Source organism: Typopeltis vanoorti, chromosome 2, assembly GCF_054136105.1.
Source record: "Typopeltis vanoorti isolate ZY-2024b chromosome 2, IOZ_Tvanoo_1.0, whole genome shotgun sequence".
Classification (NCBI taxonomy): domain Eukaryota; kingdom Metazoa; phylum Arthropoda; class Arachnida; order Uropygi; family Thelyphonidae; genus Typopeltis; species Typopeltis vanoorti.
The window spans coordinates 2,852,810-3,137,310 of record NC_143550.1 but is presented as its reverse complement, the minus strand read 5'-3'; the positions used below and the strand labels follow the sequence as shown (position 1 = coordinate 3,137,310).

At 37.4% G+C, this 284,501-nt stretch overlaps 2 protein-coding genes across 2 annotated transcripts; both read right to left on the bottom strand.

Moving 5' to 3' along the window:
- Nucleotides 1-108,038: 108,038 nt before the first annotated feature.
- Nucleotides 108,039-206,228, bottom strand: LOC150108787 (uncharacterized). The gene is made up of 5 exons (XM_090414237.1): nt 205,910-206,228; nt 196,948-198,145; nt 192,557-192,621; nt 124,284-124,904; nt 108,039-111,368 (listed from the first exon to the last, which is right to left on the bottom strand). Exons 1-5 carry the CDS (start codon nt 206,226-206,228, stop codon nt 110,170-110,172), a joined length of 3,402 nt encoding a protein of 1,133 aa, XP_090270363.1. The 3' UTR covers nt 108,039-110,169.
- Nucleotides 206,229-211,991: 5,763 nt separating this feature from the next.
- LOC150108786 (trehalose transporter 1-like protein) lies at nt 211,992-213,083 on the bottom strand. Its single transcript, XM_090414227.1, has one exon. The coding sequence runs from the start codon at nt 213,081-213,083 to the stop codon at nt 211,992-211,994; it is 1,092 nt and encodes a 363-aa protein (XP_090270353.1).
- Nucleotides 213,084-284,501: the final 71,418 nt, after the last annotated feature.

The window sequence follows — 284,501 nt, the reverse complement described above, 5'->3', positions numbered from 1 at the left end:
GAATCAAGTAACAACCAGAGCAAGGGTGTTCAGAAATTCGCAGAAAGGAGCGTGAAGTGCTTAATGAATTTTAACTAGGCAAGGGAAGGTCTCTCCGCACGACGCTATCTGCAGACATTTTTCAGATGATGAACCACACAGCATTCAAGAGATAATTTTCCACCGATGCGCAACACTACATTATCGACTCAAACTAAACACAGACCATGTATTTTACATCCGTATCCAAAATGGATCTAAAAGATGCTCTCGCAATTACCAAAGTCCACTTCATGTTCTGAACTTTTGAACGCGATACACGATAATCTGCATTATCCCACAACAACAACAACCAAAAACCTCGACACCTATTTACAACCAGGGTAAAAGAAAGGATTGCCAGAGCTGTAAACCTATAGGTGAATTACCAATATCTGCTCTAAAATTCTTAAAGATTGCAAAACTAATTACAGAAATATTGCATCCTCTCACAAAATCATTAGTTTCTAGAAAACAAACAAACAACAACAAAAAAGCTTACGCTACTCGACGACATTACTTTTACCATCAGTAAAAATAAATTCGCTGACACTTGACCATGAAATGGTGCTAAACAAATTGCACTCCACAGGAACAAAACGAATACTGCGCACCTAGTTTAGGAGCTATCTGTCACGCAGACAGACCCTTAGTAGCTTTGGTGACAAAAATAGGCACGAAACATGGTCAAAGTATGCAGATGCAACATGGAGACCCTCAGAGTACAATTTTATCACATATTCTGTCATAAAGAGCATTTACAAAGTGGCCACACAAGTCAAAAATAAATTAGTCGTGCCTTACGCACTTTAGACTTGTGAATATTCCATGTGATATAAGATGGAAAAAAAAAAACGAAGGTCTGATTAAATGCAAAGAAAATCGCATCTCGCTTGAGGAATATTAAGATGGTTCGAATGGCTAATATAAAGCAAACAGCTCTTGTAATGCATGCCGTGCGAATAGGCTGTCCTATGCATCGCTTGTGCTTCACGAAAACGTTGGAAGTACGGTCGTCATTCGGTGATCGCGCAAAGATCTCATCACAGTAAATTCTCGAAAGAGCAATGCAGGACAGGACGAGCCCTGTATTCATCCTTCGAAGACTTTCCAGGAACTGGAAATTTTAAACCCCTACGCGGGAATATTGATAACTCGGCCAACCAATCCGCATTATCCATGTCCGTCCATGCCTTAGTTGACGAATTTGTTTCAATGGCGACTAAATTGAATGGCGTTTGTTGCGAAGGATCAAACCCATTAAAAAAGTTGGAATTTTTTCTTCACCTCGATGGCGATGACGACCATTACAGCATTTTAAACCGTCCAAATTCAGATGAGGAAGGTGTGGTTCACAATATTCGAAACGCCATTCTTAGGCAAGGATTTTAAATCATTTTCGAACCGTAGACGATCGCAAATGGAACACACACACACACAAATAAATCTCTTGGTGAAACTCTTCATGAGCTTCAGCATGACATCTTATGGGGATTATTGAATGCAAGTTGATAGCTGAATTCGTGGACCTTTATCTTTAATTAATCCGTCGACCTCTGTCGAGGTAGTTAACCCCCCCCCTCCCCCTCTCCTGGTGCTTCCCACCACGACGCAAGATGAGATGGCAATAGCACTGTCTGTGCGTTCGTTCTCCTTGTGGCATTAATTCTGCTCTCTCGCTCAAAACTCGCGCAAATAAAGTTCGTGCCTTCCTGTAAGCAGGCACGTAGAAATCTGTGCCGTAAAAAATTAGTTGCTATTCGTATGTTTCAGCCGTTCCGGCTGAAGGAGCACTTCGACTGTTTCGCAATCGACGCGTTACTTGGAAAAAAATTTTCGATGGCACATTTGATCGCCCTCGGAACAAATAAAAGAAGCACTCTTGAAAGTTCAGATATTGAACCCGTCGTTCACTCTCTCTCTCTCTCTCTCTCTCTTATCAAACCAAACATTCGGCCAATTGGTAACACGTTAGCAATTATCGGTGTTATTTACGATCTAGTGGAGGCTGCGGAGGCCACGAGCGAGACTGCTTGTCTGTCATGGCCTGACATCTGGTCAGTGTGTATGGCAAGATTGGCCAACTCGGTATTAGCTGAGAAGTCCTCCTAAATGGATGTCGCATCCGAGATGTTTCCCTTCGGGTCTTTTCATCCGAAGAACATTGAAAGAAAGAAAGAAAGAGGCAGCAAAGTTTGCCCATTATGAGCTTCTTGATAGCGTTCTACAATGGTTCGCTGCTGTCCCTCAGGAAATCCGCCCTTTCTTCTCGTGGCATCGCAATTGTTTCCGTAATACAGCGGATATCTAGTAGTATGCAACCGCTCCAGGTGTGCAAAGAAAGTTCAAGTTCCCGGCACGAATAGTTCACACCGTGGCATGCTCAACTGCAGTTGCTCGATGCATTGCCAATCGCCTAACAAGAACAACCTGAGCTCAACAGCTAACTAAACGGAGGAATCCGTCTTAAGTTCTTCGATTCTTCGAAACAACCGACTGGACAGATCTGCTCAAAAAAAGAAATGAAATTCTGCACGTGATGCAAACATCGCGAGAACGTTTTAGTGCAGTCGCAGTTTTGGGTTTGTTCGCATTTTACGAAGAATGAAAGCGAAGAGTCTTTCGCACACACCAAGGTACAAGTTTCCAGATGGAACGTAGTTCAAGGAAGTTACTCGTTTTTCTGTTGTTAAAATGAGGAGGGAAAAATACCTCTGATAAAAAAAGGAGTTCGCAGTTAGATTTGAAGGGCTCAGCCAGCTGAAGCCACGCTTTGGTTTCATTTTAAAACCGTTTTGTGGCAATAAAACGTTTTTAAAATGGCAGATAATTAAAATGGTTTTAATTATGGCAGAGTTCGGACTTCAGCGACCATCTTCCCGCTAAAACTATTAAAATTGTAGGATTTGTGGGGCGACCTCATTTGCATGAATCGAAGTCTTCGTCTGCCACACTTAGAAACAAGAATGATACAAAACCACCCCTACATTCAAGAAACATCACTGTGCAACCGACATTGATATTCAGAACCTTCTTCGAAATCTCTCACACCAGGACGCTGACGTTGAAATTTCTGACCCCGCAATGAACTGCGTTGACGCCCTGAGAACCGATTACAAAGCACTTAAATTTCATCACAAGACATACGAAGCATGCATTAGCGGTAACTGAAATATTAATATTATTTTCATTTTTCTAAGGCAGGGGCCGCATGCGGCCCAAACGTGCATTTTTGGTGGCCCATAAAAAGTTGACCATACTTACATGGCATGTGGCCCGTATGCTGAATTATTTTAATAGTACATTTTGTAAGATGAATAATACTGTATATTAAAAATAATTTTATACTTCGTGATATCACCTGTGCAACTTGGAAATACAAACAAAAGGAAACTTTTGTTGGTATTATTGAAGATTTACAAACGGAAGTTTCAACAATATTTGTTAATTTTCATAAAAATAGCATCGAAAAGCGATTATGTTTGAACCCTTTTATAAAATGCCGACATTGATGACGTACCAAACTACCTACAGATGGAAGATTTGGAATTACAGCACAATGAAACATTAAAGAACGCATTTCCGTTAGAAAATATCCAAACATTTTATCGATGCTTACCAAAAAAATTTGAAGGATTAATCAGTTTCGCAGAGAAAATGATGGTTGCATTTGGAAACGCACACATTTGTGAAAGAGCATTTTCTGCCATGAGTTTTAGAAAAAATAAATTTTCTTCTCGACCTGACCAATGAACTTTGCATGCCTCGATTCGAATTTGCACCTCAGGTTGTAAAGTGGATCCAGATAATTTGACTAAGGGAAAACAATCACAAAAGTCACATCAAGCAGGGAGACACACATATTGTAATGCATAAACTGTATTACTTTGGTTTTATGTGATAATTTTTCATTGAGTTTCATTTTCATGCTTATCATATCTCGTACTTTAAATATTTCGGAGTTTTTTTAATTGATTTAATAAAAATTGATAACTTAAGTATTTTTCACTCACTATTTTCTCTTAATTAAACGCTTGCTGCCCGATTATTTAAAATAAAAGTTGAATGTGGCCCGCGAGTCTGAAAAGTTTGCAGATCCCTGATCTAAGGGTATTGCATACTGTATTTCAAATATTATGCGGACGCTCGTTCTTCTTCTTCTTTTTTTTTTTAGAAAGATGCATCATCATCATCATCCGTGATCCTAACAGGCACTTAAGCGCCGACGACCTTTCCAACTATTCTTGGACCTCGCAACCGAAATCGCAACTCGAGGATAAGGTGGTTGGCCTTATGCCTCCCAGCGTGTCCTATGTCTGTAGATGCGTGTGTTCATGAGCCGGTTTGCCTGTTCTAGGGAACAAAAACCCGAGTTTCCGGGAGAAACCTTCCATATGAGTCCGGAGAACTCATCTTCAGGCGAAAGAGACCAGATAGAGGTTCCTCACGTCACTAATGGGAATCGAACCCAGGTCTTTCCGACCAAAAGGCTTCGTCTGTTTCGACTAAGCTATGGAGACCCAGAAAGATGCACATCCAATGTAAAATCGTGTGGCATCGTAACAAAGCAGAAGAAAAGAGCTAAATAATCGTAGGGATGTAAAATACTAAAAATGAGCCGTGGTTTCAAGTAAAGTGCGAGCGAAGGATTGCCATAGGCTGACGGATTAGTTCGTGCTGATGACGGACCAACGATTATGCGTTTCTTCCATCACGCCCTTCTGAATTCTGTCAGCCAGGAGTCGGGATATCCGCACTGAATCGATCTCACTTTTCACGGAAGAGTGCCGTGATTACTAAAATACAAAACCTCATCCCAGCCCACGTTCGGATTCGACTCGCGTGGTGTTGAGCTCGTCATCATTGGACATTAAGCGGGTGGAGAGCGCGAGTGCTAGGAAAATGGATTGGCAAATCGCAAAAAAAAAAAAAGAATATTCAAAGTTCAGATCGGATTTGAACTCCCTTTTAGCTCAGTTGATCTTATGTCAGACTCCAGTGGAATGCCATTTAGCAGAAACATATTTTAGTGTGTTGGGTGGGAAAGTGGAGCTGAGTATATGGTGCAGCGAAGTTTCTGAAACCTTACAGTTTGAGAAGGTTTCTGTCATGATAGTTTCTGCAGGTCTTGAAGTTTTTCTTCGGTTAGTGACGAAACTGTGACGTAATCAATGCTCTTTTGATGATCTTCGACCGCCCATTTCAAAACACGTTTTTCCGATGCCAGAAAGAATAAAATTGTCCCTGAAATCGCCAATAACTTTCCATGCGAGCTGCAGTGAAGTTCCGATTCAGATCTGAAATGGTCAAAGAGAGCGTTTTCCCTTATGTCATTTGTCAAACTGTTTTGGACATTTCGCTTCTTGTTACGTCAGAGCTGGACAATCAGTTTCGGTATCTGCTTGGATGGGTGGACAGCGTGCCCACTTTCCAACCCAACAGGATGTGGGTTCGAATCCTTCCGTGGGCATGGATGCTTATGGTGCTCTTTAGGTGGGAGATGAGTTCCAGTAGATTCAAGACCCCATCCTTATCATTATCAATGCTTTCCGTGCCTACTGGCACATAAGTCGGCACTCCATCTTTATGCGAGACCTGAATTGTCTTGGGAAACTTCCACTGATCTCTAGAGCAGAATAAGATTATGTAAAAAATAAAAGCTTAAAATATAAAATATTCGAAAAATCATTTTGGCAACTTAATTGTTGTTAGTAAGGGGATTTTATAGAATTCCTTTAGCAACATATGATATCTTCCGATCATATTCCTTCCCTCTTCCGTCTATCTGCTAAATTTTGTAATCCACAAATCTTCAGTCACCTCATAGGAAGTATTCCACAGCCCTCATTCCTTCGTGTCCCTTCTGAATCCTCTCCATCACTTGCACATTGAAAAGCAAGCAACCCAAGTGGCTAAATTAAAATTCGGCACTGGTCCAGATGCGGACATAGCAGAGCCTCATAAAGAGGGCTGATAACGTCTCTACCGATTAGTGCTTTATCGGCATCCAAGTGATTGTGGTGAGTACAGTGCAAGCATGCACCGCACACCGATTCACAATGGATATAAGTTACGAGCATGCGAAGACATTTATAGTGCGAAGGTGTTTGCTGCCACCAGCCATTAAGTAATCACTGAAAACCTCACTTTGTTCCACGTATATTAGGTTAAACATATGATAATTCAAAATTTTGTACTTGAATATGAAGTTTAGAATTTTAGAATGAAGAATAAAAGAAAAAAAAAACATGTGGTGCTCTTAAGCAGAAAACGTTCGTTTTAAAAGATTTTTTAAATTTAAATATTTTCTTATTTACAAAAATGTGCGACTAAATTTTTAATAAAAATCCTGTTTTTTTTTCGTCTTCAAGGTGACGTCTCCATCTTGACAACAATTGGTCATCTTATTCTTTCATCTGCCAGCCTTTTTTGCCCTGTTAAGAGTAGTTTGAGATCAGTGTTTTCTGCGCACCTGCATTTCTTTGACCACTTCCGTTCATAAAGTGGGTCATAAGACTAGCAATACCTTGATCAGAATTCCAGACAAGCGGGGTTGCGGCAAGGTGTTGGTAAGCTACCGAGGACAAGAATTCAGAACTGGTGGACAGCAGTAGAATTCTCTTTAATGGGCAGCATGGGTTAGCTAAAGGAAGATCGTGTTTTAGCAACGTGTTTTACTTATTATAGCAAGGTGACGAATGCATTGAACAAGGGGGATGCATATACAGTAGCATATTTCGATTTTGCAAAGACTTTTGATAGTCTACCACATGAGAAACTAGTGGTTAAAGGGGATCAGATGGGATTGGATAGTAGATTAGTGCGTTGGATTGGAGATTGGCTGTCTGATAGATATGAACAGGTTGTGTATGGGGACGGGGCGATATCCCAGAAGAGGGAAGTCACTAGTGGCGTGTTGTTTAATTTGCATGTAAATGACATTGGTGACGATGATTATAAGTTGGGGAGAGTTATGAGAAGTAGAGCAGTGTAGCCTTTCAAGAGGACCTAAATAGACTGTCTGAACAGACGAGTGCGGGAGTCTCAGTTTAATGTTGCAAACAAAGTGTAAGGTTTTAAATTTGAGAAGCAAAGATGGGATGCAGAGTACTGGATTGGCGGGGATATTTTAGAGGAGGTGAAGATCCGAGGGTGATGATAGATAGGGACTTGACATTTTCGCATAGGGAGTGAACATTTTGCTAAAATCGTGAGGACAACACAGCGGATTATGGGAATGATGCGGAGAACACTGATGTGTAGAAGTAAGGACGTTTTGATTCCATTGTACAAGATTTTAATCAGGCCGCAAATGGATTACTATGCACAGATTTGATCACCAGGTTTTCCAAAGGATGATGAGATGTTGGAGAGGATGGAGAATATGAGGACAAATTGAGAGAATGCAAATTACAGAGCCTAGTGGATAGAAAGCAGAGGAGAGACATGATCGAGACGTCCGTAAAGGTAATATTAATGTGGATGATATTTTTCATAAAATGCCTGGAGACAGGGAAGAACGAGAGTCAATATTTGGAAGCTGTATAATGAGGGTGTGAGCAAGGGGGTGAGAAGTACATTTTTTGCATGGAGAGTGGTGAGTTGCAGAGACAATGAATGCATTTAAGTCGAAGTGTGATGAGCTGTGCATGTGAGAGTGGGGACCTCCGGCTATGAGTCTTTTGACTCCATGTAGGTCTGTTGATGATGATGATAATAATAACCTCTTTAATTTTTTTGTTTGTTTTTGTTTTCTGGCTGCAGATTGCACTTGCTAAATCGAAAGCTTATGTCGCATAAATCTCAGCTTAAAATCCACTGGAATTTTTTAAAAATGCTATTTTTTTAAAATTAACTTTTACTCTAAATCGTATAAAATAACTTTTCCGCACAAATCTAATCGTCACCCTCTCCAAGAGTTTGACTGCATTTGTTGGTCCAAGGTAGTATGCAAAGTATTTTTTATTATTATTCCCAGTAACTGATTTATTTAATTTATTTTTTAATGAGTTTATATTTTAACATTAAATGTCTTTATTGCGAAGTTCTCTTCTTTTTTCTTTTTTTTCTGTACTTGCCCTCATTGTTTCTCTTGTCCCCACTCTGCGTTTCCGTTTTCCCTAATATAATTACAACCTGTTCTTATCAGGAAAACGTTTCGATTGTATGCCAAGGTCTTGCGCGTGTGGCATAATATTTCATCTCGCCGTACAAACAAACAAGCAACAAACAAACGCCTTGTCTCGCGTGCGTTTAAGAAACCCTTCTCCGACCAGATTACACTCTTGAGCAGACGTTGCCGTGTCGTTCCCCTCTTAATTTCTTAACCTGCATGTCTCGATTATTACGGCTTCTCTCTGTTGCGTGTGAGGAGAGTTAACACTCGCTCTTTCAATCAGCAAATAAAACGAGAAAATGAACTTCTTCGTCTCCTCGACCGAAAGAAATTCGATGAAGCATGCGCAGTGGATTCTCGTGGCGCTTATTTCCGGGTTGGAGCACTTTGCCTAAATCTCAGCTCGCTGTCAAATTTAAACTTTATTACTCTAATCTGCAGACCGTAAGACAAACACGCCAGCGCCTGCCAAGACGTTTGGGTTCGTATCTCTGCGATCAGTGAACTTGAAATGTCTCGCTGATCCTAACTCTAATTAAGGAGGATTTTCAGCGCAGCATAGCGAGATGGTTGTCAATCACGCGGGCAGCCACGTGGAAAACAATCGACGTTACCGTGATTGACAATTCCGGACCCATCGCCTCGCATTCGAACTGCGCTTTCCTACTTTTTGCGAAAATCCGGAGAGATGACGTTTGCTCGCTTTGCTGTTGGTCGTAGGGCATCGACAGCGACCCCAACGGGCGTAATCGAATCCAAGCAGCCTCATGTCATTGGTTTAATGAGATTGACGCCGAAATTTGTTTCGCGTCCGTTTCGCAACATCGCGCAAGCGCATTTAGAATCGCCAACTCCGTTCATTTGCATGCGCGAGGCGTCGCTCGGGATTATTGCAGTTGTTACGATGCAGTTCTTTCTCCACGCAGAATTTGTGCAACGCGTTCAGAGATCATAAAAACACGTTTTCGCGTGCGATTTCCTGAAGGTCGTGAGGACTGCTGCTTTCTTGGGAAGAAACGCTGAGTCCTTCGCAAGGAAGTTTCGTATCGCGATCTCACAAGTTTCCTTAACCGTAAGAAGATCTTTCGGTTGAAACGATGAACCCTGTGAGGAGCACTTTTGGTGGTCTTCTGCAGTCTCGTGAACATTCGCTGATGGGACCCCTTAATGCTGTAACGAGATTCGCTCTCCCCATCTTCAACAAGCTTTAAAGCTCACGCCTCTTCCTCCCCCTTCCCCTTTGTACGACTTCGCCGAGCCCTTCCCTATTGCAGTTTCGCTAGACCGCGGATTGTTGTTCGTCGCAAATGGCAAGAAATAATCGTCGAGTCCCAAAGTCAGCATGAGATCACGTGTTTGTTCTATCGTTGCGCCATTTTGTTTTTTTCTTTTCACGTGGATGAATCGCAGCAACAAAACACTGTCAGCACTAACGTGGTTGGGCTGAGGATCCCCCAGAAAGACCAAACATGGAACTTTTTCAAGGCACTTCGGGCCTCCAGTAAGGAGAACGGCGGCGGTTTTACTCACTCCTTCGTAAGTCATCGAACGGATGTCACCGCGACAACGGGGAGAATTTCCGTTCTTTCTTAAAGCGACGTAGTGCGTGCCAAGGAAGTTTTATTGCTTAATGTGTGCGCTTTAAAATTGCTAATTCTTAAATGAATCTGATAAGAAATCGTCACTTTAATTCGCGTTGTTTGTTTCTGTTTGTCACTCTCTTCCGCAGACAGAGCGAGACTAGCTTTCGGAAATCCTTAAGTAGGTCGTAACCTACATAAGACGTCCATGTTAATACAATGTATTCTTTTATTATTATTATTTTTTTTTTTTTTGTGGCTCCACCCACGAAAGGCTTATATAAACCTCAGTGCATTCGCACTGTGATTTTTCTGTTCAAGCGTTCGTATCAAACACCGTAAAAAACGAAATATCCTCATTTGAAGGATTAATTTTCCAAATTACAGAAACTAATAGAAGGTGAGCCCATTCCTCTCCTCGGAGGTAGAACATTAGTAAACTCGAACCTATTTTGATGTAAGGTGAGCTCGAGATTAAACTGTTTTATTGCGTACAATTTAAGTGGAATTATTTCGTGTAGTCGATTGTGCGACTACATTTTAAGCTATTAATTCGTTGGTGCTTTTCAAATTCAAATTTACAAAACACTGTCGAATTAGGGGATGCGATTTAAAACAGAAACCTGGGGGAGGGGACGCGGGCTGAACTTTTACCAACCCACTCGTCAGAAACGAGGGAAGAGAGAAGAAGGAAACGCGCATTTTAGCAACCACGGGAGATTCTTTTAAGATGAATGGGCAGAGAAGGAACGAACGGGTTCAGATCTTCTGGTGCACGTGCTTGCGTTGGAAAAATTTAAAAATCTTTTGGATGTCGTAAGAATTCAGCAAAATGAATAAACATCGAGAAAATCCGAATGCGAAAGCGCACATAAATTTTTGCAGTCGCTCGGTTCACAATTCAAATAATTGACTTCGGAATGTACCGCCTGACCTACTAATTTCGATGTCTACTTTTCGCGACTAACAGAACTTGCTTCTTACATCCAATTTCACGTTTAAGTTTCTTTCGATTTTTTTTTTTTTTAAATTTCAATAAACTTTTAAGAAATAAGTTTTATTAAAGTTTATTAAAATGTTTCCGTATTTCCCTCTCAGAACGAGTTGAGAGCCTCCTAACGATTTTTTGTAAACCGACAAATTGGCGCCCACAGATGCGTGATTAGCACGCCCGCCGGGTCGCCTCTTTGCTTGATGCCAAAAGATAGGCCGTCCCTGCGCCGATTTTGGTGGACGCAGCGTGGGAGAATCTGATTTTTGGCCTTTGAAAGCCGAACCTGTTCTTCGTCCTCTGGCGCATGTGTGGCGGAAGAACATGCAAGCGTTTGTACAAGATCTGTAAGACGTGGATATCGTATTCAGCACCCCCCCCCCTCCCTCCTCTGCGAAATTTAAGCGGTGAATGCGAATTCCCTTGTCAGGTTAGGCGACAGTACGAAGGCCACTCGTCGTCCATTCCGATTTCATTCGCGTAGAAGAACGCCACGAATAAACAGAGATCCAAATGTTCTCCGTAGCGGAGCAGCAATCATCACTGGCCAAGCCCCGGGATCGACTTACGTGCGTATGCCGGTGAAATGGGAATTCAAGGATGGACGTGTGGGTTCGCGCTCGTATGCGTTATGCGCCACTGAAGAATGCACTAATAAAATATTAATTTTGCTTAAATTTTAAATTTCGTTTATCTAACATTCCCTTCAAGTAGCGGAGAGTTTCAAAGACGCCACTCGCTCCTTGGAAGAGATCCGCGCTTCAGTCCATTGATCAACGAAAGCAAACTTCTAAAGTTTCCAAGCCAGCCGATTTTTCTCCCCGAACCAAACGAGTTCTTCTAAGTTTCGAAGAACGCACAGCTTACCGACATTACATTCCAACTCCTTCACACTTCGTTCGTACGAACTTCGTTGTATCCGCAGCGTTGCTGAAAAACTGTTTTCCTGCGCGTTATTCGACACCTAAATATCGTTAGAGTACACTGAAAAGCTTCCGAGCTCCGCGTCGCTTAAAAACGGCATCACTCACGAATTCCCTCCAGTTTCCACTCAGAATAAAGTCGTTCAAATCTTAACCAGAAACCAATACGATGATACTGCAATAAATCTACCAAACTAAACATACAACTCCAGTGGACGTATAAATATATACGTCCAGTGGACGTATATATTTATACGTCCATTGGAGTATATAAATGATTATATACTCCAGTAGACGTATATATATATATAATATTTTTATAAATGTATAAATATTTATACATTTATAAAAAAATAAAAAATAAAAAAAAACGGCAATGAATACGTAAATATCAAACAAAATGTTTTCTTTAGTAGGCCTGTCAGGGTATAAAATTCCCACATCACAAACGTTGTACTTCCTTAGCGCCAAAACATTCAGTTTCACGGTTACTTTAACAGTAAGAAATGAATCTAATCCAAACCGAACAAGTTCAAAAATCTGATCAAACAAAAACGAGTATAAAATAATACTATAAATGTTATTGGTTTTAGGTTGTTCCTAGAAGATTAATGATATATAAGGATCCAGTTTCAGGTATAAAATGCGAAACATAAACAGTGCTGTTTGACTGTTCTTTGTTTTGTTTTCTTCCCAAACCACAGAGTTGTACACGTGACACCCCCCCCCTCTGTTTATAGCTGCATATTTCACTTTTTCTCCTTATCTGTACATATGCGTATGTACTGTATATCTATACAGATGGAAATATAGACGTACGATATGCATATACCTCTATACGTACATACGTATCGTAACTTGCACGAGCTGTTATTCTAATTTGTGTACTATAATATGAAAGTTCGAATAGTGAAAGGTGAATACCCCTTTCGCGCGTTCCAGTCTCATTCTTTCATGTACTGTTTTCAGGTTTGACTGGCCTTCATTTCCTTCTCGTGAGCAATTTATAGATCGTCCCCGTTCCTCCTATATGACCTAACATCCTTGCCTTTTCATATTCGGTCTCATCCCAATAATTTCCCCACATTCCTGATTTTCAAGTGCAAGCAATCCCCCCCAAACTCATTCCACGGATCCGATCTCGCAACATCCCCAATTCTTCTGCGCGCCTTGAATCGTTTGCCATCACAGACCTTCTTAATATTCTGCTATCGTGTCTTTCCAACGATGTTCATTCTCTCGGTTTTCACTATTACTTCTTCCATCAATCCTTTCACATCCTCCGTCTTATTACATCCATCGCTAGTTTATGCCTGTCAGAACCACCCTCTCTTTTACATTTCTTTTCTGGTTTTCAGTTGCATTCGTTCTATTTTTGATTTTCCCTCCCTGAAAACTCGAAGTGGTAACACGCTCATCGATCACTTGCTTTAAAAGGGAATCATCCCACGCAGGTGTCTTCCACTTTACTTACTTGATCATTTCTCAATACTTTATCTTTCCTAATCAGATGCGATGTTTTTGCTTTAATTTATTTATGAGTACGAACCAGTACTCCGTATTTTATTCTTATTTGTTTATCCTAATAATTTCTCCACATTTCTGACACCAAACGTTCTCAAGTGCAGGACATTCCCCCAAACTTACTTTCCTTTAACAGACATACAGTAGTAGTTTTTTTCTTTTATGTTTTTTTTTATGATTCTCATCCGCACGAGATTGCAAACCTGGAGTATTGTAACGGTTGGATCCAGAAATTAAATATGATGTTTTGTTATTTTTTTCCAGGTTTTATAAAAGCACGGTTTGACGCTGATCCTAGTTATTTTTAGAGCAACGATGGTGGCTTCGACAGAGCCCTCTGGATGGAAAGACCTGGGTTCAAACCTGCCTGTGAGACGAGGAACCTTTATCACGACTTTTCACTCAGTAATTTAACACTGGAAAGCATTCCCATACCCCAGTGGGATTCGAATTGCAGACCGGTGTATGGAATTCCATTTGGTCAACCAGCGACAAATTTTGTGTTTCATATTCACTCCTAAAACGAAATTCCACGCGCATCTTGTTTGCACTTGACTCAAACCCAATAAAACCGGTGTAGAACTGATTACAGGATTCACGCAGAAGAGTTCCTCGTTCAATTCCCCCTCCTCTCCATCACGGCTATTAAAAAAAAAAAACTACTCACAGCCTGCTGATTTAAAATGTGTCATCAAAAAATCGTTAAAGTTTATTGCAGTCGACCTCCTGGGATGGTCCGCTAACACGATGTTGATAACGCTTAACTGATTAAGAAAATTCATATTTAAGAATTTAGGGATACAAAACACACGAGATGTGATGATTATTTTACTAATTATTAATAAAATAACACTTGACGTTTCGACCCCTGTATTGAGCTCATCATCAGAAGGATACATGTGTACAGGGAACCAAGCTACATGCTCTTGCACTCTATGCAGGTAAATAAAATTTACGCTGTTACTTAATTAAGAAATGTTTAGAATTTATAATTAAGAATACGTGATTAAGAAAATGCTGCTTCCCATCATTTGTTTATACTGAATTTCTAGTAAGTATAAATAAACTATGGAAAACGAGTGCAAAAATTGTATTTTGCACTCGTTTTTATAATACAATGGGCGTGTAAAAATGAACATTTTTCTTGTTTTTCTCTTTCAAAAGGCGCTAATACCATTCTGTTTTTAAAGGAAATGGTGAAACAAGCGATGCGAGACAATTCAAATGTTAATTCTCCATGTTTTGCACGTGCAAAATCTTTTCCCGATACCTGCGTGAATAATTTGAATCCTATAGCTGAATTGGGAACACTCTAAGTACAGCAAATTCTGAAAAAGGTAAACTGAAAACTATTTTGCAGCTCGTGAGGGAGGCAAAAAGCGATACACAACTCAAACACTTTCGTGCGAACTGCGTGATCCGATTCCTGTTTCGCAGGTTAACTCATACTGCGAGTCTTGTTCCTGGATGGATTACGGGGCATTTATATGCGCTTTTACCCGCTAACTCAGGGATGGAAAAGGTTGAAGTAAAAATATTTCAAAAATGGGGGTGAGAATACCCTATCGTATACTGAAGAAAGTTGCCATTTGAATATTATTGGTCGCTCGTCGCATCTTTATTTCTTCAAAGTGGAACAATTTGCTTTCCTGCTTTTAAATCAAATCTGGTTTTTTTATTAATAATTGGTGGGGGGAAAAGAAGGTATAATATATATATATATATATATGTCAACGGCTGATGTGTATAATTTTGCTCAGCTCTGCTGTAATCTTAGATAAAACTTGAAGCCGGAAAAGCCCCCTACAGGATATTACGCTTTATGAATTATTTACCGCCGCGAAACTGAGATTGTGTTCAATGGGCGTCCTTCTGTTTGCACAAAGCAGGTTAGAGGGCGCTCCGTGTGCGCTGTAAATAGGTTTAGTTTCGTGTACGGAGATAGAGTTTTGTGTAAACATTTCCCTCCTCCTCATTAAACGGCATGTGACGAGCCGAGGGGGTAGTAATTACACGATAATAAATTTATGTAGTTGCGAGCAAATTACAGGGTCTGGCGGGGAGAGCGCACTCGCTCCACGCCGCCATTCATCATATCTGTGACAGAGGCCGATAATATAGGCCAAAGGTGGGGTCTGCGCTGCCGACTGCTTGGAATCTTTAAAAAAGCGATAAAGCCCAATATCCGACTGCACCGGAAGTCACGACACTCGCTCTCATAGGCCGCGAAAAGAAGGGGGGCGGAGCTGTTACCGATCTGATTCTCTCTCCAATCACGTTTTCTGGCGATAAAGATATGGACGTCTTTTATTGATGTTTAGGGGACGTTTAAATAGATAATTAAATCGTGCACCCTGTTCTCTCCCGATCGTGGATCCGTTCCTTACGCGTTACTGCTCTGTGGGCAGCTACCCCCCCCCCCCCTCCTCCTCCGTGGATTTAACCGCTTGGTATTTTATAAGCAAACGAACACACCGAGAAAGAGAAATTAAGATCCCCTCAGAAGTGTTTCCGTTCAGTATCGGTGACCTGTTGATGAACCGCCTCTCGCTGATGAAGCGTCATAGAATGCACTTAATTTCACCCCCTAACGTAACAAAATCCATTAATTTCGAAATTAACGGGAGATTAAAATTAACTGCAGTCAGAAAAACGAGTATTAAAATCAGTGCCAAACTTTCACTTCTTTTGCTTCCGTCCCCCCCCCCCCCCTTAAAAAAACAAACAAAAAAAACATCTTAAAAAAAAATTTATTGTATTTATTGTTACACTCTCCGAAGAATGACTATTACACCTGCTATCCATGTTTTTATTTATTTTATTTTATTATTTTTTTTTTAATTAGAGGAAGGAAGGAGGGAACTTCTTGGTGGTTAAATGACAAGGGATTATTTCCTTGCTGTTTTTTTTTTTTTTTTTCAAATTAAGTTCCGATACCCTGTTTAAATAATAATAAAAAGAAAGAGTTCACCAGCTTCCGCTGTCCTCCGCGCTTCGTAGAACACGATTGCACTGCTAAATGGACAGTGATTAAGCCATTACGAAATCAAGTTTAAGATGACGAAATGCTCATAAAAATTAGTCGAGGGTCGTCAACACGACTAGCGTGCGACATAATTTTAAGAGTCGAACTTGAAAAGATTTTAAAAGACGCCATACCAGCACAGCTTACCGTCGAGGAAGGACGACGAGTCAGGTAATGATTGGCTAAGTGAGCGGGAGCGAGACAGGTGGGGTAATTTAAAAATAACAAGTTGCGTTAAGAAATATCACCTTGATACCTTGCATATGCCATTACACGGTCGTACGAGGCTATTACGGAGATAAGGAACGCAAACCCCTCGTGTACGTTCACGAATACATTGCCAAATGTGTTGTGGAAGGCGAATTATCCTCGATTATCAATTTCGCTTGTCAACTGGATCCCTTAATAGACAGCTGTTTAGTTATAATTAGATTGAGGTTGCCTGTAATCATTCCCGTAGCCGCTTCTTCAATGGAATAACAAGTACCACCAACAACTCCCTCTTCGAGATCCACACGCTGTAGCTCGGGGCGTGTTTTGTTTCTGTCTTCCTTTCTTTCTTTTACTTTTTTTTTTTGATACTCGCCTTGAAGCACACCTTTGGTCATTAACGACGAACACGGCCGGAAAAGAAAGAGGAAGTGGTCGTCAGCGAATATTTGGGGGTTTTGGCACCGTCTAGCTGCATCATCTGTTTAATTAATTGCCGTGTTTTTTATTCCACGTGACAGCACCTTCCTGTGATCATTCAACACTTCAATCTTTCGTTTAAGCCCCGGACCTCGTCGAGGAGGGAAATTCTTGTTCAAGGAATGGCTGCAGAAGAAGCGCTCCTCGATGCGATCACTTCGTTCCACTTTCTCGTTTATTTTCGCTTAATCCCGATTTCAATGCTGTTCAAGATGCGATGCGCATCTTGAACAGCTTTCCGAGGCTTCTTACTCGATCTTTTAGTGCCGAGTTTCTGTTTGTGCGATTTTTCGGCAATGCCGTTATTCTTTCCGTTGCACTTTCCTTGAACGAGTTCCAAGTGTTTCATTTCGGCACAGAATGTCTGAAGGGATGTCTGCGAATGGCAGAAGAACACGACTGCTCCATTTTGGATGTTCGTTTATGGGGACTCTTCGGGTTACTCAGAAAGTCTGTCTAATCTTTATATTTTTTTAATCGCTCCCACACGCTTCAGATCGCAGAACGTACGACAAATTGATGCGTGGCGTAACATTCTTTCAAGGAATGTTTCTTCCAATCCATTGAAAAAAATATCTTGCAAACTGGTTAATCTTCACTGATTATTATTATTATTATTGTTACATCCAATTCTCCATTTACACGGTAGATTGGTTCCAGAAAACAAAGTGCAAATGAAAACCTTGTAAAAAAGGAATACTTCTTCTTGTTCTTCGAGTGTCATCCCCTAGAAGGAGGTTGGCAACCATGTCAAGGAACTTTTTTTCTTTCTTTTGCTGCTCTGGAACATTTATGGTACTTCAAGCCAGTCCAGTCCTTAATGTCTTCAAACCACATTCTCCTGGGTCTACCTCTCCCACTTTTTCCATCCAGTTTCCCTTCTAATATTAATTTCTGAGTGCCTTCTTGTCTAGTTAGATGTCCAAAATATTTAAGTTTTTGTTCTTTAATTATTTTCATTAATATTCTTTTCATTTTTGCTTCTTTAAAACATCTTCGTTTTTCATTTTCTCTGTCCATGGTATTTTAAACATTCTTCTGATGGTTCACATTTCGAAAGCTTCTAATTTTTTCTCTGCTTCTTTATTTACTGTCCAAGTTTCGCTATTGTAGAGAAGGCTTGACCAGATATAGCATTTTATTAATCTTTTTCTTGTGTCTATATTAATTTCTCTGGATGTTAGAACAGTTTTCATACCAGTAAAGGCTTTTCTTGCTATCTCTATTCTTTTTATTTCTTTAAGTGAATTTCCTCTGTCTGTAAACATTTGTCCCAAATATATAAAAGACTGAACCGGTTCAATTTTCTTTTTGTTAACAGTTATGTTCAGTTTCTTATTTATTGGTTCTTTTGATATAATCATGCACTTTGTTTTATTTAGGTTAATAATTAATCCCATGTCTAAGATTCTGTTGTAAATTTCTGTGATTAAGTTTTGAAGATCATCTTCAGATTCAGCTATAAGAACTGAGTCATCCGCATACCTGAAGTTGTTGAAGTTCCTACCTCCGACTTTTACACCCTTCAGTTCTGAAATATTTTTAAAAACTTGCTCACTATATATATTGTACAGTAAGGGTGATAAGACACATCCTTGCCTTACTCCTTTATTGATTTCAAAGTTGCCAGACTATGTATTTTTATATCTTATCGGGGCCATTTGATTCGAGTAAATATTTGTAATTATATGTTGATCTTTTCCCTTTAACCATTATTCTGTAGGATATGTATTAATTTCTTGTGATCTATTGAATCAAATGCTTTGGTGTAAATAAAACAAAGATATATGCTTTTCTGGTTGTCAAGGCTTCTTTCACATAATGTTTTCAAATTGAAGACTCCTTCTTTTGTACCTTTGTCTTTTTGAAAACCTGATTGAGTGTCTTCTATTTCTACTGACAAAGTGCCTTTTATTCTTTCTAGGATTATTCTCAGTAGTAATTTTGTAACATGGCTTGTTAAACTTATTAGTCTATATTCTGTACCTTCAAAAGTTTTTGGAATTTTGGGAACAGTGACAAAGATGGATTTCCTTAGATCATCAGGGATGTATCCTGTATCATAGATGTTATTAATAATAACCTTTAGGTTATTCAGTGTGTTTTCATTTACTTTCTTTAACAATTCAATAGGGATGTGATCAGGGCCTGGTGTTTTACCTGTTTTCATCTGACTTAGAGCGTATTCTATTTCTTCATATGTAATTGGTTCACCATCCATATTTTGTATATCTGGTGCGTCTGTGCGATTACAGTCAAACAGTTCTTTTCCACATTCTTTCCATCTTTTTATGATATCTTGTGTCTCTAGTAGCATTTTTCCATTTTGATCTTTTATATAAGGATTATGGTTGAAATTTTTCTTTTTATTTGCCAGGGCTTGGATTGATTTATGCATTTCTTTACTATTGTGTTTCTTGTCCAGTTCCTCTATTTCTTTACATTTTTCATTTAGCCACTTGTCTTTAGCCTTCCTGAATTAATTTTTTATAATTTTACTGAGTATTCTATATTGTTGTGCACTTTTCTCATTCATAAGTTCTAGTATTGATTCAGTCATCCAGGGTTTTTTCTTATTGTATTTAATTTTTGGGATAACCTCGTCAGCTGTCTTATATATTGCACTTCTAAAATTTGACCACCTGCTTTCAATTTCCTCTGTGTTACAAAGTATATTGTCTTCTGTTTTATATCCTACATGATCTAATTTCTTCCTAATTTCTGAGTTAAACACCATTATGTTGTCAGGTATATTCAGAGCTGTGAAGTCAAGTCTTTCAGTATGATTGTTTTTAGAAATGTTTTTTAGTTTAATTTTTAAAGTGGACACAACAGGGTTATGGTCTGAACCTATATCAGCACCTGAGTATGTTTTTATGTTGGTTATATTATTTTTGTATCTATTATTTATCATTATGAAATCCATTTGGTTTCTTATAGAGTTATCTGGGCTTGTCCAAGTATACAGCCCTGCGCTTTGGATGTTGAAAGAAAGTATTCATTATGCGCAAGTGGTTTTGAATGCAGAATTGTATCAACCTCTCACCTCTTTCATTTCTGTCACCTAGTCCAAACTTTCCAACAACTGGATTTTCTTCCCCTTATGAATAACCTTTGCATTCAAGTCACCCATCACCATGAGTATCTCATTGGATTTTACATATTCTATAGATTTTTGTAAGTTATTATAAAAATCTTCTATTTCTTCATCATTGTGAGTCATCGTAGGGGCATAAATCTGGATAATTATGATGTTAAAAGGCTTTGAGGCTAATTTAATAAGTATTATTTTTTCGTTTATGGGCCACAGCCCCATTACATTTAAAGATGTCTTTCTTAATCATGAAACCCACTCCATATTCATGCTTCTCTCCACCAGAATATACAAATGTAAATCCCTCTTTCTCTAGTTTTCCCACGTTAGGCCATCTTGTTTCACTAATTCCCATCACATCAACTTTAAGTCTTTTCATTTCCTGTATAAGGTTGTCAAAATGCCCTAGTTCACATATAATGTTCTCACGTTCCAAGTTCCAATTTTCAGGACTCTGGTTCTTGTTTCAAACGAGGAATATCAGATGCCAACCTTCCTTTCGAATTTAAGTTGACATCATCATGGAGTGCACTTGCAGCGCTCGTTTTAATCACAGTTTCAGCGTCTTCTTCCCTGTAACTATTTACAGCTTGGGACGTTGCAGAGGTTCCAACTTCCAAAGCATAGCTTGTAAAATATTTCCATTTCTCCATGGTCGACTATAGGATAGAGGATAGTAACGTAGATAGTAAAGAGGATAGTAAAAAGAATACACTGCATATGAAAAATATAAGAATGGTTCCAGATGTGAAAACCCGATACGAACAATAAGTTGTTTTTAAACAAAACATATGAAAATCATTGAATAAAACTCTTTTTAATTTTAATGGAATATTTTTTATTTTATTTTAAAAAATAATTATTTAAAGTATCTTTCTTAAAGAAAACAGCGTGTCACTGATAAAACAGAAATTCGAAAAGGTCCAAATACACCCACACATGCGGTTATTAGTTAAATTTTATTCACCGTCACTTTCTGACAGCAGCCACATTCGTTTGTGTGAGAGTGGAATTAAATCGCCTCCTTTTGCCATCCTGTTCCTACCGCAATTGCGAAACGTTTCCTTCAGTAAAAGGAACTAAATTAGCACTAATTTCCAGTAATTCTGAAGGTTGATTTTTTTTTACCATGAACTCTGTAATTAATCGTTGAGATCCTGTTTTGATCTCAACGATTGTTGAGATCAAAACAGGTATAATCTTTTGTATAATTCTTCACATCGCACCATACATGACTTCAGTATTTGGATCATGTGTAAGAAAATGACTTTGCAATTTACTAGACATTTGAAACCCTTCTTTAATTAATTCTGCAGTGAGTGGAATCTCTTCATCATCATCATCATCACGTTTATCTTTTCGAGATTCTCAAGGACAGCTTCTATTATTTCGCAATCACTAACAGCCTTGTCAACCATCAATTCTTCAATATCTGCAGACGAAAAATTATCAAATCCTTCTCCGCCAACTGCATGTGCTAATCTGATGATATTGGGATATTCAGTTGTGTGCAAAGGTACGGGGTTTTTCCTTTTCACACATCCTGGCCAAGTAGCTTTCAGCATGCATTTAAAGTTGATGGTTTCAATTCTGATAACACCAACTTAGGAAGCTTGATGCAATCCAAAATAGAAAATTTCTTCCTCACATCAATAACTGTCAGTAAATTATCCTTATCTAGTTTATCAAAAATGTATTGGAATGCTCTTATGTAGTAAGTTTTGAAGGTAGCGAAGACACTACGATCTAGTAATTGTATTAAGGATGTTGTATCAGGTGGTAGAAAACAAAATTCCACATTCTGGTGTTCAAAAAGAGGATGGCCAGGAGCATTGTCTATAATCAATAAAACTTGAAAGTCCAGATTTTTTTCCGTCAAAAGGCGTTTAACTTCTGGGACGAAACATTGATGGCACCATTCATTGAAAATCTCTTTTGTAACCCAACCTTTTTTATTTGCCTTCCAGCGCACTGGTAACATGCTAAAATCCACTCCTTTCATTGCCCGCGGTCTTAGGGATCGATTAACGAGGAACGGTTTTACCATACGATCTCCTGAAACATTGCTGCAAAATAATAGAGTCACGCGATCCTTTAAAGCCACCAACACCTTTTTGTGATTTCGCTAAGTTCTACTTGGCATTTGTTTCCAAAAAAGGCCGGTCTCATCTGCGTTCCAAACTTGATCAGGAGTGTAGCCACCGTTTTCAATAATTTTGGACAGTTTTGAAAGAAATTCCCTAGCCTGCCGGCTCGTCTGCAGATGCGGATTCTCCTTTTACTTTTACATTACGAATCGCGTATCTTTTGAGAAATTTTGTAAGCCAACCTGCGCCTGCAGAAAATTCACAGCTGTTGTTGTTGGCGCCTTTTTCTTGAATCTGTTCGTAAAACCGTAATGCTTTCTGTTTAACGACAATTCCGTCTAAAGGCATTCCCTTTCGCGAGCAGTCTTCTGTCCACATAACCAAGGCTTTTTCTATCTTCTCTTTTATGTCTCTCATATACGATGAGGACTTGACACCTAATTTTTCTCCATAAAGAACAGATTTTCTAATGGCCTCTTCATTTTTCCTAATCGTTATCACGGTAGCTTCTTCGTTCACTCCAAATATTTCCCTAAAGCTTTTCTTCTTCTGTCTAACTGCATTATTTGACATCGTGATTAATGGGGTAATGTTACGAAACTATCTGAAAATAATCAGTAATTAATTTTACTGATTTGATATTACGCCTACAAAACTTCAAAATTTAATACACACCTGCATAACTCTATTGCACGAACAAAACTTTCTTGAACAAAACACAAGACGTGTAAACATTGCGAATTGTAAACAAGAAATGGTTATTGAACTCCTTCCAAGCAACCTTATATAGGCGGCCTCCCGTAACGGACCAACTTAACTTCGAGGAATCAGCATAGCACCCTTTTTTTAAAACAGAACTGAATACAAACAGAAATTTTAAAAATAAGCGCCATTTGAGCCGCGTAAACTCAAAATATTCCGGTGTAAAAACAGAATTGCTTTTGTTTTCTAAACCGTTATTTCGAATCCACACCTTTCGAATCCATACCAAGCCATGTAAAAAGAGAATTAGCTGTATTATTATTATTATTATTATTATTATTATTATTATTATTATTATTATTATTATTATTATTATTATTATTATTATTATTATTATTGGGAACAAAGAGAAAATCACGCCCTTATAAACATGCAATGTCAGAACACAAAATACTGACAGCAAAACATTTATGTCACTATGCAGCTTTGCTGAAACATTATTTCGATGCCAACTACACGACAGTCAGAAATACATACCGTATAACAAGACCTCAGACAGCTAATTATATCACATATAAATACAATAATCACTACGGAAAGGCCACGCGAAACTTCTACAACCCAGACATGATAAACAAATTACCTTTTGAATACAGAAACCTTACAAACTACAATAGCCTGAAAAGAGCTCTAAGGACATACTACGAACGAGAAACACGCACCCAAAATACCATACAAACTTAATGAAACACAATATATTCGTTCAGGCTTCCAGTTCAGCGATGCATCAACGCATTCCAAGTTATTGTGCGTGCGTGCGTGTGTGTATGTGTGAGTGCGCGCGCGCGCGCGAATTTCTCAATCACAGATTTCGCAGCTTCCCAACACAGCAAAAAAAAAAAAAAAACGATTCATAATAACCAACTGGTGTCATCCTCAGATAAGCTCACATATAAGCTTCGAGGATGAAAGCAAAGAAATTAGTGCTCATTCAAGATGTATCATATGTAACCAAATGCATGTAATGTACGTATCACATGAAAACCAATGTATGTAACGTATGTATTATATGTAAACCAATGTATGTAATGTAAGTAAGTAATGTATCATATGTAATCAAATGTAAGTAATGTATCATATGTAATCAAATGTAAGTAATGTATCATATGTAATCAAATGTAAGTAATGTATCATATGTAATCAAATGTAAGTAATGTATCATATGTAATCAAATGTAAGTAATGTATCATATGTAATCAAATGTATATAATAACTGTAACAAATGTATGCAATGTAATAAAAAAAATTCTTTTAAATGTAAATCATGAGTTTACACTGTATGTTTGTGAGAATTAGGAAATATAATATTTAGATTGCATATGTAAATACTGTTGTATAATCACACCTTTTCAAACTTGAAAAAAAAAAATAGTAAACTACAACATGTAATATTATACTACTTATGTAACTCTGAACAATATAATTATAAATTATTATTATGATTGTTATTTAAAAAAAAAACTGTTATCATCATTACTATTTAAATCTCATTATATGTAGCACAAAGTGCTGAACCTTGTAAAATAATATACTGAATAGATAATCATTGTACATATGTAAATATTTGAAAGAACAATAAAAAAAAAATAATAAAAAATTACAAGAACCCTTACAAACCTTACTTCATCGAATGAGCAGTTCGCCAAAAAATGAATCATGAGACATGTGAAGTGAAGCGTATTTATCCAAAAGAAGGGCAGTTTTTATTGGATCAACTTGTGATGCAGTTAAAGCTTAGCACGGTATTCGCTTCATATATGTTATGTAGACGTGTAGCATTTTTTTAGGGATATTCTTTTCAGTCAGTATATGCATTTCATGTACTTTATGTGTGTTTTACACAATCTGGAAAACATTACGCAAAATATTTTAAATATTATTCCTCCCATCCCCTCCCACGAATGGTTGGTGGGTAGCAATGCTATTTTACTAGGAAATAATTAGAGAACAAGATGCTTTCCCGTTGTCTTTCTTATCAGCTAAGTGGTTTATGTCGTAGATAGTGTGTTCATGGGATGAAATTTCTTGGAATCAAACCCTGCCATCTCCATATGAGACCGGAACTCGCCTTCGTTTGAAGAGGACTAATAAAAATTATTCGCGTCATGCACGGGATTCGAGCTCAGGTATTTCCAACTAAAGGATTATACCTACGGTGACTCCATTATTAGTAATAATAGTATTATTATGTGACCTCAGCCCACACATCAGTTATATGGGATGAATTTAACTCCGATTTGAGCTTTTAAAAAAAAATTGTCGAACTGTTCCAGTTTTCAGTTCAACTAATTCGGGGCTACAAAGGGGCAACGTGTTCAAATCATATATTGAAGTACTTCTCTGACTTCGTGTAATACGCGCAAATGCCGGAATTTGTAAAATGCACAAGGAGTCCGTGTGGTTAATAATTCCACTCTAGCTGGATGAAATTTAATGAAATTTTATAGTTAAAGTCTCTGTTAAAATTTGTCAATTTTGATTGCAATCTGATCATCGTTGTGAACAATTAGGTGGAACGAACTTTTTTGTCTCGAAAATAATCGCTATCCACATAACGCTTACAGAATAATGTTGAAAAACAACAAGATCAATTACTTTTCATCTTAGTTATAAAACAACAAGATCCTTATAACATCTCAGTGATCAGCTACATAATGTTGTCTACATCTTGGGTCGCGTTAAGTATTCTTCTGACCGAACACTTTAAAACAACAGTTTGCAAGAAAATTCAGTTTCGGTGAATTGTTTTTTCGATCAATTGCATTTGCTACGAATTATCGTGCGATAAACTGCTCTTTCGATGAATTGCTGTTCGGTAATCTGTCTTTCGATGATACTACCGCCTTATTAGCGGAAATGTCTTACTTGTTCTATAAGTTCTGCCCTCAGGATGCAGTTGATGTTTTCGATGGTTTTGCCTATTTTCATTGTCTTTTTCATTTTATTTTGATTTCATATCAAATTTATCCCAGCAGTTATTCAGTTTAGTCAGAGAATCTTGCACTGGATTTACTCAGAAGTATAACATCATCCGCATAAAATAAAGAGCTGAGATTAACGTTTCCAATTTTGACATCCAGGTTAATGTCACTTTCTTTCATAATGTGATCCACAGAGATGATAAATGTTAACAGTGAAGAAAATGTACACCCTGCTCACACACCTGATTAAAAATCAAACCATCTTCCCGCACCTCCTTCAATTCTAACTGCTCATTACAGTTCAAATATATTATAGCAAACACGAGTATTGTACTTTTCCGTTTTGAACTATTGGCACTTTTGTCACATGCCTGTACCAAAATTACGAAACTTAAATCCACATTGTTATTATTATGTGACGCCTCCAAGGACTCATCGTGGGGAGCGATCTCACCGTCGCTTAATTTTTCCACTACAAAAACTACCACCAACCGCTTATCACCACTAACAACAATAGTCCTGCATCTTTATCCATAGATCATTGTTATTAATCGTGATTTCTCAACTGTTTTTCTCAAAGTGAAAATCTGAACGTGCAAACCTCTCTTTGGCATGAATCGTATACTTTTTTTTCTCTACAAGATTCCCTTGCGCATTTTTTAATTTTTCCTTACTTTTTCTCAAGTATACTTGCACAAATATTACAAGGAACACCCAGTAAGGAAATACCTCTGTAATTCTCACATTCAGTTTTATTTCCCTTTTTATATATGAGTACTATGAGAGCTCTACTCCAATCATCTGGAATTCAACGCCCTGACCAGACTTACTGAACTGTGCAGTGCAGCCACTGCAAAATTTTTATACCTCCATACTTGAGCATTTCTGGTCGAATACCATCTGCTCCTGCTGCCTTTCCACATTTTAAGCCTTTGATGGTTTTTTCTACTTCAAGTATGGATATGTACTGCATGCCTGGTCAGTGTTTTTACCACTGTGCTGTCACTGCTTATTTAGCAATTTTTCAAGTAATTACCCCATACGTCAAGGATATCTTTTTCTCCAGCTTTCATATTACCTTTATCACCTCTAATTCCTTTTACTCTTGCCTTTATTCCTGAGATTTTTTGATGGCCTTCAGAATATTTTATCACCTTCCTGATATTTATTTTCTATGTTTTTACCATTTGTTTAGCTAATTTTACACAGTGCTTCGCTTTCTTACACTTTTCTCTGTATTTTCTAAGAGCACAAGCTGACTTATTTGTCAGGAACTTTTGATATACTTTCTTCTTTTCCTTCACTGCCTCTTTAACTTCCTGTGTCCACCATGGAGTTCTGATGTTTCTATCCTTGCAGACAACCTCATCGCATGCCTCTCTGGCTGAGTCAATCAATGTTTTCTTCAGGATTTGCACTGAATCCCCAAGGTTTGGTTCCTGTTCTCAACTCTGTCATTTTTTTCTTTTTTCTTTTGGATAGTGTTTGTATATTTTAGTCTACAGTTCACAACTGAGAGCTGCTCAACTTTTATTCGCTTTAAAACTTTCTTACATGTTCTTCTTTTCAATATGAAATTCAATTTTATCCTGCTCAAGACTAAACAGTGATCGCTTCCAATTTCAAATCCTTTGTACACTCTGATGTCCTGCATTAGGGAGGAAACATCTCTATCAACAATTACATAATCAATGAGACTTTTCTCATATCTTGCAAGTTCTTTATGCATGTCATGTGATCATTTCAGACTCTGCTGTTTAGATCTCCAACAAGGATCAACTTTATCTTTTTATTTGTGTAGTTTTCTCTCTAATCTCTCAAAAAATTCGTCAACTTTTTCTTAGTAGAGTCTTCCGTGGGCATCATGCGCGCGTCATACTGCCCAGTTTCCCATTGTGATATTTGCTCCTCACTAGTTCATATTGCCACCATTCAAGAAGATCGGCCTCGTATTTAGTGTTGAATACGGTGCTACTCTCTCACTCTCTCTCTCTTTCTCTCTCTCTCTCTCTCTCTCTCTGTTTTCCTTAATTGTTATTCCTTGAATAGAACACTTTATACTTGTTGCTTAAAACGTTCTCATCTGTTTTTGTCTTTTTTGTTTCTATTTTGTTACTGCCTCAATATCATATCTTGTATCTGTTGCGCAGAAAGATCTCACCTATTTTTGTCTTCTTTCACAATGACAATGTTTATTATTCTCATCACATAATATTTATAAATATACAACTGAAGTGTACTATGAATAAATTCTGTTGGTGTTTATATTTATTTTGGCTGATTGTTTGTTATAAGCAAATAAAATATTTTCCTTATATATACAAATAGGACAAAAGTATTATTCATAGTCAATGGAGATGTTTAAAATAAGTTAGTGAGTTTTTACAATGTATTATTATTATTATTATTTTATGTGAAACCAAGGGCAATTGCCATACTGGTCACTAGAAAATTAAATTTGCGCGGTACAGTCATTGCAAAATCCAGTCACTGTATCTATGAGGGCTCATATAACACGGTATATACTTGTCGTAATATATGAGAATCATAATTGGACATGTTATAATGATCTCTTGTAGTATACGTTTAAAAAAAAAGGTCAACATTATTTGGTCCCATGAGGTAGTCTCTCAATCTTTGTCCGAAAGCATATTCTGAGGTTATCGATTTGATTTCATTTGGGAGTTTATTGTAACTGTTCGTTGCTAGGTATTCAAAGGATTTATGAAAAATTTCTTTGCTTGTCTTTGGTACTATCAGCAAGTTCCGGCCACAGCGTAAACCATAATCTACATCAGGGCTGTCCAAAACACGGCCCGCGGTGCGATTTTATGCTGCCCGCCTGTGATTTTGATGTTCACGAGCGAAAAAATAAAATAACAATTTGAATCGAATGCGTATTAGATATTTTAATTCTATCACTAATCGAGAATCTCGATGTCGGCTGTTTTATTTGGTGTTTTTACCTCACTATATACCCACGTGTTTTTCAAATATTAGATGTGTCAAAGAAGCCCCCCAGCGGCAGACCAGGCGACGGGTCGGTTGGGAGTAGTACTAACAAGAAGTCGCATCTAAGTAACACGCGGACCCTGCATAGGAAGCGGGAATAACGCGAAGAAGAAGAAGAGAAAGAGATGTGTCAAAGAAGCGTTCGTTCGCTGTTTTGTTCTCCGGGAGGTCATGGGGAACTTCAGCGCGCGCGATTAGTGTTGTTCGTTTGTTCAGCTATCCAGTTTGTGTCGCTGCTGCTCAGTAAATTACTAGGTAGGCATTGGATGCGGGTCCGCGCGGTTAGCCTAGTGGCTTTCTGCTTTGCAACCATATGCCTGGGGAAGGAGTGTCCTAGGTTCGATTCCCGTCCACGACGTGAGGAGCTTAAGGATCTTCCTCAGCCATAGCCAAGTTAGCCGGTCTTGGGCGTGGGCAGCAGGGTTTTTTCCGCCAGTTTATCTGAGGTTTTTCATCCCGCAAGCAGGCAAACCGGCCCCGTGAACACACAGGTTACAGTCATAAATACTTACGGCAAGGAAGGCAACGGGAAACCACCATGCTCATAATCATCTCTCCCTAGAATGGTAGCATTTAGCTACTCTCCCGCGGCCGTACGGCAGATGGGAACCAGAAGATTGGATGCGGCCCTCGGATTACCTAAGCCCTGGTCTATATTATATATTGAAAAAACAATCATAGAGATACAGTTTCTGTAATGGCAAAATATTAAGAATACCAAACAAATCGTTGTTGAATGTGTGAAGTCAGTAATGGTTATAGCTCCAATTATTCTGTTTTATATTCGTATCAATAGAAGCAGATTGTTGTAGTAATCTCCACCCCAACAGGTGATACCATATTGAAGTGAGGAATTTACCCAAGAATAGTCTTAAGAATGCTGCATTTAAATTTTTAACATAATATGCTAATTAACATAATATGTTAATTAAGAACCTAAACTTATTTGTTAAAAAAGTGGTGTGGGAGTTCCATTTCAGATTGCTATCGATACGGAAGCCCAAATACTTAACTGATTTTGTTTATTTGACTAAGCTACAGCTGTAAATTTCCGATATCACTGCATTTCGTTTCATGCCATTTTAGGGTTACATCGCGGTCTAGCTTCCCTGTAAACGTGAAGCATCTCGTTTTATCGGTATTAATTTTAAGACCGTTATTGCTAAACCACTTATTTAGGTTCAACATATCACGATTAATCCGATTTTCTAGATCCTCAAGGGTCGTTTCTGTGTATACTAATGCCGTATCGTCAGCGAACGATATCATTTTGTCAAAAAGGTTTTATTTACTCCGATCATTAACATTTATTTAAAATAGGATGGATCCTAGCACCGATCCTTTAGGGACTCCGTATTCTAATATTTTTGTTACGCTATTGAATGTGTCGTAGCTGGTCTGTTGTTTTCTATTATTCAGATAGGATTTGAACCAGGCTTTAGTCACTCCTCTAATGCCGTATTTGGACATTTCCAGTAGTAGTAGGTCACGATGAACACAGTCGAACGCCTTAGATATATCCAGAAAAAACGGCTGCTGTGTGCATTCCTTTATTTATTTATTCCACTACCAACTGTTTTATGGAACTCCAATAGCGCTTTTTGTATTCGGATCTAAACCCGTATTGATTAGATGTGTAAAAGGATACGGTATTAGCTATTTAATCGTTTTTTCATTAGAATTTCAATAACCTTTGAGGTTGTGGATAGTATAGGGAAGATTGGTCTGTAATTTCTGGTTTCGTTTCGATAACCTCCTTTAAATAGCGGTTCAACTGAAGCAATCTCTTTTAAGGGTTCCATAAATTTCAAAAGATTTATTAATAATATAGGTAAAGAACTTTAGCTTATGTGTAATAATAATATTTAGTTTTTTGACATTTATATGGTCACATCTCATTTTTTCTCCTTTTTTTAATCAACCTCATCTTCATTTACTGAGTATAGATATATGGAATTTTAAATCCACGGAAGGTGATCCTCTGTAGGATCAAAATCACAACTACCGTAGTTTGTAAAGTGGTTGTTTATTTCGTTAGGTATATCGGTGACGTCATTTCCCTCTGAGAATTCACGTGTCTTAAGTTTTGTATTATCAATTATCATGTTAAACCCCCCCCCCCCCAATTCTTTACATTTCGCAGATAATCTTCTTTAGCCTGCTTTATTTTTTCCTTTAAGTGTTTAGCGAAATTTTTGTAGTCGTGTTCAAACATTAAATTGTAGCGATTTGTCCTGTGCTTAAGGTAGAGCTTCTCTTTTGTCCTTATTATATTTTTAGTTCATCTGTTATCCAGCGTGTGTGAATATCCTTTTTCACAGTAACTCTTTTGTGATATTGCGATTTGTTGTCTACATATTTGATCGTTTTGAGGCAGTTGATAATTTTTTTATGTAATTCTCAAATTTATTATAATCGATGCCAATTTCGAATATTTTATGACTATTTGCACAGCTCATGTCAACACTGTTAGGTAATGATAGATTCAACAGTATCGAATGATGATCTGTTACTTTGCTAAAATAGATTGCAGAGGATACCTCATAGGCCATTTTGTTTCTTATAAATATGTGATCAATACAACTTACTGAGTTAGCCTCTCTCGTATTGCAATTGTTTCGGCAACACCTATTATGTAGATCTGGCACTTATTCAATTCTCCTGCTAGTTCAATTTCTTTTCCGTTGTGCTTCTTATGTTGATATTGCCAGTCTACATGAAAAATTACACCATTACTAACTTCCGATCAATAATTCCCTCCTAATCAATCTGTTACCTGTCAAGAGCCCAACATTATCAGATCTTATATTTCTGTCTTCTAAAGCACTTTTTACTGTATCAATCCATTTAAGTAGTATTTAAGATGAGTTCTTTCCTAATATCCTTATTTTAAATGTGATATTGCCATTGATGCCATCTGTTCACTCTCCTAATCTTTCTCAGATCTCTCACATCAGAGGTCTGCAGTCTTTGACTAATTTCTCTCTTATTCCATATGAATTTATTCAATTGACTTCCCACCTTCCCAGCTTTGTTGATTCTGTTGTCTATTTCCTTATTTAATTTACCATCTTCACTAAAAATCGTGCCTAAGTAGCTGAAATGTTTTACTTGTTCCACAGGTTCTCCATTCACAACGCAGTTGACATTTAAACGATTGTGCCTATTTTCATTGTTTTTGTCTCTTTATTGCTGACCTTCATACCATATCTATTACAACATTTATTCAATTTAGTCAGAGAATCTTGCAGACTTGTAGCGGATTTATTTAGAAGTATAACATCATCCGCATAAAGCAAAGAGCTGACATTAACATCTCCAATTTTCACATCATGTTTAATACCACTTTCCTTCATAATGTGATCTATATAGATAATGAATAACAGAGTGGATAATGTACATCCTTGTCTGACACCAGATTTAACAGTAAACCACCTTCCTGTACTTCCTTCAATTCTAACTGCTGACTACATGCTAGAGCCTCCGTAGCTCAGTCAGTATAGACGACGCCCTTAGGTCGGAAAGACCTGGGTTCACTTCCTGTCCATGACGTGAGGAACCTTTATCTGGTCTCTTTCGACTAAAGGTGAGTTAGCCGGTCTCATACGGTGGTAGGGGGTTTATTCACTCGGAAACTTGGGTTTTTCGTCCCCCAGGACAGGCAAACCGGTCCCGTGAACATACATGGATTACACTCATGAATACGTCCCAGCCATATGCCTGTCCCGAGCTCGGATAAAATGGGGGGGGGGGGGTGGAGAAAGCAATATTGAACTACCCTGTAAAAAGTTCACCAGGAATACTTTGTGGGAAATACCCTACAAAGTCACCTACGGTCGGAAAACGACTGAAAGGGAAAAACCAGTACTGCTTATTCCTTACAACTCAAATAAAGACTAAGATTGCTTGATATAATGTCCCATTGACACCATGTAACTGTATGGTTCTGAAGAGCTTTCCTCGTGGAACCTTGTCATGTTAATGTTTCAGATCAACAAAACTTAAATACAAATCCTTGTTATATTCCCAAGATTTCTCAACTATTTGTCTTAAAGTGAAAATCTGATCCTGATTTACTAGACTCAAGCCTGTATTTGGCCTGAATCCAGCTTGTTCTTCACCATGCTTCTTTTCCACAATTCGTCTCAATCGTTTCTCAAGTATACTTGCATAAATCTTACCAGGAACACTCAGCAGAGAAATACCTCTATAATTCTCGCACAGTCTTATTTCCCTTTTATAGATGGGTACTATGAGGGTTCTGCTCCAATCATATGGAATTCGATCCTCTGTCCAGGCTTTCTGAATTATGCAATGCAACCACTATAAAGCCTCCATATTTGAGTTTCTGGTCGAATTTCATCTGCTCCAGCTGCCTTTCCATATTTCAGGTCTTTGATGACTTTTTCTACTTCAAATATGGATATGGATTCCTGCTGAGAGTTTTCTACCATCATGCTGACAGTGCTTGTTTCTTTTAGCAGTTTTTCAAAGTAATTACTCCAGATATTTAGAATATCTTTATGTTCGGTTTTCATGTCACCTTTACCATCTCTGATTCCTTTTACAGTACTTGCTTCCTCATTTCTAAGCTCTTTCAACAGACTCCAGAATATTGTGCCATCTTCCTGATATTTATTTTCTATGTTCTTACCAAAGTCTTCCACTAGCTTTTATTTAGTCAGTTTTACACAGTGTTTAGCTTTCTTACATTTGTCTCTGTATTTATTCTCTAAGAGCACAAGCTGACTTATTCACTAGGTGCTTTCGATATGCCTTGTTCTTTTCCTTCACTGCCTCTTTAACTTCCTGAGTCCACCATGGAATTCTGATTTTCTGTCCTTAGCTCTGGCTGAATTAATCAAACTTTTCTTTATGGTTCGGCACTGATTCCCCAAGGTTTGGCCATAGTTTTCAAATTCTTTCAGTTTTTCTTGTATAATGTTTGTGTATTTCAGTCTACAGTTCACCTCTAAGAACTGCTTAATCTTGATTCGTTTCAAAACTTTCTTACACACTATTCTTTTCAATAAGAAATTCAGTTTTATTCTCCTTACACTAAATAGTGATCATTTCCAGTTTGAAATCCTCTGTATATTCTTCTGTCCTGAACCAGTGGGTTATTAACTGCGTTATATCAACTATAATGCAGTTAATGACACTTTTCTTATTTCTTCCATCTTTCCTCCATGTGAATTTGTGCACATTTTTATGTTGGCATATGATGTTAGTAATAACTAGTCCATGTCCTCAACAAACATCCAACAGATGCTTACCATTATTATTAGCTTTCAGCTTTACTCCAAATTTTCCAAAGTATTTCTGTATGTCTGCTAATCATTTCCTACTCTGCTGCTTAGATCTCCAACAAGGACCAACTTTTCCTTTGTCATTGAACCATTGAACTTCCTTCTCTAATGCCTCAAAATATTCCTCCATTTCTTCTTTGGTAGAACTTTCTGTGGGACCATAAGAACAAATTAGTTTCATTCTCCAGGTCTCCATTCTGATATTTGCCATACATCACTCTACTGCCTGACATTCAGGAATATTATCACTTAATGTCGAATACTATGGCTATTCCCTCTTTTCCCTGATTGTTATTGCTTGAATATCATATTTTGTATTTGTCGCTTAGAAAGATCTCACCCGTTTTTGTCTTCTTTGTTTCAGTCACGTCTATTATGTCGATCTGGTACTTATCCAGTTCTTCTACTAGTTCCGTTCCTTTTCCATTGATGCTTCTTACCTTAACAGGAGAAAGAGGAGTGATATGATAGAGATCTATAAACTTTTGAATGGGTGTTATAACATTTCAAATTATGAAATTTTTCGTTGTATGGAAGTTGTTCTCAGTTAAGAAAGGGGTAAGAGCTAGGTTTTTCTCCCAGAGAGCAGTGAGTGAGTGGAATAATTTGCCTTTAGGTGTAGGGAGTGCATCTAGTGTAAAAGAATTTAAGGGAAAGTATGATAGCTGGGTTGGGTAATTTACAGCTTCCCTCGATGAGTCCTTCACTCCCGGGGGGGTCTCAGATAATAATAATAATAATAATAATAATAATATAATAATAATAATCTTGAACTCTGTTTCCCGCACTGAGTTGGGACATTTTCTGGGATTTGGTCCGGCAGAGTAACGTTTTGCTGTTCGTCCTGGTTCCCTGACGAAAACAACGGGAAGTCTTGTTTAACCGAGAAACGTCCGGTCCCAATATTTTAACTGTAGATATTGAACAACTGATCTGTCGTGTATATCACTGGTCACATCAAAAGTCAGATTCATCCCCCATTGCCTCTTTATGAATTTAATAGTAAAGAATGGGATTCAATAACAATTACAATTCTGTAGCAATTATGAAACCACCCAAACCAGGAAGACTCCCAACGTCTGAGTGTGGTAGTTGGTGTCAGGAAGAAGATAAAACTTTCCTCTGCACACTTAATCCCGTGAAGAGATAGAAAGTGCCCGACAGCCATGAGCTGTAGAGTCCACATTCGGTATTAAATTTTGCACTGATCAGATTGTTTCTCCCAATACTCCAACAAGCAAAGATGATCTCGAACAATTTGGAACTCTCATCCAGTGATAAGCGAAACTTTTCCTCTTTCAGGGATTTAATATTGACGAAGGGCCGTCAGTCTTTGAAGGTATAATTTCAGCTTTGGCCATCCCGTCCGAAAAGGGTATGCGCGCATTCATCAAAAGCAAGCAGCCAAGTCAAAAGACGTTCTGTTGATTCGAATTTCGTACCTTCACAGATATTCCAGATGTATATTGTGTATTGAAAACATCTGGATATTGATTAAACTGTGCGATTTGGAAAAAATAAAAATCAAAATCTATTTTGGATATTTCGACTAACGTCTGAATGAATGAAGTACTTCGGTTACACCACTTGGTTGCAGCCAGAATTTTTCCGTTGATTAAAACAAAAGCGAGAGTTCACTTATGGGAAACACGAGTGTGTTATTATATTATTACAAGATACCACCAGAGGGTCACGGACTAATCGCGGCATGACACATAATCATGCGATTTCATTGCTGCTCATTCAGTGTCCGGATAATTAAATCAGGTATGATGATTACGCATTCAGCATCCATCAGGCTGATTTCGCGATTCATTTCATCGTCGCTAGTGCCGATTCAGTAGGACCGTAGCGACACCCCACCGTGTATTCGATTTTGTTCGACCCCACCTCACCAAATTGTTTCGAACCCACTTACGTGAATAATTGCTACTGATTTTGCAATCACAACTTTCTTCCTAAATGGACTCAAATTATCGATATCATTAGCAAGACAACCCCTTTTCTCCTCTCTTTCCTGAAAGAACTCTGTCCATTACACTGCATACCAGCTAGTGTAGGTTCTTCCGAGAGCCAGGTCTCGCTAATTCCGATGATTCTGAAGACACGATGTATTCCTTGAGGCAACAAACATAACATGCTTGTTCCTCATACTCCCGACACAGATATAATATAACAAGTTATCTCCATGCGTTTTGTTTGATCACCTCTGTAGTGTGCATGGCCCTGTTGGACCACTCTCGGATCCCTGTTCATATTATCTTGCTTTACTTCTACGGACGTTCTTTCGCATAATAATTCCGAACCGGACGAGCACAAAATCACCTTTTCATAATCACCTGCATGATTAAGCATATTCGTAGTTAATACAGTTGCATAACTTATTACTTACGTACGATAGCGGTGAATTAAGAAGGGCAATCATAGCAAATTCGATGCGTAGGAGTGGTCAGTTATGAGTGTTCGGTTTTGTAGAGCGAATTTAAAGAAATAATGGATTTCTATAAGATGGGTTTATATCAGAGAAACCATAATATGATGGAATGAAGGGCGAGAACCTATGCAAAATTTTAGAACCTATTTTGGATCTAAATGAGATAGCCAAAGATTATGGTATGATAATATCAACAGAAAAATCAAAAACTATGGCCTTTAAAGGTCAAGACCAGCAAGAACTAAGTAATAGATAACAAGATCTTAGAACAGGTGAATTCATTTAACTACCTAGGTTGTATGATTACACATGAAAACGAAAAAAGATATAAACCTAAAAATTGCAAAATATTTAAAAATAACAGGTGTAATTAACTCTATATTTAATCCAAACCTAGTTCAAAAACAAACCAGACTAAAAGTATACAGTACATTAGCCTTACCGGTCTTAATGTATGGAAGCGAAATCTGGACAATAAAACAAAGAGATAAACAAAGATTAACAACAGCAGAAATGAAGTTTATGAGAAAAACTGCAAAGAATACCCTATTTGATCACAAAAGAAATGAAGAAATTATGAAAGAATTAAACCAAGAACCAGTAATAGAAAAAATTAAAAAATATAAACATAAATGGATGGAACACGCTGAAAGAATGAAAACGGAAAGATTACCAAATACAAGCCTTAAATTACAAGCCATTAGGAAAAAGAAAACCAAGACGTCCTCTTAAACGATTCAACGATGACTTCTAAGGCCGGAACAGGCCATGCTAGGCCTAAATCATTGATACGCATGATGATAATGATGATAACTTAGTCGCTCTTTTGCATAGGTTCTCGCCATTCATTCCATCATATTATGGTTTCTCTGATATAAACCCATCTTATAGAAATCCATTATTCCTTTAAATTCGCTCTACAAAACCGAACACTCATAACTGACCACTCCTACGCATCGAATTTGCTATGATTGCCCTTCTTAATTCACTGCTATCGTACGTAATATACTAACTATTTTCACTCTCGCTTCTTTCAATCCTTTTGTATCCGTTCTCGTTGACCTACAATTTTAACAAACAGCAGAAGAAATTCCCCCGTTGGGTGACCAGAAATTATAATAGTCTCACCGTGAGTTCATACGCATCGTAAAAGGCGATCAAATGAACACCCAGCGTCTGGGGGTATAGTCAGACCACCCTGCCTACACGGGTCATAAATATGAAGACCTGGTCCTGCAGGTTGGGGGTTGGGCATGGTACTGACAACTCCATATCACTTAAAAAAACCTTGTTAAGAAATCCAAAGAAGTAAAAGACAGACTGATTAAAGGACCTGCTCAACGAATTAAGGATATGATTATTGGAACTTGGAATATTTTATCATTGTGTATAGACAAAAAGCCTTGATGATGCTCCTGGATGAATTAAACCCAATAATATAGACATAATCTGTTTACAGGAAATAAGATGGAAAGGGGAAGGTATTATTGAAAAAGGGACTGCACAATATTTTATAGTTGCCAAGAAAAGGAACATATGTTAGGCTTTATTGTTAACTTCTTCTTCTTCTACAGCTTCTCCCACTTAAGTGGGGTCACTGTTTGTTATGAGTCTCCTCCACACCTTCCTGTCTTGGGCTGTCACCACATCCAAGTTCTTCATCTTCAGGTCCTCTTCTACCAGCTCCCTCCATCTCTTCTCTGGCCGCCCACGCTTCCGCCTTCCTTGCACATCCATCTGCATGACCCTTCTTCCCACATATTCGTCCTCCCTCCTCATCACATGACCAAACCATCTCAACCATGCCTCCTGTATTTTCGCTCCTATGTTCGTAACTTTCACTGTTCCCCTGACATAGTCATTTCTCAGATGATCCTTTCTGGTCACACCGCACATCCACCTAAGCATTCTCATCTCTGCTACTTCCATCCTGCTGATGTTATTTTTCCTCAGGGCCACAGTTTCTATAGCATATGTCATAGCTGGCCTCACTACTGTCCTATAAATTTTGCCTTTCAGATTAATCGGCACCCTCTTATCGCATAACACTCCAGCCATCTCCCTCCAGTTCCTCCAACCCGCTTGTATCCTGCATCCCACTTCCTTCTCAGCTCCTCCATCTTCTTCCACTGTTGAACCTAAGTATCTAAAGTCTCTCACCTTCCTGATGACATTTCCTTCCAGCTCCAGATCTGTCTCCTGGCCACCGCCCATTGCGCAACACATATACTCTGTCTTACTTCTGCTCAGTCTCATACCTCTCTCTTCCAGTACATTTCTCCATCTTTCCAGTTTAGTTTCCGCTTCTTCTCTTGAATCTACACACAGCAAGATGTCATCTGCATACAACATTGTCCAAAGTGCATCTTCTCTCACTTCCTCTGTTACCACCTCCATCACAATATTAAACAGAAACGGACTTAACGCTGACCCTTGATGCAAGCCAACTGTTAATTGAAAACTTTCTGTCTGTCCCAAACAGGTCCGAACACTTGTCTTCACATTTCTGTACATTTCCCGCATCAACCTGACATATTTCTCCGGCACCTTCTTCTCCCTCAGACACCTCCAGACTTCTTGCCTTGGCACTCTATCGTATGCTTTCTCCAGATCAATAAATACTAGATGTAGCTCCCTTTGTTTCTCTCGATATTTTTCCATCATCTGTCGTAACCCAAAGATAGCATCTGTTGTTGATCTACCAGGCATGAAGCTAAATTGTTCCTTTGCAATCTCCACCTCCTTCCTCAATCTACCATCAAGAACCCTTTCTAGGATCTTCATTGTGTGGGACATCAACTTTATTCCTCTGTAATTTTTACAGTCTTGTGCATCCCCTTTACCCTTGTAGATGGGGGACAAGAGTACTCTCCCTCCATTCCTCGGGTATATTTTCCTGTTGGCAAACTTTCATGAACAGGTCCCACAGCAGGTCAATTCCCTCTTCCCCCAGTGCGTTCCATGCCTCCACTGGAATTCTGTATTTTATTGAATTTATTATTATTTATTGTTAACAAGAGGGTAAAACACTTTGTTTTAAACTTTAAAGCAATAAGTGAAAGACTTTGTTGGTTAAGAATAAGAGGAAAATGTTTAACTATAGTATCATTAATATACACGCACCCACTGAGGAAAAAGATGAAAATGAAAAAGATAGTTTTTATGATGCTCTGGCCAAGTTATATGATAAATGCCCAAGACCTAATATAAAAATCATCATTGGAGATGCAAATGCACAAAGTGAAACGAAAATGAATACTGTCATATTATAGGTATGAATGGACTACGTGATATAACTAATGATAACGGAGAACGACTTATAAACTTTGCTGCCTCTAGAAAGATAGTAATAAGATCCACTTTGTTCAGACATAAAGATATACATCTAGCTACCTGGAGCTCACTAGATAAATTTTATTTTAACCAGATAGACTATGTCCTAATTGACAAGAGACATGTCTTCGGCCTGATGGACGTAAGAACATATAGAGGTGCTAACATCGACTGCGATTATCTTGAATACGAGCCAAGATTTCTAATGCTAGAATAGTTCAAGGCGCTAAAGTACAAAACATTCACTGTGACAAACTCAAGGAGTCTAAAATTGCATCTGAATATGCAAATAAGCTACATGAATATTTGAAGAAGTCTGACTTAAATGAACAGTCAACCATTGAAGACAGATGATCTTGCCTAGTAACGGGGACTAAGGAGTCAGCACAACAGATATTAAGTATAAAAGAAAATAAAAAGAAAGTAGATAATTGGTATGATGAGGAATGTAAAGCAGTTACAGAAGAAAAGAATGAATGTTATATCAGGATGCATCAGAAGAATTTTATAAGAGCTGGTCTTGACGAGTATCGTGAAGCAAGAAAAAAAAGGGAAAGGCATATAGACGGTACCTAGAAGAAAAAAGAGGGATTACGTAAACCATAAGATGGAAGAGCTGTAGCATTTAAGAACTAGGAATGAACTCAAGATGTTTTATCGAGATAAATAAAACTAGAAAAGAATTTAAGCCTAGACTGGCAATATGCAGGATTGAAAATGGTGATATAATAAACAATAAAGAAAATATATTTGCTCAGCTGGCAGGGACATTTTAAAAACATTTTATCTAATGAAACAATCTTAGATCATACTAGCAATGAATATTACTGATATAACCACAATAGTAACGGTATAGAGGAACAACCGCCCACCTTGGAGGAAGTACAAGAAGCAGTGTCTAAATTAAATAATGGCAAAGCTCCCGGATCTGATAATCTGCAGGCAGAACTATTGAAACAAGGAGGAAGAGAATGCCTCAAAAAAATTCGTGAATTAATGGCTCGTATATGGTTGAATGAAATTCTTCCGAAAGACTGGTCTACAGTGTCATATGTCCAATATTAAAAAAGGAGACTTCTTAGAATGTGCTAATTATAGAGGGGTTAGCCTTTTAAATACAATATACAAAGTCTTCTCTAATATCTTATATAATAGACTGTCCAAATATACTGAAAAATAAATGGGAAGCTATCAATGTGGATTTCGGCCAAACAGGTTAACAACAATATTCACGCTACGACAAAAATTGCAAAAACTACGTGAATACCACATAACTGCTCATCGTTTATTGAGAGACTTTAAAGCTGCATATGATGACACTGTTGATAGGCAACAGTTATTTTGGGCAATGATGTAACTGAACATCCCAACTAAACTATTTGGATTAGTTCATATGACAATGAAATCCACTAATTCAATCTGATTTTTCAGAAGAATTTGAAACAACAAATGGTCTAAGGCAAGGAGATGCATTAGCTTTCTTGTTGTTTAGCATAGCGTTAGAGAGGGCTTTAAGGGACTCCGGAATACAAAGAACAAATGCAATTTATTATAAATTAGTCCAAGTCTTGGTATACGCTGATGACATTGATATTATTGCTAGAACACAGAAGACTTTGGTACAGGCATTCATCTCTCTGGAAAACTCAGCAAAAAGAATGGGCCTAAAGATTAATGAAAAAAAAAACAAAAAAAAACTAAATACATGGTTTCAAGTCCCAACAATAATAACATGAATTTATTAGGTTATATAACAAAATTTGAAATTATAAATTTGAATGTGTCGAAAACTTTATATATTTAGGTTCCATGATACAAGCCTTGAGATTAGAAAAAGAATATTTGTAGCAAACAGATGCTACCATGGACTTTTAAGACATAGCATCAAGGCTATTATCTCTCCAAAGTGAAATTAGGATTTACAAAACCTTAATTCGATGTATTAGTGTACGCATCGGATAAATGGAGCATGAATAAACAGGATATACGACTATTAAGTATTTTCGAAAGAAAAATAGCACGAGTTGAAGTGAATGATGAATGGAGAATAATGAACTGCATGATTTGTTTAAGACCAGTAAATAAAGTCTTTCTCAGATGGGAGGATAATGTGACAGAAGACGCCAAAACTATTGGGGAATGTAATTGGATGACTAAGCCACAAAATAGAGAAGGGTGGCAGAAGCTTCTGAGGAAGGCTAGGCAGGGCCGGCGCGAGAGAAAATGGCTCCCCTAGGCAAAGAAAATTTAGGCTCCAATATACATTGTCTCTATGCAGTAATAGTGCGTCATTCTTTCGATACCCAAATTCGAGAGTGCGCCTATGTACATCTTAAAAATAAATGTTACAGATTTTAAAAATTTTTAATCTATACATTTTTATGGCTAACTATTTTAAAAAACACTCACCAGAATGAAATAATTTAGTTACCGATTTAAAACATTTTACGAAGTTATTTTTAATGGCCTACTACACTACTTCCATGTACACTATGTATGCCAGGGTTTCCCAAACTGTGTTCCTCGAGAAGTTCCTGGCATTTGTCATTTTAGTTTTCTAAGCATTTTTTATGAATAATATTTTATAGTGGAAATATTCTGAGAAGAATAATATTCGAGAATATATCGAAAAGCTCAGACCCAGAACGCCTAATATTTGTGTATCGTTAATTTTTACACATCGAAACCTTTCAACATTTGGGAAAGGGAATACCGCTGTTTATGATCGGTCATAAAAATTGCCTGCCAGCGGATCATAACAATGGGTGGCATATCTTCTGTTCTCAAAACTGAAGGAAATGACATCTGTGTAACAAATGTCACTAACCAAGTGGCATATTTTTAAACATGGAAATATTCATGAATTATCGTTAATTTTCACACATCGAAATCTTTCAACAATCGGGAAAGAGAATACCGCTGTTTATGGCCGATCATAAAAATTGCCTGCAAGCCGATTACAACAAATGGCGGCGTATAATATTTTTCGTACAAAATTTAGCTCAATTCTTTGTTAAGAAGTAGAATAATAAAATTTATATTCTGAATATGTTTTATCGTCTTCCAGCGTCATGATTTTCCTTTAACTAGGCCCTGAGACATACCTTCGTTTCTTTTATAAAAAAAATTAAGGTTCAAAAAAGAAATTTGAGAAACGAATATACTTTTTCCCATAGGTTATTGTATTCGATTAGTGCGTTTTCGATTAATGCGCCTGTTTTAAAGAACGCATTAGGCGCACTAATCGAGGGATTGCTGTATATATATTTTGTCATACTCACACAAGCACACGTACTCCTACACGTGGATATTTATAAAAATAATATCATTAAGAACATTGATATATAAAAGTTTATATATAAATTTATTAATCAAAACCAATACATTTGTATACATATATGATTACTGCTAATGTCTGTATAGCAAGAAAATTAATGTTGAATACAAAAATTATGAAAATTTAATCTTTCGGGCTTTTGCTTTGGCAAAGATTTGAATTAATTCATCTTTATTGATTGTAGATGCAATTTCGTGCTCCATAGATATTGTTGCTAGACCAGTGAGTCGTTCCTGAGCCATCTTAGAGTGAGTGAGTGTAAGTTTTAATTTCGAGAAACTCCATTCTGAACTTGCTACCGATACTGGCCATGTCGAAAAAATTCTCAGAGCAATAAACCCATTTGGAACACTATTTTCTAAATTCTTTTTGGATATGTATGACAGGACATCTAATGAGGAAGTATTTTTTGGAATTCGCCTTGCTATTATTTGTAATTCACTACTTAAATCTGTCCCGTCAATATCTCTAGAATTATCATGTGTTAAATAATTTTCCAATATCAAACATTTTTTAAGCAGTTCTGCTGAAGTAATTTTTTGAAATTCATATATATTTAAAAGAAACCAAACTTTTCGTTAATTGTAGACATGTGCTTGAATTTTTCATCAACAGATGCAATTGTGGTATCAATAATTGAAAAATAAAAATCTACCTTAAATTTTTGTTTAAAATCTGTTATGAATTCATCCTCTGCTTCATACATAAATTGTTTCTTTTTTTTTGTAAGTCTAACTCTTTCTTGTTCAAAATTGGTCGTTACACCTAAGACCTCAGCGATTTTTTCCGCATCTGTTACATCTTTTCAAATTCATCCTCATTTCGGATTTTCATTAAGAAATTCTTTGTATCATTAATACAATTTATGGCACCATTTATATCAAGGCTTGTATTCTGAAGTTGTTTACTTGTAAAGTTTATTTCAAAAAATATATTATACCACATTACTAAGGATGCGATAAATTTGAACTTCCTTAAAGTTTTAAGAAGACTACTTACATCTAATTTTCATGGTATTTCCACTTAATCTACATAAACTATCGTCTTGAGATATTTCTTGCAGTTCGCAAACTTCGGACAAATTATATCTTAGGGGCTTTAATGAGTCAATTCGACTCTCCCATCGTGTATCACAGACTGGTTTGAGTGTAAAATTACTTGTGTCTTTTGAGGTATTCCCATCGGTGAGTCGGACCGGAAAAAAATACACATAGACGATGTACCGCGTCAAAAAATGTTGTGGCATCTAAAGTATTAGCAGTGCAATTCACTACTAAATTTAATGAATGTGAACTACAGGGTACATACATTGCTCTCGGGTTAATATTTGAAATTCGTCGCTGCATACCTTTTACATCACCTTTCACATTACTGGCGTTATCGTATCCTTGACCTCGTAAATCTTGTATTGGTAATGAAAATTTGTCTCGAGTTCCTAGTATTTCATTTGATAAAAATTCTCCAGTGGTATTTATTATTTTTATAAATCCAAAAAATGTTCTTTTATAGAAACCGTGCAATTACTAGTGTCTACGAATCGAAGTACTACGTGTACAATCAATAATTATGGAATAATATTTTACGGCAACAACAGATTCTAAAATTTTCTTTTTTATCGCATTGGCGAAGATATTTATTATTTCATTTTGAATATCTTTCCAAGATAATGGAAATGCACATATGTATCTTTTATATTTTTTTATTCTTCGAAGATGTTCATTCATTATTGGATCAAACTTGGCTAGAAATTCGACAAATTTCAAAACATTTCCGTTTCCATGCGAAAACAATGTCTCATTTGTTTCCCTAAATGATAAATTTTGAATAGCTACCGTCTGAACTAAAGCAAAGAGTCGTTCTAATACTTGCACCCAATGTTTCTCCTCTTTTCTAATAACTAGCAAGTTCTCTTCATCAATGGTTTTCTTTTCTTTTATTCGAATTTCTAATTCTTTCCATTTATGGTAATTTTCAACATGTCTTTGACTTTTTTCATGCGCAGCTAAAATAGAAGAAGCATTTTTCCAGTCCCTCAATCCAGAATCAGCAAGGTTAATCAGCCATTGATCAAATAATAAACAGCAGAAGCAAAATGCAGAATCCGTGGATTTTGGGTACAATAACCACAGACGCTGCCCGTTAAATAGTCTTCGAGTATAATGAGTCATTGAAAATCTTCTATTATTGTTATCTTTCGGAAAATCAAAATTATGAATCTGTTCGGGTCCATGTTCAACTAATAGTTGACGTAATTGATTGATATTGGAAAATTTTACAAGACACCAAGTTGCTGGATCATTATAATTTAAATTTGTAAAATCAAATCCTTTTATGATTGGATCTGTAGAACAACCAGCTTCAGAATCAACAATACTCATATGATCTGTAGATTTCTTCTTCGATGTTGTAATCCAATTTTTGGTATCTGTAGAATTCTCTCCAATTCATTAATCGAAACTATAGACGAATTATCCAACGAATAATCTTGAAGATTTTTTTCTTGTATGAGATTACGATCTTCTCAGCAAAGATATTTTAAAAATGCATCTTCTTGTTTATTTAATCTTTCTTCCTTTTCCGCTTTACGTTTGCGATATTAAAAACCCGATTTCTTTTTATCCATTTTCAAAATCCAGTAACTGAAATATTTATAAATAAAAATAAACTTAATTATAAAGTTTATTTTTATTTATAAATTCAAAAATAAATTTTTATACATTTACTTAATGAAGTATTTATCAATTATATATACCTTATAACTATATAACTTATCTATCATACATTTATAATCTAATAATTCAACAATATCGTTTTCTATGAACATAATTGACAAATTTCTCAAATGCATCTCACTTAACGAATTGTGTAAATATTTTAAACGCGTTTGAGTACAGAAAATGAGCGTTCACCGCTAGCATTACAAACAGGCAGTGACCAGGGCCGCATTTATAATTTTGGAGACCCAAGGCGCAACATCATCATGAGGCCTCAAAAATAAGCACTTTTTTTTTAAGTTTATTGAAAAGAAAAGTCAACATTTCCATAATAACTAATTTTAATAACACAATACAACATTGGTATACATATATTTGCATTTAAAAAAATGTATAAAAATAAATCAGTTCAAATTTAAATTAAAAAATTCAATAACTAAAAGTTTTTTTTTCTGGCTTTGGTTTTAGCAAATATATCTACGATGTCATCATAATTGATCCAGTCCATTACATCTGATTCAATGCATAATAACGAGAGGTCACTTGTTTTATTTTGGTGCAAGTTGCTTCTTAAATAATTTTTTATTCGTTTCAACGCTGAAAATGAGCGTTCAGCACTTGCATTTGAAATAGGCATCGTCAAAAATATTTTTAAAATTGTTTCTACGTTCGGAAAAGTAGACCTTAACCCATCGTTTACAAATTGGACATATTTTTAATTGAAGAATTTTCTTCCTTAATCATTATTAAAAACTGCTTAACTTCATCAATAAATTTTTCTGGATGAACATCAGTCCCATAAGTTTGTAAAATTTTATCAATACTAGTCTTGTACTTGTCTTGATCTCTATCTTTCTTCTTCTTCAAAAAAAAAAAAAAAAAAAGCCAAACATATCTAATCTGCCGAAATAGCTTTTTGTTCTTTCATTAATTTCCAAAATTAGCTTATCGCAAATCACATTAAAAGTGTTCACAGCGAAATTTTCTTTCCCATGTAACATAATCTCATTGTTAGATTGTGAAACTTCGTCACTCATTTTTTTTTTTCGTTTTCTAACTCTTTCCTTTTCACCTTTAAATTTTTTATCTCATCTGATAATAAATTCGCTTCTTCATTTACAGCAGCAATACTATTTCTTATATCTAAAATAAAACCAACCAAAGACTGTAAGAAATTATTAGCTAAATACAAATTCATATCGGGATCTTGTAGAGATTTACTAGTAGCATCTATTTGTTGTAAAATTTTGTCCCACACAACTGTTAAAATTGCTGTTTCTGGTTTCTCAAAATGTTCAGTCAATGATGAGCTCTCTAATTTAGAAATAGGTTTTTATGAGGAGAAATGGATAGTACAAGTAATGCGTCTTTAATTTCTTTATATCTACGTTTATATCCAAATATATCCAAAATCTTTCTGCGAAAGATTTCAATTGTAGTGTTGATTGTTGATTTTGAGAACGTTGATTTTGTTTGACAAGCTTCGTTGACAAGCATCATAATTGCTACAAAAATTCTGAATACCGAAAAAATATTAAGATATGGTAATAATTTAGTATAGCGATAAAAGTTTTTAAACAAAAAGAAAAAAAAAATATATATATATTATATGCTTTTTAGGATTATATGGGAACATAGAAAGCAAGTAAACACTATAAGAAACATCGTATCACTATAAAACGACTATTACAAAATCAGTTAGCTTTGAACTGTAGCTACATTCTGTGTTGAAGTTCTATTGTTAAGTAGCTGCGTGCGTCTGATTTCACGCGTGTGCCAATATCGGATAGCAGAGCTGAAAGAGTCCGGTAGATTATAGCTGAGGTTATTATTCATGTGATGAGGGTCCATAACAATTTCCTTAGACTCGACTATGCGTCGCTCCACCTCGTCACGGCATATATGAAGGTTTGAGGTTGTTGTCCAGTTTATCTCATGTTGACGGCCTTCATCATTTGTGTTTACTGAAAACAGTACATGGCTTGACAGGGCACTTGCTCTAGTTCTTTCGTAGGCAATGTCTCTCTGATGTTCTTCTAGACGTAGGAGGATGGACTTTTCAGTTTGGCCATAGTATTGCTTCCCGCAGTCACACGTGATTTTGTACACTCCTGGGAATTGTAGATGGTTGTGAGCTTGTTTGTATTTGCTTAAAATCGATCTTAGTTTAGGAAGTGTAGAGAAACAGGTTTTTATGTTAAACTTTCTTAAAATTCTTCGTAGTTTCTTGAATAGCGAGCTGATATATGGTAAGGAGATATAACCTTTTGGATTGTCTTGTGTTTCTGAGTTGTTTTGATGTCGGTGGTATAGATGCTTATTAATAGTTTTCGACGAGTAGCCATTACTTGTGAAGGTTCTTTGTAGATGTTGTAGTTCATTTTTTAGATCTTCATCATTTGACAGTACAGATCTGGCATGATGCACTAGAGTTGAGATGATACCCACTTTCTGTGCAGGATAGTGATGTGAGTGCGCATGCAGGTGTCTATCTGTGTGCGTAGATTTTCTAAAGATTGATATTTTAATAGAATCAGATGTCTTATAGTAAGTCTTACGTCCAGAAAGGGAAGAGATCCATTTTCTTCAACCTCTATTGTTAATTTAATATCTTGGTAGAAGTTGTTTAAATGATTTAAAAAAGACTGAAGGTTATCGGTGCCATGGTCCCAGGTAAGAAATATGTCATCTACAAATCTTAGCCAAATTTTTGGTTTAAGAGTAGCTGAGGAGATTGCTTTTGTTTGAAATCTTCAAAAAAGATGTTAGCTAATATAGGAGATAGGGGGCTTCCCATTGCCAATCCTTTATTTTGTTTGTAAAATTTCTCCCCGAAGCTCACTCTCCCCGAAACTAAGAAGAATTTTAAGAAAGTTCAACATAAAAACCTGTTTCTCTACACTTCCTAAACTAAGATCGATTTTAAGCAAATACAAACAAGCTCACAACCATTTACAATTCCCAGGAGTGTACAAAATCACGTGTGACTGCGGGAAGCAATACTATGGCCAAACTAAAAAATCTATCCTCCTATGTCTAGAAGAACATCAGAGAGACATTGCCTACAAAAGAACTAGAGCAAGTGCCCTGTCAAGCCATGTACTGTTTTCAGTAAACACAAATGATGAAGGCCGTCAACATGAGATAAACTGGACAACAACCTCAAACCTTCATATATGCCGTGACGAGGTGGAGCGACGCATAGTCGAGTCTAAGGAAATTGTTATGGACCCTCATCACATAAATAATAACCTCAGCTATAATCTACCGGACTCTTTCAGCTCTGCTATCCAATATTGGCACACGCGTGAAATCAGACGCACTCAGCTACTTAACAATAGAACTTCAACACGGACTGTAGCTACAGTTCAAAGCTAACTGATTTTGTAATAGTCGTTTTATAGTGATACGATGTTTCTTATAGTGTTTACTTGCTTTCTATGTTCCCACGCCTGAAGAAGTCGGACAATCCGATGAAACATGTTGCGTTTTGAATAAATTTAATTGTTATTCTAGTCTCGGTTATAGTCCCAATCCCAAGTATGCAAACAATTAAGTTAGCGCCTGAAACAAAGTTCAATTCTAAAGATGTTACAACACCCAGGGCAACTTATTGTAAAGGTGGGTAAAGCTCTGATCACTATTCTTAGTATTTTCCAATAATGTAAAGCACATCTCACTAGAAGATGTATACTGCAATGCATTATGGGTGGTGTCACTACCTAGACCGGTTTCAACCTTTTTTGAGGTCTCCTCAGTGATTAGCTAGTTCTTAAATACCAATGTTTTAGTAATACGGAGCCTTATCACCTTTACCTATAGAAGTTTGCAACAAGGTGTTTTTATTTTTAATAAAAATCTCTGGAGGAGATATAGATGTAATAAATTTTTTAACTTGGGGATATTGTGTATTGTATATACTTAGTATTTCCCCATATTTCCCATAATGCTTTACATTATGGGAAAATACTAAGAATAGTGATCAGATCTTTACCCACCTTTACAATGAGTTTCCCTGGTGTTGCACCACCTTTAAACTTGAACTTTGTTTCAGGCGCAAACTTAATTGTTTGCATACTTGAGATTAGGAGTTAAAATAACCAAGTTTATAAAATTACTTGGTTATCCTAATATACAATATCCCCAAGTTAAAAAAAAATTATTATATATATAACTCCAGATTTGATTCTTTTAAGTTGCAGTAATAAGCATAATAATTCCAGCTTTAGTTAAAACGTAGAGGCAATCAATAGTAACGATAACTTGCTATGCTCGCAAACATCCACTTTTTTACTCGACATTTTACCTTAAAATAACTAGAATCTTGATGCGCAAAAAAATGAACTGAAAAATCATTTAATTTATAAATAATAATAAACTTGAAAATCAAATGCTCTGTTTATGTGATATAGAAACTGCTCTTTCCCAATTAATTAATACAGATAGCAGCAGCACACAAAAAAACCTCTGTTGTCTCAGGAACGTGTTTCAAAATGATCGCAAGTTCAATACTCAGCGATCTGTTCTTTCTTAACAGGATTCTGGGAAATCCAGGGTGAAATATTCTTAAGAATGTTATGGATTAAACTGACCATATATTTAATCCGTGGATTAAACTGCTGAGTCACTCAATGGTTACTCAATACAAGTCAAACATTTACTAAGAGTAAATTTCCAGAGAAGGAGATTGGAATTTATCAATATTGATAAGAACAGTAGACCAGGTAGTTCAGAAGCGAAAACCATCTGTGATAAAATGAAACTAGTTTATTTAATTAAAAACACAAAAATACAAGCAATTTATTAAATATATATTTATAGAGTTCATAATTAAAAGGACTCTAATAATAATAATAATAATAATAATAATAATAATAATAATAATAATAATAGATTTCTACAGATGTGTATCATCTTGTTTTAGTATTATCAAAATTATCAAATTATTCTGAAGTATTATGAATTTTGCTAGTTTATTGTTATGCCGCTAATATTTCTTCAAATGCGGTACAACAAAACTGGCTAAGTTATGTTGAATATATCTGTTCGCAAATAAAATCCCTTTGACCTAATGAAAAGGAAGAATGCTGATGAAACTTCATCAGCATTCTATCTGTTAAAACGCAATTACCCCCCCCCCCCACACACACACACACAGCCCTCCGTTAACGGATTATTGTCTTTATGTGCAATGTATTACTTCGAATTTCTTTACTGTCTTACGATATTTGACCTTTTTTTTTTTTTGCTGCACAATTTATTTATTGTGTCTCTTCCCAAATTGGAAATATTATGTCAAATAGTTATATTTTTTAAATAACATTTATTGAAATAAATATGACAGTTTTCTTTCTTTCCTTGCAAAATAAGATTATATGGGTCGCACATTTCAATTTTAGGAAGGATTTTTTTTTTATGAACAACAAATGATGTTAAACTGCATTACTCGGGGTTTCCGATTGTGAGTCTTTTTAATATCAAAAATTTATATCCAGTGGTATTTTATCAGATATTCTTCACGTTTGTCTTTTGCTTAAAACTGCAAGAGGACAATTACTTTGGAAAAATAACGAATTCAAACAAAAAGAAAGGGCACATATGTTATTTTGTGTGTGTGTGTGTGTGTGTGTGTGTGTGTGTGTGTGTGTGTGTGTGTGTGTGTGTGTGTGTGTGTGTGTGTGTGTGTGTGTGTGTGTGTGTGTGTGGTGATAATTTTGGGAGGGGTTAGCCATTAAAGACGAATTAATTCTGTTATGAAAATTTTGAAAATAAAATTTCATTTTGACGCATGCACCTACACATGTTTCGAAAGATAAACTGTAGGGAAAATATCGCTACTTCAAAACTGCCGCATAATATCGCCAAAAATATGTACATAACAGCTGACTTCATAACTGCAGTTTATTTCGATTTGTAGGGAGTGATTGGCGGGGGGGGGGGGGATCCAAGAGAGTTGAAATGCAAAAACCTACAGATTACGTTATAAAAATTATGCGTCACATGATATGATTCAAGATTTACGTATGATTCTCTATAAAGCAAAATTAAAAAGTGCGAACCTTCGCGTATCTGTGAACTAACCTTCGAACTAAGATTACGAATAAAAAAGAAAACTTAATTAGGAACAGATGGAGGCTGTATTCGTTTTTAGACTCGGAGTTTCGTGAATTTATAAAATAATTGTTTGACAAAAATAATTATCTTCAATCAAGTTCTGGGAGAATTTTAAAATGTATTGGCGATTCAAATAATTAGCAAAAAAATTTATAGCGACATCGATCTTCCAAAGTGAAACAATATGAAGTGAAGAAAGTATGAAAGGATTTTTTTTTGCGCTGGCATTAAAAACTATAATTATACGATAAAAACAAGCAGCAAAAAATGAATATAACTCACAGATATTTAGCCTGATATAACTTAGATTCTGGTTACCGAGCAAACGGCAAGCGTTTCTTGCTGTAGGCAACTGAACATAGCTACTATGTACGCCATCTAGTTAAGTGTTCTTTTCAGCGTGAAAGATTATCACCCATTCTAACGGACATGACGGTCAACCTACACTTCTTATCCCTGTTCTTTCAGCAGGTGGACAGAATATTATCCAGGTTTGCTGGACGTGTATATAAGTCCAGTAAAGAAATGGTATGCTCGCATACATGAATTTTATGGAATACAGGAGTTCCTGTTAGTTTTATATAGTTTTATATGTAGCAAAATCTGGCGCCCCGAATTCTTGACGCCCATAGGCGATTGCCTAGGTTCGCCTAATGATAAAATCGGCCCTGAGGCTACGACTCTCAAAGGGTTGTTAAGTCAATAATGATGGTGATGTAGAAGAAATTATCGTTAACGATGCTCTGATTGAGCTGATGATCACATTCTTTGTTCACATCCTGGTTCACATTCATTTGTCGAAATTGAAATCTTACTAAGAGTTCAAATGCTTCATTTTTTTTTTTTTTTTCAGAAATCGTCTTTTCGAATGGGTATTTTCAAGAATTTTGTCACTATTTTCTATTAAAGTTTAATTGGCAATTTTCGAACTTCATTCCACTCTTACCAGATATCACTTGAGAGTTAAATTGGCCACTGTTTCCTATCAATAATAATTACTATCAATTAGCTTGCTTTCTATCGATTGCTTCAAAGCTCTCTAGAAAGTCTTCAGTTGATCGGAGAATAATTTCTATAATCTGTCTCGTGAAGTGAAACTCCTGGAAATTATAGATTGTCAGCAGCTTCATAACGGTTCTTCGTAAAAGAACTGTCCTTTCATGAAAACGTTATACGAAACTTCTTCCCCCCCCCCCCCCCCCGATCCGTAGAGATTTATATCGCAATGATTAATTAATGTGCCTCAATAGTTATTCGGAACCTCGATGTCATCCATCGGATGCTGAAAATTCTTCCAATTTAATAACTCTCGAATGAAGACGAAGCGAGTTCTGATAGACTTGCAGTTCTCCGGCATTTTTGGTGACGAGCTATGTATGACATACTTGGTCAATAAACGCTTCGATCTGCAATGGATTTCTCAGGCGCCACCCAGTGATAGTTCTAATCGGTGATTATCACAGCAGCGCAACACAATTCATGAAGTATTGTCGCATGTCATTCGTCTCTTGCTGTTGGACGCGGATGCCATCAGACTCCGCAGTTAAGTCTTTGACAAAAATCAAAGCTTTGACCCACTCTCTGTAGTTTCACTCTTCGCTCATTTTCTCACTTGTTTTCAACTTCTTAACTCTGAAAGGCGAAGAAAAACTAGCAATTCTTTACATATTTTACTTGACGTTCCAAGACAATCCCCGCGTTACTTTTTTAGTTGAACGGAACATCTGGAAAATAGGATGCAACCCAGTAAAAGAAGTGATTTTTTCAACACCTTCGCTACGGACAGAGACAATTCATCTCCCGCTGTATTTGACCTTGAAGCAGGACACGAAAATTTGTCTCGTGCTCCCTGTTTGCGTATATATTACTAGATTAACGCTGGAATGAAAATGACTCGGTATGGCGAGAAACTTCTACTCACACAGACGAATGCATTTTCTTGATTTTAAAGAAAACGCTGCACTGATGCAAGACTTTTAGTGTAGCGCCAAATGCCTGGTATGGTCGAGTGGTTAGCGTACCCGCTCTCCTACTGACAGGCTCCGGGTTCGAATCCTGCCGTGGGTGGGATGTATGTGATTATCTTTAGGTGAGAGCTGAATTCCATCGCCCTGCTTATTGACGATGTGAAGCCATAGCCCGCCCACACTACTAAGGTATCGTAGGTTTACAACCTCTCGAGGTTTGGGAGCCACATGAAACCAATATACAGAAATAGTCAACGTGCTGTGTAGCTATGTAATGTTTGTGTAAAATGACCCTGAATAAGTAAAAACCGAATCCATACCGCATAATAGCAAGCCAAGACGTTTTGTTGCAACGCACAATGAAGTAGATTGTGCTAATAACTACTAATTTCTTTAAAATCACGAAAATGCATTCGTCCATTTGTGCTCTACAAGGTGCAAAAACCAACCAGTTTACGTGATATAAATCTTCATAAGCAAACAATTCCTCGCGACGTAATGTAGCATTGCGTTTGAGATTAAGACGGTCAAAAATTACTAATTTTAGAAATAAAAGTCTCCCGAAGAAACCGAACCCGACCTGCCATTTAACAATTTGATGAATGTGCCTTCCCGATGTGGAAAGAACATGATTTGAGCTCCCGCCTGACGACAACTCGCGCGAGACAGGCTAGCGTGAACGCGTTAACGCATAAAGACGAAAGGAATTTAAAATTCGAAAAATAAAATCTTAACAACAGACAAGTGAAATATGCGATTTCATCACATTCGCATACTTGGCTTCGACATTAAAAATACGCCGAAGTACGAATTAAATCTCGTCTCGAGTACACGGCTTTCGGAAGGAAGAAAATAAGCGACGCAATCGCAGCTTATTGGCAGAATTTTTTTTTAAAAAATCAATAAATAATAAAAGAGAGGATCCCCACGTGTAAAAAAAATTAAAATGGTTCTGTTCTGTCAATCTAACGTAGACTAAAAGAAATAACACAATTTAACTTATTTTCTGTTGCGTTTTCCTTCAAAAATTGAATGCATTTGAAGAAAGGGACTCATCGAAACTTCATCGGATGGCAAAAGGAAGACTTATCGCCCTGAAGTCAGCCATTCTCTCCCCCCCCCGCCCTTTCTTTGAGCGTCCAGGTTACATGATATTTTTGAAGAATCATTTCTCTGATCTTCCCCCCCCACACTACCACCCACTGCTTCGAGATTTTGCTTACCTCATTGAATCCCCAATTTTGCCAATTTTTTTTCCTGTTGATTTTTTTTAATTAGCGGAATAAATGACCAACTTGTCGTCAGAATGAACTCGTTTCTTCTGTCAGGCACCACTTAACTGGACAACCGATTAGCAAAACAAAAAAGTCGCCTCGTCCAGCATTTCTCAAAGTTCAAGTGGGCCGCTGCCCTTGAACAAATTACTGTTACATAACTCAGCGTCCCATTAACCCCCATATCCCTCCGCTTTACCGATATGTCATCTTTTAGGTGAACCTACATAAGCCGTCCATCCCATTAGTGCAGGATTGAGATTCCCAAACGTAATATTTTTCAGTCGGAGGGAAGTTAGGATCGGAATGGGATAAACTGTGAATTATTCCTAAAATGAGAAGTGTTTGTTTATTCACGTTCAAGCAATAAAGGAATTAAATTCGTTTAAAAGTAAGATGGAAGGATTTCTAGAAATCCGTCGATGAACAGAATGACTCCTTCTTAAGCCCACGGGGGGGGGGGGGGAATTTATTTGGCATCAACACCAAATTAGCTCCTCCTATTACTAAACACTTCCAGCGAATGTTTGTTTTGTACGACTACGACAGAGCATGAATAGGAAGAATAAGACATTTTCGTGTTTCTGAAATGTGAAAGAATTTTTACATTTTTAGGTGGAATGAAATCGCAGGAGGTCTCTGGGAAGAACTCGAACTGCGTGCATCACCTCGCTTTTACAACTGGAGTCAAAGACTAAGGGTCGGAATGTGCAGTAAGTCCCTGATCCCGAGTGTTGCTCTGTTTGCTGCTCTGAAAGATTCCAGCATAGAAATGAAATAAACAAACACAAAAGCAATTTTAGAGTTGTTGAAGAGCACGTCAAATGCAAGGCAGAGTCACAGAGTTCTGTTACAGAAAATTAATGTTAAAATAAAATAAAATAAAAAAAAACGCGAACTGCTTTGCAAATGGGTGGCGAAATTGCACTCGCTTTGAGGAGTATCACCATCCCCATTTCGCCGACGAACTTAGGAACGAAAACAAAGCAAAATCGAAATGAATACGAGGGGGGGGGGAAAGGATGCTAACAGATTGACCGCAAGCATTTCGAAATGCTGCCAAAGGAAACGCTCTGCCACCAAAGTAATTAATGTCGAGACGCCTCGGATGAACTGCGAAACGATAATTAGAACGTCGGACGCTCTTCGCTGTCAACACGAGGAAGAGCGCGCCATTTTTATTAAGAATCATCCTTTTATCTGTCGCAGCTCGAGCCCGTGTCTCTCGCAAGAGCGGGAACGAAAGACGAGAAGGTAACCCAACACCGCGTTGTAGCGAGTGCTCGGATGGATGTGGAGCACGATCTCGGGGTGTCGGGGCAAATTTGTCTCGTTCCTCGGCTCAGATTGGTCCCCACCTGACCACACCAAAAACCGGATGGGGCAGGCCGATGAATTGCGACTCCATTGAACCGACAATTCCCCTAGACTGTCACGTGGTGTGTCCTCCTGTTTCAAGGAACAAGAATGTCGACATTAATCACGTACTGCCGGCTATAAATAATTGCTTCCTGTTCCTCGCTGTTAACCCCGCTCTGCAATCTCGCGACTTACAAGAAGGGTTAAAGTCGTAAGCTACTCTGCATAGCTCGCTTTCAAACAAAAGATTCTCCCCTTTGTCACGTGAACGCCACGACTCGAGCCTGCCCGCTAAGACTTTCCATAGATCATCTCATCGCACATGATTAGACTGCTCGCAGACTGCTGCAATAACAGCACCTGAGTGTCGTGTCCTTGCCAGCTTTGCTCCAATAATCGTGGTTATTGATACCTGTGGCGCTGTTGGGACGACATTCAAAACGCGCCTGGCTAACCCCGAACCCGTCTCATAAATATCCCCGAGTCTAAATTATCATTTACAACTCGTACGCGGAATGTGCGTCGGATTGTTATCTGCCGCTCTGTCTCGAGCGATAGCTGCTATTGTACGCTGACCTTTGTTGTTATGCGTTAATTAGCTGTTCGCCTGCGCCCCCCACCCCCTACACGGAGTGGAACACAAATTGCTCAGCGAGATAATTATTTACTCTGCCAACAAAACATGTCGGAGGAAACAAGCCGTCCTGTAAGCGAACTTCTCTTAATCACCGTAATTAGCGCCCTCAACACCTGCCGTTTGCAACACCCCGTCTTATGGCACTTCCTCACGTGAACGGCGAATGATCTGCATTACGGGGCGATAAGATGCTCATAAAGAGGTTGCGATCGTCACAGCGAATATGTGAAACGGCAGTCCTCTTGTATCCCCCCCCCCACTACCCGAGAAGTGTATGCGTTGCCCAAGTTGCTGTCGGTGACAATTGAAAATCGACAAAACGCAGCAGAGAAATGCACGTGCTGCTTTCTGTTGTTGCCTATCACGAAATTTGGTGGGTGCAATTCTACTCCGGTGCTCACGCGAGATCATCGAAGTGCATCCTCCCCCGCACGACTCACGAGGTCTTTTTTTTCCGCTCTCTCACTTTTCACAGCGCCAGTCGTTGCCAGTTCGGAAAAGACTGGACCTTGGAGCAGAGTGTGAAGCGATTCTCTCCTTCTTGAGGTCCAACAGCTACTTCTGAAGTTTCTACTGCGCGCCTTTTGATCGGATCGCCTCCGATTTGAATCCACAGTCGTTAAATGCCAAGTTATCAATGGCCAACATTGCAGCTTTCTCTTTTCCGGTCGTACCGCTTTCTGAGAAGTGTAGAGGATTTTAATCACTCCCAGTGCATTTCAGCGATGCCTGCAATGCCCCACTCCTAGCAAAACATGGAGATGGCGAGTCATTTGAGCTTTCTTTCTTTCTTTTTTTTTAAATTCTCAATTGGTTATTTACTGGAACAACTTGGATGCAATGAATTTCGCCATTACAACAAGCATAAAAAAATAAATTCTCCGCACAATTTTATGGTCCAGAAAGCAACGATAGGCACACCAGGCAATGGTAACTTTTTGAAAATCGGTGGGAACTGGAAGTCGCAAATCTTCGGGCGATGATGAATGTGCATGTCGATCGAATGCCAACCGATATCACGTTCGTCATCGCTTTGCGCATAGACGAAAGCGCGTGAGAATACGGTCATTAATTGCCGCCATCGCGTGCCCCTAAACTAGTTATGTCTGAAATTGGATGAGTTTTATTGTCGATTTTCTTTGAATTACACTTTTGATCAAACCACAACTTGGCATCAGAATAAACTCCAGTTTTAGACATCGCTTAACTTGACCACCGATTAACGAAACAAAACAACAGCAACAAAAAGTCCTCTGGTCCAGCATTTCTCAATTTTTTCCTTGCCGCGGCCCACTCGAACAAATTACTGTTACATAACTCATGGGTCCATTAGCCCTATATCCTTCCCGTTTACCGATATGTCATCTTTTAGGTGAGTCTACATACGTCGTCCATTCCATTAGTGAAGAATTGAGATAATCGGAATAACATTCCCAACCTTAATACTTTTTCAGTGAAAAATTATTAAAGGCGCATGAGTGGGATAAATACAAAAAAAAAAAAAAATAATAAGAATAAAATAAAATAAAATAAATAAATGAAAATGCAAAAAAAAATGGGATTTATATAAAAAAAATGAAATACTTGAAAATTATTTGTTTATTCAGTTAAAAGTTAAAGACATAAAGTACAAAATATATGAAGTATATTAATACGAAACTTCTTGATGGGGAAGGGAAAGGTCTGAAGATAAATGGAAGCTATTTAAGCCATTTTACGCTTTGCAGATGACATAGTTATCTTTACTTCAACTGCGCATGAATTACAGACTCGTATCCATGAACTCCAAATTGCTAGCAATACAGATGGCATAAAGATAAACCTAAAGAAGACCCAAGTTATGTTCGATAGCTATGTCCAACCAGAAATAATAAAAATCAATAATGAGGAAATTAAACGAGTAAATCATTGCGTATACTTAGGACAACAGATATCAATGGAACAAAATATCACGAAATTAAAAGACACACGATGCTTGGTGGAAAGCATTTCGAAAATTACATTCAATATTCAAACACCAACTACCAATATGCCTGAAGAGAAAAGTTTTTAACCAGTGTATTCTTCCTATACTGACATATAGCTGTGAAACATGGACACTAAATGCAAAGGAAATTCAAAAATTAAGAACAACACGATTTAGTATGGAAAAGAAGTATGCATGTTATCACAAGACTGGATCACAAAAAGAATACATAGATAAGAAACCAAACCGAAGTTTCTTGCATCACAGGAAGAGTGAAACATCTGAAGTGGCAATAGGCTGGACATATTGCTCGAAGACAAGATCGACGATGGACAAAAGAAGTAGTGGATTGGATTCCACGAGAGGTAAAACGACCACAACACCATTATAAATCACAGTGGATTGATGATATCATCAGATTTGCAGGAGTGACATGGGAAAGGAGAGCTATGGACAGACAGTCTTGGAGTAATCTTGGAAAGGCCTTCATCCAGCAGTGGATTGACAATGGCTGATGATGATTAATGCGAAAATTGCAGCAACTCTCTTTCAGATGCCAGTGCGGGGTTTCAAGATATACAGCATGAGTAGCAGTCCGCTCACCATGAACAAGATCAAGATCAAGATAAGAGAAGGCTTCGTGACGTCATTGCTTGATAAGATCGGTGATGTCATGAGTATGGAATGTTTGGAATTTTGCTGGGGGACCCATCTGTCAGTGACGTCATGTTGTGTGTTTTAGTTAGCGTATGGAATGGTGGGTAATGGTCAGAGATAAGATAAAGTATGGAATCCTCATTTCCCTGGGGACAGATGTGTCAGTGACATCACGTTGTATGTTTTGGTTCGCGTATGGATTTCTGGGTAATGGTTAGTGTATGGAATTCTGACAAGATTGAGATGTAGATAAGATAAGAATTAGATAAGTGATGTCATGTTGTGTGTTTGCTTCGAGTGTGGGCTAGTGGGTAATAGTCAGAGCATGGAATTCTGAGCTGTGGCTGTAGTTGCCTGTGGCTGGAGTTGCCAAAACGTTTATGCCATTGATATGACATAAACGTTTTGTTCGCGTGTGGCATTATGGGTAATGATTAGAGATTGGAATTCTGGGATGATATTTGGTCAAGTGTTGTGGTCTTTGGCTCGATTGTGGAACTATGGGAAAATATTTGTCAATATACCAGTAGACATTTTCTAAAATAATTAGTTACTGGTTATCACTGGTGTCCTCCTCACCTCCCTCAAACACATTTTTTTTTCTTTCAGGTTTACATTTTCTAAAAAATTAACTATTGGATATCAGTAGTGTCCCCCCTCCCCACCTCAAACACATACACACAAACACATTTTTTCTTTCTTGTTTACATTTTCTAAAATGATTAATTACTGGATTTCAGTGGTATTCCCCTCATCCCCATCAAACATACACACATTTTTTTTCTTTCATGTTCACATTTTCAAAAATAATTAATTACTGGAATTTCAGTTTTACTGCTTTTTTTCTTTCACGTTTTCCTTGTCAATAGGTTGTAGTTAGACATTTTCTAAAATAATTAATTACAGGCTATCAGTGGAGTTCCCAGCACCCCCCCAAGCACACATACACATTTTTTTCTTTCATGTTCACATTTCTAATTAAATCTTACAAGTTCTAAGCAGCATAAATATTCTTATATATGGAGAAGACATCAACGACACCTTAATTGTTCATTTAAGTTTACAAATACACATTTATTTGACTGAAACATTATTTACAAGAATATTCACACTGAAAAATTAAAACACTGAAAAATTACCTAGAAATATTTCAGAAGATTTGTCTCTCTTGCTATTTTACTGAAGAAAGAAAAATTCCAAAGGGTTTTGAGTTAACTAATTTTTTTATTTTATTTTAGTGGATACACAAAACAGTACAGTATAGCACAACGCACACAAGACGATCTGCAGCCTGAAAGAACAAATTGCAGTAAACAAACTGAAAAGGCACTCGATTGTTGTTGTTCCTTATAGGTTTCTGTCCAAGGTGACGACGTTGACTTGAAGTGAAAAAGGCACGTTATTGTCGTGAGTATGTATGACTTCTGTGTGTGGAATTCTGGTTGATGGTTAGAGTATGGGATTCTGACAAGTGAGAGGAGTTTTTTTTTCTTTTCTGTTCCCAGCATTAATTTCACAGTAGTGATATGTTTTTTTTAACTCATTTATTATGTTATGTATTTTTTCCAACACAAATAAGGAAATTGACGAGGGAATTGGAAAAGGTGGAAAAACGTTTGTTTAAACTTCGACCGACAGGATAAGAAAAAGGATGAGAACAACAACATGCAGGAAAATACTGAACTTGGTAATCAACATATTAATAACAACAAGGTAAGTCAGTTAATATCTAAGAAAAAAGAAGTAATATGGTATGGTGACTCAATTTTAAAATTTGCGCTTGGCCAGGGAGTCACCACTTCTAGTTTCCCGGGAACGAAAATTAAAAATACGACAAACATAATTGAAAACCAAAAAAGAAATGTAAAATAAATGGTAGTGCTGGTAGGTACAAATAATTTAAGTGGTGAAAAACATAGTATGAGAGAAGATATGTTGGAAGAAGCGAGAAAGAAATGTGAAAGAGTAAAAATTGTAGGATTACTACCTAGATGTGATAGTACTGAGTTAAGAAGGAGAGCAATAATAGTAAATGATTTCACGCGTAGGCTATGTAGAAGATATGGATGTGAGTTTTTAGACGTGTGGCGTGTGTTTGATGGCAGAAAAGATTTGTATAAGAATGATGGCCTGCACTTGAATTCATTTGGCATCAGAAGCCTGGAGAAATTACTTCTCGGTATGAGACTTAATGCAGAGAGTCAGGGAAACTAGATCATCAAGGGAGGAATGGGAAAAATGTGTGTGAAAGTTCAGCTATGGTATACAAACGTGATAAAGATATAAATGCCTTTGAAATAGTTATGTATATGGCGAAGGAGTGGAAAAACATGCTTCGGGTTCGGACCTTTAAGTATGTCTGGGGAAGGAAAAGAGAAAATTCTAGAACAAGCCCAAATACATCATATCTAATTGTAAGAATAGGCTAGGTAGTAATTTATTATGTCTATACACAAATTCCAGGAGCATTAGAAACAAAGGGGTTGTGTTTGTTGCTTTCTTGAATACGATGTGGCCTAAGATTGTTAGCATTAGTGAAACCTGGCTATCAGAATCAGATATGGTAAGTGGGATCGAGTGTAACGGATATACTATTTTTAGGAATGACAGAAGAGGTAGGAGAGGAGGAGAGGGTGTTACTAATGATATAAGATGACTTAAGTCCAATTAGGGTAGAAATACAAGAAAACAATAATGGTATGATGGTAACAATGTCCCATGTAGCGATGAGTTTGAGTCTATTTGGTGTGAAGTGGGGGTTAACAGAATGAAATATGGCGGGATGTTGCTACAGACCTGGCAGCTCAGTTATAGGGGACGAACAAATGCATCTTCAATTTAGCCTTATGGGTACCAAGCGAATGATCATTATGGGTGACTTTAATAATTTTCCAAACAGTGATTGGGTAGAAGAGCAAGCTCATGATCAGAAAGAACAGGAATTTATTGAATTGTTGCGATAACTTTCTCAAGCAGCATGTGAAAGAAGGAACTCGAGATCAAAGAGTGTTGGATTTGCTCATAGCATCAGAAGGGGTCTCTGTCAAGAATATGGCTATTTTATCACCAATTGATGACAGTGATCGTGCTGTTCTTTCTTGGGAAGTATCTACTTGTACTGAAGCTCTGATTAAATCAGGCTACATGCTGAATTACAAAGCTGGAAATTATTACCAACTTAGAAGAATACTATCTTTGGTCCCATGGTATCAGTTACTGAATGGAAAAAATGTCAGCAATGCATGAGAATCTATGAAAAAGTACTTGAATTCAGATACCGCCATACCGAATCTGGTATGGCGGTATCTGAATGTATCCCTAGTGTTCGAAGAATAAATAGGTTGGGAGTGAAATGGATGTGCAGCCTTATTAAGCTAGAGATCCACAAGAAGATGATGATGTGGAAAGAATATCATGAGAATAAGAGAGAGAGGAGTTATGAAATATATAAAGCCCAGGCCAGAAAAGTAACGAGTATTGTGAGAAAAGCTAAAACGGAATATGAAAAGAAATTGACCAAGCTAAAAGCAATTCAGAAGGATTTTATCGTTATCTCGCAAGCAAAAGAAAGAATGAATGTGGAAGAATAACTTTATTGAATGCAGATGGTACACGAGTGTCGGAAGCTAAGGAGATTGTTCAGTTAATGAGTGCTCACTTTGCTAAGATATATCAACCAGGTGTATGTAGCATGGTGGATGGTGCTACTGCTACGTTGGATGAAGCGTTAGAGGTTCATGAAAATGAGGTTGAAGAGTTCTTGCATAACCTGGATAAGAATTTGTCAATAGGGGCAGATGGAATATCTGCCCGTTTGTTAAAGGAATTTTCAGATGAACTGGATAGGCCTTTCACACATTTGTATAACTTGAGTCTCAGCTCAGGAATGATACCACAGAAATGAAAGGAATGTATGATAGTTCCATTGCACAAGGGTGGTGCAAAAACTGATGTGTCTAACTACCGAACTATTAGTATCTCTGGTGTGGTAGTGATTCTATACAAGCATTCTATACTCTACAGGGAACAGCATGGGTTTACTAAAGGAAGGTCATGTTTTAGCAATTTGCTCATATTTTATAACAATGTTACGGCCGAGTTGGATAAAGGGAATGGATACACTATGATAACGTTGGATTTTTCTAAGGCATTTGATAGATACTACACGATAGGCTGTTGTGTAAACTGAAGAATATAGGATTGGAACATAATCTAGTGACTTGGATCAGGGGATGGTTGACAGACAGATATCAAAAAGTGGTATACAGTGGGTGTGAATCTGCCAGATTTAAGGTAACCAGTGGTGTACCTCAGGGTTCAGTCCTTGGGCCATTATTCTTCAATCTATACATTAATTACATCAAACAGGGTCTATCAGCAAATGTGCAATTGTTTGCTGATAATGCGAATATAGGCAGGGCAATCAGGGATGCTACTGATATTCGACAATTACAAAATGATTTGAATAGATTGGAAATCTGGGCAAACGAAAATGGCTATCAGTTTTATGTTAGTAGGTATAAAGTTATGCACTTTGGCGTGATTAGAGTTCCAGCGGCTTATTATATTAGCGGGGTTATGCTACAAGAAACTGAAAAGGCAAGGGATCTTGGTGTATTGGTGGATAAGAATTTAAAGTTCAAAGGTCACATAACAAAAGTTGCAAATATAACTCAGAGGATAATTTCTATGCTGAAACGAACCTTGACATGCAAGGATAATGAAGTAATTTTGCCTCTTTATAAGACTTTGATAAGACCACACTTGGATTACTGTGCTCAGATTTGGTTTACCGGGTTTCAAGGGGATAAAGAAGCTGTGGAAAGAGTACAAAGAAAAGTTACAAAGATTATATTTGAATTATGGGATTTAGATAAAGAGGACAAATTGCGAGTATGGCGATTGCAGATTCTGTTAACAGGAATGATAGAGGTCTATAAACTTTTGAATGGGTGTTATAGCATTTCAACTGATTAAATTTTTCGTTATATGGAAGGTAGAGAGAGAACACGGGGGCATCCATGGAAGTTAAATTTATTTGCAGTCAAGAAAGGGGTAAGAGCTAGGTTTTTCTCCCAGAGAGCAGTGAGTGAGTGGAATAATTTCCCCTTACGGGTAGTGAGTGCATCTGGTATGAATGAATGCAAGGGTAGGTATGATAGCTGGGTTGGATAAATTGCTGCCTCCCTCGATGAGTCCTTGACCCCCTGGAGGTTTCAGATAATAATAATAATAATAATAATAATAATAATAATAATAATAATAATAATAATAATAATAATAATAATAATAAATAATTATTTATTCTTATTTCAACTGAATATTAGGTCTGGTATTATAATTTTCAACTTAATTCCTCTGTTACAACTTCCAAAGATTATACTTTAGACACCCTATTTTTCTTTTGCTTCAGTAAGTGTTGACTGAAAGGAAATGAGACAAACAAGGATTGGAAGTAAAGTAAAGTCACCTCTATCCTCTTCTGTTAATTTTCACACTGTAGTGTGACAGATTGCACTAAGACTTGGTAATTTGCAGTCGTATTTTTTTTTTTCTCTCGCATTCATAACTAAACAGAAATTAAGACTTAAACGTAACAAGTGTCTGAAAGTAGGGTTACCATATTTCTTGAAAACAATATGCGACATCAATGTTGACCATAAAAAATAATAATAATTGTAAAGAAAAATAAAATCTTAACCTTCAAATAAATATTTATGATCACGGCAAACAAGAAATTCATCAGCTTTTCAAAGGTTTGACATTTACACCATATTGTTTTCATCATTTGGAATACCGCAACCCGAAAATTCGCATCACTCGATGCGGGCTTTAGATATGCTTCTATATATATATATATATATAATACATCATAATACAAGAAAATGTAAATGTAACAAAAATATATATATCACTCCTGTGAAATTAATGCCGGGAACGGAAAAAAAGTGGGGAAAACTCATATCCTGTGATTAATTATTTTAGAAACATGTCTAATGCTACTTATTGACATTGTTTGAGTTATCTGTAAACATTTCGTCCATATACGCGAAAACCAGAACTGATCGTCTCAATTAGCAAAAGCAGTTTCTGTATGTCAGCGAAGGAGACATAAAAAGTAGATTTTGAAAACCATATTTTGAATTTTTTTAAAGTAAAACAGAGAAAAACAACCAAGCAGATTGAAAAAAAAAAAAATATATATATATATATATAGAAGCATATCAAAAGCCCATATCAAATGATGCAAATTTTCGGGTTGCGGTATTCCAAATGATGAAAACAATGTGGTGTGAATTGAAAAGCTGCTGAATTTCTTGTTTGCCGTGATCATAAATATTTATCTGAAGGTAAACATTTCATTTTTTTGTCATGTTGTACCATGTTGTACCATCATTTTGTATATTAGTTTAAGCCAATAAGAATACAGTTTGGTCGGCTAAATCCCAAATTGCCAGCCCATCCTCGTTCGTTCAGTATCCAGGTGGATACCTAACAGCGTGCACCGAGAAGGTGAGGATTGGACATTAGGTCAGAAGCCCTGGTCGGTTCTCTGCATTCCTTTAAAGGTTATGTGGAGGTCTCCTCTCAGTTATACAGCTTTGACCCTTAATCACCAGATTAGTAAATTAATAATAGTAGTAAAGTTAGTAGTAATGATGTAAATGTTTCATGTAGTACTATCATATCCTGTACACCCCTTGAGGGTACATGGCAGGAAATTGATGATGATGGTAAACATTTTATTTTTCTTTACAATTTTTTTTTTTTACATTGATGTCATATATTGTTTTCAAGAAATATGGTAACCCTACCTTCAGACACTTGTTAAGTTTAAAGTCTTAATTTCTGTTTAGTTATGAATGCGAGAGAAAATTCTGAGTGCAAAATTCAATTTTTGTATGTCAACGAAGTATACATAAAAAGTAGATTTTCGAAAGCATATTTTCAAGTTTTATGAGAAATGTACCTGTCATTAAGAAATGTGGGAAAGCAGGCTCAAAGCTACAGAGCAGTTTTCATGAATACAATGAAGTCGACCTTAAGTGGCCAGATGTTGATGCATCCTCAGAATTTCTTAAATCCATATCTTGACTGCAGAAAAATCAGTTGTTGAAATATACAATCTCTTTGCTGAGGTTTCAGTTATAAAATACTACTGCAAGATTTAAAGTAAAATAGAGAAAAACAACCAAGCAGATTGAAAAAAAAAAAAAAAAATATATATATATATATATATATACATAGAAGCATATCAAAAGCACGCATCGAGTGATGCAAATTTTTGGGTTGCAGTATTTCAATTGATGAAAACAATAAGGTGTGAATGTTAAAACTTTGAAAAGCTGATGAATTTCTTGTTTGCCGTGATCATAAATATTTATTTGAAGGTTAAGATTTTATTTTTCTTTACAATTATTATTATTATTTATGGTCGACATTGATGTCGCATATTGTTTTCAAGAAATATGGTAACCCTACTTTCAGACACTTGTTACGTTTAAAGTCTTAATTTCTGTTTAGTTATGAATGCGAGAGAAAAAAAATATATACGACTGCAAATTACCAAGTCTTAGTGCAATCTGTCACACTACAGTGTGAAAATTAACAGAAGAGGATAGCGAGGACTTTACTTTACTTCCAATACTTGTCTCATTTTCTTTCAACACTTACTGACGCAAAAGAAAAACACGGGGGGTCTAAAGTATAATCTTTGGAAGTTGTAACAGAGGAATTAAGTTGAAAATTATAGTACCAGACCTAATATTCAGTTGAAATAAGAATAAATAATTATTTATTTTTGTTGGAAAAAATACGTAACATAATAAATGAGTTAGAAAAAAATATCACTACTGTGAAATTAAATGCCATGAATGGAAAAAAAAACATAATGCCACACGCGAACAACAACAACAAGAACAACAAAAACTCATCTCATTTGTCAGAATTCCATACTTTAACCCAGTGTTTCTCAAAGTGTGGTACGCGTACCCCCATGGGTACGCGAATGGTCTTCATGGGGTACGTGGCAATTTTCTGCTACGCATCATTAACGCATGGAATCGTTATATTTCTCAACAAATAGTGCAATTAGAGACAATTGGGATAAAAACGGCACTAACTAATGAATCACATCTCCCCTCCAACAGAAACTGCTGTATAGACTCAAACAAAACCATATGTTGCTGGTGAAACATATGGTTTTGCTTGACAGCACCCCGTTCGTGAACGTGTTAAAACTAAGAAATGTATAGTGAATGTGTTTCAGATATTATGGAATTCGGTTGAAGGGAATTAGCAATTCAACTCAACTGTTGAAATGCTAATTTGTCTTTGGTTCGCGCGATTTTTTGTTAATACCACACCAGTCATATACACTTCTTCTCAAGTCTTGTAAATTACTGGTAATTTTTGCTTGAAAATAATGGAAAAGAAGACGAAGCTATTTGGTAGATGAATTTGACAATGCACACAAAGAAACTGTTCTCGATGCCAAAAGTAGTGATGGCGAGTAGGAGCTTCTAAGTAAGTCGCACCATTTTCAGTTTTTTTTTCAGAAAACTTTAGTTTCCGAAAAACGCCGCATATATCTCGCACCGCGATTTTTTAGCTTTAATTTTGGGAAAAAAAATGCGAGTTATATTCGAGTAAATACGGAATTCCAGACAAAAAATGCTATTTTTTAACTTTCAAATTCTTACGTATGGATCATTGGTTAAAGACTGGATTTATAAAACGCAAAAAAGAGAGTAATATAGCAAATACAAGTAGCTTTAAGCAACAAGAAAACGTTGATATTGCATCTGGATCAAATGAAATTGATGGGTGTGTCGTCTGACATCTCTAGAGAACCAACTAGGAAGAGGATGAAAAATCTTCGTAAGTGTGATATGAATTACTTGAAATGTGGATTTTCATGGACGGGAAATGAAGGGGAACCTATTCCAAATTTTGCTCTATTAAACATAAATCATATTTTTTGTTTACATGAACATATAAATTCAAATAAAATAGACATTTACAGTGAAATATATTTTATTTATTTATTATTATCATTTTGATAACGGGTACTTGGTAATAATGAAAATTTAAGAAGGAGTACGCGGATATCTGAAGTTTGAGAAACACTGCTCTAACCATTGATCAGGATTCCATACTCTAACCATCACCCAGAATTCCACACACAGAAGTCACACATATACCCACGAAAATAACGTACCTTTTTCACTTCAACTCAATGATGTCACCTTGGACAGAAACCTATAAGGAACAACAATCGAGTGTCTTTTCAGTTTATTTACTGCAATTTGTTCTTTCAGGCTGCAGATCGTCTTGTGTGTGTTGTGCTATACTGTATTGGTTTGTGTATTCTGTAAAGTTAAAAAAAGAAAACAAATGAGCGATCGCAAAACCCTTTGGAATTTTTCTTTCTTCAGTAATATAGCAAGAGAGACAAATCTTCTGAAATATTTCTAGGTAATTTTTCAGTGTGAATATTCTTGTAAATAATGTTTCAGTCAAATAAATGTGTATTTGTAAACTTAAATGAACAAATAAGGTGTCGGTGATGTCTTCTCCATATATAAGAATATTTATTCTGCTTAGAACTTGTAATAAAGGTAAGATTTAATTAGAAATGTGAACATGAAAGAAAAAAATGTGTATGTGTGTTTGAGGGGGTGCTGGGAACTCCACTGATAGCCTGTCATTAATTATTTTAGAAAATGTCTAACTACAACCTATTGACAAGGAAAACGTGAAAGAAAAAAAGCAGTAAAACTGAAATTCCAGTAATTAATTATTTTTGAAAATGTGAACCTGAAAGAAAAAAAAAGTGTGTGTGGGTGGGTGGGTGTGCTTGACAGGGGTGAGGAGAATACAACTGATATCCAGTAATTAATTATTTTAGAATATATAAACATGAAAGAAAAAAAATGTGTTTGTTTTTTAGGGGGGAGGTGAGGAGGACACCAGTAATACCCAGTAACTAATTATTTTAGAAAATGTCTACTGGTATATTGACAAATATTTTCCCATAGTTCCACAATCGAGCCAAAGACCACAACACTTGACCAAATATCCTCCCAGAATTCCAATCTCTAATAATGCCACATGCAAACAAAAAGCTGATCAATGAAAAACACAGACACATCCCAGAATTCCACTTGCTGACCATCACCCACAAGTCCACACTCGAGCCAAACATATAACGTGATGTCCCTTATCTACATCTCAATCTTGTCAGAATTCCATATGCTAACCATTACCCAGAATTCCATACTCAAACCTTTATCCAGAATTCCATATGCGAACCAAATCTTATCTCTAACATCACCACAATTCCGTATGCAAATCATAATTCGATACGCGAACAATTACCCAGAATCACACAACATAACGTCACTAACAGATGGGTCCCAGCGAAATTCCAAACATAGCATACTCATGACGTCACTGATCTTATCAAACAATGACGTCACGAATCCTTATCTTATCTTATCTTGATGTTGCTCTTGTTGATAGTGACCGGACTACTACTAGCGTGTGACAAAATGTTATTATATTGAAATTAAACGAACTTTGTAAACACACGTTTTACATAACAGGATTTTAATATATCGTATTCCAATGTATTCCAAACTGTATCTGAAAATTTCTAAACCACTATAAAAAAATAAATAAATAAATAAAATAAATTTATTATTTACTAATAAAATTCTTTCACCCACACTTGAGTAAGAGTGTAGCGTAGAATTAAAGCGTCCTTGTGCTAATTTAGTTTGATAATGTTTACTACGGAGGCTGGATAGGTTCATAAATATATGGAAAATGCATTTATTGTCAGTTATTTTACAGTTTAAGCAACTCTTTTTGCCTTTTATGTTATATTTCTAGATTTATTTCCCTATTAGTACATGAATAAGTGATGATGATCGTACTTGAGATTCTGCAAGAGGTACTTCCACAAGTACTTCTTGCAGAATAACAGGGAAATATTTACGCAAATATGAATATAACAACTTATGGCGGTATTACATGACAGCGAGCCAAGTTGTTCTGTTATGTGCCAAGTGGTAAATACCAGAACCGGAAGTATATAATAAAAAAAAAAAGAAATCAAGTCCGCAAGACAGTTTGTGGAGAAAATGCAGCCGCTGTCAGGAAAATGTCTGGGCCTCCCCATTCCGAGGATAAATCACTTATTTAGTTTCAACATATCATGCTTGATCCGAATTTCTAGGTCCTCAAGGGTCATTTCAGTGCATATTAATGCCGTGTCGTCAGCGAACGATATCATTTTACCAAACCGTTTGTAATCACACGAATCGTTAACGTATATTAACGATAAGATAGGTCTTAATGCCGAATTTCAGAGAATTAAGTGTTGAATGGAGAAGGCACAATGAAGTGGACGTAAACTGATTTGAGAAATCAGTTTACGTCCACTTCATTTGAATAGAAAACGGATATTTGAATAGAAAAACAGAGGCAATTTCTGATGAAAATGTGCAACCGTGCGAGAAGCTACAAAAATCAAATTAGCGCCGAAATGTGCAGTTTGGGACGTCGGAAAATCGTTCAACTCCATGCAAAATTTTCTTAATGTTGGACTCCCTCGCAAACAGATGCTCAAACAAATTCTCTCCCAACCATTTGATGAGTATTTCTGATGCTGCTCTAACAGAACACGCGAATGTTCTTTTTATTCTAACGAAGCGCGCTCACACACACACACACACACACACACACACACACACACACACACACACACACACACACACACACACACACACACACACACACACACACACACACACACACACACACACACACACAGCGCGTACCTCGTTGTATTTTAAAGTGTTTGTTTATAGAGATGGCAATGGTTGTAATGCACGAAATTGGTGTGCTGATCCCAACCATAAAAGATTGCCGAACCTTGCGATACGACGATTGCTTGGAACGTGGTGAATTAAAAATAAACGTACAAACATTGTTTGAGTGCCCGAAGGTAAACTGCCATTATCATTATCTAAAACTGTCATCACGGAAAACTCTTGGGCCCTCTCGAATTGTTAGGACTGTGGTTGAAATCATTCACATGACAGCCAGAAAGTAAAGCGACTAAGCGGGAAAAAAAAAAAAAAAAAAAAAAAAGTGGTCCGTAAAATGTGCGCTGCGGGCATTAACTAGAAGTAGGTGACACGAGGAGAAATATCTGTTGATATTTCGCGGAATCCATCCTAGACGTGAAATCATAACGAGAATGATTAATATCCGAACAACAAAATGCGCTTCGGCGGATTTCTCCATTGCAAAAGAATGAGATGTGCGCGCGCCAGGATGATGGGTCCAGTTTACAAATGGATACGGGGATATTCCAAGCGGGAACAAACGAGAGCGGAATATGAAAGCTTAAAACAGCGACGCAATCTTAAGTGATGTCACTCGAATACGCATAAATGTTAACGCGGTAAGAGATTTCTTCACGAATCGGAAGTTCTTGGAATTAGATTCAGGAAACTTCCTTCTTCGAGTGAAAGATCGTTTCGCTTTGTTTCAGCGAGACAAAGCGAAATAATTTGTTAAAAAAAGCGTAATCGTGTTTGTGAACATCTTCGCTTAATTATAAATTAAATAACGAGTAATACTTTGCGGGAGTTTCTGTTAATACTTTATTCAGCGGATGATGCTTTTGTGGAACGCTTGAGAAACATTTGCCCTCAACGGATCGCGCTCAAGCCGAGACGTTTTCTAAGCAGTGGGGTCTAAATCGTTTTGAAGATTCTGTTCAGTCTGCATCGGTGTTTTCCAACCACCTACCTGTGCCAGATTTTTACTGAGGCTTTTTACTATCAAAAGGGGTCCTTGTTTCTTGAATTCCAAGTAGGAATTCAAGAAAACATATACAGCGAATGGAAGACTAGCAAAGGAAGTCATTCTGAAGGGAAAAGAAATGAAGGAAGGAAGGCCTAGGAAAAGCATTCCAGTATAACCTTTGGATACCGACACGAGCTTATATAGCCTAGCTCTTTATAAAGGACGAAGGCAAAAGAAAAAGGTGATATAAAGAATTCTCATCGGCTATCCCTCCCTGAAGAAGCAGGCGGTCTCAGCAACTTGAGCTTTTTTTTTTTTTTTTTTTTTTTTGTGGACGAAGAAGACAGAAAAAAAGTCAGCTAAGTGTGAACGCGTTGATGTTCCCCAAAGAAATAGAAATCTTCATAAGAAGCATTCAACAAGTAACATGTAGAGCAAGAACGTTCAGATTTGAAGCAGCTTGGCTTTAAAATGCGGGGAAGAGGAAATTTCTAAAGATTATGAATTTTCGGGAAAAACCGCAAACTTTCGTTCATTTTTCGTGTTCTTCCTTTCTTCAGTGTTCTAGAAGCGTTTCTTATATCCTGAATTATCGTAAGTTAATTTCCCATTCGACGTATGAGAGCAGTTACAAAAGCGAGAAGGGCACTTCTTTTCTGCTATCGATGTTTCCAGCAGCACAAAAATGTCCCGAAAAAGAAGAGATGCACAAGACGACTTAAAAAGCGTCATTAAAGTTCTTCGGATGATAGGGAGTTTTTTTCTTCCTCTGACGTTGTTTCTCCCTTCGTTGCTTCTTCGGCTGCGACTTTGTTAGCAGAAGTCTGCGATTTATCAACTTGAAGAGGCAATCAACTGTCGAGATAATTCACGTGCATCGAAGTAGGTGTGCCTTTACACCCCCAGTGTTTTCGGTCTAGTGGTGTATCCTTTGACCCATATTCGAGGCGTCAAAAATAAGGCTGCTTGCGCCCAGGAGGCGAGCAGGAAAGCTGCAGATGGCTTCTCCTCTTACCTTCTAGACAGCAACAACAAGGAAAGAAACAATGGCGATGTTTCTCCATTTCATTCCATGGGAATAAAATGGAAGTATTTCGAGAGAGTTCGCTTCTTGCTGTAGATCGGAAAGTGACCCACTTCGGTTTCGCATGTTTCACGTCAATCACACTCACTGACACACATATTAAGAAATGGGAAAAAATCATCAGAACAGTTTCAATCTTAGAGTAACTTCTTCCCAAATAGGCAAATTTACGTAACTAATTCAACTATTTTGACTAATCCATAAATTACACAAAATGACTATTTTCTGGATTTTTATGCCTCAATCCCTTTTTCACGTCACACGTAAGAAGACACTCCAAAGATTGCGTAAGTTTGGTTTCTTTAACATATATATATATATATATATATATATATATATATATATATATATATATATTATATATATATATATATATATATATATATATATATATATATATATATATATATATATATATACATATATATGTTAAAGTTGTTATTGTTGTTATTTAGGAACGCTCTATAGTTGGCACTATAATTCAGTTCTGGCGAGTTGAAGGATCTGATAAGGGTCTTCCAGATCACGGGCAAGATTAGTCCACTGTTGAATTTTCCTGATAAGGAAAATTCAACAGTGATTTTAAACACCAGTAATTACGAAGATAAGATTAACAGCTTATTGTCGGATACATCAACCTACCGTGTCCTAGTCACAGACCCAACACTAAAGAACCACAGTGATACCAACGATTTAATACGTCATATGGAGAACTGGTTTATAGACTTAAAACGAAGATTGAAATCCATGCATCCACTAACACCAAAACTATATGGCGCTCCTAAGGTTCACAAAAATGGAATACCACTACGCCCGATTGTGGATGGAATCAATTCGCCAACTTATCTGTTATCCAAACACCTGGCAGACCTCCTCAAACCTCACATCCATAATTCGGACACTTATATACGAAATTCGCAACATTTCGTTGAGAAACTGAACAACATTGTTTCTGAAACTTCAGATATCCGTGTACTCATTCTTTAATTTTCATTATTACCCAAGCCTTTTCAAAATATTCTTATCAAAATAATAATAATAATAAATAAATAAAAATATATTTCATTGTAAATGTCTGTTTTATTTGAATTTAGATGTACATTTAAACAAACCAAAAAAATACATTTATTTTTAATAGAACAAAATTTATAAAGATACTAATCATTTTTACTTAATATAAAAATTTATCATCAATGAGAGGAGTGAAATTGCCTATTTCTATATCTGCTATGTTGCTTTCTTTTGTGCGTTTTATAAATCCAGTTTTTAACCAATGAACCACACTTAAGAATGTGAAAGCTAAAAAAATTACCGTATTTACTCGACTATAACTCGCACTTTTTTCCCAAAATTAAAGCTAAAAAATCGTGCTGCGAGATATATATGGGGATTTTCGGAAACTAAAGTTTTCAGAAAAAAAAAAAAAATGGAAATGGGTATGACTTACCAAGAATCTTCTATTCTCCATCACTTCTGTCCTCGAAAGCGGTTTCCTTGTGTGCAATCAGTTATCTACCCAAATAGAGTCATCTTCTTTCCCATTATATCAAGCAAACATTACCAGTAATTTAAGACTTGAGACACGTAATGAACAATCCTTGACAAATTACTAATGAGAAGTGAAAGATGTGCGCGATTGTTGGCCAATAGAGAAAAAGCCACTATTAAGAAGTGCATATGATTCGTTCTGTATTAATAAAAGATCACGCCACCCAAACAAAACAAGCTGACAATTGAATTGACATACTAATTCTCTTAAACTCTATAATATCTGAAATGCATTCACTATATATTTCTTAGTTTTAACACGTTCGTGACGGGGGGGGGGAGTGTCAAGCAAAACCATATGTTGCACCTGCTGTATATAGCAGTTTCTGTTGGAGGGAAGATGTGATTCATTAGTTAGTGTTTATATTCCCAGTTGTCTCTAATTGCACTATTTGTTGAGAAATATATCACACAGTCTGCAAATGTCTGTGAACCTTATCCAATGACATGATAAAACTAATTAATTTTCGTGTTTCTGCAGTATAGTTGCTGTTGGGGTTACATACTGTTTACTGAGGGGTGATTAATAGAGACTCGCAATTTGAGTAGGAGAATTCATGCATAATATAATTTAATATATATATATATATATTTATATATAGACCATAAAAGTTTATGAAATTCCCACCGTATGATACTTTTATATGATATGATAGTTTTAGTATGAATGACTGTAATTTTTTTTATTAATAAAATATAATAAGCACATATTTAATATAAACACAATGGGAAATGGCGCCTTTTTTATTTGCTAAACTAAACGCTGTATTTTTGTAAAATATCTTGTTGCCGCAATACAGCTGAACGAGCGCCCTTATTAAGCTTATTAAGCAGCGCCGTGAGGCAGGCTGCCTCTGTGCTACATCCTGTCGACGGTACTGGGAAAAACACAGCTTAATAATGAATTCACGGTCTGTCTAAACTAACAATTTCCACTAAAAATATAATAAAAATCGAGAATATTTATAAAATTTTCCCTGAGTCGATGCTTACTCTGTGAAATAAAATCTGTGGTAATATTGATAACGTTTCACTTCAAACGATATAATTCAAGAATAAGAAAATTGATATTTTTTTATTATTTCCCATGGTGAAATGGCGCCCCTATCTTCAAGCGCCCTTGTGCGGCACACAATTTGCACAACCGCACGGCTCGTCCCTGCACCCAACCCTCGATATTTTTAACCAGTTCGCCTTCCAAGAACTCGTAACTTACTGCAGAAGTCGCCACCCTTCTCTGTAACTCAAACCATTTCTTTTGTGCACGTTTCATCATCAGTCGAACTCCCTTTCCTAAGTAGTTCTCCACTTCTCTCCTTCGCCATTCGAACGCCAAGTGGAATTATTGCACCTTCACTCTTTTTTACGGCAAAAGGATTGTTTTTTCCCTCCTGATCAGAATATTGTTCTGATCGAGTTATAGACATTATAAATTATCCAAGATGAGTGAATATCTTGGTTGTCTAAAAATGTGTTAAGCTAGTCAAGAAAACAAAAGAAACCAGCATATTACGAGTGCACCACTTTCACACACACACACACACACACACACACACACACACACACACACACACACACACACACACACACACACACACACACACACACACACACACACACACACACACACACACACACACAAAGTGACATTTCTGATATGATAGGGGGAATTGCATGCTTCTTGAGATCCTTCGTCAGAAAGACACCCGAATAGTTTTGAACAACCTGGATAGCAAACAAACGAAGTTCAGCAGATCCTGATGGTATTTCTTCCCCTCCCCCCGATTGCAATTAAAAGTTGTGCCCTAGAAATATCACCTGTCCTATATCATTTTAACTATTTTACACTCAACTAACTAGTATCTACTCCACCACTGCGGAGTAGGCCAGTTCACTTCAAACTTTGCAATAAACTATTGACCTATTGTCCCCTCGAAAATAATCGAGGTCATTAACAGTCAACTTCGCCACCGCGCGACTCAACATTACGAATCCGCCATTCCAGATGTACAGGAGACCTTCTTTCCTACTTTTGCAAAACATTTGATGGGATCCCGTACGTCTGGATGGTCCCTGTGAGTTGTGGTGGATGATATTCTCTCTTGGAGTTTCTCTGCCAACAGAGGAGTTCCTCAGGGCTCTTTTCTTTCTGGGATCCATAGTAATGACAGCACGTTCCATTCTTCTTACTCATTTACAAACTTTGCAGTGTTCGAAACATCCCAAGCTTCGATAATATCTCAAACCAGTGTCCGCAACATTGACCTCCGTACTTCAACGTGGTAGTAACAACCTAATCAATTTCCGTTCTACTTTCAATGTGCCGTTATTACTTAAATAACAGAAAAATTATTTTACCTCTTTCGATAACCATATCCAGCTCGTCAAACAGGACAAGGGCCTTCTTTTAAACTGACATTTACCTCTGATCTTTCCTAGAAGAACCATCTTCACCTTCCTCAGCATCCAAATACCTGTTCCCACATTTGGGGGTGGTGCACCAGAACTTTCTTAAAATCTTTGATGTTTTCAAAAACGAGATGCGTCTCTTCAATAGTGGTATCACAGACGATCCGTTTCTGCTTCCTGGCTTTTCAGTAGGTGCTTCCGTGGGAGCTGTTCCACTGAATGATATCCTCATCCCTCCCATTTTTGCTAAGCCTATAATAGCAGGTGCAAAGAGCTGCTCAAAATCCGTTTGAAATTCAACTACTAACTGAACGAACCTTCAACCTTCAACTCCTCTTTTCTTCCATCTGTCTGGCTCTCTTTCCTGGAACAACTTTTCTCAAGAATATTCCCAACTCTATATAGCAAACAAACGCTGTATACTACAGAGTTTAGTACATACTACAGCTTTACCAAAAATATCGATAAGTTCCTTTTTTCTCTTAGCACGGTAGGGGTTAAGAGAAAACACGGCACTAAATATGTTATTCGGATCACTTCAGTAAGCAGTCGCTACTGATACCAGCAGGATGCAGAAGCAGATTAAGTCGTTTAGTAAAGGATGAGGTTGGTGGTGGTTAAAAGGTGCTGCTTCGCGAAACCAGGACAGCGAGATTGGCATTAATTTGTAGTGGGTTTCAGGAAAGAAGATTGCAAAGGGAAGAGTGATTAAAGGAAATGAGAAAGAAAAGAGGAGGACATCCGTTTCTAATCCAGCATCTTGTCTCAGTGGGGGTTGGGTTAAGACCAGATTAGAAAGGGACGGAATTGGTAAGAAGAGCAATTTCACTCTGTGTTTCGTGTGGTTTTGAAATGAATGGACGAAGATGGATCCATTAATTCCAGTCCACAAATGGGGCTGCATCATCACAGGGAACACGGACAATATTCTCGGCCTTTTTCTCTTGCTGTGTTCCTCCTTCACTCACTCATTCATTCTTTTTTTTTATTATTATTCATGTGCTCTCTCTCTCTCTCTTTCTCGCGCTTTTATCATGCAGACAGCTTAACTCCTTTTATCTTCCATTTATCCCCTCGTATGACGCCACTGTAGATTATCCTTACCAATCTATCCTCAGGCAATCATCTAACTTGGCGTCTTGACCAACCCTTATACCCCTCCTTCTCTTTCTCCACCACAATAAAGTTTCTCCCTTCTAATCTGGTGGCCAGTTTTTTTTTTTTTTTTTTTTTTTCTCGGGTCATTTATCCTGCAAAACGGGTGGCAGAACATTCGCAACCAAGGCGATATTCCAACGACCAACGAAGAATTGATTTTGCAGAAATCTTTTCCAATATCTATCAAAACCTCTATCATGCTCCATGGTATCGCGATTTCTCTCTATCGCAGAACGAGATATTTCCTCATCTTTCCATCTTCCTTTATTAAATGCTTCGACTAATCCTCACTGCTCTGAGGTAACATCTACTGCTAAACTTCAAATAAAGTGGCTGCCTTGATTCGCCTCGAAGTTTCTGGAACAAAATAACTGCCTATCCAGATACGGACTGTGTTTTGCTGTCTAGGATTAGTGGGGAGGCGACTGAAGCCGTGAAGTGTCATCGTGATTATATTTGTGAATTATGCAATTTGTTCGCCTAGGTGTCCAGAGGGAAAAACGCTTCGCCTCCCTTTGAGAGTGACCACAATTTAGCCTCGTTCATTCTGAACAAGTTCATTGCTTTCTAGATGAGATTCGATTCTTCAACAGAATGTCTCGTTTTTTCAATCTGAATGAGCCTCGAAGGGCGGATACCAGTTTCGTACACATCTGCTTTATTGGGTGTGCAGACCACAGAGGACAAGAAACAAAACACGATTTATTATGATGATTGCGAGAAGCTGAAAACACGCTTCATATACTCAGAGGCATTTTATTACACGTCGATATTTACGTTCGTTTCGTAATGCACTGGTCAAGGGATAGCTGTTATCCCTTAAGTGGTGTCATCCACTTAACCTGTATGGTAAAGGGGAGGGTTCCTGATGTGTTCAGCCCACTTGTGAGGAAGAAATCTGCTCCTGATTCAATGCCGTCTTCTTGATCAGGCATTCTTTCAATAAAGCACCGTGCTCATTTCGAGAGAGAGAGAGAGAGAGAGAGAGAGAGAGAGAGAGAGAGAGAGAGAGAGAGAGAGAGAGAGAGAGAGATTCCTGTTTCGGTTCTTCCCGCAAAAGGCACACTCGGATTTTGTGTACGATTCCCTTCAAAGAAGCACATTTGAAGGAACAAATTCGATTTTCTTGTTTTGCTATAAACAAACTTAGAACACTTCAGTAGCTCGTGAAAGTTGTGCGAACTGTTCTGCTAGAAGACGGCGCAGGGTTTCAACAGTTTCCCAAGCAGTTCAGCGGGGGGTGGGGGTTCTTCGTGCCCATTCGAAATCTGCTAGTGCGGGAAGAGCAGGCGACAATCCGATACCTATCTGATCTCCGAAAAGATACAGAAGTAAAGAAAGGTGGCGAGACGAAGTGAGCAGATAGAAGGCACGGAAAGGATGAGTGATGAGCTCGGAGCACGGTAGGGACCTGGATCCCTAATTAAATTCGAGATGTTTGTTTTTCGAGAAAGGCTAAACGTCTGCGAGCAAAGGGAAAGGCGTCGAAGGGATGGTGATGAATTACCAAACGCCATTCGGGCTAGGCGTTCCACTTGGTTCTTGCTCTTTATCTCGCCAAAGCGAATGGGCGGATTCAAAGCGCGTGCTTGTATCCTGTATATCGTGGTCGACCTTCGTGGACCCGGCACTGCCACGTGGTTTGGCAGCTAATTGGAACTGTCGAAACGAGCCATAATAAAGGGGATAAAACGTGTTTAAGCTCGCAAAAAGCGGTGGACATCCATTTAAAACGAGTTTCGTGCAGCTCTCCCATATCTTTCCCAGGGAGTGCAACCACGTCATTCGCTCGGGCCTCGCACTGGCGGCAGCCACTTGTCTCAAGCTGTGTTTCACCTCGCAGAAGACCTGCTGGAAGAGTGAAGAAAGGCGATGGCTGCAATTCTTATGACGTCGTAAAAACTTCGATTCTTTCTGGCTAGCCAGCAGTGATAATTGGTAGCGAGCAAATCTGGATTAAAACGAATGAGGACGAGAGAGAGAAAAAAAAAATCGACTCCAGGTGGTCCCTAATGATAGAAGCTAACTAAAACCGTCGTTCCTGCGAATCTTCGATTTGGATAAGCTTCCTCCTTTCGCAAGAGAAACACGATTGAATTGGCGAGGGTGGTTAATAACTTTTAAAGGAAGAGGAACGCACTTCGATTAAACGGGAACGACACAATCAACAACGAACTACTACTCATCTCCTATTAACGTCGGCCCATTGATCTGTTACAGCCCAGCAAACCGAAAGCAATTAGTTGCGAGCTATTCGTGTAATCATAGCGCACTCAAGCTCGTGTAATGATAATCTTATCAGTGCAAGGCTGTAAATAAATCATACGCGAATTTCTACCTAGGGTGGGAATTGCACCCCGACAGAATAAACAAGAGACTGTAGAATTAGCGCCTTATTAACCTCCAGTAAGTCCCGCTGACCTCTTCGCATTTCGTTAGCATCCTGATTGATGCCTTTTCAAAACGTGTGCTTTTTTTCTTTCGTTTTCGTCCAGCACTGATTTGACTCGAAATACGAAATAAATAAATGCTTTAAGCTCTCTCTCTCTCTCTCTCTCTCTCTCTCTCTCTCTCTCTCTCTCTTTGTGTGTGTGTGTGAGAGAGAGAGAGAGAGACGCGCGCGCACGCACACACAAACGCAATTTACCATTCATGTGCACGGGATTCCAGCTCGAAATAGATATTCCCAACCTTTCTTTCCAGAAACACAGCATTTTTGGAATTGTCAGTACATTTTCTTGAAGATGCTCCTCTTTTGGCGTAATGGTAATATTAACACTACATGAAAAGTTTACATTATTACTAACTTTCTGCTATCGACAATTTTCCTCCAAATTAATGCGTCCTCTGTCAAGACATTATAAAATCTTAAATTTCTGTCTTCTAAGGCACTTTTACCGTACCAATCGATCTTGGTCTACTTTTTTTTTTCTGCCATTTCAGCACCAAACACCCATTTTACTAACCTTTCCCGTCCCACTCTGCGTAAGTCAAAAGAGTGGGCGGGTCTGAATGGATAACATCCTCATCAAATTCTCGATGATGGTGTGCAGAATGCCGCGATAGCACTACGGAATTGAGATAAAATCGTTATCTTCATCGCTTACTACAACAGTTTTCTTACAGATACTCTGTTATCTGTCAACTCTGCAATATTGTCCAGCTTTTTCGCACATTATGTGAAAAATGAAGCATTTCATTTAATTTCATGTGTCTCTAACCTCATCTCTCTCTCTCTCGACTTTTGCAACGTTTGAAATCTTTCCATCTGCTTCTACCAAATTGTTGCTAATTACAATATTTTGGTTTAGATTTTCACTGAAGTTAACTTTTCCCTTTTATGCCGAGGTGGCTTTTCCAGTGGAACTCTTAAATTTCCTTCCCATGTATACTTCGAAGTAAGTTTGCAAAATGGAATCCCGTATTTTAAAACTGAAAGTTTATTTTTATTTATTTATTTTATTTTTATTTTTTCATTTCAAAGATCATTTTAGCTAGCCCGCAAGAAAAAAAGACCTTTCGAAGTTCGATTCTTAGAAAAAGGGTCTCCGAGTCGCCGACGACGGGAACTTTTTCTAACCTTTTCTTCGACTGGTTCTCGAATTATTCGATCTTTTGCACGGCAATTAGGGTTTTTCCTGGAAATGCAGGTTTTTAATCTCGTAACTCAAGATAATCTGCAGGTAGAACACTCATACTAGTTCAAACAGTAATATCTAGAGTGAGTTAGAGATTCTAGATATTACTGCTTCATCACTTACTACAACCGCTTTCTTACAGATACTCTGTTATTTGTCAACTCCGCAATATTGTCCATCTTTTCCTCACATTATGTGAAAAATGAAGCATTTCATTTTTCATTTTCGGAAGATTTCAACCCGGAAGAGAGTCTTCTGGGTTGCCATTAAAAATCACTGACAGTCTTGGGCCAGGTATCATCGACTAAATGGCATCTCCTTTGGGGAATAGAAGGCATTAGCGGATTATTTATTTATTTACGTAATTTGAGAACGCTACATTCTGTCGATCTTCCTGGGAGCATGTAATTTACTGAACGTGTTTTCTTTTTGTCTTTCAGAGGTTATTATTATCCGTTTCCTCTCTTATTATCTGTTTTTCTCTTGGAGAAAGCGATATTAAATACACGCAGTAATTAAAAACACTCCAGATGGGTTAATTTCACTGAAATACACTTGGAGAAGTATTTTTGAAAACGAATATTTTTCCTTATCATCAACTTTTTCGTTTCGCTTTTTCTTATCTTTTTTTGATCTCTCTCATTGGTTTTATACGATTATTCGACTTATCTCTATTCCATACCTTACCTTACATCGTACCTTATCCAGATGTTTACCCTTGGGCAGGTAGCTCTGGGTTCGAATCCCGTTTAGAATTCGAAGAACTTTTATAAAATGCTTTTAAGGTGAAGGTGAGCTAGCCGATCTCGCACAGTAGAAGATTTTTTTTTTCTTTCTTTCTTTCTGGTAATTCACTATTGTAGCTATATCCTGCAAAAGGCGCAGTGAATACGCATCATCGTATGTACAGCCATAACGCACCCGCCCCTGGGAGATGCGGAAAAGGAATGGCAGCAGTCGTCTGCATTAAAGGTCTGTAAAGGCCTGACCGAAGGGACTCAGCCCCATCCTACGACGAAGAATCACAAATCACACATCAGTAACGTCGCTGGTCAGTTGCATTTTGGTGAGCCGAACGAACCAATGGTGGGCTAGTTTAAGAAGTACTGAGGAATTAATCACCATTTCAGAGAGTAAATAATCGCTTAGTGGCATTCACATTTCCTATAAGAGCTGCTATTAGTAAATAGTTCAGTGGCGCTGGTCCGAAACGGTGCATCACACAATATTTGCCACAAAATGGGGGAAACAGTCTTAAGTATCGTCTGCGTACAAATAATAAATGTTTTGACTCAATATTTTTTTCACGTTGTCTGTCCAGGAACCGATAATCTCGGTAACTGTTTGCATATCGATGGTTATGTACGGAATTCTTAGTTACTGTAAGTTTAGAGAAACTCACCCAGGAGACCCCGGACTCGATATTCCCGATATGAGAAATGAGAAGAAATTTTCCGGCCTGGGTTGGCCGTGTGGTTGGCATGTGTGCTCTCCAGCCGGCACGCTGCGAGTTCGAATACCGTCGTGGGCGTGGAAAATGAGTTTCATCGCCCGGTGTGTAACCACCGTTCTGCTTATTAGAGTCCTGAAGTGGCTTAAAAATTGTCTAAGTTTGGTTTATAAAGAAACGCGTTTCCGGACTTTAAAAATACAAAATTAAAACAGAAAAAAATTCCTTCGCCTACCTACGCTATGTACTATAGTTAAAAAAACTATAGTACATACTGTAGTTTAAAAAATCTTTCATGAGGTACGAACCACATAAAAAAGAAACAGTAATGTGTGAAACTAAAATTTTTCTTAGAAAGTATTAAAAGCTGCACTCTTGTATTGTTATTATTGTTAAAGTGGAGGAGCAACGGGGCTGCCCAAGGTGCTGCGAATGACTGAGAAAAATGGAAGGCGACCAATTCCTTAAATGTACCCCGAGTCCAACCATCCGTAGGTGGTCTCAAGCTGAGACTTTAATCGGTCAAGAGGATGTTCCGAGTAAATTTTTAGAGCCGTGGCGCCGACCTAATGAAGACCGGGCACCAGACAGAGCGATAGGAGGGGTTACCACGGTGACCGGGGATGAAAAACTCTCTCGGCCACAGATGCTATCTCATCAACTCAATTTCGCAAACATTGCATTAGTCACTTGACTTGATAGGTTGGAGAGCGCGTCGTTTCTGGAGGAAAAAAAAAGGCGGTTGGACGAGTATCAATGCCCAACTTATTGCAACAGCTAACCATCTCTAATAAAGTTTCGCATGAATGAGCCGAGTGTGTGATCGTCGGTACCTCCTCCCTCATTAATTTCGAAGACAAAGTCGAAGTCGTTCATTTGTCTTAGTCGTTTCAAAAATCTCGCGGCAGGGGGCGCCCATTCTGCAGTGCACCAACGATGGGCGTTTCTAGGCGTTGCTGTTCAGAGGATGGAGAGGACAAATTATGTCGAATGAAGCAGGAATGTTTGTTTTGGCGCTGATAAAGTTATTAAATCAGCTATTCGATAAGGCGTGCTTAGCAGCAATTTACTCGGAAGTGCTTTTGGTCGACGCTGAAACTGAAGGCAAGCGATGATGGACAGACACGTCCTTAAACGAGGATGCGAGGAGCGCTGGTGTGTAGTCAGGCAGACCGGTCAAACCTGTTAAATGAATACGCCACTAAAGTCAGGACGAAGGAGATTACAATCACGGGACGAAACTTGTAGAATTTAGTGTAATGATTTTCTTTAAAAAAATCTCTAAGCACAATGTGGGGAACGGACGTAAATGCGCTCCACTTCTTCGAAGCAGAATTTAATTGTGGAAAACGCTTGCGGAAGGTTGATAAATTTCGTGCAACTCGTCTAAATGAGCATCTTTTGTTTTAAAAGCTTGGAGATTTTCGCACTGCAGAAAAGATTTCGTTCTTCGGCGAAGTCTAAAAAGGACGTTTCTGGTTGCCGAAGCTTGTGGAAAACGAATTCAGCCGAACGTTAGTTATTTGATTTTTTTCATGAAGTCAAATGCTGGTAGAATACTAAACTGCGTACTCGTGAAGTACGAAAAAATCACTGAAAATCTTTCTCCCCCCCCCCCCCCCCAAAAAAAAAAAAAATCTCATCGAGGGCCATTATATTAACAGCTGACCTTAATGTAACGCGTGTGAGTAAAACCAGTAAAATCTTTTAGTCGAATGTGTTTCGTTCGATTGCCGATAATGCGACGTTTAATCGCCTGTGCCATTCTCCGTATGCTGCGTTGCCCAGTTTAAGAAGCATCTTAACAGTTTCTTGGAACCGTTTAAAACGACAACGCAGAATTACTCTAAAAGCAATAAAGAAAGTTAATTCAAAACCCAGAATTCGTCAGACTTTTTTGGAGTTTCATAAAATCCGACGAGAACTCTGTTGTAAGAAATGGAGTTTCGAGACGTTCCCTCGTAAGATGGCTTCGGAATTCACGGTCAAACACGTTTAGGTTATGAAAATTTGAACCGTTTTCTTTTGAAGCTTTTAAGTGGCTTCCACTCAAGAACCCTTTTTTATATATCTATAGTAGATTCGTACGCTGCGGATGATTTTATCTCTTTTTTTATTATTTTATTTATTTATTTATTTTATATTTTTGATTCTTTTTTTTTTTTTTAGATAATCTGGAAACTGCTTCTACGTAAACAGACCAAATATGGAACTTTTTTCCAAGTAATTTCGACCTCCAATAACAAAGCGAGTGGTCTCGTATTATAGTCTCGTATTGGGCAATGAAATTCATCTACCACCTGGAGACAATCACAAACAGCCATGCCTACTGTGGGATTCGAACCCATAGCTGTGTCTTGCTATGGGTTCGAATACGCTAACCACTAGGCCAACAAGGCCGGCAAAGATACTCAAGATTTGCTTTAGAAATTTTCTTCTTTCATTTTCGGCCAGTTGCTACGAAGCATCAACTGGCCCATAAGTCACAGCGCTTTCGTACTTCCTTCGGTGTATTTTGTTGGTTCCGCTAATGTTGGCTGTGCTTGCGACAATCCGCGCATAAATCTTTTATAACTTCGACAGCGATGGATCCACCAGTTTCTCACGACGGACCGCGATATTGAGAACACACCACGTGCGACGTGTTTAACGAAAATACTGATTCACAGCGAGTTCTTCTCGGCAAAGTGAATGATGGGAAACGTAAGTTAGCCATATAACAAAAAAGGAAAGCGAACAGCGGATGGTTGCAAGCGAGAAGTACCCGGATAATGCTGAATAGTTCGTTGAAACCCTCGAGTTAGTGACGCGATGGTTACGGTACAAAAATCAAACTAAAAGCTGCAAATTCTCGTTCAAAGTATAAGCAGACATGCTTTGGAAAATTTCATTACAAACATTCGATAAACTGGACGTCAATTCGTTTAGTGCTTTCGGTATATCTGTCAGGGGAAAGCATAACAATAAAATAAAAATACGAACCTGCGCTGAAGTAGTGAACGTGGTGTGTGAAATGGGCTACCGGGTTCGAAATGGGCCCGCAAATCACAGCCAGTTTAGTGAGAGGAATGTCACAACTGTTGAAAATTTGGCGAAAAATAAAAAAATAAATAAACAAACCGAGTGCTGAGAGAAAAATGCGGGATAAGCAGTTCAGGTTTAACGAGCACGAAGAAAAAGATGCAATATTCTTGCTAGGGGAGTGAGATCCCACCTAAAGTTCGGTCGTCCTGGTAGCCAACCAAACATCATCTGCCCACCGTAAAACGAACACATAGATTGTTGTAAGACTGCAGAGAAGTTTGAAATACAGTCTTTTTTTCTTTTTTTTTTCAGGAAAAACAAAGCGTGTTTTCATAGAATAAAGTTCTACTTCGATGTAGGACATCATTTGCAGATCGCATTCTTTCTTTTCTTAATAAAAACCTGGAGGAAAAATTTCTTGTGAACGTTCACCTAGCCACGGCATTCTTATAAACTGACCTAAGCGTCGAAAAATTGAATTAGCTAAGGCATTTTTTTTCCCCGTTGAATAATAAGTTAATGGTGCCTCATTCACCAACTACTTCAATGACTCTTCTACGCAGCGCTTGTTAAGGAGTTTGCTTAGTTATTTGCACACCAGATGTTTGAAAACCGAACCAGTACTGTGCAGAATCCTGGCCGATAAAGTTTGGAAACCTCGACGTTAGATAACCGGAATACGAGGTCGTTTATTTCTTTGGAAGAGAACCCTGTTCTGTCATCAGGACGCCTTTCTCACTAACGGCATTTGCTGGGACACTTTTTAGTGATTTCAAGCCAACTGAGTTTCCGTAGCATCCCCGCGTCGTACTTCAAACTTGAGCGCGATATTTTCAGGAAAACTTCCGTAAAATAGTCGAAAGTACCGTTCGTCGAAATCGCTGTATTCGACTTATTAGACTACAATTACAGGATTCGCTGGTTCAAATTCAGTTTCCTACTCCACTCCCAGCTGCCACAATTGCTTCGATGTGTTTCTGGACAGCAGCAGTAAGCGTCACCGGGGCAGGTTGCGTAGCAGGTTGAAAACTTCCCGGATAACAAAAGAAAACCCTTCAATGCCTGGAAGAAGTTTTCACTATTCGATCTGCTATGCAAATACTCCTACTGACCTACCCAAATACACCTATTCAGAAAGTATTTTGCTTCAACCATTTTAATGCTTTATTTATGTTTATGTATCCAAATTTTCGTAAATAATTCTGAACACCATTCGCCTGTAGCACATAAGTTCTTAATTTTGATACATTTTCGGTATTTAGAAAGAGAAAAAAAAAGCGATATTAATATGGCGATGTTTCTCAACCATTCATCCTTCTTACTCGTATGGTTTATCTACTGTTTGGTTTGAATTTAAACTCGGCTGATTTCTATTTCCCACTCAGATCTCTTTTAAAAGACCACTTTCTTCACGTTCTCCTGCGACAAAGCATCATCGTGTTTCACCGCACTACAGTGCGATGTTATTCATGCTGCAGCATGCGCATGCTATTTGTAGCTGAAGATCGTCTTTCCCATTTTGGATTATCGTGTTCGATTCTGCGCTTGCTCCACGCGTTTCTTCAAACGACCACCAACAGCGTAGAGCTTTCTTTTTTGAAATATCGCAAGGGAGTTTTCTTTTTCTTTCTTTCTTTCTTTTTTTTTAAAGCCACTTTTTATTCGCGTTTTGTTTTTCCCAGAAAATGGCAGTTTGTTAAGCGTCGAGTTCGGTTATTAAAAGACCGTGTGGGAAAGCGTACACCGAGGAGGAAGCAAAAATCCCCAGATGTGCATGCACGGGCAAACCTTTCGTCATGTGCGTATCCCTTCTACCTTCCATTCCGTTTCTTCCCGACCGTCTGGTAGCCACCTTTCCCCACCACCTGTATCTCTGACAGCTCCATTGATTCCCCCTAAAATATGAACTGCCGGAGTAAGGTTCAAACTGATAAACCTGTCACCGAAGCTCGAGAATAAAAACGTGTCGCCACAGAGATGATGCTATCGACTCCTGATAGACGAATATTAGCTCCAATTAATTTATTGAATCGGGCCTCTTCTTGACATTACGGTTTGCTGGGCAGAATTATGCATGTCGTAGAGGGGCTGACAGGCCGACGAATGAAAGGCCTCCTCTCTCTCTCTCTCTGGCTCGCCCGGCGAAGGTTCAGCTGAGATAGTCATCTTTGGCGTGACGAAGCCAGCGGCCGTAGGAGGTCGCCAGTGTTAGACGGCCCCTTACGCCATACATCAAGCTCGTTATGTTCTCGCTGACCGATCCTATCGGTGAAGGTTAATTGCTTCACTTTATCTCCTAAATCCGGTTAATAGGAGTTGTTCGCAGACCGGGATCTCGCTCTGGCTCACTTACTTCAACCTTCCTTGTAATTAACGTGATGTATAAATGGAATGCATACTGCCCGAGATATTCTGCCCCCTCGCTGAAAACAGGGTCATCAGATAAATTGCTGTTAAACAAACACAACTAACGTCTACGGTTTGAAATTCCGCGCTGCGATTAATTCAATAAGATCGACTCCACGCTTTTTAGTTCTTCTGTTGCGACGTGGCTTTTGTTGTGGCCACGCTAAGGAAACGCAGACCCTGCACAAAATACACGCAGTCATATGCGGTTCCCCTGAAAAGGGCGCATTACAACTTACTGAAAACCAAACTTCGTGTCATTCGCGATCTGTCCGCATCGATGAGTTTCATCAATTCCACCTCTCCTGGCAAAATCTTGATGATTGCTTTCGGGATATTCTTAAATGATCACGCTTTAGTTCGCGATTAACTTGTTCGCCTATCTAGCTATTATTCTGACATAGCGAGACAAGTATTTAATTTAGGCCATCAACCGACATTATGAAAAAAAAAAAAAAAACTTCCTATTGGTTTTGATTGTCTCGCATTGCGACTGAAGTGAACCAACTTCTGACACACAAACAAAAGCCAAATCTCACCTAGAAAGAACTTTTCGGATTTACGTCATAAGCAGAAGCTGTTGTCATGACAGTCGGCCTATTTGGCAGAGTGGTTATTGCATCTGTCCACCCAAGAGGCTGCGAGTTCGAATCCTGTCCTGGGCATGGATATTTGTGAAGATGGAGTGGGTTGCCATGGGAGAAGGAGACCCAATCCTCGGGCAAGAGAAGAGGCCTTCACCTAGCAGTGGGAATGACACATCATCATCAGTCATAAAAATCACGTTCGCAATATACTGTCTGGCCTCAGTAGATTTACTGAATTGTTTTGCACAAACAGTTGGCGTGAGTTCTCTCTCGCTGTTCCTAAAAACGAAAGTCTCATTGTTCAAAACTCAGCTGGACCGTTTAGCAGGGTGGATTATGCTTCCAGTTCACAGAACGTCAGTTCGAGTCTCAATATGGTCACACATGTTTATGAATCCCTTTAGATGGTGGATGATTTTTTTTTCTTCTTGTTATTCTGTATTATAGGACTCCCGGATTATCTAGTCCACCTATGGCACTAAATGCACTACACATTTTACACCCTTTCGTGGGTGAAATTTGAATTAGAATATCCGCTCAAGTGGATATTCTAATTAGGGTGAAACTAAACATTAAAATAGCTTGTTTCACGTTAGCTTCTAGAGAAGATTTTCTCACCCACATTTGAGAAAATCGTGATAGACAAAAATACGTAATAAGTTTGCAGAGATTCTTGGCCAGATTGAGTTTAGCGAAAGTTGGGATGTTTTAATTCGAACAACAGAGACCGAGCTAAAAAAAAAAAGTTTTAAAACACAATTTTTCTAATTATGACTCTATTTTTTTTTAATTTGTTTTTTTTTTTGCTATCAAATTATATGATGGATTAATTTCGTCGTTTGGTATGACACTACTGTCTTGGCTTATCGAAAGATTTTGCATTCGAACATTCACTTGAGTGGATGTTCGAATGCACATTTCTGCTATCAAGTTTCTGCTACTAAGTTTGCTGTGGAAGTCATTCAATAAGCAAACACAACAGACCTCGTGGTCCCCAATAGCACAATATATTTATCATCTGACGTAGATTGGGTTCTAATGTTGACTAGAGGAACTTTTTTCTAAGCCTTTGTTCAACCAGTTCGCTCGTTAATCGATCTCTAGCAAGAGCAAGTATTTTTCCTCCGGGAAACTCGGGTCGCGATTTTCTTGAGTTTACGGAGCCCGAGCTTCCGGGAAGAAAAAATCCACCATTTTCTTCTTAGGTTTATCTACGGTGGCCTAGTGCTGTGGAGGCAAGCATTACTTCCACTGAGCTACACAGTTTCAGTATGCATAACAACAACAGTCACAACAAAAGCACAGTAAAACATTACACACAATTAAAAAGAAAGCACTTCATGCATTTCCATTTAAACTCCACGCCATCCAGGTTTCGAGGTAGCACATCAGTTTAATATTCAGAAGCACCAACTTCTCTTTAGTTGCCTTCCGCAGTAAACAGAATAAAATAAATATTCACAATAATCCAAATGGTTCCACATTAATTGAAGTTAGTCAATTAAGCTTAAATTGTGAAAGATTATCTTTCCAATCTTATTTTTGAATCCACCAGTCTGAAATCAGTACTGAAATTATTGAACTCAGTTACACAGCAAGTCTGTTTCAGGGTGGTGTAGATTTTAATACATTCGAGGTTGCTGTTCACGGTTTTTGTCATATCGGAGTAAGAGATTAAGGAATATTTCGTGGTGGAAGTACTGCATGTGCAGTGCCTTGAACCCACGTGGGTGTAAACCCAAGAAACGGGGAAATCATGCAAAATACACCGTTCGTTCAACATACCTCAAAATAAGCATCGGGTCTTGTGGACTCAGGTGAATTCTGAGGAAATGTACAGGTCGACGTCGACAGCTCTCCGATAAGCATTCTCTTCAGATAAGTCCCGACGAAGAGTCACACATGCAACTCTTCGCAGCATAGACTGTAGAGTGCCAACCTCCCAGGATCATGATCCATCCAATGACCAATGTGTAGCCTGACAAAGCCGTCTAGGACCTTGAACAGAGGACAGAATAATTCGCCCCAAGTCGCTTGTTCTCATCTTTATAAGGTATGAATGAGAGAGAGTAGACTGAACTGCAGATAATATTTATGGATTACAACGTCGACAGCTCTCCGATAAGCATTCCTTATTGGCAAAGGTCACTCATAAGGGTGGGTGTGTATGTACACACACACACACACACACACACATTATATATATATATATATATATATATAAGGCGTTTGAACAATTGGATAGTGGGACATTTGCCAAGGTCGCCAATGGCAGGATATTTTATTGTATCAATTATCGAAATTGTCACACTATAAAAGGCACTTAGCTACGAATTTGCCAAAGACGCTAAAAGCCTAGCTATGCTGCTGTTTTTCTTCATCCTATAGTCCACAAAGAACCATCGACTACATATCAGGAAATATATCCTCACAGGTCTTACACCCAGTCCTTTATTGACATTTTGCTTTCGGCTCTGTAAGTGAAGCACCTGTCCAATTTTTTATGTTGTCCATCCAGTTTATTCTAGGTCTCTGCCTCTTTTTCGAGTTCCTGAAACAAGTCCTTCAAGAACTTGCATTGGTAGACCATTTCATCTACTGATATGACCAAGCCACATAAGTTGCTTCCTTCGAATATTAAGTATAATGTTATCTCAACTGGCAAAGGAAATGATTCTTTATCTTACTCCAAAATTTGTGATGTAATCAGTATGTAAAGTAGTAAAATAAAGTATGCAAAGATGTGACATCTTTAGGAGTTTTCTATAGTACCCCATTTCAAATGCCAGCAACCTCTTTTCGTCTTCTTTTAGGTGGGCCCAAGTTTCACTTCCGTACAGGACTGACTTAACTAGTGTGCCAATAAGGCGTAATCTGTCTGTAATTGCAAAGTTGCCATCTGTCGAGAGCGGTTTTAGTTTTTAGAGTGCTCTTGTTGCTTTTGCATTTTTGTTTTAATATCCTGTCTTGATCTTTCTTCTTTATTAAATATATCGCCTAGATATTTAAACTGAATAATTTCTTCTATGGATGTATCCTCGAGTAGGATTTTTTTCAGTTTCTGCAACAGCATTTCCTTCTTGGCATTTCCTTTTTTATTTTTTGGGTACTTATGGTTAAGCCTATTTTTAAGCTAATTTTTTGGTGATTTCCTGAAGTTCAGATTTATTTTCCTAGAAAATCAATATCATCAACAAACTTTAGATGGTTTATTCTTCTTCCTCCTACTGTCACTCAAATATCACAGTTACCCAGGACTTATTTACAACATATTCGAGGAAGCAAATAAATAACATTGGTGATAATTTTCACCCTGTTTCACTCCACGCTCCATTGGAGAGTGATGCAATTCCCCTAGATTTCGAACATCATTTCAGAAGAAGGTGAGGGGGACTGTTTTGTAACACGACATAAATATTTTATTAATATTGTTAATAAAACCATGCTTTATCAATATATGTATCAAGGTCATAAAGCATTTTATTCTAGTAATATAATATTTCTTTGTTTCGATGCAGTTTGATACATTTACTGACGAAAACTTTGGAGACATTATCAATGAAGAAAAAAAAAACTTCCTGAAAAACAGACTCTTGGTATTATTTTTATGGTATAAATATCCCGAGAAGTATATCGATCTCTTATTATTCAATGTAAACATATTTCTCTTTGTTAAATAATAATAATAATTAATCAACTATGCATCATATCCACGAAGTGATGTTGACCGGTTGTACCTACCGAGGAGAATAGGTGGACGGTGTCTGCTGCGAGACGGCTTGTGGGCGAAGAAATTAGTTTAAGAAGTTATATGAACAACAGATCTGAGCAAATGCTTCAAGCAATTATACAAGCGGGCCTTCTAAACGAAACAGGAAATAAATGCGATTACAAAAAGGAACAGCAAAATAACCGATATGTGCGCTCGAAAAATAAATCCTTCCTTGGCCAATTTCTTCGATATACCGAGGAAAAAATTGATGAACAAGACGTGGCAAGGGCTACAATATGGATATATTAAAAAAGAAACAGAAGGATTTATTCTAGCAGCTCAAGAACAGGCATTACAAACTAATGCAACGAAAGCAAAAATTTTGAACAGCAAATGCAGATTACGAATCAGAAAGATGAGACTGTCGAACATCTAATCAGAGCCTGCAGCAAAATCGCTCAAATTGACTATAAATACCGCCTTGATCAAGTGGCCAAAATAATTCATTGGCATGTATGCAACAATTATGGCTTTCCCACATCTGATAACAGCATAAAATAGAGACAGTATTGGAAAAAGAAACAGCAAAAATTATCTGGCACTTTAGAATACAATGTGATCGGCATTTGGAACACAATGGACCTGGCATCACAATTATAGACAGGTTTGAATTATTGATATCGCAGTACCAAGTGATAACAACAAAGAACTGGGGGGAAAAAAGACTAAATATCGATATCCGGTAATCGAAGTTGGCCGGCTGTGGCTTAAACACATAACTAGTCATCCCAATAGTTATCGGTGCACTTGGTGCAATTTCAAAGAAGCTATCCAGCTATTTACAAGAAATATACATCAACGATAATGTACAAAAAAAAAAAAAAAAAAAAAAAAAAAAAAAAGAGGTTACTTGGAACTGTTCACATTTTACGACGCTACCTGATAGGCTATTCTTAGACTCTTGGGCGGAATCTGAATTTCTCTGTATCACCAGTGAAATTGTTGTTAAATGATATCTTATTTTGAATTATGTTAATAAAATAATAATAATGAGAGAGAGCAACTTGTTGACCTTTATCTCTATCTCATCTCCCACAATTTTTTATAGAACTATGTTTCTATAAGTGTATTAATACCACTCATACAAACTGTCACAATGATCTGTTCGCTAATACAAAGTGATCTAATACGAAAGGATCTGCGAACAGATCATTTCGAATAACTAAATGGTTATTGAATTAAACTTTAAGATCTGCCTGTTAACATGTAATGCATTTGCCTGATCGAAAGATAACAGATCTTGTCGATCTTTACCAAAACGTGGACCTGGTGAAGTGCAACTCGCAGACTTGACTAGAACATCAAGATGATTTTTTTCCCGTTATCTTACATGTAGTTCCATCTAGTGACTGAAGGTTGAACTATGTAATCTTTCTCTCTCCTTCTAATGCCTGTGATGAGTATGTAGCTTTCCATATATAAATCAAATATTTTTTTTTAATCTTTTTACATACATTTTTTATACATAACTCGATATTTTACATAATATACAAATGAGAAGAGAATGAAATTATTTTACCAGGAGTGCCTGAAATTGATATCTAGGACAAAAAACGCGTTTTTTTTTACTATTTCAGTCCATTACTCAGATTTATTACGCCGTAGTAAATCTGAGTACATGGGATTGAAAGTAATTTCTCCATTCTATACATGTCTACAATACGTCCATTTATCTAAGAATCTATGTTAATCAGAAAAAATGTTTTCTGATTAACATAGATTCTTAGATTCATCATTACCATTGAAGTTCCTCCAGCACAATTGCAGCGAATGCAAACAATCAAATCGCTATGATAGTTGTGAGCTTCGCAGAGTTTTTGTTATCGCTAGTTACAGATTAAAACTTCAAAGACTCATCGCGTGACATCTCACCGTCTTCTCTACTACTTAATTCATCTACACACGACACTACTGCTATCAACGCCATCTACCATACATCACTACCAACAGCATTTTTTGCCGGTAAAATGAGTATATATTTTCATGGGCAATTGGCCTGTGCGCGGGAAGAACTCGAGTTTCCGGGAGATACCTATCATGATCTTGTGATACGTATGAGATCGGCTAACTCACCTTCAGTTGAAAATGTCCACATAAAGATTCGTCTCTTCAACGAGGAGAATCTAATGTAGGTCTCTTCCAATCGAAGTGCGCAATATTCCGCTGCTCTTTCAATTGCGCAACGGAGGACTATTTTTGTATTACTGTAAGTAGTTCTTCACTGTTTAGTACTTTCATACTTTTTTCTTATCGACTTCTACATTAATTTCTTTCCATTTCAATATGGCAGCAGATGAAATGTTTTAGATGCATAGAGTGTAAAATGCTTTCATATTCTTTCTGGTTACATCGATTTTTTTATAAAATAAATGCTTTTCATTTTCAAAACGGTTAGGGAGTATCGAATCGAATGAACTACACGTACCCGCCACTGAATTCGAAACCTTTATGCAGATGTACGTAAATTATGCAGCGCGTAGGCAAAATACTTGGTCTCGTGCGTCACCACATGTTCTAGGTAACTATTCAAGAATGCTGCTGGTCAGCAATCATCAATAGTGTCGATCACAATGGGAAAAACAAAGGATCTTTCAGAGATCGATAAAGGGCGTATTGTGGGTGCTCATCTGGCTGAGCTTTGAAAGCAGCACAGCGGTTTTTCAAAACGTGAGATATCACGGAAGCAGTGGAAAAATAACGCACGTTGATTGTCTCACTGTGGTCCAAAGATGCTCTGTCAGGAACAAGATCGCCGTCGTGAGGCTTGTATGGACATACAGAACTTCCTGTAGCAAATGACCAAAGCATTTAATGATGACTGTTCCCATCTCACCGAACCATGCTCAGGAAATTGAAAAGGATGGTATATTGGCAGTAGCCGGTATCATCATCATCACCATGTGACACCTCCAAGAACCCATCCAGGGAGGGCACTCCACTCTCAATCTCTACCATTTAATTTACTAACTACTCAGAATCGCCAATATCATCTCATCTGCACGCAGTGCAATTTTCTGACCATGCTAGTATTTTTGTCTGTAAATTCCATGTGTTCTCAATGCCGATATGAAGGATTAAAAATCCGAGTTTCGGGAGGTAAAATCCTGCTACCACTATTAGAGATCGACTGAGTAACCTTCAGTTGAAAAAGAGCATATAAAAGATTCCTTTCACCACTACGAAAATCGAACTTTTCCCACCGAAGCGCGCAGCATACCGTCGTTCTGCCAAGAATGCTTATGTGAGAGTTAGAATTGAACTTACTCCAAAGGGAGTGCACCAATTCAATTCTAGGAACTCAAGACGGCAACTGCTGTCTTGAGTTCTGTCTTGAATTACCAACAGACGGTAATTGCCGTCTGTTGGCAATTACCGCTAGGAGTTCTGTTAGGAATTGGAAACTAGACTTCATTGAATCATTCCAGAAGAGAGAGAGAGAGAAGGAATATACTTACCTGCCCTAAAATCGACTAAAGAGCACAAAAATTTATCTTTGTGCCTTTTAGTTCAGTACAATGGTGCCCAAAAGCTAAGGGCGAGCATTTTCACCTGTATATATGAAAAATTATCATGACTCCAGCGAAATATGGACAAATTTATTGCCTACATACTAATAAATTATATTACACAAAAAAATGTGCTATAAATTTCCAACAAATTAAATTACACTGCTTTTTTTGGCAATTTACACATTTATGAAGACTGTCTTGCCACAGTTATTCGAGATATCTACGTACCTGTTCTTAAATGCAGCAGACTTGCAAGTTGACCTGTCGTATGTTGCGTCTCCAGCGAAATATTACGTTGTTGTAACCAAAAATTTCTTATGCTCTGTGGTAGAGCGAGTGCAACTTCTTAGCAAACGTCCGGATCACATTGCATTGGTTTGAAACACAGCTCAGAGCTTGGACACAACGCTATGTGAGATTCCAAACTCTCTAGCAATGTCAGTAATTCTAGTCTTCTTCAAGCTTTCAAACAATTCTTCCCCACGTGAAATTATCTACATGTTGTGTGAGAGATATCCAAGTTTGCAACTCTCTTCCTTCACGAAGAGCTTCAAGCACAATTCGCTTAGCATAGCCTTTTAATCTTGTTGAATGCTACCATGTGACCAGAGCGGTACTTTCACTTTCCTAATGCTACAGCCCCTTTCTCCCTCATTGTTTGCGCCCTTAAATTGGTCTTAAATTTTTTAAGGCCCCCAACTAGAGCCGCGTGTCCCTTTGCATAAGTACGGCCATGCACGTGACCCCGTTGCGCGCGACTTTAAAATGTATCTACTTCCTCACTCTAAATCATCAGTTATATAAATTGCCAGAAGCTGATTCGTCTGAATTTGCAGTCGTAATTTTCAGAAATAGTGTTTATCCTTAGGTTTTTAGACATAATGTATTAGTGAATAACAACTGGCGATTATTACTTTTTTTTAATTAAAGAGAATAGAAAATATCAGTGGAACTCACAGATTTCGTAGCTTTAAATATGTTAACATATTTAAATACCTTTCTTAACACATTGTTTACGGAAAATAGTTAGTTTAGGTAATTAGAAATGAAATAAGATTATATAATATCGTTATGTTGATAAAATTATTAAAATTATAAAATTTTATAATTTTACTGTAACTATATATATCAGGACACACGCAGTTACAGACAAAAAAAATACTAGTGCTGGTGGGCAGAAGATGGCGGTGATGTGGATGATGGTGACGGATGGAAGTGGTGGAGACAAAGTGTTGTAGAGTGGGTGCCCTTCCTCGAGGAGTCTTTCGACTCCTTGGTGGTGTCACGAAATAAGAATAGAAATCAGCAGCGCTTGTAGTTTCGCTATTGGTAGTTGACTAGTAAGGCCGTTAAGCCTGACCGCGCCTCATAGTTCAAGTCATCGGTGGAAACAGCCCATCATTGAACAGCATGAAGAATCGACAAAATATACTATACATAACTTCCTAAGTCGTTTGATTTAAAATACCCGTAGACGTTTTTTATACTAAATGCAATGTAATAATCAAGTGGAATATAAACTTTCATCGCACTGTCAAATGAAATCTATTCAACAAGTAAACCACCAACAGAATGGAAAAAAGCAATTGTGATCCCTATCTTTAAAAAAAAAAAGGTGGTAGAGATTTTTCAAAGATAGATGATCTTTAAAAAAGGTAGTAGAATACTTATATCTCTATAATTTTTAGAGGTATAAGTATTCTAGATTCCTGTTACAAAATATTTAGCAGAATTTTCTTCTTATTATTATTGTGCTATCTTCTATCGAAGGTCAGCGACCATCTTGGCGAACAAACTGCGCTCTTGTGCTAATCTGAGCAGTTGTGCACTGCTCTTTCCTGTCCACGTCTTGATGTTGTCAAACCATGATATTCTTTTTCTTCCTCTAGTTCCTTTGCCACAAATTCTTTCTATCAAAATAGTTTGTAGAAGTTGGTATTTGCTGTTTCTCATGATGTGGCCAAGATATGATGTTTTTAGTTTCTTGATTATTTGTACAAGATGTTTAGCTTTGCCAATGGATTTTAAGACATCTTCATTGGTAATTTTTTTTCTGTCCATGATATCTTTAGCATTCTTCTGTATAGCCACATCTCAAAGGCTTCGATTTTCTTGATGGTTGTCGCCTTCAATGTCCATGTTTCAACTCCATAGAGCAGAATAGACCACACGTAGCATTTCAGCATCTGACTTCCATGTTTAGGTCTTTATTGCAGAATAGTGTTCTCATTTTCATGAAGGACTGCCGTGCAACTTCAATCCTTGTCTTTATATCTATTTCTGGATCCCACCGTTCATTAAGCCAGCAACCAAGATATTTATATCTTGACACTTGATCAATATTTTTCCCATTGAGTGTCAGTTTCATTGATGAGGCTGGATGTTTGCTGATGATCATGTATTTTGTCTTGTTGATGTTTATATTTATTCCCATTCTTTGGCTTTCTATGTATACTCTGTCAATGAGTTTTTGGAGATCCATAATATTATCTGCAATTAGCAGAATTTTAAATAAACTAATAAAATAATCTGAAAACTTTATTTTAGAAGTACAGAATGGATTTAGAAAAGGATGATCATGTATAGACCCGGCCTTTTGCCTAAAATTAATAGAGAAAAGAAGAGAATACAATTTAGAAACATATATCACATTGACTTTGAAAAAGCATTTTATTTAACATATTAAACGAAAGACAAATACCAAATAATATTCTAAAAGCTATCACATAAGTATATATGAAAATAATCAAATACAAATAAGATTAAATTATGAGCTATCATGTACGAGAGATAAACCACGGAATCTGACACGGACAGGGATGTCCCCTTTCAGCAACTCTATTTAAGTTATTTAAAATGAAATAACAATAAAATGGAATAAAAATTTCCATCAAGGTTTTAAACTTTCTCCTACTGTGAACTTAAACACCATCCTTTTTGATGACCAAATAATAAAAACAAATTCTGAAGATAATTTACAGAAAGATATTTTAAAAATGAGAGCCAAAGATTATGGAATGATAATATCAACATCAACAAAAAATCAAAAACGATGGCCTTTAAAGGACAAAATCCAATAAGAACTGAAATAGTAATAGATAACAAGATTTTAGAACAGGTGATTTCATTTAATTACCTAAGATGTATGATTACATACGAAAATGAAAAAATATATAAACCTAAAAATTGCGAAATATTTAAAAATAACAGGTGTAATTAACTCTGTATTTAAATCTAATCTAGTTCAAAAACAAGCTAGATTAAAAGTATACAATACATTAGCCCTACCAGTCCTATTGTATGGAAGTGAAATCTGGACAATAAAACAAAAAGATAAACAAAGATTAACAACAGCTGAAATGAAGTTTATGAGAAAACTGCAATATATATTCTATTCGATCACAAAATTTTGAAAGAATTTAACAAGGAATCAGTAATAGAAAAATTTTAAAATAAACATAAATGGAAGGAACAGAATGAAAACAAAGATTACCAAAGCAAGCCTTAAATTACAAACCATTAGGAAAAAGAAAACAGGAAATCCTCTTAATAGATTTAACGCTGACTTCGAATGCCGGAACAGACCACTCTAGGCTTAAATCCTTGACAAGCATGATGATGATGATGACAATGTTATCCAATCTGCCATTACGGAAATCTTCGCTTTGCTGTGTGAGACTATCAGGGATGCTACTGATATTCAGAACTTAAAGAATGATATGAATAAGCTGGAAATATGGACAAATTTGATGTTAGTGTAAAGTTATCCATTTTGGCAAGATCACATTTCTAATTTTGCATTATGACGGCAGGATTATGCTACAAAAAACTGTTTTAAGGCTAGGGATCTTGGCGTTATGGTGGATAGAAAGTTCAAAAGTAAAGCAACAAAATCCGCAAATACTTTTTGCTAGGTGATGAGGACAGACCAAGAGTACGAGAACTACAGATAGTGATACACAGAAGAGGTGGGGGGGGATTGACACAGGCCTATAAACTTCCGAAAACTGTTATAGGACATTGTATGCTGAAACTTGTTAAATGGAAGATGGGGAAAGAGCACAGGGGGTATCCATGGAAGTTGGTGAAGAATTAAGAACAGTGCAAGAACTAGATCATTCCCTCAGAGACTAGCGAGTTTAAAATAATATATGACAGCTGGTATGAGTGATGCATGATCTCCCCGAGTCCTTGACACCCTGGAAGTCTCAATAATAACTTCCTTATCCCTATTTGTACATTCCTCGGCAATCAAGTGATCTGGCTCAGCTATCATATGTTATCATCATATTTAGGATTGAAAAGTATTTCTGAACATTTTGCCTTGACAATTTGGACGTTTTTTCTCACAAGAGCACCTGTAACTCAGTACTGGCAATGCTCCTTCGTTAGCAATATCTCAGTTAAAATCCCTTTAGTACATGAACCTTTAATAGCGCTTTTTGGACAAAGGATGCTAGTTCATCTCATGTGGAGATGGAAGGATTTTCCCCTTCGGCAAAATAGACAACACATGTAAATCCCTATTACAAGCAGCAGTCAGATTTGAAGTTCTTTGGATGTGAAATGCCAATGAATCTAACATGAAAGAGAAAATGTCATTTTATAACCACACACATTGAGTTTGAAGATTATAGCATATTTTCAACACATAACACTCTCCTAAGATACTTATGACTTGTTTCTCCAAGTGATGGCTGAGCTAGTACGAAGATTTTATTCCTTGGCCTGATGTCAAACATGAGGTTCATTGTTCCTCTCGATGACATCGTGCCTTTCATATCTCTGCTAAGTTGAACTTTCTTATTAGATCGGATAACGGGTTGATAATAATTAAACCTCATCAAATTATTGCCATGTACCCTCAAGTGACTACATGAAAAATTTACATCATTACTAACTTCCTGTCTACAATTTTCCTCCAAATCAGTCTGTTACTTGTCAAGACTCCAACATTATCAGATCTTATATTTCTATCGTCTAAGGCACTTTGTACCATATCAATCCACCTATATCTTGGTCTTCCTCTGGGTCTTTTTCCTGCCAACCTGGCAGAGAAACACTTGTTTTGCTAATCTTTCCTCGCCCATTCTGTTTAAGTGACCATACCATCTGAAATCAGCTCTGCTAATGCATTCCTGGATGTTGACAATGTCAAGAATTAAACCTTAATTTTTATTATAATGTGTAGATGAACAAAACTGTGGTTATGGATAATAACCAGCTTGCATATGTAAAAATTCTTCTAAGTACAATAATGAAATGATTTTTTTATATCTGATAAAAAATATTTGATAATTTTATGAATGGTAGGGCTCTGTTAATATTCGTCAACCTTAAATTTATATATATATGCTGCATTCTGTTGTTTACCACAGCATACTTCTATTATGTTGTTTGCTTAATGACAGAACGAAATTAAAATTAAATTTGAAAAGCAAAAGCTTTTCAAATTTAATTCCACTAATTTAAATATTACAAGAGCACTTGCACAATTTTTTTTTTATGTGTGTGTATGTTATACAAATAGTTTTTCTCCATTTTTTTTAATGAAGAATATACTTCTTTAAGAAATACAATTGAAAAATGCTTCTCATCAGTTATTTCATCTGCCTTCATCAGATATTTATGCTATAATAAAATATTCCTGTTAGGATCAAGTCTCATCCTAGAATAAATGCATAAAATATTTCATTTGAGATGTGAAGATCTTATGTGAAAATAACTAGCTTTGTATTTTAAAAGCACAGAAAGCAGACATACACTAGATTTGCAACTCTGCAAGTGTCTTAATACCGAAAACTTCCTACAAGAACTGCTTAACCACAGAAACCTACATGTACGTATAATATTTCATTTGAAATTCAGAGCTTTGAAACTGATATCAAATCAATGGAAGACAAAATTTCAGAAGAATCCATATACTCATCCTTCATTTTTAAGATTCCACTACCAGAGTCCTGTCGCAAACCTTAGTTCTGCAGGAACAGCTAGGAACCTCTTTAAACGAGCGACTTGAAAAGAACTAATATTTTTAAGATCTCAAATGAAATATTTTACGCATTTTATTCAGTACAAGGTACTTGTACTGAACAGGTGCACTTTATAATGCATTTTGTCCAATTAATATACTCTCACTTTACCACTGAAGGCTTAAAATCCATGACTACTAATATTAATTAGTTGCCATGGTTACTAATATCAATAGATGTCTCTAGTAATGGAATCTTAATATCAACTTAATAGTTGATTACATCGGTTATTCAGAGATCACATCTATCTACTGGTTTCAATATTACGACTTTGCATTTCAAGTGTCATAACCCTGACATCAAGGCTATAGAATAATCTTTTTTTTTACTTTATATTTTCATAGCTCTCTGAATTTCAAATGAAATATTAAATGTACACGTAGGTTTCTGCGCTTAAGCAGTTCTTGTAAGAAGTTTTTGGTATCGAAACCATTTTGCAATATAAGGAGTTTATTAAAAATAAACAATTAAAACCCAACAAGTTTCATGAGTCATAAGACTTACAACAGCGGTAACGGTACATAAACGTTTTACGCAACAAAAGCCTATTAGTGATTAATTACACATAATTAGATGTTTCTGATAACTTCACAAATGTTAAATAATTGATAAACCAGAATACAAATGTTACATTCGTTACTGTACGCGTGTTGGAACATTGCTAGCTTTATTGATGTAACCCATTTCAGTTTCCTTACTGGTTCTCTCGAGTGTGTGAAAATAAAATCAAATTTTCACTTTACAGATCAATTAAGTCATCTAACTGTAATATGTTTGGGACTACATTTGAGAATTGAACAGACAAATTATTTCTTGTTTAATTCTTTACCCAGGTGTAAACAATGCGAGCTATTTTATGTGAAATTATTATTGTTGCCAAATAAGCCAGCTGAAAAATGAAATATTACTTTATCTGATTGAATAATGTAGATGTTTTTATTTAAAAAACACTGCAGTGCAATGAAGTGATGTATGCCAACACAAAGAAAATAATTATTAAAATTAATATTTAAAACATACTTAATGGTTAAAGCTGTATAACTGCGAGACCTCCAACATAGCCTTTAAAGGAATTCAGAGAACCGAACAGGGCTTCTGACCTAATGTCCAATCCTCACCTTCTCGTGATGCACCTTGTCAGATATCTACTTGGATACTGAACAAACGAGGATGGGCTGGCAATTCGGGATTTAGCCGACAAAATTATATTCTTATTGGCAACCACAATATAAAATGATGGTACAACATGACAGAATTTCATGACGGCTGGGGCATCGCCACAAATTAAACAGGGTCCACATTGTTTTGACAGTGAACCAGGGTGAACAATGAAAGGTCACCTACTGGAATAAATGCCAAAACACACCCCAACTCAACATCAGAGCTTAAGATCAGTACTATCAACATAAGTAGAGGAATTGCAAGTAAAGGAATTGGATAAGTACCAGATCGACATGATAGGGATGACTGAAACAAAAAAAGACAAAAACTCGTGAGATCTTTCTGAGTAATAAATACAAAATGTTATATTCAGGCAATGACAGTCAAAGAAAATGAGTAGCCATAGTATTCAACACTAAATACCAGGCTAATCTTCTTGAATGGCAGGCAATTTCAAGTAGAGTGATGTGTGCAAATATCACAATGGGAAACTGGACAAATGTGTCCAGTTCTGTGCCTATGGTCCCACAGAAGGTAGAAGTGGAAGAATTTGAAGCTTTAGAGAAAGCAACTGACATTGGGGATCTAAATAGCAGCGTAGGAAATGATTGTCAGATATACAAAAATATTTCAGGAAAATTAGGAGAAAACAGCAACGACAATAATAATGGCAAATACCTGTTGGATTTCTGCTCCGGACAAGGACTGGTTACTATTAACAATGTTCCAAATATAAAAATGTGCACAAATTCACATGGAGTGAAGAGCCAAGGAATAAGCAAAGTTTCATTGACTATGTTATTCTTGATAATGATGTTTTCTCCCTGGTGCAGGACACTAAAGTGTACAGAGGAGTTGAAATTGGAAGTGATCACCATTTGGTCTTGAGTAGGATAAAATTAAATTTCATATTGAAAAGAAGAACATGTAAGAAAGTTTAAATCAGCTAATCCCTTTTATTCCCTTATAGGGAGTGGGCGAGGCCTTTTTACCCTATCCAGCTTTTGGAGATTGAGTGGGCAGTTCAATCTCCACCGGTAGCCAATCAGAGATAGCTGGCCCATATTTATCATTAATTATAGCAGCCACCGAAGAAGAGACTGTCAAACAAGTGCTGCCACCTCTTGGTACCTAACCCTAACAAGATATGTTACTGTCTGAAATAATGTGGGTACTAGGTCGATTTTCTTGAGTTCACAGAATGAAAGACCCAAGTTTCCATGAGTAAAAACCCATTTGCCCATGCCAGAAATTGACTAACTCAGGAACCGGTCAAAGAAAGGCTTTGAAAAAGTTCCTCCAGTTGGCGACTAGACTTCAACTTAACTCTAACTTCAAGCGCAGAGGATGCAAGTGCCACTTCCACTGAGCTACAAAAAGTTTTAAAGTGAATAAAAGTTCAGCAGCTCTCAGATGTGAACTGTAGACTAAAATACACAATCATTATTCAAGAAAAAATGAAAGAGAACAGAAACCAAATCATACAAATTCAGTTGCAAGCCTCAAAGAAAATATTGATTCAGCCAGAGGCATGTGGTGGTGATGTCTGCAAGGATTGAAAAATCAGAACTCCATGGTGGACACAGGAAGTCAGAGAGCCAGTTAAGGAAAAGAAGAAAGCATATCCAAAGTTCCTGTTGAATAAATCAGTTTTTGCTCTTAGAGAATATAGAGACAAATGTAGGAAAACTAAACACTGTGTAAAAGTAGCTGAACAAAAGTCATGGGAAGACTGGCAAGAACATAGAAAATAAATGTCTGGAAGGTAGCAAAATATTCTGAAGACTATTGAATAAACACAGAAATGAAGGAAAGAGTGCTGTAAAAGGAATCATCATCATCACAAATATAACAAAAGGGAAATAAAACTGAATGTGAGAATTACAGAGGTATTTCCCTACTGAGTGTTCTTTGTAAGATTTATGCCAGTATACTTGAGAAACGGTTGAGGATTGTGGAAGAAAAGCTTGGTGAAAAACAAGCTGGATTCAGGCCAAATAGAGGCTGTCAGGATCAGATCTTCACTTCATGACAAATAATTGAGAAAGCATTGGAATATAACAAAGATCTGTACTTAAGTTTTGTAGATCTGGAAAAGGAATATGATAAGGTGCCAAGAGAGAAGCTATTCAACATGCTAGTTATATGGTGTCAATGGGACATTATATCAAGCAATACTTAGTCTTTATTTGAGTTATAAGTCAGCAGTTAGAATTGAAGGAAGTACAGGAAGATGATTTAATGTTATATTTGGTGTCAGACAAGGTTGTACATTATCCCCTCTGTTATTATCTATATGGATCACATTATGAAGGAAAGTGGTATTAAACAAGATATCAAAATTGGAGGTGTTAATGTCTGCTCTTTGGTTTATGCAGACGATGTTATACCTCTAAATAAATCTGCTACAAGTTTGCAAGAATCCCTGACTAAATTGAATAAATGTTGTAATAGGTATGGTATGAAGCTCAGCAATAAAAAGACAAAGACAATGAAAATAAGCAGAAGTATTGAAAATATCAACTGCATTGTGAATAGAACCTATAGAAAAAGAAAAACATTTCAGCTACTTAGGCATGATTTTTAGTGAAGATGGTAAATTAAATATGGAAATAGACAACAGAATCAACAAAGCTGGTATGGTAGGAACTCAACTGAGTAAATTTATATGGAATAACAGAGAAACTTGTCAAAACACTAAATTAGCTTATACAACAAAAGCTGTGTTCAAACCAATTTTAACGTATGGATCTGAGAGCTGGGTTACAAGTAAAACACTTGATCAAAGACTAGATACCACAGATATGAAAGTCCTGAGAAAGATTAGGGGGTGTGAATAGATTGCATCAATGACAATATCATATTAAAATGAGGATATTAGGAAAGAACTTGACATTGTCAGCATCCAGGAATGTGTTAGCAGAGTTAATCTCAGATTTTATGGTCACTTAAACAGAATGGGAGAGGAAAGATGAGCAAAACAAGTGTTCTCTGCCAGGAAAAAGACCAAGAGGAGGACAAAGATATAGGTGGATTGATATGATAAAAATTGCCTTAGAAGATAGAAATATAAGATCTGGTAATGTTGGAGTCTTGACAGGTAAGAGGCTGATTTGGAGGAAAATTGTAGATAAGAAGTTAGTAATGATGTACATTTTTCATGTAGTACTATCATATCCTGTACACCCCTTGAGGGTACGTCAAAAATTTGAAGATGATATTTAAAACATTCATATTATGTATGCAGCAAACTGAACATGCTGATGTAAGCAATTTAATTTTATTGCATTATTATTTTTTTTCTTTCAATGCAATGCTGGCACATATCCCAGAAAGTGATGCTAATAATGCACTAAAACTAAATTGTGCTGACTTATTTAGGCTGTGCATGCTGATATATGTGAATATATATGATATCCTTTGGATATTATTTTCTCATCAATAAAAAAAAAAAATGAGTATTCATTTTTAATATTGCAAAATATAGCAGAGACCCAAATTATATGGATTTAGATTAAAAATAAATACGCTACTCAAATAAATTATCAATACTATCAAAATTCAGTCAATACATATCTCAATCAAGAAATAACATTAAGCCTAATAAAATAAATATATTTCCATGTATAGAATGATTACAACAGCTTCTTAAAGAGATATTCAAAAATACAAATTTTATCCAATTCCGAGTACTAAAGAAATTACAAGCTATAAAACCTTTTCATTTTTCCTTATAATGTCATTTTTTATCCCCTGTCAGATCATCTTCCAGTATTGCAGTTATGCTTCTTTCTTACACCTTACCAGCAAAATTCAATTACTTAAACTGAATAATTAACTGAAAAAACAGTACTTTCACTGAACTTATTCCATTAATACATTTAATATTTACATACAGCATACATATACAAAGGGTATGAAACGTTCTCAGCCTATGAAAAAACTAATTTATAATTTCAAAATTATTTTTATTTTTCAACATAATCTCGCTTCAGATTAATACATCTATTTCAGCGAAGCTTCAGCACCATTATCCCTTCCTTGTAGTGGTTCTCAGTAAGATCTGCAAAATACCCCTCCACAACTGCAATCACCTCTTGATTTGAAGAAAAATGCTGACCAGTGAGGAAGAGTTTTAGTTTTGAGAAGAGATAGAAGACAGAGAGAGCCAAATCTGGGGAATAGGGTGGATGTTCCAACAATTCATAGTGTAGATACCTTAATTTTCCCATTGCCAAAACACCTTTGTAAGTAGGTGCATTGTGCTGATGAAAGACGATTTTTTTTCTTCTGCAAACTGGGTCTTTTCTCGCAAATTTTTTTGTCTAGTCTAGTTAAAAGATCGGAATAATGTTCCCCGCTTATTGTTTTACCCTTTTCAAGATAATTAATAAAAAAATACCATCCCAAAACACATATGCCATGACCTTTCCTGCTGATGGAACCGACTTTGTCTTCTTTGGCGCTGAACAACTGGCTTCTGTCCACTGTTTTGACTCTGGTGTGAAAAAAAAAATCTTGCCAATAGTGTTGCCATCTATGGTTGAGAACGTTTCAGACCATCCTCATATATTTACATACAGTACACACACACACACACACACACACACACATGCATACAGAATTAACAGGAGTCCTCCCAAAAATAGTGTGAAAGTGTGTGATTGGCAAACACTTTTTTCTTGTAGAGATTGTGAACAAGAGGAAAAAAGATGATAGAGGTGGCTGTTCTTGCATCATGAGCAAATGAGATTAGAGGTAGGGGGGATAGTATGTGAATAGGCCTCCTAAAATGAATCTTAGAACTTCATGGAGATGTCTCAATAATATGGCAGGAGGGCATTCTGCTATCTGATGATGGCACAAACCTGAGTATTAAAACTGATTGAATGAGATAACAGTTTTAATACAAATAAGTGAGATGCTTCTCTATAGAAGGATTATGTACTGTATTGTAGGAAGTGTGCTTCAGGAGATGGATGAGATTCAAGATCTAAGGGGGGGGGAATAACTTATCAACAGACCCAAAGTTAATTTGGCATACTCCAAGTGTTGCAAGAGACACTGCCGATATCATGACAAGAATACCGAGAAGCAAAGTTAAGGAGGTGGTTATGCCACCATATGACACTGGCGAGACCACACATGGATTGTTGTGCTCAAATTTAGTAACAGTTTCCATTTTGATGAGGAAAGTGTGTTAGGGAGTTTTACTAGATTAATATGAAGGCATTTCTTGAATGTACAGTAGAAGGAATTAACAGGAGTCTTCCTGAATGTTGTATAAGGGTGTGGTGGTCAGAGGAATGTGTTGTCAGTATGTTGTTTAATTTCATGGTTTAAGATGTATTGCTTATTGACTGAGACCTCGTTTGACTACAGACTGTTAATAATAAAAGTATCTATATGTTTATAATTTATATTACAAAAGACACATCCAAAAAACAAACAAACAAACAAACAAAAAAAAGTTTCAATTTTATCCCATAAAATTTTAACTTCAAAGCATGGTAAATTCCTGAATTAAACAAAAGATTTCTGTTGGTTGTTTCATAGCAAAGTATAAATCATTTTCATATAAATTCATCTGCAATCTATGCACAAGGAATAGCATCTATAAACTGACACCCACTTTGTTATATTAGTCAGAAGATATCACCATTTTTATGACATTTGCTATTCATTATAATTTACATAACTAATTACTTCTATACATCATCTTTTCTCATGAGTTAAGAGATCCTTCTATTCCGACTAAAGAATCAGTCAGTAATTGCCTCTCTTCATCTGAATTTACAAAAAACTTCTGAATTTCTTCTAAAGGCTTTCCCTTTGTTTCAGGCAATAGAATAATAGGAAACAGAAAGCTGAGAAAGCACATACCAGAATAAAACCAGTACACACCATAAGGATGCATTGCATCACCCATCATATCAAAAGTTTTTGTTACAACAAATACCATACTCCAGTTGAATGCAAATGCTATTCCACATACTAAACTTCGGGTTCGGATTGGAACCATTTCTGCTGACATTAACCATGGTACTGGTCCATATCCCAGAGAAAATGATGTTATAAAGCCTCCCAAGCTGAGAACAGGAATCCATCCATAGTTCTTGAGAAAAGCAGTATGAGGAAAATAAAACAATCCCATTAGTATCAAGCTAATGCACATTCCAAACCCTGACATCATCAAAAGGATCCTTCGTCCTGTTCTGTCCATCAAAAACATGCTAACAAAGGTTATAATTACCTGCACTGCAGCCACAATGACAGACGCCCACGAAGGATTAAGCGTACTTCCTGAAGACTTAAAAATGTCTTCAATATAAAACATAATACCATTATCCCCTGAAAACTGTTGGAAAAATACCAATCCCAAAGAAAGAAGAGCTGGCTTGATTACTACAGGATGAAAAAGTTCTTTAATTGTCAGTCTGCCTTTGGGTTGATTTTGGAGATCAGCTAAAATAGCATCACATTCAGATTCTGGATCTAAATGATTGCCTTGTAAAAAGGAAACTGCATTTATTGCTTCAGAATGCTGCCCTTTGGATACAAGCCACCTTGGAGATTCAGGCATGGGACACATCATTAAAAGAAACAAAGCTGTAACAATGCCACTGGCTAGAGCTAGCCAAGGCCACCGTATCTCTACACCTAAAGCCATAACAAGGAGGACTCCAATACATACAAATTCCTGAAATGAAGCTCCCAAAAATCCACGCACCTCTGGAGTTGAAATTTCTATCAAGTATGTTGGAACAGCAACTGATACCAAGCCACAGCAAAATCCTGTTATTACTCGAGCCACAAAAATTATGGTAATTGATTTAGCAAAGAAAATTAACAACCAGCCTCCAACAAAGATAGGTGAACAGAAGATCATTGTTCCTTTTCTTCCCAACTTACTGCACAGCTGAGCTGCAAAAAATGAATAAAAAGGTAATTAATGTAATAAGTAATTTCTGTCAATTAAATTCATATACAAAAATCATTATAAATGAACATCATCATCATCATCAAATTCCTGATTTGTACCCTCAAGGGGTGTACAGGATATGATAGTACTACATGAAAAATTTACATCATTAATAACTTCTTATCTACAATTTTCCTCCAAATCAGTCAGTTACTTGTCCAAACTCCAATATTATCAGATCTTATATTTCTATCATCTAAGGCACTTTGTACTGTATCAATCCACCGATTTCTTGGTCTTCCTCTGGGTCTTTTTCCTGGCAGAGAACACTTATTTTGCTAATCTTCCCTGGCCATTCTGTTTAGGTGACCATACCACCTGAGATTAGCTCTGCTAATGCATTCCTGGATGCTGACAATGTCAAGTTCTTTCCTAATATTGTTTTCAATATGATATTGCCATTGATGCCATCTTTTCACCACTCCAATATCTGTAGTCTCTAGTCTTTGGTCAAGTGTTTTACTTCTGACCCAGCTCTCAGATCCATAAATTAAAACTGGTTTGAGCACCGTCTTGTATACAGCTAATTTAGTGTTCCGATTAATTTCTCTCTTATTCCATATGAATTTATTCAGATGACTGAATAAATTCCATATGAATAAATTCATATGGAATTTATTCAGTCATCTGAATAAATTCCATATGAACTTCCTACCATACCAGCTTTGTTGATTCTGTTGTCTATTTCCAAATTTAACTTACCTTCTTCGGTAAAAGTCATGCCAAAGTAGCTGAAACGTTTTACTTGTTCCACAGGTTCTCCGTTCACAACACAGTTGACATTTTCAACGATTCTACCTATTTTCATTGTCATTATCTTTTTATTGCTGACCTTCATACCATATCTATTACAACAGTTATTCAATTTAGTCAAGGAATCTTGCAAACTTGTAACGGATTTATTTGGAAGTATAACATTCAGCATAAAGCAAAGAGCTGATATTAACATCTCCAATTTTGATATCATGTTTAATACCATTTCCTTCATAATGTGATCCATATAGATAATGAATAACAGAGGGAATAATGTACAACCTTGTCTGACACCAAATTTAACATTAAACCATCTTCCTGTACTCCTTTCAATTCTAACTGCTGACTTACAACTCAAACAAAGACTAAGTATTGCTTGATATAATGCCCCATTGATACCATATAACTGTAGTGTATTGAATAGCTTCTCGCTTGGCACTTTGTCATATGCCTTTTCCAGATTGACAAAACTTAAGTACAGATCTTTGTTATATTCCAATGCTTTCTCAATTATTTGTCATGAAGTGAAGATCTGATCCTGACAGCCTCTATTTGGCCTGAATCCAGCTTGTTTTTCACCAAGCTTTTCTTCCACAATTCTTCTCAACCGTTTCTCAAGTATACTTGCATAGATCTTGTCAAGAACACTCAGTAGGGAAATACCTGTTATTCTCATATTCAGTTTTATTTCCTTTTATATATATATGGGTACTATTAGAGCTCTACTCCAATCATCAGGAATTTGTCCCTCTGTCTAGGCTTTCTGAACAGTACAGTGCAGCCACTGTAAGACTTTTATACCACCACAGTTCAGCATTTCTGGTCGAATATCATCTACTCCTGCTGCCTTTCCACATTTTAAGTCTTTGATGGCTTTTTCTATCTTTTTCTCCTGTTTTCATATCACCTTTATCATCTCTAATTCTTTTTTACAGCACTCTTTTCTCCATTTTCAAGCTTCTTCAACAACCTCCAGAATATCTTACCACCTTCTTGATATTTATTTTCTATGTTCTTGCCAAAGTCCTCCCATGACTTTTGTTTAGCTAGTTTTACACAGTGTTTTGCTTTCTTACATTTGTTTCTATATTCTCTAAGAGCACAAGCTGACTTATTTGCCAGGAACTTTTGATATGCTTTCTTCTTTTCCTTCACTGCCTCTTTAACTTCCTGTGTCCACCATGGAGTTCTGATTTTTCTATCCTTGCAGACAACCCCACCACATGTCTCTCTGGCTGAATCAATCAGGGTTTCCTTCAAGGCTTGTCACTGAATCTCCAAGGTATGGTTCCTGTTCTATTTTGTTGTGCTGTCAGCAGTGTCTTCATTTCATGTACCTTTGCTTTTCCTAAGGCAGTGCCCCGTGAATAATTTTCTTCGTAGTTTTTATGAACAGTTCGATAGTGTCTTTCAACGTTTGCTTTTTTCGGTAAAGCCACATTCGCGTTGCAAATTATACGTATGCATTTGTCTTTCAACGTTTGCTTTTTTCGGTAAAGCCACATTCGCGTTGCAAATTATACATATGCATTTGTCTTTCATCATAATAAAGAAAAAATCTTCTTCCCTTCTTTATGATAGTGATAAGTTTTTATTTTTTTTTGCACTTGTTCTTGGCTCACTCATTGTTATCCTTAATTGTTTTTATTTTATTTTATTTTTTAACAATATTAATTGCATTCACTTGCTTAATTTAAAATAATACACACTAAATATCGATAAACGGAAAACGATTTCATGGGATTACTCGGTACTAAAATACTGGATAATCGGGACATTTTGGCTGCAAGAGTCTTGATCAAGAACAATACACAGATGGAAACGTTTGCTTGACAGTTCTGAACGTGTTACCATTGGGCACATTCAGAACCGTCAAGCGAACATTTCTAGACGAAGCGAATCACGTGACTGCTGTAAAGCGATGGCCTCATTGTTAAACGCTAAATTATAAACTTTACATCAGATTAGAAATAAATAAGTTTGACATGTTTGACAATTTTTTTTATCAATTAATAATTTTGATTATCATTTATCTATTCATTTTCAATCTATTTATTCGTTTAATTTGCTACATTCTTTAAGAAACGAATAATTTGCTACATTCAGGTGCCTTGCGGTCGAAGTCTTGGACACCCCCCCCTGCTATAGTGAGTCAACTAAATACTGTTCAATATCATTTTTTAAATTGATGAGGCAGATTTTTTAACAAGTGTGATAGTGTTTTATTACTGCAGTTGTCTTATTATGTTTGTACTTTGAGTGCTCTTTCCTACTCATCAGCTCTGAGTCAGTTTATATGTTTTGAATCTATAAGTGGCAATAATAGCTTGTAAGGATTATCTGGTTATTGAAGAACACACTGATAAGGAGATTATAATATCTCTTTATAAGATTTTGATATGTGCAAAGATCTTGTCGTTTGGGTTCTTATGCTTTTTATAAACATAAAATTGGAGATTTTTGGGTTGTAGAAATTAGATATGCAGAAAAGGAGAGAGTATGTTACTTAAGACAGTAAGCAGTGGTGTAGATAGAGCGTTTGCCGCCCAGGGCAGTCCCTCTCAATACACACCAAAAATACTACAAAATATTCAAACCAAAGTATAGGAAAATAAATTAAAACACTATGTTTATTTTTGAAGTAAAACTTTAATTCCAACATTCTAAAATGTTATTTTTCTTGCTTTTCCATTAGCAAAATCGTCGATGACATTGTCGAAGTCTATCACTCAGTTGCTATTCTGTAGACAGCATGGCAAGATTTCTTAAACACAAAGTGCCACCTGGGGAGGACCGCTTCCTCCATGCCCACCATAGCTACGCCACTGACAGTAAGGGTCATTCCTGGAAATTGAGTAAGTGTGATTAGCATAAGGACTAGTATTTTGCTTAGAGAAGAGAAATGAGTGAAATAGATTGCCAGAGTCAGTTGCAAGTGGTATGTCAGTGAACCAATTCAAAGAAGTATGACAATACTGTGCAAATTATGTTTAGCGAATTATTTCGTGGGTCCTTCTGTGATGAGTCTACAGAATCCATGGAGATGTCTGTGTAGTAATAATAATAATACAGTTGGTCAGACCACATAATGAATTATTGTGTTCAAAGTTGATCATCTCATTTTCAATGTGATGCGGAAACATCAGATGATGTCCAAATATCAATGATCAAGGCAATATTAGGACTGGAATGTTGGTTATGGGAAAAAAAAAAGGGGGGGAAGGTTAGGTTAGGTTAAGCAAATGTAAATTGCAGAGTATGGTAGATAGGACAGAAAACAGATGTCGGAAGAGTGAAGTTTAAGTTGGTGAGAGATTATTCCACATTAATACTAGGAGATTATGAAAAGAGTGCAAGATTCATGAGGAGAAGAATGAGAAGCAATCACTGGAAAATCTGTGATGGAGAGAGAGAGAATATATATATATATATATATATATATATATATATATATTTTTTTTTTTAGATTTTTATCTGAAGAGTGGTACATAAGAGGATGGTTTGAAAAGTTCATGGCGTCGACCATAGATAGCAACACTTTTGCAATTTTTTTTTTTCTCAGTTGGTACATCTGTCATAAGCATCCATGTGAAACTGCAAGTTATTCTATCAAGTAGTTTGTTTTATACAGCTGTCTGAAGCCAAAGGGTGGACTGTATTGTATCCCTTGAAATGGATAAAATTGAGTATTGTACAGTTATAAAATTCTTTGTAAAAGAAGGTTTAATGTCAAAAGAAATTCATAAAAGTTTATGTCCACTCTTCTCCTTCATTTTCGACAATTAAGTAATGGGCTGCCGAGCTGAAATGTGGCAGTACCAGCCTTGAAAATGATCCACATGAAGGACATCGAAAAGTGTAACAGCACCACAAATCATTGATCAAGTGCACGATATGATAATGACTGACCGGCAAGTCAAAGTACGTGAAATTGCTGAGACTATAGGCATTTCAAAAGAACATGTAAGCTATAATTTGCATGAACAATTGCAAATGAAAAAGCTTTGTGCAAGATGGGTACCACGCTTGCTCACAGCAGATCAAAAACACACTTGTATGAAAATCTCTGAACAGTGCTTGGAGCATTTTAACAAGAATAAAACTGATTTTGTGCATTATTATTATTATTATTATGGATGAGACTTCAATTCACTATTACACACCAGAATCCAAACAGCAGTCAAAACAGTGGACAAAAGCCAGTTCTTCAGTGTCAAAGAAGACATCGCATCGGTGTTTTGAGATGCTAAAGGCATTTTGTTTATTAATTATCTTGAAAGGGTAAAACAATAATCGTAGAATATTATTCTGATCTTTTAACCAGACTAGATAAAAAAGTTCCTGAGAAAAGACCCGGTTTGCAGAAGAAAAAAATCATCTTTCATCAGGACAACGCACCTGACCACAAAAGTATTTTGGCAATGGGAAAATTAAGGGATCTGCACTATGAATTGTTGGAATATCCATCCTATTCCCCAGATTTGACTCCCTCTGACTTATCTCTTCCAAAAACTAAAACTCTTCCTCGCTGGTCAGTATTTTACTTCAAATCAAGAGGTGTTTGCAGCTGTAGAGGGGTATTTTGCAGATCTTACTGAGAACCACTACAGGGATGGGATAATGGCACTGGAATAAATGTATTAGTCTTAAGGAAGATTATGTTGAAAAATAATTATGAAATTATAAATTCGTTTTTTCATTGTTAGGCCGAGAACTTTTCAGACCACCCTCACAAGTGGAACAGTGTCAGAATGCATAGTGAATGTTGAGACTAAATTGATGGATGTGATTTTCATTACATGAGACTTCTCATAATGAGTCTGTTGACTGTTGAGAGTTTATTTTTCACTTGGTTAGACTATAATAAGTTTAGTTTAATCCTTTATCCAAGTGTGAGCAAACAAAGTTTGCGCCTGAAAGTATCTTCAGGACAGGGGTAAGGTGGTACACACCAGGGCAACTCGTTGCAAAGGTGGAGAAAGCTACCAACACTCCTATCTCAGTATCTCCTATAATGCAAAACACATCTCCTTGCGGATATGTCTAATGTTATGCATTAAGGGAAGGGCCACTACCCAGACTAGTTTCAACCTTTATTGAGGTAGAATGGGAGTTCATGCCTTTCATCACTGGCCTCTTTAGATTTAAAAAAAGTTGTGCTGAGAGTCAGCCTGATAGTGAGAGAGGAGAGGAAAGGTAGAGTGGATAGTAGTAGATAGTTAAAAGAGGCCTCAGTCGATCTACTTGGCCTGACTTAAATGCCAGCACCAAGCAGATCTGCCTGCAGATCTGCTTGGTGCTGGCATTAAATCACCCACCAAGTCTGCCTGCAGACCACCTGTGGTCTGCAGATCACAGGATTTAAGTCACCTGTCAACTGGCATTTAAGTCACCCACCAAGTCTGCCTGCAGACCACCTGTGGTCTGCAGATCACAGGATGAGAAACACTGCATTAGGACATATCTGATACAAACAATGCACAATTGATACCAAGTGATGCAAATATTTGCATGACTTGGTAGGAGTAAAATGGATGAGAGTGAAAGCAAGTGGCATGGGAAAATAAGTTATTATGAAGGAGATATAAGGCAGTTGGCAGTGATGAGATGCATGAGAAATATAAATACAAACTATAAATGTAACAAGCATGAAAAAGAAAGACAAAGTGCAGTATGAGAGAAGACTGATCAGTGGGGACAAAAGAGAAGTCAAGAGAATTCTATTTAATAAGAGAAATAACAATTATTGAAGGACAACTGTAGCCAGTCATTATAATTAACAGAATGACAATGATAAATGTAATAGAAGTATTTAATGGATGATTTGTCAATGTACATCGTGCTGGTGAACGATGCTGTTGTGCAACATCTAGAATTCAAATACTAGAAGAACTATAAGTGAAAGAATCAGATCAGAAGTGTATGAAGTGTTGTGTGGGCTAAATATTAATAAGGCTATTTAAATAGATGAGATATTACCATGCATTTTTAGGAAATGTGCAAAAGAATTCGCCGCACCCTTCACCCACTTAATAAATCTTGAAATGGACAGTGTCTAAGAAGTGAAAAGAAGTAGTGCCACTGTATAAGAAATAGTGTGCTAGTACAGATGTTGCCTATTACAGAGGCAGGAGAAGATAGGAAGAGAGAGAAATTAAAAGCACCCCCCCCCAAAAAAAAGTACCATGTTTTGTCTGTAGAGCAGGATTTATAGAAAATCTAACATCCTGTCAGCATACCCATGGTACTAATACCCACATACCTATTGTTATAAGCTAACAGCTTTTCATGGTTGAGATTCACATTAAAATTTCCATTAAGGAAATTACAATACAATATCTAATCATGCAAGCCTTTCATGACATTGAATTCTGCTAATGTACTTGTAGAAGAAAAAGTAACCAGAATGTTACAATGGCCTGATATTAAAATAACAAAGCTGGATCATTACTGGGAATTTCATGAGTACAGCAGCAGAAAAAGGTCACCATGAGTGAAGAGAGATATGAAAAAATAATACAAGTGACAATCATGAATTCGGTATAAGCATTGTATGTAACTTGATTTTCAGCATGCTACAGAGACGTACTGCAGTAATAAAGGAAAAACGTGGTTGAACAAAATTTTCTATGACCAAAGATTAATGACGAAGAACTGTTGTGTCATTATATCTGTATGTTGGTTCTCAGAGGATGATACACAGCCAGGAATAGAAATGGAGGAATATGGAATTTTCTAGAAGGATAAGATGAAAACAGGAGGAGAGAAAAATGCTATTAATGATAGCAAGGGAATTATGTTTTCTGGAATAAGCATATGTGAAGATTTTGAAACTGTTTGGTGTGTGTGTGGGGGGGGGTGAAATTAGACTAGTATATCTGACAGGATGTTGTCAGAGGTCAGTGAATGTGGAGTGCACAACAGATTGTGAAATGTTTAGACAAATTAGTTGAGCATGTGAAAGGAAGGTGATCATAATGGGAAATTCTAATTATAAGCAGGTGGATTGGAGGGATGGATGGAAAGAAGGAGAGTGAGCCTGTACGGCTTCAGATGGAAGCAATTGAGATCTTACAGCTGGATTTAGTGATATACTTTGCACGACATGGTTGTGAATGATGTATCAACACTGCCACAAGTCGATAAGAGGAATCATAAGGTAATGAATGGTATGGGAGGTGATCTAACAGAAAAAGGGTTGAGAAAGTATATATGGAGAATTATAAGGTGGCTGATATAAGAAGCCCCAAAGTCAACTGTGACCAATACCATGGGCTGATGAGATATGGTAGATGAACAGTGAAATGAGGCAATCAGAGGAAAAAAGATATTATGGAGGAGGTACAAGACAGTTTATAGTGATCAGATGCATGAAAAATATAAAATGCAGACCAGAAAGGAAAAGCATGGTCCAAAAGACAAGAGTTGCAAAAGAACATACAGGTGGTTAGCTATTGTGTGAAAAATGAGTTTAATGAGAGAGGAATAAGAGTAGATGTTGGAAATGCATTGTGAATGCCTGGCTGCAAGTTTAAGATTCAATGTGATATTTAATTACTCCATGGAGTCTTAGACTCATCAATTGAGGCCCCATCCAACATTCACGCAGTATCTATCATACTTGCTTTGAACTCATTCATAGTCATGGCACCCACAAAACAGACTCCAACCTAATACTGATTCATCACTCTCCAATCAAAAAATCTAGCCCCCCCCCCCACTAACTATACTCTTGCTCAGTTTCCAATGATGGGTCCCCTAGTTCTCCCATTGTCAGACCTGTTATGAAAATTTTCTTCTGTAGTAATCTGATAAAAACCCTTCAGTAATTTGCATGTTTCATCAATCATCCCTTTTCCACCTGTCAACCAATTTTTTCAAGACACAAATCTTCAACCTGTCCTCAATAAGATTTGTTCCATAGACCTGATACCATCTTGGTCACTTGCTTCTAGATCCTCTCCATGTCCTCCTCATCCCCAAGAAACCCAGGTGACCAGATCTACATGCAATAGTCAAGATCAGGTCTTACCAAGGCTCCATAAGGAAGCAGGCATAATAATCTGCTTGTCTCTGCTCATCAGGGGTATTCTTCAGTAACCAAACCCAATTTTGCATAATCGGCAAACAACTGAATAGTTCCTCTCAGATCCTTTCCTATATCATTAATCAACAAATAAAATAGTAGCAACCCAAGGACAGAGTCCTTTGTTGCACTCCTCCACTAGTCGCAGACCTTCTACTGGACTACTAATAAATAATCTACTCTCTCTGATATCTCTCCATCAACCACCCTCTTATCCACTTCAACTATATATTCATCCCCATGCAATGCAATTTACTGATTAGACTTCAATCCAATATCCTGTCAAAAGCTTCTGCAAAACCAAGCAGTATCACTGTAAAACTATTACCTTTATCCAACTCAGCTGTCGTTGTATTATAAAATGTGAGCAAGTTACTGAGGCATGACATACTCTTCACAAAACCATGTTGTCCCCAATACAGTATACCATTTCTGTCTATCTATTCCTGTATTTTGCTCTTGCCAAACTTCTCCAGTACCTTGAATATGACTCCTGATATGCTGATTGGTCACTATTTGCTAGATCAGTCCTGAAGTTTCCTAAATGTTGGAAGTTTATTTTTCACTTGGTTAGACTATAATAAATTTAGTTTAATCCTTTATCCAAGTGTAAGCAAACAAAGTTTGCACCTGAAAATATCTTCAGGACTGAGTAGGTAGTGCAACACCAGGCAACTCCGAGAAGTCTCCACCTTCTCTTAATGCATAGCAGTATACATGTCCACAAGGAGATGTGCTTTGCATTATGGGAGATACTGAGACAAGGAGTGATAAGAGCTAGGTCTACCTTTGCTCAAAGTTGTACTACCTTACCTCAGTCCTGAAGATATTTTCAGGTGCAAACTTTGTTTGCTTATACTTGGATAAAGGATTAAACTAAATTTATTATAGTCTAACCAAGTGAAAAATAAACTTCCAACATCTTTCTCTAAATCCAGAGTAATTCAATAATAAGGTGGTACAGCTGTTGACAACTCCTATAGGTAAATATGACCTCTCCTATTGCTTCTGCCTTAGTATCTCCACTTTTGGGTCTGCCTCCCACTGACGAGACCTCAATAAAGGTTGAAACCGGTCTGGGTAGTGGCCTTCCCTTAATGCATAGCAGTATACATGTCTGCAAGGAGATGTGCTTTGCATTATGGGGGATACTGAGACAAGGAATGATAAGAGCTTGGTCTACCTTTGCTCAGAGTTGCCTGGTGTTGCACTACCTTACCTCAGTTCTGAAGATATTTTCAGGTGCAAACTTTGTTTGCTTACACTTGGATAAAGGATTAAACTAAATTTATTATAGTTTCCTTTATGCAATGGAACTATGGTCCTCTCTTTCCATCCCCTTGGGACTAATCGGGAGCCATAGTCAAAGGCACTACCAATTCCCTAGCACCTTCTCGTAAAACTCAAGCTGTATTCACATCAAGGTTCTGTGATATGTTTTGCACCTCCAGTTCATTTACCTCAATTTACATATAAGTCTTTGCCTCTCTTGTTACTGCAATGTCTCCACCTGGATGATATACTCTTGCAAAGTGTTCACTTAGTAAAGTATCCAGACACCCCTCTGTAATGCATAAACTGACACATAGGTGTCACTATGACCTCACTTACCAGTATAAAAAGAGGCATGGAGCGGTGTGTTGTTCAGTGATAAAAAGTACAAGTAGAATGGGTAGGTCAAGGGAGTGCAGTCACTTTGAATGTGGATTAGTTAATGGTTGCCACATCAGTAAGAAATCTGTCAGAGATATTTCAACCCTCCTCAAGTTGCCCAAGTCAACAGTTGTGACATGATTGTGAAGTGGAAATGTGAAATCACAACCAGAACAAAACCACAATCAGATAGGCTGCAGGGACCAGTGAGCATTGAAGAAGGTGGTTTGTGGAAATTGCCAGACATTGAGTGAAACAATCACCCGGGACTTCCACAGTGCTACTACCTATCCAGCCAGCAGCATGACTGTGTGCCGAGAGTTAAGAGGAATGTGGTAACATGGTCGAGCAGCTGCCCATAAACCAAACATTTCTCCTATGAATGCTAAGTATAAAATTTGCTGCCTGCAGTAGTGTAAAGAGCAATGCAACTGGAAATGTGATCTGGAGTAATAAATCACACTTTACTATGTGGCAGTGTGATGGGAGGGTCTGGGTGTGGCGAATGCCTGGAAAAAGATTCCTGCAAGCGTGTGTAGTGCCAACAGTCAAATTTCGAGGAGGTGGAGTTACAGTGTGGGGATGTTTTTCATGGAATGGACCTGGCCCTCTTGTAACACTACACTGAAATCTAAATGTGGAATGGTACAAGGACATTTTGACCTGTTGCACACTGTCTATATGGGAGAAGATCAATTTGGTGATGACTATTTGTCTGTATCAGCATGACAATGCTACCTGCCATAAAGCAAGGTCTGTGAGGGAGTGGTTTGTGGAAAATAACGTTCCAGAAATTGGACTGGCCAGCCCAGAGCCCTGACCTGAATCCCATAGAACACCTTTGGGATGAATTAGAATGCCAACCTCGCTTTAGACCCCAACGACACATCATGAACTGCTCTGGCTACAGCTCTTCAGGAAGAGCTGCCATTCCTCCAGAGACATTCCGACACCTGGTAAAAAGTCTCTCCAGCAGAGTCAGAACTGTCATAGATGCAAAGGGCAGACCTGGACCCACCCTATATCAATGTCCACTATTGGTAAGTGTGTCACAGGGAAAGCCTGATTTCGTTTCGAGTAGATGTCTGGATACTTTTGATCAGATAGTGTATTTTGCCTGATTCAGTTACCTACCTACCATCGGTATTCATTAAAATCATTCTGCCACAAACATTCTTCCTTTTAACTGCAACATATCGAAAGAACTCTTTGGAATTTTCATTGGGCTGCACTGCTAGTTTCTTTTCATACTCTGCTTTTACCTTTCTTACCACACTGGCTACTCTTGTGGCTTGTGCTTTACACTGCCGATGCCTGCTGTCACCTTTTTTTAAATGTCCCATATTGCTGGCCTGGTTGGCCAAGTGATTCGCGTATCTGCTCTTCAGCCAAAAGGCTAAGGATTCGAATCCCACTGTGGGCATGGATGTTTGTGACAGTCTGTGAAAATAATAGTGGTGATGGTCGACAGTAGATGGCATTGGTATAGAAGATGAAGGTAGCTGCGATTAGTGGAGACAGAGAGCTGTAGAGTAGGTGCCCTCCCTCAATGAGTCCTTGAACTGCCTGGAGGTGTTACATAATAATAAAAAAATTTAGTTCGAAATAAAATTCAAACTGAAACTTGCTATAGTTATAATAAATTTAGTTTAATCCTTTATCCAAGTGTGAGCAAACAAAGTTTGCGCCTGAAAGTATCTTCAGGACTGGGTTAAGGTGGTACACACCAGGGCAACTCGTTGCAAAGGTGGAGCAAGCTACCAACACTCCTATCCTAGTATCTCCTATAATGCAAAACACATCTCCTTGCGGATATGTCTATTGTTATGCATTAAGGGAAGGGCCACTACCCAGACCGGTTTCGACCTTTATTGAGGTCTCTTCAGTGGGAGCCAGGCCCAAGTCGAGATATCAGGCAGAAGCATTTGCAGGTCATCTCCACCTATAGGAATTGCCAATTGGTGTGCCACCCTTTTTTAATAAATTACTCTGGATTTAGAGAAAGATGTTGAAAGTTTATTTTCCACTTGGTTAGAGTATAATAAATTTAGTTTAATCCTTTATCCAAGTGTGAGCAAACAAAGTTTGCGCCTGAAAGTATCTTCAGGACTGGGTTAAGGTGGTACACACCACCTTAACCCAGTCCTGAAGATACTTTCAGGCGCAAACTTTGTTTGCTCACACTTGGATAAAGGATTAAACTAAATTTATTATACTCTAACCAAGTGGAAAATAAACTTTCAACATTTTGCTATAGTTAGTAGAAAGGGTTATAGCTGATAATATGCTTAAAAGGCAAAAAAGTATTTAAAATTTAATAAGTCAAAAGCTGATGAAAAATAATACAGGTTGAAAATAAACTTACTTGCTACTATTCCTCCAAACAGGGCACCTAATGCTACAAGACTCCCAATCCATGTTACATCACTTTTCTTAATTCTCACTGGACTGCCAGCCCAACTCTCCATTTCAGGAGTGGCAGGCGATGAATATCCTACAGTCATTCCCATAGCCACTGCACCCATAAGGGCTGAAAAGGATGCCAAATACATTTTTCTGTAACCTGTTTTAGTTACTGGTTTTCTTCCTTGTGTAGGAGATACAGGCCCAACTTTGTTGCACTCCTCTTTTGATCTGCATGGGTCATCTGATGTTACATCGTGCTTAGCTTCCTTCATCGTGTGAGAGGTGTTTATTCCCTGATTAGTTGACAAAACTTTATTTTCACTTTCTTGTAAAGAAGAGTGAAATTTTTCATTTTCTCTAGAGAAACTCATAGATCCACTGCTCTCTCTGTCACTTTGTAATGATGGCTTACGAATGGTGTCTTCAGAGAAAATGTATGTCTTTTCAATGGCCTTTTCAGAAGACTGGGTTCCAGGCTTAACTGCATGATTCTGATCCTCAGCTTCCACATTTGAATCGTAATTAAAATCATCAAACATGGTGATGTCTGATAATTTTGATGGAAATTTAGAGCCTGTACCTGTGAAAATATATGCAAAATATACACAATACAATCATTAAACTATAGTGTGTTTATAAATTGTCATTAAAGTTTCATACAAATCATAACAAAAAGGATTTAGTAATGGAATGTTATAAACCATAAGGAGCTGTAAAAATATGCTATAAATACGGTACTGTAAATACATACCATAACGCTTAACTGCAAAGCTGCATGAAACGTGAAAAATTTCCTAATTCTTATGTTTCTATTACAAATTTGTTGGTTAAATGTGTCATACTTATTCAAACATAATGCTGTTTAGCATCACCAAACGAAGTTGAATTTTATAACACATTTTGTAAGACAAAGTTTTCTTTTTTTTTTTCTTTCCAGATGAAAAAATATCATCATGGTATTCAAGGTAATCTCCTATCAACAATTTTCCTCCAAATCAATCTGTTACTTATGAGCACTCCAATATTGTCATACGTAATATTCTGTGCTTGTAAAGCACTTCTGACTGAATTAATCCACTTGATCTTCCTCTGTCTCTCATTCCTGCCATCGAACATCTGTTTTTATTATTATTATTATTATTATTATTATTATTATTATTATGTAACACCTCCAGGGAGTCCAAGGACTCATTGAGGGAGGGTATACCTACTCTACAGCTCTCTCTCTCTACCATCCATTCCACCCACCACAATGAACTGCAACGCCATCTACCACCACTAGTATTTTCACAGACAATCACAAACATCTATGCCTATGGCAGAATTTGAACCTGCAGCCTTTTGGGTGGAGAGCAGATGCGCTAACCACTCGGCCAACCAGGCCAGCTTTGCTAACCTTTCTTCACCCATTTTACTTAAGTGGCCATACCAGCTTAGATTAGCTCTGCTTACACATTCTTGAATGCTAACAATGTCAAGTTCCTTTCTAATATCTTCATTTTTAATATGATTCTACAATTGATGCCATTGGTTCACTCCCCTAATTTTTCTCAGAACCCTCAAATCTGTGGTCTCTAGTTATTAATCAAGTGCTTTATTTCTAACCTAATCCTCAGATTAATAACTTAAAATTGGTTTGAACACCGTCTTTTACACTGCTACTTTGGAGTTTTGGCTAATTTCTCTCTTATTTCATATAAATTTATTCAGCGGGCTAACCACCATACCAGCTTACTCATACCTGAAATATATATTTCTTGTAAAAATATCTTTTTAGAAATTTCTCAATTTGCTGGTTCCTGAAGTTGTCAACATCTTCAGGAACCAACAATTTGAGAAAAATGACAGGATATTGTGCATTTCAACTGCAAAAGTTTTGAGTTCAACTCTCTTCATGAGAGGAATCTTGACATGTTTTTTTTTTTTTTCAAATGTAGGTGAGCGAGTCAATCTCATACAGAAGTAACAGGGTTTTTCAAACCACAAACAAGCAAACTAACCAGAGAATAAACATTCAATTAATGGACAAAAATATAAGTGGGATGGTAAACAGCATAGATGGTTGGTTGTATGGTGGAGTGCTCTCCCACAATAAGGACTTGCAGGCAACATTGTAATAACAATGCCATAAAATGTATATAAATCTGTGTTCTCAAGTGTGAAGTGCAAGTTATATCGAAGTCCTTTCTTATGTTGCAAAGCAGCAATATGTAGCCCAGTTAGTTGCACTTGCTTGAATCAAGAACAATGAGAGTGTAACTTTAAACATTTTTACTCAGGGATGTCACAAAAACTTAAGGACAGCAAGCTGCCAAAAAATGAAACAGCAAATATTACATTCAAAAGCATCATGAATGGGTTTATTATACTGTGGTTATTGCAAAAAATTGCTTTTTTTTTTTTTTTAAAGAAATGGAAGGATATGAAAAATTTGTGTTATAAATTTATTAATATATCATAAATACAGGAATGTCCGCATGGTTAGCCTAGTGGCTTTGCGCTTCGCAACCATGTGCCTGGGGAAGGAGTGTCCTAGGTTTGATTCCCGTTGACAACTTGAGGAACTTCCTCAGCCATAGTCAAGTTAGCCGGTCTTGGGCGTGGACAGCAGGGTTTTTTCCGCCAGTTTATCTGGGGTTTTTCATCCCGCAAGCAGGCAAACCGGTTTTCTGAACAACACACGGATTACAGCCAGGCATATTGACCCAGCCATAGGCCTGACTTGTCAGCCTATGCCAGTTCCGGAGCTCGGATAAAATTTGGGGGGGGACTCAGATGATGCTGTACATTCCCACAAAAAAGGGGGTACTGTACCATCACACGGAAAAGAAGGAATACAGGAATACCTCGAGTATCGCGGTTATTGTCGCCACGAAAAAAACCGCAATAATCTGGATAAATAATGCGTGTAAAATGGGTGATCATTGTCAAGGATTTTTCAAATCTATTAATTAAATTTTATATATGAAGTAAAAAGGAAATGTGTTATTCGTGTTAAGTAAAAAATGAAGGTTCATTTCGAAAAACAAGATTATTCTTTAATCTTTATTTATGTATAAGGAGTACATACAGTACATACAATTATTCTTTCTTGGATAAAAATTGGTGTAGAGTTATCTGGTGGAATTTTTTCTTTCTTTTTTCTTCATATAAAACTCTGTAGCAACGGATGGAATTTTCAATTTCTTGAAGAACTTTCATTGATCGTTCGAGATTAGGATTTTTTCTTTAAAATTTTCAGCAATTCTAAACATTTCTGACAAACTGTATGGGGATAGCATGGCTTTGTGAAGGGTAGATCATGCCTCAGTAACTTGCTCAAGTTTTATAACACAGTGACGGCTGAACTAGATAAGGGTAATGGGTGATACTGCTGGACCTGGCTAACGCATTTGACAGGATACCACATGGAATTCTAATCCGAAAACTGCAACATATGGGAATGGATATAGGGTTGATGAGATGGATAGGTGGGTGGTTGATGGAGAGATATCAGAGAGTAGTTTATTCAGGAATAGAGACCAAAAGACGGCTTGTGACTAGTGGAGTGCCGCAGGGTTCTGTTCTTGGACTACTAATTTTCAATTTGTTCATTAACGATATAGAAAGGATCTGAGAGGAAGTGTTCACTTGTTTGCTGATGATGCAAAGTTGGGTAGAGCAATTGTGAATGCAGAACATGTCAAAATCTTTCAAAAAGACTTGGATAGATTGGAGTTCTGGGGTAAGGAGAATGGATGTCAATTTAATGTGACAAAATGTAAGATTATGCATTTTGGGGTGAAAAGATTAGCAGCAGTATACCACATTGTTGGGACTGTACTCCAGGAGATTGATGAGGCCAGGGAGTTGGGAGTGTTTTTGTGGATAGGGAGATGAAGTTTAGGGGTCACACTGCAAAAGTGGCTAAATCAGCTCATCAACTCACTTGGTTGTTGAAAAATACTTTGACAAGCAGAGACAAGCAAGTTATTGTACCTCTGTACTAAGCCTTGATAAGACCTCATCTCGACTACTGTGCCCAGATTTGGTAACTTAGGATTCTTCTTGATGGGGAGGAGGTGGAGAGGATCCAGAGGCAAGTGACCAAGATGATAGCAGGTCTATGGAATGAACCTTATGAGAACAGGTTGAAGATTTGTTGGTTGCAGAAATTGGTTGATAGGCGGAAAAGGGGAGATATGATTGAGACATTCAAATTGCTAAAGGGTTTCTATAGGATTAATTCAGAGGATATTTTTGAGAACAGGACTGGTGGTGGGAGAACTAGGAGACACCTATGGAAGCTGGGCAAGAGTGTGGTCAGCAAGAGTGTTAGAGCTGGGTTCTTTATTTTTAGAGTGGTAAATGAGTGGAATAAGCTGCCAGAGTCTGTTGTGGGTGCTATGACAGTGAGTGAGTTCAAGGCAAGGTATGACAGATACTGTGAGAATGTTGTATAGTTATATGGAGATGATGTTTAGGGCCTCTCTCGATGAGTCTAAGGACTTCCTGGAGTCACCCGTAATAATAATAATAATAATTTCGTCCATTTCTTTGAGGTAAATTCCTTTGGTGCCACGTCAATTTGTTCGTCATTATCATCAATTTGAGCATCGTAAGCACGTTCTCTCTCGAGGTTAATTAGCTCTTCATCATCCAGCTCCTTATCGTGTGACTGAAGCATGTCCTGAACATCACCTTTTTCAATTTCTTTTAGTCCTAGATCGAAGTCAAGCTTAGTTATGTTATTGATAACATGGGTTACTTCATTTTCAAATTCTTTAAAATCATTTGCACAATGAGATATAATCTTTTGTCACGCCACTCTCAGGTTGCTAGATGTTACTTCACTCCATGCTTCCTACATTCTCAATGCAATTTTTGATATTGAATGCCTTCCAGAATTCTGTCAAAGTCATAGCTTCATCTCCTGTAGTCTTTTCTATTGCTTGTGAAAAAGTTCTTCGTAGGTAATATGCCTTAAAGGATGCAATTACACCTTGATCCATTGGCTGGATGATGGAAGTGGTAGTAGATGGTAAATAAATAACTTTTACATTTTCACAGAAATCATTCAGTGCTATTGGATGACTATGTGCATTATCTAATATCAACAAGATTTTAAAATCATGATTTAATGACTTGCAGTACCTTTCAGCTTCAGGACAAAAAGAGTTTTTAAACCAATCCTCAAAAATAGTTTTTGTCATCCAAACTTTTCTATTGAATCTCCAATGAACAGGGAAAAAATTTTTATCTAAACTTCTAAGCAGGCGAGGATTTTGTGAACGATAAATAAAGAGAGGCTTCATCTTGTAATCACCAGAAGCATTGCCACATAGTAAAAGTGTTACATGCTCCTTCGAAACCTTGTAGCCAGGCTGTGATTTTTCATTTTTTTGCTAAAAATATTTTAGCGGGCATTTTTTTCCATAATAACCCTGCTTCGTCAGCATTAAATATCTCATCATCAGTATAATTTCCTTCTTCAATGATCTGTTGCAATTCACCAGGAAAATTAACTGCTGCTTTTTCATTGGAACTTGCAATTTCACCTTGTACATGAACACTATGAATGCTCGATCACTTTTTGAACCGATAAAACCACCCTGAACTTGCAGAGAAAATTTCTTCCACTACTGACACCGAACCATTTTTGCTTTCTAATTGTTTTCTTTTTAAAGTTTCAAACAAATTCAATGCTTTTGTTTTTATAGTCAATTGACTAAGAGGAATTCTCTTTTGGTTACAATCTTCTATCCACACTGACAATAGCGTTTCCATTTCAATCACAAGATGGTTTCTGTTTCTCGTAGTTTGGGATCCAGACGAGGTTGATGCACTTAGTCCTAGTTGCTTATAGTTTGCAGTGTGGTCTAAAATATGGCGAACAGTTGATTCATTTAGACTGTACTCTCTTGCAATTTTGGCTTTGGTTATGCCTGTTTCATACTTATTTATCATATGCAGCTTATCGTCTAAGCTGATCACTCTACGTTTCTTCTTGATAACTGTAGACTTGATATCATCCTTATTTCTTTTAGCATTCATTGTAGAGGTAAATAAGAAGAGAAATAAATATCCACATGTATTCAGGCAAAGGCGGACAGTTACTGGTGAGTAAGCACCATCGGATAAAAACGAAGCACTACCAGGAGAGTGGCGACTAGAACTGGTTGCATATGTAGTGGGCTACATCTCGCAGCACGATAGTTCAAATTTGGAGTGCAATAATTGGAATTTTGGTATCAAATTATAAACTGCGATAAATCGAGAATCGCGATAATCGAGGTATTCCTGTACATAATTCACTAAATGTATGCATATGGAAGATGCATAGTGTAACATGTGCAACCATGCCAACTCTAGGCACATGAACTGGTAAGGTCTGTCCTAATAATTATATATACTTATTGAAAGGCTTAAGTGTTGTTGATTATTCATATTATGAAGTCAGGACTAACATACCATGCTCAGGATACTGTATCACATAGGATTAAATGGAATAAGATGTCACTATAGATCTACTATGTTTGAAATCAGCATCAGAAAAATTCAGAGCTGGGAGACAGTCATTCTAAAACTAGATAATTGAACTTCTCCAAATAATGAACTTTATAGTTATCCTGTCCATAGAGGATGGCCTTCTTAGGACATTAGTTTGTATCAGTTACATCTGAATTGTTTTCAATGAATTAGTCAAGTGCCTTCTGCTTTTCACAGTTATTATTTGGGTTCTGAAGATGTTGGTAAGAAAACTAGTGAAATATCAGAAGTGTCAATAAGTTAATTCAGTTTTTTCAGTTAATACCTTAAAATGCTAATATAAATCACATATTTGAAAAAAACGCTATGCAATTAAACATTACAGTAGTCTATGATGCTAGTGTTTTGTGGCTGTGACAGCTACATCTCAAAACATGTTTATGGAAAGATATTCATCAGGCAAATGCAAGAATGACCAAGTCACACAAAATCGAGTTGCTCAAGCAAAAATATTGAATTGAGTAGTCAATTCAGGAAGTAAAGGTGTGGGACTATAGGGATGCTGTAGTTTCTATATACTAATGCCATAAGTATGAGGAACAAGAGAGAGGAGTTTTTGGCATTGGTTAGTACAACCTTGCCAAAAGTTACAGCCATTAGTGAGACTTGGCTAACAGCAGATTTGATATAGAATGTGAAGTTTAGTATTTTCAGGGAAGACAGAGAAGATAGGATTGGGGAGAGGTACTGCTGATGACTGTGGATGAATTTCAGCCAAAAAGATAGATGACGGGAGGGTGATTGTTCATTCGAGGCAGTCTGGTGTATAATCAACGCAGCAAGACAAAATATACAGTTGGTTGTTGTTATAGGCCGAGGGGCTCCACAGATGATCTGGAAGGCATGCATCGGCAAATCAGTACAATGAGTACAGGTCGAGTGATTATTATGGGGGGCTTCAACTATGGAGAAATAGACTGGAAGGAAAAAAGATAATATGGCAGGAAGGAATGGAATTTATACACTTACTGAGAGATAATTACTTGAGGCAGCATGTGATGGAAGGGACTAGAGATGTGAGAGTATTGGACCTGGTCATAATATCAGAAGAGCTATGCTTAACTAAAGTGGCTACATTTCTTCTGAATAGAGAAAGTGAAAATGTAGTCGTGACTTGGAAGATAGTGAAACATGAGGAATATTCTGTCAAGACGGAGTATATATGGAAGTACAAGGCAGGTGATTGTGACAAGCTTAGCAGGAAGCTTGAATCTGTGCCATGGAATAAAACACTGCAAGGAAAGGATGTAGTGCATGAAAGATAGTCAAGGGACATCTAGAGGAAGCAATATTAAACTGTATACCTAAGGTACCAGTCTGGGATTTTTCCCCCAGAGGCAAAGCTACATGTCACTGGATGGGTCCCCAGGTTGCAGATCGGGGAATGGCCACAAGAGATGGTGCTAGCTGTGAACAGCCAATAAGCAGTCCTGGACAAGAAGCAGCAATACTAACAGGACGTGATGGGTTAGTGGACAATTCCAGTAACTCTATAAAATACCACAGAAGTCCAATGATGGTACTGCGTCAAGGCGAGCTTAGGCTGCCCTAAGCCTAAATCTATATGCTCCTTCTTGCATCTCTCCCAAGCTCTTCAAGGAAGACTAAGGGTTTGTCAGATAAGTGTCAATGTGCTGACAGTAAAAAGAAAACACGATTGAAATCTGATGCCAAAGAAAAAGAGAAAAGACTCATGCCGACTCGAACGTCGCCCGGTCAAACAAGTTCTGCTTTCCCAATCAAGTAATCAGGGTTGAATCAAAAAATCAGTTACTGAAAACAAAGACAAAAAAACAATCAAACTCAGGCCTGTAAAGGATGGAATATCAATTGGTACATGGAATGTCTGTACACTCTGGGCAACTGGAAAATTGCAGTTGCTTCAAGAAGAAATACAGATGTGATATACTGGGTATTTCAGAAATGAGATGAACATTGTCAGGAGAATCAAATGGTGGAAGAGTTCGCTGGTCAGGAAATGAAAGTAAGCATGAAGGAAGCATAGGTTTCCTGCTAAGTAACAAGGCTTGTCAGGCAATGATAGGATACAAACCAGTTGGTGAAAGAATAATGGTTGCAAGATTCAGTACCCAACCATTTAGTATCATGACCATTGAAATATATGTGCCCACTGCAGAGAGTGCAGACGAAAACACTGAGAAATTTTACAGGGATCTACGACTAGAACTTGATGAGGTGCCGAAGCAGGATATACTCATCATTGGAGGAGACTGGAATGCAAAGATTGGCAAAAATAACACAGGATGGGAAAAGGTTATGGAAAAATTTGGATATGGAGAAAGAAATGAACGTGGAGAGATGCTTCTGGAATTTGCCATGGATAACAACCTGATGATTTGCAATACCAAATTCTAACAAAGATGAGGTTGTAAATGGACATGGTGCTCCTTCAATGGCAAACACAGGAATATGATTGACCCGATATTAATAGAACCAGAAATGGATAACCCCAGTTCAACAGTGCAGATCATTCCAAGGAGCTGATATTGATTCGGACCACAGCTTAGTGATTGCGAATATAAGACTGGCTAAGAATATAAGAACTGAAACAGAAGTACAAAAGAAAGTTCCAAAAAACTAGACATCTCAAAACTAAATGAAGACTGGCTAAGAACAGCATATCAGAACAAATTGGAAACTAAGCTTAAGACCCCAAGTGAAAAACAAAATAAAAGCAGAACAACTGACTACGTGCTAAAAAAAGCAGTACAGGAAGTAATTCCTGAAAGAGAAAAGATCAAAAAGAAATGGATAACTCGGGAAACCCTAAAATTGGTATAACAGAAAAGAGAACCGAAACTTAAAAGATAATTCAGAGGCAGCAGATGAGTTATACCGTCAAAAATGCAATGAAGTACAGAAAGCAGCAAGATCTCATAAAGCCAAATGGTTGGAGGACCAGTGCAAAGACATTGAACAGTACTATGGAGGACACAAAACTAAAGAGGTCTACAAACTTATAAGAAATGTCAATAGGAAGTGGCAAACAAGATCAGTGGCAGTCAAAGATGAAGAAGGTAAAGTATTGATGGACAAGACCGAAATCATACACAGATGGACAAGATATTGCAGTAAACTATATAAAAATCAACTAAATAATACTGCAACAGAAGTAATCAAAGAAATAAAAGCAATCTTTCCACCAGCAGAGATTTCTGAAAATGACATCTTGGAAGAGAAGGTGAATAAGGCTATAAAACATCTCAAGAACAACAAAAGTCCTGGAGATGACAACATAATAGGCGAGATGCTAAAATATGGGGGAGAATCAGTTGTAAAAGAAATGCATAAGCTATGTAATGAAATATGGAGATCAGGGTATGCCCCCGAAGATTGGAAAAAATTGGTCTTGGTTGTTCTTCATAATTCACCAATTACAGAACTATTGCATTAATGAGTCGTCTTGGCAAAGTGCTGATGAAAATACTAACAGAATGCCTGAAAGGTTATATGGAGATACATCTTCTTGATGAGCAAACCGGATTTCGAAAAAATCGAAGTACAGTGCAACAAATACTCGCACTAAGACTAATAGCAGAGAGAGCTTGAAGAAAGAACAAAAAGATATACTGCTGTTTCGTGGGCTTCCAAAAAGCATTTGATAATATTGACCAAAATATAACATGGGCTGTCTTGGAATCCTATGGTGTGAACAATAAATTGATCCGCCTGATGAAAGATATAAACAGCCAAGCACAAGCAAAAATCAGGATAGCAAGTGTGACTGGAGATTGGTTTGGCACAAGACAAGGGGACCCAATATCACCAATCATCTTCATCACACATCTGGGAAAAGCACTAGATAAGATTAAAGATTAAAGGTGGAGGCATTTCAATAAATGGCATGAAAATAAACTACCTCTGCTTTGCAGATGACATCGTCCTGATTGAAGAAGACGCAGCAAGGCTGGAACAGACGTTGCAAACACTATACACAGAAGAAAAAAAGATATGGACTAAATGTCAACTTTGAAAAAACTAAAACAATGATATTTGGACAACAGGAGTTACTGAACAGAGTTACCACAGACAGATTTCAACTGGAAAATATGGAACACTTCACATCTCTTGGATGCCACATGATGCATGACTTGGACCCCAAAAAAGAGAGAAAAATCAGAATAGCCAGAGCAACAACTATTTTAAAAGCCATGGACAAAATATGGAAGAGCCGAGCTATAAAGATGCAAACTAAACTGTGCATTGTAGAAACCTGTATCTTCAGCAGCATGCTCTATGGATGTGAGGCCTGGGAGAATCTGAAAGAAGGATATTAGCATTTGAGAGGAAGTGCTATAGAAAGATCTTGAGAATAAGCTGGATCCAGGAAACAGTCAAAATGGTTGGAAATAAGGAAGGTATTTGCAATGGTATTTTTTCTTTTTATTCGATGCATATATGTTAAGAAGTGAGCATCAGCGACACAACCTTGACAGCTGAACAAACAAACAATACTGACTGTGCATTAATTGCGCGCTCACATTCCCCATGAGCACCCAGAGCATGCAGGTTGGAACAAAACAGTGTAAGAAAGCTTCTCACACTGTTTTAATCGATTAGATATTTTAATTCTGTCACTAATCGATAATCTCAATGCTGCTAATTTTATTTGGTGTTTTTACATCACTATATTTGAAAAACAAGTTGGTATAGAGTGACGTAAAAACACCAAATAAAATTAGTAGCATCGAGATTATCGATTAGTGACAGAATTAAAATATCTAATATGCAAATTGTTATTTTATTTTTTCATTCATCAAAATCAAAACCCACAGGCAGGCTGCACAAAATCGCACTATGGGCCGCATCTGACTCACAGATAGTGTTTTGGAAAGCCCTGATCTAGAGTAGTAGTTAATCAAAGTGATGTGGAGATGCAGGGTGATTTAAATAGGCTGTCAGCATGGACAAAAGATAACGGGTATCAGTTTAATGTTGGGAAATGTAAAGTTATGCATTTTGGGATAAAGAGATTACAAGCTGTATACCACATTGATGGAACTATACTCAAGAAATAAATAAAGCTAGAGATTTAGGGATGAAGTAGACAGGGTTAAAGTTTAGAGTACATATTGCTAAGTAGCCCATAAGCTTACTTGGCTATTGAAGAACACTACTAAGTAGAGATAAGGAAGTTATTCCTCTTTATGCCTTGATACATCCACATCTGGATTATTACACTGAGGTCTGGTCTTTTTGGTATCTCAAGGATAAGGAAGTGGTAGGCAAAATCCAGAGACGTGACCAAGATGGCAAGTGGTCTGTAGAATGTTCCCTATCAGGATAGATTGAGTGTATGTGAATTGCAGAAGTTGGTTGATAGGAGAAAAAGAGTGGATATGACAGACCCATTTACATTGCTTAAAGGAGTTTATAGGATTGTTGCATGGGGAAATGTTCAGCACCTGGCTGGAGGGGTCAGAACAAGAGTTCATCGCTGGAAGTTGAATAAAGACATGGTTAGTAGGGATGCGAGGATTAGATTTTTTGCTTGGAGAGTTGTGAATGAGTGGAATGGGTTGCGAGAGCAAGTTTTGAGTGCTTTGCCTGTTAATGGGTTCAAGGAGAGGAGTGATAGATTGCATAGATAGTTTGGATTATCTGAAATGAGGCTTGGGGTGCTTAAGGGTCAAAGCTGTATAACTGAGAGGAGACCTCCACATAGCCTTTAAAGGAATGTGGAGAACCGACCAGGGCTTCTGACCTAATGTCCAATCCTCACCTTCTCGTGGTGCACCCTGTTGGGTATCTACTTTAATACTGAACGAACGAGGATGGGCTGGCAATTTGGGATTTAGCCGACCAAATTGTATTCTTATTGGTTAAACCAAAATAAAAAATGATGGTACAACATGACAAAATTTCATGCCGGCTGGGGCGTCGCCCGGTTAAACAAGGCCCCCGTTGTTTTCGCCAGGGAACCAGGGCAAACAGCGAAAAGTCAGCTACTGGAACAAATCTGAAAACAAACCCCAACTCAACATCACCAGAGTTAAAGATCGGTACTATCAACGTAAGAAGCCTGAATGGCAAAGAAATGGAGCTAGCTGAGGAATTAGATAAGTACCAGATCGACATAATAGGGGTGACTGAAACAAAAAAGACCAAAACTGGTGAGATCTTTCTGAGCAATAAATACGAAATGTTATATTCAGGCAATAACAATCAAGGAAAAGAAGGAGTAGCCATAGTATTCAACACAAAATACGAGGCTAATCTTCTTGAATGGCAGTCAGTCTCAAGTAGAGTAATGTGGGCAAATATGAGAATGGGGAACTGGACAATGAGACTTATTTGTGCCTATGGTCCCACAGAAGGTTCCACTAAGGTAGAAGTGGAGGAATTTTTTGAGGCTTTAGAAAAAGCAACTGACACAATGAAAAAGGAAAAGTTGGTCCTTGTTGGGGATCTAAATAGTAGAGTAGGAAATGATTGTGAGACATACAAAAATATTTTGGGAAAATTTGGAGAAAAGAGCAAAGCTAATAATAATGGCAAATATCTGTTGGATTTCTGCTCAGGACATGGACTGGTTATTACTAACACCATGTTCCAACATAAAAATGTGCACAAATTCACATGGAGAGAAGAGGCTAGGAATAAGAAAAGTCTCATTGACTATGTTATTGTTGATAGTGATGTTTTCTCCCTGGTGCAGGACACCAGAGTGTACAGAGGATTTGAAATTGGAAGTGATCACTATTTCGTCTTGAGCAGGATAAAATTGAATTTCATATTGAAAAGAATAACATGTAAGAAAGTTTTAAAGCGAATAAAAGTTGAGCAGCTCTCAGATGTAAACTGTAGACTAAAATACAGAAATATTGTTGAAAAGAAAATGAAAGAGTTTGAGAACAGGAATCAAACCTTGGAGATTCAGTGGCAAACTCTGAAGGAAACACTGATTGATTCTGCCAGAGAGGCATGTGGTGAGGTTGTGTGCAAAGATAAAAAAATCAGAACTCCCTGGTGGACACAGGAAGTTAAAGAGGCAGTGAAGGAAAAGAAGAAAGCATATCAAAAGTTCCTGGCAAATAAGTCAGCTTTTACTCTTACAGAATACAGAGACAAATGTAAGAAAGCTAAACAGTGTGTAAAACTAGCTAAACAAAAGTCATGGGAGGACTTTGGCAAGAATATAGAAAATAAATATCAAGAAGGTGGTAAAATATTCTGGAGGTTGTTGAAGAAGCTTAGGAATGGAGGAAAGAGTGCTGTAAAAGGAATTAGAGATGATAAAGGTGAAATGAAAACAGGAGAAAAAGATATCCTTGAAGTATGGAGTAATTACTTTGAAAAACTGCTAAATGAAACAAGCAGGGATGACAGCACAGTGATAAAAAACACTGACCAGGCATGCAGTCAGGAATATATATCCATACTTGAAGTAGAAAAAGCCATCAAAGGCTTGAAATGTGGAAAGGCAGCAGGAGTAGATGATATTCGACCAGAAATGCTGAAGTATGGTGGTATAAGAGTCTTACAGTGGCTGCACTGCATAGTTCAGAAAGCCTGGACAGAGGGACGAATTCCCGATGATTGGAGTAGAGCTCTCATAGTACCCATATTGAGAATTACAGAGGTATTTCCCTACTGAGTGTTCCTGGCAAGATCTATGCAAGTATACTTGAGAAACGGTTGAGAAGAATTGTGGAAGAAAAGCTTGGTGAAGAACAAGCTGGATTCAGGCCAAATAGAGGCTGTCAGGATCAGATCTTCACTTTACGACAAATAGTCGAGAAAGCATGGGAATATAACAAAGATCTGTATTTAAGTTTTGTCGATTTGGAAAAGGCATATGACAAGGTGCCAAGAGAGAAGCTATTCAATACGCTGCAATTATATGGTGTCAATGGGGCATTATATCAAGCAATACTTAGTCTTTATTTGAGTTGTGAGTCAGCAGTTAGAATTGAAGGAAGTACAGGAAGATGGTTTAATGTTAAATCTGGTGTGAGACAAGGATGTACATTATCCCCTCTGTTATTCATTATCTATATGGATCACATTATGAAGGAATGTGGTATTAAACCTGATATCAAAATTGGAGATGTTAATGTCAGCTCTTTGCTTTATGTGGATGATGTTATACTTCTAAATAAATCCGCTACATGTCTGCAAGATTCTCTGACTAAATTGAATAGCTGTTGTAATAGATATGGTATGAAGGTCAGCAATAAAAAGACAAAGACAATGAAAATAGGCAGAATCATTGAAAATGTCAACTGTGTTGTGAATGGAGAACCTGTGGAACAAATAAAACATTTCAGCTACTTAGGCACAATTTTTACTGAAGATGGTAAACTAAATATAGAAATAGACAACAGAATCAGCAAAGCTGGTATCGTGGGAAGTCAATTGAATAAATTCATATGGAATAAGAAAGAAATTAGTCGGAACACTAAATTAGCTGTATACAAGACTGTGTTCAAACCAATTTTAACTTATGGATCTGAGAGCCGGGTCAGAAGTAAAACACTTGACCAAAGACTAGAGACCGCAGATATGAGAGTCCTGAGAAAGATTAGAGGCGTGAACAGATGGCATCAATGGCAATATCATATTAAAAATGAGGATATTAGGAAAGAACTTGACATTGTCAGCATCCAGGAATGCGTTAGCAGAGCTAATCTCAGATGGTATGGTCACTTAAATAGAATGGGAGAGGAAAGATTAGCAAAACAAGTGTTCTCTGCCAGGTTGGCAGGAAAACGACCCAGAGGAAGACCAAGATATAGGTGGATGGATATGGTACAAAGTGCCTTAGACGATAGAAATATAAGATCTGATAATGTTGGAGTCTTGACAAGTAACAGACTGATTTGGAGGAAAATTGTAGATAGGAAGTTAGTAATGATGTAATTTTTTCATGTAGTACTGTCATATCCTGTACACCCCTTGAGGGTACATGGCAGGAATTTGATGATGATGATGATGATGAAATGAGGCTTTAGACCATAGAAATGCCTATAAAATAATAATGTTACATATGAAGTCAATATTACACAATTAGGGGTATACAAAAAATGAATGCTGCAAAATGTATATCATCTTACAATCTGTCTACAAAGTTAAGATACCTCTAGTTTGGTGTTTCCCAATCTTTAATAGCTACATATCCCTTTCAATATTTTAGCAACACTAGCATATCCCCTCTCAGGCAAAGCAGTTTGGGAGAAATTATAATATTTCATTTAATCATGAATAATTATAAAGTTATTTATTTTAAACATTTGCATTATAATATATTACAAACACACAAAACAATTTTTTAACATTATTAAATACATTTTCATTATAGAAATCTAATATACATACAGTCAGCACGTTAGCCTAGTGCCTTTGTGCTTCTCAACCATATGCCTGGGGAAGGAGTGTCCTAGATTCGATTTCCGTGGATGACATGAGGAATTTAAGGATCTTCCTCAGCCTTAGCCAAGTTAGCCAGTCTTGGGCATGGACAGCAGGGTTTTTTCCACCAGTTTATCTGGGGGTTTTCATCCCGCAAGCAGGCAAACCGACCCCATGAACACACACACGAATTACAGTCAGGAATAATGACCCAGCCATTGGCCTGATTCGTAAGCTATGCTGGTCCCAAGCCCAGATAAAATTTGAGGGGATTGAGAAGGTGCCGTATCTTCCCATAAAAGGGACTCACGGCCATTGTATCAACATATAAAACTAACATACAGTAGATTTTACAGAGTTCTGATCGTGTGTGTGGTTTGAACTACTTGAATTTAAGCTTTTAAGGCAAATAGTCTAAAGTCATGAACATGATTGTGTTGTCAACCAGTAGATTTTGCAGAGTTCTGATCGTGTGTGGTTTGAACTACTTGAATTTAAGCTTTTAAGGCTTTTAAGTATCTTCCCATAAAAGGGACTCACGGCCATTGTATCAACATATAAAACTAACATACAGTAGATTTTGCAGAGTTCTGATTGTGTGTGGTTTGAACTACTTGAATTTAAGCTTTTAAGGCAAATAGTCTGAAGTCATGAACATGATTGTGTTGTCAACCAGACACGTCTTAGCATGTATCAACCTCTAACAGAGATTGATACATGCTAAGAGACACGTTTTGTTTAAAACATCTTTTAGATGTGTTTAGTTATTGAAAAATTAATTACAGAATAGGCCTGGCACTTATCTGTGAAAATATAGTAACAAGAAATATAAAAGTAAAAAAAAAAAAAGTAATCAAAATTAAAAAAAAAATGCCTTATACTACTAGATCCCTTGCCTATTCCCATTCCTTGGGGTATGAGTACCACATTTTGGGAAATACTGCTCTAGATAATCAGCTAATTATTTGACACTAGTGTTGCAACTTTGCAACCCGAACATTGGTATGATCACCACAGTACTCTATACTAAGGGTGATAGGTATGATGATTAATTTTTTTTAATTATTAATTACAACAACCTGTTTAACCTTTACATTCTCTATTATTATCTAGAGATACAATGGATCAAGGGTTTTAGAGGACTAATAGGACAGACTGTTACTTGCTGACCAGGTTGGCTGAATGGTAGCGTACCCATGCTCCAACCAATAGGCTGCGGGTTCGAATCTTACTGCTGACATGAATGTCTGTAATTGTCTTTAGGTTGGAAATGAAATTCATCATTCAGTGTGAGACCACCATCCTACTAACTGGAGTCCTAAAGTGGGATGAAAAAGTTCTATTTGGTCTCTGGAGAAGAGCTTCCAGACCATGTAAAAAATAAATAAAAAATACAAAAAATATAAAACTGATAAAAATAAAAGGATTGCTTAAGGGTCAAAGCTGTATGACTGAGAGCAAACCTCAACATAGCCTTTAAAGGAATGCAGAAAACCGACCAGGGCTTCTGACCTAATGTCCAATCCTCACCTTCTCATGGTGCACCATGTTAAGTATCTACCAGGATACTGAACAAATGAGGATGGACTGGCAATTGAGGATTTAGTGAACCAAATTGTATTCATATTGGCTTAAACTACAAATAAAATGATAGTACAACATGACAGAATTTCATGTGTGACCCACTTAAACAATGCCCTTGTTGTTTTTGACAGGGAACCAGGGCAAACAACAAAAAGTCAGCTATTGAAACAACTCCTGAAACACACCTCAAACTGAACATCACCAGAGGTCAAGATTGGTACTATCAACATAGAAGTTTGAATGTCAAAGAGATGAAGCTGACTGAGAATAGGGGTGACCGAAACAAAAAAGACAAAAATGGTGAGAACTTTTCAAGCAATAAATACGAAACTCAGGGAACAGGAGGAGTACCGATAGAATTCAACGTGGCTAATCTCCTTGAATGGTAGGCAATATATGCCCACGTCACTGTGCTTAACATGGGGAATTGGAATCCAGAATGGGGGAACTGGACAATGAGACATATTTGTGTCTATAGTTTCACTGAAGGTTCCACTAAGGTAGAAGTGGAGGAATTTTTTTTTGAATCTTTAGAGAAAGCAACTGACACAATGAAAAAAAAAGAAGTCGGTCATTGTTGGGGGGGGGGGGTCCAAAATTGCAGAATAGAAAATGATTGTCAGACAGATATATTTTGGAAAAATTTGAAGAAAAGAGCAAAGCTAATAATAATGACACATACCTGTTGGATTTCTGCTCAGGACATGGACTAACACAGCATTCCAACATAAAAATGTGCATAAATTCACAAGGAGAAAAGAGACAAGGAAAAAGCAAAGTCTCACTGACTGTGTTATTGTTGATAGTGATGTTTCCTCACTGGTACTAGTGTACAGAGGATTAGAAATTGGAAGTGATCACCATTTAGTCTTGAGCAGGATAAAATTGAATTTCATATTGAAAAGAAGAACACGTAAGAAACTTTTAAAATGAATAAAAGTTGAGCAGCTCGTAGATGTGAATATAATAAATTTAGTTTAATCCTTTATCCAAGTGTGAGCAAACAAAGTTTGCACCTGAAAGTATCTTCAGGACTGGGGGTAAGGTGGTACAACACCAGGGCACTCCTTGCAAAGGTGGAGCAAGCTACCAACACTCCTATTTCAGTATCTCCCATAATGCAAAACACATCTCCTTGCGGATATGTCTAATGTTATGCATTAAGGGATCTCCACTTGGGCCTGGCTCCCACTGAAGAGACCTCAATAAAGGTCGAAACTAGTCTGGGTTGTGGCCCTTCCCTTAATGCATAACATTAGACATATCCGCAAGGAGATGTGTTTTGCATTATGGGAGATACTGAAATAGGAGTGTTGGTAGCTTGCTCCACCTTTGCAAGGAGTGCCCTGGTGTTGTAATACCTTACCCCAGTCCTGAAGATACTTTCAGGTGCAAACTTTGTTTGCTCACACTTGGATAAAGGATTAAACTTAGAAAAAAGGAGTAAATTTATTATACTCTAACCAAGTGAAAAATAAACTTTCAACGTAGATGTGAACTTTACACTAAAATACACAAAGATTATTCAAGAAAAAAAGAAACAGTGAGAACAGGAACCCAAACCTACAGATTCAGTTGGAAGCCCTGAAGAAAACATCGATTCAGCCAGAGGCATGTGGTGAGGTCTGCAAGGATAGAAAAATCAGAACTCCATAGTGGACACAGGAAGTTACAGAGGTAGTGAAGGAAAAGAAGAAAGCATATCCAAAGTTCCTGGCAAATAAGTCAGTTTTCGCTCTTAGAGAATACAGACACAAATGTAGGAAAGCTAAACACTGTGTAAAAGTAGCTGAACAAAAATCATGGCAAGACTGGCAAGAACATAGAAAATAAATCTCTGGAAGGTAGCAAAATATTCTGGAGACTGTTGAATAAGAACAGAAATGAAGGAAAGAGTGCTGTAAAAGGAATCTGAGATGATAAAGGTGACATGAAAACGAGAGAAAAAGATATCCTTGATGTATGGAGTAATTACTTTGAAAAATTGCTAAATGAAACAATCAGTGACAGCACAGTGGTTAGAAAACACTGATTAAGCATGCAATCAGGAATACATATCCATACTTAAGTAGAAAAAGTCATGAAAAGCCTGAAATGTGGAAAGGCAGCAAGGATAGATGATAAATGACCAGAAATGCTCAAGTATGAAGGTATACTTGAGCATTTCTGGTCTTGCATCTTTTGCAGTGGCTGCACTGCATAGTTCAAAAGGCCTGGACATAGGGATGAATTCCATATGATGGGAGTAGGGCTCTCATAATACCCAAATATAACAAAAGGGAAATAAAACTGAATGTGAGAATTACAGAGGTATTTTCCTACTGAGCATTCTTGGTAAGATTTATGCCATATACTTGAGAAATGGTTGAGAAGGATTGTGGAAGGGAAGCTTGCTGAAGAACAAGCTGGATTCAGGCCAAATAGAGGCTGTCAGGATCAGATTTTCACTTTACGAGAAATAGTTGAGATATCGTGGGAATATAACAAAGATCTGTACTTAAGTCTTGTAGATCTGGAAAAGGCATATGATAAGGTGCCAATAGAGAAGCTATTCAAAATAATGTCAATGGGGAATTATATCAAGCAATACTTAGTCTTTGAGTTGTCAGCAGATAGAATTGAAGGAAGTACAGGAAGAGGATTTAATGTTAAATCTGGTGTCAGACAAGCATGTACATTATCTCCTCTGTTATTCATTATCTATATGGATTACATTATGAAGGAAAGTGGTATTAAACCTGATATCAAAATTGGAGATGTTAATGTCAGCTCTTTGCTTTATGTGGATGATGTCATACTTCTAATTAAATCTGCTACAAGTCTGAAAGATTCTCTGACTAAATTGAATAAGATGGTTTTATCTTAAATTTAGTGTCAGATAAGGATATAAATTATCTCCTCTGCTATTCATTATCTACATGGATCACATTATGAAGTGGAATTAAATCTGATATCAAAATTGGAGATGTTTATCTCAGCTCTTTGCTTTATGTGGATGATGTTATACGACAAGGTGCCAAGAGAAAAGCTATTCAGAATGCTGCAGTTAAATGGTGTCAATGGGGCATTATATCAAGCAATAGTAAGTCTTTGAGTTGTAAGTCTGGAGTTTTTTAATTGAAGGAAGTTGGTCTGATATTAAATCTGGTGTCAGACAAGGATGTACATTATCCCCTCAGTTATTAAATATCTATGCGGATCAGATTATGAAGGAAAGTGTTAAATCTGATATCAAAATTGGGGATGTTAATCTCAGGTCTTCACCTTATGCAGATATATTTTTAAATAAATCCAGTACAAGTCTGCAAGATTCCCTTACTAAATTGAATAACTATTTAAATTAAGGGGATAATATATCCCTCATTATTTCAAAGCCAAATAAGAAACTCGAAGATCAAAATCTAAGAGTTTCATGCCGAAAAATGTTCGGCGAGTCCAAGCGTAAGTCAACACCTGGTAGTACAACACTAGGACAACTTGGAGCAAAGGTGGGGCAAGCTTCAATATTAAGTATTGTCCCCTTAATATTTTCTCATAATGTAAAACGCAGCTCCTAGGAGATGTATTACTGTTTTACATTATGAGGGAAGGTCACTACCCAGACCGGTTTCGACCTTTATTGATGTCTCATCAGTGAGTAGGTAGACCTAAATAATACCAAGGTTTTAATAAACAGAGCTTACATCCTTTGCGTCTACGAATTGCCAGAAAGGTGTACCCATATATTATTACTACAATAAAGAGCCAAAAGGCTTTTTTTTCGGCGGCATAAATTATTTAAATTAAGGGGATAATACATCCCTCATTATTTCAAAGCCGAATAAGAAACTCGAAGATCAAAATCTAAGAGTTTCATGACGAAGAACGTTTGGCGAGTCCAAACGTAAGTCAACACCTGGTAGTACAACACTAGGGCAACTCGGAGCAAAGGTTCTTCCCTCATAATGTAAAACAGTAATACATCTCCTAGGAGCTGCGTTTTACATTATGAGAAAATATTAAGGACAGTGATCGAAGCTTGTCCCACCTTTCCTCCAAGTTGCCTTAGTGTTGTACTACCAGGTGTTGACTTATGCTTGAATTCGCCGAACGTTCTTCGGCATGAAACTCTTAGATTTCAATCTTCAAGTTTCTTATTCGGCATCGAAATAATGAGGGATGCATTATCCCCTTAATTTAAATAATTTACACCGCCAAAAAAATAAAATAAATAAAAACAAGCCTTTTGGCTCTTTATTATAAATTGAATAACTGTTGTAATAAACAGATATGAAAATCAGCAATAATAAGACAAAGACAATAAAAATAGGCAAAAACATTGAAAATATCAAATGCATCGTGAATGGAGAACCTATAGAACAAGTAAAACATTTCAGCTACATAGGCACAATTTTAGTGAAGACAGTAAATTATATGGAAATAGACAACAGAATCAACAAAGCCAGTATGGTAGGAAGTTAATTAAATAAATTTATATGGAAGAAGAGAGAAATTAGTCAAAATACTACATTAGCTACTGAACAGACCTCAATAAAGTCGAAACGAGTCTGGATAATGGCCCTTCCCTTAATGCACAACATTATACATATGCGCAAGGAGATGTGTTTTGCATTATGGGAGATACTGAGATAGGAGTGATGTTAGTTTGGTCCACCTTTGCTACGAGTTGCCCGGTGTTGTACTACCTTACCCCAGTCCTGAAGATATTTTCAGGCACAAACTTTGTTTGCTCAAACTTGGATAAAGGATTAAACTAAATTTATTATAGTCTAACCAAGTGAAAAATAAACTTTCAATTACATTAGCTGTATACAAGACAGTGTTCAAACCAATTTTAGCTTATGAATCTTAGAGCTGGGTTAGAAATAAGACTTAACTAAAGACTAGAGACCACAGATATGTGTTCCTGAACATTTGGATATCTTGATTGGATATCTGGATTTATTGAGGTCTCTTCAGTGGGAGCCAGGCCCAAGTGGTGATACCAGGCAGAAGCATTAGCAAGGTCATCTCTACCTATAGGAGTTGCCAAACGGTGTGCCACCTTTTTATTAAATTACTCTGGATTTAGAGAAACATGTTGAAAGTTTATTTTTCACTTGGTTAGACTATAATAAATTTAGTTTAATCCTTTATCCAAGTGTGAACAAACAAAGTTTGTGCCTGAAAGTATCTTCAAGACTGGGGTAAGGTGGTACAACACCAAGCAACTCGTTGCAAAGGTGGAGCAAGCTAACATTACTCCTATCTCAGTATCTCCCACTGAAGAGACCTCAATAAATGTCGAAACTAGTCTGGGTAGTGGCCCTTCCCTTAATGCATAACATTATACATATCCGCAAGGAGGTGTGTTTTGCATTATGGGAGATACTGAGATAGGAGTGATGTTACTTGCTCCACCTTTGCAACGAGTTTCCCGGTGTTGTACCACCTTACCCCAGTCCTGAAGATACTTTCAGGCGCAAACTTTGTTTGCTCACACTTGGATAAAGGATTAAACTAAATTTATTATAGAGTAACCAAGTAAAAAATAAACTTTCAACATCTTTCTCTAAATCCAAAGAACATTAATCCTATTTACGGAGTTGAGCCATGTCCCAGAGTGCCACCATACTGTTAGTTACAAATTAAAACAGAATTGGATAATTAAAACTAAAATAATTAACTCTGGAATACAAAAAAAAATAACAAAAATTAAATAAATAAAATGGCTGAATAACATAGCATTACATAGTAAAACAAGAGGGAGGGGGCAGCAAGGAATGCAAATTACTGCTTGCCATTTATAAGGATGTGATACTCCCAAATCTTAGTAAATGATAGACATCCATTTCAATTTAAGTTTGAATAGCACAGATGTGCTTCAGCACTCTCTTTAAATAGCCACTCAAACCTAAACCAACACCAATGTAGACGGCAAGAGCTGGATCAAAGAATATTGTGGGTAATGTCCAGTCTGTGTGGTGGAAGTCCAGATTTTGCATTAAGACTACAAGAATACCATTCTGACATAAGAATGATATTCTTGTAGTCATTTTTCAATATAATGTCCTGTTTGTCTAAAGTAAAAGCAGGGGCAATCACACTGAATATGGTAAACATCAGGGAAGGTGAGTGGGGCTGTGTATCTTTCATGCATGGTAACCAGAACGAGTTTTTTTTTTTTATTGGGAAAAATGTTGGGACTAAACTATCTTTTCTGGATAAGATTGTTCCTCACCCCCCCACTTAATTCTAATTAATTAGTGCTTGCAAACCTGAGAGGTGCAACAAAAGATGTAGACAGCATGTATCAACAAATTATATTAATGAGTATAGGGAAAGTATTATGGGGAACTTCAACTATTGGAAAACAAATGACAAACAGGTAAGCAAACATTTCAGGAAGGATGAATTTATGCAGCTACTAAGAGATAATAATAATAATCATTATTACATAATACCTCTAGGGAGTCCAAAGACTCATCGAGGGAGGGTTCCTACTCTACAGCTCTCCGTTTCCACCATTCCACCAACTGCAACTACCTTCATCATCTACAATAATGCCATATACAGCTCACCACCATCACAGTATTTTCACAGACCATCACAAACATCCATGTCCACGGCAGAATTCGAACCCACAACCTTTTAGTGGAGAGCAGATACCAGTGGCAGAAGGTGAAAATTTTAAGTGGGGTGTTGCATATACAAAATCAAAAATTCTTTTTTTTCCTAATCAGTAACCAATTTATTAATAAATAAATTCACATATTAAAAATTTGCTTTATTAAAAATATTTCACCCTCACCACAAACAAACACCAATAATAAAAGTTTCGTATCTCACAGAAATAACGCGCACAAGCATATGATACACTACCCAAATGAGCAGTGTCGGAATTGCTCGTAACATGCAATGAGAAGCGCAAACAAATATCGGCGAGGCTAGCTATAATTGGCCTAACGTGATAATTCTGACATTGTGTTCGATCGCAGTGCATTTGTTTCATGATCTAAAGTGTTAATCGAACAATTCCAATTATTAAAATTGGAATTGTTCATCATTTTGACATCATTTGAATTACTATTCAAATGATGTCAAAACATAAGCTGTAACCTTTAACATGTTGTATTGCATTTATATAATTATTTATAAACATAAACAAAATTTAATTTTTTCAATTTTTCCTTGGAGGTGCTGCAGTGTCACAGTGCTTATGTATCAGCTGCCACTAGTGGATACGCTAATCCCTTGGCCAACCAGGCTGGCAAAAAATTATTATTACGTGACACCTCCAGGTTTCACGTAATAATAATTTATTATTATTACGTGACACCAACTACAACGAACCGCAACTACACCAATCCCATCTACTGCCCACCACCACTGGTATTTTCGCAGACAATCACAAACATCCATGTCGGGATTCGAAACTGCAGCCTTTCAGCTAGAGAACAGATACGCTAACCACTCAGCTAACGAGGCCGGCTAAAACAGTATCTAAAACAGTGATCTTTTCATCCCAAAGTGCATAACCTCACATTTGGCTGCATTTAACTGATATCCTTTGCCAAGATTGTCAATTTATTTAAATCATTCTGCATAATCACCATTATTAATTATTGCCTTCCGTTTTTCAGCATCAGTAAATGAAAGCGTAGTGGCCTTAGCAAAGAGCCCTGAAGTGTTCCAATGGATCCTACTCACCATATATCACTCTCCGCTGTCTGTTAGCCATCCCTCTATTCCTGCCACCAGCGTCACATCCATTCCCATTTGCTTCAATTTATATAATAGTTTTCTGCATAGTATTCTGTCAAATGTCTTTGTAAAGTACAGTAGTATCATGATGTAGCCATTTTCCTTATCAAACTCACTGTATTATAAAACGTAAATTAAATTTCGGACTTTCAAAAAGGTATGCTGCCCACTATAGCATATCACGTTCCCATCTACTCATTCACGAATTCTACCTTTAATCAACTTTTCTAATACTTTGGTTGATTGAAACCCTCTTTATGTAATGGGGCAATCTTATTCTCTTTCCATTCCCTCAGAACTTTTCTGGAACTAAGCTAGATTAAAGTTTGGCCAGAGGCACTGCCAATTCTCTTGCACAATCTCATAACACATGAGCTGACATACCATCCAATTCCATTGCAGCATTCACATTGATATTTTTCAATATGCTGAGCAGCTTCTGTTCATCTATCTCAATTCTCACATTAGTCTCTGAAGCATTCATAACTGCAAAATCTCCACCTGGATGATACACCATAGCAAAGTGTTTACTTAATATCTATTAAGCCTGCTGTCTCTCATATATGGGAATAATATGTTGTATGTGTCTATATATATATATGTATATATATATTCAAAAAAAAAAAAATCTCCTTCTGTCACTTTATTACCATCAGCAAATGAATAAAGTTATTTTTCCATAACAACTCACTAAATAAACTCGAGTATTTCCTTTGGCTTGCATAGCTAATTTCCTCACATAACACAAGCAATTTACATGAAAATCTTCAGAACACACAGAATTTACAGACAAAAATACTAGTGGTGGTGGTGGGCAATAGGTTGGTGTAGATGATGATGGTAGTGTTTCTTCGATGTAGTTGATGGATTTCAGCTGGCCTGGCTGGTCGAGTGGTTAGCGTATCTGCTCTCCAGCCAAAAGGCAGCGGGTTTGAATCCTGCCGTGGGCATGGATGTTTGCGAGTGTCTGTGGAAATACTAGTGGTGGTGATCAGCAGTAGATGGCATTGGTGTAGTTGCGGTTGGTTTGTGGGTCGAGTAGTGGAGACAGAGTTGTAGAGTAGGTGCCCTCCCTCGATGAGTCCTTGTTTTTTTCTTTTTTCTTTTGTTTTCTTTCTTTCCACGCTTTATGATGCTACTAATCCATTTAATTCCTACTTTGTTTATCATGCTGACCACAGGTATGAAATACAACACTGCTTACCCTAAACAACACTTGGCCATTTCCCATGTGCTACTGATATTCCCCCTTTGTATGCTCCAAGCTGTCTCTTAAGTTGGTCACAAGTGTTGGTTTTGTAGTTTCGAATATATTCCTTCTTAACTGAGAACTCCACATTTAGCAATCTCCCAGGATAAGACTTCAGGTCACTTTCCCAATCAGTGTGGCATCTTGGTTAAATGATATATCTTCCAATGTTATTACCAACTGCACTGTCAAACCCCAGGCTTTCTCCAACCACATGCTGTTTCAAGTAATTACATCTTGTGATGCACCTTCTTCCCTACAGTCTATGTTCCTATTGTTGAAGTTCCTCATAATAATAATAATAACTGCTTGGTATGCATTCATAGTGATAACTTACTCATGCCAATTATCCACATCTTGCTGTGTACCACCTGGCCTATACCAGCAACCACTAATATATTTATTTATTTTTTTTCTTTTAGGGTTACAGGGTGATCAGCACTCAGATTTGTAGATTTAGGGACTCAAAAACACACGTGTTGAACAGATTATTTTATTAATTACAAATAAAATAAAACTTGACGTTTCGACCTCTATATCGAGGTCATCATCGGAAGAATACGACTGTATGCAGAACCAAGCTACATGCTCATGCTTTCTATACCAGTAAACTAAATCTACGTAGTTAATAAATCTTTTCTAGCCTGACCTCTAGTGATAGAAAAGAAAAACAAATGAAAAAAAAAAATAAATAAATAAAATAAATAAAAAAAATAAAAATAAATAAAATATATATATTATAAATAGATAAATGCAACTACAATAAACTGTTAGAGTCCTCATGTATTAATATTCTGGATAGTTACAAAATGATTTCTTTCAGTTGCTATTGAATGTTCTAAACACTTCACCAAGTCACCAGGTTGTCTTCTTGTAGTGGGAATTTTTCTAATGCTAGTTTAGGATGTTATACAGGTTGTAGATGGGTCCTCCACATTCTTGAAATGGTGAGGCCATCACAAAAATGATGGCCTCACCTTTCATATCCACCCCTATTTTAGAAAATAGGGGTGGATATGAAAATTGGTGATATGAATATAATGTAGCTGATGAACAGTTAAACAGTTACTGAAGAGTAGCATAGAGAAGTAGAAACCAGGAGAAAGAAAGTGACTGGCAATGTGTGTTGCCAGGCTCTGCATTTGGATAACTGCTATGTAATCTGTAAATAATATAGGAAATAAAGTGAAAGAAAGTATTTAGTTGTCTGCAAATGATGTAAAGTTTGGTAGTACAATAAATAATCAAGGTAATTTAGAGAGCTGTATTCTGGGAAGCTGATGAAGCTAGGGATATGGGGTGGGGAGGGAACTAGTAGAAAACAAGTAATCTTATAAGCTACCTTGGCCGAAAGTGGCCAAGTCAGCTCATGAAATTACTTGGTTATTGAAGAGGCTGCTAACATGAAGAGTAGGAAGTTATCATTACTCTTTGATCTGCCAATATATGTGGATTATTGTGCATAGGTTCTGGTCAGTTGCATTTATAGAGGAAGAAAACAAGGAACAACTGCCTGAAATCGGAGTAAGAATGTTAATAATAATGTTAATAATAGTGTAAAGATCAGATAATCCAAAATGTACTGAAGAGCCCTAATTTCCTTGGGTTGTTATAACTAAAAAGTACAAAATTGCATGATATGCAATTTTTGAAATTGAGGTGTATTACTCTACTCTTCAGTTTTACCCTTAAACTCAACTAGACGAATACGCTTAATATAAAAAAGCAACGCTGAAAATTTGAAATTCAAAATTTCAAATTACTCACCTCAACTTAAATAAGTAAACAACACAAACTAGTACTCTGACAGTTACGCTACTATTCAACATCATCAACAACAAACACACACATGACTGATCACGTGTCTCCTTTAAAAGCGCCCTCTTTAGCTTTTAAGATAGCATGAATTGCTGCTCAAGTTGTAACGAATAAAATTGATTTTTTAGTCAGCCAATCAACTAAGTCTTGTATGTAATCTTTTCTTGTTTCACATATTTCGAGAATCCTAATTTCGCTTTTATTTAGCCTTACGAACTCTAGTCTGGTTTCTTGAGATCAAAATAACAAAAAAAAAAAAAAGTCACACATGGCGAGCAGTTTTTTATATCATACACGCCACTAGTTTACACTAGTTTACAAATAGATTCTTAAACACAGATAATTTGCAGAGCAGGGACAAGAGTGAAAAAGAGGGCTCATACCACAAGTCAAATTATTATTATTATTATTATTATTATTATTATTATTATTATTATTATTATTATTATTATTATTATTATTATTATTATTATTATTATTATTATTATTATTATTATTATTATTATTATTATTTGACACACTATCACACAAAACTTTGTTAACGAAACTAACACATATCGGAATCGAGGGTCGACTACTCCAATGCTTTAAATACATGAAAAACAGGAAGCACATCACACGTATAGGATCAGCGTACAGCAAAGAGGTACCGGTAACCTATGGAGTACCGTCCTGTTTCCCATTCTATTTAACATATACACACGACATAAGCCATCTTTCCCTAAAAAGTAAAATCTTCCAGTACGCCGGCGACACGGTCATGGTATACATTCACAACAACGCAAATATCGCTTACACAAATATGCAACACTCAGTGGCATAACTAGGAAGGATGGCACTTTGAACCTTTTTGAACTTTTGCAGTTAATTCTAAAATACAGTCTCGAGAACTCAGTTCCAAATATTGTAATACTACTGCGAATTTTCCTCACAATTGCTGTGAGTGTTGCTAGTTGTGAGAGGAGTTTTTCAAAATAAATTGATTAAGAATTACCTACATTACTATGAAATAGACTTCGCCAATGTCATCAACGATTATACTAAGCGAAAAGCAAGAAAAATAACATTTTAGAATGTTGAAATTAAAGTTTTACTTCAAAAATAAACATAATGTTTTAATTTATTTCCCAATACGTCGTTTTGACTTTTTGTAGTATTTTAGTGAGTATTGAGAGGGGTGACAAACTCAGGGACCACCCAGGATGGCAAAAGCTCTAGCTACACCTCTGGCGACACGACATCAATTAAATCACTAACTGGCTAACCGAAAACGGCATATATATATATATAAATATATATACTGTATATATATATATATATATATATATACATATACAGAGATTTAAGTAAAAAGGTTTTAATATAAACACACTACTAGTTTCGGCCTGTAACAACCTTCTTCAGGTGACATTATAAAAGAAAAAACACTAAACATTGAAGGGTAAAAGACTATGAACAACACAGACAGTCTTTATACATGGGATAAAGGATTACCCATAGCCAGTCCATGATTTTGTTTGTATATATTATCTTGAAATTTGAAGTAACCGGACTTGATGCAATATGTGAGCAAGGCTAACATTTTTTTGGATAACTTGTCCTTGAGTAATGTTAGGACTTCATCTGTAGGGACATTAGTGAACAAAGAAGTTATGTCCAAGCTAGCCATGATGTCAATTTCATCAACTGTAATATCCTTGATGTATGTAACAAATTCTGTAGTGTTCTTGATAAAGGATGGTGACTTCCCTGGAAAACATTTGAGGTATTTGGCAAGATATTTTGAAAGTTTGTATGTAGGAGAATCGATACCTTCTACAATTGGGCATAATGGGGTGTTCTCTTTATCCCCTGTACTCGCAAATATTTACTTAGAGGATTTTGAAACCAAGGCTATCTCTTTCTTTATTTTAACAACTAAAGTTTTGAAACGTTATGTGGATGATGTCTTCATTGTTTGGAGCCATGGACATGAATCCCTTATGGTTTTTCTCGAACATCTCAATAGCCGACATCAAAGTATTAAGTTTACTGCTGAGCTTGAAACGAATAATTCCTTGCCTTTTCTTGATGTCAAACTGACTCGCTCTTCTGGTAAACTAAAAATATCGATATATAGAAAGCCCACACATACCAACAGATATCTGCACAGTCAGTCTCATCATTTCCCTCCTCATAAGCTTGGAATAATTTCCACCTTGGGACATAGAGCCCGTTCTCTTCTTGATGACCCAAATGAACTGCTTACAGAAATAAACCATCTGAAAACTTCTTTCGAAGTTAATGGATATTCCAAGAAAATCATTGACAAATTCCTTCTTAAACCTCCTAGATATCACTCAGAAGAAACAAATAGAGTCAAAGGCAATATATCTATTCCTTACATAAGTACTGTTTCACACAAATTAGCAAATGTTCTAAGAAAATACAATATCAGAACCTTGTTCACTCCACTTCCAAAGATCCGTTCCACCCAAAACCTTGTCATCATCAACTCAAATACCCTGGTGTATATAAAATATTATATGACTGCGATATTCCTTATTTCGTTCAGACAGACAAATCTGTCGAAATGCGTATGGAAGAACACATGAGAGACATTACTTACAAGAGACAGCGAGCGAGTGCATTATCAAATCATATCCTTTTCTCGGCTAATCCTAATGATGATAACCAAAGTCACAAAGTCTGCTGGGAAAAATCTACTAACATCTTCCGTTGCAGTGACGAAATAGAGAGAAAAATTGTGTAATCTAGACAAATCATCTTCAATCCTGTTCATCTAAATAACAACTTAAGCTACAACCTCCCAGATAGTCATTCAGCTGTAATCATGTACTGGCGTTCACGTGATGCAGCAAACACGCACTCTCCCAACAATGCAACAAACGAAAGAACAGCTTCAAATACAACTACAACGTTTTCATGCTAATTATGTATAAAGACTGTCTGTGTTGTTCATAGTCTTTTAACCCTCAATGTTCAGTGTTTTTTCTTTTATAATGTCACCTGAAGAAGGTTGTTACAGGCCGAAACTAGTAGTGTGTTTATATTAAAACCTTTTTACTTAAATCTCGGTTCTAGTCATTTAATTCTTCATAAAACCATATATATATATATATATATATATAAACCCTGGGAAAAAAAAGCTAATGATATTCAAAAAACCCCAAACCCTACTAACTAAACATCTTACTATGCGACATCCATCCTCCTATACACAAAGCGCCATCCTAAAACCACAACCATCACACAGGTGGAAACAATACACTATCTCCGACTTCACTTCGATGCTGATCAAAGTTGGAAAAGCCATATAAGCTATCTACACAACAAACTCAGGATAATAGCAAGCAAACTATATCGATTGAAAGATATTGCCCCGACACACACACACAAAAATATTAATCTATAAAGCATTATGTGAAAACATTTTAATATACGCAATCACATCGTACGCATTCTGCACAGACTACAGACTTAACAGGTTACAATGGTTGCAAAATAAAATGATATTCTGGGAACAACCCACACTTATGGAGGAAGTATGGACAGAACACAAAATATTTAAGGTGAAACACTTATGCAACTAAACAGTCATGTTAAAATACTACTTCACTCCAGCCTATAGAGTAACCAGAACAACATACCAGATAACAAGACCACAGTCAACAAACTACATAACATAAAAAGTCAATAATCACTACGGAAAAGCAACCTGAAACTTCTACGGTATGTAGAAGTTTCGGGTTGCACCTGATATGTTTATCATATCAGGTGCTAATATGATAAACAAACTGCCGTTTGATGACAGAAACCTCGGGACCTACAAGGAGCTGAACAGGCGCTATATAAATATTATAGCGATAATGAAAGTTTTAGGAATTCCTCTCTCTCTCTCTCTCAGTCACACACACATACACAGAGATACACACATACACAAATACACAGAGACACGCACATGCACACAACACACAAAACATATAACAAACCCCCTCTCAAAAACACCATTACAAGCACGCAAACATACTGTACTCAAATCCAACCCAACTCGCAAAAGAGTTAAACCATGCACAAGCAGTAGTAGTCTTTTAAGATATTATAATTGATTTAATAAAAAGTAAATCATTGTATATTTAAATGGATCATTTTAAATATGCATGTGAAAAAAAAATGTAAAACACATTGTTAAAATCATTACCTATGCAACATTACCTATTAAATAAGATATTTTCCAAGCATTCTGTACAGAAAAAAAAAAAAAAAGATAGATAGATAATCATGTAATCTATCCTGATAACTAAACTATAACTGATTGTAAACTATTGCAAAAATTGTTATCACTAGTAATAACACAGAAATTGTTGTACTATATGACCTGCGCACTGTACAACGTATGAGATAAATTGGAATCTGAATTGAACCACAAGTGAAAAATTGTAGTATGATCTCTTAAATTGTATGTAATTATATTAAATTTTATGTATTATATGTATTACATAAATAGCATGTATAATTAAATTGTATGTGTACGTATGTAATTTATTAGACAGATAATAAAGTATTATTTGGCATTAAAAAAATTATTATTATTATTATTATCTGAGACTTCTAGGGAGTCATTGACTCATCGAGGGAGGCTATAAATCACCCAAACGAACTATCATATCTTGCCTTAAATTCATTCATACTAGATGCACTCAACACTCCTAAGAAGGGCAAATTATTCCAGTCACTCACTGCTTTCTGGGAGAAAAATCTAGCTCTTACCCCTTTCTTAACTGAGAACAATCTCAACTTCCATGGATGCCCCCAGTTCTCTTTCCAACTTCTATATAACGAAAAATTTCATCAGTTGATATCCTATAACACCCACTCAAAAGTTTATATACCTATATCATATCACTCCTCTTTCTCCTGTTAACCAGAGTGTCTCATGTTCGTTCCTTGGCCAATTGCCCAAGGACCGAACCCTAAGACACACACCACTGGTCACCTTAAATCTGGCAGATTCACACGCACTCTATACCACTTTTTGATATCTATCTGTCAACCATTCCCTGATCAAAGTCAGTTGACTATGTTCCAGTCCCATATTCTCCAGTTTACATAACAGCCTGTGTGTAGTATCCTATCAAATGCCTTAGAAAAATCCAACATTATCATAGCGTATCCATTCCCTTTATCCAACTCGGCAGTAACATTGTTATAAAATGAGAAAATTGCTAACACATGAACTTCCTTTAGTAAATGCATGCTGTTCCTTGCAGAGTATAGCATGTTTGTTTATCCATTTCTGTATGCGAGTTCTTACCAACTTTTCTAAAATCTTCACTACCACACCAGAGATACTGATCGGTCGGTATTTAGACACATCAATTTTTACATCACCCTTGTATACTGGAACTGTCATACTTTCCTTCTATTCCTGTGATATCATTTCGGAGCTTAGACTCAAGTTATACAAACATGTGAAAGGATATCACAGGAATAGAAGGAAGGTATGACAGTTCCAGTTAATTCCAAAATAAGTTATATCCCCAATATTAACAAATATAACTTCATATCCACAAAAATCGAGAAATATGTGTAAAGCTATGGATTTTATTGACTGAAATTCTGCAAAATATTAAAGATAACTGAATTTAATTGTTATTGCGCATTTTTGAGTGTTCTGGTGATGCGTCGGAAATGTTTGGATAAATAATAAAATCAAGTCATACGTAATTCATAAAATTATATATTTATGTATAAAATTTATTTTTCCATAAGACGGATTTGGAATATTTCATTTTTTATGTTATTTAATTAACAATTTTTTTTTGTGTGTATATTTCTGATATGAAGGGCTTCAAAAGTGATTTATTCTACTCCGTAAGAGTGCAAATCATTTTCAGATGCGTCCATGAACTTTCTGATATACATTGCTAGTAAAGATATCAACGGATACCCCCATACTATGGTGCGCCATGTAATGACTCACGTGTTTGTTAATAAAATGGAAGAATATAACGCTCCCAAGTCAGTGCAACTGTGTCCGGGTGAAAACGCTGAGAGAAAGGAACTGATGGAGTTTGAAAGAGGCGATGTGATACGGTGCAATATTACAGGCCTATCAGTCTGGCAAATTGGTGAAAAATTGGGCCATTCCAGGTCAACACTCGGTGATATCACAAGGAGGCGAATGCGCAGGAATCAACTGCAAGTGCTATTCGCAGTGAACAACCCAGCACACTTGTCAAACATGAGTGTAGGGTGCTACGAAGTAAAATATGTAAAATCAGCCATTAGTCAGCAGACACTTTGAATGCGCAGTTTCGGGCAACGGGTTGAACACGAATCTCCACAAACATTCTCAGAAACAAGTCTCACAACATGGGTTTTCATGGCAGGACCACAATATGCAAATCCTATATTACCTTAACCGACCAAACATAGTGTTGTCTTCAGTGGTGGATAGAACGTGTACCGTGGGACGTGGAAGCTTGGAAAGGAGTGTCCATCTACCAGAGATGGACAGGTGTGGCTGTGGCAGATGCCCAGCGAACGTCTCTTACGAGAGTAAGTGATACAAACTATGAAATTCTGAGGTGGCGGTATTATGGTGTGGTTTTATTTTTATTTTTTAATTTTTTCTGGTTTGGCCTCAGATCTCTGTTTATGGTACCACGAACATTGAACTTCGAGAGATATCTGAAAATGCTGGACAAATGCAATGCGTTCTGCTTTGTGGTCTTTCTAAAGAACTGCGCATTCCACTTTCAGCAATGGTCAGTTCTATTGGTCAGTTTTACAACACAGCAGCAAAGTTTTATTAAGCTGCTGCTGTAACTCCGTGGTTTTGTGTACCTGAAAATCACAAAAATTCACTGGCCCCCACAGAGTTCTGATCTCAACCATATTGAACACATGTTGGATGAACTGAAGCAACCGGTGAGGTGGCCAAGGGACGTTGCCCCACAACAGTCCAGTACCTAATTACATGCCTACAGGAGGAATGGTCCAAAATTCCCATTTATCGCTATCACACGCATGAAGAAAGTATGCCCCGTAGGATTGCTGCAGCATACGAAAGTCTCACATCTTATTAAGGGAGGCTCTATGGCTGTTTGTCACACTATGGAGCCCATTGACTTCTTTTCAAGCAACGTAACTCTTGCGCATAAAATAAGTATATCCTCTGGAGCCTTTTCCTTCTCAAAAAGAAATAGCCAGAACCTTTCACCTCAAACGTTTAGGAATCAATGAGTAGCTGGTCTCCATCCTTATCTATCAGAGGATCACAGTTGTTGATGATTTTTGAAGACATTTGGGTGAGTGTGCGAGATCACAATTTCTCTGCATTGGCCCATCTAATCTACATAGTAAAGTCCACAAGCACATATTTTCTTAATGCCGAAGTTCTTGAACTTGGAATAAGTAATATCGATAATCTTAGTATAACAGAAGATTTTATTTAGTGGGAGTGAAGAGAATTTATATGTGTGCATGTGTCTGTGTGTATTTACACTCTCATGTTCAGAGAAACCGCATCACCTGCTCTAAACATATACTGTATATATTTGGCAATTACGAAATATATATTTGGCAATTACGAAATTTGAATCGTTCTTTCTTTCTTTCACTACGCATTATTCCCGCTTCTTATGCAGGGTCCGAGTGTTACTTAGATGCGACTTCTTGTTAATACCACTCCCAACCGACCTGTCACCTAGCCTGCCGCTGGGAGATATATTTTTGGCTGTAATAACGTATGTTCACGAGGCTGGTTTGCCTGCTTTGCTGGATGAAAAACGCCAGATAAACTGGCGGGAAAAACCTACTGCCCTCGCCCAAGACCGGCTATCATGGCTATGGCTGAGGAATTTGAAGATCTTCCTCAGCCATAGCCAAGTTAGCCGGTCTTGGGCGCGGGCAGTAGGGTTTTTTCACTAAGGCACTCCTTCCCCAGTCATATGGTTGCGAAGCGCAAAGCCACTAGGCTAAGCTCGCGAACAATTACGAAATTCGAATGCCAATTTCAAAAGAGATAAAAACACGATAATTATCACGGACAATGAAGAAGGTAATATAATATATTAATATAAATATTAATCAAAATTTTTTATTTTGGATCAATATTTGGCTCTTTTTATAACAAGATGCGAGAAATTAGGAAATGCCAAAACGTTTTTCACTGGAAAAAAAATAACAGTGTAAAAATGTAATTCCACTACACTGTTTTATTAATATTCAAAGCTAAAAATTCGCTTTTTCTGTTCAATATTTCATTAGTCCAACATTATTACATCTTGATATCGGCGGAGAATTTAAAATCTGGTAGATGCAACTGCCAATTCATGATTCTATACCCTTATACTGGCTTCTTGGAGCACACGAATTCTTTTTGGCTTATTCCTGTGTATTTCAGTCTTTATTTGGTACCACAAATTTTCAATGGGGTTGAGATGTGAGCCACGGTAGTAGCAGACTCGAGTATTCATTGAGTCACTTATTAACTTGTAACAAACACTAACGCTTTTTAAGTACTAAACTCAATTCGTATGGTACATTTTAGGGTTATAATAGCATTACTTAGACTTTTTGTATTATGAAAAATAGGTAAAGTCATCTTGGAAGATGCAGTTCGTCGTTACGGTAAAGTGGTCTATGAGAGTAGGCAGCAATTCGAAAATTTTCTGTTTCACTTGTGAATTCACTGAACTTTTTGTGAAATTGAAAAGACCAACATCATGATACGACATCCAACTCCAGATCATCTGACTGGCTGAGACTGTTAGGGTTGAATTTTTTCCCCTGATCATCTTCTAACTGTCTGTCTGTCATCGGTTAAAGGTTTAACCGATGGCAGGTTAAACGTTTCTGGTCAGAAAAAAATACTCTTTTCCACTGATCAGGGGTTCATTTGGCATGCTGTTTGCACCAAGCCAATCTCATTTTTTTGACTAACAAGGGCTTATTCTTAGGGCGCCTGGCTATCATTCACTGTCGAATGAGTTTCTTCTGCTGTAACTCCCGGCTGTTCTTCCCAGTCCCGATTCGGTTCTCCAGACGATGCACAGTGATTTTTCAGGCAGAGCCGCTTTAGAACTCGACTTGGCATGGTGTAGAAAGTGACATTCTTCCTGTCCCCTTTTTCCTTTTAGCAGATCCGGTTTCGTTCACTTTCAACAGCAGCCATACCATAGTAAATTGACTAAAGAATACCCTTTCAGATATTTCATACCCTTTCAGATATATATATATATATATATATATATATATATACAGGGCTACCGAGTGCATCCCCTAGGTGGCGGATGGGGGGAACCCCTGACTACCACCCGTTGGATATCAGGGCAGCACTGAATATGTTGAATAAAGGGCTGTGGACCAGTGGTTTTTGGTACTGGCAATCCCATGTGAAAATATTGCCATTCACTTACTGGCACTTGGCCAGCGTTGCGAATTTATGGCCTGACCTTCCAAGATGAATCAGATAGAAATAAAATGGCCCTCATTCCCACAGAGGCCGGATTGTTACTACCTATGGCAGCATGCAGTTAAACATGAAGGCAGAGGATGCTAAGAATCCCCGGGTAACCAGATCCTGTTGCCATTGGAAACTAGACCTTGGAAAATTGAACTGTAGGACTCTGAGCGGTGAAGCATGGCTAACTGAACTAACTGAAGAGCTAAAGCAACTAAAATGGGACGTTCTTGGACTGTGTGAAGTCAAGCATAAAAACGGAGACATACTATATTATAGAAGCCAAGATAGGGAAAGAATCAGTGGAGTTGGATTCATGATCAACAAAAAATTGAAAAACAGCATAACCGAATTTGACAACATTTTGATCGAATAACAAGTATTTCTCAAATCTCAAAAAGATATACTTAAGATCAACCAAGTCTATGCATCAACAATATGTCATACCGATGAAGAAATTGAAGCCTTCTATCATAATGTATCCCAACTCTACAATGAAAACATAATTTAAGAATTGTAATGGGAGATTTTAATGCTAGAATTGGTATACAAAATTCAGATGAAAGCTCAATTGGAAATTTTGGATATGGCATGAGAGACGATGAAGGAGCAAGATTATTAGAATTTGCAGAAAAAGAAAACCTGTATACCATGAATTACTTTTTCAAGAAAAAAAACACATACGAAATGGATATGGAAAAGTCCAAATGGAAGAACTAGTGAAATTGACATTATATGCAGCAATAAGAAAAGCATCTTTCAAAACTGCTCTGTATAAACACCATCAACTTTGGAAGTGACCATGCAGTAAAATTCAAATAAACTGCCAAACAGAAAGAAGAAAATGTTTCGAAGATCAAAGCAAAGTATAGATGTACACAAACTCAACATTAAAAATGATATATTCCAACACGAAATAAACAATAGATTTAAACATGTTACTATAGATGACAATGCTGATCTATCAGAAAGTAATGACATCGCTAATCAAAACATTTTACAATGCTCATTTGAAATAGCTGGTACCACAGAACAGAAAGAAGACAAAATTTCTGAAGAAACAAAACAGCTTATGAAGAACACAGAGAGAAATGAAACAATCAATTAGCCTACAGAATAAAACTGAATACAGTGAATTGTGCAAAACGATAAGAAAACGTATCACAGAAAAAATAATAAAATTCAATTGTAAATTCATACAACAAACAATTGAAAACAACCGTAATCCCCAAAAAACCAAACAGCAATAAACAGATGGTTGCAGTCAAACTACAAGATGAAATCATCACCAGAGATAGATATGCTATAGCAGAAGAGTTGAATAATTTTACTCAATATTATATCAGAATGATGAATTAAATGAAGAAGAAGACAACTACAAAACAGAAGTACCGCAGATTCTATCAAAAGAAGATATGTGGATCATCCAAAGCTTGCAAATCAGAAAGCCGCAGGTGAGAATGGAGTTGTAGCTGAACATTTAAAATCAGGTGGAGAAATAATCTACGAACTCTTAGCAAAACTAATTAATTTATGCCTGAAGAAAATTGATGTACCAAGAATATGGAATAAGGCTACTCTAATTCTGATACATAAAACAAGGCGAGGTAGAAGACTTGACGAACTACCGACCTATTAGTCTACGATTTTTGGTCTACAAAGTGTTTGCAAAAGTCTTAACTCATAGGCTTTGTGAGATACTAGACCTAGCACAACAAAAAGAACAGGCAGTCTTTCGAAGGAACATTAGTACAATGGACCACATTCAAGTTGTACAGCAGATTGTTGAACGGTGTGATGTATATCAATTACCACTATTGTCTTGGTTTTATTGACTATGAGAAAGCCTTTGATGGCGAAAATTTTAAGTGGGGTTCTGCATATACAAAATAAATTTTAAAAAATAAATAAAACCGCGCTTGGCCGCACGAAGGAAGACTTGGTTTCGAGTCTAGTCGGCGACTAGAGGAAATTTTTCTAAGCCTTTTTTCGACCGGTTCCCGAGTTAGCCGATCTCTGGCACGGGCAAGCAGGTTTTTCCTCCCGGAAACTCGGGTTTTTCGTCCTGTAAACTCAAGAAAATCGACCGTAGAACCCACATTATTTCAGACATTAAATATATTGTATTAGGGTTAGGGACCACGAGATGGCGGCACATTTGAGCCGTCTCTCTTCACTGCGTACCGCTTAATTAGTGATAGCCTTGGGCCATCTGTCTCTGATTGGGTACCAGTGGAGATTGAACTGCCCACTCAGTCTCCAAAAGTTAGATAGGGCTAAATGGCCTCGCCTACTCCCGTACATACGGGAATAAAAAGGCGTTAGTTGATTTTTTTTTTTTTTTATAAAAATTCTTTTTTTCGTAATCAGTAACCAATTTATCAGCTAACGTCTTTTATTCCCTTATAGGGAGTAGGCGAGGCCTTTATACCCTATCTAGCTTTTGGAGACTGAAAGGGCAGTTCAATCTCCACCGATAGCCAATCAGATATAGCTGACCCATGTCTATCACTAATTACAGCAGCCACCGATGATGACGCTGGCAAACGTGTGCTGCCATCTCTTGGTACTTAGCCCTAACAAGATATGTTACTGTCTGAAATAATGTGAGTACTACTGTCGATTTTCTTGAGTTGATGGGAAGAAATACCCGAGTTTCCGGGAGGGAAAATCCGCTTGCCTCTGCCATAGATCAACTAACTCGGGAACCGGTCGAAGAAAGGCATAGAAAACGTTCCTCCAGTCGGCGACTAGACTTGAACTTAAGTCTAACTTCGAGCGACCAAGTTCAGAGGACGCAAGGGTCACTTCCACTGAGCTACACAGGCCTGTTAACCAATTTATAAATAAATAAATTTACATATTAAAAAATTGCTTTATTAAAAATATTTCACCCTCACCACGAAAAAATACCAATAATAAAATTTTCGTATCTCACAGAAATAACGCACGCATTCATATTTTTTATCTGTAAGCTACACTGCCAAAACGAGCAGTGTAGAAAAATATAATTCTTTTCATATTTTCAACAGTGACACTCGTCGTAATTCAGCCTTGTATCTACAATAACTAAATAATTATATGTTATTTTAACAAAATAAAATAAGATTTACAAAAAATAGTTCACCCTCAGCACGAACACGCACCAACAATAAAAGTTTCGTAATCTCACAGAAATAACGGGCACAAGCATACGATACACTGCCCAAACGAGCAGTGTCGGAATCACTTGTAACAACGAATATCGGCGAGTCTGGCTGCAAGTGGCCGAATGTGATAATTCCGATACTGCGTTAGATCGCGGTCAATTTGTTTCGTAATCTAAAGTGTTGATCGAACAATTCAAATTATTAACTATTCAATCAATGTCAAAACATAAGCTATAACCTTCAATATAACCTTCATGTTGTATTGCATTTATGTAACGTTGTATGCATTGTTATTATTTATGAGCACAAACAAAATTTAAATGTTTCATTTTTTCCTTGAGGGTGCTGCAGTCGCAAAGCTTATGTACGAGCCACCACTGCCTTTGATTCGCTTAAAACTTATGCAATACTTAATGCATTAGGAAACCATCAAGTGGAGGAGCGATACATCAGGACCATCAAATCAGCATACACCAATGGCACAGCAGCAATTCATTTCAATGGAACATCTCTAGTGTGGAAATACAGAGAATTATAAAACAGGGTGACACAATATCTCCAAAATTATTCACAGCGTGCCCAGAAGAAATATTCAAACCTCTCGATTGGGAAGGAAAAGATCTGAAGATAAATTGAAGATATTTAAGCCATTTACGCTTTGCAGATGATATAATTATCTTTACTTCAACTGCCCGTGAATTACAGACTCGTATCCATGAATTCCAAATTACAAGCAAAACAGATGGCCCAAAGATAAACCTAAAGAACACGCAAGTTATGTTCAATAGCTATGTCCACCAGAAATAATAAAAATCAATAATGAGGAAATTAAAGAAGTAGATCATTACATATACTTAGGACAACAGATATCAATGGAACAAATTATCATGGACGAAATTAAGAGATCAATGATGCTTGGGTGGAAAGCATTTGGAAAATTACATTCAATATTCAAAAGCCAACTACTATTATGCTTGAAGAGAAAAGTCTTTAACTAGTGTCTTCTTCCTATATTAACATATTGCTGTGAAACATGGACACTAAATGCAAAGGAAATTCAGAAATTAAGAACAACAGAAGTTATTATGGAAAGGCTTGGCATCTCAAGACTGGATCACAAAAGGAATACGTGAATAAGAAACCAAACCAAAGTCTTTGGCATCATAGGAAGAGTGAAACATCTGAAGTGGCAATGGGCTGGGCATATTGCTCGAAGATATTGCTCGACGATGGACAAAAGAAGTACTGGATTGGATTCCATGAGAGGAAAAACGACTACGACGCAGACCTAAATCACGCTGGATTGATGATATCATCAAATTTGCAGGAGTGACATGGGAAAGAAGAGCCATGTACAGATAGTTTCGGAGTAATCTTGAAAAAAGGCCTACATCTAGCAATGAATCAGCGATGGCTGAGAATGATGATGATATATATATATAATTTAAATTAGGATTTACTCGGGATGTATACATTTATAAAAATAAATTTAACTGACTAGAACCCGAGAAAGTATAACAAAAACCTTTAATACATCACGACTAGTTTCATCGGTGCTCCGACTTCTTCAGGTGAGAAATAAAAAACATAAGATATAAAAATAACAAGGTAAAAAACATGGACTTTCCAGCTTAATAAAAAGCAGAATAGTAACAGTCATATTTGAATAGGTAACCACGTGCTACCGTTGGCATGAGTTGAATGTGTGCGACAGCTAATTTTAGAGCGCCAGTACTGAATTACTGCGCTGTGGGAATCAGGCAAATTGTAGCTTAGATTGTTGTTCAAATGTGAATGGTCCAGAACTATTTCTTTTGATTCGATAATTCTTCTTTCGAACTCATCCTTGCATATATATAAATTAGTAGTGTGTTCCCAGTTAACTTGATGTGGCTGTTCTTCAAGGTTAGAGTTTGCCGAGAAGAGGACATGACTGGAAAGGGCGCTTGTTCGTGTTCTACTGTAAGAGATGTCACGTCTATGTTCCTCAAGACGAAGTGAAACAGATTTATCTGTCTGGCCAAAATAAGGTCGACCACAGTCGCACAAAACTTTATAAACACCAGGAAAATGCAGTTGGTTGTGTATTGGTTTTGGTCGGCTCAGAAAAGAACGAAGTTTTGGCAGAGTTGTATAGTCGGTCTTTATGGTGAATTTCTTCAAAATCTTAGCTAGTTTTGGGGTAAGAGAGCTGATAAATGGTAACTGTATATGAGTGATATGGTTGGAATCATCTTCTTGTCGAGGATGTTGGCGTGGTCTCAAACGTTTAGTGATGTTTCGAGACGAATATCCATTATTTAAGAAGGTGTTTTTCAGGAAGTTAAGCTCTGTTTGAAGGTCTTATTCTGTGGAAGTGAGACATCTTGCTCGATGGGCAAGGGTGGAGATCATGCCCAGTTTCTGAGGTGGGAAGTGATGAGAAGAATCATGTAAATATCTATCGGTGTTGGTGGTTTTTCGAAAAATTGAAAATTTAAGACAGTCAGGTAATCTGTTGATCTTTAGATCCAAGTAGCGGAGAATGCCGTTAATCTCTAGTTCTGATGTGAATTTAATGTTCTGATGTTGGTTATTTAAATGGTTTAGGAAGTTTTGCAGTAAAAATGAAACTAGTCATGATGTATTAAAGGTTTTTGTTATACTTTCTCGGGTTCTAGTCAGTTAAATTTATTTTTATAAATATATATATAGTGTGTGTGTGTGTGTGTGTGTGTGTGTGTGTGTGTGTGTGTGTGTGTGTGTGTGTGTGTGTGTGTGTGTGTGTGTGTGTGTGTGTGTGTGTGTGTGTGTGTGTGTGTGTGTGTGTGTGTGTGTGTGTGTGTGTGTGTGTGTGTGTGTGTGTGTGTGTGTGTGTGTGTGTGTGTGTGTTCGAAATGAGGACGAATTCTAATTCTATTGTATATTTTTCTGAGTTACAAGAGTTGCATATTTGTGTATGTATGTGTGAGTGAGAGAGAGAGCTCGTATTCACCTAGTTCTACGCACCGTGTGTAGTACATCAGGAGCATGCTTTGCCTGCTCTTGACAAGGCTATCCTTGCCGTAAAATCTGTCATATGTTCAATTGTGATAGCAGAAAAATAGTTGGAGTTTTGATATCTTCCATTTTAGCCAAATTATGGACTTTACAGCTGTATTAGAAATGGAGTTCACCTTTCTCTCTCTCTCTTCATCCTGGAACAAGACTCCAAGACTCTCATATGTGGTCTGTGTAGCAGAGAAGTATAAGAGTACATTGTCTAACCTAAAACATCTTTGGATTTCTGAAATATTATTTAAAGAATAATGTTCTTGCGTGCAGGTCAGCTGACACGACTTGGTGTCAGGAGCTTGAACCTTTCTTACACGATAGTGAGCAGTAGAAAAATCAGTTAGTAGCCAGCACGTATAAGTGGCTACTAGGTATAAAATCTTTTTTTTTTTTTTTATGGACTTGATATGTGGATGATATATTCCTCCAATGAGAGCATAGTATTGAGAATCTTCACAGGTTTCTCAACCACTTAAACAACCTCCATCAGGATATCAAATTGACCATGGAGAGTGAAGAAAATAGTTCCCTCTGTTTCCTAGATGTTAAACTCACCAAGGCGCCTGAATCAATAAAAGTCTATATATTTAGAAAGCCAACACACACGGACAGATATTTGCATGCGTCCTCACATCACCATCCAGCGCAAAAGTTGGGTATTATATCAACTCTTGCGAATCGTGCAAGATCTGTACTGTCAGATGAAGAAGAACTAAAAAAAAAGAAATACAACATTTTACATGGACCTTTAAAAGCAATGGCTACTCTTTAAAAAATATCAACAAACAATTATCCCACCGTCAACGTAGCAACGTAGAGACACATAACGACTCCAAAGGTTATATCTCCTTGCCATATATCAGCACACTATCCAAAAAACTGAGTAGAATCTTAAAGAAATTTAACATACAAACGTGCTTCTCGACTCTTCCAAAAATGAGATCAAGTTTCAGCAACTACACACAATCTCACAACCTTCTACAATTCCCAGGTGTATACAAAGTCACATGTGAGTGCGGAAATCCTTGCTATGGCCAAACGGAGAAATCTATCTCGAAGAACACCAGAGAGACATTGCTTACAAGAGAACCAGAGCTACTGTCCTATCAGGCCATGTCCTGTTTTCAATAAACACGAACAACGAAAGCCGTCAACATGTAGTAAATTGGACAACAACTTCAAACCTACACATTTGCCACGATGAGGTAGAACGCCGCATTGTCGAGTCAAAAGAAATCACCTTGGCCCCTCTTCATATGAACAATAATCTCAGCTATAATTTGCCTCACTCTTTCATCTCTACTATCAGATACTGGAGATCGTGGGGTTCCACACACGCACAAGTGTACAACAATAGAACTTTAACACGGACTATAGCTTAAGTTCATAATAACTCTAATTTATAGTCGAATATTATAGCTTTATAATTGTATAGCTTTAGAGTGTCTCAATGTTTTTTGCAGTGTCTTTTAATAGCTTTCTATGTTCTTAACGCCTGATGAAGTCAATCCCGACGAAACATGTTGCGTTTTTAAATAAATCTCAATTTGTTATAATTCTCGGATTTTTAGTCAGTTTATATTAAAATGAACATATCCAACCTCCGAGTTAATAGTAATAGTCATATATATATATATATATATATATATATTAGAGAGTTAACCCTGACCAGTTGTCATACATCTTGATAAAGTCATTCACACTAAATGCACTCACCACTTCAACAGATATACTTTCCTGTGATTAAAAAAAATCTCTCTTCTCACTTGCTGATGCAATATGCCTGACGAAAAATTTCATCTGACAATATCCTATAACACCATTTCAGAAGTTTATAGATTTCTCCTATCACCTATCTTTTTCTCCTATCACCTATCTTTTTCTTCTTTTTCACCGAGTAGGACGACTGGGGGCCTTTTCTTCGTCTACCATGGGGTCAGAAGAAGAAAAGGCCCCGCAGTCCTGCTCAGATCTTTGCAATCCCACCAAGGTGGTGGTGAGAAATCTGCAAGAGCAGGTGCAAAGAATATCGAAGAGGAAGGTAGACCACCATCTGGAAATTCGACTCTAATTATTGGTTCTTTCAACACTCGAACTCTGTCTTCTGATTCTCATATTGATTTCCTGTTTCGAGAAATGCAAAACGTAAAGTTTGATGTATTTGCTATTTGTGAAACCCGAAGAACCTCTGAATGAACAGCAAAATGGAATAATGGCAACCAAATTTTCCCGCGAGCTGCAGATAACGTTACAAGGGCTGAAGGAGTAGGCTTCATCATAAATGAAAATCTAACTAAAAATATTATTTCTTGCACAATCCATTCTGAACGACTAGGAACACTAAAATTAAAAATTGGAGAATCAGTAACAATAAAAATAATAGTAGTCTATGCACCTACTTCAACAGCTGACAAAGAACAAATTGAAAACGTCTATGAACACCTACGAAAAACATTACAGAAAAAAACAACATATACTATAATTTGTGGGGATTTCAATGCAAAGATTGGTACAGGATCTATTGAAGAAAAATACATTGGACCGTGGGGGAAAGGGGAAAGAAATGAACGAGATGAACTCCTGGTAGAATTTGTTGACGCAGAAAGGCTTTACATTGTGAATAGTTTCTTTAAAAAGAGAACTGGAGAAAGATGGGCTTGGCAAAAAGAAATGAAATTGATTACATTCTAACAAATTGCAAATGAATGATAAACAATGTTGAAGTTATTGGAAAAACCTACTGCGATATTCATTCGAGCTACCGCCCAATAAGAGCCACCCTCAAAATACATAAACAGAATGAAGAACGCATACGAGCACAGTCCAACCATAAAAAAAGTTCAAAACAGATAAATCCAGAAAAATGTAGAAAAATGTAGAAAAAACCGACTGGAAATTAAAAAAACGACATCGACGAAGATTTAACAAACTTTAATAATCATTTATTGAACTTCAAAGAAAGAGACTACTATGAACTTCCTCCTAAGACCAAGGAACGTCTATCAGCAAGAACGATAGAACTATTGAAGAAAAGAAGAGTACTGAAAGATACAGGAAAAGATCGTTTAGAATCTGTAAACAACTGAAGCAGAACATCAAAGACGACCACAATATATATGGAATGACAAAATTGGCAGAAGCAGCTAGGCTCCGTAGTAGCCTAGAAAAAGTAGAAAAGCAAAAAGTCTAAAGCAGCCATTACCATCAGCCTTCATAGACAATCAAGGAAACAGACACATAAACAGAGGTGAGAAAGAAAAAATAATAAAATAGTTTTATGAGAACCTTTACTTATCTAAACAAGTAATCATAGCGCCAGTAGGATGAAAATTTGGAAAATTTGGAAATACCATCTATCCTAACCGAAGAAGTAAAAATGGCTATCCACCATATGAAAAATGACCGATCACCAGGAATCGATGGTATAAAATCCGATGCATTAAAAATGGGTGGACAGGTACTCTGTAAAGCTCTAGCAGAAAGATATACTCGATATATACAATTATGGAAAACTACTGAATGGAAAATATCAAAGACCATAATTCTGCATAAAAAAAGGTAATAAGGAATACGTAAGTAATTACAGACCCATCTGTCTATTAGCACACATATATAAAATATTCGCCGGAGTCATCCTAAACAGAACACAAACCTCCACCAATGAAAATAGCTGCAAAGAACAGGCCAGCCGGTTTCCAAAAAGGCTTTTCGACAATAGACCACATTCAAACTATTTCTCAAGTAACAGAGAGATGCAGAGAATAGCAGATTCCATTTTGTCTTCTTTTTCTAGATTTTAAAAAAGCATTTGACACTGTTGAACATAATACAGTATTCCAAGCTTTAATAGAACAATAATCCAGCTCATAACAGATATCTACAAAGAAGGCACAACAAATATTACTCTTTTCAATCACCCGATTAAATTTAACTTAAGTAGAGGATTGCGTCAGGGCGATGTCTCATCACCTAGTCTCTTCACAACTACTCTGGACAGCATCATTCGAAAAACTAACATGAAAGGTGAAATAAACATTGATGGTGAAATGTTAAATATCCCATTATTCGCCGACAATATGGTATTAATATCTCACTCCTACGAACTATTAGAGTCAATGCTGAATGACATAAGCCGAAACTGCCAAATCATTGGATTAGAAATACATTCAGACAAAATAAGATGGATGAAAAACGAATACTGTAAAGATTACACAGTCACTCTAGAATCCCACACCATCGAAAAAGTTGAAGATTAGATCTACCTCGGACAGTCCATAAAAATAAATAACGACATATCAAATGAAATAGCAAGGAGAAAAAAAGATGCTTGGATAGCCTTCAACAAAACAAAATCAACAATCACTAACCAAAACATAGATATAGAAATTAGATCCATCCTACCAGCATTAACTTATAGCAGTGAAACAAGGAACACAGCTTTAAAATAAGAACAAAGCTTAATAACAACTCAACGTGCAATAGAAAGAAGAATGCAATATAAATAAAATAGACCACGATAGACACACAGAAATCAGAAAAAAAAAGTCTGCACTCAAAGTTGTAATAAAGGCAATCTACAACAGCAAAAGTAGATAGGTAGGACATCTCTCCAGAATGAGAGACAACAGATGGACAGTCAGAATAACAAATTGTTATCCGAAAGATACCAAAAGCAAATCTGTAAAACCAACCTTAAGGTGGGAAGACTCAATTATTGCGAAAGTTGGAAGAAAATGGAGAAGAAAGGCCCAAGACAGGAACAGCTGGACTCTTTACGACCTGCAGTCATGGAGAAATCCTTACTGAAATCACAGGTTCATAAAGGTAATGAAGGTAACACTTCTCTGCACCCTTTCAATAGCTTTTTTTTTTCCTGCGAAAAAGAAGTGACCAAATCTAACCAGGAGTAGTTTAGGTGCGGGCATATCAAAAGCTTCTGATTATATATTGAACATTCTGATTAAACATTGAATGACTAGAAACCGAGAAAAATGAAAACAAAATTTAATAGCACAACTTGTGCACCTGAAGAAGGCTGATATAAGCTGAAGCTAGTTGTGCTATTAAACTTTGTTTTCATTTTTCTCGGTTTCTAGTCCTTCAATTAAAAAAAAAAAAAAAAAAAAAAAAAAAAAAAAATATATATATATATATATATATATATATATATATATATATATATATATATATATATATATATATATATATATATATTTATATACATCTATATATATATATATATACATCAATATATATATATATATATATATATTAAATATTAAAAAGTTTTAATGACTGATACCGAGAGAAAGAGATGACATGGTTTATTTGAAAAGATACTACTAGTTTACTAGTTTAGTTGAATTGATCAACATCTTCATGTGTCACAATCAAAGAAATATATATATATATATATATATATATATATATATATATATATATATATATATATAAAATTACAGAGACTTAAAATTGCATTAACAGAACAAGTACAAAAGACAGGTAGCGTGTTTAAAAACAAAATGCGAGCTTGAATTCCAAATAAACGTAGACTACGCGCTATCGCGAGTGCGCCAATACTGAACAGAGGCAACGTGTGCGTCAGAGAGATTAAAACTTAGGCTGTTGTTGATATTGGGAAGAATCTAGAAAAATTACTAATTATATTACTAATTATATGAAGAGCCAAAAGCTTCAATTCGGCGACGTGAAATTATTTAAGTTAAGGGATATACATCCCATATTGTTTCATAGCCGAATAAGAAACTCAAAGAGTTTCATGCCAAATATAGAAACTATATAAATGAAGTTCGGCGAATCCAAGCGTAAGCAAATATACCTAGAAATCCAAGCGTAAGCAAATACCTGGCTGTATTACAGTTCTACATTATGAGAGAAGGTCACTACCCAGACCGGTTTCAACCTTTTGCATAGGTGAAGTGGGCTCTAAAAATAAGACGATCTCAAAAGATCGCCAAACTCATCGTTGTTCCACTCAGTGACAGGCTCACCCTATCACCGAGAACTTCTCAGCATTGGCTCTACCCGGTGGCAGGCTCACCCTACCACCAAGTAGAGCCATAATCTCAGCGGTGGCCCCACTCAGAGACAGGCAAAACCTAACTCCAAGCGAAGCCTCTCAAAGCGAGATCCGTCCCCGCACATGTTTCCATCCTCATTGGGGTCTCATAATCAGTGAGTAGTTAGACCTAGTTAATACCAAGTTTGTAGCGAACAGTACTTACATATTCTACTATAAGAATTGCCAAGAAGGTATCCTAATAAATTATTAATTATATGAAGAGCCAAAGGCTTCAATTCGGCGACGTGAAATTATTTAAGTTAAGGGATATACATCCCATATTGTTTCATAGCCGAATAAGAAACTCAAAGAGTTTCATGCCGAATATAGAAACTATATAAAGTTCGGCGAATCCAAGCGTAAGCAAATACCTGGATAGTGCAACATTTGCAACACTGAGGCAACTCATAGCAAGGGTGGAGCAAGCTCCGATCACTGTTCTTGGTATTTACTCATAATGTGAAACCCAGCTTTGGTTCTTTATATAATTAGTAATTTATTAGGACACCTTCTTGGGAATTCTTATAGTAGGGTATGTAAGATCTGTTCGCTACAAATTTGTTATTAACTAGTTATACCTACTCACTAATGAGACCTGAATAAAGGTTGAAATCGGTCTGGGTAGTGACCTTCTCTCATAATGTAGAACAGTAACACAGCTCCTAGGAGCTGAGTTTCACATTATGAGTAAATACAAAGAACAGTGATCGGAGCTTGCACCACCCTTGCTATGAATAGTCTCAGTGTTGCACTACCAAATGGGGTATGTGTTGCACTATCCAGGTATATTTGCTTACGCTTGGATTCGCCGAACTTTATTTATATAGTTTCTATATTCGGCATGAAACTCTTTGAGTTTCTTATTTGGCTATGAAACAATATGAGATATATATCCCTTTACTTAAATAATCTAGAGAAATTTCTCTAGATTCGACAATCTTTCTCTCGAGCTCATCATAGCACACATGGATGTTAGAAGTTTGAGTCCAGTTCACATGGACTGAAACTTCTAATGTGTTGGCGGCCTCCGCCTGAGTTAACTGAAAAGAGAACGTGACTAGAGGGAGCGCTGGCTCAAGTCCTGTTGTAGTCCTTGTGATATCTGAAGGTGTTGATCAATTCAACGAAACTACTAAACTAGTAGTATATTTTTAAATAAACCATGTCATTTCTTTCTCTTGGTATCAGTCATTAAAACTTTTTAATAATATTTCCCACCGAGTAAAAATGAATTATAATATATATATATACAAGAATACCTCGATTATCGCGATTCTCAATTTATCACGGTTTATAATTTGATACCAAAATTTCAATTATTGCGCTTCAAATTCGAATTATCGCGGCAGCGAGATGTAGCCCACTACATATGCAACCAGTTCGAGTCGCCACTCTCCAGGTATCGCTCTCTTGTAGCGCTTCGTTTTTCTCCGACGGTGCCTTCTCACCACTTACCAGTAACCCTTGCCTGAAGTACATGTGGATATTTATTTCTGTTCTTATTTACCCCTACAATGAATGCTAAAAGAAACAAGGATGATTTCAAGTCTACAGCTATCAAGAAGAAACGTAGAGTGATCAGCTTAGAAGATAAGCTGCATATGATAAATAAGTATGAAACAGGCATAACCAAAGCCAAAATTGCAAGAGAGTACGGGCTAAATGAATCAACTGTTCGCCATATTTTAGACCACGCTGCAAACTCTAGGGCTTCGATCTAGGACTAAAAGAAATTGAAAAAGGTGATGTTCAGGACCTGCTTCAGCCACATGATAGGGAGCTGGATGATGAAGACCTAATTAACCTCGCGAGAGAACGTGCTTACGATGCTCAAATCGATGATAATGACGAACAAATTGACCTGGCACCGAAGGAATTTACACTCAAAAAAATGGACGAAATGTTTAGAATTGCTGAAAATTTTAAAGAAAACATCTTGAATGGCGATCCTAATCTCGAGCAATCACTGAAAGCTCGTCAGGAAATTGAAAATTCCATCCGTTGCTAACGAGTTTTGTACGAAGAAAAAGAAAATTCCACCAGACAATTCTATACCAATTTTTATCCAAGAAAGAATAATTGTATATACTGTATGTACTTCTAATATATAAATGAAGATTAAAGAGTAATCTTGTTTTTCTTAAAGAACCTTCATTTTTTACTTAACACTAAACATGTTGAACACATTTCTTCTTTACTTGATATATAAAATTGAATTAATAGATTTGAAAAATCCTTGGCATTGATCACCCATTTTACACGCATTATATATATATATATATATATATATATATATATATATATATATATATATATATATATATATATATATATATATATATATATATATGAATATCAGTGGTTTTAATTAATTCACATCCAGGGCAGGCATACAGTAGACAACTGCCGCCATCTTGCGGTCGCTACTCGTAATACCATATGTTATTATTATTATTATTATCTGAAATAGTGTATGCTATACGGTTCATTTTCTTGAGTTTACCTGAAGAAAAACCCTGGCGTCATATCTAAAAACCGGTCAAGAACTACTTAGGAAAAAGTTACTCTAGTTGTCGACTAGAATAGAACTTACAAAGATCTTTCCTTGTGCTATGAATGAAAACGCAATTTCCACAGGGCTAAACAGACGTTTGAACTTGAAATTTTTTTCTACCATAACTCAAAGATCCCTAACCTCATTAATTTCTCGTAGCATAATCTCTCGAATATAATATGCCGGTAGAAATCTCATCATCCCAAAGTGCATAATTTTACATTTGCTATTACTGCATTGACAGCCTATAATCCCTATTCATATCACTTTGAGCACATAACGCCTATTCATATCATGCTCCAAGCAGAGGTGTAGCTAGGGAGGGGCGGGGGGGGGAGATCCTCCCCGGGCGACACTTTGAACCTTTTTGAACTTTTGCAGTTGATTCTAAAATACAGTCTCGAGAACTCATTTCCAAATATTGTAATTAATACTACTGCGAATTTTCCTCACAATTGCTGTAAGCGTTGCTAGCTGTGAGAGGAGTTTTTCAAAATAAAATTGATTAAGAATTACCTACATTATTGTGAAATAGACTTCGCCAATGTCATCGACGATTTTGCTATCAGAAAAACAAGAAAAAATAACAATTTAGAATGTTGAAATTAAAGTTTTACTTCAAAAATAAACATAGTGTTTTCATTTATTTCCGCATACGTCGTTTTGACTTTTTTGTAGCATTTTTGGTGTGTATGGAGAGGGTCGACAAACTCAGGGACCGCTCCGGGCGGAAAAAGCTCTACTACATCACTGGCTCCAAGTATATCGTTGCATCATCAGCAAACAGCTAAACATCTCTTGTCAAATCCTTCCCAATATTACTGATGCATGGACTGAACAACAATGGTCCATGAACTACACCACTGATCGCTTTAAATCTGACAGATTAACATTCACCATATACCACTTTCTGATACCTGTATGTCTACGTACTTGGTGAAGTCAATAATTTATGTAGAAATCTCCATCGTCTTCATTTTCTGCAATAGCTTTTCACGTGGTATTCTATCAAATACCTTAGAAAACTCTGCAGTATCATAGTGTATCCATTCCCTTTATTCAACTCAGCCATGACATAATTATAACATCACTTTTTAGCAAACTCTTGCTGTTCCTTGAAAGAGATAGCTTGTCTATGAACTTCTTTCTGTATGCAAGTTCTTACAAAGTTCTCCAAAATCTTCCTAAAATCCCAAGCGATACTGATAAGGTGGCAGTTAGACATCTGTTTTTGCACCATTCTTGTATAATGGAACTATCATAGATTCTTCTTATTGCTGTGGCATCTTTCCCGAGCTGACACTGAAGTTATACAAACATGCCAAGTGCCAAGCTAATCTGGCTGGATATTCTTTTAGCATACCTGCGATATCCCAACTCTTTCTATTACTGAATTCTTGTCCACGTTAGACAACAGCTCTTCATACTCTCATTCTCATGAGATTTTTTTGTTCCTTCTTTTTTTTTTTTTTTCATCCACTGTATTGGCATCACGTGTGCCATGTTGCATACGATAGATCTCAGCGAAGTGAGCACTCATTATTTGAACAATCAACAGTTTTTACACAAGGATACATCAGTATCCTTGTGTACAGTTATTCTTCAATATTCATTCTTTATTTTATTTGCAGTATATCGAAAAAATTCGTTATGCCTGCACGACCAATTTCGTTTGGTATTCTGATTTAGTTTTCCACACAATACTAATCAATATTCAACATTTCTTGCCCGAACTTTATATATTTCACACACCTCTAACTCTTATTTTCACAATTTTCCTTGCGCATAATTTTCTTTATGTGGATCTCTTGCTTAGGAACAAATATGTTGAGAGTTTCACTCTCAACATATTTGTTCTTCTAACTCTGCAACTTATTCAGGCACTGCCTCATTCAACCGCATCGACGTCAATATGGATAAAATGCATCACTCCTCTACACTTCGTATCCATCATATATTTCAACGTAATATCAACGGTAGTACAATATTGATATACACTTTGTATCCATGGTAACTTTGACGTGTACACAGGTCATTGTCGGCTGGGTAAGCACCTTTTTAAAACTTCCTGTGCCTTGCTGATATGCTTTTCATTCCATTGGACTAAAGTTAGTATTCTCATTAGTTTTTCATAATTTCCAGCTTTGTATTTCAGTACGTAGACTGTTCTAATTTGAACATTCATATAATTTGCTAACTCCTAGGGCAATATTGCATGATCACTGTCACCAACTGGTGACAAAAATTACATTCTTAACAGAGACTGTCTTTCTGACGTTATGATGAAATTTAACTCATTGACCATTTTCCTTCACATATTGTTTGAGAAAATTTTCTTAGAACAGCTCAGTCAATTCTCCTTCCATTACTTCTTTCACATGTTGTGTGACAAAGTTGTCTCGCAAGAGCTCAATAAATTGTGATATGCTCTTATGAGCTTTTTTCTTCTATCTAATCAATGCTCGGATAATTTAAGTCACCCACAATGAATACTCATTTAGTAACCATGGATAATTTGGTGATGTATTTCATCGTTACCAACAACTGAACCCCCCCCCCCCCCCAGATCTCTGGCTAAAGCTCATGATATATTTTATCCTACTAGCCTCAACTTCTCTCTGAGATTTCCTCAAGCTCTCTGCTGCATGGGACATTATTGCTTTCATGAGTTTCGATCCTAAGTGGACCCGGATCACCTGATATCATCAGTAGTAACCGCTTCCTCTCCTTTTTCTCCCGACCTTCCTAAAAATAGAATACCCTTTACAAATGTGAAGGGTATGCTTCTGGTTAGTACATTTCACTCTGTGTGATAGGTTTCACCACTGCCAACAATCTGAAGCCAGCTGGGAAAAGGGAAAAGAAAAGTTCGCAACTTTCTCTTTTCACTACCCAGATACACTGAAAAAATCCGAATCGAAAGCGTAAATTTCCACCACTTTACCAGATATATTACCATGTGCTCAATGACATTTATATCATTTCCACTTTCGCATAACACAGCTAAACTTACACGCTTTCTCACTATTCATCTTATAATGATCTGGTATCACTGACTCTTTACATTCGTTCTCAACCAATTAAGTAATTTCTCATAGCTTCTAATGCCAAATTCATTCAAGTGCAGGCCATCCCCATGAAAATCACTCCACAGACACAAAACTCACACCCTATTCTTCGGCAGGCTGCACATTATACAATCGACAAACCAATAACTTTTACTCTTTCACTGTTCTTTCTTACTTCTGTACTTGGATATTCACACTGATTTATCTATATTTATCTTTATTACTATATTTATTTTTATATTTATTATATATTTATCTTTATTTACTACATTTATCGCTACTTAAATCATTAGTTTCAACAAGATCTGCCATGTCTTCGTCGTTTCCTTTCTAATTTTGTACTACATTTATTTGTCACTTATTTAGTTATGTGCGTGTGTGTGTGTGTGGAGGTGGTCAGTGGAAGTAACGTGTGCAACTACAGTACTAGGCTACCCAAAGATAAAGCATTCTTCTCTGTGTCAAAGCTTTTCTTCGATCTCTTCTCGAGTTAACGAATCTATGTCATTGATATGCGGGGATTTTTCTTACAGAAACTCGGGTTTTTCGTCCGTTAAAGTGAATAAAATAGAATCGACTATATACTCCACACTATTTCAGACTATAAACATAGTGTTAAGATTAGGGATCACAAGATGGTGGCTCTTATCAGCTGCCTGTCTTCACCAGATGCATTAGTGATAGTCTTGGGCCAACTATCTCCACTTGACTACTGGTGGAGACTGAACTGCACCCTCAGTCTCTAAAAGTTAGATAGGGGTAAAGCGAAAAAGGGATAAAGGAGTAAAGGTTGTCTGTTCCCCATAGGGCAATAAAAGACATTAACGGGTATATACAGGGTGGCCATAAAATAACTTTCCCTCTTTGGAGGCATCTGTAGCTAAAACCAATAAACGGAATGAGACCAAATTTTATATTGAGACTTTTGAAGGCATGGGGAGATGATTTCTGCAAAAAAAGGATTTACTACCCAAAGTCGCCGATGGGAAATTTTGACTGCTGACGGAGCCGAAAACAAGCGGGTAATTATATTAAAGGCAGATAAACCGGAATAATAACATTTCAACGGTGTAAGCGACAGCCGCGTCACTCATTCCAGCTGGATATGTGGCGCGTTATTACAATGATGATGATAATAATAATAATAATAATTAAACTAAAACAACAACTTGCGAGAGACACAGAAATTAATGTAGTGATTGAACTCACAGGAAATAATGTTTTATTCATCAGAATCAGGGCCCCCTGGACCACATACATGATTTTCAATGTGCTGACCTTTCTTGTGTACAACAAACTGCATCCGGTGTGTGACATGCTCTACAGTTAAGCGTAAGGAGTCGGATTGGATGTTCATAACAGCCCGTTTTATGTTCTCTTTCAAGACATGCAAGTTAAGAACGCTACCAACATACACAACGGATTTCAAATACTCCTACAGCTAAAATCACATGGAGTGATGTCCGGGGATCGAGGCGGCCATGCCTCGATTTGACTGATAACCCGACAGTCATTAGAATAACTGCTGAACGTTCCCAATCCCTTTTTAAGTGGAATTTGTGGCGCTGCTGTCACGTATACACACAGTAAAATTTGCATAATCCTTTTTACCTGCGTTTACTGCAAATATTTGACTGCTTTCCAAATATTTGCAGTAAACGCATTTGACTGATAATTTTTGGAGCTCCTCCAGCTCCAAAATTTATCCTATCAGCGACTTTTGGTACTAAATCTTTTTTTCGCGGAAATCATCTCCCCATGCCTTTATTGGTTTTAGATGCCTCCAAAGGCTGTATATACATAGCCGACCTCATATGGGAGTCAGGGTATTTTTCCTCCTTCAAAACAGCCGAAAAACTGGACAGAGTGGAGTGCATGAAATTCAGTCATAATATGGAAAACGAATATTTTTTTGCCTTAAAAACTGCACATAATCTTTTCGGTTAAGAGATCTGAAGAAAGCACGCAAGTTAGATGGAATGTAGGGTGGCCTCTAAAGATAAGTTCTGGGGCTCCAGTGAAGTACCAAATAATCAAAGCACTTCTCCAACTGATGCTGCTGCAACTAATATTATATTCACTATTCTCATGGTCTTATTTGCTCTATAGCATAATAGAAACCAAAAAAGTAATCAATCCCTTTCTTAATCTGGAACGGCTAGAGTGAAATCGCGATCCTGTGTGAGCGATTATTGCCATGTTGTGATCTTAAACCCTAACTGGTATATTACTGCCTGAAACAGTGCAGATTCTATTGTCGATTTTTTTTCTGAGATTCAGGATTAAAAACCTTGGTTTCTTAAAGAGAAAATTCAACTTGCATGCTGTAAAGTTCAGCTATCTCATGGCAACTGACTGAAAAAAAAAGAGGTCTAGGAAAAGTCTCTTTGATTGCAACTAAAATCAAACCAATGGCTGCGTTTCTTCTGGTAGGTAGTCTGGCATTATGGAATCAAGAATATTATCACAAGATTACACAGGTATCCTTGATTACATTTCCCAAGCTTTAATTTTATTTGCAATGTTAGGCGTGCAGGCCTAACATTTGTTCTATGGAAGAAACAATTCCACCAAACACATTATTTGTTACTGTGACATTTTACGATCTTTAGTGAATCCTGTCTTCTTAATTAAACATTGAAAGTCAAACTAAATTTTTTCGATTTGAGAGAATGAAACAGTTTGCTGCTTACCTTATCAAAATAAGTCATTTTATTGTTTTTATTCTAAAAAGATTATGTAAAGGCGAAAATTATTTCAATTATAAAGTATTGAAATATTCCATGGTATCGATGGCCATGAGAGAGACGCATAAATGACTAGGCCATCTTCTTTCTTTGTTTTTTTTCTTCTTCATCCCAACTTAATCTTCGCCTTTCCTCATAATCTCGCTTTTGCACAGACGAGCAGCCATGCGGCGCATGACGAGCAGCTTCTAATCATAACATCGTCATTCTAGTCACGGCAGCATTTCCTGGTAAATAACATCATTACAGTCGTATACTTTGGTAAATCTCTGATAAATATTTTCGTTCCTTCCGAATTCTAATGTATGAATGAAAAAAAAAAAAGTCTTCTTTGCAAGCAGGATTATCAAATAAAAAACGAAGGAAAATTGTAAACGTGTGGTGTTATAAAGATTACTGACAGTGTACTTGGAAAAATTACTTCGAATTCGCGTCCTCGAGGATATCACAATGCTAAACGGGCACAATAGAACTGAGGATAGTTTCGTTAATGTGTGATTGTTTCTGAAAGTTCTGAGAAATTTCTGCAATAATACTTTGCAAATGAAATAGTTTCCACCTTTGCAGCGCATGTTCAGAGAGAGAGAGAGAGAGAGAGTTATGGTATGATTTATTTCAATTTCAACGAAGCCTTAGAAAGTAGTCTCCCTGTTTCTGCTGATTGAAGCGTTCAGAGAGCAGACTTCTTTCATCCAAACGCTGTTTCTTGTCACCTACTTTTTTTCATTTTAAGATTCGATAACTACTATATTTATTAATTACATAGATTCAAATATATATTAAAAATTAGATAAATCCTCCAACAGCAGTAAGTAGAACTTCATTAGTCCACCAAGACTACCGTTCATGTCGAAAACTTTGGTAGACAACAGCAGCTATCTGGTCATCCAAAAATAAGTGGTGTTATTGTAATATGTAAGTTATGTTGTCATATCCTATGTATATCGTATCCATGTAAGTTCTGTAGCGATTTTCCTAGATTTTGGGATTAAACACACGAGTTTTCAGTTATTTGGGTACGTTAGAAAGATACGAACTCTGAAAGTGAAAGGGAAATGGACGGAAAAAAAAATCAAACAGAAATTGTGGATCTAAAAATGTAGCCATAAGCAATACGGAGCTAGAAAAATCAGCATATTATTGACGATCTCAGTTCTCTTTAGGATGATCTCAAATATATCTATAAATAAAAATAACTTCAAAATAAAATAAAGCAAAACAGTAAGAGCGGATACGGATACCTGGATTAGAATTTAATTCGGAGCAATACATGCACACAGTTTGTTAAGGAGATCCATTAAATGGATGCTGGAGTGAAAAGCTTGCAGATGAAACCGCGAATGTAAGAATTTCGATATTTCGATTGACGATGAGTTTAATTTCAGGAACCATATTGATAAGACAATTAGTAACGATCAAGAATATTGTGGTGGTATAACCGAAAGAAGCTTCAATTGCATAAGGAAGGAAAGAAGTTCTGATACTCCTCTTTAATAATGTTTGAAAAGCGCAATGTATTCTTAGGGGTAGAAAGAAAATTGAAAAGGATGAAATGAATGAATGGCTGGCTAAAAAGGAATTGAGGTGGATTAGGAGGGATGATTATGAAGCCAGAGGAAGAACGGATGAGAGAGTGGTGACGGACGAGCTTCAGATCCTAAATATATTGCAAAATCAGAATGTAAACAAAGCATTTGGATTATATAGAACATCTGATGTTGTGTTAAAAGAAACAATACTGTTTTACTCTGAGGATCAAAGAGCGTCAAAAGAAAGGGAAAAAAGTAGGAGTCCCATTGCATAAAGCTGGAGGCAGCAATTATAGGCTAGTTGGTCTCTAAAGTAGTTGTTAAGGTATTGGGAAGATTGGTTATGACCAGAATTCAAGAGAAAGAGAGGGTTATGAGTCACTCCTTTACTTTCGTTGTCTAAGCAGCAACTGTAATTTCACTTCAAAGTGGGAACTGAGTTGAACCAAGATGAGAGCTGTATTGCACTTTGCATTCTATGTAATAATTTATCATACCGTACTACGCCGTAAATTATTACATAATTACAGCCGGGAAGGAATGCGTAATAAGCTGGTTGAACTAAGAAAATTAAGTGAGGCACTCTAGGTTCCTGTTCTTGGTTGAGTACTGTATAATTTATGCATTAGCTATATGTTGATGGTGTGAAGGAAAGTCACAAAGGCTTATAACCTCATGATAGCTTCAGCTGAATTCGAAGTTAGTCGATCTTTAGTATAGAAAGAAAGCTTTTCTGGATGAAGGAAAAAATCCAGTTTCTTATCCTACAATTCAGCAAAATTGGCGATTTCTCTACAACTTCGTATTCACAATGATATGGATAAGGTAGGACGTTGAATACTCAGATCACCCCCCCCCCCATGAAAACTGCAGAACAGTTGATCGACGTGGAATTTGATATATCTCATGCCCGGAACAAACAATGAAAGAACATGGAGATCTTGTTCGACAAAGAAGTCACAAAGGATTCAGTTAGCCCACCATCTCTCTTTGATCTTCGTCTTCGCTCCTCGCGAACACTCAGCAGTTTCAGAACTGGACAAGAGAGAAGTGCAGCATGCAAGGTAGAAGTCCAGCGTGCTCGCACTCTTGGGCATTATTCCGACTCTGGCTTGTGATTGCAGAGAATTAGCCCAGACAATGACTCCCATCATGTATGAATACAGTTTACAAGCCTTCCGCGGCAGCCCATAGGAACAAGTAAGCGCATTGATGAAGGCAGTTGAGTGACTGATGAACTTGGACATCATCTTATGATCCTAATGACGACTCATTAAATGATTATGTGCAATGGTTTACATACAATATGTCGAATATTCCGAGATAGATCTCGTCGATCTTGGTCAGTGAGTGTCCTTGGTCTCCCAGGATTTTCTCGGGAGGCCACCAATTGATTAAAGTCGTGGTAGCACTCTCAACGTGACATAAGCAACGGCAGATTTCAATATACCGAGACGGGTAGGATTGTCACGGAGAAAGAGATCACTGATGTGACACCCAACTACCATCCCCGTTGGAAGTCTGTCAATTCAGCTGAATGTGGATATTGACATAGCGTATGGTTCAAAGCATGCAGCACATCTCACCTTTTATTACCAGACTTGACTCCATGAATATTGTATGTAGTAAGATCTGAAATTTGCATGGCACGTATCCTGCCCAAATATATATGGAGAGCCTGTACAAACTCAGTGTTCACGTGGGGACAGGACGCGCTCTACGTGGTAGCAAGTATTACTGGTACATTAATGATACCTAATAGCTAGCACCGCATAACGCAGTTATATGCTTCTGCAGGGGTATATGATGACTTTCCTCTACAAAATTATATACCCTTATCTACCAAATATCGGTGTCGATGTGAATTGAGTAACTTTAGTAGTTCAGTGGGAATCGACGACACCGCCCTTTGGTAGGAAATACTTAGGTTCGAATTCCGAACCTAGAACCTTTATACAGTGTTTTCTACCTGAAAGTGAGTTAGATGGTCTCATTTGGTGGTGATGAATTTGTCCTTCTAGAACAGAAAGTTTTTAATGCCACAAAAACGGGAAAACTGGCCCGAAGAACTCACGCATTAACAATGAACATGTAGCCTTATTTGGTTCAGACATAAATCCAACCAGTAAGCAGTCTCACATATGTGACTCAGTAAGCAGTCTTGTCTGTCGAGGAGACATCAGGGAGAAATGTACTTATCACTGAGACCTATGATTGTGCTTCTAGTGCATATTAAATAGCATAAAACGCATAATATTTCATTTAAAACTCGTGTAGCTCAGTGAAAGTGGCGCGTTTAGAAGATGGCGCTAGATCGCTCAAAAGAAAGAGCGTAGTAAGTTCAGTTCTCGTAGCTGCCTGGAGGATCATTTTCAGTCTCCCTTCGACCCGAGTTAGTCGATCTTTGACAGGTTGGTTTTTTCTCACAGAAACTCGGGTTTTTCTTCCCGTAAACGATGAAAGCAAACAGAGTGTTAGGATTAGGGACCACGAGATGGCAGCACTTGTCAGTCGTCTCTCTCTTCACCGGACCCCATGTATAATTAGTGATAGTCTTGGGCCAGCTATCCCTGATTGGCTGCCAGTAGAAATTACCCCCCCTCCTCAGTCTCCAAAAGTTAGATATGGCTAAAGCGGCTTCGCCTACTCCATATATGGGAATAAAAGGCGATGGCTGATGATGATGATGATGATTATAAAAAGAAGTTTCGATACTTCTTTACTTTCATTTCCCCAAAAAAATGCGTTATAAAATTTTTAAAATAGCAAACTGATGAGAATTTTTAATTTTATGATGGTGTTGCAGACAGCCGATGTATTTGCCGTCAATATCTGAAACAGTACATTATTGAAGAGAATTCATCTTATTACGAGATATCGTAATGTTCAGCTGAACTGACAGATTTCTGACGTGGAATGGTTGTTGGTGTCAAATCAGTGGTCTTTCTGTCCGCGACACTGCTACCCTTCTCTGTATACTGTAATCTGCCTTTCCTTGTATCATTCGTACATGGAAAGTTGAGGGTGTTACTACAGGAAAACGTCCTGGGAAGCCATCGACACTCACCTACCGAGATCGACGAGCTATGTCTCAGAATATTCGAGCATCCCGCACGTCATCATCAGCAGGCCCCGCAGTCAACCTGGAAAATGCTGCATGGATATCTGTCAGCACTAGAACTGTTCAGGGAGCGTTGCATGCCTTAGGTTATCACGGCAGAGCTGCTGCGAACAAGCCACACATCACATCACCTTCCTTTCACATTTCTGGACCGAAGATGATTCGAAAAGGGTTCTGCGGAGGACGAATCACGCTTCCGAATGTTCGCTTTGATGGTCATGTTTGAATGTGGAAATTATCTCGGAACGGTTCCGGCAGGACTGCATCGTTCCAACTGCTGGAGCTCGGTAAGGTATGGGGATGTTTCGGTTGGACGAGAGTTGATCGGACGTGCTGAAAACTATGACGTCTGATGGCTACGTGGGCGTCCTGGACATGCTTCCGATGCTGTAGAAGTAGTCCGGCAGGGACCCTTGCACTTTTCAGCACAACAATGGTCCATGCCATACTGCACCCCGTGTCCGACTGGTTTCCACGAAACAATGCTGATGTCTTGGACTCGGCGGCTCAGAGTCCAGACCTCAACCCCATCGAACATCTTTGGAACGAATTAGAACTCCGAATTCGCTCCAGACCACAGCGACCGTCATTATCAACAGATATGGGAGTAGCTTTGCGCAAGGAATGGAAGAATATTCCTGTTACGACGTATCAGAAATTGGTTGAAATAATGCCCCAAAGTCGCTGTCGTTCAGGCCAAAGGTGGTCCCATCCGTTCGGTACTAGAAATGTAGTTAAAACTCTTTTTTTGACCACAACTAGGTGTCTAAATACTTTTATATATAAAATCCTTCCGAACAGTAAATTCAGTTTTAAAATAAATCCTTAATCCTTAATTGTCGCTAAAGAAGTTGGAAAATGCTCGTTTAACATCGCGAAATTATTTCGAATGCTCTGCCGCTTCTCATATGTGGAATTCACATGGAAAATATGCTTACTTAACTGCTGTCACGTAATAAACAGAAGGCAAGGAAATGAGTGCGCGAGTGCATCCAGGGAAAACAGTGAAAATCGCAACCACACTTTGATGTGATATTAATGAGCCGCAACAAATTTTGATGATCATATAGATTAATTAGTACATGGTTGTAAATTAGTACAGGACAGAAAAGAAAAAGAATCTTATGATTCTTTTTTTTTACTCCTCCTCCTCTCGGGAGAAGGAGAAAAGAAAAAGCTGATGTTCAGAAACGATTTAGTACAAATATTGAATAGACACCAAAAACATTGCTTGAAGTCTTGTGAATGCCTGCACGGCCCGATGATTCAGAAAAATAAAATGTAGGAATACTTCTCCTTAATTTCAATGAATTACGGACATCACTCTGGACAAGAGTCGCGATGTACTACAATTACGGAAACCATTAGAAAGAACAAATTGCGTTTTAATCCACACTAAATACTTTAACATGCGCTCTTTAATTTTTTTGTCATAATCCTTAATTAGCCAAGTCGCACCTCTTTAATTACACATACTGTGCAATAAATGAACTGAGACCTCCGTAGAGTAAATGCAAGTAAAGAGGGACGTGGTGCAGGAGCCTGGGTTACGGCATGCACTGCATCGAAGTTTTCAGGTGAGATCGCTGTGGAAGGTCTCCAGCCGATGCCCAGTTTTCAATTGTTGGTTATACTGGAAGGCACAATCCCCTAAATTCTCACGCAATGTTTGGTGAATCTCAGTTGCAGACTTTTCTTGCAGCACGAAAATTCTGACAGCCCGCACCTCTGTGTCTTCGAATTTCTTCAAAATCAACAACATGTTTTCTTACATATCCTAAATGAAAAATAATAATTATTACGATTTCAAGAAACATAGGTGTTAAAGGGTTTAAGATATGGTCTTCCTTGTGGTTTATATCAGAATGCTTTAAAATCATTTTGTTCTAGGTGTTTATCAGAACTTTTCAGCCCCCCCCCCATTACAGCATGTTACTTTCAACTGGTCTTTTCACCACATCACTAGTGACTTCCTCTTCTGAGATATTATTATTATTATTATTATCATCATAAAAACCTCCATGGAGTCAAAGACTCATCGTGGGAGGTCCACTGTTATACACACAGTTTATCATACTGTGCCTTAAATATATTCACTGTCTCTGCACACACCACACTCTCGGGCAAAGCATTCCAATCACTCCCCACTCTCCATGCAAAAAACCTGCTCCTCACTCTCTTGCTCACTCCCTCCTTATACAGCTTCCAGGAATGACCTCTTGTTCTCCTGCTATCCTCACCCATTCTGTGCAAAACCTCCCCGCCGTTAATCTGGTAATAACCACTCAACAGCTTATATGTCTCAATCATATCCCTCCTCCTCCTTCTATCCACCAATTTCTGCAAATTGCATTTTGTCAATCTTTCTTCATACTCTACATTCCAGAGACCAGAAACCACCTTAGTCAATCGCCTCTGAACTTTTTCCAACGCAATTTCATCTTTTTGAAAACCAGGTATCGCAAAGACAAGGTTGATATATCAACAAGTCCTTTGATATCGAATTTGCTGAATTCCTCATGTATACTTCCAACTCATTCAACACTGACCTCAAGTTCTGTAGGATGTTTATTTTCACGAGGATGAAATCCTTCATTTAACATCTCAACTTTATCTGCCTCGGTGGATATCATTCACTGCAACCAGTATGCCCCGCAAAAAAATCGCCCTCACAAAACAATTAAAAAAAATTGCGCACACATCTTCACCCCACATGCCTTATAATTTATTTTTCGGTGAATTGTATTTTCGATGAATTGTGATTTTTCGATGAATTGTTGTTTTTCTATCAATTGCGTTTCGATGAATTGTGTTTTCGATTAACTGCTGATCGGTGAATTGCTTTTTCGGGGAATTGCCTTTCGAGGAATTATTTTTTTCGATAAATTGTCGTTCGATGAATTGTCTTTCGGTTAATTGTTTATCGGTGGACTCTCCGGATACCAGGAGCCTGAAGGGTCAGCATGAGGGAATACCTGATAGACTCCTGGATTCCGTGCTCAGATCTAAAAATGTTATTTAATCTGACGTGGTTTTGAAATAAGATTTGAAAGCTTCGAGATAAATAATTATTATTAAATAATTTAATAATAATTATTTTTAATAATTTAAATATTTTATATAATTAAGAATATTATTTGTAGATAATGGGGAAATGTGTTTAGGATTATCTTATGACGCGTTTTCCTATTTTACACTTCTGAATATAATAAAAAAATCTGTTAAAGGAGTGATTGAGAAATCGCCTACCTTTTTCATCTCTGTGTGCGAAAGGTGCATTTCTCAACCACCGCTGGAGAAGCTGTCCACGTACTATTTGAGGAGTGTGTGTGTGTGTGGAAGGGGGTCCTCAATTTTTCTGCGAGAGGAAAGCGCACACGTAGTGGTAATAAGAACGATCCGTACACTTTTTATAGTGAGTTTAGTCTTACAGTCGGACTTTCACACTTTAACTGGACTAATTACCTCAATGGCGATCCGTCTTTTGCATCAGTTACGTCTAATCGTTGCTGTCGCTGCAGTTACTATTATTTTTCCTTCAAACAGACTTAACTACGGCTTTCCTCTATATCCTCCCACCACCACCCTCCCAGTTAACGCATGAACTTTCGATGAGCGACTTTTAATTTAATTTAATATTTTTTGGGGGATGGTCCTGCTTGATCCACAGCCTTCCTAAGTTCCTTCCTCCTCGTGCGAGGGTGGGGAGTTCGCGGTATGGTTGCTTTCAAGTCGCTTAAGAATTAGTTTTTTTGTCAGGAAGCAGAGAAATAAACAATTTCAATACAAATTTCTTAGGAGGTCAGAAACATTATCACGACGTACTTTGAAGTGATGATGTTTAAAATTAAACGGTACTTCAAAGAAATAAACAAAGAAATTAAACTGATCCGAGTTTTGTATTAAAACTCACCTTGATATGAACGAACGTCTTAGTTTCGCGTTCAAATTTCTTTGTAATGCTGCTGTTTGCGTGAGTGGATAAAATCACTTTGGGTTTTGTTACCTTGATTACCTTCTGTTATCAGGTGAGGATAACTTTGCGTCCAAGGCACACATGCACACGAGGGGGTAGAGGGTTGTTCTTTTACGGAACGGCAGACGGAAAACAAAAGATATGCTTTTAAACATAAAGTAACCCACTTCTTTTATATTACTTTAATCTTGTCCCCCCCCCTGAATCGCTATGAAGAGAATATAATAGATTCTGAGCAACATCAATTTCTTTGTGTTTCAAAAAATGCACAAACATCTATTAGAGTCGCTCTTTTTTTTTTTTTTTTTTGCCTGCTTGCGGGAGGAAAAATCCCAGATAAACTGTTGGAAAAATCCTGCTGTCCACGCCCGACTAATTTGGCTATGTCTGAGAAAGATCCATAAGCTGCTCACGTCGGCGACGGGAATCGAACCGAGGTCACTCCTTTCTGAGGCATATGGTTGCGAAGCGCATAACCACTAGGCTAACCGCGCGGACATAATGGACGATGTCAGTAAATGAGGCAAAGAATTCCTGTTTAAGTAGTTACGCAAAGCACATTTTTAATGATTAGCTTCAATCATTTCAATGCTTTTTATTTTTATTTATATTTTGATAGCGAAATCCATTCGCTCCTTGATTCACTGAAACTCAACAATAAAATAATTTATAGTCGCGTGGTTTGCTTTAACGAAGTTTCTTTCAGAATTGGTTCGGCTTCTGCTGCTAATGTTGTTGTGCAGAAAAGTACTCAAATGAGACCACTTTACTGTTCAGCTTTTTTTTTTTTTTTTTGAACTTTTGTAATGACAAAGAAAACTCTGGTCATTCAAAGAGCGAAATAAGTACTACGCGCTGAACTTACACACACACACACGCACGCACGCGCGCGCGCGCTAACCAGCCAAGAGGCTACGGATTAGAATCCCTCGTAGGCATGGATGTTTGCGACACTCTCCCAGTGTAGACTGGGTCACCATGGGAGTAGTAGACCCAAAACCTCCCGCAATGGGATAGGCCTTCACCCTGCAGTGGGAAGAAATATAGGCTGTTCATTTTTTTTTCCTTCATATATGCTTATGTAAGCTTTTTATCACTTTATTTTAATGAAATGAATTTAATTATCGGAACAATTCATCGTGTATTTCAGGCATGCTGTGCGCCTTAAGGTATCGCGAAAATTTGGCGAAAAAAAAACCCTCTAAATTACTGTGAAATTTTTCCGATGTCATTTTTGAAGACGGCAAGAAATCAAATTCAGTTTCTGAGGCTTCTCTGATAAGTAAAAAATATTTAAAAATTTTTTAAAATATTTGGTACAGTTCTGTTTCCTGGGTATTAATGAAGGATGTACAGGCAGCCCTCGGTTTACGCCGCAGTTCCGTTCCTGAAAAACCGAATCGGCGTAAAACGAACCCAATTTTAATGGAAGGTATGAAGTTATGTTCTGCGCAGTCAAAAAATATGCACATGAAGCGTATTATCAAAGCTTTAAATATAACATTATTATATTTAAAGCTTTGATAATACGTACATATATATTTGTTAAAATAAAATTATTAATAACGAAAACGAAACAAAATGATATACAAAACACACATGAAACTTCGAAAGATATTACATATTTCGACGTTGAAGTTCCTGGTTTCGGATCACCTGCATTTAAGGAGTTCAGTGTAAGGTCGAATAGATGCGATTACACTCCTTTTTACGTTCGCACTCCGTTCCCAATCGTGGGCCATTTCGCAGAGTTCATCAGTCAATCTCTCTATGCTTGCAAATACGCTGCAAATAGGCCGTTTTCATATCTCTCGGAGGACCTTCTTCGTTTTCTTTCTCCTCCTTTGGATGTTGACTTAATTGTTCGGCTAATTCTTTTAAGTCTTCATCGGAAAGCGGTTTATCATGGCTCTCTAAGACTTCTGTCACATCTTCAGCTGTAATATCGCACAATCCCACCTCTCGCGCAAGCTTGGTAACGTCTTCAATAACATTCTCCTCTGGCTCTAATTCCTCGAAGTCGTGCATAAATGCTGGAATAAGTTTTCGCCATGCTCCTTTTTAAACACTTTGCTGACACGTCGTTCCAAGCTGCTTCGATGTTGTTAATGCCCTTCAAAATATCGAATGACCGCCAATAATCTTTAATGGTTTTTCCTGAAGTGTCCAAGACTCTTAACAAGACTATACGGAGGTGATAGGCTTTGAAGATTGATATAATCCCCTGATCGATCGGTTGCAAAAGCGATGTTGTATTTGGGGGCATGTGAACAACCTCATCCAATGGTGTTCTTACTTCAGCAAGGTTTTGAGGATGTCCAGGGGCATTATCCAAGAGAAGCAATACCTTGGCTGGCAAATCATTTTCTTTACAGAAGCGAAGCACGATAGGACAAAAATAATTTGTGTACCAATCTATAAAAAGGTCTTGTGTAACCCAAGCTTTCTTGTTCCGTTTCCAATAGACTGGCAGCATGGCTTTTAGACCCTTGAAGGCGCGTGGTGTCTGTGAATGGTACACCAACTTTGGTTTGAGCTTCAAAGTTCCGGAGACATTTGCACCCAACAAAAGCGTAAGTCTATCTTTTCCAGCTTTAAATCCTGGAGCGGAACGTTCTTCAAAGGAAATGAAGGTGCGTGATGGCAATTTCTTCCAGTAGAGCCCAGTCTCGTCAACATTAAAAATGAGATCAGGAGGATAACTTCCTTGTTCTACACAAGTCTTGAAATTCTTTAGGAAAAGCAGCCGCTGCCGCAACATCAGCACTTGCCGCCTCACCACATAATTTGACACTGTGGCACTTACTTCGAGACTTAAATCTCATGAACCAACCTTTGCTTCCTAAAAACGTTTCTTCGCCTCCATCTGTCTTTTTAAGATCTTCAAAAATTGTTTTTGCTTTCTCAGTTATAACGGCTTGCGTCAGAGGAATGTTTTTCTGATTCAAGTCATCCGCCCATAATGATAATATTTTTTCCATTTATTCATGGAAAAAATGTTTTGCATTTAGTACTTCCGTGGATTGTTGCGCAGACTGTTTTATTCTATCTGCATTTTTCATAATTGTAGTAACAGTCGATGGAGGCAAGTTCATACTTCTACAGCCATTAGCACGTGTCTGCTCATCTTCATTCTTCGAATTATCTTCTTTCCAAGTGTGATTGATTTCCGCGCCTTCTTAACACCAAGTTCTGCTAATTTTTCTGCACTTCTATTATCAGACTTGGTATGTAATTACGTACTTTATCAATTTAAACACGTAAAAAAAATTCAATAGAACAATTAGGTAGATTCAACATTAAAGCTAGGTTTGATACATATACGTCGTAGTAGCTCGGTAAACACTCAAACACTAGAGTGCCTGCTAGCGTCGTTTCTCAGTCAACCACACTACAGTAAGAAAGCACGCGCAGACAACTGGCGTTATTGTGAATCGGCGTAAATTGAACCGGCGTAAACCGAGGGCTGCCTGTATTTCTTAAGGTACTGTAGGAATCGCTCTCAGGGATGACCAAAGAGTATCCGTTTGCTTTTGAGGTTTTGAATTGAATTTAAGCCTGTACCATATATTTCCCGAAAGGAGGAAGGGATCATCCGTTTGATTAATTAGTTCGGAGCAGCTCAAAAGTTGTTGGCTTTTATTATTATTACTTATTTTTATTTTATTTTATTTATTTATTTTTGAGAATTGCTCAGAAAATAAAAAATTCTCAAAAAAGAAAAAATCTCCCAATTTTTCTAATTCAAAATATTATTTTACTCACATTTTAATGAATTTGATTTTAAAAAAAACTTGCATTTTTTCAGTGCTACGTTTTAGTTTGGCTTAGCTGAATTATAGAGAAAACAAGTTTATTTTATTTTTTTTTAAGTTAGAAAATATTCCTTTTAGAAATATGCTGATTTTGAAAGCAACGTAAACAGAATAAATAAACCAAGGAGGAACGCACAATCATTAGATTAGGTTTGCTTTGCATCTCAAAACCTAAACTTTAATTGTGTGTTCCTCACGGCTCGCTCTCAAGAAAGCTGCTTCTTCCTGATTACACGTCACTAAACAAATGAAAGAACCGTCACGAGTCAACAGACAATACGCTCACTTGACTGCGATGACCCGCAGTGTTGATGCTCGTCATCTCGAGATGTTCGTGCCACGGCCTGTGGGTTGACGGCTGCCCCGATCAGTTCCGATTATTCGACAGGACAGTGAACTGTAATCGCACTCACAACAGGCGGTTGCGAGTGTGATTACGGTGTAAACTCGATCTCAGTGCTAAGGACACGTGCATTCTAAGATGTGGTGTTGAAATTGAGGAGTATTTCCCATGAAAACAAAGGAACTTCAAAGACTTCTGAAAGCTATCTACGAAATTTGAAGGTTGGTTCGCACCACCAGAGAGAGAGAGAGAGAGAGAGAGTGACTGAGCAGCACACTTTGAAAAACGTCTTCCAGTAATGCCTTTGGTTGGAAAGACATAAATGAGTGAGCATCTCTAATTCCACTGATGCCTTCCAGTACAAATGGGAGGACGCTGTTCACTTGGAGTTCTTTTGCTTTCTGCAACGATTTTTGATCTCTGAAAGATCAAAAACTCGCTTCCATTTACTGACTTCAAGGAGTGGCTCTATGTTAAGAAAAAAGGAAAAAAAAACAACCTAGATATTTGCAATGAGTTGATAAGATAGAGGGATGATACATATAGTAGGATGGAGAGAACTGAATCAATTGCCCACATTAAAATTGTTGCTCATAATGCAAATTTGCTGTGTGATTTTTATCACTCATCGCTATTATTTAAATTTCAATAAAATATTTTTTGGTATTTGTTTATAATCAACTTCAGAAGAATCGATTTATTTTGTAGTATATCGAAGTATTTATCGTTATATTTATAAGATATCGGCGATGATTTTCATTCTTATTAAACTCTTCAAAATTATTATATGAATTCGATTTATGAAATGCCTTTAAATTTAACCTTACAATATTTAAAAGAAAGCAGATATCTAATTTTTATAAACTGCAATCGGCCATACGCGATTACGCCTGTGCACTGCACGGCACAGTTGCAAACAGGTGTCGGGCCAGTGAAGCATTAATAAAAGGCGAACTGATGTGCTCCTGGACCCGGTTCGTGTGTTTTAAGTAGCAAAGTAACGCCGATGCCGAAAGTGGTATTATTCTCAATAAGTTCTCTGATCAATTATGACACGAATTTTACTTTCAAATTCAATTATTTGGCAATGCAATAAGGATGGATTTATTGTCTTTTATTTCTATAATTTATTGAGTGCGTCTGCTGCCCAGTATTTAACAGAGCAGTTTGAGAGTTTCTCGCAGAACTTTTTCTTCCTTTTAACGGTTGAAGCATTCTACCCAGTGAAATTGTTAACGATATTTTCGCATTCATGGTGCTCTTCATTCGTCTCTCTCTCTCTCTCTTTCTCACACGCACACCAATATACGATAATTTCTCAAGTTTTTGTGATCTTAAAATGACATCTTGTTATACAAATATCATGTTTTATTTCTTAAAAAAATGAGCGAACATAAATAAGCGAAATTTGTTTCACAATCAGTAAATATGAAGCACATTCACTCCCTTTGAAACTCTTCTAGCGATTTCGAAGACTGCGTATGTTTCATTTTGTTCGCTTGGATTCCCGTGAAGTGCTTTTGGATGTCCTCCAGAGACTTCCCCTTGGTCTCTGGCATCAGGAAGAAGTTAAAGAAACAACTGACGAGAGAAACAGAGGCATAAAACCAGTAGACCCCGTAGGTGTGGAAGTGGACTTGCATGTAATGGAAGGCTTTTGTTACTGTAAATACGAGTAACCAGTTCAGTCCGGTCGCTGCTCCAGCGATGAGGCCTCGAGTTCTCGCGGGGGTCATTTCTGCTACCATGAGCCAGGGAATCGGTCCATAGCCTAAAGAGAACGAGGATATGAACAGTACTAAACACACGACCGAAATCCAACCGTAAGATGAGGTTATCACGTTCATTTCAGTGAGACAGGAATAAATCCCCATCCCCGTCATACTGACCGCCATTCCCGATCCTGAAAGTATCAGCAATGCTCTCCGTCCCGCCCTATCGGCCAAAGCACTGCTGATCAGCGTGGCTATCACCTGTACGATGGCCACAATAATCGCGGCTAGCGAAGAATCCAAAGTTCCTGCCGAAGCAAAAATGTCTTCGGTGTAGAACATGACGGCATTCACTCCGGAAAACTGTTGAAAAAACATGAGAAACAGCGAGAGAAGCGCGGGCTTCATAAAGGTAGGTTGTAAAATATCCCTGGTCGTAAGCCTTCCTTGCGGCTGCAAGTCCAGCTCGTCTTGAATCGACTTGCATTCAGCCAGAGAGTCAAAATCTTTTCCTTGTAAATAGGAGAGCGCAAGCATCGCTTCTTCGTTTCGTTTCTTCGAGACGAGCCATCTTGGCGACTCCGGCATTATGGACATGAAGAATAAGAATAGCAAAGATGCAAATGCACAAGCCACCGCCAGCCACGGCCATTGTAAGCCCGCTCCGAGACCCATGGCGATCAAGACTCCGATGACCACGAATCCCTGGAAAGATGCTCCCAGCAAGCCGCGGACCTCTGGAGTTGAAATCTCCACGATGTACGACGGAACGGTGCCCGACACAATTCCGCAGCAGAAGCCCGTGATAATTCTGCCGACAAACACCATTAGTAAGGATTCGGCATGAGCTATGAAGAGCCACCCTGGAACATACGGAATGGTGCAGAATATCATGGCCTCCTTTCTTCCTATCACATCACCCAGCGGACCTGTAACATGAAAGAAATTTAGTCCTTACATAATGATTTAGGTACGCACAAATATATATATATATATATATATTTTTTTTTTTTTTTTTTTTTTTTAAATTTTTAAAATAAAAATTTTGAAACTTAACTCGACTGTAATGTGTCTGCGTAAACATCAAAATGGTGATTCTTCAGTTATATAAATCTAAAATAAACAAATAAATAAATAAATGTGTTATCCTACAGTCTTTTAAGTTTCCAAGAGAATTCGATTTGAAACGAAAAAAAACTGGCATTCAGTTTTTTGAAAATTCCTACAGAATATCTCAATTAAGATTATGCTTATAAAAACGATGTCATCAAATTTTCCACCAAAAACCAAACAAAGACCAAAATTATTTATCGCCATCGAACAAAACCACAGAAAAAGTTCGTCTGTTTTACGCACTTTCGAAAGAATTTGAAAAGTATCCTCCTACTTCAGTTATAACTCTTTCGTATCCATCAGATGGATCCTTGTCAAAACATCTCATTCTACCACTTCTCAAATATGCTCTGGGATTCGGTTTTAGCGATTGTGGTGGGGGGGATGTAAATCCATTAATTGCAGTCGCCATGTCGCTATACTCATTCGACAGATGTGCGCCCTATGACATGGCCCGTTATGCTGTCAGAAGAGTCCATCATATCAAGTATGAATGGTCCACATGAATGGGTGTACTTGGTCGGTCACTGTGTTCCAGCAGGTTGCCTTATCCGATCCTGGTTCATCTCAGTTGTAAGGAATGCCATTAAAACCTGCCCCAAACCACAATTCAAGTGCTGCTGAACTGAATTTTTGCGACCAAGCAAGATATGTTTGGCTTCGTGTGGTTTCTGCCATACTCCTGCATTTCTTTTCACATGAAATATGGGATTCAAGATTAATCGTATGCGATGTTTCTCGAGTTCTCTTCATGTCCGATGATGGTGTTTCTTCCCAACATCCGCTATGCCTGTTTTTGTTGGACAGACGAAGTATCCTCAATGGGGTTTGCTTTAGCCGTATTCTGGACAGAGTATGACGCAAAGAGCACTTGGATACACTTCGTCACAACCTTCTGACCCGTTTCACACCTGCTGAACTACTTTACGGACAATTCCTCGTATTGATCAGCTGTTTCTTGACACGAGCTGGACGTTGACTTGATATTTCCTATTCATCGTCCCATTCTATAACTAAGACAGCATTGTGACCGTTCTTGCAGGGCAACTGTTCCTGACATGATCTTTCCAGTAAATCTTCCTCTCCGGTTATAATACTCCGTTCCCGTTCGCACTCACTCGCTCACGCCCGTTGTTCACCTGAATACAAATAGCTTTCGAGCCAATGAAGTACAGTGTCTTTATAGCAGGCCCTAACGACTGTTTCGTAGTTGGTGTCTCCTCTCCTGATACCTCGTCCAGCTTACCGTGCACACTAATCCGTTTTGATAAGATATTCATATCATTATGAATACCATTCAAACACCATTTAGCTTGTTCGCTGAAATGTAAAATACACTGGGGAAAAAAAACAAACAAAAAAACAGACGAAGCCACGTGTAGAAAATATTCTTTATTTTGCAAATCGGCTAGACATTTATGTACTTGGCTGCGTGAGAGCGTATTAGCATGCCACGCGTTGAGATTGTGTGTGTGTGTGTGTGTGTGTGTGTGTGTGTGTGTGTGTGTGTGTGTGTGTGTGTGTGTGTGTGTGTGTGTGTGTGTGTGTGTGTGTGTGTGTGTGTGTGTGTGTGTGTGTGTGTGTGAGAGAGAGAGAGAGAGAGATGCAAATATTATATGTCCTATTCAAACGTTCGCGGCGATATTGAAAATGTAGGCCTCGCTTGATGAAAGTAAACGACAGAATTAATATGCTCGAACAGCCAGGCTATTCTCTTTGGTTACGAGCAAGCTGTTGTCGAATCATTTAGCAGTTTAAAATGTTAGACAACAGTACAACTGTTATCGAATCATTTAGTTGTTCGCCTATACGGGGATGCGTGGTGTGATTCAAGAAGTTTTTCGAGCTACCAAAAGATATGGTTGTTGCAGTTAACACAATCATAATCTGAGGAACTACTCAGCGTTTACTTCAATGCTGTACCTTGTGCTATTCGCAAGTGGTATGTTTTTATTTATTTATTTATTTTATTACGCGGAACGGCTTGTTTGTGAAAGCTTGTGAATTCCTGTCATCATTGAAATAACTGATTTCACAGACTTGCTGTTGCACACAAGTTTTACTACGAACTGGAATCCGCGGAGTCCTCCACAGAAATCTTTAAGAGGATGAAAGCGGAAATGGTTACACGTTAATCACAATTAAGTATTTAATTGACTAAGACTAATTACAGTGCAGATATTTCAGTACGTGTGTCATGAACATGTTCAGTGAGGAATATTACAGTGGAAAAAATCAAAAATCAAGCAACAATGAAAGCACGTGGAGAATGGAATCCTTCCTTGTATACAGTCGTGAGACAACCCAGTAAAAAAATCGATACTATCTGGATTTTTTTTTCACTGACTTCATTACTTCATTCGATGCTAATAGTATTTTTTTGCTTTGCTGTCTCGCTACTGCATGCAAAGCAGGATTCCATTCTACACGATGTTTGAATTACCCATTCTCATAGGCTGCACACTGAAGATGGTTCACGATATGAGTTCCAAAGTATCTATATTACAATTACTCTTAGTCCATTAAATGTTTAATGGTGATTAATGTGTAATAATTTCAACGAATACCTCATATCAACATGATTAAGCTTGCTCTCGAAGTCCAAACAATGCAGAAAAAATTTCACCGATTCTCCAAGAATAGAGAATCAATCGAAATAAATCACAAACCATTTCAATATCCTCTTTACCATCGGACTGTTTCATCCATTGCCTTCTTTTCCATCAGCCTGGATGACTCTCATCGACCTGGATGGAAAAGAATTTACTTTTTAATTCTATCTACTACTGCAGCTTCAATATCGTCCGACATATCTTGAATTCTTCGAGACATCGTATTGTTTGAAAAAGAGGTGGTATCGATTTTGCGATATGTTCTTCCCCAAACATACAACCAACGGCATCCATAATACAAGGAGAAATTAAATCTTCAGCTGTGGTGTGATTTTTACCACATTTAGCTATGCGATAAGCAATACGGTAGAAAGCCTCAACTGCATTCTCATTGCCTTTCTTTCTTTCCTGACGTCATGTATGAAGTTACATTTGGACGCTCTTCTAAGCGCTGAAAATAATGTATTCCCATGTTTTTAAACACGGGATGTTTAGTTTCTAAATGTCCCATGTGTAGAGAACGTTTCATGCAACCGTTGGATAATACTTCCCCACACACAACGGGTTAGGACAGTCATCATCCCCTACAAATGAAAATCCATATTTAATATACTCTTCACAGTATTTCCTTTTCTTCTGTGTAGCACCTGAGGCACGCCCCTTTTTACTATCTCCCGGTGTGGGTGTACCGACTGTACTGGTAGCTGCAGACACGTGTTAAGAAGTACTTGGCGACGGGTTATAATCCACATCAAGTTTTGTTTTTTTAACAGTTCCTATTTTCAACCACTGATCCATAACTGACACGCTTAAAAATCACTGACAATAATAATTGAAACTACGTTAAACATTAAATAAATTTAAAAAAAAAACTACTTGAAAAGAATCACAATTAAAGACAGCGCACTTACTTATACTCATGTCAATAACTGAACTGATCAAACAGTCTGGCTGTGGATGTATTTATATTTTTGGAGAAGTTCTAGAAATGTTGCAAATGGAAGTCAGTGGAAGGTTTTCGTTATCGCAAAGGTAATTTCTTAGTAACATGCGATTGCTCTGGAAAAGAGGATGGATGACAAAAGTGACGCATGAACTGTGCATAGTGATTGGTAGAAGAGTGATTTGGGGGAAGGGGTTCCTATCCACGCCCTCACCAATCATCATTCGCTAATGTGAGCTAGTTTTGAAGTGTCTCCATTAGCGGTGATTCAAACAACATTTATTGTTTCATAACTAACGTGTTGCATTTTGTTTACTTTACTTGTTTTTCCGTCATTACTGATTATTTTTCGTGTACCCCTGAATGGCCCAGCACGTACCCCGCTGGTACGCGTACCACTGGTTGGGAACCGATGGGATAGATGAACACAAATACAACTCGGAATTGTTTTGGTGTTTGGAACGAAATAAATTCGTAATTTATTTCATTCCATTTAAAACGTGTGGAAATAACAGATGCACGAATGACAACAATTTTTTTTCTATCACGTATAGAATTTTCACATAATATAGTAGATTTTTAACACATTCCACTAAAATCGTTAATTTTAGTGGGAAACGTGATTTGATTCTACGGCCTGTAGGTAAAATGACCTTCGGCAGAGGAAAGTGTTTTCCCCCTCTCGGAAGCTCGTGTTTCATGGAACCATGAAACTGAAGGAAATCGGTCATAGAACTCACACTAATTCAGACAATAATATAACATTAAGATTAGAAACGACAATATGGCGACAGTTGTCTGCCGTACTTTCCTCCCCGTATGCCTATGCAATCGCTGACAGCTTTGGTTTGGCTCTCAGTGACAACTAAGGCCGGCGGTTAGTTATCGATCGACTTTCAAAAAAATTAGGGCTAAACGATCTTTGGGAACGAAAAGGCTTTAGAAGATTTTTTTTTTTTTTTTGTCAAGGAAAAATTACGAACCATGTGGTTTAGAAGTATTTAACATGTTCCAGTGGAAGAAATTCTGGAATTGGACGAGAAATATAAACGACAGATGGTGGTGTGAGAATATAATTGGTCACGGCATCGCTAGGCTACCATTTTTAAGAATATCGAAGAGGAACAGACAGAGAGAGATACAGTGAACAGTTGCTGCCATTTCTTGAAACGTTAACTGTTATCTGAAGAATTTTTCAGATTTTGTAACGCTTGTTTAAATTATATTATGCAGACTTTATTATATTATGAAAGGCTAATTTCAGGGAAGAAATTCAAGTACCTTGGGTCGGTCGTTGAGAGGAATGGTGACCTGGATGAGGAAATACAGCACCGAATAACATGCGGTTGGATGAACTGGAGGAAGATGAGCAGGGTCCTGTGCGACAAGAGAGTGAGTTGAAAGAGGAAAGGAAAGCTGTATAAGATGGTGGTGAGGCTGGCGATGCTCCATGGTGCGGAGACGTGGCCTATAACCAAGGCACAGGAGAGGAAGATGGAGGTAGCGGAGATGCGGATGTTGAGATGGATGAGTGGTGTGACAAAGAAGGACAGGATAAGGAATGACTACATCAGAGGGACGGTTAAGGTGGGACCAATTGGCAAGAAGATACAAGAAAGTAGGCTGAGGTTGTTCGGACATGTAGAGAGGAAGGGTGAGGAGTATGTTGGTAAACGAGTGGAGTATATGGAGTTGGAAGGAAGGAGGAAAAGAAGCAGGCCCAAGCTCAGGTGGATGGATAAGGTGACAGAGCATCTTAGGGAGGAAGGATGAAGTCCGGACGCCCTGGACCGTAGAACTTGGAAGAGGAAGGTTAAAGATTGGTGCGCCGACCCCGTTTAACATGGGATAAGGCATTGTGAAAGAAGAAGAAGATGCAGACTTTAGGATGAAACAAGCATCTCCATTAAGACAAGCGAAGAACTGGAGAAATGAACTCAGTGTAATTTTTCTTTTGTGCTGTTCCGATGGTTGGGCATCAATCAATAGAACGAAGAAGGTGTTATTTGCTATTTTTGACTAACAACGTGAAGTGCAGGCACTAAAACTTACCAGAAATAAAATTTCCAGTCCACAATTTTCCCAGGTGGAGCTCGGATGCTTAAAGTACTGTGTACTTCATCAGTCAAGTACTTCATCCTGTTAGAAACACGGTATCAATGTGATCTGCTCAAACCTACTTTTGACCAGCCTCGAACTTAGAACGAATCACAACAGGTTCACCCACAAGCAAGTTATCTGGAAAGAGCGATTAGGTGCAGGAAAGGAGTCTTCAAAGATTCTGCACTCAGCATTCGACGCTAAGGAGCCTGCTTGCCCAAGGGCCATCACTTGCCGAAATTTTGAGAATGAATTATTATATTGCGAGAAAGTTGAGAATGCGTTGCAGCAATACTCTGGAGTTGTAACGAGTTTAGGCGGAACAGAGTGATATTACCGTACGGTAAAATCATAACCGTACGGTAATGATTTTACCGTACGGTTTCTCGGAATGCTTCTGAAGTACTCTTACAAATACCACCACCCCTGCAGATCAAATCTTATTCAGATTACTCAACCTGCTTTGCCTTTCTGTTCTTTTTTCCTGGCTGTGAAAAATGTTTCAGCAGGATAATAAAGCAGTCCACTGGCACTGAACACGTGCGGTATGAAAGCACACTGGCAGTTCGAAGATATTCAAAAATCTGAGTACATTGCGAGGCACATAAACTGCACGTGGTTTCCTAAAATAAATAACCCGTATTGTGTATCGGCACGAAATCGCTCGAAATTAAGCAATTCCAAGAGCAGGAAACCAAATAAATAAATAAAAAAAGAATTAAGGAGTTTTTCTATTTAAAGTGGACCAGCTTAGAGAAGCAACGGATTTGATATGAAATTGTAATTTAAAAATAAATTCTCATTTAAAGTTTTGAGAAAGCCCTCGAAACAATTCACTGATTCATGAAAGCAACGAATAAAATCGAAGCACTACAAAACCACTTTAAAGCGTCGCGCTTGCCGCAGACATACACACGCGCGCACACACACAGTTGCGTTGATGCGAACAAAAGAACGTTAAGAAAGCGATCGCAGGATTCGAAATAAGCGAAAGGAGCCGATAATTAAGATAATTTAAATCGTATTGCTCAACGACATTAGCAAAATATGAACAGAATGACAAATAAATGGAATAGACAGAAGAGGAGTACGAAAGTGAAAATGCCGAAGCAATTTGTTGCTTATCCTGTGAATTGAGAATGTTTTTCGAAATGTGTTTACTCGCATTCATTTTCTTCAGAAGACGGTGTAGTTTTCTTTAAAGTTTTATTTAAAGTAACTTATTTTAAATATTTTTAAAAAGTTAAATAATTTTAAAAAATTAAAATTTGAAATAAAATGTAACACAAAATTAATTAATTAATTTTTGTACTGATATCAACGACAGCAACAACTCCTATCAACGACAGCATATTAAAAGGAAAATTGAACAGAATGAAGAAATTCTCATCTCGTCCTCAGCACAGTTGGAAAAGAAGACGCCCTTCGTTTGGTAAAGAATACAGTTCGGATCCTGATACGGGACTCGAGGAACCGCTTTTAATCTGCAAGTGCATTCTTTGATTCCATGCAGAGGTCACACGTGTTTTTCTTCCTGAAATTTGAGATTTTCTCGTGAAAAACTGAAAAAATCGGTCAGGAAACGTTGATACACCCGTTCGCTTATTATCCGAATGAAACACACACACACACACACACACACACACACACACACACACACACACACACACACACACACACACACACACACACACACACACACACACACACACACACACACACACACACACAGTTACTCGGCTTTACGTAAGAGGCCATTAGGCGTACCACGTGAAAGAAGAACGAGGACGGACTTCTTTCAAAAGCAGCCCTTCGAAAGAGGAGCTGCAAACGACACGTCGGACTTCATTCAGGAGCGCGCCGTCTCATGAACAAAATCATTGACACAAGAATGTAAATACGGAAAGTACGCAAGATGGACTTACCCGCTATGACGCCCCCTACGAGGGCTCCTAAAGCGATCAGGCTGCCGATCCACGAAACGTCGTCTGTCGTCACTTTGAATCGGCTACGCTCGTTCTCCATCTGATGAGTTGCCGGCGATGAAAAGCCGAGGGTCATCCCCATAGCAATTGCGCCAGTGAGAGAACCGAGAGACGCCAGGTACATTTTGCGGAATGCCGCTTTCTTGGCCGTAGAAACTTCATTGTCTTGATTGGCAACGACCGAGTGGAGTGCGTTTCCATCCTCTTTTAGATCCCACTTCCCGGAAGGCGAGGATGCGGAACTGCTTTCGACGCTCATCTTCGAAGCTGAGGCAAGAACGCTAATATAACCGAGCGAAAGAAATTTCGGTCTTTCTGAAGAGGGGAGCATCGATCACGTGATTCCCTGACTGATAATCCGTTCGTAATCTGCACACTTTTCCCTCGTTATCGAAAGTTATCTTCCTTCGACTTCGAGTCAGATGGGAGAGAATTAATCATCGGAAGGTTGACAATGCATCGGAGATAAGTTCGCTACTCCTATCAAACAATCCAAAATATTTACGTACGCGTAAGTAAGAAACACAATCTTTTTCTGCTTGCTCACGCGACATTTGCGCGATTGCGCAATCTCTTGTATGACACGATAGATTAACAGGAAGAGGATGCTGTGTTTTTCTTTCAGATGAAGTGACCGCGTCGATAAGCGTGAATTGTTATTTTCAGACGCTGTTTTCATTGAACTGGTAAAATAAAATGACATCCCAAACGCAACTAAGAAAGCAATGGATGCCAATGTGCGTTACAAGCTCTCCTTTTTAAGTCAAAATCCATAATAAACAAATCGGAATCAGTGGTCATTGCGAGACGTGTTTTCTTCACTCCTAGAAAACAAGACATCCCTGCGTAAACTTGGCTGGACGAGCAAGCGGCTTCCATTCAGCAGTTCGAATCCCACTGAAGATTTGGGGTGCGAATATTCCCCAGGCAGCAGGAAAATTTCATCGCTTGGTGGGCCCTGTCCAGTTTCGTGGAGGCCGTGGGCCGAACACTCAGCAGTGCTCGGGTCTCCAGTGGGATTTCCGCAGAACCCGTACTTCCGCCCACATTACTACGTTAGTGGACTTGTTTTCACAGGTGGAGTTGCCATTAAAACAGCCGTAAAGAAGAACGATTAAAAATATCGTTGGATCAAAGGGCAAAACGTTACGTCTGCGCCAGTGACTTGTCAAGTGATGAAGACCCTTCACTGATTTCATTTTTGTTAGCTATTTTGTTTTTGTTAGCTCGTGATCAACGGCGTCGTTCCGCTCTTTTCAAAACAATCCAACGGCATTTATACAAAATATGCACTCGCCTTTATCGCGTTGTTTGTTCAAAATTAACGAAGAAAGTGCAGCAAAGGGAACGAAATTCGAGCCGCAATCTTTAGAGAGGTAAAATAAGGACGAGAGGAGAGGGAATGAGGCGGTGCTTTTGTTAAATTTCAAATAAGCTTTCGAATATCAGTGGGGAAGGGGGGGAGGATAAAATGAACAGGAATGAAAATGATATCAGAAATAAAGAATCCTTTTTTATTTTAATTATGAAATAGAAAGAATAAACAAACCTGGAGAGTGATTTCCAGCTGTGATGTTTTTGCCATCTTTTCATATTAACTTCATTTAAAGTCCAAATTTACACTTTTTAGTTTCTTTCATATTTAATTCATCTTCTCTCATCATCGAACCTTACAAGGTTGTTAAAAGGATGCCTCAAATGACATTCAAAAATCGCAGCAAAATTTCTTCGCAGCAGCATTTCGTCCGTCCTACTACACGAATTCCGTTTCACGCCTTAAAGATAATTTCTCATTCATTTGCGTTTCTGGCATAAACTGGTACTCCCCTCTTTCATCGCACTATTTTTATTCAATTATAGATCGATACAATGATTATGCTTGATTCAGCAATCACCTTTAATCAAATGTATTAATTTATAGGTATTATTTCTGGGGAATTCCCATGTTACTCCTCTAAGTAAATATTTTTATCGCTATTTAGCTTATTTTTGTTTAGGAGTACCAAGGGGTACTCCTAAACAAAAATAGGCTAATTATAATTAAAAACTAATTATGCCATGAAAACCGAACCTTTAGAAATTTTAGATACATTTCATATTTCGGGCCCTTGGCGCCTTGTTTTGCACGCTTCCTGATTTTGCGCCTTTCAAGAAACAAGCAATTTGTTAATTTAGGAATTCGCAAATTTCACTGAAACGGTCGTTCTCTGTTTCAAATTCTTCTCATTTAATTCGTAAAAACGTCTCTTTGGCGTAGTCGCTAACTCTGAAGAACAGTCACAACTCGATCGATGAGCTGAATAGAGTACAAGAATGTTGCCGATACTACAACCTCCGATACTGATCGATACTTCCTACATGCTCTGTAGCAAAATCAATCAGACTCGGTATTTCATTATGCGTCATCCTGGGAACATCGAGGTATTAACAGATATCCTTCACACTAGAAATGCTGACGTTACTCTGGATAAAAACAAATACAGCAACCAAAATACGTGCATAACTCTGGCTAAATGCACTGGATTTTTAAATAACAGAACACTATATTACGATAATACATTTCAGATTGCCATTTATAAGGCAGCATTTAATATATTTCACTACAATTTTTTACGAATATTTATTTTCATATACATTTTTTTTCCTACAAAATTTTATACTTAATAGTGCATTACACAGTGGTGTGTGTACTGTAGAATGCCACAGTATGGACGTAAGAGATCAGATCAGTATGGATGTAAGAGATCAGAACATTATTTCAATGGCAATGTTTCAGAGGCATTTATGGCTTCAAAAAATAATCTTCATCGTGTCTTAAAGCTTGCTCTGATTTCTCATTTGAGTTCTCTGTAAGAGAGTTCGTTGGTGCCGCGAATGTCAAATAGCGCCTCAGGATACTTTTTTCGCCTGAGGTAACTGGAAAAGTAGACCATCCCACCTGAGATACGGGACTGGTTTGTTTGTTTACATATGGGTTTTCCCGTTTAGATTAATGTCCTCGTGAATGCCCAGAAACTGGCAGGTGTAGACCCTCTGAACAGTTTGAACTGCAGTCACTCCTGAGGTCGCAGGAAGTGGTAGATATTTACCAATTGCGGGATTGCTTCTCTACTTTTCAGTTCAAATAGGACAATTTCAGTTTTCTGAATGTTCATTTCGATTTTTTTTTTCACTGAACGATGTATGCATGCTTAATAATTCAGATTCCATGTTATACTATAAAGCTGACATGTCGCTCGATGAGAACTATTGCCATATCATCACAAAGCTGATTAGGTTCCCTTTCGATTCCAAACGAATACAGAGGTTGTTTATTTACATCACAAATAAAATAGTCCGTAGAACTGAGCCTTGAGGAACTTGTCTTCATGACGTGCCGTTTATTTGAACTGCTTGCCACCTACTTTCTACATAAGGATGAAACCGCTGGTGGCACTTCCCTCAAATGGACTTTGAGGGAAGTGCCACCAGTTAAATCACACGGTGCACAGTTTTTTTTTATTTTTTTTTTTTTATGATATGTCATCATCGAATGGCTGACAGAGTAAAATGCCTTCTGCACCTCTATGAAAATAGCTGCTGTTTTTAATGTTATTATTGTTATTTATTAAATCACTAAATAAGGATCACAAATGAAAATGTAATACAACAGATGCCGCAAGTATTTAGAATAATAAACTGATAATAATAGATAGAAAAAGTAATACTACGCATGTTATTATGTATATATACACGAGGGTGGTCTGAAACAATCTCGGCCTAACAATGAAAAAGCGAATTTATAGTTTCAAAATTATTTTCATGCTCAACATAATCTCCCTTAAGACTAATACATTTATTCCAGCGATGCTCCAGTGCCATTATCCCATCCCTGTAATCGTTCTCAGTAAGATCTGTAAACTATCCTTCTACAGCTGCAATCACCTCTTGATTCGAATCAAAACGCTGACCAGCGAAGAAGAGTTTTAGTTTTGGGAGGAGATAGAAGTCAGAGAGAGCCAAATCTAGGGAATTGGGCGGATGTTCCGACAATTCATAGCGCAGATTCCTTAATTTTCACATTGCCAAAACAAAGATGATTTTTTTTTCTTCTTCAAACCGGGTTTTTTCTCGAGAATTTTTCGCCTAGTCTGGTTAAAAGATCGGAATAATGTTCCCTGGTTACTGTTTTACCCTTTTCAAGATAATTAATAAACAAAATGCCTTTAGCATCCCAAAACACTGATGCCATGACCTTTCCTGCTGATGGAGCCGACTTTGTTTTCTTTGGCGCTGAACAACCGGCTTCTGTCCACTGTTTTGACTGCTGTTTGGATTCTGGTGTGTAATGGTGAATCCAAGTCTCATCCATAGTAATAAATCGATGCACAAATTCAGTTTTATTCTTGTTAAAATGCTCCAAGCATTATTCAGTGATTTTCATGCGAGTGCATTTTTGATCTGCTGTAAGCAGGCGAGGCACCCATCTTGCGCGAGGCTTTTTCATTTGCAATTCTTCATGCAAAATATATCCTACACATTCTTTTGAAATGCCTGTAGTCTCAGCAATTTCACGCACTTTAACTCGTCGGTCATCCAATACAACATCGTGCACTTGATCAATGATTTGTGGTGTTGTTGCGCTTTTTGGACTTCCTTCATGTGGATCATCTTAAAGGCTGGGATGGCCATGTTTAAACTCGGCAGCCCATTTATTAATTGTCGCAAACGAAGGAGAAGAGTGCCCATAAATGTTTATGAACTTCGAATGAATTTCTTTTGGCGTTAAACCTTCTTTTACAAAGAATTTTATAATCCCACGAAACTCAATTTTATCCATTTCAAGGGATACAGACAACACTCTTGCTTCAGACAGCTGTATAAAACAAACTACTTGATAGAATAACTTGCGATTTCACATGGATGATTATGACAGATGTACCAACTTAGGAAAAACCATCTTGCTGATAGTGTTGCCATCTATGGTCGAGGCCGAGAACATTCCAGACCACCCTTCTATATGAGAAGCAACTGTACAATGTGTGTAACTAAGAGCCTTATCCATACTGATTACTATAGAAATACAATGTAGACGATGCATTCACTAAAACTTAAATTAAAGTGAGGGAACAAGTTAGGGAATCTATGTGAGGGAACATGAATACATACAGAAAATAACTGAGTCATGATATATAGCATTTATTTATTCAATTTCAATATAGCATTTATATTAATTTTCTATAACATACGTTTACAATAAAAGCCCATAGCCATGAGGAAGTCTCTCAATCTTTTTCTGAAAGTGAATCTGATGTGGCAGACATTATTTCATCACGAATTTTATTGTAGCTGCTTGTTGCTAAGTGCTCAATTGATTTGTGAAAAATTTGTTTGTTTCGGGAACTACTAGTAAGTTCTGAACCATGGTCTACATTATGTACGGAAAAAGTCACAGTGCAATTTCTTATATATAGTATACAGTTATATATATAAATTTTCTGTAATGGTAAAATGCAAGATCTTATATACTGCATGTGCTCAGAAAAATTTAGGCAAGTGTTTGTTTAGCTTAACGCGTTTCGAAGAATCCTTAAAGTCAGTTTTAATGAAAGCTTTTATAGAATTTAAAAATGAAATGTCTTTTTCCATTTTTCATTGCAAGATTTTTGAGAAAACTGGCAGAACAGAAATTGGTCTGTAATTTGTGAAACTGTTGATGTCTCTTTTTTTTTTTTTTTTAACAGTTGTTGCTTTTTTTTTAGGTCTGTTATAAATTCACCACTTGAGAACGATTTGGTTATGTTATGAAGGCGAAATCGTGGGTGGTAATTAGTAAAATCTTATAATTTTTACAGGTAATCCATCATATACTACTGGCTTGTTAGTGTTGAATGTGCTAAGATTCGTTGTAGTTCCTGTTCCTATATTTCTGACAGGAACCTAATGTTACATCTCCATCACAGCCCGCTGTCAAGAAGGAGGAGATATAAAGGAGGTGTAACCTTCACAACGCCGAACTCCAAAATCACAAAGAATAAATTTCTCACATGAAGTCACTTCTGACTTCCTCACTTTTCACTCCACGGTAGTCATTTTTAGTAAAGAACTGCTGGATTTCTTCTAACGATTTGCCCTTCGTCTCAGGAAGCAAAAAATAAGCAAAAGGACAACCGCTTAGGCAGATGCTGCCATAAAACCAGAACACACCGTAACTGTTCATAGTTTCCGACATTTGTCCGAATGTCTTTGTGACGATAAACACTGATATCCAACTGAATCCTATAACCACGCCGTTGACCAAACTGCGGTACCTCAAGGGGATTATTTCGGCCACCATCAACCAAGGAACTGGAGCATAACCCACAGAAAATCCAATGTAGTACACGAGAAGTCCTAGCAACGAAATCCAGCTGTAATTTTTGCTGATCTCACTATCGTGCTTTTCAAGATAAAAATACGATCCCAGCACTGTAAATCCAGCCGCGGATACAAACCCGGAAATCATCAGCAACACTCTCCGTCCAATTCTGTCAATAATCGTGCTACTGAAGACTGTAAACACCAGCGCGACGATTCCTATTATCACGCTGGCCACAACCGAGTTCAGAGCACTTTTTGCTGCGTCGAAGATGTCGACGGTGTAAAACACAACAGCGTTTACTCCCGAGAACTGCTGAAGAAACACGAGGCCGAGGGAAAGCGCGCTCGGTTTGATTACTTCGGGTCGTAGCATTTCTGTGATGGATATCCTTTCCTTGGGTTGCCGACGTATGTCCTTTTCTATGCATGAGCATTCTTCTTCGGCATTAACAAAATCTCCTTGTAAAAACGAGATGGCCGCCACAGCTTCCTGTTTTCTTCCACGCGAAAGAAGCCACCTTGGGGATTCGGGCATCCGGAACATCAGCACAAAACAGAGTGCTGGCAGAACTGCACCCACCCCTGCCAGCAATCGCCAGTTCAGCCCAATCCCCATCGCAACACCCGATATCGCTGCTGTTGCCATAAAAACTTGAAAACACGCTCCCATGAAGCCACGGCGGTCTGCCGATGCTATCTCAACGACGTACATTGGCGCAGTCACAGTCATGATTCCCGTACAAAATCCAGTCAGGAAGCGACCGACATAGATCATGTACAAGTGGTTGGCAAAGGTAATCAGCAGCCACCCCGCAATGAAAGGAATCGAAAAAACGACGACGTTTCTTTTTCTTCCTAAAATGTCCGCCAGGAACACTGCAAAGTAAAAACACTTTATTGACCAAGAAAAAGGAAATCCAAGAAAAATTAATATTTTTTAAAAATTATTTTGCAAAACACTAACAGTTAATTATATTCATGTCCTATAAACATGCAAATATTTTAGATCAATATCAAATCCTAAGATGTTAATTATCGTGAATTTCTACTGGAGCATGGCAATGCACATCGAGACATAGAAATGTCATCCGTTCTAAATCGGAATGCTAGTCTATTCTAGGCGCAGACCGCGTTACATGAACCAATCGAATATATTAGAAACTTCTGAAGGTTACACTAACTGTGTGCAAACATTAAAAGACATCCCTCAATTTTGTCTCGAATATTGTAGTCGGTGACAAACGATGTGCTGGCAAAAGTATAAAAATTGAATTTATTTTAAATGCTGCAATTGTATTAAGTAATGGAAATCAGGGATGGTTTCGGACGTTCCGAATTCCATCGAGTTGGTTGCAATAGCATTTGTCGACAATGAGCTCGGAAACTGCGGAGTAATCAGATCATTCCGAACTGAGCCTGAAGACATTAACAGATGGCGAAAAAAACTCAAGAAACAGTCAAAATAGACGATTCAAACTAACTAAATGGCAAAAGAGAGCTCCAGAGTAGAGTTGGTTGCTCGCGGATTTTCGAAACCAAGAGTTCAGGGCTTCCGCAGATGATGGCTGTCAGAATATTACGCACTGAACTTCAGTGTCGGTTCCTCGAAAGGATTGCTTCAAAGATAAGCCTGAACCGAAAGAATGGTCGCGTTCGAATGGTGAATAGTTCGGCCATTGGAAAGCTGTGGTATCGAGGCATGAATCACCCTCTAATCCGACGGTCATGTTCGGGTGTAACGGCTTCCATTAGAGGCTCTCGAAATGTTACGTGGTTGGGATGTTATGATAGGCTGAGACTTTTGTTTTCTTTGTCTTGTGCTCGGTTACTTTTTCTAGCATACCGTATGTGGTTGAGGATAGGATTACTTCTGGGAGTGTCAGAGAAAATGAAGAAAACTTCCATTTTTAAGTTCAGAAGACGTTGTCTGCTGTCACTCTGGGGTAATTCTATGGAAATGACCAGGGTTATAGGTTGTTTCCATGGTAGAATGCCACGGTACGAGTTCAATAGGTTCATGACGTACTGTGTTATACCGTTCGTGCTGTGGCGACATTGCATGGGAAAGTGGAATGCAAAAGTCGAAACGAGAGCGCAGATTCCAGTTCAAATAGGAGAGAAGGCGGCCGAGTTGGAAAGTGATTTTGAAAAAGCTAAAATGTCGGTTGTAATCGAGCCTGCGTATCCAACAGACAGCGATCGCTAATTTTGCGGAGGGTAATTATATCTGTGTTCGATTATCGACATTAAGTGGAGAGTGCACCAGGTGGAGGCATCTAGAACACCGACCAAGATTAGCCACCCGGTGCAGCGATCTGCGAAAAGAAAGGTTTTGGAATACACTGAAGTGTCCGTAATTTTTGCAACACAGTTAAGGGGAAAAAAATATTAAGAGCACCACTAAAAGGAGTTGCTCTTGTACAGCTTCAGGATTAAAGAATAATCCTTAAGTGAACTATAGGTTGATCAACCAACCTCTCGTGTATGTGTTCAACATTAAAAAAAAAAGTCAATGCATTTGATCTTCTTGTATTAGATATGTTTTTTGGTATTCAAATATTTAAAAATTATTTCAAAAACTACTCGGAAAAATCAATGCATCGTACTTTCTATCCAGGACTTTTTCAGGATATGTTCGAAAGACGCAATACTTTTGTTGTCTTTTTTTCTCAAAAGTCAACTGTTCAATTCACGGAAAGACTCTTCTAAATCTGTACAGCAGCTGAGCATGAGTTCATGAACAGCGATGTAACCCTTTTCACCTCCCGTTTTGTATTTGAATGCGATTTCTGCGAAAATATAAAAAAATGGTTCGACTATTTAATATCCCAACAACTTTTTTCCCCGTTAGGCCTCAATCAACTTTACTGTCGCTGGCCTTGTCTTTTAAGGCTTTTAATCTGCAAAGCGTTTTTTTTTTATTTTTACTTTGGCCATCGCTAAGCGATTTATCTAATGGATTGATGCTCGTTTTTAGTGGGCACTCCAAAATTCTCTTTATATTTTACGAGGGAAAACCATCCTGAGGGTTTTTCACATTTTTGTTTCTACACGCAGAGTTTCTACAAATCAATGAAACAAGCCCATCTATTTTTTTTTTCTTTGACTCTACGTTTGGTCCTTTTTTACTTCCGCTGTTTCAAGTTCATTCACATCTGTTCAAACCTCACTTCGCTTCTCATCTCACAATCATTCGTTATGAATGGCTTGCTGCATCCAAATAAATAACTAAGCCCAGTTATCACTAAGAACGCAAAGGGTCTGCCTATTTTACTCTTTTCTTCTTCTGAAGGAAAAAATCCAGTTCCTTGAGGAAAAAGCCCTTCCACTTCCGTATGAGAACAGCTCATTTGTCTTCTTTTTTTAAAGTTCCTTATCTCATAGGCAGATTCGAACTTCTGCTTTCCGCACGAATGCATCTCAAAGCACTAATAATTCTTGTTGCGGACATTGCATGCTAATAACGATGGCAAAATGTGCTCGAGGATTTGTGCCAGAATACGCAGCACAAAGGTTAAAATTTGGCTGGAAGTTTTTCTGGTGTTTGCGAACAACTGAGAGAAAAAAATGATTGCTTAGAATAATGAAGTGCGCGTTAAATCGAAAGTCGTTTGTTGTTGTGAAATGTACTGGATAATTACAAGGTCATCGAGTTACGTAATTTGGACTAAATTGCCACAAAATTTAAGCAGTAATAATATTGCAATAATTTTGCAATTTAAATTGTTTATATTGTATTATAACGAAAACAAAAAAAAAATCTTTCCTTAAACAGCTAAACCATAGTAGCAGTGGAATGTGCATACTTCCGAGTACGAATTCCACCATATTAGGGACAACATCTCATTATCTTTATTATTTAAGCGCAATGCAGGATGAAACTGTTCCCAGTTAATTCTTTGTTCGTCGATATTTCTGTTGCTTTCGCTGCAACATTCACGATGCCTGAATGGCATTCTTCAAAGAGCTCTACCGAGTGTGGAACTTTTGTCAAAATGCAAATAGGGTGTTCAAAATGCGCCGTACGACCGACACCTTGATCTGTTTTTGGCTAAGTACCTTACGCACATGAATTTTTTTCCCCATTTTGCCACTGCAGATGGTCTGAGGGAAATCAAAATTGGAATAAGGACGACTTAACAGACTTTCTAAATACAAAATTCCATTCCAGTCCATTGCGTAATTGTTGATATCGGCTCGAATCATTTTGCCAAAAAAAAAAAAAAAAAAAAAGGAAAAAAAAGCGATCGCAACGTTATCTTGTGTACGTCGTGAATCGAATATTTTATTAAATTGCAACCAGCTGGAGGGAGGAATGTGTAACTTGTACACGCTTTGTGCACAGACAAAAGATGCCATTTAAATACACCGATATCAACTTGTAAGGAATCCGCATACAAATATTTTTTCACCTTTTTTTATTATTATCATTTTTGCGGCAATCTCGGATTGACTTGAATACTGATCGGCGGCGACATGGAAATCAGCTGTTTTGCATAATGCTTAAGCCTGAAATTTGCGTTATTGGCTTAAAATTACAAAATGGAAAATGACTCAGCCCTATCCGAGGGACACTTCGGAATTTGAACGAAATGAAATGTACGTTTTCTTTTCATAACTAAGTGAATTTTCTAAATTAAAAAAATAAATAAATAAACATAGTGTGTAATTATCAAAAAATTAAGTAATTACAGTGTATTTGCTCGACGCTCGTTCACACCAATATCAGCGTTTGTATCAGCTGATATAATTATTAAAATAAGGTATGCTAACCGATTTCAAGTGGAAGCGAGTTAACGATGTACGTGAAGTGCAGGAAATAGACTTAACCGCACCCCATCCTCCACCTCTTCCTTTACATGTTTTAACTCTTTCAGGAACCGTTTACTTTCCCTGTTACACGACAGTCCAAATAAAAGATGTAACGATGTACACTCACCTGAAGCAATGCTGCCCGCGAAGGCGCCCAAGGGTAGGAAAGCACCGATCCAGCTCACTTGATCGTCCGTGACAGAAATGGTGTAGTTATGTTTGACCATGTCTGGTGTCGCTGTAGCAGTGTAGGTCGTGCAAAAACCAGCAGCCATCGAACCCAGAAGACACGCCGCAGCTGCCAGGTACATTTTCCGGAAACGAATGCGGCATCTTTTCCCATTAGCGTTTTCCAGAGAATCAACCTGGATCCTGCAGGTATCACTTGCTTCTGCTGCGAATTCCTGTTCCACGTCCATTTCCCTCTCTGCTTCTGTGAATGAACCTCCAGACTTCGAAATTCCGTTCCTATCTTCTATCACCTAAAAATAAATGAATAAATAAATTCTGGAAGTAAAACACTTCGCTGCTAGACAATCGTCTCTTCTTTCCTTCCCCCTCTTACTTGTTACCGGCAAAAGTGATTCGCACTTCTTGCCCAGTTTCAAAGTTACAGACGACTGCTGCAGAATAAATTGCGGGGCTTCGCTAAATGAATTCAGCACTCCCAATTAATGCACGCTCCCAAATTACTCTCGAGATTTCATTTATGATTTCTTTCGCTATCATTTACGATATCGTATCTCCCTTTTAATCTCTATTGAAAGTCATCTCTTCTCTCACTCTCACATGTTAGATACTCATCCGTCACGGAGCTCATTTTCTTACACTTGACCTTTGTATTTGACGTTTTTCTGCCCGCTAATGCTGTAACAATCATATAAAAACATGTCACAAGGTCGGTAGTTCGTGGTCCCCTTTCCCACACATTACAGCTACTGCTTATTGGAGTCCTGAGGCGGCTTGAAAAAGAAAATCAGGTTTGATCTCTAGAGAAAAGTTTCCAGACTACGCAAAAATGAATAAAATATAAATAATATAAATGAATTTAAAATTAAGGGGATAAAACTCCCTTAGCCCACTCACGGAATTAAAGTCTACAACTTTCATGAGTAGCAATCACATAATAAATAAATAAATAAAATAAGTTCACAAGAATTAATGAACTCAGTACGTTTTAGAAAGACATTAATACAAATTTACGTCTGCACACTAAACGAATTTTAGTTTTCAGAAATCTCCGCTTATCTCACAAACAAAACAAAAGAAAGCAACATTTCCCCCCCCATAATTAACCATGCTTAAGTGGGCTTGTAAGTGCACAACCGCAATTACGTAACCAAAGAAGGCATCAAATAAACACTTTCCCAACCACACAAAGGGACAACACACTTCAGTACTACTTATTTAGCACCAGAAACATTCAGTAGTCTCCTTTTGCCAATAAGAAATGAAATCAGTCCAAAGAAATGCAGGAATCTGACCAAACAGTATTTCTTCTTATTCTATAGAAACGAGAAAATTTGCTTCGCTCTTACTGTATAAAATAATCGCCAAGGGTAACATTTAGAATGATTGTTCAATGATCGTCACGTAGGTCCAAAGGTACACAGTGCTATAAACAGCACACTGCTTTGCTTATTTTGTTTCAAAACTGAATTAACTTTGTACGCTGAATTTTTTTGTATAGATTATGCTGCGAATTTTTTTCTGATTATTATTATTATTATTATTATTATTATTATTATTATTATTATTATTATTATTATTATTATTGAAATGAACAGACAAAAAAATGCAGGTGAGTCCTGTAATTTCAACTCTTTAAATATAGTGATAGAAAACGGTCTTGAGACCATAAAAGCCAGCTTAGTAGACCTTGTGCAAGAACTCTTTAATAAACAGAACGAACAAATAACAAAAAAATCTAGCGAATATGAAGATTTGGTAAAACATAATAATTTAGCAGTGATAGAAGTGTTGCAAACGGCAAAAGACATTAAAATTAGCATTAATGCACTAAATGACAGGCAACACAATTTGATGAAAGAAACATCCGAACTTCGTCAAGAACTTCATTCTCTGAAACGACAATACGAACGTTTAAATCAGCAACAACATAAAGAAGATCTTGTCATAAACGGTCTTCCTGAAACTGCACCTACAGAAAACCTCAGAGATGTGGTTTTAAAATTAGGCCATGTAACTGATATTCCCCTACAGCTTCGACATTCAGACCGTAAATCGGATTCCTAAGAAGAGCAAAAACCAAGACTTGCCACGACCTGCACCAGTCATAATTTGTCTTACGAACAAGTCCACAAGAGACAATCTCATAAAAGCCAGCAGGCAGAAAAAACCAGTTGCCAAGGACTTGAACGGACAGTAAGACAATAGACCAATCTTCCTATCCGAATATTTAACACCATTCAACCAGAATCTGTTGTACCAAGCAAGAAAAGCAAAAACAGAAACAAATTACCAATTTTTGTGGACCACAGATGCCAAGATATTCATAAGGAAGTCACAAACTTCAAAGCCGATACAAATTAAAAGCTCAGAAGACATAGAAAGGCTGCCCACTGCGGAAAAAAAGCCTCCTAATTAGCTCAAAAAGAAGCCCACAATAAAAAAGAATGTGAACCATCAAGACAGATGCAATAACACAGGATATATCGACAATTTCACTTTGATTTGACCTTTCAGATCATTCATTTGACCTCCCAAACACCTGCCTACTTCCAACACAGCAACCAAATCAATATATATATATATATATATGAAAGAATGATCGTTAACTTGGTTAACATACATATTTTTATGAAGAATTGAATGACTAGAACCGAGATTTAAGTAAAAAGGTTTTAATATAAAAACACGACACTAGTTTCAGCCTGTAACAGCTTTCATCAGGTGACATTAAAATGTATCATACGTAAACCGGTTATATATATATATATATATATATATACAGGGTGTCCCAAAATTCACGCAAGATTTAAATTTAGCGCCATTTGTGCGGTAAAGTGTTGCCAACGAAAAAAAAAAAGACAGCGTGACAGCTGACAGTTCAGGGTTATTAAAAATGGAGCGCTACACGAAAAAACAACGCATTTTCATTGTTGAGCAATATTTTAAAAATAATGAGGTTTGGCAGCTACAGTTCGCAATTTTCGTACAAAATATGGTCGGAATAGTGATTTAACTTCATCAACTGTGAAAATATTAATTAAACAATTCATGGAAACTGGATCAATTAGTGATCTTATACACTCTGGCCTTCCTTCAACAAGTCGTTCAACAGAAAACATCGAAGCAGTTCGTGAGAGTGTTGCTGAGAGTCCAGGAACATCAATTCGGCACCGTGGTCTTGAATTGGGCATTTCGAGAAGCTCTCTACAGCGTATTCTCACGAAAGATTTGCATCTTTATGCTTACAAAGTTCAATTGACTCAAGAACTGAAGCCTACTGACCACACACAGCGAAGAGAGTTCGTTGAATGGATTATGGAACAACAACAAGTGGATGCTTATTTTTCGAATCATCTTCAGCGATGAGGCTCATTTTCATCTTGATGGCTTCGTTAATCGAAGCCATTAAGATGAAAATGAGCCCCAAATGAACCCCAAATGCGACAATTTTGGGATTCAGGAAATCCACGAGTGATTGTTGAGAAACAAATGCATCCACAACGTGTCACTGTTTGGTGCGGATTTTGGGCTGGAAGCATCATCGGTCCAGTCTTCTTCGAAAATGCGGCTGGTAAGGCAATAACAGTTAATGGTACTCGCTATCGCGATATGATAATCCAGTTTTTTGTGCCTAAATTGCAAGATATGGATGTGGACGACATGTGGTTTCAACATATGCCATAGAGCCCGAGAAACATTTCAATTACTGTATGAGTCATTTCCTGGTGTGTAATTTCCCGTTTTGGTGATCGGAATTGGCCACCCAGATCATCTGACTTAACGCCGTTGGACTTTTTTCTTTGGGGTTTTTTGAAGTCTAAAGTTTATGCCAACAAGCCCACGACCACCCACGCCTTGAAGGAGGAAATTGAGCGCTGTATCAACGAAATTCAGCCACATTTATGCAAAACGGTCATGGAAAATTTCGACAAAATAGTGCGTATGTGCCAGCAAAGCCGTGGAGGTCATTTACCCGATATGCTATTTCATGCATAACCCTATACTGTATACTCCATCAAGCATACTGTATACTCTCATATGCAGCTTTCTTCCTGCTATCCGTTAGGTAGTTCAATAGTGTTTCCCTTCGTTTCGCTACAGCTTCTTCACGCTCTCTATTAAACCATACTTTTCTCCTCCTCTACCTATTTACCAATGCTCACAATTCCAGCCTATTTAAATCATTCTGCAAATATTGCATATCAACAGCATTCATGATTACCCTATCTATCTTTGCATCTTCAGCAAACAGCTGTATGTCGCATGTCAAATCATTCCCAATATCATTAATGTACAGATTGAATAACAGTGGACCAAGCACTGACCCTTGTAGTTCAACATTTGCTACGTTAAATCTTGCAGACTCACATCCCCATACACCACTTTTTGATATCTGTCAGTCAGCCATCCATGCTAATATTCTATAACCCAAACCCATATTCTGAAATTTATACAAAAGTCTATCATGCTGCATTCTGTCAAAAGCCTCAGCAAATTCAAAAGTATCATGGCGTATTCATTCCCCTTGTCTAGTTCAATGGTAACAGTTTTATAGAACGTGAGCAAGTTTCTAAAACATGACCTTCCCTTGATAAACCCATGTTTTTCATTGCAAAGTAGAGATTCACTGTCAACTAATTTCTGAATGCGAGAACTAACCAACTATTTCCGAAATCTTCACCACTACTCCTGAAATACTAATTGGTCGATAGTTGGATACATCGGTCTTTGCACCACTCTTGTGCAATGGAATTACCATAACTACCTTGCATTCCTGCTGAATCTTCCCTGTTCTGAGACTCATATTAAACAGCCTGGTGAAAGGAATGGCCAGTTCAGCTAAACACTCTTCTAGCACATGTGCTGATATTCCATTAGTTTCCCTATTGCTGAATTCTTATTCAATTTGTGCAACAGCTGTAATACCTTGGCCTCACACGCCTGCGTCTCTTCATCTAGCGAACAGGTAACAGTGAGTTCAATGTTGCATTCACCAGGTTTAACAAAATGGGCACTCATTAGCTGACCAACATCTTCTGCATCAGGAACATTACCACAAAAATGACTCCAGCTCATAAATCAATCCTATCAAAAAGTCACATCGCAAACAGACCAAGCCAAACAACACACAAACCAAGTCAGAATATCTTCACTAAAAACTCACTTTCACATTCACTTTACTAACATCCGTGGCATTAACACAAACATAAATGACGCTCACCACCACTTGCAGTCTTCCAGACCAGACATCCTTTTCATGACAGAAACTCAGATTACAACTACATATCCCACATCCAGTACCCAATCTACACTCTTAACGTTCTTTTCGCCACAAGGGCGACACCTACGCCTTTGTGAAATCCAAAATAGCCCGTCAGAGAATGACCAATTTAGAATCCTATGCTTTTTTGACCTTCTCTAGCTCAAGGTTTCATTGTCCCATTTAGTTACATTTATTTGTTGCATTTACCGGTCTCCAAACATTCTGACCTCTTCCCATTCCTTTCAATGAAACTCGACCATCTACAATCCAGCTATTCAAATAGTTAAGTCATATTTCTAGCGACAGTAGTAGGGGTGGCGGTAGTGACCAAATGCTTCCGGTGGGCGTGGCTTTTCCCTAAGGGTATATGTGTCAATGGCTTCAGGTTGGAGTTTCTGACCAAATGCTTCCGGTGGGCGTGGCTTCCTGATGTCATTGTGAGTGACGTCATGAGTTTGGAATGTTAGGAATTTCCATGTGGGCAAGTGTGTGAATGGCTTCAGTTCTTGTGTTTTGGTTCGCGTATGGGATTATGGGTGATGATAGAGATAAGGATTTGTGTTGTGATTGGTGGGACACTTTAAACCAAATGCTTCTGGTGGGCATGGCTTTTCTCTGTGGACATATGTGTCACTGGCTTCAGTTCTTGTGTTTTGGTTCGCGTATGGAATTATGGGTGATGATAGAGATAAGGATTCGTGTTGTGATTGGTGGGACATTTTAAACCAAATGCTTCCGGTTGTATTTTCTCAGGGTGGCACACATCCGTCATTGTCGTCTATGGGAATTCTTAGAGTATGTCGTGATGGCGGGTGTGATTAGATTTTTCTGAATAATTAATTATATAGTAGTGTCACTCAAACATACGTTTTTTTTTTATTATTATTTTATTTTATATAGATGTTTGTACTAATTTTCCAATACATTTGGGGTATTTGTTTCCTGTTAAAGGGTGGGAATTCTTAGAGTAAGTCGTGATGGCGGCAGCCTTTCGAGCTTTTCTGAATAATTAATTATATACTGATGTCACTCAACACACATACTTTTTTTTTTTCCAGACCTCATCTGTATTTTCTTCTATATACATATTCTAATCAAGTTCATATTTTATTCATAATTCATCCGGATATTTTGATTTGTCTAAAAGTAAGATAAGGAATCGTGACGCGAATGTTTGTTATGAGATGTAGATAAGTGACGTCATTTGTTAGTTGTAAATAAGTGACGTTATTGTTTTGAATGGAAAGGGAAATATATTAGTGTATAAGAAATCGTGACAAACATACAGTTTTTTTTTTCTTCTCTAGATGGTTGTACTAATTTTCCAATACATTTTGGGTATTTCTTTCCTGTTAAAGTGTGGGAATTCTTAGAGAAAGTCGTGATGGCTCTCGTGTTTCGATCTTTTCTGAATAATTAATTATATACTTAAAAAAAATAAAAAAACGCGTTTTTTTATTTTTTTTCCAAAAAAGTTTTCATAAAAAACGCGTTTTTTTCCTAAAAAGTTATCATAAAAAACCATTTTTTTAAATTTTTTTTTCCCTAAAAAAGTTATCAGTATCAATTGGAGGTGACATCACTAAAAGATATCCGCAAACGATGAGCTCACTCATCTCCACTAGCCTGAGCAGACATCTTCTGGAGGAGAGGGGTTAGGGGAGTATTGCAGGGAAGACCTCAGTCACCCTCTTGACTATCTTTTCACTTCCACAACCTGATGCTATTTTTTTTCCTCCAAAGTTATCAGTATCAGTTGGAGGTAACATCACTAAAAGATATCCGCGAATAATAATCTCGCTAATCTCCGCTAGCCTGAGCAGACATCTGCTGGAGGAGAGAGGGATGATAGGTTAGAGTATGGGATGGGGGAGCATTTAGCATCAGTTGGAAGTGACATGACTAAAAGAAATCCGACAACGGCAAACTAGCTCATCTCCCTTAGATGAGCCGACATCTTCTGGAGGATAGGGAGGGTGGGGGAGCCTTGCAGGGAAGACCACTGTCAACCTCTTGACTACCCTTTCACACCCAACACATAATGCTATTTTTTTTTTTCCATCCAAACAATTTCGGACATCCGCAATGGCGAGATCGTTCATCTCATTGGTTATCACTTTGAGGTGACATCACTAAAAGATATCTACAAATGGGTAGCTCGCTCATCTTCCTTTGGATGAATTCGAGCCACAGAGATAAAGTTTGTACCATAATGTCACAAAGTAAGATAAACGCACATCAACATCAATCCACCAGCATGCGAAAACATGTCTGTGAGTCACCTGCGCGAAAGTTTCATTTGGAAGGAACGGTCAGGTTAAAGGGTCAGGTAAACAGTACTATAAAGAAAAACAATCGAGTCGAGTGTCTTTTCAGTTACTGCAATTCGTTCATCCTGTGCAGCTATCGTATTGTGTTGTGTTGTGGTGTTAGGTCCAGTAAAGTAAAATAATGAGTGAACCACAAAAGTCTTTGAAATTTTCTTTCTTCAGGAAAATAGTGTAAACTAAATATTGTGAAATATTTGTAGGTAATTACAAGTTTCGATTTTTTTTTCGTTGTAAGTAATATTTCAGCAAAATAAAATAAGCATTTGTAAAACTTAAATGAACAAAGATGTGTGTTGCTGTTGTGTTTTCCACAGTGAAATTTTTACTCAGTTATTCAGTTTAGAATTTGATAATAAAATCCATAACTTTATACCTTAATGCAATTCTGTTTAATTATTGTAAAAAATCACTAATGTCAAATTAATGCAAGGACCATGGGAAACCTGATATCCTGTAATTAAGTATTTAGAAATTTGTCTAATGCTACCTATTGACATTTTTTTTTTTTTTTTTTTTTGAGTTATCTGTAAACATTTCGTTCGCATACTCGAAAATCCTACCTGTTAGAATTTGGTGATTTTACAGAGAGAAAGCAGATAATTTTACCCAAACCATAACTTAAACTCTTAAAGTTTAGTATAGAAAAAAGGTTTATACTCTCCAGATAACACAAATACAAATTTTACCTTTCCCAACACAAAGTAAGATAAAAATTTGGTTATTTTACAGAGTGCAGATATTTTAACTCATCACGTTACCAAACTCTTAAAAAAGCTTGATGTAAAAAAGAAAAGAAGGTACATTTTTCTTTTCTTTTAAGATATTTGTACATGATAAAAGTTTAAAAACATATCACTGCCAGTCGAAACTTTTTTTTTTTTTTTTTTCAAAACTTGACAACACATATTTGTAGTTTGGTGAATAAAGTACAAATGAACTGAAAAGTGACAATTTTGTTACTACATCTGTAGATACCGTCACCAGACTAGAAAAACAATCGTACCAAATTCAAACAATACGACTGTTAGAATTTGGTTATTTACAGAGAGACAACTGATATTTTAGTCTATCACGTTACTTAAACTCTAAAAAAGTTTATTGTAGAAAATAAAAATGATATCGTAGCATGCAGATAACAAATGAATCAACATGTATATATCAAATAATAATCGCCTTTGGAAGAGAAAAATCAAAATCATTAACAAACTTAATACCCATACCCGTTCTTCATTTAAATGATACCAAATGATGAAAACAAAATGGGTGTGAATTTCCAAACTTTGAAAAGCTGATGAATTTCTTGCTTGCTGTGATCATAAATAGTTATTTGAATGTAAACATTTTATTTTTCTCGCGAGTCGAAACTTATTTCAAAACTTTACCACCCGTACATTCTAGTAATGGGGGAATTAAAAACAGAGACCATACCAAATAACGGATTTGTAGTTTTGTGAATAAAGTAAAAATGAAGTGATAAGTGACAATTTGTTACTACATCTGAAGTAGATACCTTCACCAGACTAGAAGAAACAGTCGTACCAAATTCTAACAATACGACTGTTAGAATTTGATTATTTTACAGAGACAAACAGCTGATATTTTAGCCAATCACGTTACTTAAACTCGAAAAACGTTTGTTGTAGAAAATAAAAAGGTATCGTAGTGTGTAGATAATAAGGAATCAGCATGAATGTATCAAAAAAAAAAAAAATTACAGCCAATGGAAGAGAAAAATCAATAACATTAACAAACCTTATAGCCAGAACCGTTCTTCATTTAAATGATACCAAATGATGAAAACAATATGGTAGGAATTTAAAACTTTGAAAAGGTGATGAATTTCTTGTTTGCTGTGATTCCAAAATAGTTATTTGAAGGTAAACTTTTTTTTTTTTCTTTACAATTTTCTTTCTTTCTTTCTGAGCTAATATTTATTTGAAATAAGAATACATAATTATTTATTTGTGTTGGAAGGAATATCTAATATAATAATTGTGTTAAAATATATAAATATCCCCACTGTGAAAAAAAAAAAAAAAAACAGTCGGACTGAGAGGACAACAGTCAAAATACAAATTTAAGTAAGACCACATTTTTTTTTTTTCTCCTTGTAAAATTTAATACCACAAACTAGATTTTTGTTATTTTATTTTATTTATTTATTTTTTTTGACTCAGTGAGTTAAAAGTCTTATTTGTTCATGCAAGCCCTCAAATATATCAAGAAACTGTCAACTCTTGGAAGCAAAAAAAAAAAAAAAAAAATCGAGTATTATTTTAATAACCAGAATTTTAGTGCAGAAGATTTCACCTGAAATTACAATACTGCTAGAATTTGGTTATTTTACAGAGCCATTAGATATTTTAAACCAACACGTTACTACACACACACACTATTTTTCACCTAGGTACAACAAGTTGGCGACCGGATAAGAGAGAGATATCTTTAAGATACGACTTAGTGAGAAATCTACAGTGTTGGAAAATAAATTCACATTTTATTTATTCGTTAATTTTGCTCTGTTATTCTGTTAGAATATGTAATTAAACTGATTTTTAAAGTAAAATACAGAAAATAGCCATTCAATTTGAAAAAAAAAATAAATAAATAATTTCACTTGTCAGAATTCCATACCTTAACAGCACTCGGAATTCGAAACAGGAAATTACACTTACCCTAAACAAAAAGGCGCATAGACTTTCCCACCAAGCTTAGGAAACATAGCAAGAGCTTCCTACCGAGGATGGACACCCGTGGGAAAGATTAATACAGAGAACCAAACGGATACTAAAGTAAATTAAGTAGTCCACTAGCTTTTCTGGTTATTTACAGAAATATCTATCAACTCCTATGTTTTGTGTGTTTTGTGGTGTGAATATATGTTAGCCACAGTAAGCTATAATGAAAAAGTGAAATGTTCTTTTCAGATTTGTGTTTGTGTTCTGTGAATACATGTTAATCAACAATTGGAATATTCAGAAAACCTACTGTAAAAGACTTAATGAGAAATATTCAGTGTTGGAAAATAAATTCCCAATTTACGGATGTGACTCATGTCATCCCCTTTGAAGAAAAGCGCTCGCTGGGGGATATTGCAATGACGAAACCTCACCATCTACGCTCCGTAATCTAAAGGACGAAGTAACTAGTTCAGGTTACAGTATTTACAGAAATTTCATTCTTTGTGGTTTTTGTGTTTGTGTTGTGTTGTGGATATAAAATTGAACTATTTTGGAATAATCGAATTTCGAAGAGTCATCTGGAAAGCTGTAAGTACATTTTTAACTTAAACATAACTGATCGCATGTTGTTTGGTAAGCGTAATTCTAATACTGAATAGTTTTTTTTTTTTTCCATAAGAATAATCATAGGTTATATATTAGAGTATCAACATGGACACATTAGCGATTTTTTATGTCTAATGTGTATGTGTGTGTGTGTGTGTGTTTAAGGACAGGTACTTTAAGTATATAATTAATTATTCAGAAAAGATCGAAACACGAGAGCCATCACGACTTTCTCTAAGAATTCCCACACTTTAACAGGAAAGAAATACCCAAAATGTATTGGAAAATTAGTACAACCATCTAGAGAAGAAAAAAAAAACTGTATGTTTGTCACGATTTCTTATACACTAATATATTTCCCTTTCCATTCAAAACAATAACGTCACTTATTTACAACTAACAAATGACGTCACTTATCTACATCTCATAACAAACATTCGCGTCACGATTCCTTATCTTACTTTTAGACAAATCAAAATATCCGGATGAATTATGAATAAAATATGAACTTGATTAGAATATGTATATAGAAGAAAATACAGATGAGGTATGGAAAAAAAAAAAAGTATGTGTGTTGAGTGATATCAGTATATAATTAATTATTCAGAAAAGCTCGAAAGGCTGCCGCCATCACGACTTACTCTAAGAATTCCCACCCTTTAACAGGAAACAAATACCCCAAATGTATTGGAAAATTAGTACAAACATCTATATAAAATAAAATAATAAAAAAAAAAAAACCGTATGTTTGAGTGACACTACTATATAATTAATTATTCAGAAAAATCTAATCACACCCGCCATCACGACATACTCTAAGAATTCCCATAGACGACAATGACAGATGTGTGCCACCCTGGGAAAATTCAAAGATATCTTATCTCAAAACATAGCCCACAATTCCATACCCAAACCAAAATACCGCACAAAGACATAACGTCACGATTCTTATCTCTAAATATCACCCATCACACCACGTGATATTTCTGACAGAAGGGGCCCAGCGAAATTCCAAACTCAATAACAACAAACATTCTCGTCACGATTCCTTATCTTATCTTGATCTGGTCAGAAGTGTCCCACCAATCACGACACGATTTCTTATCCACTAATATCATCCTTTCCATTCAAAACAACAACGTCACTTATTTACAAATGACGACATTTATTTACAAATAACAAATGACGTCACTTATCTACATCTGAAAACAACACACACCCACAACACGAATCCTTATCTCTACCATCACCCATAATTCCATACGCGAACCAAAACACAAGAACTGAAGCCAGTGACCACATATGCTCCGAGGGAAATTCCTGACTCAGGAAGCCATGCCCACCGGAAGCATTTGGTTTAAAGTGTCCCACCAATCACAACACAAATCCTTATCTCTATCATCACCCATAATTCCATAGGCGAACCAAAAAAATCACCCATAATCCCATACGCGAACCAAAACACAAGAACTGAAGCCATTCACACACTTGCCCACATGGAAATTCCAAACATTCCAAACTCATGACGTCACTCACAATGACGTCAGGAAGCCACGCCCACCGGAAGCATTTGGTCATAAACTCCAACCTGAAGCCATTAACACATTTACCTTTAGGGAAAAGCCACGCCCACCGGAAGCATTTGGTCACTACCGCGACCCCTACTACTAGCGACCTGAACGTCTACAATTCCAACTCCCCTATTCCAACACCACTGACTAAACTGGGCTAGAAGAACAGGTCCCTGCTATAAGTAACGACCACAACCTAACTCAAATCGTGTATCTGCCTACTCGAATCTCTGATAATCTGCTCCATTCTCCAAATACTCTGGATCTCTTTTTGAAAAGTTCTCCTTCCAGATGACTGCAGAGTTCATCTCTCCTCTCGGAAACATCGACGACAATCTTGTACATGCCTCCTCTCTCATAGAATTCCCCTCTTCCAACCCCCCCGTCCTCTGGCATTACAAAGGAACCAACTGGGATGACTTCCGGTATTTCTACTCCTTTCCTTCGTCTGACTATTGCTATCACTCACATGACCTGAATACCTGCTGAGAACGAGTCAAAGAAATTATTCTCACGGAATGAAGACTTTCATTCTCAATTCAAAGCATAATCCTCATCTGCTTTCATAGCCCTGGCTCAACCGAAAATGTACCAAAGCCGTCGGGAAAAAAATAGTTTACCGCAATTGGCTCGCTTCAAGAACTTCAGCTTCACACTATGTCTACACAAGAGCACTAACATATGCAATTCAGCCAACACTAGACCGAAATCCGATTTCGTGAAGGTCAACAGCAAAAATAACTTGCTCGTGTGGAAGCTGTGCCTTTTAGTCCCTCATTAAAGCCATTGGACGCAACTTCTCCAAAGTAAGCTGACTCCTCCGGCATAACTCTTTTCCTCAGATACCTGCATTGATGACCATGAGATCAACGGACTAGTTTTTCATCAAAAGAAATCAGGAAACTACTAAAAACTTGGATACTAAAAAAAGTCTTCTGGTCCTGTTGGCATCTCTCCAATTCTTCTCGAACACTGTCCTCCAGAATTACCACCCATCCTGCAGCGTCTCCACAATCTATTATGCATATCTGGTACTTATCCCAATGCATGGAACTGCCATCCATTTGCCATTACCTCAGGCCTCTCCAACATAATGGAGAAAGTCATCAATAGCCAACTGCTCCACTACTTAGAGGCCCACCAATTAACCAGTGACCACCAATAAGGCTTTCACCATTCCAGATCCACAGCTAACCTCGTAGAATACATCACCCACCACTGGACATATGCCATGGAAACATTCGGAGAAATTTGTGCTGTCGTCCTTGATAAAAGCCTTACAATGTCTTCAACCATATGTCGCATCGTGGCCTGCTTAGTAATTTGTTATCCTTTAATCTCACTTCCAGCCTCTGTAATTGGAAAGCAAGCTTTCTCTTTGGTCGTTCTCTGCGAGTCATGTTAGATAGCTCCCTTTTTTCAGGTTTTACCATCAATGCTGGAGTGTCTGAAGGCCTGTCTATCACTGACTCTCTTTCTGTTGTTCATAAATGACCTACTCGCAATCACCACTAATCCTATCCACAGTTTTGCTGACAATAGTACTCTCCACTCATCCTACACATTAGGATGAGTGAAGCAGCTCACCTACCCTAACCCTCAGTAACAGACATATCACCAGCCAAGATCAGATCTCTTTGCCTGGATTAACATTTATTTATTTCTAGTATCTCCTGGAAAAAACACATTACATCAATAGCCTCTTCAGCATCCCAAAATAGGATAGGAATTCTCTTTCGTTCAAAGGGTTATTTAACACACAGCCCACACCTTGCTATATACAAATCAAAAAACCGCACATGCTTAGAATACTGCTCACATGTTTGGGTAGTGCACCAAAAACTTCCCCTAAAATCTTTAATGCTATCCTGAGGCATCATTTGGGCTCATTGATGATCCCTCTATTACAGATTCACTTCCACCTGTATCTTATAGACTCAGTATTTCAGCACTGTGTCAGTTCTACAGGCATTTTCATAGCCACTGCAACAGTGAATGGACAACTATCACTCCTCCATTTTCAGTTGTCCCGTTAATACAATAGTAGCAGCTGCCCAACATCCCATTACTGTGCAACTGCAAAAACACTGAACATGTTTCTCTTCTTTCTCTTTTATTCCTTTCATCTCTGCTCTGGATTAGCCTTCCTCATGAAGTATTCCCAAATATTTACAACTTGCAGCTCTTAAAAAAAGAAAAAAAAAAAGGGAAAAAAAACACCAATAAGCTTGTATCTTAGCCATCGTTTGCACGACACCCCCCACACACGGCATTGATGTGCTTATAGGTCTCTTGGCCTCTCGTGTATATATAAACTACTTATTCTGCTTTCGAACATTACAACCTGCAGCCCTTCAGGAAACAGGTCAAGAGATTCCTTCTCCCCCCCCCCATACTTTTTACTCTGTTGCCCCACACGGCACTTATGTGCTCTGCGTTATGAGTCCTTTCACGTGGGACATGAAAAAAGCAATGACAAGGCCAACTTTTGGAAAGCGATTAGCAGATGACCAGCTGTTGGTCGACAGCTGGTCATCTTGCGATCCTAAAGAATAACTCGCGGTGTTGTCTGAAACCGGAAATTCTGAGAAAAAAAAAACACTACTTTCCTTCGTCGGGCGATCGGTTTTCTCGACAACCGGCTAAAATGCCCCAGTAAAAGTTCCTCTGATCAGAGACCAGAATTAAACGCCTTCGTACCACATGCCAGCAATAGATGAAAAATCTTCTGAGTTCTCTTCGCAGCCATTTTTAGTAGTAGGTCTCTGTTCATTTGTCTCATGTTTCTCTGTCATTCTCTACTACGTCATCCTTTCATCTTCTCGCTCTTTCTCTCTCTCGGCATTCAGATATTCGTCTCCTTCAGTATGGATTTCACTGGATGATTGTCTTTGTCCGTCAATCACTTTCATTCTGTGCTATGTCCCGTATATTTAAATTTTGAATTAAAAATCGCCTTCCCTAAATCCACTAATTTTGTTTCATTTCTTCGTTTGTTTTCAACATGGAAAGTTGACACTAGAGTGTCATGTTTAGCATGACTCTCGATTTTACGCTCACAGTTTTCTCATTCTTTTTTGAATTTGTTTAATTATTGAACATACATGTCGTAACTGGAATAGCACTTTTAATAGCATAGGATTTTTTTTTTTTTTAATTTGCCAAAAACCATCCAGCCTAGCTGACGTTTTTTGTTTCTTCACGAATGGTTCTTTTTCCTAATCTAAAAGTTTTCCCATGGCACACATATTCATGCGGTATTTTATAATTGCCGATTGCTATTTGTCTTTTGCTATGTGCTTTCATTTATATTTGTATATTTTAATTTTGCCATTCTTTAAATACAAATTCGATTCTGTTTCGTTCATTTTGTTGTTTCTCTTCCTACAATATCATCGTGAATGATTTAATTTTGTTGATATTAATCCATTTATCGTTTCGATTAGGCGGCCATCTTCTAATCTGCATTGAATAACCGGAGTGAAATGTAATCGCCTTAAGTACTCCTTTTATTTATTTTAAACTGACCGTTTTGCTTGTACCTAAGGAGAGCAGCGGTTGCTTTTTCCTATGTTTAACTGCTTAGCTGCAGATAATCCCAACTTATGCCTCGCCAATTATTATCGGTGCTGCTTGTTTTTCCACCGAATCAAAACCTTTTTCTATTCTCATAAACCGAAGCACCGCGATGGGTTGTGTTCATCTCTTAGTTTGGTTCATTTTCTCCTCTTCAGTAGCAGTCGAGTCACGCATTAATAAAAGTGTTGGGCCTCGAGGAATGTGCTGGTTGAAATCCCCCCCCCCCCACGGGCATGGATATTTGTGATTCCGTTTAGGTGGGAGATGAATTTTATCGCCCGATGTGGGGCTATCTCCCCGCTTATTGAGCTCCTGAAGCGGGTTGAAAAAGTTCCATGTTTGGTCTCCGGAGCAGAGTTTCCAGCTTATGTAAAATAAATAAATAAATAAATAAAAATACAAGAAATAAAACTCAAATAATAAAATTAGAAAAAATAATCTTTAGCCCGCACACGGTGCAAAATGTACTATGGGTTTACAAATGAACCTCGGGCGGCCACATTAATAAAAAAAAAATTTTAAAAAATGAAATTTAAGAATCCAAAGAAAATTTGAAGGAAGATTTCAGTTTATGAATTCACATTTATTTCCATCTTACTTTTATTTTGTTTATGAATTACCTAATTCTTCCTTTTCCGTCATTTGAGGTTTCGTTTCGATACCAAAGAACTGAAAACAAAGCAAAAGCATAAATTTCCTTGACGATTGCGAAGAATAAACGACAGGCAACACTTTTAAATCGCCACTTCTCGCTCAAAAACGCACAATTCACTACGGGCAGCATTTAGTACACTCCAGAAATCTCAATATTCTGAGGGTCGGTGTCTGCTTTTTTTGTGCGTGAATCCCGCCGACGAAAACCTTTAATACATTAGTATTAGTTTTGGGGTTGAGCTAAAGATTACATAATCCGGTAGTCTTGTCTAGAAACTAAACATGGACTTTTTTCTTTTTCAACGCGCTTCAGACCTCCGTTATTAGGAATTGACCTCACAACGGTCGATAAAATTCTCTGCTATCGAAGAATGTTCGCTTAAAAAAATCCATTGCTACGGTGAGAATCAAACCCATGGCTTGTTGGTTGGAAGGAGAGATGCCAACTGTATAAACACGCGCCTGATGTGTTCGTTGCTCACGGATATCTACCCGGTCGCGTGTGGGGAGTGGGGAAATGTCGTTGGGGAACTGGGGGAGGAAGTGGTGGTTTGAGAGAGAGAGATACGTTTTCATTGTCCTCCGGGTGTTTCTCCGGTCGTGTGAGGGAAGCGGGGATGATTTTTGCATCCCTTAGAATCGGGGATGCTCTTTCAATGGCGGGTGCGTCTATTTTTGTGGGTCGGTGGTGCACGTACATTATTTTCTATTGTTGTTTCTTTATGTTGTGGTTTGGAGTTTGAGTCGCGGTGTTCTAGTCGTGTTTTTTTTTTTTTTTCTGTGAGGGGACGGGTAGGTAATATCGTTCGCAGATATATTTTCTTTAATTTTTTTTAATACTCAGTTGTAGATTGTTTTTGATGATTTGGGTAAACAAATATCGTTCTTGGGTTTGTATTTCTTGGAGATGATGGGGTAGTTATTTCAGATTCTCATTGACTTCTTGAATATTTAAAGAATTTTCTGTATGTAGAATTGCACATTGCTAAGGCTGTAATTAAATTCTAAGTTTGGTTTATTTTACTGATGTGTTAGATGCCCTGGTGTGCGATTTCTTGAGGATTTGACGATTTTTCTCTTATAGCATCGATTACTGAAATTTAACAAAATGATAGAGTAAGAAATACAGAATCAAGCTGAAATCACCCACAGGAAGAAAGAAACGTAGAGACACGCCCACTACAGGAAACACAAAATTATCCAATAGACAATTTTCTTCTTCTTCCCGACGACGCTTCGGGAAAGGAAACCGTTAACATGCTCACACAAGCACTCGTTGTTGTTGCTCACACTTCACCGCGTAGGCATTTGAAACCGAAACCCTACGGAATAGGTTGGGTTATTCTTATTCCAGGAATGTCTTATGTCTGTAGCCGCGTGTGTTCACAGGGCCGGTTTGCCTGTTCTGAGTGACGAAAAACCCAAGATTTTGGATGGAAAAAACCCTGTACCTTCGTACGAGACTATCTAAACTCACTTTTAGTCGAGAGACCAGATAAAGGTTCCTCGAGTTATACACAAACAATACCTCTAAAAGAAACCACCCAGCACAACTCCGGAAATTGTTAGCCAATAGAGGACAATGAAATTTTCAAATCTACTTTCAGAACGAAATAAACAAGAATATACATCTTTAAAATAATAAATAAAATTACATTAAATTAAAATTAAATTAAATAAAACATTAAATCAAACCACGACCACCGAGCAACAAACCTCTTTCCACGCAGGGAATTAATTCCGACTCACCCCACACAACTGCCCAAACTCTGACAGTCAAAGAGAGCAAAAAGAAATATTAAAATCGCCTCTCAAAACGAAAACCAAGAAACAATAATGTGTAAAATACCACACCGACACCACCGAGAAACACAGAGATATTCACGAGAGATTGTGAAAAAATAATTCTTCCTCCCTACAAAAATAGCGAACAATATTTCAGTTTATTTGAATTCTACTGTAGAGAAGCGCACTTTTCTGCATGAATATGTCGATATTTTTAAAGAACCGCAGGGTCTTAATTGAGCATGTTACTGCACTAAAGAGTAAAGCAAAATGCTTCCTACCTGTTTCCCAAAAAACCTTCGTAAGCACTACAGTGATTGACTAGTAAGAAGGAGGTTATAAATTACAATTAGAAATAATATTTGCGCACTTTTTGGTGAATTTCTGTTTCTTGCTTTTCTTCTAGCTGAACTCGCACCTTTCTGGAGTTACAGAAGGACGGTGTGGAACCTACACTGTCTTCGTCTGGACTGAGCTGAGCCGAGCTGAGAATTCTGAAGTGATAAATTGCGTCACTTCACAACGTAGACACAGTGTATAAAATCCGTCACTTACTTGAATGGATACTTGTGCAGACTAATTTACTCCTCCTCTCGCGTTACGCGGCACCATTTCTTCCTCTTTGGATCAGCTTTTCACAACTGACGTAGCTTTGTGTACATGTTTTGTGTACAAGCCAATTCTCTCCAACGGGGGGAGTAAGCATTACTCCCACTATTAATATAAACTGTTTGTTGCTTTATTCTTAAGAACGATTATTGGAATGAGTACATGCTATTAGCGGAACACATCGGGTATTGCTCACGATATTTCTTTTACTGCAGCCTTTGTTTGTTAATTAACATTTTATTATTTTATTTTTTAATGTAGCTTAAAAGCGTCAGGTAATGTTTTTTTTTTTTTACCTATTAAATAACTTATTTCAAGTTTTTTCTTGGGGGAACATCGTTCCACAAAGCAGTAATTTGCAAAATATTTTGGCTATGATATATAAATTTGAAAAATCTCAGATAATATTTAAAACCTGTTCTCAAAATTTCTTAAATCTATTTACTTCTATGTTACTTATGATAATACGAATCTGCAAAATATTCTGATGTAGTTTTGAGGACGAAACCTCGTTTCATTTTTAGGTAACAGCCCCATTATTATTCCTCTGAATTTTTCTCCTTTAATACCATTATTAAAGAATTTTTCTCGATTTGATAAGAAATATATCAAAATGCTTATAACTCCTTGTAAATCAATGTCCTGCAATGTATCCTCAATGAATTTACAGGAACACAATGATTGTACTACATAAAATAAAGCTGCATCGTTGCTAACTTCCTATCAACCGTTTTCTTCCAGATAATGTGTTATCTGATGTTATCAAATCTTATATTCCTCTTTTCTAAGGCAATTTTTACTCTTTTTCCATGTAGTAACAAAAACAGCGTGTATGTGTCGGTTGCGGGTTTTCTAAAATTTCAACTTAACTGAGTTTTTTTACTCTTCATTCATGCGTGCGTGCGTGTGTGTTCCTTTATTTGTGTCGAAAGTCCGGTGGCTTTTACGTGTAACCTAATCACTCATAGAAAACTGGCTGTTGGTTCCACTGAATCATATTTTTAGAATAAAATTGGGTTAAACAGAAACAGCATGAATCTTTATTCTCTCAGAGATAGCTAAAATTACTTAAATCTACGAGAGTATGTTACCACACTTGTACAGACTTAGGGCGAAACGCTTCGCCTGAGTTATAAAGACCTTCCTCCGCTTCAGAAAGGCGGTACGCCTTTCTGAAGCGGAGGAAGGTCTTGTGTAAATGTTGCTTATGCACCCATGCATGTGGGTCATCAAAGGAGAAGCGGTGTTCTAAGGTTTAATTATAGGTACATGTTTTATTGCGAGGAATGAGGTATGTAAGGGTTTACCAGTGTTAAAAGTTTCTAATGATTCTTTTAATTGCTAGTCTTCTTTAAAGAGAAGTTGGATGATTTTTTTTTTGTTATATATGCATTGTATATCCTCACAGTATCGATTTTTGCTCTAACTTTAACCCGATCGGTTAGCATAAAATTAGTGAAAAGGATTATTTTTCTGCAAAATGAACCCCTTATTGTATTTAGAACATACGAATCGATTTCAGTGTGTAACCGAAAAATAGGATCAGGGGAACCAACAGCCGCGTGGTTTCTATGAGTGATTAGGTTAAAAGTCACCGAACTATCGAAGTTGGATTCAGTAACTTAAAAAACCGGATACAAAACTGTGGTTATTTCAATTAACAGTTTTCACTATTCTATCGAAGTAATTTATTATTAAAACAAAATTGGAATTTGCTGTTGTACATAAAACGCAAGCAAAATTGAACACATTTCAATGCAAGTCTGACTGACTTGCATTGAAATATGTCAAGGGAAAGAAAAAACTGTTTTTAGATTTTGAGGATGAAATATCAACCTTCTAGTCTGACTTTTCTGATTGTTAAAATTCATAATCCTTTCTTGTCACAAGGCAAAAAAAAATAAGTGAACATTTAAAAAAAATTACAGATATCTTTGCAGTTCAGAAAATTACTTGTTTTCTGACTAGAGTTTCAACCATTCATTTCAGTATTCAACCATTCATAACTTAATTATGATTACCAGAAAAGAAGTTCATTGTATGCAGATAATTACGTAAAAGTTATCCGAAATGTAATCTTAACATAATTAATTATCACGTTGCGATAATGCATGGATTCCAAGAAATAAAACTAACCTGTGCACATCAGTGGCGGCTCGTACATAAGCACTGAAACACCGCAGCACCCCCAAGGAGAAAATGAAAAAATTAAATTTTGTCTGTGTTCATAAATAATAATGCTTACAACATTATATAAATGCAATACAACATATTAACGGTTACAGATTATGTTTCGACAGTGATTGAATAGTTAATGATTGGAATTGTTCGATTAACGCTTTAGATTACGAAACAAATGCACTGCGATCTAACGCAGTGTCAGAATTATCACGTTGGGTCATGTTACGGCTAGACCCGCCGATATTCGTTTGCACTTGTCACTGCGCGTAACAAGTGAATCCGACAATGCTCGTTTGAGCAGTGTCGCTACAGATAAACTGTACGCTTGCGCGAGTTATTTCTGTGAGATACGAAACTTTTATTATTGGTGTTTGTTCGTGGTGAGGGTGAACTATTTTTTGTAAATCTTATTTTATTCTGTTAAAATAACATGATGATGAACAGCCTATTTCTCTACCCACTGCGGGGTGAAGGCCTCTCCCTATTGAGGGAGGTTTGGGTTTACTCCTCCCATCGTGACCCAGTCCATATTGGGAGAGTGTTTCTATACTTGGATGAATCAATGTATGAAGGTGGAAGATAATCACAAACTTCCATGCTAGTGGATGTTTGTGGATGTTTGTGATTATCACAAACATCTATTGCACGTAACAAGTGAATCAGACACTGCTCGTTTGAGCAGTGTCGCTACAGATAAAATGTATGCATGCGCGTGTTATTTTTGTGAGATACGAAACTTTTATTATTGGTGTTTGTTCGTGGTGAGGATGAAATATTTTTAATAAAGCAATTTTTTAACATGTAAATGTACTTATTAATAAATAGGTTGCTGATTAGGAAAAAATAATTTTTTTAAAAATTTATTTTGTATATGTAGCACCCCCACTTAAAATTTTCACCGGCCACCAATGGTTCACATCATATCATCATCTGTTCACTGGGCATCCACAGATGCTGTGTGGTCACTTCGATGCTCGGTGATATGCCACACCAGGCCTCGCCATGTAGCCTGTTGTATGCTTTTCTGGGGGATTCAATTCTCTGAAGATTAGTCACTCCAGACACACCATTCATCCATTTCATTGATGGTCTACCCCTTCCTCTTTTTCCATGGACTTTATCTCCTATTACTGTTCTGAGAAGTCCTCCTTCCATTCTTTCAATGTGCCTAAAGTAATTCAACTTTCTTCTGTCAGTAACCTTAAGGAGCCTTAAAGTTCTACCGATCCTTTGTAGCACCCATCCCTTTCGGTATATGATATCCTCTTCTGTAACACTACATCTCAAAAACAGATATCCGTTTCTTCACTGACTTCTTTAGGTTCCAAGTCTCACATCCATAAGTCGCTGTTGAAAAAACAACTGCATCCAAAATCCTCAGCTTTGTTCCCATGGAGATAGATCCATCCTTCCAGATTTTAGACAAATCTCTGACTGTTGTTTTAGCCATTCCTAATCTTCTTCTAACGTCTTCTGAACAGCAATTCTTCGCATTAATAATAGATCCCAGGTACACAGACTTGCTGACTTCTTCAATTATTTCTCCATTAAGGTACAATTGTTTTTCGTTTTACTTACCTGTCCACAGGAAAGTTTCTATTCGCAATCGAAATTTTGTCGAAACGAATCCATCCCACATTCTTGCCTTTCTATTGGTTTTTCGAATGCTACGATGTCTGTAATAACAGCGGTGGAGGCGAATATATAAAAGAGAATTTTCACTTAGCATTCTCGACAAAACTGGTAAATTCAAAATAAAAACCACAAGAATTGACATACAACACAATCTAAAGGAATGCGTGTAGCGCCCCGTGGCTCTTAAATCACAAATCAAGTTTAAAATAACAAAGCACCGCAATCAATCGCAAGGTGATAATTAAATCAGCTTAAGATTCCCTATACGATAACTTCAACGCAATAATCTGCATACATTGAACTTATTTCTTGCAAACATAGTTAACGCTACGAATGACTGAATGTTTAAGAAACTCTAGTCAGAAAATATGAATGACTAGTGATTAATAATTTTCTAAACTTCGAAATATTTTTGAAAAGTAAAAACGGTAACGAGAGAACGAAATCAAACAAGCAGTGAAAATTTCTCCAGTTACATATTGAATCCACTTGTGTTAAACGCAATAATGTATTCGGAAAACAACCTTGCATGTAAATTTCATTTACTAGGCGGAACACAGATTTTGTACGCTGTCAGATTTGAAAATCGTTTTATTTTTCAAATTATCAAACCACACCAGGATACATAACTGAGTGTGATTGGATAGAAACAGTCGTTCATATCTCTCATAAATTTAGACTGAGTTTGAAAAACAAGTGAAAATGTTTACTGAACGTATCCATTTAGAAAAGCATACAACATGACTACATGGCGAGGCTGGTGTGGCACATCACCAACAGTATATTAGTGGCGAAAGTAACATTCGATTTATTTATAAGCCCTGCTTAGGAATGGCTAATGTGAAGCAAATTGCATCGTGGTTGACCGAATGAATATCCGTCAGAAAGCATATCCGCTTTCTAACCAGCAAGTCGCCAGGTGGAATTCCACATTCGGCATGGATGTTTGTGATTTTCTTTAGGGATAAGAGATGAATTTTATCTCCCGGTGTGAGACCACCTCCCGCTTTTTGAAAGTCTCATGTGGCTTGAAAAAGGTTCAAGTCGCGTCTCTGGAAAAGTGTTTCCAGATTCTGAAAAATAAGAATAAATAAATAAATATTAACATAAAAATTTTACAAAATAAAATAAATAACCTCAGACCACTAATGTACTGTCGGTTTACAATCTTTTGTACATGGGAATGGCATAAAAAATACTGCATAGTTAGGAAGAGTGTAATGAGCTAGGGAGGCATTGGAAGATATCGGATTGGTTAGCGATAGATCATCTAAATGTGGAAAAATTATTTATTTGAAAAGAATGACTTCTCTACGAGATAATCCACAGAGAACTATCCAGAGCGTTCTTACATTTGAAAGATAATACGTTTTCAAGAACTCAAATCCGCTCAATAATTCTGTTAATTAAATTAAAGAGATAAGCTGGCATTTGGTGGATGAATCAAGTGAACAAAAACATTCCAATAAGAAGGATCCGTTGCTCAACTTGTATTTATCACACTTACGGCTGTTCTATGGCAACAGACGCAAGGATTATTTTCTGTTGGTTGCAATCACAAGAATATTTATTACTAAATAATCTTTGCCTGGCGCTACAATAATAACATTGAGTAGAAGTTATCGCTGAAGAAAATGCAAGAAATTCAGAAAGTCTTTGTGGGAACGAATGCTTTAATTTCGCTGAACTTTATTTTCAAAAAGTGCATTTGTTGCTCTTAAAATAACTTCGAAATCAAAAGCTTAAAAAGGTAAAATTAATTGATATAATGGCCGTGCATTTACAGTGAAGAATCCACGCTCAAAGAAACGGCAGTAAATTGAATTCCAAGTTGACTACGCGCTGTGCATGTCGGTTGCTTTATTATGGAATTTATGAGATCAGCTCACTCATAATCAGAAATGGTTTGGCATAAGAATGTGCATCTAACTGCTAATTGGTCCGTCTAGATTAGCAAAACGTAAAATTCGTCGGCATCTTTAAAAGACCACAAGAAATTAATGGCAAAGAAAGGGTTTCCTGTGAACGGTGTCAAAATAAATTGGAAGGAAAATTTCGACATCAAAGTGCCCTTCAAGTGCATCAGATACTTATATATTAATGCACGGAGTTAAGATCACGTGGTAAAAATTAAAAATCTGACGACAAGTTAATCTACGTGTTACAGTGATTTAAATCTTAATGATGACGCTCACGATATCCACGTGCGACAAGGGCAGCTGCTTCCGAAGAGAATGAGTCGGTTGAACAGGAGGAGGAGTCTTGGACAGAAAGATTTAGATGATGAGAGTGATGGTTTATTGAATTCCTTTTCACAAGACACCAATCTGGGGCAGAGTGGCGCCTAATAAGCACTCTACAGATGCTGGTGGAAGGTTGTAATGCGGAAGACGTAAGGTAGCAACAAAATCTTGTTACTTATCCGAAATACGTACGCGCACCTACTAAAGGGGACAGAACTGATTTCATAACAACGTCACAGAAATTAGTGATGAGATATATGAATTACTTGCAATCCATCCCTTTGTGATAGCGATCCTTTGACTTTAAAAGGGAAATTAAAACTAAGGGGTGAGATGATCATTAGAAAATATCAGAATGGAATTTCGAAAGAAAAAAAAATAGCAATCAACTTTGATGGAATATTATGTGAATTGAGATAATTAATTCTGTTTAATGACAGTCACACTAAAGAGAGGAGCAGAGGTGTGTTACATTTGATGGGTTCGATTACTAGAAATAGTGAAGAAGAAAGTTAAAACCATCATATGTTCATTTTTTTACTGTTTCGGTTCGAGATATTTGGCATTCATCAAGGAATGGCATATACGGAAAAGGAAGATCTTATTCATATTTCTGGTAGATCGAGTTGCATGGATGCCTTTTCTAATTTCTCCATGCATCCAGGTGCCGTTCTGGATTGACTGCGATGAAAGCAGTTAAAAACATTCACGAATAAAATTGATTTGCACCATCTACAACAAACGTCATTTTGAATTAACTGTGGGAAACGCTTATGTCGCCGATCGTAATGTGATAAACCTAGAGACTATTACTCTCCAATCAGTTCTCAGAATGAAAGGGTAAAAAAAAAAAAAAACTGAGGCATTGCTTTCGGACCTGCCCTCTATATAAGAATGGATGCGGGAAAATGAAAGAGTGGAAGAAAAGACAAGTGAATATATATAAGACAAATTATTCGTGTACACCACATTTCTTGTTAGGCATATCGATTTGGCTCAGTATATGGTTGCATGCTGTTCCAACTTTTTAGGCTACCCCGAAAGGGTCGGTCTCTCTCTACAGATAGCCAAGTTATCTTCTCACAGGCACTAAACCAACTGCACCACCTTTGCGTTAGTGTACCGTAAGTTAGGCGTCGACTAAGAGTGTCCATTCTTATTGTTACACGACCATATCCTCAAATCAAAGCGCTTGCATTAAGAGTCTCCAAAAGATGTGCTAAGGCTGTACAGATGAAACAACAGACATACCATAATTGGCTGAAATCAAGAACAGCATCCTCTTTTAGAGCTAAGACCGAAGACCGAAATAGATGCAAAAAACAATCAATACTTCCAAAACAGATTTCGAAAGAGCAAAAAACAGAAAACTATTTCAAACGGCAAGTCACGCCGTCCAACTACTGCCCTATCTCGCTTACTTCAGTCCTGTGTAAAGTAATGAAAAAATCATCAATTCCCAGCTCCTACATTACCTCGAATACGCCCACCTAATAAATGACCACCAGTATGGATTCCGTCCCTGCCGATCAACTGGAGATCTGCTCACATTTGTTACCCATGTCTGAACAAATGCCATGGAGAAATTTGGCGAATCTCAAGTGGCTGCACTCGATATCTCCAAAGCCTTCGGCCGCGTCTGGCACAAAGGCTTACTAAGCAAACTACAATCATTCGGTCTGACCAAGAACTTTTGTAGTTGGATTGCCAGCTTTCTGTCTGGAACGCACATTGTGTGTGATGGTGGATTGTTTCCTATCCTCTCACCATTCAATTAGGGGTTCCACAAGGTTGTGTCCTCTCACCAACCCTCTTCCTCCTATATATCAACGACCTACTTCGGCTGACCTCCAACTCAATACACAGTTTTGAAGACAACAGCACACTCACTCCTCGGATTTGATAAGCCTTTCCCTACACAAGTCACCTCAACCTCAAGACCATCAACCACCACCACCCTCAATTCCGATCTCCAAATCATCCTACAATGAGTTTCGGATAACCTCATCAATTTCAATGCTAATAAAACCCAGTTCTGTCCTATTTCCCATAAAAAAACAACAATTTTTTCTCCTTATCCTTTTTGACGATACCCAAATTTCCAGACATTTTGAGATCTCTTTTTTTGGAATTACCCACACATCAAACCTATCATGGCATAAACACATGACAACCATTGCATCCTCAGCTTCAAAAAAAAACTAGGATTTCTCTTCCGCTCAAGACGTTACTTCACCCCTGAAGAGCTGTTAACCTTATACAAATCATAAATCCACCCAGCTATTGCTCTCACATATGAAGTGTGGCACCCCCAAAGCTCTCTCAAAATGCTCCACTCAATACAGAGGAGAGCAATTAGACTTATTAATGACCTATCTCTCACCAACTCTCTCCCCCACTTTCGCACAGACGTTTGGTTTCTGCAATATGTATATTCTACAAATATTTCCATGGGAAATGCTCATCTGAAATAACATCAATAATTCCCCCGCTCAGTACTAAGCTCATTGGAACACTTGCAGCTTCTTTTCCTCCACCTTCATCCCTGCAACTGCTGCGCTGTGGAACAGTCTCTCACTTGCTGTGTTACCCAAGGAATACAATTCAAAGTCATTCAAATCGAATGTAAACAAATTCCTCCTTTCCCAACCCACTACCCATATACGGTACTAATGCACTATAGGTTGATCAACCAACCTTTTGTGTATGGGCACAACATTTTTTAAAAAAAAGTATTATTTTATAATCAGCCGAGCCGACTCTGTAGATTCACGACACCAAATGCAGCCACGGGAATGCTGGAAATATCAACGTAATGTCTGGTATTAGTTTTCCTGGATATTACTACGTTAATTCTTGTCCAAATCAGGAGAAGAATTCGTATACGCCATAACAGTTGTACGAAGTATTCTCGCTCCTTTCCAGTATTTTGAGCCATTGACTACAATCTTTTTGCGCGCACCTCCATTATTTTTAAATGTGCTGTGGCCACGTGGTGTCGCCAGTACCTGGCATATTTCAGGAAAAGAGGGATGATAACATCATTTTTGAAACACAGCGTGCGTTTGAGGCTGCAGAAAGTGGACAACTGAATAAGTTGCACAGTAGAAGTTGAAAACGACTTACTACGAATTTGTTGACTTTCCTGATTTTCACTAACATGATACCAAAAAAAAAAAAAAAGTTTAAGAAAAACCTCAGAGATTCAGCGATAGGAGAGGGGATCAAGAGCAGCAGATGCATTAATTCTGTATGAAGTATCTTGGTAAACGTCAACATCACCTATTTTGTTAATTTTCTTTCTTTCTTTTTTTTTTTTTTTTAATCGAGCTAAACGCAGGGTGAACTTCAGAGCACAGGTATTAACTTACAAACATTCTTGATTGGAAATGCGTTTTAAGAATGTTTGCGAGCTGAATTTCTTTCTTTCATAAGGTACAATGTTAAATTTGTTAAATGAATTTCTGAGATCTCCTTCTTCTTCTTCTGCAGCTAATTCCACTTAAGTAGGGTCGCTGTTCTTAATGAGTCTCCTCCACACTCTCTCTAATTGATCTCCAGTCCAAAAATTCCTGATGAAAGTACCTTTAATATTATGGCGGAATCGAACCCAGTATTTATTTCGTGAAAGAAAAAAAAAAAGAAAAGAAAACGTAGTCGTCGCTACAAACTGACAATTCAACAGAAAACGAAAATTCCAGGTAATCCTGGCTGATTTGAAGTAGAATATCAGGGCTGATTACCATGGAAACGAACTTGAGATTCTGCCCAATCCGGTATTTGTTATTATATTGAGCGCAAGAACGAAATCCCATTCCTGTCAGGAGTTGAATTTACTGCCAAGGTTTAAACAAGAAGTGAATCGCTGAGTTCTCAGTAAGCGACTGTTGAACAAAAAATTAAAAGGGCAAAATGAGAGAACGAGAAGGAAAAAAATCACCTTCTTGCTAATTTCAGAGGGAGAAACTGTCAATTCATCGTTCTTTTAATCGTTTCTATAATGCGAATATAACCTTGACGCAACAGCCTTCGGATATGTTGATATTATTGTTCTCGGCTGCCATTCATCATTTCTAAACATCAGACGTTATCTTACTTTGATACCAATGGCGTTGATAAAGAAGAAAATGCGCTATTTATCAGGGTTGTGATTTAAAGCGGTATACTCAACGCTAACTGACTTGCGATAAATTGAAGAAGGAAAATTTTTTCCTTCTTCAGTTTATCGCAAGTTCCCGGTGCAGTGAACATGAGAAAAAATAATAATAACTTGGAAAACAATTTTTCATTTCTACATGAAATTTATTTTTTTATTTTTATAAATAATTCCAATTTTATAAATAGTAAATACATTTTTATAATTTTTTTTTGTAATCTGTATGTCATGCAGTTGATGTCCGTTACAACCTCAATTAATAATCCTTATTTTTCCTGAGAAGCCCCTCCTCCTTTTGCAATATTTTCACTACTTGTTTATTAGCTATGCACTTGCTTTTCATCCGTAATCGTGATTTATCGGGATTACACTTTTCATGATTTATCCGTAATTAATTAATCGGCAATTAATTTTGTATCGCAGAACATTCTTTTTTTTAAGAAGAAAACAAAATAAATAAAAAAAAACGTGATCTTATAGTGAAACCACGTGATGTGAAAAAAAAGCGTATCAAGTAAGTGAGATCCAGAGGTTGGCTGCAACTGAGAAAAAGCCACGTTATTGTTTCCGATGTCGAGAATGTTGATATTCCCTTCTGAAGCAGTATCAGAAGAATACAAGAACAATAACATTAGTTAAAACATTGACAAAAAAAAGAAAGCTCCACTTCCAAACTGTAGTCAACCGTCTTCGTTATCAGTAATCGGCCTCTCTTGACATCTGAAAGTTTTCCATGATACACTCGTATATCGTAGCGTAATGGCCTAGCCTCGGCTGTCCTCTAATTCAGAGCAGCGATGGACAACCTCATCTGGTTCACGGGCCAGATTTTATGCTCAAATGTGGCCGAGCTCAAAAATTTATTTATTCTTTATTTATTTTTTCTTAAAACTAGTGGCACTCACGTGTCTGTTAAACCAGAGAAGAGCAATTCTAAAAGCTTTTTTTTTTTGAAATTGCACTTTAGTTTATGATATATTAAGGTGCACCAGTTTTATTTTATTTTTTAAAAAAAGCAAGTAAATGTGTGATGCAAAAAAACACCAGAAATGCAGCAAAAATGTTCACAGTCGTGTGGGATACTTCGTACAGGGTCCATCTTTTTGATTTAAAAAATGGAAGTAATTGAATTCCTCTTTTCAAATCTCTTCGCGGGCCACCAAGAAATGAATGACCTCCGAAGAGACATTCAGAGGCTCGAGAAATTCAAGTGGAGCATGCGGGTCGCCATCTGGACCGCAGGTCTGGGGTGTCTGTCCATGGCTGAATTAGAGCTTTGATTCACTTTTGTTACACAATGGACCTACTTCAGAAGATGTTGTTAATCGCGTAAAAATAAACATAAAAGCGAAGTAAAAAAACTGAAAAAAATCGACGCTCTTGCTTTTCAAAATGGTTCTCATTCATATTGCTCCGTTTAAAGAAGATTAATCGACTGTGATTTCATTAATTCATGAAAATGGTGAATGAACCAAGAGAGAGAGAGAGAGAGAGAGAGAGAGAGAGCGAGAGAGTTGCATTTTATTCGAAGAAACAGAGAATGTGATCCGGAAATAAATGAAACAAAACTCCTTTTATTACGCTGGTCAATCAACAAATTCTTTCTGTGTGTTCGTATGCTTATGTAATTCGAGTTTTTCTGAATTTAAATTCGAAATCCTTTAAAATCAAGATTATATATACATATATAATCTTGATTTTTCGCCATTGAGCAGCTCAATTTCGTTCAGGTGTTCAAAGTTTCCTTTTGAAGCAATGCGCAATTCCAGCATTTACTAAGCCAAAATCCTTGATAAATCCTGACTGAGTTTGCGCAGTATTAATCGATGATCCAATTTCATTCTCTGATTTTTCGTACAACTTCAGATCGTCCATGTATAAAAGGTGAGATACCTTTGCACTTTTTTGCGCAGTTTGGTGACCATGAGCAGTTTTGTTTAAAATTCTAGTTAAGAGGATCAATGATAAGATAAACAATAAAGTACATAATGAATCTCCTTGAAAAATACCGCTTTTTTATGTTTACCTCCCCAATTTCTTCTCTATTCAGAACCGACATTGTTTTCCAATTTTACATGCTGGTTTGGAAGAAATTTTGTACGTTTTCGCAATTACCGAATAGTTCTGTGCATTTTAAAATCCAACTATGAGGCACTGAATCAAGCGCTTTTTTGCAATCTATGCAAGCCATATGAAGGCTGCTTTTGGTACATTTGCAATTTTTTAAAATCGTTTTGTCAATCAGCAATTGGATCTCTTGTACCTGTCGAAGTTTTGCTGCTAACTTTTTTGCTCAATTAGAAAAAAAAAAAAACTGGTTTAAGATAGCTGTATATTTTGTCAGTTAGTATGCCTGTGGGTAGCTTTAAAGTTGTTGGCAGGCAGGTTATTGGTCTGAAGTTTCTGGCTTCCAAAATACCCCTTTTTTATGTTTACTTCCCCAATTCCTTCTCTATTCAGAAACAACATTGTTTTCCAATTTTACAAGCTGGTATGGTAGGATTTTTGTATGTTTTCGCAAATACCGAATAGTTCTGCGCAACTAAGCTGAAACTAAGGAAAATCTCCAACGGTTGGTTCTATTGGTTCAGAAGGAACGAAAAAGAAAGAATAGAAAAGAAAAAAAGCCAAACTTGATCTCAACGTCAGCAAAAAAATGACACCTTCTGGCAATTCAGATGAATTTATGATCTACGGAGATAAAACAGAGGTCGCTGAAAGCTATGATTTACTGCTGGCTAGAATAAGAAAGAGCCTCTGTAGTTCAGTCGGGGTAAAGAAAACAAAAAAGCTCCTCAGTCAGAAAGAGCTGGGATCGATTCCCGTCCATGGCGTGAAGAAATTTTATCTCATCTCTTTCACAAAAGTGAAACACCTTCTCCATCTGGAGAAGGTGTTTTCTCAATTGGATAAGGTGTGTTCTGAATTTTAAATCGTATCGATTTCCAACTTATTATTTAAAGAATTAAATTAAACTGCACCATCTAGTGCGTATATATTCCTCGAGGAGTGTAAGCAGATGTCCAAAACTTTGCCTTAACTGACTTTTGGAAATCCTTTCTGGTCCAGCTTTCCGCAAACCTAGTGCTACTATCTGATGATCCTAAACCCCAACACATGTATATTATTGTCTGAATAAGCGTGAAATCGATTTTTTGATTTGTGGGTTCAAAATGGTTCAATAAGGGATGACTAAAATCGAACTTATAACCGCCATTTCTCTAACGGTCTGACATTAATAATATAAGAATAAAATAGCGACTGAATCCTGATGTAGACTTGATTTTCATCGTGATGGTCGCGAATAATCTTTGGGAAATCTTCTAGGCTTGAAACATTCGAAGAAATGTTTCCACGAATTTTAAAGTCGATTAAAATTAATTTTATCCACCCCCTCGAAATTGTAAGCTGAAATATGGTTACAATGGGTATGAAGGAGAGGGAGAGAGAACTATGATAGATTTAGTTAGGAGAACAAAGGCAACTGTCCAGACTTGTCTCTTGTCGATCTTGCACGTTCCCACTAGATCCACCAGCACACCGTGACCTGATGCTTCCGATCGACTTTTATAAACTTCTACAGCACGACTGTCCTCTAGCTGCATTCACTAGAAATGCAGCTCAAATATACTTCACAAAATGCCATGAATTAACATTTAAATTGAAACTCAACATTGGGGGAGCGCAGATATTTTTAGAAAACCTTATTTTCGAAGTGGCTGAAACAGTATCATGTTTAGATCCTACGTTTTTTTTTCGTTTTTTTTTTGTTATTATGAGAAATGGTACTTTTTTAAGACAAATTTGAAAATCTTTTCTTAAAGAATGTGACCGCCATTATACTAAGGCGTGAAGTCGAAATGTCTTCTAAATAAAATGAAACAAGTTAAATTAAAACAGAGCACGAATGAATTAAATCAAGCTAAATGGCGATGGAAACAAATGTTTCGATATTACTTTCTTTTCTCTGTTGGCTTTTAATGTAAAATCCAAAGCGACCTTCTCATGAAAAGCAGCTTGGAATACTTTTTTAGAGTCAACAGTAAGCTGATGAACTTGAGGATACGAATCATCATCATCATCATCAAATTCCTGATAAGTACACTCGAGGGTTGCACAGGTTTTATGATAAGATATTGTTCAATAAATACAGTCATTGGTCTCTTGAGAGAGAGAGAGAGAGAGAGAGAGAGAGAGAGAGAGAGAGAGAGAGAGAGAGAGAGAGAGAGAGAACATATATTAAGTTGTCTATATGTCGGGGAGAGGGGGGGAAACGGACAGATGAGGTGTTGTTTTTGAAGAAATCTTTTGCAAGAATGATTTTCAATTTCACTTGAAAAAAATAAAAAGAAAAAGACAGGGGCAGGAAATGATTTCAGCAAAAAAACATGTTTTTTATTTAATTACGAGAACAGAAAGAATTCAAAAGATGAGGTACTCAACGGTGATGTTATTTTTTTATTTTAACTGCAATTTAACTTTTAATTTTAAATGCAACTTTTTTCCTCCAGCTTTTCATATGAACTGTATTTAAGTTCCAAATTTCCACTTTTAGTTTCTTTTCGATATATTTCATTCCTCTGCTGTCATTTTTGGATTCATTACGTAGCTTAAAGAATGCTTCTTGGAAATGTATTTTCCACTTGGTTAGAATATAATAAATTTAGTTTAATCCTTTACCCAAGTGTAGGCAAACAAAGTATGCGTCTGAAGTAGTTCAGGACTGAGGCAACTCGTAGCAAAGGTGGTCCAAGTTCTCATCACTCCTTGATTCAGTATCTCCCACAATGCAAAGCACATCTCCTTGCAGACACGCATAATGCTATGCATTAAGGGAAGAGCCACCACCCAGACGGGTTTCGAACTTTATTGGGGTCTAGTCAGTGGGAGGCAACTCGGCAGTGGTGATACTAAGGCAGAAGCAACGGAGAGGTCATATTTACTTATACGAGTTGCCAAAAGGTGTACAACCTTATTATTAATTTACTCTGAATTTAGAGAAAGATGTTGGAAGTTTATTTTCCACTTGGTTAGACTATAATAAATTTAGAGACTATTAGGAGTAATGAGAGCTTGGTCTACCTTTGCTACGATTTGCCTCAGTTCTGAAGATACTTCAGGCGCAAACGTTCGTTGCCTACCCTTGGGTAGATATTATTATATTATATTTAAGGAATTTTTTAAATTAAGATCTCAATACATATACTTGTAAAACTCATAGACTATAATAATAAAAGCGATCTAGTTTTAAAATGAAATCCAGTTGCCTTTCATAGTTCGCTGCCTCATCCTGTGCGCTTTCAGATTTCTCCTTCAAGAAACAACAGTTTGGGATAATTTTCGAACTTCAGAATATCCGTGAAACTATCATATCTTCTAACAAGTCATTCTTTATTAAAGATTTTTTTATGTATTTCTATCTCAAAACAAGAGTATCAACTTGATTGATGTGCTAAATACACTACAAGCACGTTCCCCATAATTCAAATTCCGCTACTGATAGACACTTCCCACATGCTCCTAGCACAATCAATCTCGATATTTCATTATGAATCGATCTTGGAACACAGAGATTGTAAAAATCAGACTTCGTCAGGAAAAAATATATATATATAAATACATATATAAATCTGACAAAGTAAAATTTGAATTTTTTTTTGTGGAAAAAATAACACAATATTACATACAACTACATTACAGATTGCAATTTAGCACACAGTATTTATGTACTCCATTATAAATATATCTCACATGTATTCGACCCTTTTCGCTTCACTTTAGTCGTTTTAGTAAAGAACTGTTGGATGTCTTCTAACGATTTGCCCTTCGTCTCAGGAAGCAAAAAATAAGTAAAAGGACAACCGCTTAGGCAGATGCTGCCATAAAACCAGAACACACCGTAACTGTTCATAGTTTGCGACATTTGTCCGAATGTCTTTGTGACGATAAACACTGATATCCAACTGAATCCTATAACCACGCCGTTGACCGAACTGCGGTACCTCAAAGAGATTATTTCGGGCACCATCAACCAAGGAACTGGAGCATAACCCACAGAAAACCCAATGTAGTACACAAGAAGTCCTAGCAACGAAATCCAGCTGTAATTTTTGCTGATCTCACTGTCGTGCTTTTTAAGATAAAAATACGATCCTAACACTGTAAGTCCAGCCGCGGATACAAACCCGGAAATCATCAGCAACACTCTCCGTCCAATTCTGTCAATAATCGTGCTACTGAAGACTGTCAACAGCAGCGCGACGATTCCTATTATCACGCTAGCCACAACCGAGTTCAGAGCACTTTTTGCTGCGTCGAAGATGTTGACGGTGTAAAACACAACAGCGTTTACTCCCGAGAACTGCTGAAGAAACACGAGGCTGAGGCAAAGCGCGCTCAGTTTGATTTCTTCGGGTCGTAGCATTTCTGTGACGGATATCCTTTCCTTGGGTTGCCGACGTATGTCCTCTTCTATGTGCGAGCATTCTTCTTCGGCATTAACAAAATCTCCTTGTAAAAACGAGATGGCCGCCACGGCTTCCTCTTTTCTCCCACGCGAAAGAAGCCACCTTCGCGATTCGGGCATCCGGAACATCAGCACAAAACAGAGTGCTGGCAGAATTGCACCCAACTCAAGAAAATCGACCGTAGAACCAACATTATTTCAGACATTAAATACGAGTGTTAGGGTCAGGGACCACCAGATGGCGCACCTGTTGAGCCGTCACTCTTCACTGCGTTCCTCTTAATTAGTGATAGCCTTGGGCCAGCTACCTCTAATTGGGTACCAGTGGAGATTGAACTGCCCACTCAGTCTCCAAAAGTTAGATAGGGCTAAAAACGGCCTCGCCTACTCCCTATATATACGGGAATAAAAAAGGCCTTAGCTAATTTAATTTTTTTTTTTTTTTATATTGCTATCGGTCATATATTATGTGGCTAAATGTTTTTTTTTAATTTTTTCCCGCTGGTTGAATCGCTTTTCAAATCAGCTGGACATGTTTGGGTGCGAGGACTTCCGGTGAGGCTTCCTGTTTGTTAAGTGTTGTCACTGAATTAAGATCTTTTTCTTTTCTTTATGGGTTTGGCCACGATCGTGATTGTCGTGTTGGAAAAAATGGAAACGAATTCCATTATTAACTTTAGGACACATTTTCTGCTCTTATGCGCGATTCTATGGAAACAACTGAGGTAATGGGTAGTTTTCACATAAGCACTGTCGTTATAAACAGGATGACGACGCACCTCGTTGTATTGCTGGGGCTGTGTCGACGTGGCTTGAGAAATGGGGTGCGAGGGTTAAAACGAGAGCGCAGATTTGCTGTCAAAACTCTAGATGACATGTACGCGGCTAATAAGTAGGTGGGAAAAGAAGTAGAGGATTTTGGAAAAATTCGATTGTTTATCGAAGGCCATACCGAGAAATGCAACAGGAAGTGCCATCTTCGAGTAGGCAAATGGTGTAGCGTTTTGCAAAAATAAAGGATTTCGAAGACTCTCTGGTGTCCAGTTCTTATAACATGGTTGAAAAAATATACGAACAGCACCAATAAACGCATGACCCTTTTGCTGCTTCAGAATACAAGACACCCAGTGCACTTGGTTATCTTGTAAAAATCAATGTACGCATCATCGCACCTGTCCAGGACCGTTTCTTATATGTTTAAGACGTCGAAAGCTACAACACTTTCTTAAGTCTTTTCGAAAGGTTATTTGCTCATTCATGGAAAGAATCTCCTTTTAAGTCTAATCTACACCAGATGAGTTCAGAAATAACGGTATCTAATATGTCATTTCCGGAAAATATAAAAAAGTCCTCCAAGTTCCTTCATTCAACTGTTACTCTTGCTCGACTTTAACCCCTTTTAGATGCGGACTCCATATAGGTGTATGTTTTGAATGAAGACAAAATCCATCCTATTGTTACATCTTTTTTTTTCTCTTTTCCCTGCTGGCAGTTTTTTTCTGGAGCTATCACGATGCCTGAATTACCGAATTCAAAGTGCATTACCGAGTCCGGAATTTTTGAAAAAATCCGAACAGCATGTTAAGTCCAAGAGCTGTTGTAAAACGTCTGTTCGTTTTTGCCTCAAGAACTTCACTCATAGGAATTTGTTTTTCCCCATTTTGCCACTGCAGATGTTCATACTGGGCCGAAATTGAAATAATGGTGCACACTCCAACGAGATGTGAAAGACAAAATTGCATTCGAGTCTGCTGCACGGCAAAAATATTTGATATCAGTTCGAATCATTTTCCCATTAAAACGACCCGATTAATTCGTCAATATCGCCCTGCGTACAACGTGAATCGAAAATTTTATTCAATCGAAACCAGCTGAAGTGGAGTTAATGCAATGTATAACTTCGACACGCTTCGCTCCTTGGTGCACCAAGAAATGTTGCTCCTGAAAGAAAACCAGAATGCACCGATACAGCTCTGTAAGGATTCGTATACTCAATATTTTTTTTTCTCTCTCTTTTTTTTTTTTTTTTTTTTGCTCGAATCTACGGGCACATGGAATCCAGCTTGGCAAAATGCTTAAGCCTAAAATCTGAGTTACTGTCAACTTATGAAATCGGAAATTCTTGTGGAAATTCAGCTTCGCTCTTACGAGGAGAACTGCTTGATTTCAATTAAATACAATGCACGTTCTCTTTTCATAAATAATTGATTGTCTCTTTTTTTTAATAGAAAATATTGTTTAATTAACACAAATTAAGTAACCAGAGTTTTTCTTGTTTGTTTGACACTCCAATAATCCAATATAATAAGGCAACTGCTAACTCACTTTCAACTGGAAGTGCACGAAGAACAGGACCCATGCGTTCGCGCCGAATGTGGAAAGAGAGTTAACTGACTGCCCTGTGTAAGGCGATCGGTAAATTATTTTACTAATAATCTATTTTACTTGTTATATGACAGGCCAAATAAAATATTTGTAACAATGCACACACACACACACACACACACACTCACCTGAAGCAATGCCGCCCGCGAAGGCGCCCAAGGGCAGGAAAGCACCGATCCAGCTCACTTGAGCGTCCGTGACAGAAATGGTGTAGTTATGTTTGACGATGTCTGGTGTCGCTGTAGCAGTGTAGCTTGTGCAAAAACCAGCAGTCATCGAACCCAGAAGACACGCCGCAGCTGCCAGGTACATTTTCCGGAAACGAATGCAGCATCTTTTCCCATTAGCGTTTTCCAGAGAATCAACCTGGATCCTGCAGGTATCACTTGCTTCTGCTGCGAATTCCAGTTCCACGTCCATTTCCCTCTCTGCTTCTGTGAATGAACTTCCAGACTTCGAAATTCCGTTCCTATCTTCTATCACCTAAAAATAAATGAATAAATAAATTCTGGATGTAAAACACTTCGCTGCTAGACAATCGTCTCTTCTTTCCTTCCCCCCCCCCCTCTTACTTGTTACCGGCAAAAGTGATTCGCACTTCTTGCCCAGTTTCAAAGTTACAAATGACTGTTGCAGAATAAATTGCGGATCTTCGCTAAATGAATTCAGCGAGGTATTAATGCATGCTCCCAAATTACTCTCGAGATTTCACTTCTGGTTTCCTTCACGATCATTAACAGTATCGTATTTGCCTTTTAATCTCCATTGAAAGTCTTCTCTCTCTCTCTCTTTCTCTCTCTCTCTCCTGGATTACATACTAATCCATTATCTGCGATGTTTTGTTTGTGTTTTGATGAGCTATCCATCCCGCTGCTCGTTTTTCAACACTTGAACTTTGTGTTTGACGTTCAAAAAACTCAGCAGGTTAGGTAAGTGACAAAAAATATATAAAATTACCTTCTTGTATGATAATTATATTTCTCGTAATTAACCATATATTCGTACTTCTGCGTACTTGTAAGTGCTCAACAAAATTTCGTAATGAACAAGATATTTAATAAGCAGATCCCACATCACAGAAATAGACAATGCACTTTAACACTACCAGAACCATTCAATAGCCCTCGTTTATCTATAAGGGATAAAACCAGTCCAAACAAATGCAAAAATCCGACCGAGCAATATTTCTTCTCGTTCTTCTTCTAGAGCTGCTTCTCAAACCTTCCGCACCTGAGTATACCCCTTTCAGCGTTTTAGAACCACCGAAGTACTCTTGATTTGGGAGAATTTAGAAACTTGCGTTCGTATAAGAAGAAATCTAAAGGTCTTTATTTTTAAATATTTGTGTTATAATAAATTACAATTAGGTGAAACATATCTTTAAAATTATGAAATATACGATCAATTATAAATGCGACAGAGTAGAAATAAAAATTATGAAATTAGAATTTTTAGTAATAAAAAATATTTAATGAGATGAATGAAAATTTTCCTGTTGGAAAAAGTTAGTTTCATGAAATCCGGTTCTTATTTATTATTTTTCAGCCTTAATGGAGAGCGACGTCCAGATGACAACTCGTGACACAAACACGATTAAATATGTATAGATAAATGTACGTATGGGTGGTAAAACTATCGCTGATGACATTGCTATTTAAGATACGAATGATTCCGAGATTTATAGTAGCTGAGAGTTCGAACTATTTCAGTTTAAACTTTTAATGCACACAGTTCAAACTACGTGATGGAAACACATTCCTGCCGTCAAACAGACATGACCATAACGGACCTGCAACAATCTTCTTCTTCTTCTTCTTCTTCGCGTTATTCCCGCTTCCTATGCAGGGTCCGCGTGTTACTTAGACGCGACTACCTGTTAGTACTACTCCCAACCGACCCGTCGCCTGGTCTGCCGCTGGGGGGATATATTTTTGACTGTAGAGGTGTATGTTCACGGGGCCGGTTTGCCTGTTTGCGGGATGAAAAACGCCAGATAAACTGGCGGAAAAAAACCCTACTGACCGCGCCCAAGACCGGCTAACTTGGCTATGCTCAAATTCCTCACGTCTACAACGGGAATCGAACCTGGGAAACTCCTTCCCCAGGCATATGGTTGCGAAGCGCAAAGCCACTAGGCTAAACGCGCGGCACAACGGACCTGCAACAATACGGAGACAAAATCAACAGCAACAACAAACAAAAAAAACAAAAAAAAAAAAAAAAAAAACGAATCAAATTATTTTTTATAAAAGTGCCTCATATGTTCGAAAGACCTCTGGAGTACGCGTAGCGCAATTTGGGAAACACTGCTCTAGAGAAACGAGGGAATTTAGACGAAAGAAGCATTTAGAGTAGATTGGATGATTGTTCCAGAATAGGTCAAAAGAAGAAGGTAAAAAGTACTAATTCATTACCTTGATTATTTTATTTCTGAACAAAATTAATTTATACACTGAAGTTTTTGTATAAAGCAGTTGCACACGTCTTTCCTGTATTATTATTATGCCCTATGGAAACAACTTAAGAAGCCACCTTACAATTCTACTTTACAAGCTGAATACAAAAGAAAAAGGAATCTCTTAACAACACAGATTAGAACTGCAAAAGGAAACTATTACAGAAACAAACTAACAATACTTGGAATAAATCTGTCATATGATCAACGAATTGCAGGAGAATACACACAATTTATTACTGCCTCAGAAACAATAAAACACAATTTTGCTTGCCAGCCCAGACCCTTCAAACAGCTGGCAAACAACTCTAATCAGCAGCACTTCTGTCCAAAAACTACAACCCAGTCCACGAGCAACCCAATCGATGTGGTTCCCCACAGTAACAAAAGAAGAACTATCACTTGCAATTCAACAAATTAACCCTAACAAAGGACCGGGGATAGACGGAATCAGACCAAAAGACATCAAGAAACACTCAACCGACCTACTTCCAGTTATACAAAAACTGTTAAATAAAATCTTCGAAACGGGACACATACCCGAAACACTTAAGACTGCATTAATCACACCCATACACAAACAGGAAAAAAGAAACAATTTAAGTAATTACAGACCCATCACCACGCTGTCTGTGATCAACCAAATCATGGAGCACATTGTGCATCACAAACTCTCCACATATATAGAAAAATTTAAAATCATCCTAAAAACACAATGGTTCCCTCCCCCCCCCCCCCCCCAAAAACAGCAAAACTCCTGAAAGATTTCACTGATCTAATAAACACTGCATTGGATAAAAACAGAATAGTATTATTTGTTTTTATCGACCAAACAAAAGCGTTTGACACAATAACACAAAACGTTGTTGAACGGACCAACACATATCGGAATCAGCGGTCGCTTATTCCAGTGGTTCAAAGCATACATTAAAAACAGAAAGCACATCACACGTATAGGATCAGAGCACAGCAAAGGAGTGCCGGTAACCTGTTTGGAGTACCACAACGAGCTGTTCTTTCTTTCTCCCATTCTGTATAACACACACACACACGCACACATGATATTAGCCATCTTCCCCTAAAAAGGAAAATCTTTCAATACACAGACGACAGAGCCAGAGTATCCGTCATACTGCCCATCATACTGTACCGCCTCTCTACCGTCTATTACTCAAACTTTAAAGACCAAATCCGTTCAGTCATCCAGGGTTATTTGATCTCCTTCCAAGCTTCTTGCAATAGCCCGGTGGTGTGATGGATGCATTGAGAGTATGCAAAACTGGATTTTTCTTTTCCTATGTTTATACTTGAACGTCGTAGTGTAAATGCTTTTCAGTAAGGCATTGAAACATTATGGCATCCTTGTCTTGCTCTTTATATCCGCAGCTAGTGAACAAGACGGAAATTTAAAAAATCGCAGTAAAAGTCGTTATTCTGCAGTGCGATGTGATCGGTTGGTTGGTTATTATTGAATCGCTCTTCTGATTTACTAGCTAGGCACACCTTCCGTCGAATTTCAGATCCTTATTTACGCTCTCTAAACCAGGTGTCCAATTTCTTCCCTCTTTTCCTAAACGAATTTCGATATTCTAGCATCACATTCAGATCTCCCTTAAAATCCTAACCCTAACAGATAACAGGAACTGTTGCATTCGCAATCATACCCTGCATTCTGAACACAGCAGCAAGTCTAGTATACATTCCTATGCTATTGTTTGACTTCATTACACGTTCTCTGACCTGTTAATCTGTTTTCGAGATAACATATCCAGGTTATCCAGAGAGAAACCCTCCGTATGATAGATACTCGAAGAGGATGAATTAATGACATTCTGGAATTTAGTCTACAAAACTTTTTTTTAATATTATTAATAGCTAAAACTGCATATTATGATGGTAAAATACAATCAAATATCCTATGAATGTGGGACGTGACCCGCTATATAAGAACCCCTACTATTCAAGGGAACATCCTATCCCGTTCTATTCGATCAGCCATATGGCTGGTGGGAAGTAGCTATATGCCACCATACTAAGAAGATGATTATGAGCAAGGTGGTTTCCCGTTGCCTTTCTTGCCGTAGTATATCGTATGACCATAGCCGTGTATGTTCACGGAAGTGGTTTGCTTGTTTTGAGGGTTGAAAAACAGGCAAACATGTTTTTCATCCAACTGCAAATCCGCAGTTGGAATTGAACGATGCAGTACAGAAAGACAGTCTTAATCTCGTGTAAGACGGGGTTGGTTGCTATCTCCATTTTTATAGCAATGCCATCGTTTCATTAATAGTATGTGGACTTCGTCCTTAAGAAAACTGTTAATAAAGTTGAAATTCTAATAGGAGCAATGACTTTTATTTCTTTACTCTAAGCGTCGGCCTGATTGAGAGCGCACCCGCTGTCCAGCCAAGAAGCTCGGTTTCGAATAGCGCAATGGGAATGGATGCTTGTGATTGTCCTGCTAATTCTCTGTGGAAAAAGCATCTGCAACTCTTCCACTCCTAGCAGAAGGCTTCGCTTATATAAGCCTATGAGCGACTCAAGCGACCACACGGCATCCAGTGACGTCAAATGTGAATAGCAGTTGACTTCAATAGCAGTGAACTGCATTCTCGGCAGTAGTAAACTTGGAATATTTTAGATGCTTCACAGCAAAATGGCAAATATGGAAATAGATAAGAGAATAAGCAAAGTTGGGTTTGAGTTAATTGCATTTAAGCGAAATATTCCACACTTTCTCTCCAGAAAGCAACAATTTTAACAGAAAGACGAAGACAAAAATGAAGGTCGGTCGATGCACTTAGAATGCCTTAAAATCGAAATAAAAACAGATGAAAAATGAAACCCCAAAAATAACCGACCAATTTGGAAGAAACGTATTCACTACAAACTGACCAAGAAATATTTTGCTATTTCTTCTTCTTCTTTGTCATTTTGAAGGCATTTTTCTTCCATTTGTCTCTCCTTTTCATTCTCTCCATCTTTGCCTGTTGAAATCCCGATAGCAACATTCTCCATCTCCACCACATCAGTCTTCCATCTTCTCTCTCTCTCTCTCTCTCTTTCTCTGTCGCTCCACATATTGTCTTCCTTCATGTGGGTTCCTACGGGTGGTTACCTGTGTCCATCGATCACTTTCATGCGTGAGATATTGCCTTGTCCATTTACATTTTAAATTTAAAATCTTTTCCCTATATCCAACAATTTTATTTCTTTTTCATATCGTCATTCTTTATTTTGTTTTATAGTCTGACCTTTTACTGTCCCTACTTTCCGTTTAATTTTTCTCATTCTCTACAGGATTGGTTTTGTTATTTAGCGTGTGGTCGCTATCTGCATACCATAAATGAGATGGTATTTTGGATTAAGTGTTAGGTTCTTATTTTTATGTTTTACTTTACTGCGCAGAAATTTTTTTCGCTTTGCCAAAAGCCATTCAGCTTAGCTGACTTTTTTTTTTTTTTTGTTTCTTCACGAATGGTTCTTTTCCTTATCTAAAATTTTCCCATTGTACACATATTAGTATTCATGCGTCATTTTATAATTGTCGATTGTTCTTCTGCTTTCGTTGTGCTTTCATTCATATTTGTATATTTTAATTTTGTCATTCTTTAAATACAAATAATCACCACTTATTGTTCGATACTGTTTCGTTCATTTTGTTGTTTCTCTTCCTACAATATCATCGTGAATGATTTAATTCTGTTGATATTAATCCATTTATCGTTTCAATTAGGCGACCATCTTCTCATTTGCATTGAACAACCTGAGTGAAATATAATTGCCTTAAATACTCCTTTTATTTATTTTAAACTGACCGTTTTGTTTATACCTAAGGAGAGCAGTTGGTGCTTTTTCTTATGTTTAATTGGTTAGCTGCATAAAATCCCAGTTTATCCCATGCCTGGCCAATTATTATTAGTGCTGCTTGTTTTTCCACCGATTTCAAAACCTTTTTTCTATTCTCATAAACCGAAGCACCGCGATGGGTTGTGTTCTTCTCTTAGTTTGGTTCATTTTCTCCTCTTCAGTAGCAGTCGAGTCACTCATTAACAAAAGTGTTGGGCCTCTTTGCTGAGGTATCTGCTGGTTGAAACCCCCCCCCCCCCCCGGGCATGGATATTTGTGATTCCGTTTAGACGGGAGATGAATTTTATCGCCCGATGTGGGAATATCTCCCCGCTTATTGGGGGCCTGAAACGGGTTGAAAAAGTTCCATGTTTGGTCTCCGGAGCAGAGTTTCCAGCTTATGTAAAATAAATAAATAAATAAATAAAACTCAAATAATAAAATTAGAAGAAAAAAAAATGTTTAGCCCACCCACCGTGCAAAATGTACTATGGGTTTACAAATGAACCTCGGGCGGCCACATTAATAAAAAAAAATTTTTAAAAAATGAAATTTAAGAATCCAAAGAAAATTTGAAGGAAGATTTCAGTTTATGAATTCACATTTATTTCCATCTTACTTTTCTTTTGTTTATGAATTACCTAATTCTTCCTTTTGCGTCATTTGAGGTTTCGTTTCGATACCAAAGAACTGAAAACAAAGCAAAAGCATAAATTTCCTTGACGATTGCAAAGAATAAACGACAGGCAACACTACTTAAATTTAGGGGATATTAAATCCCACATAGTTTTAAAACCGAATAAGAAACTCAAAGATTGGAATCAGAGAGTTTCTTGCCGAATATAGTAGACTATAAAGTATCGGCGAACCCTTAGCGTGAGCTAATGCAAGTGACCCTAGAACGTGGTACAATACCGGACTACTCGTTGCAAAGGTGGAGAAAGTTCAGATCGATATTCTTAGGTATTTTCCATAATGTAAAAACACATTTCCTAGGAAATGTATGCTGTTATTACATTATGGAGGGAGGTCACTACCCAGACCGGCAACACTTTTAAATCGCCACTTCTCACTCAAAAATGCACAATTCACTACGGGCAGCATTTAGTACACTCCAGAAATCTCAATATTCTGAGGGTCGGTGTCTGCTTTTTTTGTGTGTGAATCCCGCCCACGAAAACCTTTAATACATTAGTATTAGTTTCGGGGTTGAGCTAAAGGTTACATAATCCGGTAGTCTTGTCTAGAAACTAAACATGGACATTTTTCTTTTTGAACGCTCTTCAGACCTCCGTTATTAGGAATTGACCTCACAACGGTCGATAAAATTCTCTGCTATCGAAGAATGTTCGCTTAAAAAAATCCATTGCTACGGTGAGAATCAAACTCATGGCTTGTTGGTTGGAAGGAGAGATGCCAACTGCATAAACACCCGCCTGGTGTGTTCGTTGCTCAAGGATATCTACCCGGTCGTTTGTGGGGAGTGGGGAAATATCGTTGGGCGATAGCTTATGTCGTGGAAACCGACAATGACGTTCTGTACGTAATATTCTGACAGCCATCATCTGCGGAAGCCCTGAACTCTTGGTTTCGAAAATCCGCGAGCGGGCAACTGTACTCTGGAGTTCTCTTATGCCATTTAGTTAGTTTGAATTGTCTATTTCGCCATCTATTAATGTTTTCAAGCTCAGTTCGAAATAATCTGATTACTCCGCAGTTTCCGAGCTCATTGTCGACAAATGCTATTGCAACTACCTCAATGGATAGGAGTGATGTTAGCTTGGTCCACCTTTGCTACGAGTTGCCCTGTGTTTTACTTCCTTACCCGAGTCTTGAAGATATTTTCAGGCGCAAACTTTGTTTGCTCACACTTGGATAAAGGATTAAACTAAATTTATTATAATGCCCGACTTTTTTTTGTCGCGTTTTGCTTTCATAGCCGCACCTGTGCGATGCAGAAGTCCGTAATTCGTTTATTTTCTCAAAATGCACGTAACATGAGTTGTTTTGTCCACAGATGGGGCTAATTGCTGCACTGTGGGCACTGAGTGATGCAATAATTGCGTAGGTAAATTGCTCGGCGATGCCAAGTTTCGCGTCAATGAGATCATTTGCAGGGTCACGAAGAAACTACATCGTGTAGAAATTATGTATGGAAATAACGCGGCCGGTTGCTAGATGAAATTTAATAAACTTTTGGGTTTGGGAAGAACACTCAACGCTTTTTTCATCTATTTAGATTTGATTTCGATCGCATCGTTTCATCGACAAAATAATTTGAAATATAATTAATGGTTCCATATGACTGTCTTCATACATTTTGGTACAGCGATTAAAATTTGTGCAGTCGTTTCATTTGGATTAGTTCAAGATTATAACAAAACAACTTATTAAGTTGTAGGAATTGAAAAAAAAGCTGCACTGCTTGAGTCTTGAACTGCTGTGATCATCACAAGCATCACACCACACGGTAATCCAATTAGGAAACGCTCTCTTTATTCTCTTCAACGATCTCTTTTTTGCTTTTTGTGTTGATTTCGAATTGCAGACAAGATCAGTCGAATTTCCGCATAAAAAAAGAGTTAGTTTAGAATGTGTTTAGAATATAAGTACATGATTAGTTAAGGAAGGTATTACTGAAAATAAGTTTGTTTCTCCTAATGCTGTCGCGACCTCGCCATTTAATTGGAAATTGTGAAAGGTTAATTGTGAAGGATGCCGGAAACCTATGTAAGACTTTTGTCTTCTTTCTGGGTTGAAAGTGAGTCAGCTCGAGTATTTCATCGTGCAAAAAGAACAGGTGTAATTAAACAGACAACCATACACCATCCTCACTGCCTTAATTGCTTCGGAGGTAATTTCGAACAACCCAACAGAACGCTGTCGACATTCTGCTTTCTTGGCAGGAAAACAAGTGCAGTATTTTCTAAGAAATCGAATTTGCGAAGAAATTTGAGAGACTGACTACGTTTGTTAACCACTACATGGTGTTTAACAAATGTGTAGGGTGTTTGCAGGGTGTTTGCAGATTACTCAAAGCTTTAAGAAAGTGGCGAAAGTAACATTCGATTTATTTATAAGCCCTGCTTAGGAATAGCTAATGTGAAGCAAATTGCATCGTGGTTGACCGAATAAATATCCGTCAGAAAGCATATCCGCTTTCTAACCAGCAAGTTGCCAGGTGAAATTCCACATTCGGCATGGATGTTTGTGATTTTCTTTAGGGATAAGAGATGAATTTTATCTCCCGGTGTGAGATCATCTTCCGCTTTTTGAAAGTCTCATGTGGCTTGAAAAACGTTCAGGTCGCGTCTCTGGAAAAGTGCTTCCAGAGTCTGAATAATAAGAATAAATAAATAAATATTAATGCAACAAATTAAAAAAAAATAAAATAAATAACCTTAAACCACCCAAGCCACTAATGTAATGTAGCTTTACAACCGTTTCTACATGGGAATCGCATAAAAAAGGCTGCACGGTTGGGAAGAGTGCAATAAGCTAGAGAGACATTAAAAGATATCGGACTGATTGGCGATAGATCATCTAAATGTGGAAAAATTGCTTATTTGAAAAGAATTACTTGTGTGGGGATTATGAGATAGACCAGGGAAGAACTATCCAGAGCGCCCATACATTTGAAAGAGAATACGTTTTCAAGGACTGAAAGCGCTCAATAATTCTTAATTAAATTAATGAAATAAGCTAGCATTTGGTAGATGAATCAAGTGAGCAAAAGTATTCCAATAAGAAGCATCCGTTGCTCAACTTGTATTTGACGCACTTACGGCTGTTCTATGGTAAAAGATGCAAGGAATATTTTCTTCCTGGTCAGGGCCGCCCCTAGGAATTTTGCCGCCCTGCGCAGTAGCATATTTTGCCGCCCCGTCTCCCTTATTTTCGTTTAGTTTATGCCAACTTTGTCGCCCCGTGCAAATGCACGTCTTGCACCGTCGGTAGAGCCGGCCCTGCTCTTGATTGCAATCACAAGAATATTTATTACTAAATAATCTTTGCCTGGCGCTACAATAAAATCATCGAGTAGAAGTTATCTCTTAAGAAAATGCAAGAAATTCAAAAAGTCTTAGTGGGAACGAATGCTTTAATTTCGCAACTTTATTTTCAAAAAGTGCATTTGTTCCTCTTAAAATAACTGCGAAATCAAAAGCTTAAAAAGGTAAAATTAATTGATATAATGGCCGTGCATTTACAGCGAAGAATCCACGCTCAAAGAAACGGCAGTAAATTGAATTCCAAGTTGACTACGCGCTGTGCATGTCGGTTACTTTATTATGGAATTTATGAGATCAGCTAACTCATAATCAGAAATGGTTTGGCATAACAATGTGCATCTAACTGTTAATTGGTCCGTCTACATTAGCAAAACGTAAAATTCGTCGGCATCTTTAAAAGACCACAAGAAATTAATGGCACAGAAAGGGTTTCCTGTGAACGGTGTCAAAATAAATTGGAAGGAAAATTTCGACATCAAAGTGCCCTTCAAGTGCATCAAATACTTATATATTAATGCACGGAGTTAAGATCACGTGGTAAAAATTAAAAATCTGACGACAAGTTAATCTACGTGTTGCAGTGATTTAAATCTTAATGATGACGCTCACGATATCCACGTGCGACAAGGGCAGCTGCTTCCGAAGAGAATGAGTCGGTTGAACAGGAGGAGGGGTCTTGGACAGATTAAGAGAGCGATGGTACACTGAATTCCTATTCACAAGACACCAATCTGGGAAAGAGTGCTGCCTAATAAGTACTAAGTCTCTACAGATGCGGGTGGAAGGTTGTACCGCGGGAGACCTAAGGTAGCAACAAATTCTTGTTACTTATCTACGTGCACCTACTAAAGGGGACGGAACTGATTTTATAATACCGTCACAGAAATTAGTGATGAGATATATGAATTACTTGCAATCCCTTTGTGATAGCGACCCTTTGACTTTAAAAGGGAAATTAAAACTAAGGGGTGAGATGATCATTAGAAAATATCAGAATGGAATTTCGAAAGAAAAACAATAGCAACCAACTTTGATGGAATATTATGTGAATTGAGAAAATTAATTCTGTTTAATGACAGAGGTGCTCGTTTGAGGTTAGTTTTCAGGGCATAAATAAGAGAGAGAGAGAGAGCAGAGGTGTGTTACACTTGATGGGTTCGATTGCTAGAAGTTATAATGAAAAGATAGTGAAGAAGAAAGTTAAAACCATCATATGTTCATTTTTGTACTGTTTCGGTTCGAGGGATTTGGACTGGCATTCATCAAGGAATGGCATATATGGAAAAGGAAGATCTTATTCATATTTCTGGTAGATCGAGTTGCATGGATGCCTTTTCTAATTTCTCCATGCATCCAGGTGCCGTTCTGGATTGACTGCGACGAAAGCAGTTAAAAACATTCACGAATAAAATTGATTTGCAACATCTACAACAAACGTCATTTTGAATTAACTGTGGGCACCGCTTATGTCGCCGATCGTAATGTGATAAACCTAGAGACTATTACTCTCCAATCAGTTCTCGGAATGAAAGGGTAAAAAAAACAACAAAAAAACTGAGGGATTGCTTTCGGACCTGCCCTCTATATAAGAATGGATGAGGGAAAATGAAAGAGTGGAAGAAAAGACAAGTGAATATACTGTATATAAGACAAACTATTCGTGTATACCACATTTCTTGTTAGGCATATCGATTTGGCTCGGTATATGGTTGCATGCTGTTCCAACTTTTTAGGCTACCCCGAAGGGGTCGGTCTCTCTCTACAGTTAGCCAAGTTATCTTCTCACAGGCACTAAACCAACTGCACCACCTTTGCGTTAGTGTACCGTAAGTTAGGCGTCGACTAAGAGTGTCCATTCTTATCGATACGTGACCATATTATTATTATTATTATTATTATTATTATTATTATTATTATTATTATTATTATTTTGACAGCTCCAGGGAATCCAGAGATTAATCGTGGGAGGGCACCTGCTCAACAACTCTGTCTCCACCTCTCAATCCATAAACTAACCGCAACTACACGAACGCCATCTACCACCGATCACCCCACTAGTATTTCCAGCGACAATAACAAACATCCATCCCCACGGCGGGATTCGAACTCGCAGCCTTTGGGGATGGACGTTTGTTATTGTCGTTGGAAATCACCAGGCAGGAAATCGATACTCTAACCACTCGGCCAGACAGGCTGGTCATATCCTCAAATCCTCAAATCAAAGCGCTTGCTGTAACAGAATGTAATATTATAATCAACTGAGTCGATTGTGCAGATTCACCACACAAAATATAACCCACTGGAATGCTGGAAATACCAATGTAGTGGCTGGTATTAGTTTTCCTGAATATTTGAACAAGAATCCTTGTCCAAATGAGGAGAAGGATTCGTATACGAAGTAATCTCGCTCCTTTCCAGTATTTTACGCCATTGACTATAATCCTCTTGCGCGGGCCTCCTTTATTTTTAAATGTGCTGTGGCCACGTGGTGTCACCAGTATCTGGCATATTTAAGGAAAAGAGTGATGATAACATCATTTTTGAAACACAGCGTGCGTTTGAGGCCGCAGAAAGGGGACAACTGAATAAGTTGCACAGTAGAAGTTGAAAACGACTTACTATGAATTTGTTGACTGCCGTTATTTTCACTAACATGATAGCAAAAAAAAGTTTAGAAAAAACCTCAGACATTCAGCGATAGGAGAGGGGATGAAGGACGGGAGATGCATTAAATCTATGCAAAGTATCCTGGTAAATGTTTAAGAGACTTATTTTTTTGTTGATGTTGTTGTTTTTGTTTTTCGAGCTGAACTTCAGAGCACAGGTGAACCTCAACTTGAAAACAATAACGCATTCTTCGTTGGAAATGCGTTTTAAAGTTTTAAAGGTGAATGTTTGTGATAAATGAAAGAGATAAATTCTTTCATAAGACATATTGTAAAAATTTGTTAAATGAATTTCTGAAATATTCTTCTGCAGCTTGTCCCACTTAAGTAGGATTGCTGTTCCTAATTAGTCTTCTCCACATTCTCCTGTCTTAGGCTGTAACCATATCCATTTTCTTTATCCTCAGGTCCTCCTCCCCACGTTTCTTCTTTGGCCGCCCCCGCTTCCTCCTCCTCCTCCCCTGCACATCCATCTGCATGACCTTTCTTCTCACACACTCATCCTCCCTCCTCGTCACATGATCAAAACATCTCAACCTTGCCTCCTGTATCTTCGCTCCTAAGTTCGTGACTTTCACCGTTCTCCTTACATAGTCATTTCTCAGACGATCCTTTCTGGTCACACCGCACGTCCACCTGAACATTCTCCTCTCCGCTACCTCCATCCTACGGATGTTATTTTTCCTCAGAGCCACAGTTTCCATAGCATACATCACAGCTGGTCTCAGCACATTTTCTTCTTTAGATTAACCGGCACCCTCTTATCATGGAGCACTCCAGCCATCTCTCTCTCTCTCTCTCTCTCTCTCTCTCTCTTCAAATGAATTTCTAAAATAAATCACTTTAATATAAAAACAGTAAAAATGCATAACTTGAAAATAGTTTTTTAATTGTTTTGTACACATTTCGATGACCAATCATTGAATGTTTCTGTTCTGCTCCTAAATTCAAATTATTAAATCGCACTTAATTTCCTTGGCGTTGACATTTTGTTTTTCAGGTTCATGTAGCATGAAATTAAATTAAATTACGATCTCTTATTCTAATTTAGGAGAGTGACCGAAAATACTTGCAATGTTTTTTCTTTCTTTCTTTCTTTCCATCTATCCCACTGACTAAATGAGCAACTCGCATAACATACATGAAATAGGAGTGCGATATTCGCTTGGAAGCAGGTTGCAAAGTTATCCATAAGTGTTGTTCAGGCAGGAGGAAGTGTCCTTGATGGAGTGCTTTATCCAAACGTCCTTAATTGTTCCTATTTTGGGTTCATTTTGTTTTCGTTATTGTTAGAGCATCTTATTTCGCCGTATTTCTCATTGAGGTTTGTTTTTATGTTCCGTATATTATTTTTCTGAGTTTTGTTCCATGTAGGTTTTGTAGTTGATTCCACAGTTAACTCTTCTTCTTCTTCTTTTTTTTGTTTTTTTTGAATATTTTCATTGGCATATCATCGTTTAGTCATGGAGATAAATCCTTCTTAACTAATTTTTAAGTAGCTTTCAATTTCTGTTTTCTCATTTTAATTCTTGTTTATTTATAATTTTTATTCCATGTGTAAATACAACGCACTGATGCGAAGAAAAGTCGTGTAATTCTTCCGGGCTGAAGTTATTGTTGTTCGAGTATCCTTATTTCGCAATATTCCTCATTGAAATTTATTTTCATGTTTCATATATTCTTTTTTTGGCTAGTTTTGTTTAATTTTAATGTCGTATTGCCTGATTATGAGTCTTTCGACTCCTGGAGGTCTTACGATGCTGATAATAATAATAATAATAATAATAATAATAATAATAATAATAATAATAATAATAATAATAATAATAATAATAATAATAATAATAATGGTATAAAGTAGTATATAAAAGCAATTTCAACTGACGAACACTATAAATACATGTGAATATTAGAAGCCAGTGACATTCTCCAGTCGAAAGTTAAACAGCAGGCAGCAGCAGAATACATCAAAAGAGTTAGAAATATTCTGAAAACAAAACTAAATGGATTAAACATAATTAGAGCGATGAATTCTTGGGCTATACCAGTGATCCGATACACGGCAGGCATAATAGATTAGACAAAAGCATACCTGGACAAATTGGACCGCAAAACTAAAAAAAACTAATGACTATGCATCATGCATTATATCCACGAAGTGATGTTGACCGGTTGTACCTACCGAGGAGAATAGGTGAACGGCTTCTGCTGCAAGTGAGACAGACTGTGGAATAAGAAGACATTAGCTTAAAAAGTTACATCGACAATAGCTCTGAGGAAATGCTTCAAGTAGTTATACAAGAGGATTTTCTGAAAGCAACAGGAAACAAATCCGATTACAAAAAAGGAACAGCAAAATAACCGATATGTGCGCTGGAAAAATAAACCCTTAGAATGCCAATTTCTTGAGATTCTGAAGACAAAATTGACGTGAACAAAACGTGGTAATGACAATAATATGGATATCTTAAAAAAGAAACAGAAGGATTTATTCTAGAAGTTCAGGAACAGTCATTACAAACTAATGCAATGAAAAGAAACATTTTGGACATCAATAATAACAGCAAATGCAGATTATGCGATCAGAAAGATGAGACTGTAGAACATATGATCAGTGACTGCAGCAATATAACCAAAATAGATTATAAATACCGCCATGATCAAGTGGCCAAAATAATTCATTGGCATGTATGCAAAAAATATGGCTTTCCTGCTTCTGATAACTGGGGGCAGCATAAAATAGAGACTGTATTGGAAAATGAAACAGCAAAAATTCTCTGGGACTTCAGAATACAAACTGATCGGCATTTGTAATACAATATACCTGACATCACAATTATCGAACATCGACAGGTTTAGATTATCGACGTTGCAGTACCCAGTAATAACAACATTAACAACAAAAAACTGGAAAAAAATTACTAAATATCGAGATCTGGCAATCGAAGTGGATCGACTGTGGCTTAAGCACACTGAAGTTATCCCAATAGTTATCGGTGCACTTGGTGCAACTTCAAAGAAGGTATCCAACTATTTACATCAACGAAGTGACCCCATATGATCTATAAAAACAGCAATACTTGGAACAGTCCATATTTTACGACGATACCTGACGGACTATTCTTAGATTCTTCTGTGGAATCTGAACTGTTCTGAATCACCAGTCAAATTGCTGTTTGAACAATATTTCTTGTTTAAATAATGTTGTTTAAATCTTGTTTTGACTGTGTATCAATTATATGAATAAATAATAATAATAATGGTAATGAATTAAAAAGTTACATTTTATTTTCATTACCAATGCAACAGTATTATGTATTCTGCTGTCACTAAATTTTGCTGTGGCGTTGTCAGAGAGAGAGAGAGAGAGAGAGAGAGAGAGAGAGAGAGTAAATTTACGGATGCCTAAACCGTTACAGCGAGCTCCAATGCTTAGTTACTTTCCACGAAGCATCTTGCTTGTGAAAGATTTCAGTTCGAATCCTGTAAGGTCAGGATCCGTAACATTCTCCGTCTTACTATCGTTACTCAGGTCAAATCGAAGCCTTTCGGCTCTGTAACTTTATCGGGGGGGGGGGGAGCTTCTCGGTTGAGAGTGAAGATGCTGGTCGCATACGGAGGTGAAACGTCTTCCCTCTTGAAATCTAGGATATTACAAATCAGCCAGGAGATCACACTGAGGCATGAGATTAACCACCTCACCTAAAATTATAGTTAACGAAACGCCATTCTGGCAGTCCGGGGGCCTTAAGGCCTTTAAGTATGCTGAATTCTTGTTACTATTAGAGCGCTACTCTGCAGTTGTGATTTTTGTATAAAAAATAATAATCCTGGTAGATTATTTCATTGGATAGAATTATCAAGAGGGAAACAAGGTCACGAAAATAAGTCTGTGGGATGCGGGTGTTCGCTGAAGCAACCCTGTTCAACATACTTGCGAGGCTCTCTAATTGATCCCCAGTAGAAATCTCCCTGATGAAAGTACCTTTAATACTGTGACGGAATCGAACCAAGGGGTTTCCTACAAAAGGGGAGTCCTCGCTATGGAGGCACATTGCGAAAACATTGCAAATAATATTAGCTTCTTTAGAGCAGATTGTTAGGGCTGGTTACCATGGAAACGAACTCGAGCCTTTTTTTCAATCCATTTTTTGTTGTGATATTCAGCCCGCGATCGAAATCCCATTGCTGTCAGGAGTTGAATTTGCTGAGCGGCTGTTGAACAAGAAATTAAAAAGACGAAATAAGAGAACTAGAAAAAAAAATCGCTTTCTTGCTAATTTTAGAAGGGTAAACTGCTTTTTCACCATTTTATTTTAGTCGGTTATATAATGCGAATATAACCTTGACACAAACAGCCTTTGGATATGCTGATATTATTGTTCTCGGCTGCCATTCATCATTTCTAAAGATCAAACGTTATCTTGCTTCGATACCGTTGATAAAATGCGCTGTTTATGAGGGTTGTGATTTAAAGCGGTATTCTCAACGCTAACTGACTTTTTTCCTCTTCAGATTATCGCAAGTTCCCGGTGCAATGAACATGAGAAAAATAATAATAACTTGGAAAACAATTTTTCGTTTCTACATGAAAAAAAAAAAAAGAATTATTTTTATAAATAATTGCAATTTTATAAATAGTAAATACATTTTTATAATTTTTTCTAATCTGTATGTCTTGCAGTTGATGTCCGTTAAAACGTGAATTGGTGAACCTTATTTTAAAGAAGCCCCTCCTCCGTTTGCAAAATTTTCACTACTTGTTTGATAGTTATGCACTTGCTTTGTCACGGCAATCTCAGTTTCTAGATTTATCCGTAATTAATTAATTAGCAATTAATTTGGTATCGCAGAACATTCTTTTTTTTAAGAAGAAAACAAAATAAATAAAAAAAAAAACGTGATCTTATAGTGAAACCACGTGATGTGAAAAAAAAGCGTTTCAAGTAAGTGAGATCCAGAGGTTGGCTGCAACTGAGAAAAAGCCACGTTATTGTTTCCGATGTCGAGAATGTTGATATTCCCTTCTGAAGCAGTATCAGAAGAATACAAGAACAATAACATTAGTTAAAACATTGACAAAAAAAAGAAAGCTCCACTTCCAAACTGTAGTCAACCGTCTTCGTTATCAGTAATCGGCCTCTCTTGACATCTGCAAGTTTTCCATGATACACTCGTATATCGTAGCGTAATGGCCTAGCCTCGGCTGTCCTCTAATTCAGAGCAGCGATGGACAACCTCATCTGGTTCACGGGCCAGATTTTATGCTCAAATGTGGCCGAGCTCAAAAATTTATTTATTCTTTATTTATTTTTTCTTAAAACTAGTGGCACTCACGTGTCTGTTAAACCAGAGAAGAGCAATTCTAAAAGCTTTTTTTTTTGAAATTGCACTTTAGTTTATGATATATTAAGGTGCAACAATTTTATTTTATTTTTTAAAAAAAGCAAGTAAATGTGTAATGCAAAAAAACACCAGAAATGCAGCAAAAATGTTCACAGTCGTTTGGGATCCTTCGTACAGGGTCCATCTTTTTGATTTAAAAAATGGAAGTAATTGAATTCCTCTTTTCAAATCCCTTCGCGGTCCACCAAGAAATGAATGACCTCCGAAGAGACATTCAGAGGCTCGAGAAATTCAAGTGGAGCTTGCGGGTCGCCATCTGAACCGCAGGTCTGGGGTCTGTCCATGGTTGAACTAGAGCATTGATTCACTTTTGTTACACAATGGACCTACTTCAGAAGATGTTGTTAATCGCGTAAAAATAAACATAAAAGCGAAGTAAAAAAACTGAAAAAAATCGACCCTTTTTCTTTTCAAAATGGTTCTCATTCATATTGCTCCGTTTAACGAAGATTAATGAAACATATTCACAGTCGATTATAATCGACAGTGAATATGTTTCATTAATTCATGAAAATTGTGAATGAATCACTTTAACCTAAAGTATGATGTATGAGAGAGAGAGAGAGAGAGAGAATTGCATTTTATTCGAAGAAACAGAGAATGTCATCCGGAAATAAATGAAACAAACCTCCTTTTATTGGTGAACAAATTCCTTGTGTATGTGGGTTTCATTGTATTCTTATGTATTTCGAGTTTTACTGGATTTAAATTTGCAAGCCGAAGCTTTTATTTTCACTCTCTCTCTCTCTCTCTCTCTCTCTCTCTCTCTCTCTCTCTCTCTCTCTCTCTCTCTCTCTCTCTCTCTCTCTCTCTCTCTCTCTCTCTTAATTGGAGCCCTACCCCAGGCGTATGAGTTTTGGAAATACCTTCTATGAATGCTGTGCTACGCAAAGTGGCCTTTTGCAACTGCCCTGTTTTTAATCCACCTAACTGGAGTGCTTCTAAATGTTTTTTCCATGTTTTGGGGATGGCGCGTAAAGAATATTATTATGTGAACAACTTTGGTTTTCTTTTGCCAAATTCGTTGAACTTCGACTTGCAACTCGCGATATTTTGCAATTTATTTCAGTTTCTCTTTCGTCAATTCGGCTACCTTCTGGTACTGATATTTCGATAAACCGAACACCCTTGTTTTCACTTTTTTCAACTTTTTTTCAAGCATTTCTCAGTCTCAGAGTATTTTAGCCTTTGATTCTCAATCACGTTTTGGTGAACTTTATGCTTCCAATAGTCTTTAGATACTTTAAACCCATACGTTTACATAAATGCCAGTGAATTATGTTAGCTACATTATCGGTATGCCTTTTAGGTACACTATGCCTTTATGCTAGCTAATTATGTTAACTACACTATGCCTTTTACGGTACTCAATTTGTGCGATTTTGCTGCACCCACTTATAATGTGGTCCATTCCTTATATATGTGGTTTCTTCCTTCTCTTTTCACAATCTGCATTCTGTCTTCTTGAATTTTTTGTATTTTTGCCTTCATAACATTGGTATTAATGGACTGTTCTTGTGCTGCAAAAATTACCGACTCTGTTTCTTTCTTTAGTGCTCCATTTCTCAACCATTGTCAGGTAAAGTTGCTGTCCTCTATACTGTGGAGGTACTTTTCATGCAGTGCCTTATTTTTCAATCTTTCAGTTCTCAATTTTAGTCGGTTGGTCTTGTACTCCAATTTTGTCTCCATGGCTTTAAATAACTCCTCTTTCCTTACCTCAATTAGAAAGTTTTCCGTTGTTTGCTGCAAGTAATCATTCAGATTTCGTTTTTCTTCTTCAACAACTTGCTTCACTTGTAATAAACCTCTGCCTCCTTTTTGAGTGAGAGGTAGAGCCTCAGTGTCACTACGAGGATTGAGGGCATGGTGTTTTTCGTTCTAAATTCTCCACCTCTGGGTCCATTTAACAATGCCTACAGAATATCTCAGAACAGATATGGCTCAGATGTTAATTGCTTTTATCAAATTTCCATCGTTAAGGAATGACTTAAGGAATTTTCTTAGCTGCCTTATGTATTCTGCTCTAGTTTCTTGATCTTATTGTGCAGAATTTCTGATGATCCTAAAATTCTCAAACATTTACTATCTTCTTATTTTATTGTATTGATTTTTTCTCCATTGAGCAGCTCGATTTCGTTCAGGTCTTCAAACTTTCATCTTGTTATTCCAGCAATTGCGCATTTGTCTAAGCCAGTATTTCTCAACCTGTGGTCCGTGGACCAGAAAGTCCGCGACGATGGGACAGGGGTCCGAAGGCAGATTTAAATTAAATAAATAAGTATATGTTTTTTAATTATCCGAACAAATAAAATGGATACTTAAAAAAAAAAACTAATCGCGGTAGAATGACGAGTAATAAAAGAGGGGTGAAGTGAACAATAACATTGTTTTATTGCTTCCGCCTTCCCTTGCTGTTTTGTCAGATTTGAAGTAAATATGTGTTATCCACATTTTAACCAACTGCTTGTTGTTTACTGATTTTTATTATTGAAGGTTTTCCTCCTTCAAACAAGGCTCAATATATCTTCAGAAGTGCTAAGTGATACTTGGACAAAGTGTGTCGTGAGTTAACCCAAATATTTATATATTTTTCGAAACGTTTTTTAATGATGGAAAAGTGACTTAGAACTAGAACTTTGAAAATAAAGCAAATGAAACAGGTGATGCCAACCCTAACTGTGATATACGTGTTGTAATGGCGAGTAAATCCGATACTATTAAAGTAGAAGAAACAAACAGTTCAAAGAAAAACTACAGTAGGAAATATAACAACAGTTCATATTTGGAATTCGGGTTTACTTTGTGTGGAGATGAAAGTGAACAGAAATCTCAACGTGCTTTGTGTTATGAACTGTTTTCGAACAAGTGCATGAAACCTGCGAAACTCCGACAACATTTAGATACTAAACATTGGGATGTGAAAAATAAGCTAATTGAGTTTTTTCAGCGACGCTTAGGGAAATTAAATCATGGGAAAGATATAGTTTCGGCCATGGGTTCCATTAATAGCAAGGCACTGGAAGCATCCTATCTCTTAAGTTTGCGCATAGCGAAAACAGGGAAACCTCGTTCTATCGGGGAAGATTTGCTTCTTCCAGCTATAGAAGATGTGGTAAAAACTATGTTTGGCAACAAGTTACTAAAAGATGTTGATTTGATTCCTCTTTCAAATGACGCTGTCGGTCGCAGAATTAATGATATGGCAGGTGACGTAAAATCTCAGTGAATCGAAATAGTAAAGAAGAGCCCTTATTATGCGTTACAAATAGACGAGACTACTAGATGATGTTACAAATGATGCGCAGGTAATATACTACGTAAGATATGCGCATGATAACAACATTCATGACGATATTCTGTTCTGTAGAACTCTGTAATCCCGAGCAACTGTAGAAGAAATATTTCACACTCTCAATAATTACATAATATACAAAGGGATCCAGTGGGAAAAATGTATAGGCTTCTGTTCGGATAGAGCTCGAGCCCTTACAGGCAGGCATAGTGGGGTTGTTACTATGGTCAAGGAAGTAACTCCGGATATGAATTGAGTGCATAGGGAAGCGTTAGCCTCCAAAGGAATGCCACCAGAATTTAAAACTGTGCTATAAAATAAATTGCAGGATTGCATTTTATAAAATAAAATGCAATCCTGTAAAGCTAGTTAATTTTATTAAGGCTCGAAAGTTAAATGACAGGTTATTTTCAGTACTCTGCGATGAAATGGGAAGTGAATATATACAAGTTTTGTTTCATTCTGAAATTCGCTGGATTTCCAGGGACAAAGTACTAACAGGCTTATTTCAATTAAGGCCCGAAACGTAATTCTGATTTTGCATCCCTCCTCGTTGAGGAAGCATGGTTATCAACACCATTTTATCTTTCAAACATTTTTTTCCAAATTAAATGAACTAAATCTCTCCCTTCGGGAAATTCTTTACTGTTCTTGATGCCTACGACAAAATAAAGACATTCGAGAAAACACTGCTGCTATGAATTATATCTAATTGGATATCTCGAAAAAAATGTTTGAAAGATAAAAGATATGTAAAAGACAGACAATTTGCACCTTTTCCAACATTGGAATCCTTTTTAGTGGAAAATGATATTTTTGTTGATTTTAAGTTTCTGGAAAGGTTTTGTGACCACCTCAAAACTCTAATACACAATTTGTAAACATATTTTCCGAATAACTTTTATAAGAAATTTCTGTGGGTTAGCGATTCATTTCAGGCTTACAGTCACGAGAACGACTTTTCGTTATCGAAAACAAAAACAGTTAATTGAGCTTTCAAGTGACAGTGGGCTTAAAATACAATTCCCTGATTTTGGTTTCACTCTATTCTGGATCTTGCCTTCAGTGAGAAGTGAATTTCCCGAATTATCTGAAGAATCATTGAAAATCGTCATGCAGATTTCTACAACTTATCATTTTGAGAAAGGATTTTCATCGCTCCTTGAAATAAAAACAAAATACAGAAATCGTCTCAGTATGGGTGTGCGCGCGTCGATCTTCGACTGAAGTTGACCAGTATTGAGCGAGATATCCAGCAACTCTGCAAGGGCCGAGAAGCTCAACCATCTCATTAAAAGTAAGTAGTAACATAATTATATCATATTATTTATTTGTTTAAAAAAAATTAAAACTTTGTTCAATGATGATACACTTTTAATCGTTTACTTCCAATTTAATTATGTTTCCATATGTATTCAAAACATACTTTAGATGTATTATGTTATAAATGGCACAGTTTTTCTAAATGTTGTTAATCCCCACATAGGTTTTCAATTTTTTAGAAATTCAAAACCTATTATTAAAAAATACTAATAGTAAAAAATTAAGTAACTTACTGGATCCTTAGAATTGTTTTAGGCATTTTACTGGTCCTTGTGCTTAGAAAGCTTGAGAAACGCTTGTCTAAGAAACGCTTGACTGAATATGTGGAGAGTATCAAGCAATGATCCAAGTTCATTCTCTGATTTTGAGAAGAGCTTCAGATCGTCCACATATAAAAGGAGAAGATATCTTTGCACTTTTTTACGCAGTTTGGTAATCATGAGCAGTTTTATTTAAAATTCTAGTTAAGAGGATGAATGACAAGATAAATGAATCTCCCTGAAAAAAACTCATTTTTATGTTTACCTCCCCAATTCCTTTTCTATTCAGAACCACCATTGGTTTCCATTTTTCAAGCTTGGAATGCAAGAATTTTTGTGCGTTTTCACTAATACCGAATAGTTTTGCTCAATTTAAATTGTAAAGTCCAACTATGAAATAGCTGTATATTTTTCAGCTAGTGTGCCTGTGAGTAGCTTAAAGGTTGAGGCAGAAGGTTATTGGTCGGAAGTTTCTGGCTTTGGACTTTTTCTTTATCCTTTATGATCAAAAACGTTTTCCCTGCTCTGAGCCACTCTGCTTTGCTTTGTCCTTCTAAAACACAGTTAAATTGTTAGCTTGTCCTTCGTGTAAGCCTGTCAGATTTTTCACGCAGTAAACATGTAATTCATCCTTCCCGGGTATTGACAAATATTTTATCCTTTTGGCTTGCTTTTTGAACCATTTCAGTTGTTGTTTTCAGTTGGTCCATTTTTCATTCTTGAGATTCATTCGTAATTTGATCAATCCACTTTGCCTTTATTATTACGCCTCTTTGAGTTATTCCATAAGTTTTGCAAAATGTAAGTGTATTTTCATTGTCTGTATTGTTTACTTGGGAAATGGAGTAAAACCAGGTTTAAAATAGCTCGGCATCTTTAACATTTATTATACCCAAGGTAAAATACTTTCTACATATTATATATATATATATATATATAGATATATATCTCATAATAATATATATATATATATATATATATATATATATATATATATATATATGTATGTATTTTTATAAAATACATATATATATAAATTTTATATATATATATATATATAAATATATATATATATATATATATATATATATATATATATATATATATATATATATATATATATATATATAGGTAAAAATACTTTCTACATATATATATATATATATATATATATATATATGTAGAAAGTATTTTTACCTTGGGTATAAATATGTTAAAGATACCAAGCAATTTTAAACCTGGTTTTACTCCATTTCCCAAGTAAGCAAACAGACTAAAAGTCAAGTTAAAAAAAAAAAAAAAAAAATCAGCTAACGCCTTTTTAAAAGTCAAGTTTGCGCCTGCAATTGATGCAAGTCTAACTGATCCCACAGGTAGTGCAGGACCAGGGCAACTCATGGCAAAGGTGGAACAAGCGCCGATCACTAATCTTAATATTTTACCCTTAATGCCAAAACACATCTCCAAGAAGGGGATGTATGATGTTTTGTATTAAAGGCAAGGGGCCACTGCCCAGACCGGTTTCGACCTTTATTGAGGTCTCGTCAGTGGGAGCTAGGCTAGAAATAGAAATACCAAGATTTAGTAATACAGAGCTTGTAAGTATTTCGCCAAAACAAGTTATTATAAGGTGTTTTAACCTTATTAAAAAAAAAATAAAATAAATAAAATAAGGTTTAATAAGGTTAAAACACCTTATAGTAACTTGTTTAAAAAAAAAATAAAATAAATAAAATAAGGTTTAATAAGGTTAAAACACCTTATAGTAACTTGTTTTGGCGAAATACTTACAAGCTCCGTATTACTAAATCTTGGTATTTCTATTTCTAGCCTAGCTCCCACTGACGAGACCTCAATAAAGGTCGAAACCGGTCTGGGTAGTGGCCCCTTGCCTTTAATACAAAACATCATACATCCCCTTCTTGGAGATGTGTTTTGGCATTAAGGGTAAAATATTAAGATTAGTGATCGACGCTTGTTCCACCTTTGCCACGAGTTGCCCTGGTCCTGCACTACCTGTGGGATCAGTTAGACTTGCATCAATTGCAGGCGCAAACTTGACTTTTAGTCTGTTTGCTTACTTGGGAAATGAAGTAAAACCAGGTTTAAAATTGCTTGGTATCTTTAACATATATATATATATATATATATATATGTATATATATATATATATATATATATATATATATTATGAGAATTCATTTTTACTCCGTTGGAATATTATGGAAAAGCTTTAATGACTGTTACCGAGAGATAAAAAGATGACAAGATATATTTAAAAAGATACTACTAGTTTACTAGTTTCGCTGAATACATCAACATCCTCAGGTATCACAATCAAGGAAGTATATAAAAAATTACAAAGACTTAAAATTGTAATAACAGAGCAAGTATAAAAAGACAGTAGCGTGTTTGAAAAACAAATGTGAGTATGAGTTCCAAACAAACATATACTACGCGCTGTCGCGAGTGCGCCAGTACTGAACAGAAGCAACGTGTGCGTCAGAGAGATTGAAACTCTGGCTGTTGTTGATATGAGAGGAATCTAGAGAAATTTCCGTGGATTCGACAATCTTTCTTTCGAGTTCATCGTAGCACACATGGATGTTAGAAGTTTGAGTCCAGTTTACAATGTGCTGGCGGCCTTCGTCTGAGTTAGCTGAAAAGAGAACGTGGCTAGGCAGAGCGCTAGCTCTAGTCCTGTTATATGACTAGAGCTAGAAAATATGGACAGACTAGGGCTAGTCTGTCCATAGTATGGAAAGTCATATTTTGTGGGTTTTCGCTAATACCGAATAGTTTTGCTCAGTTGTAAAGTCCAACTATGAAATAGCTGTATATTTTTCATAGTAAGGAAAGCCATACTATGGACAGACTAGCTCTAGTCTGTCCATATTATACTATAACAGGACTAAAGCTAGCGCTCTGTCTAGCCACGTTCTCTTTTCAGCTAACTCAGACGAAGGCCGCCAACACATTGTGAACTGGACTCAAACTTCTAACATCCATGTGTGCTACGATGAACTCGAAAGACAGATTGTCGAATCCACGGAAATTTCTCTAGATTCCTCTCATATCAACAACAGCCAGAGTTTCAATCTCTCTGACGCACACGTTGCTTCTGTTCAGTACTGGCGCACTCGCGACAGCGCGTAGTATATGTTTGTTTGGAACTCATACTCACATTTGTTTTTCAAACACGCTACTGTCTTTTTATACTTGCTCTCTTATTACAATTTAAGTCTCTGTAATTTTTTATATACTTCTTTGATTGTGATACCTGAGGATGTTGATCTATTCAACGAAATTAGTAAAGTAGTAGTATCTTTTTAAATATATCTTGTACTTTTTATCTCTCAGTTTTCTTCTTCTGCAGCTACTCCCACTTAAGTGTGGTCACTGTTTGTAATGAGTCTCCTCCACACCTTCCTGTCTTGGGCTGTCACCACATCCAAGTTCTTCATCTTCAAGTTCTCTTCTACCAGCTCCCTCCATCTCTTCTTTGGCCGCCCACACTTCCGCCTTCCTTGCACATCCATCTACATGACCCTTCTTCCCACATACTCGTCCTCCCTGCTCATCACATGACCAAACCATCTCAACCTTGCCTCCTGTATTTTCGCTCCTAAGTTCGTAACTTTCACTGTTCCCCTGACATAGTCATTTCTCAGACGATCCTTTCTGGTCACACCGCACATCCACCTAAGCATTCTCATCTCTGCTACTTCCGTCCTGCTGATGTTATTTTTCATCAGGGCCACAGTTTCTATAGCATATGTCATAGCTGGCCTCACTACTGTCCTATAAATTTTGCCTTTTAGATTGATCGGCACCCTCTTATCGCATAACACTCCAGCCATCTCCCTCCAGTTCCTCCAACCCGCTTGTATCCTGCATCCCACTTCCTTCTCAGCTCCTCCATCTTCTTCCACTGTTGAACCTAAGTATCTAAAGTCTCTCGCCTTCCTGATGACATTTCCTTCCAGCTCCAGATCTGTCTCCTGGCCGCCGCAGCCCACTGCGCAACACATATACTCTGTCTTACTTCTGCTCAGTCTCATACCCCTCTCTTCCAGTACTTTTCTCCACCTTTCCAGTTTAGTTCCCGCTTCTTCTCTTGAATCTACACACAGCAAGATGTCATCTGCATACAACATTGTCCAAGGCACATCTTCTCTCACCTCCTCTGTTACCACCTCCATCACAATATTAAACAGAAACGTACTTAATGCTGACCCTTGATGCAAGCCAACTGTTACTTGAAAACTTTCTGTCTGTCCCAGAGAGGTCCGAACACTTGTCTTCACATTTCTGTACATTTCCCGCACCAACCTGACATATTTCTCCGGCACCTTCTTCTCCCTCAGACACCTCCAGACTTCTTGCCTTGGCACTCTATCGTATGCTTTCTCCAGATCAATAAATACCAGATGTAGCTCCCTTTGTTTCTCTCGATATTTTTCCATCATCTGTCGTAACCCAAAGATAGCATCTGTTGTTGATCTACCAGGCATGAAGCCAAATTGTTCCTTTGCAATCTCCACCTCCTTCCTCAATCTACCATCAAGAACCCTTTCTAGGATCTTCATTGTGTAGGACATCAACTTTATTCCTCTGTAATTTTTACAGTCTTGTGCATCCCCTTTACCATTGTAGATAGAAACATGAGTACTCTCCCTCCATTCCTCGGGTATATTTTCCTTTTGGCAAACTTTCATGAACAGGTCCCACAGCAGGTCAATTCCCTCTTCCCCCAGTGCCTTCCATGCATCCACTGGAATTCTGTCGGGGCCCACCTATTTTCCATTCCTCATTCTCTTTATGGCATCCGTCACTTCCATTCTACTGATGTTCTGCACCATCCCCTCAGAAGGCTGCCCATCTTCTCTGTGAGTCCTTGCATTTTCCTCATTCAAAAGTCCCTCAAAGTATATTTTCCATCTGTTTCTTATGTCCACATCCCTCCATAATACTCTTCCTTCAGCATCTTTGATCTGCCTCACATGTAAGATGTCCTTTGCTGCTTTATTTCTACATTTCGCTAGTTGGTAAATTTTTCTCTGTCCTTCCTTTGTTTCTAATTGATCATACAGATCTTGATATGCCATGGCCTTCGCCTGTGCCACAACTCTCTTGGCTTCTTGCTTTCTCTCTCTTTGTACACCTCTCTGTCCTCTTCCACTCTTGACTCATCCCACTTCTGCTTTGCCTTCCTCTTAGCTGTCACTGCCACTTGTACATCATTATTCCACCACCAACCCTCCTTCTGCTCTCTAATCTTTCCAGATGTCTCACCAAGCACCTCAATTGCACAGCTCAGGATTACTTTTGAATTATGTTTCCACCAATCTTGTACACTTTCCAGTCCATCCGAAATCCTCTCTAACACCCTCTCTCTAAAATGATTCCTCACACTCTTCTCTTTTAAGCGAAACCACTTAATTGTCTTCATCCCCATGGCATCCAGAAGTGCTTGTCTTCGATCTTATTTTAAAGTCTGCGCACAGCAGTCGGTGTTGTTGTGCTACTTGATCTGTTGGAATTACTTTACAATTTGTCACAACCTTAAGATGTTTTCTTCTAGTCAAAACGTAGTAAATTTGTGAGCTGTTGTTACCACTCCTAAATGTTATCAAATGTTCTTCTCTCTTGTAGAAAAACGAGTTCACAATTGCCAGATCAAACGCTACTGCAAAGTGCACAACCCTCTCTCCCTCCTGGTTCATCATTCCCACTTCGTGGCCACCGTGCACCCTTTCACAGTCTCTATTCTGTCTTCCT

Coding starts and splice junctions, on each gene's coding strand:
- LOC150108787 (XM_090414237.1), bottom strand. CDS start 206,228: ATGAGCGTCGAAAGCAGTTCCGCATCCTCGCCTTCCGGGAAGTGGGAT. Junction 198,146..205,909: donor CGTAGGGGGCGTCATAGCGG/GTAAGTCCATCT, acceptor TTCATGTTACAG/GTCCGCTGGGTGATGTGATA. Junction 124,905..192,556: donor GACATCGGAAAAATTTCACA/GTAATTTAGAGG, acceptor ATATTTTCACAG/GTACAGGCTCTAAATTTCCA.
- LOC150108786 (XM_090414227.1), bottom strand. CDS start 213,083: ATGATCTATGTCGGTCGCTTCCTGACTGGATTTTGTACGGGAATCATG.